This window comes from Candoia aspera, chromosome 3, assembly GCF_035149785.1.
Source record: "Candoia aspera isolate rCanAsp1 chromosome 3, rCanAsp1.hap2, whole genome shotgun sequence".
Lineage (NCBI taxonomy): Eukaryota > Metazoa > Chordata > Lepidosauria > Squamata > Boidae > Candoia > Candoia aspera.
In genome coordinates this window covers 26,257,443-26,545,800 of record NC_086155.1, presented here as the reverse complement: position 1 = coordinate 26,545,800, position 288,358 = coordinate 26,257,443, and the positions used below count along the sequence as shown (strand labels likewise).

General features: G+C 40.7%; 4 protein-coding genes across 7 annotated transcripts; 1 reads left to right on the top strand and 3 right to left on the bottom strand.

Annotated features, from left to right (window-relative positions):
* Positions 1-56,335: 56,335 nt before the first annotated feature.
* On the bottom strand, positions 56,336-60,587 carry SLC32A1 (solute carrier family 32 member 1). Its single transcript, XM_063300057.1, has 2 exons — positions 60,105-60,587; positions 56,336-58,074 (listed from the first exon to the last, which is right to left on the bottom strand). The coding sequence occupies exons 1-2, from the start codon at positions 60,480-60,482 to the stop codon at positions 56,887-56,889; spliced, it is 1,566 nt and encodes a 521-aa protein (XP_063156127.1). The 5' UTR covers positions 60,483-60,587; the 3' UTR covers positions 56,336-56,886.
* A 68,678-nt stretch (positions 60,588-129,265) lies between these two features.
* Positions 129,266-185,123, bottom strand: ARHGAP40 (Rho GTPase activating protein 40). The gene is made up of 18 exons (XM_063299814.1): positions 184,812-185,123; positions 184,095-184,293; positions 166,584-166,722; positions 164,126-164,242; positions 149,624-149,826; positions 146,348-146,568; positions 144,751-144,826; positions 142,738-142,895; positions 142,090-142,255; positions 141,587-141,678; positions 141,410-141,487; positions 139,240-139,399; positions 138,237-138,319; positions 136,769-136,975; positions 136,190-136,330; positions 135,243-135,403; positions 131,028-131,083; positions 129,266-130,307 (listed from the first exon to the last, which is right to left on the bottom strand). Exons 1-18 carry the CDS (start codon positions 185,121-185,123, stop codon positions 130,201-130,203), a joined length of 2,676 nt encoding a protein of 891 aa, XP_063155884.1. The 3' UTR covers positions 129,266-130,200.
* A 2,447-nt stretch (positions 185,124-187,570) lies between these two features.
* ADIG (adipogenin) lies at positions 187,571-191,626 on the bottom strand. Its single transcript, XM_063300056.1, has 3 exons — positions 191,363-191,626; positions 189,041-189,342; positions 187,571-187,801 (listed from the first exon to the last, which is right to left on the bottom strand). Exons 1-3 carry the CDS (start codon positions 191,487-191,489, stop codon positions 187,784-187,786), a joined length of 447 nt encoding a protein of 148 aa, XP_063156126.1. The 5' UTR covers positions 191,490-191,626; the 3' UTR covers positions 187,571-187,783.
* A 1,950-nt stretch (positions 191,627-193,576) lies between these two features.
* Positions 193,577-232,110, top strand: ACTR5 (actin related protein 5). Of its 4 annotated transcripts, XR_010067538.1 has the most exons (10): positions 193,577-193,979; positions 200,167-200,396; positions 205,404-205,573; positions 208,560-208,777; positions 209,111-209,293; positions 211,147-211,269; positions 217,138-217,277; positions 218,597-218,729; positions 219,374-219,736; positions 231,982-232,110. XR_010067538.1 is itself a non-coding variant. In XM_063297178.1 (9 exons), the coding sequence occupies exons 1-9, from the start codon at positions 193,596-193,598 to the stop codon at positions 219,629-219,631; spliced, it is 1,800 nt and encodes a 599-aa protein (XP_063153248.1). In that variant the 5' UTR covers positions 193,577-193,595; the 3' UTR covers positions 219,632-219,968. The 4 variants fall into 4 exon arrangements, 3 of the variants coding, with proteins under 3 accessions (XP_063153248.1, XP_063153247.1, XP_063153249.1); XM_063297178.1 differs by lacking the exon at positions 231,982-232,110 and having other exon boundaries at positions 209,111-209,254; positions 219,374-219,968; XM_063297177.1 differs by lacking the exon at positions 231,982-232,110 and having other exon boundaries at positions 219,374-219,968.
* The last annotated feature ends 56,248 nt before the right edge of the window (positions 232,111-288,358 follow it).

Here is a 288,358-nt window from a genome sequence, read left to right as displayed (position 1 = left end):
CGTTGAGCTAAGAGTGTCTGGAAAGCTCCTTTGGCACAAAATGTGATAAATAGGCTCTTAACTAGTATATGGTTTGATTATGTGCCATCAAGTTGGTGTGAACTCTTAGCAACCAGATGGAAAGACCTTCCCCAGGATTATATATGACCAACCTGTTCCCTCAGGTTTACCCACCTCCACTGTAATTGAGTGCATCAACATTGCTGCTGGTCATCCTTTTCCTTTCCTTTCATTCCACTTTTCCCTGCATTATGGACTTCTCAAGGAAGCTGGGTCTTTGCCTAATGTGTCCAAAATACTTGTTCATTATATTTGGACAATGCCATATTCATGCCTGAAAAAGCCATAGTGATTATTATTTTCCAGGCACTATTAGTTCAAGGTTTATTTCCAACCTTTACAGGTAATCCTCATTTAACTATGGTAATTGGGACAAGAAATTCCATCGCTAAGCAATGGGGTCATAAAGCACAACATCACATGACCACATCACTTAGCAACAACAATTCTGGCAGTCCCCATTGTCATCATTAAGCGAGGACCTGATGTGACCATGACTTGTGACTTCCTGCCAGTTTCCAACAAGCAAAGTCAGTGGAAAGCAGAGAGTTGCAAATCCTGGGTAGCTCGCAAGCATCACATGCCATCAAGTTTCAATGGCAAGTTGCATTTGTGAATTGCAACTGCAGCTTCAAAGGGGGTACACAATCCATCAAGGGAAGGCTGATTTATCCCTCACATTCAGTGCCTAATAAATGTTTGGGTAGTAAACCTTACATACATCAAGTTGCATGTAGGGAGTTCAATTTATTGAGGAAATGGGAATGAGATAAATGACTTGTATAATCATAATGGCCTCAAATTACAGTTTTAGACAACATTCCAAATTGTTTTTTAAAATGTGAAGTGTGTGTGTGTGTGTGTCTTTCCTAACACATACTGTATCAGTTTCAAAATTTTGCAATTTTATTACTTGCAATTAACTAATCCTAATACAGGTGACTCCTCTTAGTTAAAAAGTATAAAATATACACAGAAACACAGAAACATGCAACCCAAAGCATGTATGAAAGCAATCACCAAAAGTTATAGAGGAAAAAGCCCACCAAGGTTACAAAAAAGTTTAATTCAGGCTTGATTGCTTACAAAAAATTCCCATTCCTCTCCTATCAGCTCAGCTCAGTTATAACTCCTTTCAGTGAGATCTTTTTCATATCTCTCCAAATGTTTGCATGTTATAAAATCTTTATCCAGAGTGTTCCACTTGCATAGCAAAATGAGATTAAGGTTGTGATGTCTGGCTATTGATTTAGCAGGGTATTATCTCAAAGTATTTCTGCCTCCCCACTGCCTGAAAATCTTTGAGACATATCATTCCCTCTTTTAAACAGCTCATCACAGATGTATCACCCGAAGATCTATTTCAGAGTGAGATTTCACACTGAATGAACATTATCCTTGATAGAATTTTTAATTCATAGCTAGCAACTAGGCATTGATCGAGGAATGTTAAGCTTGGGTTGAAGGCTACATAAATACAAATGTGTCATAATTGTTACAGTAATGAGTTATATGCTCAGAAATAGCCATCGACCTTATCTCCAAGCAGTTTTGGGGTCCTCCTGTTTTTCTAGTTGGTTTTGTCGTCTTATGACCAAAAAAAAAAAATTCCAAGTACGTTTTCCAGCTCCAAAGCTAAAGATGTTTTGGAGAAAAGGGGAGGCAATAAAGAGGGATAGTGCATAATCCATCAATCCCAGACCAGCAGGTTACTCGATAATAATTATGTCTTTCCTCTCTTTCTCATGTCCTGTAATTTTTTTGTGAGCATAGCTGTTGAGCTAGAAGGAATTGATGAAATTTCAGGTCTCTCTGTTGCCCGTGAATGGAACTGTTAACTATTTCTGCAGACTACCTGGCCTAAACGCAATGATAATAGGACCAAAGAGTGCCCCCCCCCAAAAGGGCCTGTAATTTGAGATGAGTTTATAGAAGAAACTTTAGTATTTCAAGCCATAAAAATCAAAAAGGAAAGCAAAGACCCCAGGCTGAAAGAGACTTTAAGATCTTGGGATCCTATCAAATCTGTTCAGGATATGCTTGTAAAAACTTTAGGAAAGATAGAAAGGAAAGTTCAGCCAGGAGGAGCTACATGGAGAGGCAGCCACTTGCCAAAGGCCAGCAGAATGATATATGCTGCTCTGTAATTCATTTTATACCATTTTTTTTAAAAAAATGTTTTCATTTTGTACATTGCCCATAAAACTGTTGTTGATGTTTAATGATGAATTAACAAATTAAAAGAAGCCAAAAAACTACAGCAGCCAATCTGAGAAGAAGGATGCATATATTTATTTTGTTCTCTGAAAGCTATACACATTTTTGTTATGCAGGAATTAAACAGCAGGATCAATATGCAAAAAAAGATCTTATACCTGAAGAGCATTTAAAAACTATGCATCCCAGAGCAAAAAGAGACCTCAAAAGTGGCAACCACAAATATCTCAGAAAAAGGGGTTGGATGTTATTGCAGAACAAGGCGATGAACGTACGCCCATGGGAAAGGCGAAGAGGAAGAAAGCAACGCTTGGGAGCAGGCACAGGTGACTTGGCTTTGGGAATCAGAGGTTCAGCAGAAGGATGGAAAAGGAAAAGGGAGACAGAAGAGCCAGCCTATATGGAACAGACAGATCAGGACTGGAGTGGGGGGAGAGAAAGGACAAAGAAGGGAAAGAATAAGAGAAAGGGGGCTGTGAAGACATATTGTATGCAAAGGTAGATAATACCATGGGGAGAGGAAGGAGGACTGGTGTAACTTTCCTGGATCTTAGGACTGGTGGTAGTCATAAGGTCCAGAAGTTCATAGAAGAGGAAGAAAATAAACAGGTCCCTATTAATAAATGCTTTTTAGCTGAAGTTCAGCATATCCTTTAGCTTCCTGAAGTCATGGTTCTCCCTTAGCTGGGGAGTCAGACTGGTTCAAATAGTGGCTCATCTCCCTTATCTCATCTGGACCCAGCTGGTCAGGCAAGGACAGGAGGCTCTTCCAGGATGTAAAACCCAACTCAGCAGGGGCTGCTCCAAGAACCCAGGAAGACTGTTACTGAAATCAAAGGAAGCAACATGCTAGAGGGGCTAAATGCAGCTCCCAGTCAGCCCAGCAGTCTTCTTAGGGCCTATAAGTCTAATTCATTGGAGGACTGAGTGTGATTATACTGGCTGGGCTCAAATCCAGTCTGTTAAGAAGCCTAGTCTCAGATGACTCAAAGAGGTTTCTTTGAGCAAATGCTAGCAAGTTGTGGGAGCACAAAGAGACAAAGACTCAAAATGAGGCTTTTCTTCTCTTTCTGGCCCAAAACTTGAGTTTTTGTATTGTATCTATGCAATCTGAGTTATTCAGAGGGGCTCCTGAATCATCTCATCCAGAGGTGAAATAACACAAGCTCCTCTTGCCTTCAAGGTGATTAACATGGATGAAATTGTCAATCCTTAACCTTTCAACAGGTTGTCTCCATCTCCCCATAACAGAAGTTTTGTTCCTACAAGTAGCATAGCCTTTGAATCTGAGCAGAAGGTCACATTTGGAAGTGGGGGAGAGTAAGGGAAGGGCAGTTCTGTATAAAGCTCCCAATTTCTCCTCCCATACCTGCCAGTTATGAATGCTGTTCCTTCAGGATAAGTCTAAAATGATGCAGTATAGGAAATCTAGGTGAGACTCTTTCAGGACAAGTTGAAGATGATGGTCTTCTAATTAAATCAAATAGTTTAATGACATTCACAATCAAAAGAAACAATATGACTCTGAGTCTTCCATGTCTAAATAACACTCCATCCATTACACCGCATTTACAATGGCAGATATTTCACTAATAATATCACATCTGTTATTGCACTTCAGCTAAACAATTCTACAGTGGCATGGAACTATAGCTCCACAAGGTATAATTTGGTTGCCAGAGAACTATATAAAAATAGGCTGATCCAAATGTTTGAAAAAAAGAAATATCATGCAGTAGATCAACATTACAGGTAATAGCATAAATGCAATAGGTAAATGCTATTCTCCCTTCCATGTGTGTACAATATTTATGGTTGTTTAGATGTGAAAAAAATTCATAAAGTTCAGTTCTGGATCCTCTATTCTTCAACTGTTTTCTTAATGACTTGATAGAGGGAAGGTTTATCAAACTTGCAGATGACATAAAATTGGTATAAAATAGGTGAAATAGAGGATAAAATTCTACCAAAAATCTTGCTGGGTTAGAGAAATTGGCTGACAGCAACAGAAAGGAATTTTAAAGAAACAAAGCAAAACTCAAATGCATGATAATGGTGTTTATGAAAAAGATCTTGGAATAATAGTCGATTGCTAACTGAATATGAGCCAGCAATGCAATGTGGCTGCCAAACAGGCAAATGCAAATTTTAGGCTGCATCAACAGGAGTATAATTTCTAAATCATGGGAAGTAATCATTTCTCTGTATTCTGTTTCAATCAGCTCCTCACCTTGAATATTGTATCCAGTTTGGGGTATGACCCTTCAAGAAAAATTGGAAGAAGTTCAGTGAAGAGGAACAAGGATGATCATGGGACTAGAAATTAAGTCATCTGAAGAAATGTTTGGGTATATTTAGCCTTGAGAAAAGGAGATTGAGGGAAAATATGGCAACAAATACTTGAAGGGAGGTCATATAGATTCCAGACTGCATGTGACAGCATAATTGATTTAAGATATTTGTTAGAACTCTATCCCTCTTTTCTTCCAAGAGTTTGATGCAGCATATGCTGCATTCCTTCCTCCTATTTTCCCAGAAGAATGCCACCTGGGCTAGGTTGGGCCAAGAAGGAATGACTGGCCCAAAGTTAATCAATGAGCTTCTGTGGCTGAGGGTGGACTAGAAGCTGGGTCTTCCCAGTCCAAGTCCAACAGCGTAACCATTACACCATGTTGGCTTGTGGCAGATTCTGACCAAATGTTAGAAAAACCTTCCTAACACGCATTGCAACGCACTGTACATGCGGCTGCCCTTGAATACCACTCAGAAGCTACAGTTGGTCCAGAATATGGTGACCCAAGCAGGATGTGCCTTGGTATGCTCCTGTAAACTCATGCTATGCAAGCTGCACTGGTTACCAGTGAAGTCCTGGTGTAATTCAAGATGCTGGTTATCATCTACAGTACAGCAAAGGATCGTTACCTTGTTGTGGTGCTGGAGCTTGAGCACCTCAATGATGCCATGAGCTAAACCGTGAAGGGCCACCCAAGACGGGAAGGTCATGACAGAGAGGTCAGACTAAATGCGATCCCTGGGGAAGGTAATGGCAACCCACCTCAGTATTCTTGCCGTGAAAACTAAATGGATCAGTACAACCAGAGATATGTCGGTATACCATCGGAAGATGAGACCCCCAGGTCGGAAGATGGTCAAAATGCTACTGGGGAGGAACAGAGGATGAGCTCAACTAGCCCCAGACGTGATGACGCAGCTAGCTCAAAGCCGAAAGGACGGCTAGCGGCCGACGGTGCTGGTGGTGAACGGTGAATCCGATGTTCTAAGGATCAACACACCATCGGAACCTGGAATGTAAGATCTATGAGCCAGGGCAAATTGGATGTGGTTATTGGTGAGATGTCAAGATTAAAGATAGACATTCTGGGCGTCAGTGAACTGAAATGGACTGGAATGGGCCACTTCACATCAAATGACCACCAGATCTACTACTGCGGACAAGAGGACCACAGAAGAAATGGAGTAGCCTTCATAATTAATAGTAAAGTGGCTAAAGCAGTGCTTGGATACAACCCAAAAAACGACAGAATGATCTCAATTCGAATTCAGGGCAAGCCATCTAACATCACAGTGATCCAAATATACGCCCCAACCACAAATGCTGAAGAAGCTGAAGTAGAGCAGTTCTATGAGGATCTGCAGCACCTACTGGACAACACGCCTAAAAGAGATGTTATTTTCATCACAGGAGACTGGAATGCTAAGGTGGGCAGTCAAATGACACCTCGAATTACAGGTAAGTATGGCCTGGGAGAACAAAACGAAGCAGGACACAGGCTGATAGAATTTTGCCAAGACAATTCACTCTGCATAACAAACACTCTCTTCCAACAACCTAAGAGACGGCTTTATACATGGACTTCACCAGATGGACAACACCGAAATCAGATTGATTACATCCTTTGCAGCCAAAGGTGGCGGACATCTGTACAGTCGGTAAAAACAAGGCCTGGAGCTGACTGTAGTTCAGATCACGAACTTCTTCTTGCACAATTTAGGATCAGACTAAAGAGATTAGGGAAGACCCACAGATCAGCTAGATATGAGCTCACTAATATTCCTAAGGAATATGCAGTGGAGGTGAAGAATAGATTTAAGGGACTGGACTTAGTAGATAGGGTCCCGGAAGAACTCTGGACAGAAGTTGGCAGCATTGTTCAGGAGGCGGCAACAAAATACATCCCAAAGAAAGAGAAAACCAAGAAGGCAAAATGGCTGTCTGCTGAGACACTAGAAGTAGCCCAAGAAAGAAGGAAAGCAAAAGGCAACAGTGATAGGGGGAGATATGCCCAATTAAATGCAAAATTCCAGAGTTTAGCCAGAAGAGATAAGGAATTATTTTTAAACAAGCAATGCGCGGAAGCGGAAGAAGACAATAGAATAGGAAGGACAAGAGACCTCTTCCAGAAAATTAGAAACATTGGAGGTAAATTCCAGGCAAAAATGGGTATGATCAAAAACAAAGATGGCAAGGACCTAACAGAAGAAGAAGAGATCAAGAAAAGGTGGCAAGAATATACAGAAAACCTGTATAGGAAGGATAACAATATCGGGGATAGCTTTGACAGTGTGGTCGGTGAGCTAGAGCCAGACATCCTGAAGAGTGAGGTTGAGTGGGCCTTAAGAAGCATTGCTAATAACAAGGCAACAGGAGACGACGGCATCCCAGCTGAACTGTTCAAAATCTTGCAAGATGATGCTGTCAAGGTAATGCATGCTATATGCCAGCAAATTTGGAAAACACAAGAATGGCCATCAGACTGGAAAAAATCAACTTATATCCCCATACCAAAAAAGGGAAACACTAAAGAATGTTCAAACTATCGAACAGTGGCACTCATTTCACATGCCAGTAAGGTAATGCTCAAGATCCTGCAAGGTAGACTTCAGCAGTTCATGGAGCGAGAATTGCCAGACGTACAAGCTGGGTTTAGAAAAGGCAGAGGAACTAGAGACCAAATTGCCAATATCCGCTGGATAATGGAAAAAGCCAGGGAGTTTCAGAAAAACATCTATTTCTGTTTTATTGACTATTCTAAAGCCTTTGACTGTGTGGACCATAACAAATTGTGGCAAGTTCTTAGTGGTATGGGGATACCAAGTCATCTTGTCTGCCTCCTGAAGAATCTGTATAACGACCAAGTAGCAACAGTAAGAACAGACCACGGAACAACAGACTGGTTTAAGATTGGGAAAGGAGTACGGCAGGGCTGTATACTCTCACCCTACCTATTCAACTTGTATGCAGAACACATCATGCGACAAGCTGGCCTTGAGGAATCCAAGGCTGGAGTTAAAATCTCTGGAAGAAACATTAACAATCTCAGATATGCAGATGATACCACTTTGATGGCTGAAAGTGAAGAGGAACTGAGGAGCCTTATGATGAAGGTGAAAGAAGAAAGTGCAAAAGCTGGTTTGCAGCTAAACCTCAAAAAAACCAAGATTATGGCAACCAGCTTGATTGATAACTGGCAAATAGAGGGAGAAAATGTAGAAGCAGTGAAAGACTTTGTATTCCTAGGTGCAAAGATTACTGCAGATGCTGACTGCAGTCAGGAAATCAGAAGACGCTTAATCCTTGGAAGAAGAGCAATGACAAATCTCGATAAAATAGTTAAGAGCAGAGACATCACACTGACAACAAAGGCCCGCATAGTTAAAGCAATGGTGTTCCCTGCAGTAACATATGGCTGCGAGAGCTGGACCATAAGGAAGGCTGAGCGAAGGAAGATCGATGCTTTTGAACTGTGGTGTTGGAGGAAAATTCTGAGAGTGCCTTGGACTGCAAGAAGATCCAACCAGTCCATCCTCCAGGAAATAAAGCCAGACTGCTCACTTGAGGGAATGATATTAAAGGCCAAACTGAAATACTTTGGCCACATAATGAGAAGACAGGACACCCTGGAGAAGATGCTGATGCTAGGGAGAGTGGAAGGCAAAAGGAAGAGGGGCCGACCAAGGGCAAGATGGATGGATGATATTCTAGAGGTGACGGACTCGTCCCTGGGGGAGCTGGGGGTGTTGACGACCGACAGGAAGCTCTGGCGTGGGCTGGTCCATGAAGTCACGAAGAGTCGGAAGCGACTAAACGAATAAACAACAAAAACAGCATAAAGCCCTTCATGACTTAGGGCCTGGCTATATGAAAGACCACATTTTTCCCATTGTTTCTGCCCATCCTGTAAGTGCTGACAAAATAAGTGTGCTCTGAGTCCCATGCATTAATCTACAGCATCTGATGGGACCTAGGAGGTGTGGCTTCTCTGTCACAGTCCCTGTCTTCTGAAAGAGTATCCCCCTGAAGATTCAAGCAGCCTGAATCTTTTAAATAAGCCTTGAAGGCCTGGCTTTTTCCCAGGCTCTGGGTTAGGCAGGGGTGTGTGTTCATCTGAATGGGATTGAGTTTAGTATATCTGCAGCATGTTTGTTTTCCCCTGGTTACAGCCATCTTTTGTTTTCTTCATAATGATGTAATGTTTTTACATACTGTCCAGCTACTAAGAGTTGGACAACCTTATAAATTTCAATTAAAAACAAATATGATCAATTTGACAGTAAAATCAATTAGCTAGAGAAGTGGTGGATATGTTGGACATGTTCACACAGTTCATTGGATGTTTTCAAGCAGAGGCTAGGTAGCCATCTGTCAGGGATGCTTTAATTTGGATTCCTGAACTGAACAGAGTGTTGGACTCAATAGCCTAACTGGCCTCTTGTCACTTTATGAGGTGATGGTCCTGATAATAATAATTAAAATGTATTATCCATTTATTATACATCACAGCACAATCATAACCCCATTTTTCACCTTATGGAGTTATCTATTTTTAGCCCAAAATATGAACTATACTAAACAAAGAACTGTTCATTTTTCAAGAAGACACTAATATTCATCTTTTAATGTGGGTTTATTTGAGCCAAGCTATATTTTAGTGTTTTTAGAGAGTAGAACCAAAGCAGTTTTGATTATGTGCCAGATGCTAAGCATAGTAAGAAAAAGGCAGAAAACGACTCATTAGATTATCATTTAAGATATACTGCTGTGTTTTATAATGAAGAATGGCACACAAATGGATACTTAATAGCTGCTAAAATACATGGATATGGAAGCAGAAGTAAATGCACTGGTGGAATATGTCAGAATAGACTATTACAGTTTTTTAAGTATTGAATTGGAAAAAAATAGCATTTTAAAGCTACCCCAACTCTCATTCCCCCATGCTTCTCTATTATATTCTTTTTATTGTTGTCATTTGTAGTCACAGCTGTTATGTCTTTCCCATTGATCAAACAAAAGACACTAGAGTCAAAAGTGGGTTTTTTCTGCTGCTTGCTTGACTGAAAGTTCTAAAAGGTCAAATTCCACTGAGTCTGCAAGAATTACAATATATGCAGGCTGTCCTAGGTAACTGAGAAACAGTAGAAGTTGCTTAATTAACCAATAACAATAATAATCCAATGCATTGCAGTAGCTATTTTAGGGCAAATTGTAGAAAAGCAAATTTATATTTTCCACATCTTTATGGAAAACACAACCCAGATGAATTGTGGCAATAAATTCAGCATAAGGCTACCTTTACAAGCTACAAGCTACAAACTTTATTTTAAAACATTTCTAGGAATAGAAAGGGATTACTTGTTTGTTTTCTCAGCAGGTAACAGCACCTGTCTGATTTGGAAACTAAGCAAGGTGAAGCTTCATTAGTACTTGAATGAGAGACCATTAGAGATTTCTAGATCTGTAGACTGGACTGGGAAGTCAAAGTAGCATCCCAGAAAAAGGCAACAGCAGACATTTCCATACTGTTACCAAAAAAACTGCATAGATGTGTCCATGAAGTCTTCAACTCAGCTTATAGAATCATAGGTTGGAAGGAACCTTGAAGGTCTTCTGGTCCAGGACAGGAATTCTCATACCATTCCAGACAAATGGTTGTCCAAACTTTGCTCCAGTGCTGGTACACCCATGACTCCAGGAAGCAGGCTTTTCCACAACTTCATAGCTTTCACAGTCAGCAAAAGCCTCATTTCAAGTTTGAATCCACCTCTATAAAGCTTCCATCCATTAGTTTTTGTCCTACTCTTGGCCCTCTTACCTGTGACAGACTTTCAGATACTGGAAGACTGCTGTCATATCTCCCTTTAGACTTCTCTTATTTACATTAAACTTAGTCACTTTAACTATTTTTCAGGGAATTTACCCTTCAAACCCCTCATCATCTTTGTCGCTCTTCACAGCACTCTTTCCAGTTCTCAGCATCCTTCCGGTACTGTGGCAATCTGGAGCGGACACAGTATTCCACAGTCTGACTAGTGCAGCATAGAATGGCATTATCACTTCCCATGATCTTGGCACTCTATCCCTGTTGATGTAGCTCAAGATTGCATTGGTTCTTTTGGCAGAATAGAGTAGAGTAGAGTAGAGTAGAGTAGAGTAGAGTAGAGCAGAGTAGGATATAGAATAGAATAGAATAGAATAGAATAGAATAGAACAGAACAGAACAGAACAGAACAGAACAGAACAGAACATAATACTTTATTGGCCATGCTTAACTTGTGATCCAGCAGGATGCCCAGATCCTTCTCACAAGTACTACTGCAAAGCCAGGTACTACCTATCTTGTACCTATGCATCTGGTTTTTCCTACCTAAATGTAGAACCTTACATTTATCACCACCAAACTGCATATTGTTGAATAGGGACCAATATTCAAGTCTATCAAGGTCCTTTTGAACTTTGAGCCTGTCTTCTTAGGTGTTGGCAACTCCCACATAGCTTTGTGTGATCTACAAATTTGATGAGCATTCCTTCTATCCCCTTGTCTAAGTAATTTATGAAAATGTTGAAGAGCACTGGGCTCAGGGCAGAATCTTGGGTTATACTATAAGGAATGAGGCAAAGAAACAATGCTGAGTCAGGAATGAAGCTCTAGTCTTTATTGTTCTACCCTATAAAAAGAATCTTCCCAAAACTGAGCAGAACTAGCAAACTTTAAGGGAAAAACTCCAGAAGCTCTAAGGCGGGTCCTGTCTGATCCTCTTGGCCAGGTGCCCAAGGCTTTCTACACTGTGCGTGTGTTCTTCCCCCTGGAAGGGGCCCCCTCCTTCCTCGCCAGCAATCTCCATAACAATACTACTTCATACCTCCCTCCATATAAACATAAATCCATTAAGTACCATACATTCTAAAGGCAAAACTGAAATACTTTGGCCACATAATGAGAAGACAGGACACCCTGGAGAAGATGCTGATGCTAGGGAGAGTGGAAGGCAAAAGGAAGAGGGGCCGACCAAAGGCAAGATGGATGGATGATATTCTAGAGGTGATGGACTTGTCCCTGGGGGAGCTGGGGGTGTCGACAACCGACAGGAAGCTCTGGCGTGGGCTGGTCCATGAAGTCACGAAGAGTAGGAAGCAACTAAATGAATAAACAACAACAACCATACATTCACCCAACTACAAATCCATCTGGTAGTGGGACCATCCATCCCACATTGGTCCATTTTATCAAAAAGGAGGCTATGGTCCCCTTTATCAAATGCCTTACTGACGTCTAAGCAAACTACATCCAGAGCATTTTCCAGAAACTCCTGATTTTTAACTTGAGGAAAACTTGCCTTTAATTTGTCAACTAGCACCCCACTCTTTAACTAGAACTAAGAATCACTGAAATTTAGCTCTGGATTGTAATTTATTACTGCAAAATATTTCATGGATCACAATCCTCCTCATGGAATGTATGCAGTGCTACACTCCACACATCTGATACAATGGACGGTCATACACAAAAGCTTATGCCTTGTTTGGTTTTGGTGTTTTTTTTTTCTTTTCACCTTTAGGGTACCACAAGACCCTTATTTATATTTGCTGCAAATACAGTTAGAGCAGCAGTTTGTGATGATATGAGGATTCCTGCTCTGGGCAAGGATTGGACTAGAAGACCTTCCAATGCCAAGATTCTAAGAACTAATAAACTAGCCCTGTGGATTCTGGAAATATTCAGAATATTGCTTGCATATATTTTCAAACAATACTTGTAAAACCACATGCACAATTCATAGCTGTTATTACATCTGTTCAAATGTGGTTTATATTATGAACAGAAACCAGCAGAGCCTTTCTTGAAAACCTTCCCTTCCTTTAAAGAATAAGGCTTAGAATTTTGATTCCTAGTTTAAAACAAACAAAATATTATTATTGTTTGGCAGTTTTGGTTCATAATACTCTGTGTTGTCAAGTATCCCAACCAGATGAGTTATAGCATATATTAATTTTGATCACCATTTTATTGTTTTAGTTGGTTTTTAATGTTACGTGTTGTTTTTCTTTGTGGTTTGTGTTTGTTGCTGATAATTTTTGTACACCACCCAGAGTCACATTGTTTGAGTTGGGTGGCTATATAAAATGCTATAAATAAATAAATGTTTCATCAAACCATAGTTGTCTGAGATTAAGCCAAGAGCAAATCATGATATGTTCTAAACTATAAATGAAAGCTTTGTACTGCCTCATTCATAAAGGTAAAGTTAGAGCTGAAAGACACAAGGTTTGTCTTGATGAAATGTCTTGTACTCTCAATAAAAATAACATAATGTATCTTACGTCAACTTTAGAAAGCCTTTCTCCTTGACCTCAGCAATTGACCTTTCAGATGCACAAATGTTGATAGTACATTAGAGGGTAGTAATTTCACAGTAAGCTTTTTCTGTTTATGGTAGACTTTATACCTCGGAAGGCATTCATCCTGGTCCTACTTCTGCATTTCCATTAAAAATGCATAGAAAGTTGTGTTGGGGAGTTGTCTACAAGCATAAAAAGCAATATATTGGGTGTATTTTTTTTCTTCTTGAAGAGATAATGGTTTAATCATATATAATCTTTAGTCATATATAGATATAGATATTTTAAATTTTATATTTTTTTACATTGTCCACATATTTTTAAAGTATAAATGTTGGTCAATGTTCCATTAAGTTGGGAATGAGGAACCACTTTCCAAATAGGGATGATCCACATATCTAAACGACGACTCAATATGACATTACTGCAAAAATCCTAATGAGATAAAATATTAGAAGTACATACTACTAGTCATATTATAGTTCATGTTACCTCAGACACAGGACTATTAAAAGGCTCTTAAAATAGTATTGAATCTCTAAGGAATGCTTATTCATTTTAACACATTCTGTATATATCAGGTTGGTCCCATGTGAATAAAATTCCAAACTATTTGAGTGTAAACATATCACATTATCACATGCAAAACATTTTGATTGTGAATAAAAATTCACTGCTGGCCATTATTTTTTGCAACTATAACATTAACTTTCCAATCCCATGCAACATCAGTAATTTGCTCATCTTGTCCTCACCCACCCTTGCATACAACAAGCACTTGGCCCTGATGAGGATTTGTTTCTTGTCTTATAAAACCAGATCCCTTCACAGCTCAGGATTACAGATTCCAAAGGACTGGCAGAATTTTTTAAAGCTTTCCTTTCAAACCTTCATTTTGCATTTTCCAAACAAGCAGGATGTAACTAGGCCATTAGCTAAGTTGACAAAATAATCACTCTCTGATTAATATTTCCTTAAACTCCCATTCCTTTGATATCATGTGCACCCAAATATTGAAATATTACCAAAATAGGGCAATTGCTTTATCTAGATTTCAGAGCTGGCCTTTTTTTAGGTGAAACCTTTATCTGCAGTGGTGATATCAAAAGCAACTCAGGAAATAATTGCTGCTAATAAACAATCAGCAAGGAAGATGAAGTAAGTGGTGGGGTCAGTGCTAATATTCTCACCTGACATCACTTTACAAAAACAAAGACATTAGCCCTTCAAGAGTTCCTAACCTAATCTATGAATTAAATGAATGTTTATCAAGGTACCACATAAAATGAAGTCTCTTCCAGTCGCTGGAAATTTTAGAGGCAGCCATTAGAGTGTTGTGAAGTACCTCAACAAGATGACTTGTGTTGCCTCCATGACATAAAGTACCTCACTTGAGTGAACTGAGGCTGCCTCACACAGCTGCATATCCAGAAAGCAAATCAGTACCTATATTTAAATTTAACACCTATACAGGTTTTTTAAACCAATGTAATGTTATACCGTAGTGGGTGAGTTCATACTTGATGCTAAGCCAACTGCAAATCACATATTCATGCATATAGTTTGGTTTAGCATTATGTGTGAACTAAAGCAAAGTATTTTATTCTATGGGGAGCAGAATATTCATTGAGTTTCTGTCAAGGTGAAGGGATAAAGCTATTAGTCATTTTAATGAGTCAAATCATTAGTTTTATAACCCTTGGGTTCTACTGCACATTTGATATTGTAAATGGATCAACTTTTGTCTTGCTCTAATCATCTGGTTCTTCACTCATTCTCCAAAACTTTTCAAAAAGATAGAGGCCAGACCATCAGCAAATTCCTTCAGTAACTTAGGGTGCAAGTTCAATTCATTTCATCCACCTGGGCTTTTAATGTTAGTTTATTTTTGTATTTAATTTATTGCTAGTTTTATTTTATATTTTTAACTTTTTATATACTATTTTTGTTTTAGATTTTTGGTAGTTGCCTCAAGTGCTCACCAGAGCAGAAAGAGGGAGGAGGGAGGAATGGACAGATACTCCTATGAAGTGCATATATTTTCAGAGAACACAGAGTCAAAATAGAAGCTGAATACTTCTCCCTTTTCACTTTACCTAGAACCCTTTTGCCATTTTCAGGGAGAGTTTTCAAAATAAAAGAATGGAAAAGAAACAATCAAAAGAAACTGTTTTTGTTGATCTTAGATTCCCATTCCAGATAAGTGTGCAACTGGCACACAAGATGGGTCTATGCAAGTATCTTCTTAGCCACAGCTGCCACCTGATTCTCAAGCATGAGCTGTGAGTCCAAGAAGACCCCCAAATTGCACACCAGTCCTGAAGGGGGAAGTGCAATCCCATTCAGAACTAAAGATGAAACATCCTGGCCCTGGGGGATTCAAAAACCCACAGCCATTCTGTCTTACCAAGGCTGAGTTTAAGCTGCTTCTCCCCCACAGCCTCTCAAACATGATTTTGACAGCATTTGCCTGGTCAGCCTAGGGTCAAGATGTACTGTATAACTGGGTATCACCTGCTTATCGATGATACCTGATCCCAAACTGGTGGATGACCTCACCCACCACCCTCATTTAGAGGGACAAAAGTACAGAGCCCTGAGATTAAATGTGTACTCCTCCTTGGTGATCCTGGTGACCTGGTGCTTTTTTCAACTTTTATTAATGTGCTTTCTAACGTTCTGTTTTTCCTTTCTTTTTGAACAATTGCCTTGGCTTCCTCTGCTCTCTATTTCTTTCCTTGTTTGCAGTTCAGGTTTTAGTATCATCTTGTTTAGGAATTCCCATAAAACTTGGATTCCTTTTCCCATTAGCTCCTCCTACCTGGGAACTTTATTTATCACAGCTCTGAGTTTATTAAAATGCACTTTTTTCTGATGTGTGAGACAGAGGTTCAATTACATTCAGCTTTCATTCCCTTCAATAACAAGAATTCCAGCATCAAAGTTCCCACTGCTTCCATTTGTTTCAGGTGATAAGATAACATAGTTGCTCTTCTGGCAGTTTTGTAGCCTGGAAAGGCTTCTACATATGCACTGAGCATGCACAGAAGCCTCTCCTGTTCTTCCAGTGGCTTCTTCCAACTATTAAAACTACTAATTAAGGAGTTTAGAGGAACATGAAGTGAAGTAAGGCACTGGCTTCTCTTCACTTTCACGGGTGAAGCATACCTTTGAAACTTTGCACAGTCCTAATACTTTAAGTCCCCCGTCATGAGTATTTCATGCCTTTTTGAATGACTGATCATTTGCTCTGGGAAACATCTATAAATTCCTGGTTGTGTGGTTAATAGTGGACATCAACAACAATACTGCTTTTATTCCTTCTTCCTTTTATTTTCACCCGGATGAAAATAAATGCCATCAAGATTACTACCCAAGTGAGGATTTTTTTTTCTCACATGTGATGCAACCCCTCCCTTTCTGTTGCTTCCTTTTTTTTTTTTGGAAAGTCTATCCTCCAATTGCTATATTCTGGTTACAAAAATAATCATACCAATTCCCTCACAAGTCAGTGTAAAGCCCTTCTGATTAATTCAACATGCTGCAGCCATTTTATTGGGGTTCCTTTTTTCTTCTACTTCATTGTATTATGTAAAGTAGGGCAAACTCAAAGCAAGGTAATGACAAGTCTTTATTGCTGTGTAGTCTTTATTGCTATGTAATAATGCAAGTATTTAGACAAAGAGCAATTAAGTCTTGGTGAGTTCAAAGAGATTTTATCTACCTTTTACTTGAATAGTTTGCCAGCTGCCAGCAGGGTGCTTCAGAGGCAGTCCAGAAGTTGAGACCCAGTCCAGAAGTTAAGACCCAACCAGTCCAAATGGAGGGCAAAGAACAAGATGGTCTTGGAGCTGGATTGCAGGCCTGAAGCAGGAGAGTTGTTCCCAACAAAAGGAAAAGAGCCTAGAGGTTGCTCTTAATGTAACCCCAGTTGTTGCGTGGCTTAAGTAAGGGAGTTACCACCTTCTCCTCTCAAGATGAGCTCACCACCTCTGCCTCTTGTAATGGCTGGCCCAGAACTGGTCACTCAGAAAATGAAAGCGAGTCATTGCCCACCTGGTCAGGTTCATTGTCTACCTTAGCTGTTTGATTGCCTGCCATCTCTCCAGGATGATAGTCCATCTGGTCTTCAGATTCAAATAACATTCATAAAATTATGAATGTCAGAGCTTACTTTGGATTCTATGTAACCTTTCCTCATAATACACATTCTTACTTATTTTACATTGTGTTTTTATCCCAAAGACACTTTCCCCATTGCAGAAAGGCAAATCTAGGTTTACTATGAAATAAGTAGTACTACAGATTCTAGGAGGCATTAAAGCCTGATAGGAAAAGGGAGGACTTAATAAGGGGAAAGAGAGAGAAAATGGAGAACTGTGGGAGGACTGTATTCAAACCTGTTACATCATAAAGAATTTTAAGTTATAGCCTCTTCTGGAATCTGTTAAGAATTCTCTAAGAAAAAACATAAAATATACCATCAGCAAGAAGCTGCATACAATATCAATGTGTATTTTTTTTTATGAATATGTTTGCAAAGACATATTTGTCTCATTCACAAATGAGTTGAGAAACACATTTAAAATCTGTCACATGCAGAATAGACAGAGGTAAAACCTATGAGTGAATGGTTTACAGCAGGGTTCCTCAACCTTGGCAACTCTAAGCTGTGTGGACTTCAACTCCCAGAGTTTCCCAGCCAGCTTTGCTGGCTGGGGAACTCTGGGAGTTGAAGTCCACACAGCTTAGAGTTGCCAAGGTTGAGGGACCCTGGTTTACAGGAGTGTGAGATCAGCTCTTTAATATGACTCCACTATGTTTGTTCCAGCATCAGCAATCAGCTGCTTTCTTTTTCTAAATAATGTCTTCATAGCTCTGTTCCCAAACCGTGTAGTTTCTACTTTACTAGCAGGCGTAGGTTTCCTCTGCTTTTCGAAAGACCTGCTGCTTCCTGGAGGTTTGAGTGTTCAAATTGCGTAAGATGTGTTTTTAAAATATTGATATTTCTTACCACTAGGCAAGTGTGGTAAGTGTGAAGTTATTAGCGTTAAAAAGCTAGGAGCTGTGGTTTTAGATGGAACACGTTATACAGATCCCAGAATTAGCAGAAGATGTTTAGTTGGTAAAGTGATGTCTATTTGCCACAGGATTGCTGACATAAACCTCTCATTATACCTCCTGAGGATTAAGTATCCCTTCTAAAAATATATACCTATGTCATGTGCATTTCACACAGCAGAAAAGATAACAAATGCAGCACCAGTCACAAGAAAAGAAAACCAAGGAGTTTTAAGCCTGGGTAAATATATAGTCATAAATTCCACTGGAGTTTAAGTTATTCTGTACTTCTTTCCAAAATGTCTCCCTTTTATTTTATTTCTACTTCTGATTATAAGCTTTATAGTTCCTAAAAAATACAATTTTGATTTTATTCTCATTGAATTCTATTCCAAATGCAACCCTTCAAATCACTTCTCATCTTTGCAGGTTATACTTTAGATATAATAACTTGGCCTTTGGGTGCTCTCTTGATTTTACTTTCAGATGTGAATTAGAGGATATCTCTGAACATGAAATTCTGCCAGATGTCCATATGAAAATTAATAGCTTTATAACATAAAGGTTGGGTAAAACATCAATATACTTTTGAGTGCAGTTCCAAATAACCTAATAAATCTGTGGCCCTACAATTTTGAGCTGCTTCTCTCTCCGAAACAATCATTCTAGATTGTTCGGACCCTGTTAGCCCTCACTGCAGGTACGTGTGTTTCAATTCCAGAAGGATAAATGGTTGTCATGGAATACAGAACTGAAGAAAAAAAATAGCTGGCAAACTTGTCCAACTGTTAACTCTAAGCCCAACAAATCTATTGTTTATTACTCCACTTTGTGACAATTTCAACATTGATCAAGAATCTTATTCCCTTCCTTGGAGAAATAGAAAGAGAAAATGGTCATGGAGGGAAAAAAGAGGGAAAAAATGTTTGAAATGAACACAGAATCCAATGTACTCACAGTGATCAAAGGACCTCCTATACCTGCAGCAATTCTCAGACATTTTAAGAGTTATATGTTAACTTGAACCAAAAATGGCTTTGAACACAAACCCATCATTACTAATATGTCTTTGAAGTGGAAAGTAATTTTCTGCTAGCAGTGATGGCTGAATCTCAGAATGGTTAGCAGTTTGGATTCACTTCCTAAAGGTGTGTAATTGTAGTAAAATACAGCCTAAACTTTTCTTCCAAAGAATTCTTTTTAGCATTTAACCCTTTTCATACTGTCCAGGAGCTGCATGTGGTAAAGAATCAGTTCATAGAATATTTTATGTAATTCCCAGGATGAGCTACCTCTGCTTTTGAGTCACATATTATTCTAACAGCAGATGCTCAGGTGTCTGACCCTTTCATTCAATGTGTCCATAATCCATTACTGAACTGTACACATGTATGTAATTTGCATTTAACCAAAGCCTGCTTCAGAATTGCAGGAGGGGGAAGACAAGGCTATGATTTCTGGCATATTTCCTCCATTGTATTTTCATCCGCTAGACTCACCACTGTCCTCTTTTACATATTGCCTGAAGCGCTGAAACAAATCTTCAGATGCATAGATTCCCTACTATGTGACTTGGTCCCCTATGTGATTTTGAATCCATACTGCACCTATAGCTACCAGTCTTGCACTGTCTCCCATACCACCCAGAGTCCCCCAATGGGAGGAGATGGGCAGGGAAAATTTAATAAATAAAAATAATAAATAAAATAAAATAAATACATGTGGGCTTTCATAGCAGTGGAATGGAGCTTCAAGCTAAGCAGCTACCACATTTTATTGCCCAAAGGGCTACATAGCTGCCACTTATAGTAAGCTCACCTGCAAGAGAGGGAGGAATAGACAGGAGGCTGCAGCAGTGTTGTTTCCATTGGCCAAAAGCAGCAGCAGGCATTGGGAAAGAAACAACAGGATCAACCCCAATGAGCCCTAGTAGTACCTGCAGATCCTGGCCAATGTCCCACTACTTTCGGTGGTAATGCTAGTCCTGCAAAAGAGTCTGGCCAATGGGCAAGATTGCTACTTTTGGAGCCAGTGCGGCATATGGTGTATGACTAGGTTGGGCAGACCCAGGTTCAAGTCTACCCTCAGCCATGGAAATGTAATGGGTGACTTCAGAATCACTGTCTCTCAGCCCACGCTAATTTAAAGAGTTCTTTTTGCAGGTAATTCCCATGTAAGCCACTATGAGCTTTTGGAGGAAAACCAGAATAGGAATCTAAGAAACAAAGAGATCAAAATTATATCAATACATTAACCTTAGATTTACCTACTTATGATGGCATTTGTGTGGATATCTGCCATTTTCCTTCCCTAACTCTTTGTTAATGCGGAGTTGTTCATACAGCCATATTAGCACATGGCCCCTGCAACAGCCACCTGCATGGAATGATTCAAAGACATGGAAGTGATACATGGGGATATATCATTCAGCCTCAGGAGATGGCTGAATGAAGCAAGAGCTAATTCTGGTGTTAAGCTTTTAGTGTTTGCTATTTAATTTTCAAGCTATACATCATTCTTAAGTGCTTCAGATGTGCGACAAATCTTTTTTTTAAAAAACTGGAATAAATATTCAGAATAAAACATATGGAAGTCAGTCAACTGATAAAAGGGGACACCTCCAAAAACATATGCCACAATTAACGTGTTAGATTTGGAGATGCACAAGGTTGATTGATTGATTGATTATTTCAATTTCCAGGCCACCTGACTCCACAGTAGCTCTAGGTGGCTTACAATTAAAAATTTCAAGAAATGTAAAACAAAACAACATATATCAGGGAAAAAAAGAATATAGCTAACCAGAAGACAGAACCAGAAAAACCAAAGGGTCTCAACCACCATACTCACCGAGGGCCTAGGAGATCAACCAAGTCTTAAGCAGCTTGCCAAAAGTCCAAAGGTTCAGAGCACTATTTTAATTAAATTTACTTCATTCAGATACAACAATCTGGGTCTAAAATTTTATAGAATTTTAGGAGCTTTGCAATACACATTTATGTATATTACTGAATGTACTTATTAGCACAAGATATTCATCACGTTACAGAGCAAACAGTCAGGATGCCCTACAAACATCAGTTAGATTTCTGTAGGTGACTTTCTCCAAATTAATATTTTTGACACCCCAAAAATACGTGGTCTTTCTTAACTTCACCCCACAATTTAACATAATTATTCTGAAACAATATATTATTCATGGTTGTTAATGTCACTCCCAAATATCTGACCTTTTTTTCAATTATGAAACCAGTCTTACCCATCAACATTTCTTGATTGTGTGCAGTCATATTCAGGATCAACATCTTTGTTTTGGTTTATTTACTTTAAATCCAGCTAATGGCCCAAATTCCTTTAATTTCTTCATCAGATGTTCAACAATATTCAAAGGGTCTTGTAGTACTAAAACTAAATCATCAGCAAATGCCCTCAGTTTGAAGACCTCCTTCTTTATCTTCAAACCCTTTATTTGATGGTTTTGTCTAATGTCTCTGTTCAGGACTTCCAAAACTAGGAAGAGTAAAGATGACAAAGGACATCCTTGCCTTGTTCCTTTCTGAAGCTGATTTTCCAAATGCTTCATTTTATATCAGCATGAAGGTGACAGTCATTGTCAGGAGTTTTAGCCTGGAGAAAAATTAAAGCTTGTTAAATAGAGAAAAGTGACTCCTTTCAAAATGGATGTCAGAAGTAGTGACTCCCACACTGCTTACCTAAGAAAAGAACTAACGGCCATTCATCAAAGCTGCTCAAGAAAATAAAAGCAACAAATATATCAGTCTGATTCTTGGCCAGATCTGATATTACTGTCCTTTCTAACATATTGTAATCATATGATAAGCCAGGGGAACATATGATCTAATCAATTGGAAAACATGAAATAACAATTTGGCTTGATCTCATTCATGGTTCATCTGCCTGCATATTAATCACATTACACCAGACCATGTTGAGAAAGACTGACCTTCTAGAATCTTGGAGCTTTGTCTACAAATATTCTTGCACTGAGGTAAAAAATAGGATATTACACCATAGAAAATATGGATATGAACTGACCTGTCATCCTTTGATTAGAGATAAGACCTAGCCAATCTTGATTGATCCCGCAAAGCTAAAAAGGGTCAGATCTCATCAGTACTTGGACCAGAGTCATATGAAAATCTGTTCTTTGCCTTTAGAAGAATAACTGGGACTAGGACACATTGCTATAATCAATTTTCATGCAACCCCTCTCCAACAGCACAAGTAAGCCAGGTTTAGAGAAAGGTGATTAATTAAAGCAATTTCAAGCAGAAATAGAAGGTGGAGGGGAAAAAACATCTCACATCTTCCCCTCCTTCTCTTACTCCTTGTCAAGTGAAAAATGCATTCTAAATTGTAACTTAAGTATGAATGGGAAAGGCATGCAAAGAAATAAAGCTAGTTGTCCCATCTTCAAGGCTGTTCAGGGGCCACTAGAAGAGTTTGGTTCATGTCCTTGCAAAGCAAGAGGCCCTCCACCAGAGCACCTGACATACAGTTCTCTTCTGCCCTGCCACCAAGCCCTTTGAAGGGCAGAGGAAGGCAATTTTTGGTGGATGAGGGCTGGCAGCTGCAAAATGAATTGTGCCATGTTGGTTTTCTTTTGTAACTATTACATGCTTATGTCAGGACCATCACTACAATTTTCCTGATTTGCACAATTCAGAGTGGTGCAAAACTGAGCTATCAGTTTCCATGAATCATGGTCAGTGGGACATGAAGGATCACAGAATGTAACCACCCTTACCCTATGGTAGTAGGGTCTTCAGCATCCATTTGCCTATAAACCTTCTGGGGCATACATTTTGTTTCAGAAGAAACAAAAACAAGTTGTTTTTACAGGAAGCAAATTTAACCTACTGAATTTAGTGTCACAACCAGTGGGCTCTGCAGGGGGAGTCAACCAAGTCAAAATAGTGGTTGCAACCATGCAATTGAAGCCCCACACTTTGCATTTATGTGCAATATCAATGTATGCAATAGTGTACTGCTAAACATTTAAGAACCAGCTCTGCCAGCTCCACTGCCACCACCACACCACACTGCTAGCCACAGAACAGTGGATTGGCAAGAGTCAGCTCTGCTCTCAACTGGCTTGCAAAATTCCAGAAAATTTAAAAATTTTAACAATCAGCCAGTGTCAGCTGGCTCCAGCACACAACTGGATTCATACAGTATATGAAAGAGGCTTTGGTTTCATAGTCATAATGGCCATCTTGACTTTTTTTGAGCCCAGCCCTATGGATGTGCCTAGTTGTAGGATATCTTGGTTGCTATTGACATATATGGCTTTTGTTATGAATTTGGGTTGGACTCTCAGATATTATTCAAGTCTAAGAATGGAATTTGTCAAACTGGAAAACTCATGAGGATCACAAGTTATGCTTTTGATTTAAATGTTCAGGTACATTGTCTTTATTAAGAAGATTAAGTTTAAGAGCCTTTCCCCACTACTAAGTTGAAAAGCTTTCCATCCTTCCTTTAATCCACAGAAAACCTCACTGGTATGACATTTGCTGTCTCCATTGTCAATCCCATCCTGATCTTGCTTCTTCTTTTTTAAAATCAGTGCAGAAACTTGATTTCCATCTAAGGTAAAGGGTGAACAAAGCTTAACCAACTGTATAAATCATGAGGCTGTCCTTGGATGATGTTGGAATAAAGAGGAAAATAATATTTTAATACCTATGCAGATAAGGACTACTTAAACCTGTATTGCTTGTAAGCCGGGGATGAGATGAAGGCAATCATAAAGCTATGGCAGAAAAATGGCATTGCCAAGGTGTGTTTGTGCCATGACTAGCTGCAAATGGGAAAAGGTCCTAGGATCATGTGAGGGTTCTTTGGTTTTCACCAACCAGACATACCACAGCACAGAAGATAACTGTACAAAACAGTTTATTGTAGCACACATCTTTCCTGTTACCCTGGGTAAACTCCACCCTCCTAGGCTTTGCAAGTTGATGTAGCCACATAAATAAGTCCTTGATGGTTAGTCCTTATAACAAATAAAAGTCTTAAAGTTTGTAAAGCATTCAACCTTTGCCTCTGCCCAAAAGTTCTTGCACTGGATGGGATGAGGGGCTGCCCCAGCATGGTTGCTCCTCTTCTGATTGCTGCCAAGCTCCAGGCAGGAATCATACCACAATGGGCCGCTTACTGTACCTTAGCCTGGCAATTGACTGACAGCTCTCTTGCTTGCCTGTAATAGGTTGTAAATCCTCAGATGTCACTTCCCACTTCCTTGTCTGCTTGGGGTCTTATCTTCTCAACCTTTCCTCCTACACACCCATACTTTGGTAGGCTAAGGGCCTGGGGAAGTGAGGCTGCCTGTGGATGTCAGCACATTCCTAAAAACACCAGGGTGTGCCTCAATTAGCAGACACCTGGAACAGCTGGCGTGGATCCTTGTGAGCAGTGTTTCTCAACCTTGGCAACTTTAAGATGTGTGGACTTCAACTCCCAGAATTCCACACATCTTAAAGTTGCCAAGGTTGAGAAACACTGCTTGTGAGTAAACTGTGAGTGGGGGAAACGAATGAATGAATGAATGAATAAGCCCATCTCCTCTCCAGTTTCTATGGCTGTAAACTTTTATGACCCTTTGAGAAAAAGCATGAGCTGAGCCTTGGGGAATTGGGAATGAGAAGGGTTTCTGCCTGGCTGCAGCCCCTTTTCCCAAATGCAGACAGCAATCCCAGCTTCATTCCCTTACAGGTGACAGACTGAGGATCCTTCTAGAAGGAATATAGTTTTTTCTCCATCTCCTTTTCCCTGGATGGTTCTTTGTTAGTATATTTAACACCACACTTCTAGTGTTCCAAACGTTTCAAAAAGTATTTTAAAATATTGCAACATTAAAAAAAAACCTGTGATCTTACCAGCACTGATTAAGGCCAAATATTAATTTAGGACCTTGTCAGGAAGTTCACATATGGGGGGGAAATTAATTATACACCAGACAAGTCATTCTACAAAATGTAACCATACCTTACCTACAGAGAAATGGCTTAGCAGAGGCGTTGACTCTGGGCACATTTTCAGGCTCTCACTGAAGCCTGAAGATACCTCACTACCTATTGTTCAAGAGCATGTGCTCATGGCACTGCCTTTGTTCCACTCCCTACTCACCCCAGAGGCAGCTTAGTGGTTCTCCTTTTCTCCTAATACAACTCTTACCATGGACATGATCTGTGATCTTTATCAATTATGCTAGTAATGATGTTAGGAGATGCCCAACTTCTATGGCCACTGTAGGCTCTCCAGTCTCCAGGAACTGCCTTTCATGGCCATTTACTGCCTTGGGGTGCAGGAGAAACGGGATACTTGGCTTCTGCAGAGGTAGCTGCTAGCATAATGCCTTACTGGCTGTAGTAAATAGGGAGAAGGACCATCCCAAGAGGTTCATAGAAAAGTTATTCATGGGAACAATGGTATTTCTTCCTTGCATGAACAAAAGAGCCCCAAGCTGGAGAAGGGTTGGAGAACTAGGGGAAAGATGGCAGTCTAAAAAACAGTGGTTTTAGCTGCAGGATACTGGGTTTATTTTATGAAATTATCTGAGCTGCTGGGAATTTGTCTTGCTGGGTGCATGATTCCCAATTAGGGGAGGAGGCAGGTGAGAGAAACTGAAATCTCTTTCAATTAGTTGTTGAATTATTCTTCCCACTTCCTTCTGTGTTGCACATAATGTCAATCTTCTTTATTGAATGTTGCAGGGCTTCTCTGGGAGATTTGCAGCTCTTAGGCCTTTGGTAACACTCCCCTGATTTACAGGGAATGAACTGCGTTCCAAGCTAGGCTGAACTAACTGAGTCCTAACTAACAAGGGACAATTAACTTGTTTGGATTTACTTTCACTTTATTAGCCTTTATTCAGTTCATTTATCCCACCCAGGCATAAGTGTAGAATACCAATTACTGAAATGAAATGAGAGAGGAGGTGTGTAGGATGTCGTTTATATATTAATGAAACCATCCGGGTAAGGTTTTCCAGTGGTTACACATCATTGTTAAACACCTTTGGAGATACAGTAGAGTCCTATACAAATCCATAGTGAGTGGAAGCTCAACCCAGTACATTTCCTATTACTCTCATGAGATTCTTACAGGTCTCCTTCTCCTTGGCAGCAGTATCTCCTCTCCACAGCCAGGGACAAGGATTTTAAGCATAAAAGTTGGCTGTGCTATAATAATGCCCAGATCATTGAGATGGTTGAAGGGTTCTGTCCATATACCTGCATAATTCCAATCTGTCTAGAAACAAATAAGAGTTGACAGCTGTTTGAGAACATATTCAGCAAGCAGACTCTCCCCTCAGATAATGATTACATACTTTGGCAAGACTGAAAAATGTACAAGAAAGGGAGACAATGGATAAAGTGGATGGATTAAGACAGGGTTTCTCAACTTTGGCAACTTTAAGCCATATGCTGGCTGGGGAATTCTGAGAGTTGAAGTCCACACGTCTTAAAGTTGCCAAGGTTGAGAAACCCTGGATTAAGATCAAACAGATCTCTGGACTGTTCCTGGGACAGCTATGGATTATCACTTGAGACAGTTCAAGATGGTGATTCACCAAGGATTGGGCCTGTCTAGTCAGTCCCACTGTTCAATAGGGACACTGCCTAGTTTAGATTGCAGCCTAATACATATATTGGGATTCAAGGCAATTATTGCTGAAAGAGAGGCACTTTGCAGATGTCTGCTTATTACATTATTAGTGCACATGTTCCTGCAACTGGAGAGCAACATCAGAGCCTCAGATTTCTGACCATTCATTCTTCTTTTTTGAATCAAACAGAAAGGAAGTTCAATAGACCAGTAGTTCTTAGTTCCTTTCTGGTGCAGCTAAGGTACTGCTAATCTAATGCAACATCGCCATCTTGTGAGGTATCTCAGAAGTGATTGTAACCACAAAGGTATATTAGTTCTACCTTTATCATCACATGATGTGCACATATTTTTTGCAGTATTTGAAGTATTATCATTCAGGAAATCGATCCATAATCCTTTGGAAGAACATAATAAGATCTTAAAGGTAAAGGTAAAGGTTTCCCTTGACGTAAAGTCCAGTCGTGTCCGACTCTAGGGGGCGGTGCTCATCTCCGTTTCAAAGCCTTGGAGCCGGCGTTGTCCATAGGACACTTCCGGGTCATGTGGCCAGCATGACTCACGGAACGCCGTTACCTTCCCGCCAAAGCGGTACCAATTAATCTACTCACATTTGCATGTTTTCGAACTGCTTGGTGTGCAGGAGCTGGGACGAGCAACGGGAGCTCACTCCGCCGCGCGGTTTCGAACCGCCGACCTTCCGATCAACAGCTCAGCGGTTTAACCCGCAGCGCCCTACTGTAAATGTCTTAAAGGAGGGACTGTACATCAGTGAAAGAGCATGTGATTTATATGTAAAAGATCCAGATCTGGTCCCTGAATCTCATCATAAATTTGGGAAAGGTAAACAGTAAAAAAGTCCTTGAATAATAACCAGGTTCACCCTGCTTAGCTTTCTGAGATTAGCCAAAATGGTTAGATGCTGCCATCTGCTGTATCTGAGAATGAGAACTACTGCATATTTTTTTAAAAATGTATACTATGTGTAAATAACACTAAAAGGGAAAAAAAGCTTAATATTTCTCATTTTGAATGAGATAATAATTAAAGAGTTTTTAATTGAGTGCCTGTGAAGTAGTCTTCCTTCCAACTGGCCAGGTTGTTGAAATGTATAATGGTATGCTCTGCCTTCATCCTGTTTCTCCAGAGGTATTTTTTTTAAAGCATGTTTAATTAGGAGAGAACAGATAAGCTCATAATGTAATCTGCTTACTGCTGAATTTCACGCCATGCAACCATATAAACCGAAGACTCTTTGTGGGAGTTCAGAAGTAGGTGAAGCCGATGGATGAAACTACAACACAGCATCTATTCAACTGCGTAGACATGCATACACATGCGCATATAGACACAATTGCTGGAAAGGGAAGAAATTTTAATCCGAGGAAGACTGCTGGGTGGGTTAAAAACTCACCAGTAACATTGATCAAGTTTGCTGTCCTATGGTAACTATCAGAAGTCTCAGTGCAGAGACAAAGACCGTTTCTACTGTAAAATTAGCAATGGGGAATCAGTGATTTTAACCACAATGGCCAGAACAGAGACTACAATCCTTCATCTCCTCCCCTAATGGGAAGAAATGGGGAAGAGGACAATCACTTTCATGGACCATGAATTAGGAGTTACCCATATGTAACTCCTAACTCAATGATATTGCTGGTTGAGGTCACTTGGATTGGCTTTCGGAAGATGGTTAAGTTCTGGAAGGCTATTGTATCATTTCAGTGGTGTGCTGATTAGCTCTCTTCCTCCTTTTTGCATGATCCATGTGTGGTGGTGGTTGAACAACTATCTAGGATACTGAAGAATAAGATGGCAGTGCAGAATATCAAGAACAAGCTCCTCAGTGGATTAGTTAGGTGAGGAAATCTCTCTCCAGCAGGATAGTGTTATATTCCTTTAACAAGCTGGGTCACAACCCAAGGGCAGCTAAATATCTCTGGTTTGGAATGGCTTTTACCAATCACACTTGTTTACTTACTACTAAAATATATGGACATGGCTAGAAGCCTACTGGAAAATGCAATTGTTGTGACTGCCTTCTGAGAGTTAGTTTAGTGTCATTTTCTGATGGCTGATAGAAGAATATGGACTGGAGTAATCTAGGTTTGAAGCAAATCAGTTTATGAATTTGGTTTTGGACTGTTTGAGATGTTAGTTTTAATGCTGAAAGACCTAAATGACCGAAGAAGTCTGATAGTTCATGAGCAGTTCCATGAACACTGAGATAAATCAAGAATATGGTGTCTATCACCTTCAGATACTGCTGAACTAGAACTCCCAACAACCCTAGTGAACCTGGCCAATGGTACCTGATTCTAGTCATAGAGCTTTGGGCCCATCACCATCCCTCAGCTAACCTATCTCATGGAGCTCTTGTGATAGTGGTAAGAGGAATGCTATATGTACTGCCTTGAGCTCCTGGGGAAAGGTAACAAATCAATACATTTGTGGGGTTGCCAGTTCCCTCCCCCTATGATAAGTCGATGAAGCTTCATTGAGATCACTTTATCTCCTGGATTATGATCAGCTTTTCTGAAATAGCCCTTGAGATTTAGAATGCTCAAAACCACAATATCTGGACATTGTCTTACATTACCTTTTAGCACAGGAAGAATTTTGCTCAGCCACAGTTTGAGGACTTAACCTCTTTTAACAGTTGTCAAGTCTATTAACCATGCTAGATATAGTGCAGAACAATGGGAAGTTTTAAACTTAAACAGTTAGTAGCAATGATGATTCTAATTTCAGTACAAAATCATATATTCGACAAGTTAATTTTTCCTTACATTTTGTTTTCAGTTAATATGGTCCCATAGAAGATACTATTTACCTGTAGGGGGTATAAAAATCATGTTTTGTTCAATTTGTTACACAAAACATTTATTAAATAGCCACACACCTCTTCCTTCCCATCCCAGATTTGAACTTCTGATGATACTGAAACTCTAATTACTTGATTAAATGTATTTTTTGACATACAGGGCATTTATTACTCTTATTATTCATTATTGTATGGAATGAGATCACAAGAGTGTGATGTATGATACAAGTCTTCCCTGTTTTGTGAACTTTTTTGTTACTTTAAATGCCTAATTACCATGCATCTTGCAACTGTAACACTGGCAATAGCTCTCACCATCTGCAGTGCCAACATCCAGCAGGATTGTGAAGATTTATTCCTACATTTATTAGGAGCTTTACATGGAAAGCAGAAACCAAGAAATTGCTTCCGTTACAAAATAATTTTTTAAAAAGCCACATTTATGGTTGTAAAGTTATAACACAGCAGGAGTAAGTCTTCTTTGTTATTTCTTTCTGTTTTGATTACAATTACAGCCCTCAAGTGTTGGATCACTAGACTTCTTTGTTGAGTGCTGGTTGATTCCTGCATAGATACTAACTCTGTTTAAGTATTTGGAGAACACACCTGGAAATAAAATGTGGATGTAGCATGGATTCTTGGTCCAATTGCTTGCTTCAGTGCTCATTCCACTGTGTCCTTCCTACCTTGATCAGAAAGATCTGAGGAGTGATTCTTTGTGCATTTTGCCAAATGCCCGTGGAAAGATTTTGCATAAAGTTATATATGAAACTTTCCACTCAGCTTGGGAAATGGAACCACCACTGATGGTGGAGATGTAAATGATGCTAATGCACTGAGGACTCCTCCACACTTTATTGTCACATGCTTTATTTTCTCAAAGAGGGTTCAGCAGTCATCTATATGAAAAATAGCAGGCTTTGCCTGAAGCTTGCCACTAATCCTTATCCTGTCTAAGGGAGAATGGAAGGCTGAAGCATCTTTCCCTCGTGGTAATATCTTCATCTTCTTTAACTATAGTAGGAGAAGCCTTTAAGGAGCTGTATTCAAAATGCAGTGTGAACTTTCTATTTAACACTCAGTGGACCATCCCCACAGTAATCAGGAAAACATGCCATAGAATTAAGAATCCAACCTAATTCCTCATATTAGAGGTTGCTTAAGGTATGTTTGACGTGTAAGTCTTGGAATTATCAGCTTGTGCATTAGTTTTTAGGGCAGCCACATGCCCCAAATACCCATTTCAGGGTCACTAATATGGTCCTAGCAGCTTGGGATCCAAGTCTGAACAACATGGACAGAGATCTCATTCTCCCCGCTCTCATACATTTTGCAGTGGGGCATATATCTCTTTGAGTTGACATGAGAAATCAATGGCTTGGAAAGGTCCTTGTAATTACTGTGAAGAAAACTTTCTTTTGGAAAAAGCATGGGTGGAAAATGGGATAATCAGTTAATCAGTAATGACATTTTTAAGACCTTTGAAATATTGCAAAATATATACAATTTACCAGAAACATTGGAATGGCAATATAGTTAAAACATTTACCAAGTAATTGATTTTGTCAGGATTGCCATGAAATTCCAGGAGTTTTAAATGATCTGGAACAGTTGCCCACAAAGGCCAAATCACCAGTTCTATAAACTGATGTAAAAATTTGCAAAAATGCATTTTATAATATTCATTAAATTTGGAATAAGACATTGGAGTGTCCTTTATTAAACAAAAGCAACATTTCAGGTTATGGATAGAGTTAGAGCCGTAAATATGTTTCTTACAATTTGAAGCCCAAATTAATTCAACAAAATCTTCTTCAGGTTGTTGGAGATTCCAGTGGATGACAATAAAAGGTTGGCTATCTTCCTTCCTTTTGGGGGAGATGCAATAAATTTGAACACACTGTAGTACGTATGTTGTGGTTATTTATTTATTTATCAAATTTGTCACCGCCCTTCTCCTCCAACCGGAAGGACTCTGGGCGCTTTACAATACAGAATAAATATACAATAAAATTCAAATAAATATACAATAAAATTCAAATAAATATACAATAAAATTCAAATAAATATACAATAAAATTCAAATAAAATCCCATTAAAACTAAAACTAAAACAATTTCTTAACTACCCCAGCATATAAAATCCAGATGGCTATGATCTCTTCAACCATCATGTAGGAGAGGCACTTCAAGGCACCAGCCAACCCCAAGTATGTCGATTCTCCTCCCTGCCCCAAGCCTGGTGGCAGAGCCAGGTCTTCAACTTCCTCTGGAAGGCTAAAAGCGATGGGGCTAATCTTACTTCCGGGGGCAAGATGTTCCAAAGGGCGGGTGCTACTGCCGAGAAGGCCCGCCTCCTGGACCCCGCCAGATGGAATTCTCTTATCGACAGGGTCCGCAGCATGCCCTCTCTGCATGATCAGGTGGGACGGGCTGATGAAATGGGGAAGAGGTGGTCCCTCAGGTAACCTGGTCCCATGCCATGTAGGGCTTTAAAGGTGATAACCAACACCTTGAATTGGACCTGGAAGCAAACTGGTATCCAATGCAGCTCACATAGCAAAGGTGTTATGTGCGCCCTTCTAGGGGCACTGAAAATAGCCCACACAGCCACATTCTGGACCAGCTGAAGCTTCCGGATACCCTTCAAGGGTAGCCCCACGTAGAGCGCATTGCAGTAGTCTATATGGGAGATAACAAGGGCATGAGAGACTGTCCGAAGGGCTTCCCAGTCTAGGAAAGGGTGCAACTGGTGCACAACACGAAGCTGTGCAAAGGTCCTTCCGGCCACGGCTGCCACCTGCTCTTTGAACAGAAGCTGAGAGTCCATGAGGACCCCCAGATTACACACTGGGTCTGTCTGGGGCAGTGCAACCCCATCCAGAACTAAAGATGACAAAGTCCCGGATATGGAGGAACCCTTAGCCCACAGCCACTCCATCTTACCAGGGTTCAGCCGAAGCCTGTTGTTCCCCATCCAGACCCCTACAGCCCCCAGGCACCAAGAGAGGGCAGTCACAGTATCACTTACCCGGGATGGAGATATACAATTGAGTATCATTGGCATATTGATGATACCTCATCCCATGGTGACGGATGATCTCGCCCAGTGGTTTCATGTAGATGTTAAATAGGAGAGGAGAGAGAACCGAACCCTGTGGCACCCCACAAAAGAGAGGTCAAGGGTTGGATCTCTCACCCCCTATTACCACCGACTGGGACTGGCCCTGGAGGAAGGAGGTGAACCAGCGCAAAACTACGCCACCCACCCTCAACTCCCTGAGCCGACCCAAAAGGATACCATGGTTGATGATATCAAAAGCCACTGAGAGGTCAAGAAGAGTGAGGATGGATGCACTACCCCCATCCCGCTCCCACCAGAGATCATCCATAAGTGCGACCAATGCCATTTCTGTCCCATATCCAGGCCTGAAACCTGACTGAAAGGGGTCTAGATAATCCGTTTCATCCAGAGCCCTCTGGAGCTGCAATGCCACCACTTTCTCAACCACTTTCCCCAAAAGGGGGAGGTGGAAGACTGGATGAAAATTATCCAGTACAGTAGGGTCCAACAATGGTTTCTTGAGGAGGGCTTGTACCAGCGCCTCCTTAAAGGCAGCTGGAAACAGCCCCTCCCTCAAGGATGTATTAACCATCGCCTGGACCCAACCATATGTCACCTCCCGAGCTGCTTTCACCAGCCAGGAGGGACATGGATCTAATTGGCAAGTAGTAGCATTTACTGTCCGGAGGATCCTGTCCACTTCCTTGGGTCCAACAGGATCAAACTGTTCCCAGATAACATGGCAAGTACGATCCCTTGGTATCTCCACAGACCCTGCCTCATGCTTGGAGTCTAGCATGGAGCTGATCCAAGTGATTTTGTCTTGCAGATGCTCTGAAAACTCCTCTGCACGGCCCTGTAAGTGAGTCACTGCACCCACCTTCCCCAAAAGGGATTGAGTGATTTTAAATAGGGCCGTGGGCGGCATTCTGCAGACACAATAAGAGCAGAGAAGTATTGATGCTTCACCACTTTTATCGCCACCAGGTAGGCCTTAATAGCGGCTCTAACCAGTGTCAGTCGGATTCGGTCTTTGTCTTCCTCCAGCGGCACTCTAGATGTCTCTTAATCCTCTTCAAAACCCTCAGCTCCTCCATAAACCATGGGGAGCATCGAGTATGATGAGGCAAGAGAGGTCACACAGGCGCAATCCTGTCCAAGGCCCCACCCACCTCCCTATTCCAGGCGGCGGCCAGGGCCTCCGCTGGACCATGCAGCAGATCCCCGGGTATAACCCCCAGCTCCCTCTGAAACCCTGCTGGGTCCATCAGTTGCTGGGGGCAGACCAATTGAATGGGTCCTGCCTCCCTGCAGAGGGGGGCGGCATAAGAGAATCTCAAGGCCACCAGGGCGTGATCTGACCATGACAGTGGGGATAGATGTAACTCTCCCCTCAGGTCACATTGCCGCTGCTCCAACAAGAAAACTAAATTTGGGGTGAGGCCACGGTCTCAAGTTGGGTCATGAATAATCTGAGTCAGGCTCATGGCTACCATGGTAGCCATGAATTCCCGAGCTGCCTCAGAGGCCCGCCCCAGGGAAGGCAGGTTGAAGTCACCCAGAACCATAAGCCTGGGGAACTCCACTGCCAACCCTGAGATGGCCTCCAGCAGCTCAGGCAGGGAGGTTGCCACGCAGCAGGGAGGCTGGTACAGCAGCAACACTCCCAACTGCTCTCATGCACCCAACTTGAAAAACAGGGTCTCACAACCAGCCACTTGTGGGGCAGGGCCCCTGAAGGCCACCAGAGACTCCTGGATGACAACTGCCACCCCTCCCCCCCTGCCCTGGTGTCTCGGCTGGTGCCATACCATAAGCCCAGCCGGGCACATTTCCGAAAGGGGCACCCCCCTTCAGGGCCCAGCCAGGTTTCAGTAATACATGCCAGGTCTGCCCCCTCCTCATTGATCAAGTCACTTATGAGGGGGGCTTTGTTGTTAACAAACCTGGCATTAAGTAGCAACAGCTGGAGACCAGGGCCCCTATGGGTCTGCTGACTGGGGCCTGGATCTGAGCACAGAGGGCCGGAACACGCCACTGGTAACAAACACCAGGGGCTTCTTCCCCAAAGATGGCCCGCCCTCCGGCTCCTGCCATAACATCCCCTACCCATCACCACCTCAATAGTATGACCTGCCCTGCAGCCCCCAGAGACTCCAAATCCACCTAGCCCGATTCCAGCACTTCCGGAGTCTCCCGCTTGGAGTAGAGGTCCCTCCATCCATTCACACACCCTCACATGTACACAGTTATCCACAGGGCATTGGCAAGCCCTCTGGTGCACCAGCTTGCGCTCTCAGCGCCATCTGGGCCCAGCCATCACCCAGCCATTCATTCTTCAATCACACTGCTCTCTGTTCGGCCTCTCTCATCGGTCGGCCAGGGGCATCTCATTCACTCCCCCTCACCTCCTGCCTCTCACTCAGGAGGTGAGTGCTCTCCCATACCGTCAGACACTTCCTGACTCCCCACCTCATCTCTCACCCCAGGAGGGAGTCCTCATTCACACTGGAGGGACCCCAACAGCTCTCCACTGCTTCCAGGCCGGTAGGGAGGGGATGGCCCAGATCTCCTTGCCCAGCTCCCTCCACATCCCTGGGCCTGCAACGCCAAGGCCTATACCTCTAGGTCTATCCTGAGCTTTCCCTGGTTGGTCAGTCAGTTCTCCATCTAGCTGGTAGTCGACCTGCTCCACCAAACTGGGCCTCCAGGCTCATTCCACCAGCTCGCTGCGCTGCTGGTCTACTGCACCGTTCACCCAGTCTGCCAGGCTGGACCTCCAAGGTGGGTCAGCAGGTCTGTCTTGCTGCTGGTCTGCTGCGCCGCCAAACTGCTCTGCTGGGCTGGCCCTCCAAAGTCAGGCCATCACACCACTGAGCTGTCCGTCCTCTGCGCCGCCAAACTGCTCCACCAGGCTGGTCCATTGAGACGGTCAGCTGGTTTGCAACGCCGCCAATCCACTGCACCGTCAGACCACTCCCCTGTGCCTCCAGGCTGCCAGGCCACCACAGGCCACCATCCAGCATCCCCAGGGGTCACACCGCCAATGCTCCCCATGCCACTCAAGTCTCCCCTGAGTCCAATGCACCACCAATCTGCTGTGCTGCCAAACCTCCGGGACTCGCCGTGTCGCTTTGTGCTGCCAGGGCTTGCCCAGGTCTGCTGCCCCTCACCGCTCCATCCAGGGGACTCTGTCCAACCCTGACCCATCAGGTATGAGGGCTGGGGAGCCTAGAAGTCCCCTCCAAAGCCCCCGATCAAATGAAAGTCAGGGGGGAAGAGGTGTGACCCAGCAGTCCTCCCCTCAGAGCAGCGGTCAGTGTCGGCGTCTGCTCCCGGTCACCATCTTGGATTTTACTCTTGTTATGCCCATTTAACCCTAACCTTTTTGGTTAGGTATTAGTTTTATGGTGGGCAGGTACTTTGGAGAAAGCTAAGGGTTATAGATGTCACTGCATCTTTATAACTCCAAATATTATATCCCCAAAAATTATATCCCCAAAGTCTGGGGTCTGTCTACTTACAGTGAATTTTGGATATACCATGCCTGCACTGTTGCAAAAAAAAAAGGGGGGGATTAGATATTTGTGGAAGGATATATGCAGATCAGATTCTAAAAGTTGGCTCAATGAAATTTGACAATTCCCAGCTTTTGAAGTGGTTCTTTATTTCTGGAAAGGCAAGATCAGACAATACTTCCATGTGGTGTAGTTTAATTTAATGTTTAAAGATTGAACTGTGGCTATCTGTACCAATATTATTTATTCTTATATTGTAGAAAAATAGATGCATCCCCCCATATTATTGTGTGGCATTCTCTTTCTCATTTTTCCTTAAGTCTTTTAGTTTGCATTATTCATTTGACACACACAGGGAGAGAGAAAGAGAGAGAAAGGTCTCTTTTGAATGGATTGAATGACTAACTAGCTTTTCAATTAGTCCCAACAGGCTTTGTCTACGTCTGGAACTTAAGCAGGGTTGGTGAGTACCTAGATGGGAAACGACCAGAAACTGCAGAAGTGTGGCCTGGGCTTGGAAATAATGAAGGACATAGTCCAGAAGGCAGTGGCAAACTATTTCTGTACTATTGCCATGAAAAACATATAGACATCACCAAGAGCTGAACTCACCTCAAGGGTAACTGCTGTTTTACATTCTGCTCTTATACACCCTCCTTTTCAACCATATCGGATTTTGAAATCGGAGAGAACACCTTGCAACTGTCAGGAATAGATTTTTCACCACAGTAGGAGCTGGGCTGGGGAAATCACAAGATGCAACCTGTCCTTCCTCCATGATGGGGTGGAGGAGAAAGGATCGACATGTCACACAGTTCAACCTTTTAGCTGGGCTTCTGTTACTGCATCACACTTGGCATGATCTGGAAAGAGGGACTTGTGTATCCAAACAAGTACTCTAATTCTAACTTTATATTTTATCTACTCCAGATTCGGTCCTGTCATTCTTCAGGTTCAAAATGACTTTATAATAAGTGTATTATTTTATTTTCAAATGTTATTGTGAGGTTGCAATGAGACTTCTGAGCTCCATGAAGAAAGGCTGGATACAAATGTAATGTGATCTTGCTATTTGGTTATGCTGGATTACATTGCCACTATGTATTTACTGTTAAGGAAATCAATGGCTACAGACTCTGATTTGTTAAAAGAGACTGTTTATTAGTGTGCCAGGGTGCAATCCATTTCCCTTAGCCTTTGTGTCAAACCCTCACAATTCCCCATCTGACCAATTAGCATGAAGGACAAATGATGACATATGTGTGATGACATTATCACATAAATGCCATGGCTTGCTTGCCTCAGACATCAGAAACAGAAAATGGTGGCATTTGTATCATGATACCATCATGCACATGTCATAATTTTGGCATCATTGTTGTTTGCTGCAGATAGCATTGCCCATAACCCTCTTCTCTTACTCCCTTTCTTTAGCTGACATTCTGATGCAAACTCTGCTCTTTACATACTTACATCAAATAATGTAATCAAGTACAAAGGAGAGGAGTGGAGTGGAGCTCACAAAGTGACATCAGAATTTATGTTTTCTCATTTTAGCATCATCATGTTTGGGAACATGTGTTCATTTGATGTGCTTATCCACAGTTAACATTTTTAAAAGAAATCCAATTTGGGGGGATTCTCACAGTACTCAGGCAGATTTACATAACACATTTACTAAAATGCAGTTAGTTAATGTGTGATTCAGTGTCTCATGCAAATATAGTCTTTATGATCACCATCACCCTAAATATTCACCCTCTGCTTCAAAGAGGTTTTTAAATGCCTCTGTTGTTGGCAGACTAATAAATGCTTTTCTAGGCCTAATTGAATGCAGGTGACATTTTCCTGGGTGAATGAAATGTTTGTGAGGGAAAATATGAATGTGAAAATGAGGTAGGGAGATGTGAATGAGAATGGGGGGGGGAGAGATGCAGGGGTGAATTTGATGTGTGAAAAGGGTATTACTGCATGGAATTGCATGTGTATTCAGGAAAGAAAACTGGAGTTGCCCCTGCCCTCTGTTGTCATACCATTCTCCTCCTCACCATACACAATATGTTGGTCAGCAGCTAAATCCATTCTTAACCAGAGCTAAAATTTTGCTTTTTTTATTTGGTTTTTGTGAAAGACTTTTTAAAATTTGCTTTTAAAATGATCTTAAACTAATTTTCATTATTAAACCAAAGTAATTTGGGTTATTTTATTTTAGGGTTAGGCTGTAGGTTCTAAATATTTTTGTCTCAAGTTAGCAGGAACATCTTCCATTAATTTTAGCAGTTGTGGGTAGAAGCTCCAATGCACAGACCTTTGTGATGCAAACAAAAACTTTGTTTGTGATGACTGACTGTTTTCCAGTTGGGAGGAAAAAAATAGCATTCTATCAATTTTTTGCTCAAATTCCTAACAGAACCTCCATTTTCTTACTGCTGGCCCTTTTTTCCTGCATCGCCAACCTCTCAGAAATCAGAGATGGTACAATCAGATAAAAGTCTTTTAATAGTCTGGCAACATATCCCAAAGGACAGAGCTGACCACATTAGAGAGCTGATTGTGTACCTGAAGTTTTCATTGGGTTTAACTTTTCATGTTTTCCTGGTAGGAGGAAGTCTCAGCCAGGAAAGGTGGGTTGGTGTTGTCCATGGTACTGATTTTGGCCACCATTTACAAAAGGGCTTCTGCCTTGATTTAGCTTACTATATATACCTTGATCCATCTTGCCTGGCTTGACCATTCTATAACAATGAAGTTATCTGAAATTCAGCTGAATCCATATCACTGAGATAATTCAAAATTAAGGCCAAAATGCAGGTTTTCTAATATTAACCAGTGAGCTACAGAGCCATATATCTACAGTATATTGGATGATTTCAGTTATTACATGAATATAATGTCCACAAGTAAGCAGAGTTGGGCAGAGAGATCTACTGAAATCAAGAGAATTAAAACATGCTGAGGGGAAGAATAAGCTCAAAAATAATGAAATATTATAAATATACAAAAAGTTTTACAATAACAAAGCTTACAAACGTTATTTTTTCCAGGTAGAGGGTTGCAAGATATGGAGATATGGAAAATCTGATTATCATCATGGAAAATTCAGAAGGGCAGAGCACAGATGGGGGAGAAATAACCAACTGTTTATTCAATGATTGTTGGGTCCCAACTTTACGAGGAGGAGGAACCCCAAACAATGGGAAAGCAAAGATTTTTATAGACATTGAGGGCTACAGGGTAGGAAATCCTAGGGACAGGGAAGCTAAACAGGTCCTTGTCACGTACCTGTGGTTATTTCTCTTGCCAAGCAAAATGGGCCTTTTAGGAGCAAGAGCAGTGCTGGGGAAGCCCCTTGTTAAGGAGATGGAAGGACAAGGTAACCAATCAGAGCATCCCTGATTGAGGATGGAACCTTGAGGTTTCTCACCTTCTTCCTCTGTTGCAATTCCCTTAGGGCTGCCATCAGGCTGTACTGTGAGCTGGTGGGGTGGCTTCTACGCTTTGGTTTAGATGGGATTGCAGCGAGCTTTGTCCAGGGGCAGGGAGGGTCAATTTGAGTTTGAAAGGATTAGGCATAGCAAGGAGCTGGGTTTGACCCTGGTCACATCTGCAAGACAGGGAGGAAGTGGGTGCAGCCTCCATTTTGTGGGTTACATCTATTTTCTCCACCACAATTATTTCTAGCACACACACTGTTTTCCAGAGTAAAGTTTGCAATTCAATATCCACTTACCTAGAGATAAGTTCCATTGAGTTTGAAGGGGAAGGGTTTAAAATTGCACTGTGAAAATCAAAATACATATCACTTACAAATGCATCTTAATGAAAGAGGCAGAACAGAATATATACTATATACAGTATGGTTAAAACAATACTGTGACTCACTGATTGTGTATGATGATTTGTATGTATTTTCCCAGATGTTGTCTTTGCTCCTGGTTTAGGACACCCTCTGCTGGTATTCTAGAATTCCACACCATTCGCAAATATGTAAAATATATTGACTCTAAATACTTGCCTGATTTTCCTTGCTGCACTTAATTTTTTCCTCGCTTAGGCCCCAAGATGAGAAACACACAAAGGGTTACATAATACAGTAATTGATGCAAAATGCTCAGCAAAACTGTTGTAAATTTAACCTTATTTTTATATTATCCCAATGCTTCATTAAAAGACATTATTCAAATAACCTTTTGACCCTGGATATTAGGTTTTAACTCAATATTACTTGCCAACTGATAGTTAAAAGACATTATTCAAATTACTAACTAGACCATCAAGTGTATCAGGTTATAAAAATTACCCAGAATTTCTTGTGACCTTGTTTGTAACTTCCTATCTTGGCTTAACATAGTCACTTTCCCATTCAGTTGTAACCTAATTAAAATAAGATATATTACGTTTTTTGTTTGGAAATGAATGAGCATTTTTTCCATCACCATTTCCAGCAATTTCAGAAATTTCAGAAATTCTAAGCAATTTAAAATCCAAGTCATTCTGACATTGCCTGGTGTTTTTGTGTTGTGTTTTGATGTTTAGCTTAAATTATCCTTTTTTCCTGTTTTCTTGTGTTTCAGGTGGTTCTTCGGGTGAAAACTTGGGGGAACACAATTAGAATAAATAAATAACAGGTTTGCACACTAAATGCCAACTTGAACTTCTGGTTTCTATAAATCAAAATTAGCAAGGGTAGAAAAAAACAAAATGCCTCAGACTTTGGAAAACTTCTGCCAATAGGAGAAGTCTGCATTTAGCAACATGAACTAATGGTCCAACAGTACAGAATGGCTACAGGTATTCCTATAAATCCAAAATTCTAAATGCAAGTAAAATGCCTATTTTTCAAGTAAAGGGAATACTGATGGTATTCGACAACCAAATGCAAGAAAGTGTTTGAGAAAAATGTCTATGGGGTTGATTATACTTTATAAATACTGTACCATTTATACGAATATAAGTATTAGTATAAATAATGGTAACATGTCTATCCAAAATCTTCACTAGAGGACATCCGTGCAATAAATGGGATGATGAGACATGAACTATGTAACAAACTGAAAGGAAAAAAAAATGAATATGTTTTCTTTTTACTGAATTTGCTTCTTTCATTTTCTTTCTTTTTTAATCTTCTATTTTTTCAAAGTATCTAGAAATATCCCATCAAAACTTATTTGTTTGTTAATCTTCCATCTTACCACAATCCAACAGATTCTCAGTGGCTTACAGTTGCAATAAAGCAAAAATACAGAAATATGAAAAAAAGACTAAAAATATAAAACATACAATACCAATCAAGGAGGCATCACAATCCTCCAGAAGAGCTCAGTCTTCAACATCTTCCGGAGGATGGTGGCCAAGGTAGAACCAAATCTAACCTCAAGTGAGAGGCCATTCCAAAGGCCTGGAATTGCTACCAGGAAACACTGCTTCTGAGCATCATCCCCCCTGACCTTCACAAAGTGGGAGCAATCAACTGCTTCTCCCAGCATGATCATAATCATTATTCTATCTGCTTCCATTTCGCTCTAGTGATGAATAACATTAGGTAATTCTGAGTATCATAGCAGCCTAATGCTATTCAAAGGGCAAAGAAACTATATGCACCTTTTGCATTTTGATGAAAGCTGCCTTGGTCTGCTATTAAAGCATTGTCTTTGGATCTGTGACACTGATCTCTTTTTAGTGCTATAACTCTTCAGAACCTTCTTCTGATTATGATTAGCTCCTTAATACATTAAGAGCCTCCAAAATATAGAAGACTCCCTTCTACAGTTCTCAATAATCACAGGAAATTATATGGCCTCAGGGTTCAAGCTAAATTGGCTGACCCATAGCCTAGCTGCATCCATGGATGCTCTTTTATAAGTAAATCTGAAGCCTGAAGCAGGCTTTCTTAATTTCCATGTAAAGACCCCATGTCTATTCATTTATAAATAGACATCTCTTTGCCAACTGCATAGGTCATGGGTAATCACGTGCATAGGAACAGGCTCTGATCTAAATTTATATTCAGTCTCTAAACCATGAATGTTGAGTTATAATCCTTCACCCTAACCCTAACCTTGCTTCTAGATCAAGAGTTTGAGATTTTAAAAAGATAATGATCATTTAATTTATCATTGCTGACATATAATTCAAAGCCTATATTTCTAGGAGAGTATTTCTCCATCTTGGTCCCAAAGCCTTTTCAGTTATGAAATTGTTATGCTGTAACAATATTTTATTGAACGTTTCTACATCCTGATGATTAACCCACTGGGATAAAATTGAATTTAAAAATAAAATTAAAGTATATGTTTAGTATATAGATCTGCTATCTAATCTCTATGACTCCTTTACAAACAGTATCATTTACTGAGATTTTTTATTTTTTTGCTAACATTTCCTACCTGATGTGAAAACAGGTCTGTAATTTCATAGATCTTCTTTCTTTAATAAGTTTTCTAAAATGTCAAAGAATAGGCAATTGCATTTGACAAACATTTTAAAAACTATGTAAAATAATAGCATTTTTTTACCATAATACAAAGATAAGATAAATAAATAAGAATGCTAAAATATAGGTAAGCTATAAGCATGTGAAATATTGGAAAAAATAATCAAAAGAATACAGTGCAACAATTATAATGTTCAGTGTATACAGTGTTTAATAAAAGACTGCATATTTCACTATAGAGTGAAAAGAGGGAAAAATACTGCAATTATGCATCATTCAATAATGAATTATGCATTTTTATATAAAGCACTATATACCATAATGTTCCATCCAGTGTTCCAGAGGAAGCAATAGATAACCCACTTTCTGAGAAAAAAAAAGGACTAGTTAATGAGTTAGCAATAGAAAGCAGGGACATTTGTTTATTCGATTGCTTATATTTCAGTTAAATGCTTGTACTACCTACAGTGCAAAGTAAAACTGCTGAAGAGGGTGAAGGGAAGATCTTTAAAAAAAAAAAGTCTCAAAATTGTTTATATGTATCAGAGGTCTTTCCTGCCTATAGAAACTCACTTGGAATCTCTCTCTGACCTTGTTGTGGCACCTGGACTTTATTGATACGAATATCAAGAACTAATTCTCCATATTCTCCAAAATCCATAACACTTGGGGGGGGGGGAGAGAATCTGATCAAGAAATTAAAAAATCTATAATTAAGCTAGGTAGATTAAGGAGAGGGGCAGTTATGAGGCTTCATAGGCATTATGACAGGATACAGGTTTAGTCTGCTTTCAGATAGAATGATTGTCTTTCTCTCTTATGTGATATAATAATGATGCATCAATTGTATACACATGTAGCTAGAAGTTCACCCTATTGAATATAGTGTGACTTACTTCCAATTTTTGAATTATGCTGAAGCGTTCTAATCAAGAAGCAAAAAATACTAGAGCAGTGGCACTCAAGGGTCCATGGACCATTGGTGATCCATGGAAGTACATTAGGTGGTCTTCTGCAGCCACCCTATATTCTTTGGGCAGAACTTGTTCATTGCCTCAATCCTGCCTCCCCACATTCACCAACAGCCATCTGGCCAGACCAAAGCCACTGACTGCCTCTGTGCTTACACCAAGTAGTTAATAAATATTTAATATGGGATAATATTTGGGGGTAGAACATTTAATTTAAAAAGACATTTAAAATGAACAGATGGGAAGGCATACACAAATGCAACTATAGTCTTAGTTTTTCACCAGAAAACATGAACTCCCGTGCTTTTAAAGCTGAAAATGAGGTGGATGCAATGCAATTTATATGACGTTGCCTTTGAGGATGTCATGTTCACCGTTTCAATGTTCCTGGTACATCGTAACGTTTCGCATGTCATTTCCCTGATACGTGTTTGATCTAGGGAGGGAGGGGGATTCCACTTTGGGGAGTTGTTATCTGTTGGCTGCTGGTTTGGAATGTGTTTGGGTTATCTCATGTGTTCAAGGTTACTTTCTCAGGATCAGTAGAAAACGGTTACCAGCACCTGGGAGGGGGGTGGTTGCTGCAGTTGGGTGAGGGGAGGGATTACGTTTCTAGCCGAGGGTTTTTAGTTTGTATTTGGCGCGCTTTTATTCATTCTCAGCTTTCTCTGTATTTGCATACTATTCTTTTAATAAATCAGATATCATTAAGTACCTGCTTGTGAGTCTGAGTATATCAGGATAGGCAATCATTACAGAGGACTACTTGAAACTTCAATTGATTCAAAACTCAGCATCCTGTTTGTTGGTGAATGATGGTTGCTGCAATCATATAATCCCTATATTGCATTAGCTGCCAATAGGTTCTGAGCGCAGTTCAAAGTTCTGGATGCAATTCAAAATATAAAGCCATACATGGCTTAACCTTCAGGACTGCCTTCTCCACTTAGATAAACCCATTGATAGGCATCCTAAGCACAAATCCATCCTTAGGGCTTTGAAATATATAAACTTTATTCACAGCCAGATCATTCATACTGATGTTCCTTTTGCTTGTTTGTTAAATGTGTTCATTTCACTGGGATATCCACATATTTTCCAGTCATTTATTTAGTGATCTACAGTAGCAAAAAGTTTGACAAACATTGTAATATGGTTACAATATCTGGGCTATGAAAATACAGATGGCCACTAGAGGGCAACAGTCTGTTTTCTGCATCCCTTTGCCAATTACTGGCTATCTGGATTTTTGCTGTCTAGATATCATAGCTTAAAACATATCATCTTCATATTTTGGAAACAGAAAGATTTAGCCTGCCTTTTCCTACCCCAACCCCTTCATTATATTTAGACAGATGGTCCAATCCCATTGATAGGCATCGTACAACACAAATCCATCCTTAGGGCTTTGAAATATGCAAACTGATTTATTCACAGCCAGATCATTCATACTGATGTTCCTTTTGCTTGTTTGTTAAATGTGTTCTCCTTTTATTATGTATTAGGTTGTTCATATATAAAATGAGGTAACAAGATCAATTGCAGCCGGGATTTCCAGTAAATCATTATCTGACCTGGAACGTAATCTCGTTCATTAGGGGGGTTCATCGCTGCAGTTTCTAAAACATGCCAGAATACATTTCATATGTTTAAAGTGATTAATGGAAGAGACCAATTGGAGAATTTCTGACATATTCAAGCATACTGGAATATAAAGCACTCTTCTTACAGGGATGCTTTGATGAAAACTTACTTGAAAATTCAAAATAAATGAGTCAACTGGAATATATATATACACACACACACACACACACGCACGCACAATACAACACTGAGATTTTATTCAAAAAGTAAAAATTTGCACTGTTTTTTATGTCCATAAGATGGCGCTGCAGAAAAAAGAATGTTAAAACTTTACTTATTGTTGTTTGTTATACTTAATACAATACAGGAAAAACTAATTAAAGGTTTTCTTGGCTACTGAATGGATCATGCAGGTTTATTTTAAAATCATAAAATATCAAGCAGAACGTAAGTACTTTTAAAAGTACATTTGAATAATTTGGGTTGCACAGCACCATTAACCAACGCTTCTCAGAAGCCCCATGGTTCCAGATGGTATGAAGTTTTGTCAAAGGGTAATCTGCAGCACTGACAAAACCTAGCCAGAAAGAATTTGAGCTGTTCCATAATTTGTTGGCAATATGGCTTTCCACTGCTAAATTCCTAGGAAAAAAACTGTAGGATAACTCTTCAAGGCTGTCTATTAGCACTTGGGGTCTCAAATTAATCAATGGGGGGAGAAGTTATATACACAGAGCTGTAACTCTAGAAAATGGTGCTAAAACATTTTTACTTCTAAAATAAGCACAGTGATGTATTAAGCCCTGGGCAACTATTTAGTTTTTAAAAGGTATAAGAAGTAACTGAGTTGTGCAGCCATTCTGATTGATTTTTGAATATGGCTACTGAATCTTGGTGACTGGATACACATCTGAAAAAAATGATTCTGGAATGAATACCGATTCACACAGAATTCTGCTGCTGTCCGTTACCCTATTGCCACAGAAGAAAATTCGGGATTCCTGCGATACCAAAGCCAAATCTCCAGAGCTGGAAGATAAGTTGGTTATGTCTTGCATTGTCTATTTGTTGCATTTAAAGCTTTGATGAAGCTGGGAGGCATTATGAAAGAATGTGACCCACTGTTACAGGAAATCATTTTGCCTATTACTAAATTGCAAGCTATCCTGAAATCTTATTTGCTGTAAGTTAGGATTGGATATCCTACTATCAAAATTCACTCCAAACTCCTCCTTGGCCATCTAACTAGAACAAAAGATATACAAAGTACTGAGTGGTGCACTCACAAATCCAAGGAAGAGCTCCATATTTCTTTGTCTCTGGGTTTACTATTCTGAGGAAAGAGTACAGTGAGACCCAGTGTAGTATAGTGGTAAATTTGTTGGACTAGGACAGGGAAAATCATGATCTGAATCCTCACTGAATGACTTTAGGCCACTCACTTGTTTCTCTCCCCAATCTACTTGGCTGTGGCATCATTGGTGCTCCTTCCTGGAATGGCAATGATAACTCGTGCAATGGCAATGATAACTATTTGGCTGAATTGATTTATTCAAGAATTACAGAAAAGAGTGATTGCAAATGAATCTAACCAATCCTGGAGATAGTTCAAATTTAGTTCTCAATGGGATAGCACTTCCTCAGACAGAACTGGTGCACAACTTGGGGTTGTAGGAGGAGAGAGGTCTGGGTTCACAGCTCCTGTCCAAGGAGCAGGTGGCAGTTGTGGCCAGGAAAGCCTATTAACAGATACATCTTGTATGACAGTTGAACCCTTTCCTGGGTTGGGAGTCCCTACTTACAGTCCCTCATGCCTTGGATAACTTGTGTATAGGTAAAGGTAAAGGTTTCCCTTGACATTAAGTCCAGTCGTGTCCGACTCTAGGGGGCGGTGCTCATCTCCGTTTCAAAGCCGAAGAGCCGGCATTTGTCTGTAGACACTTCCATGGTCATGTGGCCGGCATGACTACACGGAACGCCGTTACCTGCCCACCGAAGTGGTACCTATTAATCTACTCACATTTGCATGTTTTCGAACTGCTAGGTTGGCAGGAGCTGGGACTAGCAACGGGAGCTCACCCCGTCCCGCGGATTTGAACCGCCGACCTTCCGATCGGCAAGCTCAGCAGCTCAGCGGTTTAACAACTTGTGTATAGACAAGTTGTAATAATGTGCTCTACATGGGGCTGCCCTTGAAGATCATTCAGAAGCTACAGCTGGCCCAGAATGTAGCAGTGTGAGCAGGGATAGGTGTGCCTCAGTGTGCCAAAGTAATACCTCTGCTACATGAGCTGCACTAGTTATTAGTTGGCTTCTGGGTGCTGGTCATTACCTATAAAGCCCTATTTGGCATAGGGCCTGGGTATTTAAGGGACCAACTAAATCCAACTCTGCCCATCCAATAAAATATTACAGGGCTGGCATGCTTTAACTCCCATCTTGTGGGACCCAGGAGGCATGCCTCCCCTCTAGGAGCAGTAGCCAGTGGATAGTTTACTATAACAGAACCATCAATTATTTTCAGAATGGAGCCTGTCCTGTTCAGTAGCAATTGGCTCCTTCAGATTTTCTCCTTTAATATCCAATAGATCCAGACCAACAACGCATTAGATCCCTAACTAAAACTACAGATATCCTTAAAATGAGTGTGACCTGATGGTTGCATCCATGTCAGTTTCTTGGCAGCATGAAATAAATGGTTTACTTCTTTTGATTTTTTTAAAAACTTCCCAGTCTACACTTCAACCTTGGAATAATCCACATGGTCTCCTAACAAGGTATAAACCAGGGTCAATGCTGGCTACTTTCTGAGATAGCTATAGTCATTTGTCATTTGCTGAGACCACCTCATTATATCTTGGCATGTTGACAAATCCAGCTAGTGTGTTTATTTTAAGGTAAAGTGCTTTTTGTGAACTTAGAAAACTAGACAAATTAGCAAATCTTGGTTATTCTGTCCACCAGGCTGCAGCTCATGAAAGCTAATGCCTTTTGATAAAATTTGTTAGTGAGAAAGGCTGATATCAGACTCCTTCTGACTGGGGAATACATTAAGTAACCCATGGAACTTGTCCCAAGAACACAGTTGTGGGCCCTTTACTCACAATTTATAGTGTCTTAAGCATCAACCTGTCACAGTGACAAAATAAAGGCTGTCTTCATTATTAATCACAATTGAAGAAATTAGTCTTAGTGGTAGTCAAGCAAATCTGATGAAATAAATAGCTGTGGCTTGCCATGGCTTTATTCCCAGTCTTATTCAGCCTGGCACCCTCCAGATATGCTGGATTTCATTTACCGTAATTTCCAGCCAGCATGACTAAGGGCACCAGGTTGGGGAGTATCATAAATTATATGGGGGTTAGAATCCGTAGAGAAGACCATCATACCTTGGGAAGTCCATGCAGGGGTTGAGCAGATAGCGACACCTGGGAATATGTCTTAGGAAAGGTACTTTCTGACTGGAATATATTTTGGGAATGAGAAAATATTTTCCTAACAAACCATGAAGGTTTTCTCAAAGGCACACATGACGGTAGCACAGGTTGCTTTAAAGCAGACTTTCTCAACCTTGGCAGCTTTAAGATGTGTGGATTTCAACTTGCAGAATTCCCCAGCCAGCTCTGGGAATTGAAATCCACACATCTTAAAGTTGCCAAGGTTGAGAAAGTCTGCTTAAAGAACAGGGCACCTGAAGGGCCGTTTCCTCACCAGGGGTTTGTCCGTCATCCAACCCTCGTTCTGCCGAGATAACAGTGACCACGTATGATTTCCAGGCTTACGGTTTTTACTAACCGATTTTCTTAGGCAAGCGGTTACGTTTGTAAGTACTCCTTTGGTTTAAGCAGGCCGGTTTTCAAACTCGTTATCGCCGGGGGAACGTGCAAAGGCCCCTCTTCGGTGCCTTCCCTCTGCTTCTGCACCCATCGTAGCTACCTGTTTCGGCACCTTTGGCAAGCCAGAATCTAATAGAAGAGAATATACGCAGCTCAGGGTTGGACTGCGGAGCCCTCGGCGTTCTCTGAGCTTGGCTGATGTAAACAACCAAGGACTCCACAGACTGAATCTTCCGTTTTCTTCCTCCCCACTCCAACTCGACCTCCGCTTTCTCTTAGCGTATCAAACAGCGTCTCTCCCCCCGCCCCCTCCCCGGCTTCTCTCTCGGGGCGGCAGAATAATCTTCCCAAGGAACATCCTGCGTGTGTTTGCAAAAAAAAAAAAAAACAGCGAAAGGCGACTGACTTGCATAAATGCAAAAGGGGGAAAGTCGATTCCACCGAAGGATCCCCCTTCCCAACCGCCTTGCGCAATCGCTTGTTTTAACTTTAGACCACGTTAGTGGGGGCCTATTTGGGTGGATTTCGCAGCTTTCCTCTAACAAACGATCAGCTCCTCATCTCCGTCGGAAATACAAAGGAGAATCTTGTTCCGAAACTCGGACAGTTTTACACTATTCGGCTTCCCCGAAACGGCGGGAAGTCAGTCGCAGAGACCTGTTGAAGAGCTACGTCCAAGGAAGAAGATCTTACAGCAACGTCGCATCGCGTTACTTGAAGCAGAGCTAGGAATTAAAAGTACAAGGAAGATCAACCGCTTGTCTTCTGGCGCGCTCCTTCCCTCGGCTGGGTTTTATTTGCCTTCTCTGAAGCACGAGGGCTGGAAAACAAACAGGTACAAACGTCTTCCTCCTTGGGCATCAGGAGCTTGCCCCAAATTGGTTTCTCCCAGAGCGACTGGGATTCTAAATGCCAGAATTCCCATACAGGAAAACTGGGAATTTGGTGATGGATATTCTCAATGCTTCTTGAGGAAATCGGGTTGGGGAAGGTTATTTTGGCAGGAAGTTGAGCTTTTCAGACCTACCAGTATCCTTGCTTTTAAACTGTATCGTAAGACGGTTTTTATTTTGCAAACCGTCGACCTTCCTATGGGGAAGGCATCCATTATTGCAAGAGACGACCACATATTATTCTTTCAATGCTTCAGGCGGCGGCTTGCAAAGCAAGTACGTTTAGGCTACGCACGAGCCACAAGTTTTCACGATGCAGTTGTGACGTCGTGCAGGTAACGGGACGCTGTGCAGAAAGGAATGATAATTCATTGCCATCCTAATGATTATCTGCCAGAAGGTCAAGATCTAGTGAACGAATTGTGCTGTGGTATAGACTGCAATCCTGTAAACAAGGAGGGAGGCATGCATATTTTCCTTGCACACCTATGTGCATAAGTTCTCGAGGATGTTCACTTTATTTCTGAGAGGTCTTGTCTAAATCCGTCTACTCAGAAGCTACTCTCACTGATTTCCATTGGACTTTTATCTAGGGAAGTAGATACCCCAGCCTTAGTTTTCATATCTCCTCTTTTCCTTTCCAGAAAAAAAAAAAAAGTCTTTGTTTTGTATACAGTAGGAGAATTCTGAAATTTCACATTTTGGAGTTAGTTTTAATACAAGAATTAGTGTTTCTTGCTCCCATTGAAATGGATTGTTTCAACTGAAAAAAAAAGTAAAAGATTCTTTTCTAAAAAATCCTCCACACCTGTTACACATATTTGGAAGGCATTTTGGAACTTTTCTGAAAGGGCTTTTTATTTCAACAGTATTCCATTCAACAAAATTGCAAAAATATTAGACATTCTTGAATATGAGTTTTGGAGAAAGCACTCTTAAATGCCCACTGTTTTGTTTATTCGCTTTCGACTCTTCATGACTTCATGGACCAGCCCACGCCAGAGCTTCCTGTCGGTCGTCACCGCCCCCCCGCTCCCCCTGGGACGAGTCCGTCACCAATAGAATATCATCCATCCACCTTGCCCTTGGTCGGCCCCTCTTCCTTTTGCCCTCCACTCTCCCCAGCATCAGCATCTTCTCCAGGGTGTCCTGTCTTCTCATTACGTGGCCAAAGTATTTCAGTTTTGCCTTTAATATCATTCCCTCAAGTGAGCAGTCTGGCTTTATTTCCTGGAGGATGGACTGGTTTGGTCTTCTTGCAGTCCAAGGCACTCTCAGAATTTTCCTCCAACACCACAGTTCAAAAGTATCAATCTTCCTTCTCTCAGCCTTCCTTATGGTCCAGCTCTCGCAGCCATATGTTACTACAGGGAACACCATTGCTTTAACTATGCGGGCCTTTGTTGTCAGTGTGATGTCTCTGCTCTTAACTATTTTATCAAGATTTGTCATTGCTCTTCTCCCAAGGATTAAGCGTCTTCTGATTTCCTGACTGCAGTCAGCATCTGCAGTAATCTTCGCACCTACAAATACAAAGTCTTTCACTGCTTCTACATTTTCTCCCTCTATTTGCCAGTTATCAATCAAGCTGGTTGCCCTAATCTTGGTTTTTTTGAGGTTTAGCTGCAAGCCAGCTTTTGCACTTTCACCTTCATCATAAGGCTCCTCAGTTCCTCTTCGCTTTCAGCCATCAAAGTGGTATCATCTGCATATCTGAGATTGTTAATGTTTCTTCCAGAGATTTTAACTCCAGCCTTGGATTCCTCAAGCCCAGCATGTCGCGTGATGTGTTCTGCGTACAAGTTGAATAGGTAGGGTGAGAGTATACAGCCCTGCCGTACTCCTTCCCCAATCTTAAACCAGTCTGTTGTTCCATGGTCTGTTCTTACTGTTGCTACTTGGTCATTATAGAGATTCTTCAGGAGGCATACAAGATGACTTGGTATCCCCATACCACTAAGAACTTGCCACAAGTTGTTATGGTCCACACAGTCAAAGGCTTTAGAATAGTCAAGAAAACAGAAATAGATGTTTTTCTGAAACTCCCTGGCTTTTTCCATTATCCAGCGGATATTGGCAATTTCATCCCTAGTTCCTCTGCCTTTTCTAAACCCAGCTTGTACATCTGGCAATGTACCTGCAAGATCTACCTTGCAGGATCTTGAGCATTACCTGACTGGCATGTGAAATGAGTGCCACTGTTTGATCGTTTGAGCATTCTTTAGTGTTCCCCTTTTTTGGTATGGGGATATAAGTTGATTTTTTCCAGTCTGATGGCCATTCTTGTGTTTTCCAAATTTGCTGGCATATAGCATGCATTACCTTGACAACATCATCTTGCAATATTTTGGACAGTTCAGCTGGGATCCTGTTGTCTCCTGCCGCCTTGTTATTAGCAATGCTTCTTAAGGCCCATTCAACCTCACTCTTCAGGATGTCTGGCTCTAGCTCACTGACCACACCGTCAAAGCTATCCCCGATATTGTTATCCTTCCTATACAGGTCTTCTATATATTCTTGCCACCTTTTCTTGATTTCTTCTTCTTCTGTTAGGTCCTTGCCATCTTTGTTTTTGATCATACCCATTTTTGCGTGGAATTTAGCTCCGATGGTTCTAATTTTATGGAAGAGGTCTGTTGTCCTTCCTATTCTATTGTCTTCTTCCACTTCTGTGCATTGCTTGTTTAAAAATAATTCCTTATCTCTTCTGGCTAACCTCTGGAATTTTGCATTTAATTGGGCATATCTCCCCCTATCACTGTTGCCTTTTGCTCTCCTTCTTTCTTGGGCTACTTCTAGTGTCTCAGCAGACAGCCATTTTGCCTTCTTGGTTTTCTCTTTCTTTGGGATGAATTTTGTTGCCGCCTCCTGAACAATGCTGCGAACTTCTGTCCATAGTTCTTCCGGGACCCTATCTACTAAGTCCAGTCCCTTAAATCGATTCTTCACCTCCACTGCAGATTCCTTAGGAATATTAGTGAGCTCATATCTAGCTGATCTGTGGGTCTTCCCTAATCTCTTTAATCTGATCCTAAATTGTGCAAGAAGAAGTTCGTGAACTGAACTACAGTCAGCTCCAGGTCTTGTTTTTACCGACTGTATAGATGTCCACCCCCTTTGGCTGCAAAGGATGTAGTCAATCTGATTTCGGTGTTGTCCATCTGGGGAAGTCCATGTATAAAGCCCTCTCTTAGGTTGTGGGAAGAGAGTGTTTGTGATGCAGAGTGAGTTGTCTTGGCAAAATTCTATCAGCCTATGTCCTGCTTTGTTTTGTTCTCCCAGGCCATGCTTACCTGTAATTCCAGGTGTCATTTGACTGCCCACCTTAGCATTCCAGTCTCCCGTGATGAAAATAACATCTCTTTTAGGCGTGTTGTCCAGTAGGTGCTGCAGATCCTCATAGAACTACTCTACTTCAGCTTCTTCATAAATGCCCGCTAGGAGGCACCATTTGAAATTCCAGATATGGATAAAGGAAGAACTTAGCAGGAAAAAAATAAATGGTAGAACTCTTAAGGAAAATATTATTATTAATTATTATTATTTAGATTTCATATGTTTGTCAAAGGTGCCCTAACTCAGGACTATGATTACACTTTCAATATGCTAAATTTGAGAACAAGTTACCTTCCTTCTGTAAATGTAAATACTGTCTTTTCCACTGTAGTGAATAAGATTGCATGTCAGCAGTACTTTGAAATTGAATTATTCACATTTTATTAAATGGTATTCTTACTTTTTTATCCCATCTGCCCTTTAAGGAACTCAGGAACAATACTCAAAAGCTCACAAGCAACATATAAGAGCAGAACTGAACAATTTTATTCAAATATGAGGGTTGGCCAAATTTAGTATGCCTCTAATCCCCAAATATGCCCAGTAGTTTAGTTAGTTTAAATAACATCTTATTTCGAAAAATCCGCTGGTGTCTTTCACTGCTTCAACAGATCAAAAAAGGCTATAACTCTAAATAAATAAGTAAAATGTTTTCATGAAAAGATTGTCACAAAAAGAATTAAACTGAAATTAAACCTTAATGAAAACATCTGAAGAACCATTTTTCTCCCATGTCATTTCAGTTTTGCATTATTCAAACCCATTGCAAAGACAGAGTATTGATTTAAGAGCTGTAGTACCCAATTTTTATACTGCCCTTTCATAAGACGCAGGGAGGAGTACAAGCAATAAGTAACAATAAACTGTGCCATGAATCTCTCTTCCTAAGGCAGACTAAAATCCCTAACTTAAAAGATATGACTAACAGACTCACAAAAAAAAATTCTCAGAAATCAATGCCCCCTTCAAAAGTACAGTTTTGTTGCCTTTTGAAGGGCCAGGCTCACTTCTGGGAGCAATGCAGTTCATAAGGTGAGAGCTGCCATGAGGAAGGCTTGCCTCCTGGTCCACCCCGCTCTTACCTCCAGGTGGGGGATCAGCAAATCTCCCTTAGAAGGCTACACAAGATGGGCAAAGTCATGCTGGAGAAGGAGGTTCCTAATTTACAGTTATCAATTGGCATGGCACCTAGAGGATTGTGCAAGCATGATGAATCCTTCTTGCACATTTTTTTTAATCCATGTATATTTGGCGGGCAGGTAACAGCGTTCCGTTTAGTCATGCCAGCCAGATGACCACATGACCACGGAAGTGTCTACGCAAAAACGCTGGCTCTTCGGCTTTGAAACGGAGATGAGCACCGCCCCCTAGAGTCAGACACGACTGGACTTAACGTCAAGGGAAACCTTTACCTTTACTATAGGGCTTGGGGACATGGTGGCACTGTGGGTTAAACCGCTGAGCTGCTGAGCTTGCCGATCGGAAGGTTGGCGGTTTGAATCCGTGTGACGGGGTGAGCTCCCATTGCTAGTCCCAGCTCCTGCCAACCTAGCAGTTCGAAAACATGCAAATGTGAGTAGATTAATAGGTACCGCTTCGGCGGGCAGGTAACAGCGTTCCATTTAGTCATGCCCGCCACGTGACCACGGAAGTGTCTACGGACAAATGCCGACTCTTCGGCTTTGGAACGGAGATGAGCACCGCCCCCTAGAGTCGGACACGACTGGACTTAATGTCAAGGGAAACCTTTACCTTTACTATAGGGCTTAGCCTTAGGTTGTTAGGAGATAGGCAAAGTTCTTCAGACTTCAGTCTTCAGCCTTCCATGGCAGATTACCATAGACAGAGTAAATGCCTTTATATAGGAGGTAATCCACTATTGTGATTGCCTTTCCTGTACTCTGAAAAAATATAGTCCAGAAAGAGGAGTACCAGATAATAGTTTAATTCTTACATCAGGTAGACCCAAGGATTCCTGTTGTTATTCCTATTCCCTTCACAGCAGTAACTGAGTAATTCCCTCTCGGTTTCAGCTTCCCTTCTGTAAAATGAGAATACTCATCAGAGTATCTCTTGTTGCAAGAAAAATTATGCAAAACATTAAAAATAGTTTACAGACTGAAAAGGCTTAATAGTAAGAATAAATCATGAATTGAGAAACTTGAATACCCAGAAATACAATCAACTAAACAACTGCAGGAATTACCAAAGACCAACATTAACTGAAATGAAAGAGATAAAGAAGAGAACAGAAGCAACTAAAAGAGAGAGAGAGAGAGAGTAAAAATACGTTCATTATGTAGACAGATAGACATTATGATCTGACAGCTGTATTAAAATCAAAATAAGAGAAAAGAAGAAAATTATATAGTGTAATCCACACTAAATGTTTTCCAATGAATAAATGTAGCATCTCAAATATACTTTGAATAGTCCTATGCAATAAACAAATAGCTGGGAGACAAAAACTTAGCAATACTATTGGTAAGTAATTGCTGTCACAGTTCTGATAGAATACCGTACAGTGTTTTGGCTGAATAACAAATGTTATTCATAGAGTTAGAGAATAAGCTCATAATCCAGTGCTTAATCAGGGAGAAATTTCCACTGAAATCCTGAGTACTTAGTTCTAGATAAATATGCATAGGACTATAGTACTTGTGAGCCAAGAAATCACCCAAAGTTGGTACATTATATGAATTCACCATATGCTTTATTATAGGCACCATGTGATGTCTCTGTCTTCTTCACCTTGTATCTGCAGAAATAATACTGACTTACCCTACAGTGGAAAAAGAGCTGGCTATAAAGAAGGAAGACATGCTGAGTTTCAATGGAGCTTAGTTCCACCTACAGTAAATATCTGTAGGAGATGAAATGCTTTGAACATTCTATAAAGGCATTCCTAGAACAAACCATACCAGCCATAATTCTTATGGTTTCTCTTTATTGTTTGATATATTGATGAATCACATTCTATGTTAAAGATAAATTTTCTGATATACATTTGTCATTGTATTTACCACAGTTACACCACACGTACATTTGAAACAGCTCCACAAACCTGGTAGTGGCACAGAAATGTTTTCTTGTATATGATTTGTTTCATATCCATAATAGCTGTCAAATCCAATAATTTTATTCCTTTTTTTTTTAGAATAGAAATAAAAATAATTCAATCCATAACTGACATTAAGTCTCTGATCTCAGCTACAAGTCAGTTGCATATCTTTACTCGAAATGGGACATGCTGGTACTGCATGGAAGTGTTAAGCAGTTCTTACAGATTGTTTTAATATACAGTTGTAAACATACAGTTCGCTAGGCTCGTGGCTGGTCATCAGAGCCATTTCAATTTGTTCCTCAAATAATTTAGCATCAAGCTGTACGTGTACTCCAGTGATCCAGCATAATGATCCCAAGCAACTGGATGGACTATTACATTATTTTTAAACAATACTGAGTTGCATAAAACCTGCAAAAATATTACCATGAAATCACTCCCTATTTCCAAATAGAGGATTTTACTCTCTTTATAAAGGTTAAACATGTGTAGATTATGAAGTGAAGAAGACAGGGAAATATTCCAAATATTTTCTCTCTGATAATATCTAAATAATACAAAATATATAGGGTTTCTTCATTTATTTAAAAAGTCTGTTGGGTAAGCATCTGATCTGGAAACTTGCTTATGTTTGTTGGATGTACTTCACTAAAATACAACATTTCTCCTTTATGGGGATGCATAATCTTTTGGCTATGTAAATGTGTGATTCTTTGTTCTCCTCCCTCTAATGCAACCAACTTATCCCATCTTTTAGTCTTCTGAATTGATTCTAAAAGCCTCAATGAGGCCTTCTAAAGAGTGAATGAAACCTGACACACTGCATATACCACCTATAACAAAAATGGCCACATCAAAGAAGACATGGTGCCACAAGAGTTTCCTCCACAATAGCTTCAGGTGGAAAAGGCTGGGAAGGAGGAAACAGAGGCCAGCCCCTGTGAGGCTTCCTGTAAGGCCCATCAGGAGGGCAAAATGTGGGACATAAATGGCCATCAGCAAGGTGAACACCACAAGAGCACACCTGAGGGTGAGTCCCCAAGATTTGAGCCTCCCATCACCCCCATAGCAATTAGGGAAGAAGGCCCTGTTTCCGTCTTGGAAGAGGGATCTCTCTAGGACCTCCACAGCTGCAAAGAAAGGCAAAGGATAGGAGAGCAAAGCCTTGGCTACCAAGAAAATGTTAACAACAGCCCTAATGGTGGATGGCAAGTTGTCTGTAATTACTTCTTTTGTATCATCAGCCCAAGTCAGGTAGGCTACCAAGGCAAAGAGACCCTTCAGGATGCAAGCAGCTATGTGAGTCCAGTTCATCATGCAGTGGAACTCCTTAGGATTCTGCATGTTCCCTTCCAAGGAAGGCAGAAAGATCTGAGAGGTGTAGCTGAAGACAATGATGCCAATTGAGATGGGGAACTTCTTCACATCAATGTAAAACTTGACTTTATCCCATGCCCAATCCCGGGCTCTGGAGAGGCAGTAGGCAATCACTAAAATGTTTATCACAAAATGGGCCAAGGTGCAGAGTAAACTGAATTTGGAAACAGCTTTGAGGTTCTTCAAGAAAGCACAAGGCAGGAGCACAGCTGTCGCAATGATGGACCATGATTTCTGGGAGACTGGCAAGTTTGGGAAGCTGTTGTACATCAAGTTACCACTGACCACCACATAGAGGATGCAGGTCATGACCAGCTCTATGATCTGTGCCACGTTTACAATCCTGCCCCCAAGCGTGGGAAACCGGGGAGTGCAGCAAGCATTTGCAATATCCACGTAGGAGTCTCTCACCCTAACTATCTCTCCATCTTCATTCTCTTCATAGAGACAGGCAATGAGGATTTTCCCAGTGTAGCAGCAAACTACTGCTGCAAAAATGATTAAAAAGAGTCCTAGGTATCCACCATGAAGGATAGCATAGGGCAGGCCAAGAACAAACATCCCCTAGAAAGACAGAAAATGGATATTGCTCAGATTTATTTGCAAGGGATCATTTCCTCTCCCAGAAAATACACACATGGAAAGTGTAAGAACTTGCTTTTTTTAATTCCATATAAAAATTAAAACTTTTAGAAACATGGGAAAGGATAGACTTCATTTTCCTGAATAGAAAGGTTCTTAAAAATATTATATCCATAAATTCTTAGGCAGCTAGGAAACAAGATAATTAAACTATCATTTAAAGAATTGGTTTGGTTTTCTTTAAAAAAAAACACCTGAAAACTCAAAATGAATACATACCTTATTTTAAAACTACGAACATTTTTCCTATATCACTTTTCTGAAGGAATCCAGAGCAATTTAAAAATAATAAATAAATAAAACCACTATAGTAAAACCAATACTTCTTAACACTCTAAATGCAAAAATTAAAACACTTTTTAAAAAAGCAATATAACAAAGATAGTTTGGTTCTGGATTATCCTACAAATGCCTGGGAGAACAGGAATCTCCAAAGCTTCCTAAAAGAAAATAGTATAGGAACCAGCCATACTTTCTTGAGTAACATGTCTTTGAATAGATATCAATGACCCAAGATTGCAAACTCACTTACTAAAATCACTATGACTTATTTGGGTTTTAATTTGTAATGCCTCTGATTCAGGTTCAGATACAAAGCTGAAGTGTGATCATCAGATTGCTACAAGTCAACCTGTAAATGTCATTGATGTTTGCTGGGATAGAAGCCATTTTTATCACATCAAACCAATTCAGTCAAAGAACGTGAACTGAATACACAGACTAAATTGTCTTGTAAAACTATCCTATATGTACCTACTAAGAAGTAGGTGTCCCTGAGCTTGCTTCCAGGTAAAAAGGGACAGAATTTCAAACTATACCCTTTGCAGCTATACAGAGGTTATTTTTGCACGAAGTTAGAAGTTTATAATTTAAGATTGCTAGAAATACCACCAAAAATACTAATTAGTGAAAGTAACATTGGAGGTTTTGTTTGCTTAAGTTAGATATTAATTAGTGGACAATTATTTGGAGGAGAAAAAAGCAACAGAAATCTTGGGGAAATTTGCTTTCAGATCTTCCCTACTGAATGAAAATTATTTCAAATATAGAAATGCTATTCATCTTCCTAAAAATTCATCTCCTGATCAATATTATTTTCTTTCTCTCAGATCTGAACAATGTTGAATTGAAAGTGAAAAGGACCAAATTTTTTCTGGATATAACTTTGTTATGTTGCATCCTATTCCTGTTGCAGATAACAATACCAACAAATTTTAAGATAAACTGCAGTTATACAATCAGGTTTTGCAGATTAAAGCCTCAAGTTCTCTATCTACAATAGAAAAAAAAGGCGGTGGGGGAGGGGTTGTTTCACTCTTTCCAAATTTTCCAAATGCCTCTATCAGAAACAAAAATAATACAAAACATCTAAGGGAGAATGGCTGTCCCATTTGCCCCATATATGCTGCCTTGAGCATATAAAAACGAATTCAGGAATAAGTACAGATAAAACTGGAAGGGTTAGATAATGCAAATTTAGAATGCACAGTACAATTGCAATTTTTAAATTGCCATCCCATCATCATTAACACAGATTAAAATTGCCACAACAGAGATAAAGCTGGGCTGAATTTGGGGGAGGAGACAAAGACGCGGGGGAGGGAGCAAGTGCAACAACACCAGGAACGTGTTGATTCGTGTTTTTAATGTGAATTAAAAATGGTTTTACCGAAGTATTTCTTGAATGTGCAGTTACTTGAAAATGGGTAGACAGCCATTTACACCGTTGGGCAGTGGGTTGGATAAGATGTCCCTCTGCGGACACCTTCTGCTTCTAAGATGCAATGATCCGGGGTGGTGGAACATCACGAACCCTGCCCTGGGTGAATGACTGCTGCAGCCCCTCAAACGGTCTGGACCCCCTGGCTCCACTGGAAACCAAGGCCAAGGAAAGTCCCAAGTAACTCAGGATTTCACCCAACGGAAAGGGGAAATGGAGCTCTGAAGGTTACCTGGATGGCGTTGGTGACATTCCAGCCGGCTTCCCAGGCGGTGATCCTGGGCTTCCCTTGAGTGGACAGCTCGGAGCACACGCCTTCGTCCTTGGAAGCGGAGGGGGGCAGGGGCCCCGTGCCGTCCCTCTGGTAGTGGATATCTCCTTCCAAGGGCGGCTCTCCTCCTTCCTCGCTGCCCTCGGATTTCAGGATGTCCATCTGCAGTCCCTGCCGGTGCTCGTAGTCCAGGTCATCGCAGTGAACAAACCCCACCGCTTCTTCGTCAGTCGCCGCCTGGAAGCCCATGCGGGCAAAGATGCCGCTGACCTTCGCCTGGGACTTGTTGGAAACCGAGGTGGCCACGTTGGAGATCTTGCTGCGAATTAGCGTCGCCATGATGCTAGCCCAGGCTGCTTCGCTCGTGCGTGAGTGCGGGGGTCGGCACGGACCAAACGCTCCAAAGGCTGGCAGCGGGCAGAGGGGTGGAAAGGAGCCGAAGCCGGCGAAGTTACTGTGGTGCCAGACCCGCTTGGCACTCCAGTCCCGCCGCCGCCGCCGCCGCTGCCGCCGCCGCCGCCGCTCCCAGGGGCTGAGGGCGAGCCTTAGAAGGGCGCTATCTCCACTCTCGCCTGGAACTGGACCTTCGCCTCCGCAGGGTCCCTTGGACCATGACCTCGGCACCTGCAGGGGCAGCTCTCGCCTTCTGCCTGGGGCATAGGCTCCTCAGCGGGCGCGACAGGTGTGCGGGTGGAAGCGGCTCGACTGCCCACCTCGCCCCCGGCCGCCAGTTCTCCTTCCCCAACGTCCTTCCTCCTCCTCTCCGGCTTCTTCTGTTTGCTAAGTAGCCGAGTGGCGGGCGGGTTGTCGCTCCAGCCTCAGCGGTGCCAATGCAGTGCAGAGGAACCTGGAGGGGAGGGGGAAGCGAGCGGGGGACGAGCGGTGGTCACCAGATTGCCACGCAAGCCTTCTGCTGCGCGAGGCACGTCTCTGTCCCCACGCGTCCAACTAGCAGAAGGAGGGAGGAGGGGAAGCGGGATCGGGGTGGGGGTGGGGGGAAGGGAGCCTGAGGAAAGGTTTGCTGCATTTCTGGGGGAGGTCCCCACCAAAAGCTACTTCTCTCCTCCCCCCACCCCAACAGCAACACCCACGCCTCAGATAAACTGCAGAGGAAAGGGAGGGGGGTCCAGCTGGCATCTTCACGTATTTCTTCCTTCCCGGGTGCGGTTTGCAGAACGCAGCCAAGCCGAGCTTTTATACCGAAATTTGTGGGGAGGGGTCCCCTAGGCTATCCGCAACCCCGCAACCAATTATCTCCTCGAATATGCTCGGAAATGTACCTTTTCTCGCCCTCTGCCCTCTGGGTTCATTCGATTCAGTTCTCCTAAGAATTGTGCCTCTTTGGGGGACCTAAATATTACTGCCTTCCCCAGTGTGAAGGGAGAAGTACGGGGGATGATGCCAGCGAGGCAGGCCTAGAAAAATGGCGATTTTTAAATGTACTCCTAAATGTAGCCCCAAATCGGAAGGAGCCCGGAAGCACCTTTTCAGATTAATACATTTTATTAAAAGGTTTAATAACATATATTAACCTTGAAAGTTGCTTGCAGACCTCTGATTTTTGGCTACTAGCAGAGAGAGACTGCATCAGATTTGTTCGGTTTTAAGGCTATAACGGGAAATCCTCGTGTATGGCAGTTTTGCCTCGAATTCTCTGTTTATAGGCCGAGCATGTTCGTGCGATGCCACACCAACTGCGCAGTGAATCTCTCTCATTGTCTTTCGAATTTATGTACGGCATTAATCAGCTTTCCTTACTATCTGTGGTTTAATACCATCGTATTTTTAGATGGAAAAGTGACCGTTTAATTTTAGCCAAGATGTTAGACAGCACCTGGCTCGACAAAATACTGCAGCAAGAAATAGGGTGTTGCGGCTGCGTGGGCGGAGATCACAAGGGGGAGGCAGGTGTTGCGAAATAGAAATTGAAAGCACCTTCCCCACTTTCAGCCAATTCGTGGCTCGTTTGATTGGTCGCTTTCCCCTCCTCCCAATCCCTCCCTCTTTTATTAATACGGCAATTAAAGCTTCCTAAAATAGGTTAGTGCCCTGCGTTTTGACGATGCATTTTCTAGAAATACTGAGACGCGTATTATCTAAACCGGATTCAGTTGCAGAATAAAGGTTTGGATTGTGCATTTTGAACAAAAGGGAGACAAAGGAGAAGAGAAACCGTGCTTACCACATTTCTCCCGAACTATATATAATCACAAGAAACTGTAGACAGACGTTAATATGAATAAATTTGCAATTGTGCAGGAGTGGAAGATGGACTGAATATTGGAGTTTTCGATTTTCCCCACTCTGCCCTGTTGTTTTTTCGTTATTCTAGTGATAAATAGTTGTGTGCTAGTCCTGTGAACTCAAATGATTATTCTACATATAAATTAATAAACGTCCTTGAAGCAGTTGAAGTAGGGTGGTAGAGAAATGCCATATAAACTAATAAAATGTTTCACTTTATTAAATAAACTTTCAGTAAAACCTGCAGCATATATATTTTTGTTATAGACTGAAAAGAATCAGAAACATTATATCATTGCAATCCATGTCATCTTGGCTAATTTTTTAAGGCAGTATGACTCAGAATAGTTGGCATTATTCAGAAACAGGTTCTTGGGGCTCAAAAAGATTCCAAGGTAATATGTCGAGTTACATAAAGATTCATATAGCCGCGGTTACACTGGGCTGAAATTTGCAACCAATAAAGCTGATTTTCCCAGAAAAAGAATAGCTTTCTCGGCATCCATTTAATTAGGAAGTAGGGAAAGGGAAAAGAGATGTAACTGCAGTTTAGCAAAAGCAATCTCTAGCTTTGCTTTGAAGAAGGAATTATCACATACCGTTGCGCAAATAGGTCGAGGAAGAAAAGCACAGACGTTTTTTGTCCTGCCCTCCATATTTAGAAATAGCCAGCAGGCATATGAATCAAAGGAACAGTCAAACTGCATCCAAATTTTAATTCCCACTGTGAAATGACAGCTCAGTGTCCCCACACATGCACACCCCACAACTCACAGAACCTAAGGAAAATTTATTTTGGCAGATTCTTACATTTGTCAAGGCGTTTCTCATGCAAAACCAAAGCGGATATTAACAAATGGGTATCCCTGTCATTAGGAGGTTCCGTTTAAACATATTAATTTAATTGGTCTTTTCGTTGTCAACAATCCTACTTTAGGTTGCACGGAGATTTGAAACAAAAAGTAACTGAGCAACTGTAGGGAAGGACACTACCTTTCCCAGATGAATTTTAATTTTAACACACCTTTCTAATGGGGGAAATCCATGGCCGCAATCTCGGATGGGCATAGAGTAGACAGCTGAATAGCCCATCCTGAGAGTATTTTTTAAAAAAACAAACAAACCTGTAACCAAAAAAGAATAGCGTTCTTCTTTCTTCCCTTCCCTGCTCTTCCCACCATACCAAAGGAAGTAAAATTAGGCGTATTTCCTGTTAAAACCAAAACATAATAGATATTTTCACCACGATTTTTCATATGAGTATAACCACGCTGACCTCAAGTGAGAAAGCATACATTATTTTATTATATGGCACACTCCCTTAAAATCTGGGTGTTTTGCAAAACGGTATGAAAGAAAAGAGTCAGAATAAACAGCCTCCTACTTCTAACCCGAAGACAACTGGTTTGACTTGGAAAGGTCAGACAGTTTCTCCCTCGCCCGAAATCCCGATGAATTCTAAACGGGGAAAGCCCCATTGTCTTCATTAAGTATTCTTTGTTAGATGACGTCGCTGTTCCCAAGCCTCCTCCCAATACGACCCCCCCCCCCTTCGCGCGTTTACCCCGCCTATCTTCCCTTCTCTTCCGCAGAAACCTTCTAGTTCAGGAAACAAACGAGCGGCCCACGGCAATCCAGTTGCATTCCCTTCTCATCCTAGGTTAATCTTTTTCCCAAGACTTTTTATTTCAGTAGCCTGTTATTTGACTCCGAAATTCCAGTCCACGCTGGAAGCAGAAACGCTGTTCGGGAAATAGGCTATCTACCGATGTACTAGCGAGCGCACGGCTTGGGCTTTACACTGAAGTGGCGCAAGGTTCTTCATCTGAATTGTTATATCCTTAAGGGAGGGAGACACGGCTTAGGATATTAAAAGAAGGGCTCGGAACGCGACGGCTTCCTTAAGTTTCAGAAACTTCCCTTTTCATCCTAAAGATGATCCAACTGGCCTTTCTGGTCGTCTTCCATGACCTAAACACAACCCAAACTCTTAACTGCGCTGCAGTCAATATCTAACAGTTGTGTTTGTATACCGCGCTGAACAAGGCCGGTTTCGAATTTGGCGGGGGCTTTCGCACAACGGGCTAGTGGTTTGGTTTAAGCCTGCGTTCGCTTTTTTGCAAATCCAAACCATTTGGTTAGGTTAGGATTTATAGTTCAATGCATTGTGCAAACCCTGAAAGTGGGTTACTGCACCAACCAGGTTAAGCCTAATGTATAAATACAGCCATGAAGTGCCTCCATTAATTCGCAGACATCAGCAATTTTTTCTCTGTCTTTGACCCAGTTTCGTCCCTGAAAATCCACGGGGGAGGGGGGATGTCTTTCGTTAGAGCGCAATTTGGAGAGTGGGACTAGTTTCGCTTCCAGTTTAAATAACTGACTTTTCCTACGTGTTCCGAGTGTAAATAGCACCCACACAACTCCCATCAAAAGTTACTCCGGATTAATCTATCCGGGAAAACCAACTTTCTCTCCTTCTCCCAACAGTCTCTTCGAGTAATGAGGTGCGTTTAAAAGTTAAAAAGTAATCGACGGAGTCTTCAGAGTTCCTGTTTGAAAGCACTGGTTAGAGGGGGTTAAAAGCCACTCCGCATTTCCTTTGTTTGGGCTCGGGAGCTAAGTTAGGCTTTGGGTGGGGCACTACCATTAAAAATCAAGGCTACCTGCAAACGAGACTGAGGAGTCGAAAACTACCTCGGAAGACGGCGGTGGCAGACTACTTCGCCACCGTCGCCAAGAATACTGCTGGCGTCGATACAGTCGCCAGGCGACCAGCTCGATGAGGTCGTCGTCTTTAATTTCCAAACACGCTGTTTGGAGCAAATAGCTGCCTCTTCTTTGTTTCTTTTACAGTAAAGCGCTCTGCAGACCGATAGCGCTACGAATGAAATAAAACTCCATAAGCATCACCACCAGCCTCAAGCGGCACAGAGGAAGCAGGTGAGAGAGCTCAGGTACAGCGACAAGGCTCGAGGACACTGCTTGTTCAGAGAAAGACGTTCACCCGGCGAAGGAAAGCTGGAGCTGACCAGAACGAAGGGGTTCAGATGATGGTGTCAGTTTTTAAACCGGCTGTTCCCCATCAGCTGCCTCCCAGGTTTCTTGGACGGCAACTCCCATAATTAGCAGGCAGCAGGTTGACTATGCTGACTGCGAATTACGGAACTCCACCCTGGCTGAAAAACTTGAAAAAACTAAGTACAGCGAGATCTGGTTAGAATCTGAATACCACCAGGAGATCCCAGGACTGTAAGGAAGTCGAAAAAACCAGCCCAGAAGATAGTGGCAAACCCCGTCCTACTGAGGGCCAAGAAAGGTCGGTGGGAAGGTCCGCCGAGTCACCAGACGTAGAATAAGACTCTCGGAAACTTCAGCCTTAGACTAACCACACGGGGAAGGGAGAAAATGGGAGGGGCACCAGGTTGGGGAAGCGGGCTCTAGTTCATTCTCGTTGACTCCAATTTCGCAAGGACGGGGCGAACCTGCGTTTTGAGCCCCGAGGAAACAAAGGCAAGTGGCGGCGATTTGTAGCGAAAGCCGCGCTCCAGCGGCGCTCCTCCCTCTTCGTTTCCGTAGCTGGAGCTTCTGAAGCCCAAAGACCGCTACCGGGAAGTAACTTCTTTTGTTCTCCAGACTTTCTTCTCAGGATACCTGGCCGGGATCACCCTTCAAGGGGAGGAAGTTGTAAGCAGGGGCCGCGGAACTCACCGCCGAGCGCAGAAGCGTTTTTGCTCTCTCCGTTGCCGAGACAGACCTCCTCGCCCGTCACCGGCGCTCCGCAGAAAGAGACTGGCCGGGAATGCTGTAAGCTCCGCCGCGAAGCAGAGCAAGCGATTGCTCACGGCTGAGCTGGTGCGCTGTCGGGGGCAGAATCAGAGGCGATTGACGTCGTTTCCGAGAGTCCATCAGCGGCGCCAGGAAAAGGTAGAAGTTCGTTGGAGCGAAAAGCGCCGCGAATACTTACTCCTTCCTTCCTTCCTTCCTTCCTTCCTTCCTTCCTTCCTTCCTTCCTTCCCCAGATGCCGAAGCTGCCTCCCGCCTTGCTTGGATCGCACTAACTGCGGTCGCGAGCGAGCGAGCCCCCAGCCAGGCTGCAAAAGAGGAAGCTCCGCATCCCGCGCGCCGCGGCTCTCCCCCACTGCCCACCCTCGCCCGCCAGGCGTGAGTCGCCCAGCCCCTTTTCCGGCAGCAGCCTGGCACTCTCCTCCGCTGCAGCTCCGGGCGTTCCACTGGGAAGATGTCCCACCGCCCTCGAGGGCACTGAACTCTCGTGTAAGCGGGAAGCCTTTCGGGGGTCCGGCGGGAGGCGGGAGACGAAGGGGAGGGCTCGGAAGAGGGAGCGAAGTCTGAGAAGCCCGGAGGGCGAGGAGAAACGGGGCTCGAACTACAGGAGTTGCCTTTCGCGATTTGGCGTCCCCCTAGATGGTTGGACGGCAGCTTCTCTCACCAGTGTCTGGTCGTTAATGGAACTTGTGGCCGAGCAAGTGCAGTGGACCCCAAGCTGATACAGTGGGGCTGACTCCCCTTTCCCTTTCATATTCGGAAGTCTGGCTGCCCCTTTTGGAGCTAACCTTTTATTAAGGCACAGGCTTTCAGGAGTTGCAGCCCACTTCCTCCCCTGCATGAGGTGGCTTGGCTGATACGGGGTTTAGATACAATGATTTGAAGGGGAGGGGAGACAGGGTTGTGCTGATCAAGCACCCATCAATCAGCAAATGCACTGCATTTTGAACCAACAGTGTTTGTATCTCTCATACTGTATTTCCAAACTTTCCTGCATTTTTACTGCTAGCATGAGACTCATCATACATTATTACCACCACCACATCTCCTATAGAGAGTAATGGAAGGAAGGAAGGAGATAGAAAGATGGGAAAGTATTTTGTTTACCGATGGTTGATTGGTTTGCAATCAGTACACCGTCCCCTTAGCAAGTGGAGAAGAGATGAACTTTAGAAAAGGGTAGAGTAAATGAACAAACAAGCAGGCCACATCACTCACTCTCCTGCTAACTCATAATTATTCTGAGAATGTAACATGCCAATATTGCTCAAAGGTTATTAGGTCTCTTGAGTGTGCTTCTGATCAGAAAACAATTTCTGAATGGAACTAGTGTGAAGCAAGCAAAAATCCATTTGCAAACCCTTTTGATTCCCCAATGCATGTGTGTTGGTGTGTAAAACCAAGTGTCCTTGGGTCCTGAGAGACTTGTAAAATACTAGAGGCATAAGGAAGATCTAAAACAGGCCAAAGGGTGGGGGCAATAGAAAAGAAGATACCACTTTTCTGATCTACTATGCGGCACTTAGTGGTTAATCATATTTATAAATGAAGTCTATGTCTGTATTCCTGGAGGGAAAGAAAAATCTTATGAACCAGAGTTTTCCAGTTTAAAGTATAAATCCCACCCAAATCCTCCCAGCAAGCCAATCACATTTCAAAGGGCACAGTGATAAACAGTCTTACAAAGACCTCCAAGGGGTTAATGGCTTTGCCCTTATCTCCTCAAAGCAGGCTGTGCTCTGCAGATCTGGAATTAATAACTCTACAAAATAAAACCACAGAAGGCTTGAACCTCCTTGGCACGGGATGGACTGGGGGATGGTAGCAAGGAAGATTATGTACCAAGAAAATGCTGGATGTTGCAATCACTTCTGGCAAATGTATGAGCCACTGTTTTCTTTTATACATTTGCAGGCAAACTGTATTTCTTATGGGGAGGGAATATCAGTTCATTTTTAAAAATGAAGTTTGTCATTCTCATAACTGCCAACAAATATTATATGAATGGCAAGGAATCAGTGACTACTGTTACTTTCTTCACTCTAATAATAGCAGTTCAATATATACAGCAGTTCCACCGTACACATAAACACACAGAGAATTGAGAAGGCACTCAGCTGCAAATGACTGGGTGGCTTACACTTTGAAAAGTAAAACAGAGCATGTACTTCCAGAAGAAAAAAAACATACATCTCAAGCAAAACAGAAACCTACAGGGCCTCACAGCCACTGCCCCCAAGGCCTGGAAGACTAGTCAGGTCTTTGAAAACTTTTGGAGCATCATTAGGATGGGAGCCATATGGATCTCTGAGGGGAAGCTATCCCAGAGGGCAGGTGTCATGACAGAGAAGTTTAGAGAGGACTATTCCTAGGTCTTGATCAATGACATTGTTCAATTGAGGAGACCTGGAGCGCATCCATCCTGCCCAATCTTACTGGATGGGCAGAAGCCATTGGAGATAAGTGGTCTCTACCAAATGCACCCCAGCTAGGTGGCAGGTCCTAGCCAATTTTTGTTAATTTTGAAAAGCAAAGCAGGGTTGGTTAGTATTTAGATGGACAAACACCAGGAAATCACAGAGCTGCAAATTACACTGCAAAGTAAAATAAATAATAAAAGAAACCAAGAAGGGAGCGACATAGTCAAAGGGGAATGAATTAGCAAATATAAAAGCTCATTTTCCACCACCTCTATATTTAAGGTACGGAAATATATTTGCTTGCCCACAGGGAATTTTTGATGGCTGGGAACAACACTATTTCCAGGGAGAAGCAACAGCTGAGTCTGGAATCATGATGAAAAGTGGGCCAGCTGAGTGATGTACATAGGCAAGACCAAGATTTTCCAGGGCTTCAGAGAAGCTGTGGATGCTTATTCCCCCACCCCTACCCCTTAAAAATAATGCTAAATTGTTTTAGGTTTATCTTTGCTACCTCAAGATGGCAAGAAACTGTTTTGGACAATTGTGCCACTACCATTTCATTGTACAGTCAGAAAGAGCTCCAGGAAAAAAGGTTGTCCACCTCCAGACTAAAGGAATGTTCTTCCCATGGCATGAGAGTGATTTAGACTGTGCATCACTAGCCAAACATGGAGCACTCTGGGTATTTGAAAATATCAGCCTTTGCCAGAGTGAAAATGTTTTACTCTTATGAGCAGCTGTTAAGCCAGTTCCTGAGGAAGGTATCAGACAGAGCTGTATACAGTGCTTCCAGGAATGAATTGTTCAGCTCATTGTTTCTCCTCAAAGCAGAAAAATATACTTGCTGGTGTCCAGGTCTCATAGGATTCTCTCTTCAAATGAGTTCACATGGATCATCCGGAAAGGCAGCCCATGTAGAACATATCGTAATAATTCAAGTGAGTGCATATGCTACTGTTACTGCATATGCTACTGTTATTGCACATGTTACTGTGGTGCACCAGCCCAAACCTGGAGAAAGCCTACTTGGTCATAATCTCCATCTATCCATCCAGGAGGACCCTCAAGTTGCACATCAGCTCTTTCAGGAGAAGTGCTGTCCCATCAAGAGTTATCGCTGACAGAGATTCCTTCTGCACAAACAGTGACATCATGTTTCCTCCAAACACCAGTTGAATACTTATCCAGCATCACCTGATCAGCCTGAACCATTGAAGAACAGTGTCTTTTACTCCTACTTGCGGGAGGTCAAAGGTATGTTTGATATTATGGTCAATGGTATCAAATACCCTTCAGCAAAGGATCGTTACCTTGTTGTGGTGCTGAAGCTTGAGCACCTCAGTGATGCCATGAGCTAAACTGTGAAGGGCCACCCAAGACGGGAAGGTCATGACAGAGAGGTCAGACTAAACGCAATCCCTGGGGAAGGTAATGGCAACCCACCCCAGTATTCTTGCCGTGAAAACTAAATGGATCAGTACAACCAGAGATATGTCGGTATACCATCGGAAGATGAGACCCCCAGGTCGGAAGATGGTCAAAATGCTACTGGGGAGGAACAGAGGAGGAGTTCAACTAGCCCCAGACGTGATGACGCAGCTAGCTCAAAGCCGAAAGGACGGCTAGCGGCCGACGGTGCTGGTGGTGAACGGCGAATCTGATTGTCATGCGCTGCCTACTACTGAGTAAAACACAGACACTAAATTAGGGAAGATTAGGTTCTGGTTTATTTCAGCATAGTGCATAGCTAGAAAAAGCTGAGAGTGAAGGGAGCGCGCCGGTACGGGGTTTAAATAGCCCGCGCCGGTCAGCACCTGTTGAGGTTTTCCTACTATCAGATTAAGACTGCTATATGTGCCTAGTCATTTTGGCCGGGTTGAAAGGTTGTATTGGATTGTCTCCTCTCACGTGCTTCATGCAAATTAGCCTGGGGGAGGAATCCTGCCCGGACTTGTTCTCACTTCTTCTTTTTTTCTCTCTGCTGGAAATGTAGCTCAGCAAGGCTTGCTCCAAAGGGAGCTAAGTCCTTTAAATGTTTTGTTTTTGTTTTTGCTTTCTGTAAATAAATTATTTTTATAGAAATGCTTGGTGTGTGACTTTGTTGACCTCTCCTGGGCTAAAGGCTTTCCCAGCATCTGCCAACAGGTTATGGGCCCAGTAAAACAGCCCAGTAAAACCCAGAGAGAAAAGAGAGATCAACTCCACACCTCATGCACAATTTAAAGGCAGGTAGCAAAGACCTGTGAAGATTTTCTTTGGAGCCACCTGGAGATTTTCCAGCAACTGCCGGTCTGCAGGACTTAGAAGCTAGCTGAGGTGACTTGCAAAAGAAGGAAGAAGCCATGGCTACCTCCCAGCCCTCAGCGATGCCTCTGGAGCGCCTATCAGAGACCAACTATTTGAATTGGGCCCTGAAGATGGAAATGTATCTTCGCAGAGAGGATCTTTGGCTGCCAATTGGTGAGCAAACCCCCCAAAATCCCAATGCTGAATGGCTGAGACAGGATGAGCGGGCTAGAGCCACCATTATCTTGGGAGTTGAGGACAATCAGCTAGTCCACATGCGAGGCATGCAGTCTGCAAAGCAACTTTGGGACGCTTTGAGAGACTTATATGTAAAGGCAACAGCAGGGAGTAAAGTTACTCTGATGAAAAAGCTGTACAAAGCCTACCTTGCAGAAGGAGATAGCCTTCCTGAGCACCTGCATTATATTCAGCAGCTGTTTGTTGAGTTGCAGGAGAGAGGAATGGAATTTACACCTCTCACAAAATCCTATATCCTCCTGTCCTCACTAAATGAAATGTGGGACACGCTGATTTGTACCCTGGAGGCTATGCCTGAAGCAGACCTCACCCCATCGTATGTTACACAGCGCTTACTCGCTGAATGGGAGAAGAGAGAGGAAAGATCCCCCCCATCTCTTCTGGAAAGCTGCAAGACCAGAAAATGAGGGAAAAGAAGGGAAAGGAACCTGAGGCCACAGCACTAGCCAGCCAGCGATGCTTCACTTGTGGTTCAGCTGGACATTTGCAAAGAGACTGTGCCATGAGACCCAAGAGTAGAAAGACAGAGCAGAAGAACACAATGGCAACACAGAAGAAGGCTCTTCAGACAACCCAAATTGCACAGGTTGCTGAGAAGGGTAATTCTGATGTATGGGTGTTAGATTCTGGGGCCAGTTGTCATTTATGTAATTGTAAAAGCTCTTTTGTGTCACTGTCGAAAACTGAAAGACAAAGTGTATCTTTGGCTGATGGGTCTGTGACCAAAATTATGGGACAAGGTGACTTGTATTTATCCTGCTTAGGAGAAACTGTAAAAGGTGTGTTGTATGTGCCAAATTTACAATCAAACCTTTTATCTGTGGCACAATTGGCTGCAACAGGGTATATCATAACATTTAAGAAAAATGGTTGTGAGATACGTAAAAATGGGAAATTGTGTGCTACTGGTATGTTAAAAGACTCCTTGTACATTGTGCAAAATGCAAGGAAGCCAAGCTGCAAGGCTGCAGTTGGCAACACACCATATCATGACCAATGTGTACACCTGATGCACAGGAGATTTGGTCATGCTAATTTCAAGTATATAGCACAAATGCCACAGCTGTGTGCTGACCTAAAGATAAAACCCTGTGATAAGTACTTAGACTGTGTAGTTTGCAAAGAATGCAAAACACTAAAAGCTCCTGTGAGTAAGCACAGTGACAGAGTTACAACTAGACCTTTGGAAATTGTACACTCTGACATTATTGGTCCTTTTGCTCCAAGTCTTGGACAAGCAAGGTATGCAATGACCATCATTGATGATTTCTCAAGATACACATTTATCTACATCTTAAAACATAAAGATGAGGCATTTGAGAAATTTAAAAGTTTTGTGACATGGGCAAATGGAAAATTCCCTAGGCCTGTATCTGCACTCCAATGTGATAGAGGAGGAGAATACCATTCTCACAAATTCAGAAGGTTCCTAGTGGAAAAAGGGATAGAACAAATTCTTTCTAACCCGTACACCCCTCAGCAAAATGGTGTTGCTGAAAGAAAGGGCAGAACCTTGCAAAATGCGATGGAATGCATGTTAAAAGATTCACGATTATGTTTTAAGTACTGGGGAGAAGCTTTATCGACTGCTTGTTATGTACAGAACAGGTTGTATAACTCTATGATTCAGGACACTCCATTCCATTTGTTTTATGGTGTGAAACCAAAGGTAAGCCATCTTAGAGTGTTTGGTAGCACTGCATGGGTTCACATTCCAAAACAGCAGAGAAGGAAAGGAGGCCCCACAACAAAGAAAGCCATCTTTGTTGGCTATGAACAAAGCCAGAGGAGCTACAGGTTCATAATGGGAGATAAATTAATAATTAGCAAAAGCGCTTCTTTTGCTGAACAAAACTGGGGGAGATTAAATTCTAGCTCTCCAGTTGAACTGACCACCACAAGAGAACAGCAAGGACTTGCTGATGGTGATCTTTTGCCTGATGAGGACATTAAACCAGAAAAGCAAACTGAAGATCTCCCTGATGAGACAGATGCTTCTCAGGAAAGTGATAGGAGTCAAAATTTAAGCCCTGTATTACCTCGCAGATCTCAGAGGAGTAATAAAGGTGTTCCTCCATCACGTTTTCAGGCTGAAACAGTAAAGGCTTTTCACATATTCACAGAACCTGAATCTTTAGAACAAGTGAATGCTTTACCACCTGAGATTGCACAAAATTGGCATTCTGCCATGCAACAGGAATTAGCATCCTTGAAAGAAAATAAAACATGGAAACTGGTAAATCTACCTCCCAATGAACGCTGTCTGGGTTGTAGGTGGGTTTTCAAACTGAAAAGGGATGCTGATGGCAAAATCCAAAAATATAAAGCAAGGTTGGTTGCAAAAGGGTTCACTCAAAGGAAAGATTTAGACTTTGACAAGACTTTTGCACCAGTTACTAAAGGTGAATCAATTAGATTACTGTTAAAAGTTGCTGCACTCAAGGGAATGTCAGTTAACCACTATGACATTCAAACTGCATTTCTCTATGGTGATTTAGACCACAGATTATACATGCAGCAACCCCCTGGCTATGAAAAAGGGGAGAATCTAGTCTGTGAACTGCAGAAGTCAATCTATGGGTTAAAACAAGCTGCTAGATCCTGGAACCAAAAAGTAGATTAAAAAGTGCAGAATTTTGGTTTTGAAAAAGGAAAAGCAGATCCCTGTGTATATATGAAGAAGGACAAACAAGGCTGTATGTATCTGTGCATTTATGTTGATGATTTGCTGCTATTCACATCAACAGAAAAACAAAGGCTTGATTTTGAAGCCTGCATGAAAAGCCATTTCATATTAAAAAAGCCTTGGAGTTGTGACCAATTACCTAGGTTTGGAAGTACACAGAGACAAGGATGGTAGCTTTCTGTTAAACCAAAGGGGAGATAATGGTAAAGTAATGTGAATGGAAAGACATATAAAGTCAGAGAAGATTGGTTTGCATCTTAATCTATAGTGTAAAAAAGGGAGTGTTGAGGTTTTCCTACTATCAGATTAAGACTGCTATATGTGCCTAGTCATTTTGGCCGGGTTGAAAGGTTGTATTGGATTGTCTCCTCTCACGTGCTTCATGCAAATTAGCCTGGGGGAGGAATCCTGCCCGGACTTGTTCTCACTTCTTCTTTTTTTCTCTCTGCTGGAAATGTAGCTCAGCAAGGCTTGCTCCAAAGGGAGCTAAGTCCTTTAAATGTTTTGTTTTTGTTTTTGCTTTCTGTAAATAAATTATTTTTATAGAAATGCTTGGTGTGTGACTTTGTTGACCTCTCCTGGGCTAAAGGCTTTCCCAGCATCTGCCAACAGCACCCCCCCCCACACCTTGGGTTGTGTCATCCCCCCAAGTCCTGTATGCTTCGTTGCTGGTAGGTGAGGGGTCGCGGGGCCCCTGCTGGTGCCCCGGGCTTCTCTCGTAATCGCTTTCTTCCTCCGGCCGGTGATTGCTTTCAGCTGGGCGATATCCTTTGCGTTCCTGCTGACAGCTCCAGGTGTGCCTCGTGATCCGCCCTGTCTTTGTTGCTCTTTCTTCCCCCTTTGTGTTCTCTTGACTGGATTTTCCGGCCGGGGTCGTTCCCTTCTCCTCGGGGTCTGTGTCTGTTGTTGTGCGTCGCTTTGCTTATCTTTTAATCCCTTGCTCTTGTTTCCGTGGTATTGTTATGTGTGCCATTGTGCTGATGCATTCAGCTCAACGGTGCTCATGACATACTGCCCCCCTTTCGAATGGTAGCCCCCCCCCGGCATTCCGGTTTTTCCAGGAGAGCTGTCAAAAATTTTTTTTTTTTTGTATTTCCCACCGGAGTGCTTTCACCCCTCCCCTTGCTCCGCCCTCTACTGCGTTTCCATCTTTTGGGTGTGTTCCGAGTGCACATGCCTCGACCACACCCTGCGAGTGCGCATGCCTCGACCACACCCTGCTCGCTCCTGCTCAGTTCGTCGTGAGAGGAGGCGTGGCTGGTCTGGTGCTGTTTCACCTCCAGGTAGGATCCTTATCTTTTTGTTTTGTTGATTGTTTTGTTCTGTTGTCATGTGTGCATCCTGGCCATTTGCCCTGTGGAATGCTCGGGTCAGGTCCGGTGCCTTAACGTGTTGAGCTGCCACCCATTCTGGGTGGGGGAAGTGTTTCCATTTTACTAAATAGTATAGTGTGCCCCGTTGATGGCGGGAATCGAGTATTTCTTTTACCTCGAAATATTGTTGGCCGTCGATCATCACTGGGGAGGGCAGAGGCGTGCTTGGGTGCCATCAGGAGGTGGTGGTTTCAGGAGGCTGCTGTGGAATACCGGGCGGAGTCTCCTTAGATTGTGCAGCAGGTCCAGGCGTACTGCCACCGGGTTCACTATCTGTGTTACTCGAAGCGGCCCGATATACTTAGGCCCCAGTTTCTTCGAGGGTTGAGGTGATTTCATGAATTTGGTGGACAGGTAGACCATATCCCCTACCTGGAATGTCGGTTGCTGGCGCCGGTGCTTGTCAGCCTGTTCTTTGTAGGCGGACTGTGCTTCCTTCAGCGCTGCCGTGATTACTGGCCATGATTCCGCTATCTTCCGTCCCCAGTCGCCTGCGCCCACTTGGGGTCCCGGTGGTTGCAGTAGCTCCGGTATGGGTACGAACTCGCGCCCAGAGACTACTTCGAACGGGGTTTTCCCTGCACTCGTGTGAATGGCGTTATTGTAGGCGACTTCTGCAAACGGAAGCAGGTCGACCCAGTCGTCTTGGTGGTAATTGGTATATGAGCGTAGGAATTGTTCTAGTGTGGCATTGAGGATCTCCGTGGCTCCGTCCGTCTGGGGATGCCAGGCTGTGGATAGGGCTTGTTGGGTCCCGATCAGTTTTAGAAAAGCCCGCCAGAATTTCGAGGTGAATTGTGTGCCCCTGTCGGTCACCATGCGTACGGGGCATCCGTGTAACCTGTACACATGTACGAGGAAAAGTTTAGCCAGCTGCTGGGTGGACGGGACTGATGAGCAGGGGATGAAGTGTGCCTGTTTAGAAAAGTAGTCTTTCACCACCCAAATGGTTGTTTTCTTCTGGCTGGGTGGTAGATCTACTATAAAATCCATGGAGATTTCCTCCCATGGTCGGGAGGCCTCCGCCACCATTTGTAGTAGTCCCAGGGGCTTTCCCGGTGCCCGTTTGGCCATTGAGCATATCGGGCAGGATGCTACGTAGGCCTTAACGTCCCGTCTCAATGTGGGCCACCAGAACTGTCGTCGTGTTAGGTGCAGGGTCTTTAGAAACCCGAAGTGTCCCGCTTGTTTGCTGTCGTGTGATCTGCACAGGATTGCCTGGCGCTGCGAGTTCGGGACATATATTCTGCCTTCCCCCCATGCTAAGTCCTGTTCCATTGTCACCTTGTCGGGGTTTGCTAGTAGCCAGGGGTCGGTTTTGAGGGTGGCGGTGAGGTCCGCGCGTATCCCTCCTGGTAGTCGCGGGTGGCGCCGTCTGGTTGCTGGTTGGCTTGCCGTCGGTTGAGATGTGGGGTTGAGCTGTTTCTGAGCACTGCTTCGGGTGGTCACTGCCATTCCCAGCTGGGAGGCGGATAGGACCGTCCCAATCATATCTGGGACGGGCTCTTCGTCTTGGGGCAGTCGGGAGAGGACGTCAGCCAGGAAGTTCTTTTTGCCCGGTATGAACTTCAGTTGAAAGTTAAAGCAGCTGAAGAATTGGGCCCATCTGACCTGTTTCGGGCTGAGGCATCTGGGCGTCCGGAGGGCCTCAAGGTTCCGGTGGTCTGTCCAGACCTCGAATGGTTGGGTGGCTCCTTCCAGTAGATGCCTCCATTTTTCTAGCGCCGATTTTACCGTGAACGCCTCCTTCTCCCATACGTGCCAGCGCCTTTCCGTCTCCGAGAATTTCCTTGACAGGTAGGCGCATGGTTTCAGGATTCCTGCAGGGTCCTTTTGGAGCAGTATGGCCCCCAGGGAGAAGTCTGAGGCGTCGGCTTGGACCACGAATGGCTGTTCTGGGTCTGGATGTGCGAGGATTGGCTCCGTTGTGAACAGCGCTTTCAGTCTGTTGAACGCTGTCTGACACGCGGGAGTCCAATTTAGTACTGTCCCTGGGTTCTTGGCTCGCCGTGTGTCCCAAACTCCTTTAGTTTTGAGGAGGTCTGTTAGGGGGAGGGCTATCTCTGCGAACCCCTGTGCGAATGACCTGTAGAAGTTCGCGAAGCCGAGGAAGCTTTGAAGTTGGCGCCTGTTACGTGGGCGTTCCCAATTCACCACCGCCTCGACTTTTGCGGGGTCCATTTCTATGCCCTCGCCGGAGATTCGGTACCCCAGGTAGTCTAGGCGTGCTTTATGGAATTCGCACTTAGATGGTTTGGCATAGAGCTTCGCCCTTCTTAGCTTTTCGAGGACTTGCCTGACTAGGGTTACGTGTTCTTCGTGCGTCTGGGTGTAGATGAGGACGTCATCTATGTAAACTAGTATCCCTTTGAACAGGTGTTCATGCAGTACCTCATTGATGAGCTGCATGAACACTCCCGGGGGCCCCGCTAATCCAAATGGCAGTACCTTGTACTGAAAGGCGCCTAGGGGGCAGTTGAACGCTGTTTTCCATTCGTCCCCCTCCCTGATTCGGATCCTGTAATAAGCCTCGCGGAGGTCCAGTTTGGAGAATACTCTTCCCGTGGACAGGTGGGCGAGCATGTCTTTCACGAGGGGTAGGGGGTATTTATTGGATAGGGACGCCGCATTGAGGCCCCGGTAGTCGGTGCAGAGCCGTAAGGTGCCGTCTTTTTTCTCTCGGAATAGGACGGGCACTCCGACCGGTGAGCATGCTGGCTCTATGAAACCCCTAGCCAGGTTTTTATCGATGAACTCCCGGAGGGTTGTCATCTCCTTCGGGGTCATCGAGTAAATCTTCAGCCTGGGTAAGGGGACATCGGGAAGCAGCTCAATTCTACAGTCCGTCTTGCGGTGGGGGGGTAGTTGGTCCACCTCCTCTTTCCCAAAGACCTCTGAGAAATCAGCATATTGTTCAGGTAGTTCTTCTGGGGTTGCTGTGTTGTCCTGGGCTACTGCCTCTGCCCGTCCCACTGTGGGGTTGATCCTGCCCGCCGGAACTGGCGCCTGGTACGCGCCGTCGTCGAATTGGAAGGTCCGGGTCTTCCAGTTAATGCGCGGGTTGTTGGTCGCGAGCCACGGTATTCCTAGTACTATGATGGGTCGCCCTATGTGGGTTACCACAAAAGATGTTCGCTCGGTGTGGGTGCCCATTTGCAGGGTGACAGGCTCGGTCTGCGTCGTGGCTGGTTTCCCTCCCGCTGTTGAGCCGTCCAGTTGGTGGAAAGTCAGCGGTGTGGGGAGGGGGAGGCAAGTCAGGTCGAGCTTGGCGACGATGTCGGGGTGGATCAGGTTCTTGGAGCACCCCAAGTTCACTAGCGCCGCAGCCGTGGTGGCTCTGTTGCCGAAGGAAAGTCTGATTGTCCCCATTATTATGGAGCTTTCATCACTCTGTCTATGTGTTTCGCGCCCTTGTCCCACCGCCTGCCTCGCGGCACGTTTTAAGGCAGGCGGGGAGCGTTTCCCGCCAGCCGGTCTGGGACTTCGACATCCTCCCCCGCCAAGTAAGTGTCCAAGTCTTCGTCCGGTGTCGCTGTGGCTCCGGTCATCCGACGGTGGGGGGGCGGCGGTGGGTTAGTTGGTTTGAACGTCGTTTTCAGTGCGGGTTTGGGAGCGCTAGTTGGCGTTCTGTTGGAGAAGCAGTCTGCCGCTTTGTGCCCCATTTTCCCGCACTTCGCGCAGGGTCCGCGAGCAAACTTCTTCTTTTGGTACGTGGGACCGGCCGGCCCCAAGTGTGGCGCGGGTACCTTTGGGCTGTTGCTTGTTTTGTCCTCTGCCGTCGTCATCAAGAAAGTGCGATGAGCGTGTTCCGCTCTCCCCACTAGGTAGATCCAGCCTTGCAGTGTCTCCGGGTCATCCCGGTAGAGTGCCCATTGGAGTACCTCACGGCTGAGGCCCCTTTTGAACATCTCTATCAGGGTAGTCTCGGACCAGTCGTTAATCTTCCCTGCGAGGGCTTTAAATTCGAGGGCGTAGTCCACGACAGTCCGTGCGCCCTGTTTGAGGGCTTGAAGCACACTTTTAACCCTCTCCTTGGCTAGCGGGTCCTCAAAATAGTGCTTCATCTCTGTGATGAAGGTGTGGAAGTCAGAGAGGGCTGGGGAATTGGACTCATACATTTGGATGTACCAGTCCGCCGCCCTGTCTTGCAACTTGATCGCCACGGCTGCGATTTTGTCCGCTTCAGAGTCAAAGGAGTGTCCGTGCCGCCCCATGAACTCCCTGGCGTTCGTGACGAAAAACGACAGCTTCGTGGGGTTTCCGTCAAAGGAAATGGGGAAGTCCTTTGGGGCCCTGGTGTTCAGTGGATCCCCTCTCCTCGCGTCCCGTCCCATGGCTTCTTCCGCCGGAGAAGCTTGCCTGTTAGCATTTGGCCTATGGGGGTGCCATGACCCACTCGGGGTTTGAATAGGGGTGTGTACCTGCGCGGGTATGTTCATGTGAGGCATGGAGGACATCAACGACTGCAGCATGGTCCCGAGGTCCCTTAGTTGGACTTCCATGGCCGTGAGTCTGGCTTGCGTTTCTCGGTCCAAGGTCCGCGCCGCGGCTGTGATCGGACCGGTCGGCGTCTCCGCGTAGTTGGGCCACCAGTGGGGGTCAGGCGTTTCCGTCCGCTGGTCAGCTCCCTCGACTAGGGAGCGAAACGGCTGGTTCGTCCCTCCGTCCGCCACCGCGTTTTTTGCAGTTGGGCTGAAGCTCCACGCCTGTGGCTGGGGTGCGATGTGGGGCGGGGAGGTCTCTGCGGGTCTTGGGAGGTATGTTGCTCCCTCCCGTGGTTGGGTTGCCTCCGCCTCCCTCCGGGGGTGGGGCTGAGGCTCGGGATGGGCCGGGAGGGTGTCCGTGGCTCCTGGGGTCCGCGTTGCCTCTGGCCGCTGTCGGTTCTCCTCCGCCTCTCACCGTACGACTCACCTGTCCTGGCTGCGACGCGTCGGCTCCATCACTCTCCGCTCGTGTTCTTCTCGCCGTCTGTTCGTCCCGCGGCTCGTTCTTGTCCAGTGGGGCTTGGCGAGGTCGAGTTTATGACTCTCAGCTTTATGTCATGCGCTGCCTACTACTGAGTAAAACACAGACACTAAATTAGGGAAGATTAGGTTCTGGTTTATTTCAGCACAGTGCATAGCTAGAAAAAGCTGAGAGTGAAGGGAGCGCGCCGGTACGGGGTTTAAATAGCCCGTGCCGGTCAGCGCACCCCCCCACCTTGGGTTGTGTCATCCCCCCAAGTCCTGTATGCTTCGTTGCCGGTAGGTGAGGGGTCGCGGGGCCCCTGCTGGTGCCCCGGGCTTCTCTCGTAATCGCTTTCTTCCTCCGGCCGGTGATTGCTTTCAGCTGGGCAATATCCTTTGCGTTCCTGCTGACAGCTCCAGGTGTGCCTCGTGATCCGCCCTGTCATTGTCACTCTTTCTTCCCCCTTTGTGTTCTCTTGACTGGATTTTCCGGCCGGGGTCGTTCCCTTCTCCTCGGGGTCTGTGTCTGTTGTTGTGCGTCGCTTTGCTTATCTTTTAATCCCTTGCTCTTGTTTCCGTGGTATTGTTATGTGTGCCGTTGTGCTGATGCATTCAGCTCAACGGTGCTCATGACACCGATGTTCTAAGAATCAACACACCATTGGAACCTGGAATGTAAGATCTATGAGCCAGGGCAAATTGGATGTGGTTATTGGTGAGATGTCAAGAAAAGATAGACATTTTGGGCGTCAGTGAACTGAAATGGACTGGAATGGGCCACTTCACATCAGATGACCACCAGATCTACTACTGTGGACAAGAGGACCACAGAAGAAATGGAGTAGCCTTCATAATTAATAGTAAAGTGGCTAAAGCAGTGCTTGGATACAATCCAAAAAGCAACAGAATGATCTCAATTCGAATTCAGGGCAAGCCATCTAACATCACAGTGATCCAAATATACGCCCCAACCACAGATGCTGAAGAAGCTGAAGTAGAGCAGTTCTATGAGGATCTGCAGCACCTACTGGACAATACGCCTAAAAGAGACGTTATTTTCATCACAGGAGACTGGAATGCTAAGGTGGGCAGTCAAATGACACCTGGAATTACAGGTAAGCATGGCCTGGGAGAACAAAACAAAGCAGGACATAGGCTGATAGAATTTTGCCAAGACAACTCACTCGGCATAACAAACACTCTCTTCCAACAACCTAAGAGACGGCTTTATACATGGACTTCACCAGACGGACAACACCGAAATCAGATTGACTACATCCTTTGCAGCCAAAGGTGGCGGACATCTATACAGTCGGTAAAAACAAGACCTGGAGCTGACTGTAGTTCAGTTCACGAACTTCTTATTGCACAATTTAGGATCAGACTAAAGAGATTAGGGAAAACCCACAGATCAGCTAGATATGAGCTCACTAATATTCCTAAGGAATATGCAGTGGAGGTGAAGAATGGATTTATGGGACTGGACTTAGTAGATAGGGTCCCGGAAGAACTATGGACAGAAGTTCGCAACATTGTTCAGGAGGCGGCAACAAAATACATCCCAAAGAAAGAGAAAACCAAGAAGGCAAAATGGCTGTCTGCTGAGACACTAGAAGTAGCCCAAGAAAGAAGGAAAGCAAAAGGCAACAGTGATAGGGGGAGATATGCCCAATTAAATGCAAAATTCCAGAGGTTAGCCAGAAGAGATAAGGAATTATTTTTAAACAAGCAATGCGCAGAAGTGGAAGAAGACAATAGAATAGGAAGGACAAGAGACCTCTTCCATAAAATTAGAACCATCGGAGCTAAATTCCAGGCAAAAATGGGTATGATCAAAAACAAAGATGGCAAGGACCTAACAGAAGAAGAAGAGATCAAGAAAAGGTGGCAAGAATATACAGAAGACCTGTATAGGAAGGATAACAATATTGGGGATAGCTTTGACGGTGTGGTCAGTGAGCTAGAGCCAGACATCCTGAAGAGTGAGGTTGAGTGGGCCTTAAGAAGCATTGCTAATAACAAGGCAGCAGGAGACGACGGCATCCCAGCTGAACTGTTCAAAATCTTGCAAGATGATGCTGTCAAGGTAATGCATGCTGTATGCCAGCAAATTTGGAAAAAACAAGAATGGCCATCAGACTGGAAAAAATCAACTTATATCCCCATACCAAAAAAGGGAAACACTAAAGAATGTTCAAACTATCGAACAGTGGCACTCATTTCACATGCCAGTCAGGTAATGCTCAAGATCCTGCAAGGTAGACTTCAGCAATTCATGGAGCGAGAATTGCCAGATGTACAAGCTGGGTTTAGAAAAGGCAGAGGAACTAGGGACCAAATTGCCAATATCCGCTGGATAATGGAAAAAGCCAGGAAGTTTCAGAAAAACATCTATTTCTGTTTTATTGACTATTCTAAAGCCTTTGACTGTGTGGACCATAACAAATTGTGGCAAGTTCTTAGTGGTATGGGGATACCAAGTCATCTTGTATGCCTCCTGAAGAATCTGTATAACAACCAAGTAGCAACAGTAAGAACAGAACATGGAACAACGGACTGGTTTAAGATTGGGGAAGGAGTACGGCAGGGCTGTATACTCTCACCCTACCTATTCAACTTGTACGCAGAACACATCATGAGACATGCTGGGCTTGAGGAATCCAAGGCTGGAGTTAAAATCACTGGAAGAAACATCAACAATCTCAGATATGGAGATGATACCACTTTGATTGCTGAAAGCAAAGAGGAACTGAGGAGCCTTATGATGAAGGTGAAAGAAGAAAGTGCAAAAGCTGGCTTGCAGCTAAACCTGAAAAAAACCAAGATCAGAGCAACCAGCTTGATTGATAACTGGCAAATAGAGGGAGAAAATGTAGAATCAGTGAAAGACTTTGTATTTCTAGGTGCGAAAATTACTGCGGATGCTGACTGCAGTCAGGAAATCAGAAGACGCTTAATCCTTGGGAGAAGAGCAATGACAAATCTTGATAAAATAGTTAAGAGCAGAGACATCACACTGACAACAAAGGCCCGCATAGTTAAAGCAATGGTGTTCCCCGTAGTAACATGTGGCTGCGAGAGCTGGACCATAAGGAAGGCTGAGAGAAGAAAGATCGATGCTTTTGAACTGTGGTGTTGGAGGAAAATTCTGAGAGTGCCTTGGACTGCAAGAAGATCAAACCAGTCCATACTCCAGGAAATAAAGCCAGACTGCTCACTTGAGGGAATGATATTAAAGGCAAAACTGAAATACTTTGGCCACATAATGAGAAGACAGGACACCCTGGAGAAGATGCTGATGCTAGGGAGAGTGGAAGGCAAAAGGAAGAGGGGCCGACCAAGGGCAAGGTGGATGGATGATATTCTAGAGGTGACGGACCCGTCCCTGGGGGAGCTGGGGGTGTTGACGACCGACAGGAAGCTCTGGCATGGGCTGGTCCATGAAGTCACGAAGAGTCGGAAGCAACTAAACGAATAAACAACAACAACATCAAATACCACCAAAGATCCAAAAGAAGAAGATGCTGTCCATTCCCCACACCCAGGACCCAACAATGGTCATTGAAAGAGCTACCAATGCAATAACAAAATGTCTTGAGGTGATCCTGGCCAATGCCATGCATTCAATGGTAATGAAAAATCTGTTCTTCTCATAATTTATTAGATACAGAAGACTTGCATGAAACACTGTAAAAAGGCAGTTAGGTAAACTGCTGGTTTGAGAGAAGCTTGTGACCCAGTTAATAACTCTGAAGAGGCTTAGGCATGTAAAACATGTAAAAAGGAAATTACTAATTTGAGTGTGCAAAGTTGGGGTTCACAAAGTATCATCAGAAAAATTGAGGACCCTGAATTTAAGACACTTTCCCTTCTCTCAACACACACACACACACGAGGATTAGGCAGAGAAATTATCCCTCATTTTCTTATCGCATTCCTAGTAAATCTAAGATGGCCAATTTTAAAGATTAATTTTTGATAGGGGGGAGCCCCTAGCTTCTTTCAGGTAAATGTGGTGAACAACATCCTATATATTTATGGAAGAATATTTTATTTATTATAAAGAAAAGCCTTAGTGAAATTTTGTTATTCTAGCTCACCCGTGGAAAACAGTAGACTTTTCCGTAGAAGGTACTATATAAATCAGGGTGGGCAATTTGGGGAACTAGTCTGCCTTTGGTCCTTAGCCTAATTTCAGAAGCCCACTTCAGGCAATCCATTCAGATCTCTGACAAGGACAATCTGTTTTAGCTGCCTCGTGAGGACAGAGAAACAAGACTGACAGAAAGAAAATGTATGATCTGCTGGTGTAGAATGGTGGTAAAGGTGAGGGACCTTTACACTCACCCTGGAAACTGGGTGAGTTTTAGCCAGTCACTCTTTTTTTCAGCCCAACCTACTTTACAAGACAGCTGTGGAAATAAAATTATCTTGTATGCTGCCTTGAGCCCCTAGAGAAAAAGTGAGGTATAGAGTGTGGTAAAAAAAAAAAAGTCAAGATGTTGTTGCACATAAAAATAGCATTTTGTTTTTATTGTTTTTCATTTTTATTTTTATTTTTTTGATGTTTTGGTTCTATATCATTGCTGTGAGCCACCCAGAGTTGTGTCTCTTAAGCTGGGTGGCCGTATGAGTCTTTTAAATAAAATGAGGCACAGCTTCAATCACACCATTGCAGCTGCCATCTTGACTTTTGTGACAATAACCTGAGGACATCCTGGGTCTCACCCTGCCCATTGCTTTTGAAGTAACTGTATCCATAGTTTTTTCCCAAGAAAATCCTATCCAGAGAAGAAAAAAGAAACACACATCTATGTAATAATATATTAATGTACAGTATATTACTTTATTGAGCCATGCCATCTAAATGAGCAGTTCCGTAGGAAGTCTCCATAGAACCTAGCTCTCCTTGCTAAGATCAACCAAGATTTATTTATTTATTTATGTCTCAAATTTGTACTACCGCCCATCTCCCCCCAAGGAGGGACTCTGAGTGGTTAAAAAGATAAATATGTATGGAGGGATTGGGTACCTGTGTCCTCTCAGTTATTGATGAACTGCGGCTCCCATCATCCCTCACCAATTGCCAGGCTACAGGAGTTTGTTGGATGCTGTCATTCAGCAATACTTTGAGCAGTGGTGCCCAACTCTTTCTAGTCTGAAGGCTAGTCCTAATCATCAGTGCCTTCTGGAGACAAAAGGTCAGTTCAGCTGGCATTGCAGTGGTGGTTTCTGCTTTTCAGAGGCTGAAATCCTGTGGAAGCTGTGTTCATGCAGGAATTTCCCATATCAATGCCACATATCCCTATTATTTAAATTATTATCTTTATTATTTATATTTATGATCTTTCTTTCCCATACGATAAACTAATCCTCTGCCTTGAGTTTGCTTAATCAATGAACAAAAAGTCCGTAAATCTGATAATTAAACAGTGTCTTCAGGAAAAGCACCATTTATTTTTATAAACTGTAATTATAATGTAAGCTGTTGAGAGTTAGCATTTAGAGCACAAATAAGTTTGCTCCTATGGAATAGATTTTTCCAAAGTTCAATTGACAAAAACTTTAAAAGCGTTTAGTTTGCTCGTACTTTGTTGTACAGTATTTGATTTTGTAGCTGTATATGCTCTTATTTTAGTAATTCTGGTTGACTAATCAATATCCTTAATATAAGTTGCTTTAAATATTTTTGTTTGAAACAAGAAATAAATGTGAAAAATAAATATAAATGCATATAGATATAGATAGGGAAGGTACAACATTCTGATTGTCAAGCTTTCATAAGCAACACCTGCAGAATATTATGTACAAAGCACCAAGAAAACTCCACCAAAAATAACACACCACTGCATTGTTCCTTCAGGCTAAACATTTTTGTGCAGAGAAGCAATCTGAAAAAGTGATGGGTTTTCTATGTAGCTGCAATGACTAGGTCAAAAGGCAAATGCTAAGCACTCTGAAAACCATATGTTACTAGCCCACAGGGATTGTCTCCCAGAGTCACTTCACAACATTTTTCACAGCATCTACTACAGGAACTTGGATACCAAACCATACATGGTACAATCTTTCAGTTTCTCAGCATCTTATACAGTCAATGGAAAAACAGTTTATAACACCCATCACACAAGCTTAGTGAGCAAGGTTTGTTAGGTTGGGTAAACCTGATTATTGGCCACATTAGAAATGAGATCTGCAAGTGAGAATAACAGTGCAGTTACTATGTGGTAAATAAATAAGGGTAAGTCTCACCTAGCTCTTTCTTTGGGATAGTATCAAAGTCCAGAGCCACTTTCAACTTTTGCCTCTTCTTGGCTAGGCTTCTAGGTGTCAAAGGATGTTATCAATCACAGGCCCTTCCAATTCTATGATCCTAGGTCAGGCCCTAAAGAATTCCTTTCCTCCAACATCACTACAGACTTGGGAATTGTCTTTCATCTTCATGGCACTTCTGAGGATTAATTGATGGCTCTGGTCTATGAACATAACCCTGCCCATGTTATGGCCATTGTAGCTATTTTAACTCACCATGCACTTAATAGCCAAGTAGCCCACCAATACCTTGAGATTCAGTACACAAAGAGTACCAAAAAATATCTCTGGCTAGTCTTGCCCCTCCATTACTACTACTGCCACTGCCCCAGAAATCTGCTCAGTTCCAAATTTGCTAGCAACCTACATTTCATCCCGAGTGGGACAATGATCAGAAGGCAAATGAAGGCACAACTGAGCTCATGAGCTTATCTAAACCTTCAAATAGTGGTGCCCTGTTGGAGTTATTTCAAGCTGGTGCAGACCACAGACACAAAGCCTAAGCTTTGTTTTGTTTTGTTTTTTGCTTCACTAAGGATTGTCTTATTATACAAAATTAAAGTGTTTGTAATTATCCCAACCTTATGTTTAATTTTAACACTCTGTGTCTATTTTCTACTTATTTTCTTACTGCTTATCTTAATCCAGAGTCTTTCTATTGCTATTAGTTTATAACTATTTCTATCTTAATGAATCCACACATTTCTATCACTACATTTTATGTCTATTTTCCTGTTCTTTTTTTTTTTTATCCATTCAATCGTGTCCGATTCTTGGACGCTGCCTGGACAAGTCCCTGCAGTTTTCTAAGCAAGGTTTTTCAGAAGTGGTTTGCCACTGCCTTCTTCCCAGGGCTAAGAGAAAGTGTCTGCCCCAAGGTCACCCAGCTGGCTTTGTGCCTAAGGCGGGACTAGAACTCACGTTCTCCTGGTTTCTAGCCAGTGCTTTAACCACTACATCAAACTGGCTTCTTAGCTGTATGTTTTCCTCTCTTAACTATTTCCTAGCTCTTTGAGTCTTTCTTATTTCCCCATGTTTTCAGTTCTTGTAGCCAAACACCATCCATTTATATCTGAGAACCTTTTCACTCCTCCTCTAAAGTCTTGCAGTATTGGAGCTTCTTCTTCTCCCCCCCAACACTCACAGTCCTCTCTTCATGGTCCTAGTTTGTGGAGCTCTTGTGGACTACTGCACACAGTGGGCTTCTTTTGACTGCTTCTTTGCAGATGGTAGTTGGGCTTTTCTCCCTGTCTTTTGGATCTGCCTCAGCATATCTTGCCTGTTCAGCAGCTATTCCAAAGCTTGCAGTTCCTTGCATGGTCCTGGGACTGCTGCTGAATTTGCTTCCTTTGGACTGGAGCATTTTCCTGTTTCTCTGCAGTCTGCCTAGCTCAACTCCTTTTTTACCCCCACTCCACCTGTGCTGGGTTTCTTGCCCATTTTATATGACACACTTTCCAATTAAGGAGAAGGTGAGGCTGTTGTAAACCTCTTTCCCAGGCAGCACTGAAACTGGATCTCAGGAGGGAGGGAGAACTGCCACCCATTCAAGGCAGTGAGTTCATCCTTTTACATGATCCATTATGCCAAAGCCTGGACAGGCCTTTGCTATGTATTCATTAGATTTTAACATGCCTATTTATGTCTGGACTCAGCTTAAAGTATAGTATGAGTATTAACGGTTACATCACCAACTACTAAAAACTTGGATATTAGGGCTATGCAGTGCTTCAGATGTAAAGCCAAAAGGATGGTTCAGAGTACATGTGAGGGTATACATGTGCCAGTCTGCAAGTACTTAAAAAAATCACACCTTTTCTTGGGATCGCTATGGTTGCCCTCCACAGTTGCTGTGCAATCCTAGAAAAATGCTTTTGGCTTAAGCGGTTGCAGGGAGGTGTTACATTCACACCCCCACTCACTATTGGATCTATTAAGAATTAGATACTTCCTTATTAGATACTTCCTTGTTCTGTATCTCATGGCTGTGTTCATACAACCTGTTTAACCAGGACAAGTGAGCTCCAGCAGATTCATTCACATGACATGCTAAGCTGAAGTAGCCTTTACTAGGGTTTTACAAAACTTCAAAGTACAGTAGCTTTGTGAAGTAATGTGCCCTCTCAAAAGCAAAATGAAAATACTGTGCTGCTTCATTTTAGGAAGCGGTGATTGCCCCCTCCTGTACCTCCAGTAATACGCACAGAAGCATTTTCTGCCTGCTAAACATGCCAAAGGATCCCCAGAACAATGTGAAGCATTTCAGTAAGACAAATCACAGAATCACTTCCCCTTCACAAGGAAAGCAGTATCATCTATGCAGCTCGAAAAGACACATCAAGGAGAAATGAGGCTATGGAAATGGAATGTTGGAAAGCAATAATGTTTTTTACTAAATGCACATCTTATCTAGCAATGCCATCTCCTAAATGGATCTGCAAGGTTATATATCTGGGAGATGTAGCTGGAATTAATTGATGAAAACTATTTTGAAGATATCTAAGTAGTCATATCTGGGACTCGATTAAATTAAGATAATAGTTCTGTTTAAGTCTGAAGCTGAGCACGGACATTTGCTGCTAGTCACTTCTGAACATCTTAAGACAACAAGATCTTGTTTGCAGCGGCTAAGTTTTTGGGGAAATGGGGTCACCTTATCTGGGCTGTATACATCTGAACAACCAGTAGATGTCAGCAGAGTTAGTTTTCTGTATCTCTGCTGCCATGTAGTACTATCTAGATGGGTGTTTCTTAACCGTGACAACATGAAAAGGTATGGACTTCAATTCCCAGAATTCCCCAGCTAGCTTTGCTGGCTGTGGGATTCTGGGAGTTGGAGTCCACACCTCTTCATGTTGCCAAGGTTGAGAAACACTGAACTAGATTTTTGCAGTTCAGATGTAGTAGCAAAAATAACTGAAGAAATCATCAAGTATTATTTAACTGACTTTCAACTTACGTAGAAGTTCAGATGTTCATGAAACATAGAACTTAATGCATAAAACAAGGCAGATAAAAGCATGCCTATAGGATCACAATACATTCAAAGTCTCTTTTGCTCAACCTGCCATATCTGAACTGTAAAATCCAGATGAACTAACTCTTTGCTAATGTTTGTCCAGATTTTTTTTTTTTAGCCTAGCTAGAGTAAGTTTATTTTTGCACATGGCTTATTATAATCCAAAATCATGGATTACATGTAAAGGTAGTCTTACTTAAATTCAGGATATACTGTATACATATAGGTTCCTGTACAAAGCATACTCTGAATAAAATATTGGAGTAAGGCTACAGACACTGATCCACTATATACCATGAACATTTCTATACTTCATTAACATCTCTACAAAGAATGTATCAATTGTACAAGGAGCTTTACAAATAAAGCTTGTGCTGAGATGGGAATATCATAAAATGAGCATGGATTATTTGCAAAAAAAATTGCACACAGGAGTTTGATGCAACAGGACATGAATCTGCATGATTATATTCATGATTGCCAACAGGTTCGTTTTTATTATTTTTGGAAATATGCATTTTCATATGTTTCATTATAACATTTTGTAAATCACATCTTGACATTCTTTTTCCCTTTGGATCCCTTTCTGCATCCCTCAGTTCTAATCCTATACTGAAGCAGACTCAGCTATTGAAGGCAGGTAACCGTATTATTACCAAAGTGGTAAGAGATATACCTAGCATTCTTTCTGAATACCAGGAAAAATGATATTTCATTCAAGCTTTAATTGCTATTGTCCAATTCAAATGTTATATTCAGATGAACTTATTCTTTGCTTCAGGATTGATTCAAGGATCAATGAGTTACTAAAGAGTCAACATAATATATATTAGTCATTGTGACCTTAGACAAATGATATGACATTTCTTTCTTCCTTTTTAAAGTACTTCAATAAACAGGCATTTGAATTTTAAAAAACTAATTAAGTGATATTTACATTTAGCGTCAAGTTGCTATAAAACAAAGGGTTAGTTTATATTTAAAAATACAAATGTCCTTTACTAAGTCAATGTAACTTAAGTCTTGAGACCTACTTCCCAAGCTGATGCATTCTTGATTTGCTTGACTTTTACTAAGACAAAAATAAATGAACTGATGCACACTGTAAAAGCAATTCATGGTAGGACTTTATGACTAACAGAATGGCAAAGGAAGAAAAGAAAGAAAAGAAAAAGAAAAATTATGTTCATATGCAAATGCAGTATGTGATGATAGGTGAAAGCAGGTCTTCAAAGGGCTGGATTTACTGAGGGTCAGAAGAAGTCCTTTCAAGCCAAACAGGGAAGCTTTTGAGATGTTTAGGAACAGGATGAGGAGCTGAACATCTGCACTGGAGCAACATAATATAAAGACCTGGTAGGATGAATCTTCTGAAATTCCATAGTAAGACTAACAAAAGCGCAAAGCTTATTATGATACAATTCTATAATAATCTAATTGTGTGATCAGTAGCTATTTCTTCTCACCCAGACAGTGTACAAAATGAACTCATACAACCAGATATTCTGCCCACCCACCTCCTATTGTGCACCCTCTTGTTTTTTTCCCCCAGTGCTCATCTTTCACTTTGTCATTCAATTCCCTATTGGCCAGATGCAGTCTGTTTCTCTCCCTTTTTCCATTACACACTCGACTGAGCTGAAGATGAAATGGCCTCTGGATTCCACCAAGATGGTAATTAATTGACTTTCTGCTCTCGTTGCTATGCGGCAAAGGTGGAAGCCGCAGCAGCTACAGTTCATTTTCAATCCTGGAAAATTAGCCATGAATGGCATCATTATGAGGATGATCATCTGCCCAGTGCCTAGATGATCATTTGCATAGTGATGCTGGCATCAGACAATCTTGGAGAAGCCATGAAAAAGGTACCTTGAAAACTTCTCATATAGATACCCCCAAACTGTCAAATAGATGCCTGGAGTTTTAACTTTCTGTTTGCTTTATAGCTTCATTTTCCCCATCTGATTGTTATTAAAGCTATCAGCTGGATATACATCTGCATGCCTCTACACAAATACATCCACATTCCCAAGTTCAAATTCCAAACTGTCAACATGCATGCCAATCATACTGAGTTTAGCTGAGAAGGTTTGCCCATACAAATTTGTTTCATGGCAACTCAGGATTGAGCCTTCACTATAGTCATCCCAGTTGTTTGAAAAGAACTCCCTGTTTGTTTGGTTGTTTTTTTCTGATGTCTTTGAGTCAGTGTTGACTCCTGGTGACTGCCTGGACAAGTCCCTACAGTTTTCTTGGCAATGTTTTTGAAGGTGGTTTGCCACTGCCTGCTTCCTAGGGCTGAGAGAAAGTGACTGGCCCAAGGTCACCCAGCTGGCTTTGTCCTAAGGAGGGACTAGAACTCCCGGTCTCCCGGTTTCTAGCCTGATGCCTTAACCACTACACCAAAGTGGCTTCTCTCTTAACACTGTTACAGATTTTTAAAAGGCCCTAAAATTCACACATTTTTAAAGAGGCTTTTAATTGTTAATTTTAATTGTTATATGTTTGGTTTCGATTCTATATTTTATTGTAAATTACTGAGAGATGTTGATAATCACAATATAAATTAATTAAAATATACCCTGCTACAGAATATAAGCATCTTTATCAGAGGTAAGCAAATTTTGGATTACTGGAAGACACATTTAATATTGGTATGAGAATTGCAATGGTAGTAAATGCAAAGTGGGCAGAGTGCTGTTACATTCAGCATTTTCTGTTTCTTCCTAAGCTTTTAAGGGGGTTGGATTTATATGTGGAGACCACTCTAGTTGTTATGCTGTTTTTTCATTTGATTCTGACCTCAGAACACCCCTAAACTGGGACTCCATTCTCAATTGTTATGTTCAGAGAGGACTGCATAAAAGTGATTGATAGTCCCAGGGTGCACAACTTCTGATGATGTGAGGGCCAGACCAGGCTTTGCACAGGATGAGGGCTGCATGCGAAAAGTGGGAAGGGGTTCAGGAGTTTTAAGGGTTGAAATTGTTGCCTTGAGCATTTGAAAGATTTAAGGCCTCCATCTTCTCCCTTAATCCCCCAAATATCCTCAAATCCAAAAGCCCCTAAAGCCCACCCACCCCGTTACTGGGATTTAGGGGCCACAGTTTTCTGTGCCAGCTCATCTGGCTGCTAGAACATTAAATAAGCAGGCTATAAATCTGTCACATACAGAGATAAGCAAGCTCAGGCTGTTTCACAGTTCATAGAAAATAAGCAGCCTTTGGAAAAAAAAATCCTCTACAATACCTTGAGGCTAGAGGGTGCTTGTGGTCAAACGGAACAGGCACAGACTGAAGCCGGTAAACAAACAAATCAGGCTACAAACCCAGAGGAGAAGCCAGAGAAAATATGAGGCAAAATCCAGGCTCCAAGAAACTGCAAAGCAATATACAGGCAGATCAGAGCTGAGTTTTGAAGAGTTGTTCTCACCACTTTTCAGAGAGAGGGCAATAAATGAGCTACATTGAGCCTCCAGCCGGGCACATCTGAGACACATTACACAGAAGCTGTAGAGTCCCCTTTCCTGTTTGCACTTCCATGCCTTTTAGCTAGCCTCTCCGATCAGCAACTTCAGCCCTCTGCTCCTGAATCTTCATTAAGCCCCTCGACCTAGGACCAAGGGACTGAATTCTGAGAGACTCCTCAGTGGGTGTGGGTGAGGGGCCCTGGGAACTTGCCAGAACCAGGTCACTGCTGGAACATCCAGCAACAGGACTGCTGCTGCTGGAGGCCTCTGGCTCCATTCCCTCCCCACTCTCTCCTCATCTGAGGACATGTCCTCCAGCAGGCTGTAAACACAGAAGGGATGCTGGCAGGCTGGATGTGACCCAGACCTGTACTTTTGCATCTCTGTCAAACAGTTTTGGACTGCCCATCCAGCTCCTTACTATGCACCTGTACAAGACATGGTTGCCTGTGATAATAATTATCCACTGGGGGAGAGAAGGACCCACTCTGGACCACATACTTGATTAGTATGGCCCATGCTGACTAGATGTTTGGTGTTTTTTTTTAATTAATTAATTAATTAATTAATTAATTAAATTTATATAGCTGTCCATCTCACATACATGACCCTGGTGGCTCACAGACTTAAAAACAGAAAACAATAGTTATAAATAAACTACCAAAATGAAAACCTTAAAAACCAATTAAAACAGTTAATACTTAATTTGCAGGATAATCAATACAATGACTAACCATACAGCTAGCTAACAGGCTGCATACCACCACTGGATCCCCAGGCACTATGACAAAGCCATGTATTGAGAGCCTTCTGAAAGGCCAGCAGGGTTGGGGCCAGTCTAACCTCAAGGAGAATGATGCTCCAAAGGGCAGGTGCCATGGCAGACCAGGCTGTCCTCCTGGGTACCATCAGATGACATACCTTGGTAGACAGGACCCATAACATGCCAGCCCTGATGGGATGGGTAGATGTAACCAGGGAGAGGTAGTCCCTCAAATAACGTGGCCCCATGCCATGTAGGGTTTCATAGGTCACTACCAGAACCTTGAATTGAACCTGGAAGCAAACTGGCAACCAGTGCAGTTCATGGAGCAGATGTATAATGAGTATCAATCGAGGAGCATGCATAACTGCCTGCACTATTGCATTTTGCACCAGTAGTAGCTTCCGGATGCTCTTCAAGGGCAGCCCCATGTAGAACGCATTACACTATTCCATTCTGGAGATGACCAAGGCATGAGTGACTAAGAGTAGAGCCTCCTGATCCACTTAGTGGCAGAGCCTTGACGTAGTGACAAGATTTGCATTTGTAAACCTAAATGTTAAATATGCATGCAGCAGCTCTGCATATATAGCTCAAAGCAGCTGCTGATTATTTCCTTGGCTCAATAGACTTGACAAAAATCTTGGCATCCTAGTAAGGGGAAAGGTTGTTTTTGTTTGGACAGATGTCACTCCAAAAATCCATGGATTTTATTTAGCCATATTCATTGTGATAATGGCTTTTCAGAGTGCAGCCATTTGCGGAATTCATTATAGTTGCTCAGCGCAATCTGTTGTCTCTCTTCAACCCTTTCTCACCTTCCTTTTTTTATGATTTCTCACCTCCCTGAAGTGCAAAGCTGCAAACCACCTAACAGCAGTATTTGCCAGAGAAGGTCAATAGCAGAATAAATATTTGCCCCTCCTGTGTCTGTTTCAGAGCTTGATAAGAATCAACATTTTCTTTTTTAATCTGAATCTATAACCCTCACAAGGGAGCAACAGTGGGGGGAGAAGAAGAGGATAATCTTGTTATTTTTGGACAATTTCCCTCTTTGTCTAATTGCACAATGCTGTCAAAACATTGCTATTTATACAGGGATATGCTTATAAATGTGATAACTTGCTTGAGCACTTGCTGGTATCCAGAGGTATTTTCCAAAGTTCACCATTGATTGCTGTCCCTGAGTTTTAACATGCTCCTCCATGGCATGGAATCAATGTATAGTTTGTTTTTTTTTAAGTCTTGCTAAAAACTGTAAATGCACCCCAGCCTTCCCTGTCTTCCAGACCCATTGGACCAACTCTCACCTCCAGCCAGCACCACTTGCCTTCTAAAGTTGAAAAGCACACTCTTATTTTCCACATTAAAAAATAAATAAATCTGGAATTGCATTTTATTTCATCAATGATAGGTTGGCAATCTCATGTTCACTGTATTTTCCAGACAAATCTTTGCTGACAACTAATTTCAAATTTTGGCTGATTTGCCTTTACATTTTATTAATGAAAAAATAACATTTAAATATAATTGGTTCATAAATGTTAATAAATGTCTGCATATTATCAGAGCTCAGCTAAGTGACATTTTGAGATATTAGAGGATGAACGATACAATGTGCACTTTAATAAACAAAAGCTATCATTCACTGTCAGAAAAGCAATCTTTATTGTTTCTTCCATTGTCCATTCCCTATTACATTCATATGATAGTTTCAAATTTTCCTTGGTATCACAGACTAATGATTAAAATTTACTCTGTTTCATTATTTCTCACCTATTAACAAAAGAAGCTTTAACTAATTATTTTTCCAAATGATTGGCCAAACCTGTATTTTTATTATATCTATTTATTCACTTCTTCTGATCCTTCAAGCATCCTGCAGAATGTTTGTATATCTGAAGCTACATTGCTTTTTTTTTTTTGTCTTTAGTTGTCTGGAGTAATATATTAAAAGAAATGATATTTTAAAGAAGAAAGCCTTGCAGCACCAACTATTTCCCTCTAACTTCTCTGTTCAGAAATGATTGACATGTGATATTCCCTCTAGACCTCAATGACACATTTTATGCTGATATTATATATGCTTTTCATTGTGACTAACTGCCAAATGTACACAAGCAAAAGGACTGTGATAATGTAGATTGCAGGTCATGGGGGAATGAAAGCAATAGGGAATTATTTCTTCACCGTATCTCTCTGCTTCATGCAACTCAGGCCATCATTTCTGTTTATCCTGCTTTAGAAGCTCCCAGAAGGAGCCAATACTGTCAGCTTCATTTCTGAGATAAGAGGCACCATCAAATGAGTCCTTTTGTTTGGTTCGTTTTCCCATCAGCTCAGCACAGCAATAGTGCTATATCTTACAACTACAAGATTGGAAAGTAAATATGGCAGTGCAAATCAGGGTTCTGAATTCAGAATTTATAGAATTATAGAGTTTCAAGGGACCATTTAGGTCAACACCTCCTGCTCAGTGCAGGAATCCAAATTAAAGCACCCCAGACAGATGGCTGTTTAGCAAAGCAGCTGTCTACAGGAGGGGGTGGGAGGGGATGCCCAAATGGTAAGTGAAACTGCAGACTGAAGACTTGCCCCTTTGTATATGTATCAATATACACATATTTACATATACAACATATGTAGATATGCACATATAAAGGCACAGAGCTTTGATCTGCAGTTGCATCTACCATTTGGGCTTCCTTGGACCCCTTGTTGCAGACATACCTATTGTTTAGCATCCAATGGAGGGGAGTGCATCAGTTTTCTGCTAACTGGTTCCACTGTCAAACTGCTCTGACCCTTAGAAGTTTATTTAATTAATAATTAATTAAATATTGCTGCTGAGATTGTTATAACAATATAAATGCCAGTAGGATCAGACCAATGCTCAAATGCTGTATTCCTAAAGTGGCCAACTAGATCCTGGTAGGAAGCCACCAGCAAGGCATGAAACACAAAAACATCCTCTTATATTCCCCAGGAATCTGAAATGGGAGTCATGTTGACTCTGACATTGAATATATAACCCTATGCATAATTACTATTGATAGTCTTGAATATTGTAGAAGGAGATTTAGCCATTTTCCTCTGAGGTTATATTATTTCTGATCAATAACTTTTATCTCAGAACTGACATGGTTAAATCCTAGAAAATTCATGCAGGAGCAATGTTGTTAAAGCTACATGCCCAAGTCAACATTCTTCCCTCTAGAAGAGTCTTCAGTGGGCATTGCTGAAGTCCCATCTTAGGTCATATCTAGATCAAATACTTTTCAATTTTATAATCTTTCAAAACCATTTATTCTTGAAATTACTCTAAGTCTTACTGTGCTTTTTACTGAATCTTCTCAAAGCACATTAGTCCCACTAAACAGTGTATTTTCAGTTATGTTTTTCAATTAATGTATTTCTTCTCATCCTTTTTCTACAATTTTCTATCAGCATAATTCAGATGATGCCCAAATCTCCAGATGTTTTGATTCTTCAGCCCAACCCTTCTAGATTATTTTCTGGCCTATAAATTCTGCAATTACATTAGTATGAATGCAAGAAACCTCTCTCACTAGGAGACAGTGAGAGGCAGCTTTTGATGTTCTTTGACCTACAGCCAACACCATTTCCTGCCTATCTGACTAGCTAGTGAAGCAGAAAATGCCTATTATACAACAGATTTAGGGGCAGGGTTTGACAAACACACTAGGTCACAACAGAACCTAGATAATTAGCCTTTTTCAGTGTAACATGGTTGGGGTTTGCTCACAGGATTTTTATATTTATGCTGAACTGGAAATTACAGACTGCAACTACAAGTACAATTTCATTAAATGCATTAAAATGCTATCATGTTAAAAAAATAGGATTCTAAAAAACCAGTAGAGAAGTAGATTGTACCTGAGATGATATAACATTAGGCCTGAGTCTTCATGTTAAAAAGACTGCAGAAAAAAGTATCATTTATGCAGGTAAATGCAATTATGTATTTATTTATTTTATTCTATTTCGGTGCCTCCCAACTCCAGACTGATTCTGGGGGACTCACACTAGTTGAAAAAAAACAATGAAGAAAAGATGGAAAATCCAGACAACTAACACCAAAACATAGGCAACATATGTCAAACACATCTAGCAAGAAGTTCCATCCACCCAACCCCAATGCCTGGGAGCCAGATCTTTAAGGCCATCTGGAATGCCATCAGGATGGGAGCTGTCTAGATCTCAGGGGGAACCTCCTTCCAGAGGCCATCCATAAACAATAACATTGAAGGAGTGCAGAATATCTTTTTAAATGACTATATCACAGTACAATTATTTTGGTACATAATATAATGTTAAATGAAATATTTTAATAGTTTTCAAGAGGATAGTTATTCCAGTTTGTTGTTACTGTGCATCAGATCTATATTTTGTGTGCAGATATGGATACCTAAGTTTAATAAATTGATGCCTCTTTGTAAACATGACAAACCATTCCTATATATCAGAAGAGCTATGGTCCCATTCTTACAGACGAGCTATGCCAATCTTCCCCAGCTTGATGCTCTCTAGCTATATTGGGTCTGCAACAGTTCAAATTCCCATCTACTGGATGCTTATGCTGGTTGACAGTCTGGGGCTTGCAGTGCCAACACACTGCCAGAGGATACAAGTTAAGCTGCTACATGCAAAACACAGAGGCTGTGTGGATGTCTGACTCATACAGTTCTGTATTGGGGAAAGTCACAATCTGAATGTTTCTCCCTCCATAAAAATACTTCCCTCCAGACAAATAAACTAGCTCATAAAATGGAGACATTTAACTATGTAATACCAATCCCATGTGTTAGTTTAATATACTGTACATGCTTCTTTTTTAAAGTGGAATAGCCATTAAAACACACACACACTCTCTCTCTCTGATCAGGAGTCTGAACTGGTATAGTCCAGTATACCACCTGCTCAGTCTATAACCTCATTTAGCACACAATGAAAAGGAAGGAGTTGGAACAATATTCATCTTCTTTAACTTCAGAAACACTGATAAACATATATAATATACCTATATTTAGTGTGATATAAATTCTGCATTTTAAGTGGCATCCTACAAGTACATTTAGAATGGTGATTTCCTTCTGCATTTTCCTGGTCAACTAAGGGTGGAAAATGTTATCACCTATGAAAGAAATGTCACTCATTGATGAAATACTTTTTTTTTTCCTATTCCTCCCTCCTTCCCAACTGTAAATACTTTCTCAATGTACTGTCTAAAATTTTAAAAAGGTGTAGCACAATGACATTTACAGACTCTGATAGTGAATTTGTTCTACTGTCTTCAAGAGTCAGCCAATGGATTATATGGAATAATTCACAGCAGAGTGAATTCAAACATCTTTTTGTCTCCTTGCCAATTCATGACAAAGGTGAGATTTAAATTAAGGGCTTCCTGATTCATAGTTCATTTGCTTAGCCACAGCACAAGAATGAAACGAGAATGGAATGAAACTGTGTTTTGAATATGCCATGGCGAACAACATACAAGTGTTTTGATATGATCACAAGGCAGCTTTTGCTATGTATTAATTAATCTAGAATATTTAGAAAGCCTGCTGGGCTATCTACACTGGAAACAAAGAGGCCTTTCTTTATCTTCCAACTTGACAGAACTGTGGTTGGTTTGGAAAGGGACAAACTTAGATCCTCAGGAAGCCAGGTTGGTACTCTGATGTTTTTCACTGATTTCAAATTCCCTATGTCAGCATTTGTTCCACAGGTAATATAAATGTTACCCAGTGTTAAATGTCACTTCTTAGATGATAACATTTCCGTTTTTTTACTATAATGTTTGTAATCATTCTCCCATCCATCCCTTTCCCATTAAATAATATTACTCTATATTGGGTTTAATTGTTGTTAGCTGGTTGGGTAGTGCATAAGTAAATGATTCTCCCAAGTGATTCCTGCACATTTAGTGTCACAAAAAACTAAGCCATTATTGTGGTACAGGAGAATTACTTTTGATCCATCTAGGGCATGTCCTTTGTTCATATAGATGCTCTAGCACCAAATTGAAAAGCTGGGATTGTCATGAGGTTAGTGAGAACCAAGTATGCTTAATAGCCATGGAATATTGACTGACTGTTGTGTCGGAGGATGAAATAGGATATTATGGAGGATGACACAGTTGTCTGGAACACTGAACAGGAGCATTTTATTTCTTTCAAGCAGATTTTTCTGCAGTGGTAGCAATGAAAACAACATTGCATCACAAAAGCACACACTCTTCCATATTTACCAAACTTGCTTATAACTTGGAAGGTAATATATACAACCAAAGCAAAATAGCATTTGAAAACTAAAAATAGAAGATTCTGGAGTGAAATTTACACTTTAGGTATTAACACATTTTTCTTCTCAATCAACCAAATGATAAAAGAAAAGGATGAATACAGCTTTTATCTTTATTCAGTATTATGGTCCTTCAGGGACCCTTGACCGTGATTGCATCATTTTCAGTGTCAACCTTGATAACACACTGATTGTTTTGGGTTTTTTTTTCTTTTTCAGTCACTCTGAGAACTCCCTGGGTACTCTACACTGTTAATTCAAACTGATGGACTCACCACATTAGTCCATGTGGTTTCCACTGTAGCACATTAGCCCCACAAATTAACATTCTAATTGCCTTTTAACTATTTATTAATGTGGAAAAAGGACCACAGGCAAAAAAAGTATCAATTAAAAAAACCCCAGGCTGCTATCCCCAGTCCATACCTCCATTTCTTTCCCTTTAGCAAAGCAAATGAACAGCCAGTTGCAAGACAGACATTGTCTTATGCTGGAAGATGCTCAGAATTTTGTTTTTTCAAACTCCTATGAGATCTGTCCTAGAGACCAGACAGCCCTTTTCAGGAAAAATCTGGTATTGGCCAGAGGTCAACTCTCCCCCCCCCAAAAAAAAAACAGATCTTCATTTTTTTAGCAGAAAACCTGAACTTTCTAGCAAACATTGAAGCTGCCACACTCAGAATTCTTAGGGAATCGTTCAAAATTAGAAGTAAAGGATAAACAAAAATCCAGGCAAAATAATCTGATTGTATAATATATCATTAGAAATCCCCTCTTTTCTTCTATTTAAACTTTCAAATATATGGATGCATCTAATAAATTCTCCACTAAATAAATGAAATACATAATTTAGTCCACTTAATATATCCAATTTCAGTAGTAGAATGCCATGGATTGAGCAGCTAGACCTGGGAAAGGAACCATATGACAGTTTCAGTTTATCATGTGTTAGAATAGTCATCTGTCTTTCAGAAATGTTATGAAAGCAAAGAAAATGGCTGTTACTGGCCTTGGGCTTCAGGGTATTTTGTAAACGATATATCTAAAATAAAACAATTAATTGACATTAGGTGCACACAGGGTTTTATTGCAAACTCAAACAAAATGACCAATATAAATGATGCAATAACAAATTGTAATTTGTTCATATAAAACCATGATGGCTTTGAGGAACAATTCACTTTGGACCTATAAAAAGAAGATTGATCGAGACAGGAAATCTCATTTATCAAAATAAATGTATGCTGCAACTCCACGCTATCCATATTTCCATATTAGATTTCCAGAAACATTCAAGCTGTTTATTTCCTTTTTATACTGACTGAAGTGCAGTCAACAGAATTCTCCTCCTTCAGATCCTTCTTCTCTTTATGTGAGCCTTTTTCAACCTAGTGCTCTCCAGGTGTTTTTGGATTACAAATTCACAAGATTTACAATCAACATTCTCACTGCATGGAAGTTCTGGTCCCAACAGATCTTGAAAGCATCAGACTGGAGAAAGCTGAGTTTGGGCTTCACCACTTCACATTGCATGTGAGCATTATATTTTACTTCAACTTTGTCCTGGCATCCTGGTTTACTATATGTAGATAGCTTTCTACATACGTTCAAATATACTGTATCTTAGTACTCTGCAACCTGATGTGGTATGATACAGAATTCAGTCATCTCAGTCTAACAGCTTAATATTCTAGGCATAATCTGAAGACTAAGGCCAGCTTGAACATTACCTTACTGTAGTATGCAGCTCAGTGCAATGAATCTCCTCACTTTATAGCTTCCCTACATGGATGCTCAAATAATAAACCTCTGAAGTGAGTTCCATACACATTTATGTGCACTTGCTCAATGACACTGGTCATCCTCAGATATCTTCAACAAGCAAAATACAGAGGTGACTACAGAGATCAATGTCTTTTGAGCACCAAGATAGGACATTCCTTATTCCAGGCATTTTAATATTTAATTTTGATTTTAAGTACAAGCTTTCCACTGGAATAGTGTTTTTTAATCATTTTTCTTATCATATTTTCCTTTGCTATTTACTTATGTATGTTATTGTTTTATTGTTAATCTTTTGGTAGTTTTGAACAACTTTATAAGAAAACTTGCAAAAATGTGACAGATGGATAAACTACTATGTCCTTTTGGATGAAAAACAGTTATTATATAGACTATATTTCTAGGTCCAGGAACTAGAGTTTGCAGTTACTGATGATTGCTTGTTAATCTGTCAGCTTTGTCTGCTCTACATTTGCTACTCTGTCTTCCATGGAATTGAAAGTTTTCCAACATTCAATTCCACGGAAACCATGAAAAAGAACCTTTAATAACCAGCAGCAGTCATTCATAACTTCACAATTTCTCAAGAACAGATCAAAGATGTGTCAAATACTATGCAAAAGATACAGATGGTACAGATACAGTTTTTAAATTCCTTTACAATCCAAAATAATTGCTTTCACCTTCATGAGGGTGAAAATCGTTGTTAGCTTAACTGCTTTTTCTAAATACTTGTGAAATACTTGTGAAAATCAATAACTATTATCTATGAAAGCTAAGTTGAACTTCAGGATACTTTGTCTTTGTTGTAAACTGCCAAGTCCCCCTTTTTGGGGGAGATAGGTGGTGGTTAAATTTAATAAATAAATACATACATACTAAAAACTGAAGGTCTATCTTTATTTATTTATTTTCTATCCTGCCTTTATTATTTTTATAAATAACTCAAGGCGGGGAACATCCATATTACTCCTTCCTCCTCCTGTTTTCCCCCAACAACAACCCTGTGAGGTAGGTTGGGCTGAGAGAAAGTGACTGGCCCAAGGTCACGCAGCCGGCTTTTATGCCCAAGGCGGGACTGGAACTCTCAGTCTCCTGGTTTCTAGCCCGTTGCCTTAACCACTAGACCAAACTGGCTCTCTAGTTTACATAGGTAAATGTATTACTTTAATGTCTTTTATGGGAGGAGGGCAATTTGGATAAAGAAAACATGAAGTTTTTGTTGCTTGTTAAATTTGCCTTTAAGTTATATAAATATATAGAAATCATGGGAGATCTACCTATGAATCACACACAATCTTATGTTGTTGGATGTGCTGATAAGCCATAAATATTTGAAGACTTTTAACTTTCTCAAGGAAGTACGTTCAAATCAACTCTAGGAGACCTGAATGGTCCCCCCAATTACCGCATGGAAAACCTGAAAGCAGACATGGGAACTACTGAATCTTAAATTGAGGGTTTTAATCCACATTACTGAACACAAGAAGAATATTACATAGTTACACTTACCCTGAAGTCACAAGATTATGGCTGAACGTCCACGGTCCAAGACTTAACACAAGGAAGTCAAACACTTGTTCAAACTCTGTTTGCTGAATTAAAATACACCACTCAGTTTGCTGGGTACCAGATATTCCCCCAGGCCCCTTTATTCTTCCCTTCATCACTGCACATTCTATCTGATGAATAGAGAAGTGTTTTGTAGTCATTAATTTTTCATTTTATTTTTAAACAGACCTGCTGCTGTTTGAAATGCTCCCTGGTGGGAGAGGTGATTGGTAACCCCACTGCACAGAAAGAAGCCAAAATGGGGGGAGGGGAAACTGGATTTTTGACGGAAGGTAATTATACACAATGATTTTAGAGTGCTGGGTGGAATGGAAGACAGCTTTCTGAAAGCTTCTGCTGCCATTCTGCACAAGATGGCAGTAAAATGGGGGGCATAGCAAATTACCTCAATTACAGCATGCTTTCCCTCAAGATATTACTTGGCATGCCTGCTTGCTTGCCTCTCCATAGTGAGGCAATGTCTATTTTATTTTTCACTGGCATATGTCAAACAGACAGCAGTGAAGTAAGCAGACCAGGCTGAACTGCAGACAAATAACACCCCAGGCAGGCAGGCCCAGGCAATCTAAGTGGTAATCATAAGATCCCCCAATTGTTCCCCGTTGATCACAACTGGGGTTGGACCCAACATAGGGAAGAGATACTGTTTAATCTCTACAAAACTTGTATCACAAAACAATTCTCAGATATTTAGCAAATCCAAAACTTCAAAATATATCATGTATAATTTAATTAATTGGATTAATTAGTTAAAATAACCCTGCAATGTAGTTCTATACCAGATTTCAGACTATTTGGATTAGCTAGATCATTTAAAATTTCTTGTCAGATAGTAACCCCTTCATTTTAAAGCATCCTGAGGGTAATTAAATGTTTTTGCTGGAAGTAACAGTCATATTTGAGGTTTTCTGTCTGGTTATTTGTCAGGAGTCAGTAGAATTCCTTTTCTACCATAATCTGGACAGACCAGCACCCACACTGCTCTGTTCAATATCTCATAGCTTTTATTTCTCAAACAGAAGAGGAAAGAAAGGCTGTAAGTTCATCCAATCAATACTACAAAGTCACTTGGAGTTCCTCCAGTGTTGAGTCCTACAGGCTGTACATCCTTCTGCTACAACTGTTGCACAAATGCCTGGCGTGTAAGTAGCAATAAACTTGGCAGCAATCCTGTGTTTGTATGGGTGAACAAAACTAGAATATGCACAATAGTGCAAAGGAGGGTATCCAGATTTCCATCGTATAAAATATACCAAATTTGATCATTAGCTTGTTGGAGTTAATTACAGTGTAAGTTTGGGATAGCATAGAGAAATGAGAATAAATAAAACTTGGATAAATGGAGAAGATGGCATCGGTGGTGGATACAGTCTTCCCTTTCCAGTGTCCTTACTGTATGTTTCACAGTCATCTTGCTGAGTCAAGGAATAGCAAGACTTCATTGTGAGTATAGTTTCTCCTCTAGCAACTGGCTGCAAATTCTAAACCAGCAGAAGGTTAGGCCTTATGGGAGTACTGGAGGGATTCACTGTGCAAATACTTACTCTGAAACACTGAGTTCATTTAAGAGCCTGCTATTTGTTTATTGTCCCCGACTCCCTTCCCTAATTAGATTACTAGTTTATCTGGGATGTGGGTTATATGTCAGTAATATCTACAAGATCACAAGTTGGTGTGGAGGGGAATATTAAGCAAATTTACTGAAGCTATTAGCAGTGTCATTGCACTAGAAAATCAGAAATTGATTGAATTAAATTTAAGAATAGTACAGTAGAGTTGAAGAATTAAGAGTCATGTTAGAGTTTATGGCTGTGGATCTGCACTGATTCAGAAAAAGTAGTGTTAAGTAATATCAAATTTCCACCAACCACATAACAATAATTGTTGATACCTCAGACACCTATGTACAAATACAAGTTTCTGTTACTCAATTAACCACAGAGTCCAGAAACATACAAAAGGAAAGTAAAGCATGCATAAGCAGTGAGTTGACAATGGAGATTCAACACAACTTTGAAGTAATGCATACTAGAACTAACTTAGAAAATCAACTTCATAAACACCATCACTGGGTATCAATTAGCTATAAATGCCCTGGAAAATGATCATGAGGTTTTGATGGACAGTTTACTCAGTGTAAGCATAGTGTCTACTGGAACTAATATAAACAGAAGCAAAAGAATGGAAACCATTAAGAAAAGGATGAAGCACAAATTTGCTTTGACATAATATCCTTATATCTTCCAGTGATGTGCTCAGTGCTATTTACAGGGAAATTATAGCAGTAAAAGGTATAGAAAAGAGAAAAAAAATGCACCTTCCAAAACCCATTGCCAATATGCTAAAACACTTAGTTCATCTTAGTTTAGGGGGGAAAAAGATGAGCAAATGGGAATGGAATAAGGCAGAAGTAGGGAACATGGTGCCTTTCAGATATTTTGTATCTGAAATGCTCACAGTCCCATGGCCATTGATCCTCTGGAACTTACTGAGTGACTTTAAGTCAGTTGTAATCTCTCACTCCCACCTACTACATAGGCATTTTGTTGTTTGTTTTCATTCTGAAGATAAAATTAAGGGAGACCATTTTGAGGTTCCAGAGAAAAAGTGAGATAAAAAATGTTAGAATAACTAAAGGTAGCCATGCTAACTGGTGAAAAATAGAAGTGGATTTCAGGAGGGTACCAGGTTGCCTATCGTTCATATAGATATGATAGTAAGAGCGGAGATAGTGAATTTTCTTTCTCTCTCATAATGTTAAAACTCAAAGATCACTCAGTGCATAGATCAGAGTAAGTTCAGTACATGAGAGCCAGCTTGGTATAGTGGTTAAAGCAGGAAAAACCAGGAGACTGAGAGTTCTAGTCCCACCTTAGGCACAAAGCCATCTGGGTGACCTTTGGCCAGTCACTTTCTCTCAGCCCTAGGAAGGAGGCAATGGCAAACCACTTCTGAAATCTTGCCAAGAAAACTGCAGGGACTAGTCCAGGCAGTCTCCAGGAGTCAACACTGACTAGAAGGCACAAAAAAAAAGAGAGAAAAGGTTCAGAACACAAAATAAGTACTATTTCATGCAGTGCATATGTATCTGATAGAATTGGAATAGTAAATGGTATTCAGTCAATTAAGTCACCCAGAGAAATTACATTTGTGACTAACTTAATGCATTTTGTTAGAACTGGAACTCCTCCACTCCTCCCCCTCCCCATGACAACATTATATTTCTAAAATGCACATATCTATTTTGTTTGAAATCTGGGGATTCTAATATACTGAATGTGCAGTCGAGATCGTCCTTATATCAAAAGCACAGGTGGAAAAAGACTTTCCTTGTACCCTCTTAGAAATCAATAACAAACAAAAACAAAAGTGCATCATGGAAACAAATGTAGTAGTTCCAAATTACTTGAATCAAAATGCAATTCTATATAACTAAGTAAATGAAACTTTTGATAATTAAAATGAATGGGAAAACAGAATTTTCTTTTTCATAGACACAGCTCGATTTTCACAAGAAGTTGTAATTGCAACAGGTTGAGAAATCTATGAGACCTTAGAAAAGCGAGACTCCCATATTCAAAGAAAACTTATCTCTGAATATCAGGAGCTAAAAGTGGTCAGTAACTTAAGGCAGGTGCCTTTAAGCAGAGCTAGTGACCTTTTTGAAGATATTTAACCGAACATTTGGATGTTGAACTGCATGGACCTTCATTCTAATCTAACAAGGCTATTTTTATGCTTATCTCTCATTTTACATACATTGCACCTATATAGAACAATGACAATATTTTGGCTTGACTCTTAACTGGAACCAGTCTAATATGTTCTTTTGCAAATTAAAAAAAAATCAAAGGGAACCTAATGGTTCAAGATGGTCTATCCTCAGGTATCCTTTTCCTTTTTCTGGCAAGATGTTTACTGTTGATTTAACCTGCTGTCTGATTTCACATTTGAGTGGTTCACAACAGAAACAGCAATTGAAGGAAACATTTGGGGGTGGGGGAGAAAGAGAGAGGAAAAAACCATCATATGTCGTAACTTTGACCTTGCTTCTTTCACAGGTGCAAAAGGACTGAGAAACAGTTTGATGTTGGAAAGTTGAACTTCCCAAAGCATTGCAGTCTTCTGATTTCATTAAAAAACATTGGTTCTAATTAAGTACAGGGTTGTTAAAAACAGTACAGCAAAATACACAGACCTAAATAGAGATCTGCCCAGCTAGGGCAACAACAATAATGCCCTACATAAATGTGTCCATGAAGCCACCAGAAATCTAGCTTAACTCAAACAAAACTAATTTTTCAAATGGTGAGGCTATCATTCCTGGACGAGGACTCTGTGGTTCCTCAGGAACTATTAGGAGTTCATCAAAGAAAAGATCATTAATGGTTGTAATGCCACAACTTTTCAACCACTATTCATTTCACTTTGCAACAGGGAAATGGAGGGATTCCAAAGGCATGTCAATTCACACCAGGCTGTAGTATAATCCAACAGAACTATAGTAGTAAAGGTAAAGGTTTCCCTTGACGTAAAGTCCAGTCGTGTCCGACTCTAGGGGGCGGTGCTCATCTCCGTTTCTAAGCCTTGGAGCCGGCATTGTCATAGACACTTCCGGGTCATGTGGCCGGCATGACTACACGGAACGCCGTTACCTTCCCACCGAAGCGGTACCAATTAATCTACTCACATTTGCATGTTTTCGAACTGCTTGGTGTGCAGGAGCTGGGACGAGCAACGGGAGCTCACCCCGCCGCGCGGTTTCGAACCGCCGATCGACAGCTCAGCGGTTTAACCCGCAGCGCCACCGCGTCCCTATAACAGAACTATAGTAGTCAGTGCTATATAATTATATATAATAAAAGAATGCTTATACTAGATCATTACCCAGAAAATGGCAGTGTTCAGAGATCCTTCATGGAAATGTCAACACAAATTGAAAAAAGGGATACCAATAGTTTCTTTTTCTTAACTTCCAAGTGGAGAGGTGTGGTTTTCAAAATCAAAACAGCTGGAGAGGCAACATTTAACCCTCCAATCATTCATATCATGAAGAAGTGATAAAGTCAGCATCACATTATAACCAGGTTTATCTATCCACTAAGCCATGGTTTATTTTAATAATATTTATTGACTCAATCACAATGGCTGGATTCATACAGAATGCTAAGCCATAAAACATGATTTGCAAACCAAAGTGACAAGGTTCACATATTGTACTGAGCCAAAAGCAAATAACAAACTATACTGTATCTTAGTTCAGGCTCACACTCTTCTTTTGGCTTAATGTGTGAAAGCACCCATTATGGTTAAAGCATTATGTGTGAAATGGGTCTTAATGTTTTGTTTGAAAACCATAATTTTAAAAAAAAAGTATAATAAGGGCTTTGGAGACCTCTGACCTTGATTCAACACATAGCACACAAAACCTTTCTTGTGATTTGGGGGTGGGAGTCTTAGCAGAGATAAGCAAGCTTCTTAGTTTCATTTTCAAACATAAATACTAGTGATGCATTTTTCAGTCTAGACCAGTATTTCTCAACCTCAGCAACTTTAAGCTGTGCGGACATCAACTCCCAGAATTCCCCAGCCAGCAGAATATGGCTTGAATATACGACCTACTGTTTTAGTGTATCTAAGCAAACTACAGTCCTGCTTGGAAAGTACAACTTCTGCTTGTAACCTGGAAGTGAATAGCAATTACTTCCTCTATGCTCCCTTTTCTTTGAGTTAGAGTTAAGCAAGGTCATTAATTAGGCTTGGTTGGCAATTTCTCAGGGTGGAAGCACTTGATGTAAGCCCCACTAGGTAGACCAGACAATCAATTCCACAGGAAGTCCAGAACTGCACATTATTGAGATAGGCTCTAAGATCAGAATCTTTCAAGTCTGGCTATGTTTGTAACTGCTGTAAAGAAGATCATAAGTCGCTACTTTAGATTTCTTTCTTTTCTTTCTTTTTTGTCATTCTTTACTTTTCCCCTGGAGAAATGTATGGAGGAAATCAATGCCAACATATTTGTGGACATGCAGTGGGACTCAAAATGTTTATTAAAGCAATATATTTATTAGGTTAGTGGAATATATTGTGGAAGTTATTAAGAGCCGCCCTACATCTTCCCCCATAAATTCAAGCAGCGAGAGAAAATTTTGCAAACTGGCAGCAGTAACTTTTTAAAAATAGTAGTTAAAGCTTAAAGCAAATTTTTCATGGTCTTTATCTAGTAGAGTTATAGCTAAGTTCTTTATAAAACGACCCTGTTACATGAACACAACCATTGTTAACCTTTCTCAGAGGGTCTCCAGATACTGAACTGATTAACAACCAACACTGACCTTTCTGTGCCACTGGAAGATAAGCCAGAATCAGTGCTGCTGCTGGCTGCTGATAGCAGCAATTCCCCAAACAGGGCATTTGGCATGTGGGAAGGTGGAACAGGCAAGATTTCCAGTTCTCTTCCTTTTTTAAAAAAGGGGAGCAGGGGACAGAGCTACATCTAAAGCAGATCAGATACAGATCTTTCTGACCCTTTATTAGTCACATGTTCAAACCATTCCATTTTCATTCCGTTTTCAGACTGTGCTCAAATTATAGCTGTAACCTGTGTGACAACTGTCTTAACTGTAACTCAGCTTGGCTAAAAAAGTGATCTGATTTATACACAATACTCTGTCAGGATTTTAAACCATAGTTTATCAAGTAAACTAGCCATCACACAAGACCCTATGCTGCAAAAAGCAAACTACTTTCTGACTTAGCGTGAGGGCCACTTCCTGCTTACAGAATAACAATGTTCCTAAAATCAGAGAGGTAGGAAATGCATGGGGAAAAAAATTGAAGTTTATTAGTCCTCTCACCACTCAGCTAATCTGCTTTTCTGCAATTCCCTTTCCCTCACACATTATCCCTAATCACAAGTATAATGGAGGCTCCATTTGAGCCCCCAGCTGCATCTCCTTTGGCATTATTCACAAAGCTGTAATTTTCTTTCTAATAAACAATTTTCCCTTGCTCTTTTCAGCATTGATCTTGCCTGAACAGTGAAAGAGAAGTCTTTTTTAAAAATAATGTTGCACATTAATAGATGGAAGCTCAGGACTGGTAATGAAAGTAAAAACCTGGGGCTCTTAACCAAAACATTAAACTACATAAGGACAGAAGCACAGAATTGCCAGTTTTCTTTGTTCTCTTTCAGAAGCAGTCTCTGGAATATGATTACATTCATTTGCAGCTATTTGTTGACATTTTATTTTCCTTCACAAGGGCAAGGTTTGAAATTGTCAACTCTTCTTTCCGTTGTTGGCCTGCTCTAGCAGAGCAATCTTAAGTATACTGTTCAGAAGTACAGTATCCATATGGCTGCAAGATTGCAGCAGCAAGCAGCAGAAAGTATGACCCCCATGGATTGGCAAAAGCAGCTGTGTTAATATTAGGACAGGATTCTCTCCTCTTGATTCCCAGAAATGGAAATGAGATTCTTTCCCAATACTTTTCTGCAGGAAATCCTGTTCCAATTGCTCTTTCATATCACATGCTTCCAGGTGGCATTGGTGGCAGCTGCTTCAGTTAGTCATCCAATCACATCCAACCAGGAGACAACTTCATGCTAATAAATCAGAACTAGATGATTTCACACAACTTGCTAAGCAACAAGCTCTGGTTTATGAACTGTGTTCACAGAACACATTAAGCCAAAACCAGTTCAAGGTGTGAACCAAATAATACGGTAAATAGATTTAAGATGGCATTTTACAATCAATAAGCGTTTTGTTTTCATTAAAAAGGAAAAACACCATTTGAAACATTATAAAAAGTTATGTGAATATTTTTACACTTGAAAAGTCTTTGGGGCACTAATCTAGCCTTTTCAATTTCTCTTTATTTACAAGGAGACAGAATCAGACAGAAATGACAGCATGTAGCCCTGAGTATTATTGTTAGTCTAAAGCGTTCAGCATTCATTGAAAAATGCAGCCAGCCAGTTGTATCCAGATAATCACATCCTGGAAACAGAATATTAGGCTTTGCCTAACCTTTTCTTCTCAATGATAGAAATTATGACAAAAGTGAATATTAGAAATTGTTACCCCTGGAGGAAATCAGTGGTTAAAACGGCCAATATATTTGTTGACATGCAGCTGGGACTCAAAATGTTTATTAAAGCAATATATTTATTAGGTCAGTGGAATATATTCAAATTATTACTTACTGGGTTATTTTGCAATGCCCCAGTCTGAAGGCGTCTGGGCAGAGTACAGCAATAAAGTAGAAGTAGAAGTAGAAACATTAATGGACTTTGGTATGTTAGCAAGCTTTAAGATTAATAATCAGAAGATGAAGATGTTAACAAAAAATATGATAATAGAAGATCAGATAGAACTGATGGAGAAAACTGGTTTTAAGATTGAGAAAAAATTAAAATACTTGGGTATTATTATGACAAATATGAATTGTATGTTATTTCAAAATAATTATGTTAAGACATGGAACAAAATTAAGAAGGACATGTTAAGATGAGAGAAATTGCTAAAATGATGTTTTTGTTTCAGACAATACCTGTTTTGACAACTGATATACCATTCAAGCAATGGCAAAAAGATATATCTAAATTTGTATGGCAAGGGAAAATACCATGAGTTAAATACAAAGTGTTACAAGATGCAAAGGAAAGAGGAGGATTGGGTTTACTGGATTTGAAATTGTATTTTGCAGCATGTTGTCTGGTTTGGATGAAAAAGTGGGTGTTGCTGAGAAACAAAAGACTTTTAGAGTTAGAAGAGCACGACCTGAGGTTTGAATGGCAAGGATATTTATGGTACGATAAAGTTAAAGTTAATGTGGATATTAAAAACCACTTTATTAGACATGTCATACTGAGAGTATGGAATAGATGTAAACCCAGGCTGTCTCCAAAAACACTTCTATGGACCTCAGCACAAGAAGCATTTTACAGAAGAGAAATAGCAGGCATAATTAAACATATACCTTCACAGTATTCACTTCAAAAAATCTGACCACCTCCATTCACATCTGTCTCATCCTTTCCCTTTCCTTTAGTTTCACTGACACAAATCTATTTTTCTTTCTTTTAATTTGTTATATTCTTTACCATTTATTCCACTTTCTTCCCAATTCAATTTTCCATATGCAATGGTTGTCATCATGGTTTTCATGCATAGATATTTATCTCTGTTGCCTATCATGTCTTTGGACAATTGAGGCTTTCACATAATACCTTTTAGTAAGATAAGGAAGGGGCAGACAAGGTTACCAACCTTAGTTGTATCCATGTCACATAAAGCATTCTCTGTTAATAAGTCAGTACTGGTCAGTTTTGGCACATTTTGCCCAACATGTCATATGCAACCAAAGCCCAGTTTTATTGTGAGCATCCAAGCATCCTCACACTATTCTAAGCAAGCTAGGATCACTAATACAGTAACCACCTTGCAAACCAACATACTGCTGGTGATATTCCATCAGCTAGAATGTATAGATAGTCCCTGGTAAGTCCTGATCTAGGTAAATCTAATTGTATGCATGGAGGCACAAGAATGGCATCCACCATCTTGTGTATGCTCCTAATGATAACTGTCAGATTTGCACAAATAAGTAGTGTGGAATTCAACATGTGCCAAAATTGTCATATGCAAGTGTTCCTGGAATGAAGTTCTTGAAAAACCCAGGGACTGCTTGTTTACGAATGTATTAATACACACAGATACCTGCCTAAGATTATGGTCTTAAATGGAGTGTTCAGACTTGAAATCTGATATTTTTGGATCAACAATACCTGCTTTTGAACTATTAACAAAACAGTGAAAATGTGGGATATAAAATTATTTGTCCTAAATAAATAAAATTCAGGTGCAAAAATTCCACCAATTATTTTCCTAAAGCTTGCTCAAGAGAAGAAACAAGAAATAATTATTCATCTTTACTTTTTGTATGAAATTCAGCTGTTAAACTGAAACCTGTCTCCATCCAAAGTGAGATATGCCATTTTCTAGAAAGATAAAAAACAACAGAAATCCGTTCGGCAAAGAAGGATAGAAGGGAATGGTTATTTATTTAAAACAGGAGCAGGCAATGAATGATCATCCAAGTGTTGACAGTTATTTCTAGCATTCTTTATCAATCTCATCCACATTGGAACTAGAATTCAAAAGCATCTAAAGGGCTACCATTGGTCATCCCTGATTTAGAAAGGATCAAATTAAGGTAAACGATGCAACTAATAAGTTATTTTTGTATTCCACTTTCCTCCTGGAAGAATAAATTGTAAGATTACATTAGGATATCATTCACAAGCACTGTTCTGAGTTACTGTGTGCTACTGTTCCACTCATTTCCATTTGTTCACTACTTTTAACTGGTTATTTGCATGTCTTCGTTTGTACATATGTTGCTGGTCAGATCTCAAACATAGGGATAATTTTGCTTCAAACTGCCATCTGTTCTTGGTCTGATGATTGATTGGATTTTATGTCTGTGACTTAAATATGAGGCAAACTCAGCCAGCAAGATATGCATCCTTGAAACATATTCATTTATCATTGTTGTCTTCTATATCCTGTATTCGATCATACTCAAGACTTTTCTTATGGTATTATTTTATTACTATTAGCCTTGGGGAAGTCTCATCAGCTATTTAGTTTAAATTAACTATGCATGTCAATCCTGAAAGCACACAGATTATAAGATTTAAGACTACATTCATAATCTGGCATACTATATCCAGAAGATTCTTTATTTTAAAAATGAAATGATTTTAGTCCACACGGTTTTCTTGGAAGCTTCTTGCTTTATTAAGATGTTAAAGATGTTGTGAAACTGAGCATTTTATTTTGCTGATTAATACAAATTCAGAAGTAAGAGCAACAGGTGAGCAGAAGAAAGTGAGTGGTTCGTTAGGTCAAGTTTATTAGTTATTTATTTAAATTTAGAGGCTACCTGACTCCTGATGGCTCTGGGCAGCTTACACTTTAAAAAGATAGGAACTATAAAATAGAGAAAAAGAACCATGTACAGCTAGGGGGGGAAAAAGTACAAAGCATTCCAAAGATACAATTAACAGGGGACCAGCATCCACCTGCCTCCATGGCCTGGAAGAACAACCAGGTTTTCATGGACTTTTCAAATATTATCAGGGTAGGAACTGTATGGATCTGTGGAGGGGAATATTATTCCTAAGGCCAGACACCATGACAGAGAAAATATGCTTTCGAAGTCCCAATACATGACACTGTTTAATAGGAGGAACCTGGAGCTCACCTAATCTGCCTGATCTTATTGGATGGGCATAAACTGTGGGAGATAGGTGGTCCCTCAAATAACCAGGCCCTGATAAATAAATTTGAGCTCCCAACCACATCTGTCTCAGTGTATTTCTTGGATCTTGGGTCTGTGCTTTAGGCCTGCTAACTCATGAAAATGCAGTATCAGGGTCATCTTTACTCACATGATCTGCACAAACTCAGTCAGATACAATCCTGATCCACATTTCAGGTCATTTAGGTTGATGAGCATGAGAGATAGCATCTTCTCATTCATATCCTCACATTTATGGAACTTCCACAAATAAAGCATTTTCTTCCCTCTATTTGCTTTTAAGCAGGATTTAGAGAACTTGTTCTTTTCTGTTCATATTTATTGGAAAGATGGAAAGTTTTTTTTTAAACGATTGGTTTCTTGTGTTATTCATGAAGTTCAGTCTTAATTTAATTGGTCAAATGTTAAGTACACGTGTTTTCCAAGAAAAGCAGTTTGAATGTCTGTGTGAAATTACAGGTAAATAACTGATCTAGAGAAGATACAGAATTTTTGCCAATCCAGTCTGCTCCTTGCATTCCTGTCTTCATAACTTATGTGTCTGTGTGTGTGTGCATTCAAGTCAGTGTTGACTCCTGGTGACTGTCTAGACTAGCCTTGCAGTTTTCTTGACAAGATTTTCAGAAATGGTTTGCCATTGCCTTCTTGTCAGGGCTGAAAGAGAGAGAGACATCTCATGGTTTCTTGCCTAGTACCTTAACCACTACAACAAACTGATTCTCCTGCATAATAGTAAAACAGGCAATATAGCTGCTAGGATAGGAAAAGAGCAGACTGACACTGTGGGCTGTATTGACCTAATGTAGTAATGTGATGCTTGGTTTGGAGCAAACATGCAGTATGTACCAGGGTTTGGCATGCATAGCAGAGGAAACTTCTACATGACATTGCATGCTGAAATTGGGCTGGGAGTTTGGGAGGATATAGATTTACTTATTGACTTGAGATGGTTATGTCTGGTACCCAGATGAGGAAGGATAGCATTAAGGTTAGGGTTAGAGATACCCTATATTTTCAAATATTTTTCTATATTTTCTGCCATCAAGTGTCCAGATTTTTGTAGCCCAGATCTAAATAAATTCTGCTGCAACATTTTAAAGGTCTAGATAACAATTGTTTAAATTAAAAGGAGAATGGGTTGATAAAAGGACTCTCCCAGCACTACTGGGCTTTATGAATGAGCCACCTGTTTTATCTTCAGAAGCATTAAAATCTTTGGATTAAAAAATCAAATTCAGCTTTCGATTGTGGAATGGCTACATCTTTAGGACACTTAACTAGTGAGTTGCCTGGGAATACTTTTGGGAAGTATACCTGTTTCAGTCCTTTCTCTAGGCCTTCTTTTATCTTTCCCACTGAAATTTCCTACTTTCATGATCTTGCTTCATCCACTGAACATAAATGTAAAATTGGATAGGCTGTGCCTCTACTGTATGGGATTTTGTTAACATTTTTGTTGGACAAAGTAACAGCAGTGAGAGAAGTAATTTAAAGTGAATTTACTAAGCTGACACAAGTATGTAGAGTGACCCAGAAATGTCTCAATACCTATGAGAAAATTCAAACTGGTGTATCTTACAGAGCTTTTAAAATAATTAATGATAGTTAAATATGTGTGTGTCAAACACTTCAAACGTTAATAAATATACTCTATATTATCCCACCAGAAAGCACAGCTCATAAATATAAGCAGGACCTTTAAATGTTAAGCTTTTTTGTTTTGGTTTTTTAAGCAGCCAACTGTGACTTCTCTTGTTCCCTTTAATTTAGCAGTTGAAGACGACCCCACTGTGATGTTCAGGGTCCCAGCACATTTTAAAATAAAGTTATTGCTCCTGTAGCCCAACTTATCTACTTGTGATTCAGAAGCATCTTTGAATGTACAGACACCTTGCTCATCATGGATTAGGCAGGAGGTAGGGATGACGGATAATCTGTTTTCCCATCTCATCTGTCAGAAATAGTCTAAAAGAATAGGTTTCGATGTATGTGGGCAAAGGACATCAGGAAGCTCTCCTGTACAAGTTTCCCTTAAAATAAATTTCTATTATCGCAGTTGTACTTTGCAGAACAATTATTCAATGAAATTATTTCGAATATTAAAAAGTCCCTATTCATGCAAAAACAGTGTAAATAAATAAAATGCACAGTGAGGTAGAAGAAAGTAAGCAAGGCCAAATCTTAGGTGAATTGGTTTTCTATCATATTCGCCTGCCAGCTGTAGCCTTTTATATGAATTCATACAGACACCAGAAATTGGTGATATTGTTTGCCCATGGAGATCATAGCTTTTAACTGTGGTAGGATTTAAGAAAAGGAAAAAACATTACTCTTTGTTTAGCTGATCTCCTCTTGAAAAGGATTGAAAAGCTGGATCTTGTTTTATATTGTTTGAAATACAGTGCATTTTAAGAATTATTCTTTTCAGTTATTACATAGATTCAGTTATTACATACATACATAGATTACATATAGGCACTGGGGATGGTGCACCTTAGAAATCCTCTATATGGGGCATTCTTTGGCTATATGGGCTGCATCATTAAGAGTTGTTGTAACTTGGCATGCAGAAAGGACTGATATATGCCCATTAGTATACCTTGTGGTCACAGATCCACTAAATATAGACTGATCAAACTGCAGGATCTGCAGACTAAAATATGTGACAGCCGTACATATGAGTTTTAAAACCCAGATCTATGTCAGTCATAGGCAAAGTGGAAAAAGCTCAAATTTAAGAGCAAAAAGTTCACTTTCTAGTATCTTACCTCCATGTAATCTTTCATCTCTCTGCACATCACTCTTTGCACATCTCCCAGGCAGGAATGTCAGAGGAGGAGGAGGAGGAGGAGCAAACAATAATTCAGGAAGATGAGTGGAAACAAGTGGCAAGCAAGGGTAGGATTCTACACTGTCTATGCTTTTGTTTTCATTTCACTCATGCAGAAGCATACCATAAAGTCTGAGATAGCTCAAATTACATTCAAAATTCTAATGTGATGTGTTTCTCTTGATTCCACCATTATCAGAGGCCAGCATGAGAAACAAAGTCTTTTTGGTGACTGCTCCCATGCTTTGAAAAAATCTGACAAGGGATACTAGGCTAGGTTTCTTTTTGCCCCCCTTCTCCAACATGCAGAAACAGGGATTAGATAGCTGTCCTAAAGACTGTGGTGGAAAATTGTACATAAATTAAACAAACTAATATACCCAGTGAAGAAAATTGGAAACAATCCAGATAATGGCATGTAGTAATGTGACTCATTAGCAGACCACTTTGGTAGGATGGACATTAGTTTCAAGTCTAAGCCCATCATCAGTCCAAGAAGATTGTGAGTGATGTTTACAACTGTAGTAACTGTTACTACAAATTAGCTGTTCTTATGAATGCTACCTTATCAACCAACTCGCCCATAATTTTTAAGTGGAAAGCGATACCACTGTATCTGGAGAATGATGGATACTGCATTTCTCTCAACTTTATCACAGACTTTTCAAACCACTTTGTATAGAATGAATCTGGTACATTTGGTACAAACAAAATCAGATCATTTCACCTACCATTAGGGGGATGTGGACTAAGCAGTAAGACTTTTTTGTTGTAGCTCCCATTTTTTAGAATTCTTTGCCCTTGGGAGGTTGTTCAGCCTCCTCTGTCCTATTTCATAAAGCTGTCAAAGTAACCTTATTTCACTAGCTTTTAGCTTAAGTTGATGGTTCAATAGTAGTCATCTTGGGGAGGAGGGTATTCATTTCTGTGTGCTTTTTCTTTACATGTTACTTTGTTGTGTGTTGCCCATAGTTTGTAAGTTGGGGCATGTCACAAAAACTGTAAAATAAAAATAAAAAATCAAACAAACAAACAAAGCACACTTAGTTCCTCTGAAGTATAATCAGAATTCACTGCACTGATTTTAATGCCTGTATCAAGACTCTTGTCCACTGTACATTTTGTAGATTTCTCCCATTATTTAATGTCTGGTGCAACAAGGTACAGTAATGAGGAGGTATATTCTAAAAAACTAGGCAGTAACATGGGTATCTTAGTCTCAACTCACCAAGAGACAAGCTTGTGGCAGCTGTATGCAAACTTCAGATGATCTCATTAAGCCTAAAAGTAATATGAACCCAGACCTTATGGCTTTTTAAATGATTATTTTATTAAATATTACAATATACAGATAAAACTAATACAAACTACAAAAGATAAAAAAGAAAAAGTGAAAAAATAACTCAGACCTTATGGATTGCAAATTATAAACTATGTTTTAAGGCTTTGCAGGTCATGGGAATCAAGTTGCTATGGTCTAGTCAACAAAGCAGGGTTAAAACATACAATGACTATGTTCAGTATGTGAAACAAAAGAAAACCAGCCTACAGTATAGGTGCCATATAATACCTGAGCCATTAATACATGAGCAACCATGAAATGCCATATCCGGATTCATCAATTACATCTTTAATCTTCTCCTCCTACCCTCTTCTAATTGATTCCAATACAGAACAGAAACTATTGGCTTTTCTAGTAGCTGCTTGGAGTTGTAGAATGAATTTAGGGATTTCATCTTGATATTGCTTCTGTTTTATGTAGATTAGTGTCTTTTCTATATTGTTGAAATGGAGGTTTAATCATACTTAATATGTAGTAGGAAAAGTTTCCAGGGGCGTATTTTAGAAACGACTGCCAAATTTTTTATTTCTAATCTATTTAACTTGTTGACAAAGATGATACCAGTTACATTACAGTTCTGTAAATCTTGGCATAATGGCTATCATTTTATCTTGCTCATGGAAATTTGTCTCAAGAGCTGTAACCGTCCAGTTAAATCAGCCTTCCACAATTTGATGCCCTAGGCTAGTGAAAACTAATTTAGCAAAAATGAAAACAGAAACCCTATTCCAATTGGAGCTGGATTTTAATGTATAGAACAAACATGATACAGTCTTAGAAAAAAGTCACTGAATATTTTACATCTTTCTGTGACTGATGTGCGTGTTTTACTTGCAAATAATTTGTATAGTATAAATTGGCTTTTTTCCCTGTGCTTTGGAAGAATGGTGCCGATATTGCTATAGAGTACAATTTATATTGTAGCCATCTCCAGCCTAGTGTTCTCCAAATGTTCTGGAACTACAATTCCCAGGATTCCTAGCTTATGCAGGCAAGGAATTCTGGAAACTGTCCAACACATTTGGAGATCATTAGATGCAGAAGGCTGCTAACTTCACCTCACAGATAGATTATTGCAATGTGCTCTACATGGGGTTGTCCTTGACTACTCAGAAGCTTCAGCTGGTGCAGAATGCAGCAGCATAAAGTGTTATAGATGTGCTTTGGCATGTCCATGTAACATGTCTGCAGTGTGAGCTGCACTGGTTATCAGTAAGCTTCCCAGTACAATTCAAGGCATTGCAGAGCCCTACATGGAACAAGGCTTAACTATTTAAAGGACTGCTTTTCTCCCATGGTTTTGGCCTGCCCAGTACTATCTGACTGAGTCAGCATGGTCTGGGTGCCATCTATCAAGCAATGACATTTTACAGAACCCAAGAGGTGTGCCTTCTATGTCACAGCGTGTGCTACAATAGCATCCTTCTGCCCCAATCCTCCTTTCCTTCAAATAAGCTTTGATTATCTCACTTTTTCCCCAGACCATGGACTAGGGCAGGGTGTGTGCCCACTATGAAACAGGTCTTGGATATTGATAGCATACATTTGCCCTCCATGTTATAAGTATTGTTGTTGTTGTTAATCATATTTGGTATTCTACTCTACTCTACTCTATTCTATTGCATTGTATCATGTTGTCATTTTTAACTTTGTATGCCAGAGTTGGTGATGAGTTCAGTGGCCCTAGAAATCTAAATTATAAAGCAAGCATTTACAATCCTAAAACATTAAGGCTGCATTCACACATAATGCTGTGTCATGTTCTTTAACCATGAGTTGTTGAATAAGCCTAATGCATATACACCTAGACCATGATGGGTCAAATCATATCTCATGCTGAACTAAAAAAGAAATCACATTATGAATTATCAAGAGGTATATACACAGCATAATTGAATCCGAGTCATGATTTAATCCAGAAAGTTTCATAAATACCATTTAATTTGTTTATTCTACTACCTGTACTCTCTGATGTCAGGGGACTCCCTGGCTTCAATCTTTGTAGCAAAGGTGTATTGTATACAAAGATCCCTCTAGACAAGTTCAAGTGTTTTTGGCAGGGGATGCATGTATATCATTTAGTTTGCCTCTCAAATCTCTTTCCAGTGTTCCTCCATTTTGGAAAGCAAGTGACTGAATTTGTCAGACATTTTTGCTGGCCATACATGATCTAATTTGTCATCTAGTTTTCACTGGATTTTTGCTATTCAGACCTGTAAGGCATTTGTCTTTGTAGGGGGTGCTGTAACTGTCACAAACACGCAAGGAAAACCTGCAGTGAACCATCAATGAGAAGAACCAACAGTATTTGAAAGCTTCGTTAGCTGGCCTTTGTTCTGACTCAGTGCAGTCAGGCGGGCAAATAACGCCTTGAGTGTTATCAGCCATGTGCAGGCTCAGTTGCCTAGCAACCCAGATTGGTCTACATGTCTAGATTTCCAGGAGGGATGGGGGGGGGGGGAATACTCATAATTTTCTTCAATTTAGCTGCCATGCAATAATTGATTCCTAGATGCATACTGCTACCCTTTACATATTAAACAAATCATGCCAAGAATTCTGCTCTTATTACCACAGCCCAATTCTTTAATGCACATTGACACATTCTGAATTTCAGTTAGGAATCTCCTGATCTCTTTTGGAGTATTTGGTACTGTTTTTAATCTCAACATGTGCATGCTTATTGACAGGTCCTTTTCTGATGCCAACTGGTAGCATTCCCTTCACAGACAATGAAGTAAGATCAAAACAATTTCTCTCCAGCACTCTGACTGCATTTCTACATTTAAAGGAAACTCTGGCTAATAAGACTGTTTGTTCCTAAATACTGTATTTTCTAAATATTGTTGATGTGGCCTTTTAAGAGGTTGTGCACAAATGATATTCCAGGTTACCCATTTATTTGTGATATCAGACAAACCCACAAAAGTTGAGTCGATTCAATGTTTAAATATGGAAATTGTAAAAACAAAGATTTGGTTCATATATTGCATTAGGTCACAGCTTCTTGACAACAGTTGGCTAGCTTTACACAGCATACCAAACAAACGTTTACAAACTATAATGGCTGGGTTTATACAGAATACTAAGCCAAAACTAAACAAAATAGTGGAATGCATAACCCTGATTTAAAACTACCTTCTTCATGTTAGGTAATAGTAAATTCAATATGATGTATTTGGCAGGAAGGTTGAGATATCTTTTATCACTTGTATCTTCTTGTCTACTAAGGAACCTGCCTTATATTGTCTACTTCTATCCCCTTGTCTTTCTGGATCACCATTTACATCTGAAATTAAAACCAACTGAGGAACTTCACATCATATTTCAGCATCAGTGGAGAAGCTGGACTGCAGCAGTATTGAAATTAGCTTACACATTTTGCAGTTTACATTTATTATATGAGTGGCAGTCAGAGTCAATAAAGCCAATATGATCTATGTTGGTTGTTGTCATTCATCACCATTCTAGAGCATCGTCAGTTGCCCATTCTTGGCTTAGGGTTCGGACAAGAGAATGATGATGCTGGAAAGACTGAACACAGATGTTTCACAGGCCAATCAGCTAATAAACTAATGGCTATACCGAAACTATTATGTTGCTGTATTGCCAAGAATATCAACTGATTCTATTTCAGCATTATGGTTGCACTAGCAAGTCAGGTTCCTTAGGTTGACTTCATTATATTTTAGACTATATACACTTGCTACCTTTAACTTTTTGAGTAAATTAAGAATCCAGATCAGATCACTCATGATGTCAAAATATATGCCATATTCCAACAGTCTGATAAATGAGGGTTTTTATTTTGTCCCATTTTCCATTCCATTATGTCCATATCCAGAAATAAAATTTCCTGTATTATTGATGCTGTTTGCGGAATTTTTACAGATAACTACGTTTCTCAGTGCAGCAGACATAAAAACAAAGAAACAAAAGCTACTCAGGATGTTTATGAAAAGCAATTTCCTCGCTGCCAAACTGTTTTAATAATTCTGGAATCAGTGGCATTTGAACTCATTTATTTTGAGTTACATTTTCAAATGCTGATAGGTCAGTAATACATATATTTCTTGGATGACATATTTTTATGTGCTACGTTGAGTTTCAAGGAAAGAAACCAATATGATTTGTTACACAATGCTGGTTTGTTAATAGTAATATCTGTAAAATAACTGTATAATGTAAAAATAATTTTAGGTATGGATATATTTGAAACTGGGAAGCAGAAGATTGTGCATGTGTGTTCTTCATTTCTTGAGGAGAAAAAACATTCTGTGCGCAGTTAAAAAAAACCTGTTATTGAAAACTCTCATTCATATGAAAGAGAAACCTGTGCATATCTGAACAAGAGAAATTATAAGATTGGAAATTTTAAGCAGTGTTTAAATTCACTTGAACTAGAGTGTACAACTTATAAAGAATTAAATAAATATTAAGGCAAATATTCATGAAATGGCAAGGCAATTAGACAGAAAAGCTAACTGGGTTGTGAAACTTCTAGAATGTTGCTGCATTTAGTGGTATGGCATAAGGGCGGGGAGAGAAACATTCAACCAATATATTTTAAAAGTTATTTTTTTTAAAAAGCCATAAAATGACAGACACATCAGGGAAACAAAACAGTATCATCCATCCAGTATGTGCCAATCACAAGCATTTAATTGCATTCTACATTCTATACAACACTGACCACAGTAAAGCTAACTGTAGGGAAGAACCGCATTTCCAATAGTAGTAAGATATGCTGAGAACTAGTAAATATACTGAGATCTGTTGATTCCACCAACAGCAGTAGTACCTGGAGGGATGACATCTGGAGTCTTGCACAAATTTAGCAGCAAGTGTATATCCTCTAAAAAGGCTATAAAAGTCTGAAAGAACATATACTTCCACATTCTACAATCCATTTCAGGCAATACTTTTATTAAGCTGATTTAAAAGTCATTAAATATGCAAGCTTTCAAGATCTGTAGAAGAGGCTGGTAGCTGGGAGGAAAAAGAGAAGATATGGAAGAAATGGTGAGAATTGTAACCAGATACATCTGAAAAAAAGAAAAATCAGATTTGGGAAGACTGATCTATCCTGATTGGCAGAGCTTCACCAGTCAAAGGAAGGGTTCTTTCCAAGTCCTATTTGGAGATGCCAAGGGCTGAACCTTGTATCTTTTGTATGCCAAACTCATCTGCAACCCATCACCGTCAACCTCAAAGATTTGTGAAGATGAATAATTTCAAAGCACCCTGCAGTGAGTTATCAAAATCGCCACTTCTCTTTTTGACAGCATCATAAAGCATCCAATATCTTTGTTGATCCCAATCCACAACGACTTAAAATAAAGAATTGAAAATGTTTTTGGATGCAAACCATTGTGTGAATATGCAGTTAAGATCCACCATATCACAATTTTATTTCCTTAAGCATACAGACTGTTTCAGTCACAGGTGACTCTAAGTGGTGTACATTCCAATACAGTTGAAAAATTAAAACAATAAATGATACAAAAACAACAACTTTCACTTCCATCACAACAAGGGAAATCATGGCAATACGTACTGCGGAGGAGGAACACAGTATTCTATCAGTCCTCAAGGGCTTACTGAAATAGCCAGATTTTCCTTCTTACATTTAACTTGCTCTTTTTATAACTGTCTGAAAATAGAGTGAGTGCTATCTTCACATTTTACCCATGAAAGCTAAATGCGCATTCAAAAAACTGTTAAATACTTGCATATAAAAAGGAAAAAAATGAGATTACAGCATTGTCTTGATGTTCTGATGTAAGGTCTTTTTAAGTCATCTTTTGATGCAGTGGGACTTTGAAACCATTTGTGATTATAATTCAAAAGTAACTCTCTGTTATTATGAATTGCAAAAATCAACAATTATACATGGGCTTTTAACATACAGTATACTTCTTTGCAATTGAAGCTTTCATATAATCAAGAGTTTGTGCTCCCTCCAAAGTAATTTTGAAAAGCTACTCATGTTGGTATCCTTTGACCCCCCCACCCTCACCCCCAGTGATCTGAACTCTTAACTGGATCTAGCAAGGCTGCTTAAAAAACCAACACTGAGGTTTTATTACAAATGTGTTCCAGACATTTTGAGCTAAATTTGACTTTACGGACTATTCTTTAATTCCATTCTACAAGTTTCTGAGAATAGGTGCAATGTGCTCTGGCTGTAGAAAGAATAACCCAACAAGGGAGAATTGCACAGCTTTGTCATTTTAATTGCTATAGAGGTGCTTCAAATGCAGGATACTTTTGTTGCTCCTAAAATTTGCAGCCTTTCTTCCCTGCCATGGTACTACTAAAGCTGCTCTAATTTTGTCCCTTTGTTCTGTCCAAAGTCAGACAGCTACAGGGATTGATCACTTCCTTAATTGCAGTAATTTTACCTTAAATACAGGCAGCTGAGAGTTCATCATCAAGTTGCAAATTTCGCTGTTGAGTAAGAGACCTCCCCCAAGCAAAATAATTATGGATAATAACAAGTGGATCATAATAAATGCAACACACAACAAATGTGCTCTAAGGACATGAAGTAGAGTTACAAGGGCTATTAAGGAAGCCCCATGATTTTCTCTTTGCATTTTGGTTAAAAAAGAAGACAGAAAACAATGTAATATTCTTAATTGTCTCTTGTAAACTGGAATCTAACTCATCAACCAGCTCTGCTGGTTTGTTATAAATAATACCCAATTTTGGCAGGCTCTTGTGTCCAAAGAGTAGTTTACCAGTGGCATCAGCACAGATGAGAACTGCCACCTCAATTTACATCTGTGCATAAAAGGCTATAATGAAGGCAGCAGGAGATACACACTTAAGGTTAATTATAGTATTTGCAGAGGCCTGCACCTGAAAGGAGCCCATTTGCCACAACTCTCCCTTCATCTTTCTCATTCATTTTGGCCTCTATTGTCTATCTCCCCTCCTCCCAGCAACCAACTTCAGGTTAAAGAAAAATATATATACAGTACTATAAATAACCCCTTTAAGCACTGCATGCAATTCCAAAACTATTTTAAAGCTACAGGGAATTGCTCAGAAACAGCAGCAACCAACAGAGGTGATTAAATGATACTAGAGATTACAATCTGAGGTTTCAGGGTAAAAAGTAGGGAAGTTGCTCTGCTCTCAAACTAGACCACAGATGTAATGCTCCCAATTTCTTATTGTACAACAGCATGAAACAGAACTTAAGCAAACAAGCATTTGGATTGCATTCTTCCTGATAATATAAATTCCCCAGAAACATGTAACACAAATAGTATAGGTAGTAATATTCTAATCTTACTTATATCCCAGGCCTGCCCTGCTCACCACCATTTTCCCCAATACTCTATAATTAAAATAAGGTGGGGCCAAATCACAGTATTTTCTAACACCCCCTCCCTCCTGTGGTCAGTCATTAACAACTGGCTTGCTAATATTGTGAATGTGAAGACATTTCCCAAAGATTTTAATGTTGGATGGGTACTTGGCTGTGTTTTGGACAATTACTAGAGGGAGCTCCTGCTTCTGAGTTTTAGGGCTATCTCAGAAAAAATCACAGAGTTTTCAGTTTTTCTCTGGAAGAAGAAACATATTTTCAATTTTCCTCTGGAAAAATAAAGGTAATTTCTAACTTAAGTTGATGTGAGGTTTAAAGTGTTTGCTCATTTTCAGACACAGCATAAAAGGAGGAGGAAGAGATATTTATAGATGAATCCCTGCCTATCTCTCCTACAAGGTGTCTTGCAATCAGAGGATAAGCCAGCTGGCCAAAAGGAGCAGATTAAAGCCACTTTTGTCTACTCCAAGAATTACAAACAAAAGTAAGGAAGTTTTTCTTGAAAACAGATAAACACTGATGAGGGTTGGCTCCATAGGTAAGCTTACTGGATCTTAAAGAGAGATATAAGAAATGAAAAGGTGAGATAAACAATTGTAAATCAACATAAATAAATACTCAAATCATATAGACAAAGTAATAGTAAAGCAAAAAGCTAAATAGTCTGGTGTCTATAAGAGATGTTGAAAATAAGAATAGCCAAGAAGCTGTAACTCCACTGTATGAAGATGGAGTCATGTTCATGGTGACATTGTCTTTTGCGCATAAGACAGATTTATTTTTCAAATTTCTATCACCGCCCATCTCTCCCGAAAAGGGGACTCTGAGGTAATTTCTGAGCCGAAGGAAGGAAGGAAGGATTATTATTATTATTATTAACCTGCTGGAAGCCACCCAGAGTCTATGTGAGATGGGATGCTATATAAATTGAATAAATTAATAGTGTTTCTTGGGGAATAAAAATCACTGTCTTGGCTGTTTTGCCATTCCACCTGTTTAGCAAGAATAAACACCAGATTGTGCACATATACACACCTTTGGATTACTTATACATGAGGTAAAACAGCTCAGTGCATACACAAATCACCCATCCCATGCATGACTTCCAAAATCATCCTAGCAAAATTGTTTTTCAAAATGGCATCAACTTTCCAGGCAGACCGGCAGCTATGAGTAGACTTATTCTGTCTGGCCATGTGCTTAACTGCTGCTTTCCTCTGATCACTCCACTTCCACATTATCCCATCCAGTCCAAACCAAAGCAGCAGGGATATCATTGGTCCCTGCTACTATACAGGCAAAAGTTTGAAAGAGCCCCAAAACCAAGCAAGCAGTGGGTGAATTGCAATATGGAACCACTGGAACACTCAAAAGGATGCCCCTGAACACAGCTCAATATTATTCTCACATCAAAGCAAAACAGCATGTTGCGTTCAAACATTTTGTTTTGAGTTCCATAGACTCAGAACAGCTGTTTGAGGTCAAAATATTTTGGATACCCCTATACATGACTAGATACAGAAAAAAAACTCTTCCCATCTTTAAAGAGGAAGTGGGTCTGGGAAACTGACTGGTCAACTTGGTTTCAGCACATGGCAAGGATGAAAAATAGCAACTCCAGAGTTTTTTATATCCAAAAGTTCAAACAAGGTTCTGAAAAATTGGTCACAACAGACTAACCTTATCCTAAAACAAACGAACAAACAAAAACTCTACATCATTGTAGACATGGCTGTAGTCACACATTATGCTAAGCTGTAATGTGTTTTCTTATTCATGTGTTTCAGCTGAGCATGCTGCATAAATGAAATCATTGTAAACCATGATTTATGGCTGAATTTCTTTTTACAATGAAATAGATCCAGAAACTGACAAAATGCAGCAAGAGACAGGAAAGAAGGTATTTTGGAAATATGTCTAATTATTTATTGTATAACTGTTTTAAACACAGCATTAAAATATTAATATAAACCATTATTAAAAGCATGCACATTTTATGCTTCACTGCTTTAACTGCTGTCAATAGAGACACACAACATACCAAAGTATTAAAAAAATCAAGATTATGGACAGAGGTAAGGATGATGTTTTCCCTTGCATATTACAGATGTGTCCTCTATAACACTCATTTCTCATTGCATCAGTAGTATTTCAGGAATCTATTTCAGCAATTTTTGTTTTAAAAAGCATGGACTGATTTTTATAAAAATCTCAGTATTATAACAAAGTAAACACCTTTTACTCACTACTATTCACTTTTGGTATCTCACAGAGTTTCTCATGCTGGATCAAAACACTTTTTCAGACTACCTGCATGCTCTACAAGCTACGTCTTCTGTATAGGCATCCTCTGTATTTGATATATTGATATGAATCCATTTCATCTGATGGATTCATGAATGATCAATGATCTCTATATTCAAGGGACTTAGTTGACAATTAAGTCTGTACCTCAGTTAGGCTTTGATATGCTTAAGCTTACCTGATTAGTCCAGTGTATGCTATCAGAATGTTCTTGGGAGAAGGGGGGAACTATCACTGATCTAGAAAGAGGAAGCACTGCAGTGATAAATGGAATTAATCATATCAACCTTATTCCTTCCATATAAATATCAGACTTCAATTCCCAAGTGAGTTTGTGGGAAGCTGAGGTCCATCACATCTGAAGGTACCAGGTTTGAGGATGTTTCCTAGATATTTAAACATGGAGAGGACAGAGAAGTTAAATAAAATTGCCACTTTTCGCAGCATTTCCACATGCTTCTGCAATTCTACCATCCAATAAAATTCCAAGGCTTGGTGAACTAGCTACAAGTTAATACATTAAAAATATATCTTCAAAAAAAATTCTCCAAAAATTACAAAATAAGAAGTATTGGGTTACTAATACATGGATTTGCTTTGTAATGTGGTTTTTGAAAAAGTTGGTATCAGATGGACATTTATGTCCAAGTAAAGCATCATGGCTTTCTTGAGAATAACCTGGACAAACAACCTGGCTTTTGCTAAGTACACCTATGAATGAAATCTTTTTTTAAAAAAATAGGTATATCAAAGAAACAAAAAGGCATCAATATTAAATTATTATATGGCTCAGACAGTTATGGATTGTCATAGATAAAAATATGTAAGAAATTTCTAATTGAGGGTCTTTGGGGAGGAAAATATGTTACAGACAGACAGGGGTATAAAATCAAATTTGAAAATGAGAGAAGTTTACATAAAGAATAATACTGAGATGGTTTACTGTAGCCTAACAGGAAGATGTTCTCAGAACATACTGTTTTAAAAAATAAAAATGTCATTGTAAAACTGCACTTAGACAAACACAATTTCTATATATAACTGTAATGTTCAAATTCATTACAGAAGAGATTCTTTACTTACAGTTTATAGTTGCACATAGTTTTATCACCCCTGTCCATAGACAGAAGTATTCTTAAGGCAGAATTCCCACTATAGTTATTGATTTTCTTCCTATATACTAGGCAGCTGGTTATCAATTAAGCTCTCCAGAAACAAAGCAGCAGGAATATTTTTTTTAAAATTATATGATTATACAAGAAGTCCTAATTCAAATATTTAGTTTCACATTATAAAAGTCAACAGTTGTTAACCAGCTACTGCATATTGAGATGCTGGTTCTCATTCCTCCCATGTGAGGTCTTTAAGTCTCTCCAATCAAACCTCAAAATCAGATTATCTGCATGAGTTTTTCCAAATACTTTTATCTTTCCATCCTTTTTTCCTACCAGCTCTTCTTTACTATAAGGAATCCTATCATACAACACTATTGGCTACAATCTCAAACAAACATTTAAAAGGATTTGCTACTTTTCCATAACCTACTGGTCCATTAAAACTGTTATCTTCATGAACAGATGATGCTTGAGGTTCTAACATCCCCACCTCGGCTTAAACAATTTATTACAAATTCTTAGTTCCATTCTTTTTTACTAAGCAGTCTTCCTAAGGTGTTCTTGGAAAAGACGGGGTTTGCCTTATAATCCATTCTGCGTGAGGATTCACATGGTACAGGTCTAAAAGGTACGTATCTGGATCCAGGCAATGTTCATCTGTTAGAAAGGGAAAACAGATTTTTTTTTTAAAAAAAAGCTATAAACTTATTACTAGAGATAATTTTATGCTTAGTAATGGACCATTAGTTTCAAATGGTTTCATAAACAATTTTCAAGAAACATTATTCCTTATCATGTCTGGGCTACAAGTAAAGATTAGGAAGGAGGAAGATCCTATGAAGAAAAACTTTCTAGTTGTAAAGAAAAAATATAGAGATAAATTAGGCTCACAACAGAACCAAACAGACTTCTGAGCATATGCTATAAATGGACTTGTAGTAGCTGGGAACTTGCATTTACCAAGAATTTCTCTGGGAAGCATTTTGATTATGTTCCACACCTTGCAGCTATCCCTTCTTTTTCACCCCTTCAAAATTAGATGTGGGGCACTTTTTACAAAAGTCTTATCTGGATCCTCCGTACTTCACACATACATGCTAAGTTAGAATTATGCTTTTAACAAGTTGTACGAACCATGCCACTGTCTCTCATATTAGATCAAAGGATTTTCTCTGTATGCCAAATCTGAACAATTCTCAGAAACTTTCATACTACTTTGTAGCCCCACAATGATTGAAATTGGCAGTTCTTAGTTGCTGCCCAGCCTATTTATTCCTTCAACAGTGGTTATTCTCCACTGCCAAATCTTACCCTTTAAACTAGTAGCCCATACTCCCCCTGAACAAGAATTAATGCTGGCAAATCAAATTCACATACTTATGTTGCCACCAACTTCATATAGTAGGAAGTTCATTGAATCCACTGAACCATTACTGCAAAACAAAGAAAAACACAATATACTCCAATATTGAACCAACAAAATATTATTTTTAATAATCTAGATTTGAGGTTAGAGAAATCTGATTTTCAAAAGGTTAAAAAAAGAACACAATTTTAAAAACTATTAAAATATCTATTTTTTAAAAAATCCCAGTTAGAACTCTTAACAGAACAATAATCTTATAATAAGGTATAAACAGACCAAGGGTTTTTCTGTTAGACTGATAATAAACTTATATGTGATCAGAATTAATCCAAGGTACATGAGAATGCAGAAAGAAGATTGAGGCATTTGAACTTTGGTGCTGGAAAAGTCTCCTGAGAATACCATGGAGTACCCCCAAAATGGAGAAATGGATCATTGAACAAAAACTCAGAATTCTCCCTTGAGGCACAAATGATGAGACTCAAATTATCATACTTTGGACACATTATGCAAAGACCAAACTCTCTAGAGAAGTCCATAACACTGAGAAAAGTGGAAGGAAAGAGTAAGAGGACAGACAGCAGCAAGATGGCTGAACTCAATTATAGCAGCAATGGGTATACCATTGGAAGACATGAAGGGCCAAGTTGGGGACAGAACATCCTGGAGAAAGTCTTTGTGGTCGCTAGGAGGTCACCTACTTGATGGCACATAATCAATCACATGTGAATAGCATGTAGCTGACCTTGAAAAAGCCAAACAGGTTAACATTTAACTGGGGTTAGAAATTCTAGAGAGTCTTTATATTTTATCTTTGCATAAGATTCCGCAGTCCAAGACATGTTTTCAATTTAATTAACTTATGTAATTTGACCATGGAGCTAGAGATTATGAAAGTTGTATGTAAAACATTTGGAGGGCACAGGCCAGAGAAAACTGCTCAAGAGAACAATAGTCGGGATATATACTGAAGATATTCTCTTCCTTCTCTTAACTCCTAGCAAAAGGCAACCTTCTCAAGAAAATAAAAAGGCTAAAAAAATCAATAGCTATTGGCAACATTTCAACTTAGCTCAACAGCCAATTTAAGAGATGCTTGAATGTGTTAAAGGCAAAATGCAGCAGCTCCAGGTGGAAAAGGCTTGCCTTTAATAGAGCTTTAAGTGCTAATGCCTTAAATCTACTGTGGCACATCCTTCCTTTTTCCACCTTCTGCTGTAGAGACATACATTTTATTTACTGAAAAAGCCAAGGAAACTACTTTTCCATGCATAGGGAACCTCTTGCAAACAGAAATACAAATGATGTCAGAAGATTTTCTAAGTCAGCCACATATTTGGGTTATGGTTGCTAAACTGTATCTAATCGTTATTATGCTTATTGTTATGGCTTTTAGTTGGCTTCCGATTTTCATAATTTGGCCTCCATAACACAGCACCAGAATAGAGTTGGCAGCATTATCATTATCCAGGTTGGGGTTTGGCCCAAAAGGTTTTACAAGAATCTGAGCCAACAGCAAGATTACAAATTACAACTATACAGAACCCATAAAGCTTAAGGACCTGCTAACAAGCAAGTTCTCTGGAGACTGGATATCAATGCTGTAAGAGCCAAATTACACAAGACAAAATACCACTTTGCATCTGACACCTGGTTTCTTGTTTTAAAATTACATTGCATCAAATGGAGAGAGGCAAGAAGGAAATCAGAGGAGGTATAGAATTTAAACCTTTCTTATCCCAGCAGAAAATGCCTTTTCAGAAAGCTGGTTATCAGCTTTAGTAGGAAATCTACAACTGCTGCTAATGGGAAATTTCTTTAACTCTAGGTGGCAGCACCATGGGCCCATCTCAAAAACCTAACAGGGTAGGACTTGGTTAGTACATGAGTAAGAGACCACAGCTGAAGCCTAGTCTTGGAAGTCCAACCAGCCCCCCTCCCCCACAGCCATAAGGTGGCAATGGCAAACCACCTCAATATTACTCCCAAGAAAACTACTTGGTTATGGATTTGGTGACAACTACATGGATAAATCCTCAAACTTCAGAAAGGAAGCATTCATCAACAGATCAAATTCTCTCTATGCATCTTGCTCTGACACAGCTTCCCAACTAAAGCACACTGCATTTTTAATATCAGCACAATAAGCATGCCATATTAAATGCAAAGATACATTTAGCAAAGGTGTTTCTTATATTTATTTTGCTCACTTTTAGACTGGGGGAAGGGGGTGATGTCAACCACTTGAAGTAGACCCAAGTTGAGAAACACACACTGCAGGGCTTTCAAGAATGCTACTTTACCGTTGTAGGGTGTATTAAGAGAATCTTGAAAGCCAATCCCAAACCTTCACTGCCCCTTTTTAAGGAAAACAGTGAAGATGGGGCTGTTCTGGGTCTCTTTCTCAAACTTTCTACTTTCCCAGGGCTGAGCAACCATTTCACCTCTCCTAACCCCTTCTCAAGGGCAGACCCAAATTTCTCTATGTGACTCTGTACGAGAGGTAAAGGTAAAGGTTTCCCTTGACGTAAAGTCCAGTCGTGTCCGACTCTAGGGGGCGGTGCTCATCTCCGTTTCTAAGCCTTGGAGCCGGCGTTGTCATAGACACTTCCGGGTCATGTGGCCAGCATGACTCACGGAACGCCGTTACCTTCCCGCCGAAGCGGTACCAATGTGACTCTGTACGAGAGAGCAATTTAAAAAAACAGAAAAGTGTTTTCAAAAGAATGGCAATCCAATGCAACACATATTCGTTTGAATCTCTTTCTTCAAGGTGGGATCAGTCTGGTTGCCATGGATACTGAATATCAGAATCCTGTTGCATCTCTTCTGTGCCTCATAGTCAAGAGACACAAAGTGATATTACTCTGCAGAAACAACATTTTTATCAATTTGGATTCTTTTAATTTCAGGATTTTTTTGTCAATTATGGGGGGGGACCCTGAAGCATTGCTCTAGTTGTCTTTCTCTCACTCCTTTTTGCAGCTTTTTCTTCTTCCTCACCCACTAGATACTTTGGGGATAAGAGGTGGTTTGGGTTCACTTAAGCAATTCTGAACATTTCCCTTATTTTTGCCAAACACATTTTCCTGCAATAATTTTACTAATTACCTCCAGGAGAGCAGCAAAATTTCTTTCAGCTACCAGTGCCTATGCAGGAGTCTTCGAAATTTTAGACTTCATAAATATACAAGTTTTTAATATTTTCTATACTATTTTATGCTTTGTTTTCTGTCAGCTCACCTGTCATTGATTGCAATGTACACATACACTTAGTAGCTTAATTCTTAGTATGAGAGTACTTAATTCATAAAGAAGTTTTATAATCTAAATTAGTTTTAAGTAGCTGCACTGCTAACATTCTACAATTTGAATGTATAGGGTTTTGGCAATCCGAACCATTTTATTTACTTCTATTGATCTTCTAGAAAATGTTTGTGTATCTTAATTTGAGCCTTGTAACCTCTTACAAAAATTGTACAAAATGCTGATCATTCACCGTAATATAAATACTTCTAAATATGACTTTTCTGCTCATCAGGTGTGTCTTCTTCTATTACTTAAGTGTTGGATGTAGTTAGTACTTGGATAACAGATCACCAAGAACCGCATCCACATTTTAAAATAGATTTAAAAGTTGGGTCTAAAGTTGGGTTTAAAATTTAAAGTTTAGCAAAATATAAATAAGTATACTAGCAAAAGTATACTGATACTTCAAATATATAAGTATTTGGATTCCCTGGGAGACTGAGTGGCTGTTAAAAATCAACTTTTAGATTACATACCACAAGCTTTAGCATCTGGAGTCTCTTTTACATTATTGGCATGCATGTTTGAAATTAGTAATTAATTTATAATTATTATATATTCTACTTTGTGTAGATAATTTATCTGTTTCATCCTAAAATGGCAGTCTATTTTTCTCCTCCCAGCAGCACTACACATTCCCCAGAAAACTCCTCCAAACATGGAGGTTCTCAAATGCAGTATCCTATTAGGCTTAAGGAGCTACCAGAAGTAATGAAAAACAAATAAATAAATCAGTTGCTCACTGCAACTCTTTGCATACTGTGATTGAACTGACTCCTCTAGCCACTGAAAACACAAACACTAATGTGTTTCTCTTAAATGCTGTTTAACTCACAATCTTCAAATTCCTCCTTAACATGTAGGTAAAGCCAAGCTATGCTTCACTTAGGGTAAGGGGGAAAATGGGGAACTATTACCATTTGATAATGTTGACTGCGTTGACAATATTCCAGCCATTCTGACCAAGGTTCTTCTGGAACTGTCTCAGAACATCAACTACTTTTGTTCCATGAGTTAAATGAACTTCCAAAGAATCTTTTAAGAACAAGGAAGCCTGGATTTTGACTATTTTGCAAGGCTGAAAGGGAGAGTAGTAAAAGATATGAAGAAAGAATCAAATTAAAAATAAATCCAAATGCCTGCAACAAGCGTGAACATATATTGAGTTAATCAGGGTCCAGAATTATTATTGCCTCCAAATATCTGCTGTGTGTACACCTCTATCAGACCAGACAGTAAAAGCAAAGGACAGGACTGCCATAAGGCAGTGTGAAGTGATTATTAAAATCACTTCACACAGAGGAGCAGCATGGGACTAGAGCTGATAAAACATGAATGCCCCCTTGTGTTTACATGAGGGAAAGACCTTACTTTTCTTGAAAGAATGTGTCACAAAAAACAGAGCCCAATTTCTTTTTAATCATGAAAACCACATCAAAGCTGCTGCTTTGCAGGATTTTGATGATCTTCTGCACATCAAAACTGAATGTACAGACCAAAGCCTTTGAAAAGTCACCTCAGATGACAACCAAGTTATGCATGATTGGAACAGCTAGGAGAAGCAATACTGTGGGCCATCTTTTGATTTGTGTATGCATATATACTATCCTTTGCACGTACTATTAAATCAGCCTAAGGAGATACAACAGCTGCAGTTCATTTTTACCCTTTCCAGCTCCCACCCCATCCTCCAAATCATCCATGCTTACAACTGGATGCAAATCCCTACACATGTCGGTATGAGCAGATTCTCCCTGTTATTTCCATTTACCAAAGTTGATTATTAGGGGAGATAGCCAGCGTTAATCCCATTCTCTGATGTCCTAATGGTGCAAAGCGGCTGGACAAAGAAGACCTCACTCACTTCACCAGTGTTCTTTTCTGTCTTCTCCTTGTCTGCATGAATCTTTCTCAACAGATTCTTGATCCTCCTGTCATAGAACTGATACTTCCAGCTGCTGTTCTCATTCAGTTTTCTTATCTGAGTTACCAAGAAAGAAGGAACCTAAAGCAAACATGAAAAGCGACAAGTGTGCAAACTCTCAGTGACCGTTTACTTGCATCATAAATATCCACATCATTCTGAATTATCTCCTGAAAATGGGGGAAACAAACAATAAATGTGTTTTTTTATATGTTGAATTACATCTCCCATCCCCTCACAAGTTCAATTATTATCAGCCATTAGGCATTGGAAATTTCTTGGTTGCTTGGAAACAATAATTCTTCAATCATGGTTATTTATATGTCAAGAATGATTTTGAATCTAAATAATGCAATTTGTAAATACTGTGAACATGGAACAGAAAGTGAAAAGATGTCATTTTGAATACTAAAAGGATCGTTCTAATCAACACTTTTCTCTCTGCAGAAAAATATTGTATTAAGTTTTGCTAATGATAATTTAAGAATGACTTGGGAAATAAAGTTTCCCCTAACTTACAGTCCAGAGCAAATCTTGATAATGGATCATCATTCGAACAATATCTGCTGCACCTTCTGCCAGTTGCTTTTCTTTTCCTTCTGGGATCTTGCTTGGCAAACCCTTGTGCATGAAGAGGTTTGGAGCAATAACCGTGGAAACATTCCAAAGGCTCATCTTGTTTTTGTTTTCTTTGGTAACTACCAGCCTAAGAAATTCCAGCAGTGCCTGATAGAGGAGAGAAGATAAGCCATTTGGTTGCAGAGAGACTGAATATTAAGCATTGCTTATCTTCTGCAAGTTGAGCCAAGTGAGTTGTTCAGTGTTATGATCCTTCTAAAAATTTATGGTAGAGCTACATTGCACATCAAAAATACTTGGGTGTTTGGGCATTGCAGTCTTTAACTCACCTGGGTAAGCAGGAATTCCTAACCGATCTAAATCACTGGTACATTTAGAATTTCAAAGCATGTGGCTATTTTCTGGCAGGCAGGCATACTACCAAAGTGTGGTCTGAAGCTATCCAGAAATTTTGTTTTGTTAAGAGTATTAATGGGTCCCATTCTTGGAAATAAATTTTCCTAGAGACTAGTGTTTTCTCTGCAGCACCATGCTTCCATTTACTTATTATTTTTAAATTTAAAAAGATCTCCAATAAATAAATTCTGATGAGGTATGGAGTCCAGCAGATACTAACAAATCCTCATCATTCTGGCAAAATGATGTCCACATTGTCACAAAGAATTGGAATTGACTAAACAACTACAATTGAACAAAACAACAACCTGTATGCAAAATTGTGGAGCTTTTAAAACAACGATGAACAATGGGCCATTCCAGTTGCTGAACCGCAAGTCTCAGCGAGCCTGTCCAGTATGGAAGGATGGGGATGATGGGAATGGCAGTCCCACAACATCTGAAATACTACACATTGCCCATCTCTTTTAAAAGGAACCCTTTCCACTCAATCATATTTATAGCAGTATCAACATGAAGGTGTGTCAAGTCAGGCAAATCATTATCTAGTCTATAGTCCAGGGAATTCCTTATCATTCTACTCACCTAGTTTCCAAGTATTTAGATTTTTTAAAAGATTTTTTTTACTTCCACCTTTATTATTTTTTATAAATAACTCAAGGCAGGGAACATACCCAATATGCCTTCTTCCTCTTATTCCCCCACAACAACAACCCTGTGAGGTGAGTTGGGCTGAGAGAGAACGACTGGCCCAAGGTCACCCAGCCGGCTTTTGTGCCTAAGGCAGGACTAGAACTCACTGTCTCCTGGTTTCTAACCTGGAGCCTTAACCACTAGACCAAAGTCTTGCCTAATATTGCAAACTAAGATTCTAATAGCTGGAGAAAACCGGGAATCTGGGACCTTATGCCAACAAGGTACTGCATTATCAAGCCACAGCTTTTATCCAGTGATTTATTGCCACTGGGAATTATTCAAGTCATAGCTCCCTGGGTAGCATTTGCCTGATTACCTTCAGGGTGTTTCGGTTAGGTTCTGGTAAAATCAGTATGAGAAGATTGAGAGCCTGCAGCCTCTGTTTCAAATCTGGGATATCTGTAGTGGAGAGAACAATTTCATCTCTTTTGAGAATTAGACCTCTAACACTCCAATCCTGAACAGCCATTTGCTCCATTTCACACATCTCATATGCAAAGCATTCAACATGACCTGCATAGGAAACCTAAGCCCAAGTGATAGCAAACTGCTATAATCATAGGAATTGCTGCAATTATTCAAAAATGTGCATAAACAACAATTTAACCAAACAGCATTTTCTATGACTATCTCAACTGTGCCATCTGAAAAAGATCATGCCATAGTGGGCTGTATCTTCTTCCAGAGAGCTGCAAGAAATCAAGGTGTATGCTTAGAGCAAGGGTGGGTATTATTTTGGGGGCAAGAGGACACACTTAGAGTTTTGAGAGTATATTATGGGTACTCTCAGAAAATGCAGGAGGGTTTCTATTCACAAAATAGCTTTACCCTGTGGACAGGCACAAAATGCCCATTTATAAAAGAGTGCAAACTGATGGGATTATGCTCCACCACCTTCTTTACCACTCCTTCCAGGTTCATCGTTATCATCCCAGCTTTCTTTCTGAAAGTTATGTGAGCCACTTCTGAATAAAGCTTCGGGCTGTAGTCACACATCATTTTTATTTCCTTCCGCAGCTCAGAAGCACTCTTGGAAATTGCTATGCTCAAGACTGTTGCTTTGCTTTGAGGCATACCAGCACCCTTTCCAATTTTTATCTTGATTTAAAGAATCTACATATATAATAAAATCAAGTGGAGCAAGGAATCTAGGAGGTAGCTTAAATAAAAAGTTATTCTTATGACTGAGCAAGGAAATGGGCACAGGTATCTAGAGAATATGTCCAGCAACACGTAATGGCCCCACACAACAACAAGGGAGGAGAGAAAGACCGAGTGCTTAAGGCTATGAAGCCTTGTCTGTTTGGCCTAGCACTTACTCTGCACAGCTGCGAAGGCAGGCAAGTATTCTGCTGTCAGAAGAGGAGTGGGCAGCTCTCGAATAAACCTCTTCAGCAGACCAGAGACATCATTTTGATGGACCTCATCCCACTGGAAGAAGCCAGTGTAGAATTCACTTTCCAGTTTTTGTTCCAAACACTAATGCAAAGGAAAAAATGAGGAAAGAGGAATAGAGAAAAGAGACATGCCTTGATGTTAAAAAGGCTTTAGAGGGTTTGGTTAAAAACAAACACTAGATAAAGGGGAGAGCAATGTGATCTGCAGTAACAGCACATCTGCCTTAAAAATACAACTACAGAAACGATCAAGGGATCAAAATTTGGAAGTGGGGATAAGAATAAGGTAGCATTTTCCCAGTGACAAAATACAGTACTGCATCTTACAAACTGAACAGCCCTTCTAAGAGATGGAAGGCTGGTTAGAATTCCCATAACACATCAGTATGATTTATTACAGCAATAATTGAAAAGATTCTTCTATTTTTATGCCTCTGAATACAGTATAGCAAAAGTGGCATTGTTCCTGCTTGCTGCTGCCACCGTCTGGTCTGTTGAGGAATACAAGCTCTCAGAGCAAGGGACTCCTTTTTTATCCAACATGGAATAACCAATGTAAGCATACTCTCTGATTGGCTCACAACATTGCATTAAGCCATGGTCTGTTTTACATATGGTTTGAAGTGGCTTTGCTTATATATAAAACAATTAACCATGGTTTATAAATCAAAACAGCTGGCTTTGATATCATGCCAAGCATATATCAAGCCAAATACTTTTAGGTTTAAAACAATGAGTGAATGAGCTACTGAGATCAAGGGATATCTGCCAACTACTATAGCTTCTTCAACAAACCCTGGCTTCCTGCAATAGCAGGATCCCAGCCAATGAATCCTGTATCCTTACATACAAACATATAATAAAAAGCACTACAATGCGGGATACCACTGAGGGCTTAGGGCCTGGTCACTTGAGGGATCGCCTGTCTCCCGTAAGATCTGCCAGACCACTTTGATCTTGCAGGGTTGGTGTGCTCCAGGTTCCTGCGATTAAATAATGTCATCTCTCAGGACCCTAGAAGCACGCCTTCTCCATAGCAGTCCCTGCCCCCTGGAACGAGGTCTCCCTGAGATCTGGATGGCCCCCGCTCTGCTATTGTTTAGAAGAGCCGTGAAGACCTGGCTCTTCACCCAGGCAAGGGAGAGGGAGGCCCCTCACTTCTTTATGCTTGCCATCTTTTATCCTTATTTTTTATGCTTTATTGATTTTATTGTAATTTGATTGTTGTGAACCGCCCAGAGTTGTTGAGAATCAGGCGGCATACAAGTAATAGTAATAGTGATCTTTTCACTTTCTAAGCCAACGTGACAGCTGGAAAACCTCTCAACATCTTTCTGAAACCTCTGCATCTTATAAAGTATTCCAGAACACTGCATGTTCCAACTGTGGTGGGAAGCAGAAGCAACTACATTCTTCTACGATTCTGTATGATGTGCCAGACATCTAAGACCACACATAAAGAATCGCGTAAAGGTAAGGCTTAACTAATGCTCGTTAAGTGATCAGGGTATACACTTTCTTCATGAACGTAAGAACCAATATGATGTTTAGTACACTGGATTCAAACGAGACAAGGAAAAAGGTTCTGTTTTTCTCACTGAGGCTATTATTCTGGTGAGACTATTAGTTTCATGTATGGACAGAATTCCTTAGTCAATAGAAACAACTGAAAACATGAGCAAGTATACTAAGCCTCTTCTGCATCAGTTTCCCCCCCCCCCCATCTTCCACAGGCCTTAAAAATAAGGATACTAAAGCTACTGATTCATCAGTTTTTATAGGGGTACTACTTTATCCCCTTCCTAAGTGCTTACCAGAGGCATTCTACCGAACAATATAGCAACAAGAGGTGTATGATGGTCTACCTAAAACTGTCTAGTAACCCACAGATGGACTGTGGTCTGCCTTCTATTCACTTTTATCTAGATCTCACCTATGATTCTTCTACATCTGCATATTGCAGAGGATGATATTGGAGGCCAAATGTTTTCCGAAGGAAACTTGTTCCAAATGCTGATGTTCTCATGAAGATTCCCCAATAAATTTCCAAAGCACTCCAGAGGAAACAGAATTAAAAACCACAGCACTCTACCTTAATGCGAGATTGTGATCCTGAAACTCTCAGGATTCCTTCTGTATCCAGCCCTTTCTTTTCCAAACATGAAAGCAACTGTGAAGCAAATGGCAAATCATCATGAAAAGACAACAAGATTGCAGCCAAATTCAAAACACAGAATTGACAACAACAAAAGATTTAAGATGGACTTACTGCTTGTAGAATCAGTGGAACCCTGGTGTTTGGAAGGAGCTTTTGATCATTCTCTAACAAAGTGCCAAGTGGAACTCCAAAAAGTTTGTGCTCTGCAACGAAGGCAACCATATTTACAACTATTTCATCTCTCAAACAAAATAAAAATTCAAACAGACAAATAAAGAGAGCTTAGTAAACCATAGTGAAAAACAGCTATACTTAAAACAGTGAGACAATAATGTGATTATGACTTCCACCAATCCAGTTTTCTCTTCTACTTCTGTAGCTCTGCCTGTCATTCACAAGTTGCCTGTTTCCTTGGTGGACTTTACCTTGGACTTTCCTTGAGTCACCATGAAATGGAACAGGAGAACAATAGCTTTGAGATTAACAACAGCTGTGAAGAGGGCTGGGAATATACCAAAAAAGTATCCCCAGCCATGGCAGGAAACACACAGTACAGGTATGGGGGGGGGGGAAAAAAGGGTGGGGTGGGGTGGGTGGGTGGGGGGGACAGCTACCTGCTGACTTTCGTTTAACTTCCTTGTTCCTCTTCAGCTCTAAGCCAACAATATCGCAAAGGGCAGTTAGTTCAATGAGTGCTAGGGTAGGGATTTTCTTCATGTCCTGCAGAGACAAATCTTCTGTCTTGGTTACTCCCAGCCTTCCTTTGGGGATCTTAAATTTCTAAACCAAAGAAGCGAAAGAGGAGAAATTAGTGTGACAATTCAGGATCCACATAGCAATTCTGCCAAAATTCTTTCTTCAAAGTAATGAATAGATAAAAACTTAGAAAAGAGATGGGTAAAACCTGATTGCAACTCAGCTTCTTCTGGAAGGCTGCAGGGGCCATCTAGCGTAATAGTTACTACCAAAAAGATGGGGAGCTGATCTTTTCCAGCCCAGTTGTTGATGTTCTGAAGATGTTTTGTGAAGAGAATGGGAGCAGGCACCCCTTGGAAGGCAAGCTACTATCATCCTCACCCTTTAATATTCTCCCATCCCTAAAAAAGAAAGTCCTGAAATTCTGTTGCTGACATTTTGCCATTCAGCCATCAAATTTCAGAAGTAATTTCTCAAGAGTGCTGGGGAAGATCACAAATGGAATACTGGGAACCACATGCAGCCCATGGGATGGTTAACCCTGGCTTAAACAAAGAGAGCCTCACAGGCAAACAACTCTCTTCCTTCATCCTCCTGGTTTCCCTTGGGAATGATCCTTTGAGCAGGATTGCAGCCTGCTCTGAATATGCAGCCTCCATGCTGAATAACTCTTCTCTCACAGAATCTCTCAAGGGAGACTGGAATCCTGGGGTTCCCACTGGATCTAAAAGCAAAGAATTTTGAATGAAGGAAATAACATATATTTCATAAACAAGATAGAAATTTACAGTATTGTCTACAGACTAAAATCAGTCTATAGAAAAACCTGATTGGCTCCTAAAATAAACTAATCCCAGGGTCATAGAACTAAGTAGCAATCAAATTTAAACAATCTATATTTTATATCCAGAATAAAGTGGTTAAATAAAAGCTTTATGTTAACATACAATCCCAAATGCTTTAACTATGTCCTTTCCATTTGCAAATCCAGTTGTCTTTGAAGGGTTTCAATACATCCTGTTTGCATGAATCGGGATTTTTTTTAATGAAATGTATTTTTTTTTTATCAGTTGAGGCCACTCAATTTTGTTTTCAATTGTTTTTGTCATGTAAACACAATGTATAAAACTTGCTCTTAAGAACTGCAGCCAGATGTACGCATTCACTAAATGTGCATGAATAGAATTACAAATGTGTCTATTCTAAGGAAGCTGAATTTGTGATTGCTCTCCAAAAATGGTATTGCAACGATTAACTGAGGTGTGTGAGGTGTTCCCACCTAGTTGGTTTTATTTACTTCAGTATCTCATTTTTTAATTACTTCAAAAGCACTATTCTTTGTCAGGAGGTGAGGAAGGTATGAGACTACGTTGTCAAGGAGAGGACTAAGCATTCTCCACTGTGGTCTTAATGTAACTCACTCTTACAGCATCCACGGTGACATCTTTTGTACATGCAGCCTTGAAGGATAAGTCTAATCTTTGAGCGCTACCATCCTGTCCCTTGCTTCCCTTCCTCCAAAACTGATACAAGTTAAATGCATACCTGAACCTCATTTATTGTTAAATCAAGCCATGGTAGGAATTTAACTAATATGATACATACTTTCACAAGAGGGAAAAATAAATTCATTCAAAAAATGCACTCCTGCATCTAACTCTTGCCTTTAGCTGACCCTGGCTGACCTAAGCAGCTTTTGGACTTCAGACTCCTTAGTACTTGGATGGGAGGCAAAGGACTTCTGCACTGTTGCCAAGAAAATACATTGATACCTCTATCACACTGCCAAGGGTCAAGCTCAGCTTGAAGACTTTATTATTTAACTGAAGCTTTTAGACCTTCAGTTTTTCAAGTTTTAAATCCTTAGAAAAACCAAAAAGAAAAAAAAAGAAACAGGAATATTGAAATTAAAAGAAGGAAAGAAAGTGATCACCACTGAAATTAAAAAAAAAAAAAAGTGATTGCCACCAAAATATAAATCAGCTTTCCCTAAACGTAACGCATGTAGTTTACGTCAGAGAATTCTCTAGTCAGCAGGGTCATCGCTAAGAGAGGCCGTGGAGGGAGTTCTCACACTGTAAAGCTTGCATACGTGATACAATACATTGTCTGGCAGAACTTTAAAAAGAGGGAAAAAACTTAATGTACAAGAAATTATGTCAGAAGAACCTTGCACCTTAAATTTCTTGCAAACATGATGTCACACCAGACTATTGGGAGAGCTGCAAAGCTATATTCAGTGTGTAATCTCACATGGAAATCCTAGAGCTTTTGATTTTGCAGAAGGGTGCAAAACGTGTGACAACTTGCCCAGACCCCTTTTGGGGGGGGAAATTTAGGTCGGTATTTGTATGCTGGGGATGGCTTCAGAGGTTAAATGGATGCCTGAAAACTTTCAGATGCTTATGACTCTCTTAAACTCCTGAATCCCTCTCCTGAATCCTCCCCACTTTTAGAACACAGCTCTTGACCTGCCATTCAAAGCCTGCTGTGGTCCTTTAGCTGACAGCGGTTACACATTTTTATTCTAAAGATTATATTCCTTCTCTCTATTCAAAGCAATGCAATATGTTTCTTACATTTCTGAAGGTTGTTAGACGATGCAGACCTGCGGTGTGGTCGATCTATTTCAGCCTCCATTGCTGGTTCAGTCTCCTAGACAGAGAATACAAAAGAAACCAGTGAATTCACATATCACACTACGCCATGGCTTGTTTTACGCATGCTTTCTGGCACATCAGTGAGCTTTTTTACACTTAATGTAAATAAGTAGTACGTTTGTTGTTTTGGGCATAGGTTATAACAACACAGCTTAACACAAAAAGAAAAGAAATGCAAATATTTTAAAAATGCAACATGCATAAAAAACAACATATTTTTTTTAAAAGTCAAGTATGTTTTATAAAACGCTTAGTTTACAAAGACTGATTCACATATTACATTAAGCCAAAATCAAAGAAACCATATATGTTTGAGATTAAAATGCAACTTTTTCAGTACAACATACTGGAGATATCCCATCAAAATCAAAATCCATTTTCAAGCAATAATTAATCATTTCTAAGGAAGTTGACTAAATTTTATGAAAAAAAATGGATCTTGGTATATTTTGAAACCCAGCAGGTGGCAGCATATAGCTGACCTTGGCTGATTTCAAAAAGCTAAGCAGGATTAAACCGGGTTAGTACTTGGATGGATCACTACCAGAAAATGCCAGGGTTGTAAACTATACTGGAGAGGTGAAAAAGATATCCTAGAATGGGCAATTTGCAAGCTATCTGTATTTTTACCAAGATAATTACATGGACATGGATGTAATGTCACCAAGTTGAGTTCAACTTGAAGAAATCTGTCATCATTTCAAAGAGCACATTAGGAAAATAGCCCACTTGAAAACATCATCTTTTCATCTAGATGCCATGAATCTATGCCATGAAGTGATGCCTCTCACTTCAGTTATAAAGAAAAAACACTCCTGTACATATTTGGGTGTTTTCTATGATTGTCTCAGTTGCAGTGCCTGAAACAGAAATTAAGGTTCATGGCTAAAATCCAGTTCATATTAAACTCCTGCTATCACATGAACATAAGATCAGGAAACAGACAGGCTCTAATGTAATTTAAGTGGACCAATCTGAGTCAGAGAAATATTTGATGTCTTCTTTTCTTTGATCGAGACTAGCAGGCCTGGGATACCATCATGGTTTTGGTTCAGAGTACAGCAAGGAAACTGATGGTGGTGAAATCCTACCAGCTTTCTAATGATGAGACAGTTACTCAATAATCCAGAAGCATCAGAGTCAGTCAGTCTCCCTCTCCCTCACTCTGCTATAGTATGGGTGGGGTGCAAAGTATATAAAATTGCTGAAGTTGCTAACAATAAGGAAATTATCCTTGGGGTTTAATCAAGAAGAAGCCATTTTGATGGCTTTGACTACCTGTATGCTACCACTCACAATCGGCTCATATTTTTATCAAAACGGTTACTCTATGCCAAGTTTAATCATCCATCCTCTAAAATTTATCTAAGTTCACTAATAGGTAAGGCTGCAAAGTTTGATACATTTAAAAAGTCAGTAAAATGCTTTTTTTTTTTTTGAGGGGTCATTCTAAATTGTTGAGGCTAGAAATGGGGGAGGGAAAAGCTGAAGCAAAACACAATGTAAAGTAACATACCCCAGACTCAACTACTCCAAAAATGTCTCTGACATCACGGATAGGCTGCTTATTTTTCTTCCGTCGGGAGCGGGTATAAGTATCCAACCGTCGCTGCACAGCCGCAGCCTGAGTCTTGGTCAAAGTGGACAGCAGGACAATGTTGCCGTTCTCTTCCGCATGATCACCCATTAGGTCAGAGAGTCCAGCGTCCTGCAGCCATTCAGCCTCAGCTTCCCCCTCTGAGAGGCAAGGAAGAACGAGAAAAGCAAGGTCAACAAATAGCATATCACTTACTATTCAAAGGATGGGTTCACACAACATTATAATGCCTGAATCTGGGTTGATAAAATACAACTGCTGTATTCACATAAAACACTGCATTATTGGTTAATGGTTCATGCAACCTGCAGAGACAATGGCTATATTGCCACAGCACCCTGAACTACAGACAACCCAATGCCTAGCCTAATGTTCGGTGTGAATCCAGCCACAGAGTAATTCACAGAGAAAATACAGTGTTAAAAACCAAATTTGACTTTAACCAAATATACCTTAAGAAGCTACTGTTATTTTCCCAGAATGAAAGGGCTGAAAGGGCCCAATGGGCCAGGCTTGTGCAGCTTCCAGCCCTAGGTGGAACCCATCTATTTCCTTGAGTCAAGCTCTCATCAGATATTCAGCTTTCTCTGCAATCTAGAATTCTAAAAAAGCAGGATCCCAGATTGTGAGGATCTCAGAACTCACATCCACGCAAACACAAATAAAGTAGTAGCAGGTGCACATGCTTCTATATTCTATACTCAGCACTTTTCCTCTGTTTCTTTGGCTATCTATGCTAAAAGTAGATTGACTTGGAAATATCTATCTCAACTGGAAGTGTGATTTTTGAAATAGTTTCTGGATGAATAAAGTTACTTTACAGAGATTTTCATTGTATACTTTGCATGTTTGATTAACTTTGCAAAATCTTGTGTTTCTCCCATGATCATTTCAGGATTGTTCTTCAAAATTCTTTCTTCAGGTATTTGTACACTTTGATTCCTAAAAAAAAAATACCTTAGCGAGATACATTAAGGCTGCTGAATTGTTGCAACACACATTCTCTCTGAAGTATATTGTACAACACTCTTCTTTGTGTCTTTCTTCACAGGCACACACACACAGAAGTTATGAAAACCTCTTTTTATTAAGTTGTTTTATTTTGACAGTGGACATGAGTAATAAAGAAATTCACAAGGAATTTTTTTTCAATTCTTTTTAGAACAGAAAGTTATTTCCTGCCACAATTTTCATTTCATTTCCCATTACATCTAACTAGATATGCAGTATACTTACGGAAGCAGACCCACAAAATCTGACATCTATTTCTAGCCCAAACTCTTCTTAGGACACTTCCCCACTGCTGAGCTGAAATGTTCTCCACCCATTCTTGAGTTGGAAGAAAACTATTCAGGCATGACATTTGCTGTCCCCACAGCTGACCTCTGTCCTGTCTCTCCTGCCTCTGTTCCAGTTACTGCCAATTCTGACTTCTCTCCAAGATAATGAGTGATAAAGCCTAATTGATGTTACACATTTTCCCCCTCAGATGCTGTCATAAAATGGAAAAAAACACTACATTAATACCAATGCATCTGACTTAAGACTGTCTCACTTATAGACTAGGGAGAAGACAAAGATAACATCATGGGGACATGGCATACAAAAAGAAATTATCAGGGCATGTTTGTATCAGGGATAGGTGAAAGTGGGGAAAAGCCCTTACCTTCAATCTTGATGAATCACAAACTGTGGCCGAACAAGAATTAGAAACTACACACTGGAGTTTCATAATAAAAAAAATCTGATTCTCCTGCCCTGGAACACAGTTTACAGAATGAGTATAACTCTACAAGGAATCTGAACTTATCCTGGTATGAATTGCAAGTATAACATCCAGTAGTTGGGAATCAGTGACACCTGTAAATGTAAACAAAGCTCTTCTACACCCACAAACACACTTTTGCTGGTTTTTCCTTCCAGCTACTCAGAAGGATCCGTCTACTTCCAACAGTCTCTTTTAAGGGCCATGGTTGACTAGCAGCATCGCTAGACAGAGCACATTCATCCTTTCACTTCCACCCAGTATGTATAATTACTCAGAGGCCAGGAAAATATAAGCACATTTCAAAGAAATGCACATGCCATACTACTCTCCAAACACAGAGACAGTTTTCCTTTTGTGAAAGACCTCACAGCAATAATGGGGAACTTTACCAGGTCAATGAGATTCTCTATCTGCCTAGCAGAAAACAGCAGAAAGAAAATCAATACACCTGTCCAAATTTACATGAAGAGCCTACCTAAGGTTTAGTTCATACCTAGACTTCCCCTTGGGAATAAGTTCAGCTTAATAGTTGTATAGTAGTTGTACATACAAAACTGGTTAATTCTATTCTCCAAGTACTGCCAATGGAATTTAGGCTGAGGAACATAAAATGTTATCTTTCAACAGCACCCCAGAAGGCCAAAGAGTAAACTTAGAAACAATTGAATTTGGGGGAGTTGGTTCCTGGTTCAAGACCAAATAGGGTATGAAGGCAATCAAACCTTTGCTCATGTGTAATTAAAAACGAACAGAAATGTACTGTATGCCAAAAACTCTGATCCTGGCAAGAAGGGAGGGGAGTTTAAACTCTTAGCTGCCAACAGTGTTCAACTCTCCAGTCCCTGCTTCTTGCCTTGGGAGACAAGTTTCCATTGGAACTAACAGAAACTTTCCACCCAGGGCAAAGCAAGCATGGAGGGGCTTAATCCAGACACAAACTTTAGTGATGGCAGAGTTACGGTGAGGCCAAAGAGCTGAAACACTTTTGCTTCTCCCTCTTCCACAATAATAAACATTTCTGATAAACATTCTTCCCCTAAATCTTGTTTTTAAAAAAACATGCAAGATTTGATTATATTATTAGCATTTAGAATCATTAAGTCATAGAGTTAGAAGGCATCATTTAGACCACTCGGTTCAACCTCTTGCTTAAGGCAAGTACTTAAACTGAAACATCCCCAAGAAAATTCTCTCCAGCTTCTACTTCAATATGAACAGCAAAAGGAACGCCACCATCTCCCTAGATAACTCGTTTGCTTTGGCTGCAATTCTTTGTCCCACACTGCACAACAGCTTTTATCTCAAGTACAAAACAAAGATTACATGAAAGAACTTGCCATTTGCCACAACTGTTGGGTCCAGTAAGCTACCGTTTGCAAAAATATTCTCAGGTCCAGCAACTCCAGTAAGCTACAGAGACTTCTTACCTTCCAGGAACTTGGCTTCTGTAAGGCTGCACTCTTCAGACTCAGATTCAGTGCTCTCTTTGATGCTCTCTACTTCTAGCCAAAAGGTATCCATTGATAGGTTATTTGATGAATCCGTCTGGGATGGCCTGTATTCCAGCTGTGGAATCACTGAGGAGCTCTTCCGAGAAAAGTGACTCATCTTGCAAGGACAATTTCTAGTGCTGAGAGAGAAGGGGAGAGAAAACACAGACAATACATATTAATATTACATGGTATCAGTGCTTACTGCATGAACAGACAACTGTCTACAACTTCTAGAAAAGATAAGGTTCTGAAACCTCCTACTTTTTCTCAGTTCATTTCATGATAATGTAGACTAAAGACTGAAAATGAGCCCAAGCTTTGACGTGAGTAGAAGGGGTATCAAAGTAAGTTTCCTTGTCCTGTCCTTGCTATGGCCTAGATGGGAACATCCTTCAGAACATGCAGAAAAACATCAAAAGTTCAAAGTGGGTCTGTAAATGCCAAGAACTTCACAAACATAAAAGAAAAAAAATGCAATTCTAAAAATATTGAAAAGCACTCATTGTCATGATAGTTTATGGAGTGAAAAAAGTCAAAACATACAGCTGGATAATACCTTTATTAAAATCAACCCAAATGTCAGAGGAGCCCGCAAACTTTCATATTCTCCAAAATTCCTCCTCAGGAAACAAGACAGAAAAATGGGATGGGCTAAGTCATGTCTTCCCCCATCATGTCTGTGGTGGCTTCAAACCTATCAAGCCACTGTATTTAAAAGTGTGTGTGTTTTTTAATGGATGCCATATATGGCCAGGTAGCCAGGATGAAGATCAAGATGGCTGCTCTCTAGGCAATGGGGCATATTTTTAGTTTGCTCTCTGCCTGATGCTTGTTCACTGGATTGTGTAACTGATTCACAGATCACACCACACCAGACTGAGCATGTGGTACAAACACACTTACTATCTCAACTTTCTCCCTACACAGGCAAGCCAGAAGAATGTTATATGAAGTAATGTTCAAGATTTTAAGAAAAAAACAATTGTATGTCAGTAGAAGTTTCTGAAAGTAATCCAGGTCAAACTTTCTGTTCAGTTGCCTACAGAAGGTACTCAGCTGCAAGATCTCTGGATGAGAGCTTTTCTATTAAATAGTACATGAAGCAGAAATGCAGAACACATACGTTACTACTAAGCACCAGAAACCTTCTCTATCTTTTCCTATTCTATCTGTATATGTGTGATGCTAAAGAAACCAAAAATTATATTAAATATGCAAGTGCCTGTTTTTAAGAAACGAAACAAGTGAAAATAAGGTTGTTTGATAAGTATTATTTTAAGCTGCACAAAATGAGCTACTGACAGCTATAATTAACCCAAAGGCTGCAGCATTACTAAATGGGGCTGTATTCACTACTTGTTCTAGAGCTGCAGAGAAGAGTGATAATTATATATATGTCATAAAACTTTCCACACTTGCCATTAGTTTAGCTTAAGTTCCTATATAAAGACACTATAACACGCATCCTAAGGCTCAAGGCTGATATAACAGGCATCTCTTCTTAGAAGATTTAGAAACAGGATTCCATTAGCTACTGTGAATTAAAGCGATATATGCTCTTAATCTCCAAAAGTACTTGTACATTACTTTGGCACTGATAGGAACATTGCCTTAGAACAGCCTAAGTCAACCAAATGCTCTCCAGACTTCTACTCTCATAATTACTACCCAGCATTATCATTGTACCAGGCCTATAGCCAAGTAAAAATTGTTCCCCCTACCCCAACCCCCATTTCTAGGATTCTCTCTCTATATATACAGTACATCAAGTGCTTTCCCCAACTGGGTGTTTTCTGTGTAAGGCTAACACATTTGGTCAAATGCGAGGAGGAGGAGGAAGAGGAGGAGGATGTTGCTATTAAGGTGAAGTGGTAGCTATGTTTTCTTGGATATTCTCAGAATCAAAAGCAAACTGATTTCCAGCCTGTCAAAATATCATCTTTAACACATTTCAGGGGACTGAAAGATTCAGCATTTAGTGTCCTGAATGTATCAGTACAATGCATATACTACCCAGTTGGTGGGATGCAAACAACATATGCTGGCTTGGATGATAGTCTCTAAATTAGAGATCTCATCTTGCACAGATCAGCATGAGAGTGCTTGGGGTACAACTGGACTTTGGTTTTACTTGTCCCATGCTGTCCAAAATGGGCTTGAACTGCTTGGAATTCTCCTTTGCTTTAAGTAGGGAACACTCTATGGGCACTGGTACAACTGAATCTCATAACTGGTTTACCTTTTCCTTCCCTTCCTAAAAAAAATATATTATGTGAAAACCCTGATGGGGGCAGAAGTCAACATTTATCATCTGGCAATGACTGTGGCATGTGGAAGACTAAATATCCTGTATGAAAAAGCATTAAAAAAAAAGATTAATCTTGCAACGAAGTGAATAGTAAGTAGACACAAGATATGGAAGCTGCTTGGAACACAGTGAAAAAATTTTTTTACAAAATGCTGCAGTACCACAGAAGTGTGTGGAAATACAAACTAATGAGAAGCATAAAAAAATGCAACAGGCAACCAAGAGCTATGTTACTGTCATGTCCCCCGTTGCGATGCATTCATGCATCACAACGGGGAACATGCCTTTCCGAAAAAGGGAAGGAAGGAGGAAGGAATCGTACTAATCCTTTAAACACTCAAGATGCAAATACCAATAAAGGACAAAGGAGACATACCTTTACCCTGACCAGAGAAGCCATCATCATATCTCCCTGACATCTCTGCATTACCCCGGGGGACACACGTGCGCCGGACACGGGAAGAAGACAGAGGCGATCAGCGCTAATCCTCCTGATTGCCCATCGAGACTCCAGGATCGCACCCTGATCGCCCATCAAGACTCCGGATCAGAACTTTGGGACAATGGGGGGTGGAAAAGGGCCAGGTCCGCACCGCGGGTATTTACGGGCTACCTCGCACGCCATGTGCTCATTCCCATCTTTTTCTGTGTATGCATTCTATTCCCAATAAACCGGAAATCCTTAGCCCTAACTAAGTGAGTCCGTGTCTCTTTGGGAATAAGGCAACCATCACAGTTACTTGTTTATTCAGACTCCCTAATAAATCAGTAGGAGCCACATGAGGTTCTGATAACATTCTGCAGTGAAGATAAGCAAATGTTCAGAAAATCCAGAAGTGGACGAATACTTTCCCCCATAGCTGTACATCCTCAATATTAAACACCCCTTAGAGTTCAGACACAAGATCAGCCTGAAAAGACTACGGGGCTCGAGACCTGAGAGGAGAGAAGGAGTCTCTTCATTTCAAATCAGAAAGGTCATGTTTTAGCTTTGAAAAAAGGAGAAAGGTCCCCTGTGCGAGCACCAAGTCATGTCTGACCCTTTGGGAATTAAGAGTTTTTTTATAGCCTGTGTTCTGTAGACTACAATCCAATCCATAAATGCAATTTACATATGAAGTTCCCATGGGCTTTGGTGGCAGGCTGTTAACAGTGAGGCTGTTAGCTACATTTCCTCATCCTTCACCTGTCACAGGAGCGTTGCATAAGGCTCTTGAGATATCTTCTACAAGATGTATTCTCCACAAAACCACCTATCTGCTTGCCATTACCGCTCTTACCACTGGAGGAAACTTTGCCCAGCCTCCAATGAAGCCTAATGTATCCTGTGATAGAATCTGAAAGCTACTTTTTTGTTGTTGTTGTTGTTGTTAGTTGGATGTAAAAAAACTATGGAGGCTATTTTGTGCAATTAAAGAAAATGCCTAGCACACTGAACCCAAGAACTTCACACTGAATTTATAGACAGTCAGTTGCAGAGGTTTATGTATGCAACCACAGAATTTGTAAGCGGATAGAATTTTGGAGCAAAAGATTTGATTTGAATCCCAGTATAGGAAAAAGCCAGGCTGATATTAACTGTCCTGCCCACAAACACCTAGGCTCATACACTGTGGGCTTCCAGAGGAGGAGCACATGATGACATATGCATGATGATGCCACTCCATAAATGGCACAACTTACATACTTGTGTCATGACACAGCAGTGGCTTGTAATGAACACCTACAATAGGGCCAGGATTTCGCTTAGATACTAAACCTGAATTTATTTGACTGCCATGAGGAAATAATACACAAATGTTGTATATCAAAGAGTATGTCAGAAAGCATTTAAGTATTTCCTTCTGAAGACAATAAATAAGGAATGAACCAATGATCTCTGTGAGTAGCAACAATTTATTTAGATGCACTCTTGGAAGACCTGAAGGGATCACAGGCAGATCATCCTGGAAGAGGTCTATCATATGTGACCGCCTAGAGTCAATACCAACTTGATGCCACATAGTCAAAAAATAAAGCCAGAATGACTGCATTCACACAACAAGCTTTAATCTATGCTAAAATGTGACTGTGTAGTTTGTGATTTAGTGTATTAAAGAAACACACTGCTTTAGCATATTAATAATATTAAGCCATGATATGGTTCAATCTTTTTGGTACAGCATAGTATATAAATACAGCAATTTAGTTTTGTTAACCTGATAGGTTTTGGTACGTTGTATGAATCCAGTCACTATCTGACAGTACGTACCGTTGGCAAATTGCAACTCAGAAATATCTAACCATTAAAAAGCTGCAGCACTTATGCTGTATGGTGTCTGGTCCTAGAGGAAAAACAACCACCCTAATCCTATCCTCCTGGGGTGGAAATACCACAATTATTTTTACAAATGCATGAAGCAAAAGATGCCCTTCCATCTAACTGCTCATTTTCTGAACCAACTCCGTTTCTGGTAGGCCTCTACCAAGCTAGTCATTCAACAAAGCAACCCTGTAAAGCAGCTGTTTCAAGCAGTGGGCCCCAGGCTCTTAGAGAACCACTCAGTTATTGCAAAAAATCTGTGATATCAAATTCGTATTTGATCAGATTCATATCAAATATGGAAAACCAAACAAAAAGACTATTCAGACAACCCTTCTGCTGGCAAACATGCTGACTGAAAGGAACTTCCCTGCTTGGGGTGAGGGGGAAGGGAAAGAAGCACTGGAAAGATCAGCAGCAGCTGAATTGGGCTGGTTCTTCCTCTTCCTCTTCTTCCCAGGATCCGTAATTTTCCCTGCCATTGCCATGCTTCCTGTAAGCTGTTCATAAATCCTTCCACCCCATAACCAGCGCTACTGCTCCATATATGCCCCTGCTCCTTTCTCACTGCCTCCCAGGGCTACCCAGCTATCCTACTTGTTGGAGCCCCTCTTATATTTTCCTTCTTCGATCAATGCTGACCTCCTTCTGCCTTGGCCACCCACACTGTGTCAATGACTTTCCCCATCCACCTTCCTCACAAGAGAGGCCAGGAGTCAGAGGCCATGCTGCAGAAGCTGAGCTGACCACCTGTGTGGTCTCCCTCAAGCCTTGTCACCAGCATCCCCACAGGTGGACTTTCTTTCACCTGCCTGGCAGCCTCCACTACAGACCCAGATTCCTGTCCTGTAGGAACCCCCGTCTCACCTGCACCTGGACCAGCCTACCATCCCACCAGCAGTCAATCCAGAGGTACAGTTGCTTCTCTAAGCATGCACATCCTACCCCTCTCCCTAAACACAATCTTAAGTCATGTAATCTTTCAATTTAATAAATAATCATAGCAACAACATGGAAACAAATATCAGGGAGGCCTCGTATGATAAGCCTTTCAATACATAGGATTGAAGAGGACCTAATGGAAAGAGAGCAGTTATCACACTTTTGGACCATTTTAGCAGGTTTCCAAAGGGCTTCCTCCCACAAACAGGGAAATAAAGATAATCTTCTGTAATCTGAATAAATGTTGAGACATGTATGTAATAGTATATTTACTCTAGGTAAATGCTTTGGAGAGTTGGGTGGCATACAAGTTTTTTTTAACTAAATTATTTACAGCCAAAGGCCCAAATAGCAAATTACAAATATAATCTAAAATTTGGCATTAGATAAAACAGTTTAACAAGTAAAATATTTGATAAATATTATGTTATACACTTAAAACCTCAACTTCTTGATGCGTTACTAAAAACTTTGTTTTCATATCCATAGTTAAAAATCTGACTTTTCCTTCTATAATTTTAGGATTTCCATCTGCAAGTAAGAAGTATCTCTTCCTGGTTTTGATTTTAAAATAGGCCAGGTAACATCCTGCCAAAGACTCTTATGAAATTTACAATAGAATAAAATATGATCCACCAAGATCAATGCCATTACAGGGACAAAATCTCTGAGAGATGGGGATTTTTTGAAATCTACCATATAGCATATTTGATGGCAACATATTTAATCTGGCCTTTGAAAAGGCTATTCTCTGTGTGTGTGTGTGTGTGTGTGTGTGTGTGTATTCCATTCGATTGTGTCCAATTCTTGGAGATTGCCTGGACAAGTCCCTGCAGTTTTCTTGGCAAAGTTTTTCAGAAGTGGTTTGCCATTTCCTCCTTCCTAGGGCTGAGTGTGTGTGACTGGCCCAAGGTCACCCAGCTGGCTTTGTGCCCAAGGTGGGACTAGAATTCCTGGTCCCCCGGTTTCAAACCCAATGCCTTAACTACTACACCAAACTGGTTCTCTATTCTGTATTTACTTAAATATAAAATAAGATATTTAGGGAGCTGAAAAGTGTATCTGTAATTAAGTCCAAAATTACAGGTGAACACGAAATTTTGGCTTTAGCCATTAATTCCTGTCCTGAATTATCCCATAATCTTTGTTTAATACAGTGAAATGCTGAAAATAAATAATCAGGATCAATGCTAATCTGACTGATCTTTTGGGTCACCTGTTTGAACCACATACCTACAAAATATTCATTTGGGATTTCCTGAAGCAATCCTTATTTTTAAAAACGTATACTTGCAACCAATATTTATTTACAAGTTTAATAAAGTATTGTTGACATTATTACACACTCATTTAAAAGCACTGCTCATGGATATTGGATTCATAATAGTTTTTTGTCATGTTTCATTTCACTCAACAGTACTAAAAGTACAACTACTACAATGTGGAGGACTGGAAAATGTTGATGCTAAAATGGGGTCATTATACTGAAAAAGTTTGAGAAAGGCTAAATGTTTAGTTATAAATAAGTCCTGGCTTGCTCAGTCGAACTTACTCCAAGATAACTATGCACTGGACTATTCTCCCAAAGGCAGTTTTCTTCAACCAGCTGCCCTTTAGAGGTACTGGGGAGTACAACTCGTTTAATTTCCAATCACTGGGAATACTGAGAACTGTACTGCCAAAGCAGCTAAGTCAAGGAAGGCACATATTCCAATAGAAGAGAATATACATGTCATGTTCTCCATTTCAATGTCCTGTAGACATCGTAACGTTTCACATGTCACTCTTCTAATCCGTGTTTCCCTGTTGGAAATTTCCAGCCCTGCGTGGCTGTAATCTCTGGAATGCATGTTTGGGTTGGTGACTCTATTCAAGGTTACTTTCCCAGGCCGGTGTATGACGATGGATGGCATCTGGGATGGGGTGGTTGCTACGAGGAGGCACGGGGCGGAGTTGGCCTGAAGCAACAGTATTTGATTTGTATTTCGCGCGCTTTTGGTTTATTCTCAGCTTTGTCTGTATCTGCATACTATTCCTTAATAAATCAGTTATCTTAAAGCTCGGGCTTGCGAGACTGAGTATATTGGAGTAGGCAACCATTACATAAAGCTGAGAATAAACCAAAAGCGCGCGAAACCATTACAATACATAGCTCGGGGTTGAACTGTGGAGTCCTTGGCGCTCTGTGAGCTTGGTTGTTTGCTTGCAGACGTTTCATTACCCAATTAGGTGACATCATCAGTGCTCTGGTGATGTTCCCTAGTCAGGTAATGAAATGTCTGCAAGCAAACAACCAAGCTCACAGAACGCCAAGGACTGCACAAGGCATACATGAATCCAACATATACACCATTAAATGCAGTAGACTTTGTCATCTTTTATCAAACAAAAAGAATTGGGGGAAACAAATCTTATATCCCCTTCTTTCATAAACTTGACCCAAGTCTGCTTCACAGTTTATTGTCCTGAGAGCAAATCAATGAGCTGCTCACGTTTCTCTGTTAAATACTGTATTTCAATGCTCTGACAACATGGATGACACCAACCAAACTTCCATTTCAACAGCTGCTGTACTTATAAACAGTATTGGTTTCAAACTGCCTTAATGGACAGAGTTTCTTGTGGTAAGTAAAAGCCAACAAAAATGTGATATGCCTTAAAATGTCCTGATGGAGAAATGGTGCAGGTGTCTTAAAATTCTAAATCTCTGGAAGGAACTTGTTCTAAATGTCAAAGCAGCCTTTTCCAACCAGGCACCTACTAAAAATGTTGGGACTGCAATTCTCAGAATTCCTGGCTAGTGTGTTGTTATGCAAGTTGTAGTCTTAACACCTCTGGAGGACATGAAGTTAGGAAAATCTGAACTAATTATTTCTCGACCAAAGAACAGCATAATTCAGGAGAAGCCCTCTGAATAAAGATGGCTTCTTCACTGAGCTGGCAAAATGATTCTTAGCCTGTTTGGCAGTGTCTTTCCCAGTCCTGCAATCCAGGATAAACTGTTGCATGAACAAAGCATACATCTATAACAAATCAGAATGTTGGGGTGAGAAAGCAATGCATTGAAAGAAAATCACAGGAAAGTTAAAAGAAAAAAAAAAAGATCATTGGCTAGCCTCCAGTTAGCCTCCCAAGGTCTTATAATTACTTGGTGGAAAATGATGAAAGGAATTTTAAAAAAAAAAATTTGCATGTGTGGGGGGTGGAGAGGTAATATAATTGGGAACCGAGTCCCTCTTTCATTTGCTTCCAAGTCTTTGCCTGGAGCATTGTCATTTGAATAATGGATTATAGGAGGTAATCACTTAAAATCTATGAGGGCCAGATGAACTGATCCCCAGCAGTGCAAGAATTTTATGTGGTGAAGTAGGTTAACCAGCTAGAAAAGCAGCCTATGTTGACTTACAGAATGTTGCTCCAAAAGGGTGAACCTCCCAGATCAATACTATAATCACCATCCTGCTGACATTCCAAAAGGGAACTGGAGAAAAAACGTGGCTACATTAGTTATACAATGTTGTATGGTTCCCACCACCTAGAACTTGTAGTTATTTGGTCTAAAAACCACTTCCTCCAATCATTTCCAGTAGTTATCAGAAAGGCTGAATGTCTGACGTATGAGTTACTTACTGAATAATAACCTATAAACACCTTTATTTAGAAACATTGCATTCACCCCAATAGATGAATTGCACGCTCACCATTCACATGTGCTCAATATAATCAGAATTCATCATGCACCCAGTATGGAGTAAGAGGTCTGTAAGTATAGCTGACTTCATTCTGAGACATCTATCATGTCCATTGGGATGTTAAGATCCTCTCCACACATCCCTGAGCCAGCAGAAAGTGAGCAGGATAAAATCTCTATTTTACAATATTTTGCTTTATCACAGAATAGTGGCCTCAGCTTCCAGGTTAGCAGGTGTGTTTAGCTAAGAGACTGGTTAAACCCTCTGGCTTTGCTGCATTCCCACTTTCAGTGTTACCAACCAGTGGGAAATCACCCACCAATCATAGCTGTGATGCAAGGACAGTGCTTGGGTAGGATTCAAGTTTGACAGGTGGTTCAAACCACATTCTTCTGTTTTATCACGCATGGAAAAGGAGATGGCAAGTCTACTCACCATCTCCACAGGCCCACTGAGGAGCTGTCCAGTGAGTTTGGGGAGTGGTAAAATTTGGACAAGCAACTCAATCCAATCACAACACAACAGAAACAGCTACTGAGTGGCTTTCAGAAGGTAGCAACTTTGGAAGATGACTAAACCCACACTCTCTGAAGAGCATTCTTTCAAAAAGCTGCAGCATATTTTTGGGGTGGGTGGGTGGATGAGAAGAATGGTGGTAAGAGAGTGAGGAAGGGAGGGGCACACCTACAACAGCCTAAAGTACCCCAATGGTGCCTGACTGATCTCCTCCCCATTCCCCACCAGGGTCACCTAACTGGGTTATTGACAAAAGGGATAGATTTGACACATTTTGAAATGCTTGTATTTGATGTCAGTTTAGGAGGAAAGCACTCCTTTAACTCCTGTTCAGCTAAGAACAGGGGCTATTTTTGAAGGTGAAAGCAGCACCAAAGAGACACAGCAGAATAAACACATTGCCAGGAGATTTCATACCATAGTTGGATTCAAGTTGGGAAAGGACCTTACACTGAGATGAGGAATAAAACAGAGAATCCTAATTTGTCCATTATTCTTCCATGGCATCAACCCTCCAGCTTAGAAAGAAGGCCTAACTAATTTTATTTTAATCTCCTAAGCTTTTGAGGATCACATCCATCAGATGAACGAGTAAATTCCTGAAAGATTTTTTTTAAGTATAAGGGGGAAGGTAGTTAGAGTGAGTAAGACTCCTTGAAATGCCTGGAGGCCCTTAAACAGTAGACATAAAGTAGAGGTATGTTTGCTGTGTCTCTTTTCTCCTTCTTGGATGCAAGTCATTTTGGTACTATGCAAGCATCTATCAAAAGGCAACCATGCCAATGTGTACGTTTTGCAAGTACCAATCTCTGTCCACTATGCACAGTCCTCCTCCTATGAATGATTACCTAGGTCACATAGATAGCCCAACAGGATAGATATTCCCTAGGTTTTAATTCCAACAGACAGAGATGCACAAAGCAGAGCTGTTAATTCACTAATGCCAATTCAGCAGTGACATGAATGGAAATTGTAGTTATGATGATCCAAACCAAGTAGGCAATAAATGGGGAGGTGAAGCAATAATGCCACCAGGCAGGTCTCAACACTCCCAGCTGCATTTTCCCTGCATGCACGAAGGTAATGCTATAAACCCAAGTCTCATTCAATTTCTCAACTTCTAATTGCTACACATCAGACAACTATGAAGCACCAGCCTACCAAATTTATGAACAGGAACCAAGCACAAGGGTTGGCATTTCTAAACACTGTTAATCTGTCCTGCAACAGCCCAAGCAACCAAGTTTGAAAAATCTTACACACAATTTAACCAATTTGTTTTATGATGGCCTTCTCCAAAATGAAAAGTTAATTATTTTAAGGAGACCCAGGCACTTGAATGCTCTTACTATGCCTTTCACCCATTCTTCTCAACTACATAGTAGATACCATAAACTGAATGACTTAGATTCTCTAACAATATTAATCAGTAATAATGGGAAAAACTCTCCTCCCAGGAGTGCTTCTGATTAGAAAGCTGCTAATCTTAACAGCTTTTTATGAAAAGGACACTGTACTGTTATTGTTTTTCCTTCTGCCCTAAAGTACTATTTGCATTATGAACATGGAATCAGCAATCAGGAAACACATTAGCCTTATATGTATGCATGAAACATTAACTTGGGTCAGGATTTGGGGGAAGCATGGTAGGCAAATTCTTCAATTTGTACAGATCACTTCCTTAACTAATCCAGAAGGGGTTAGTGTCAGGCTCCACAATCAAGTGATTGATGAATCATCTGATAGTGTTCATCTGCCATGCTGAGTCAATGTGTGTCAAGAACCAGTGGGGAGGAGGAAACACCAAGGAGTGTGAAACTATGCTGTTTGGGCTAATAGGGAAAGTCAAGGTCATACCGTCAGAGACATCTGTGCTTGGCATGCATAGCCGTTGGAATTAGATGAGAAGAGAAGTAAGGCGGGGAACGGGGTGTCTGCTAACTTTTAATCAGGTAGTTTAGGCAGGAATCTTCAATCGCAGCTTTTCTCTTGATCTGTACACATTCCCAATAAATCTGAATTCTGCATATTTTAATTGTGCATGAGTCAGGTCGTTATTGGGATTCAAAGTGTCAGGTTCTTACAGTTAGATTTAGTCAAATAGACCTGGCCATCTTTTGACAGAACTCTTGTGCGATCAATGCATTTCCTTTGTTGTATGAACTATTCACGGTACAGTTAGTCCTCGCTCCCAAGATGATATTCTAGAAAAGCCTTGAAAAACAGGGCTTATCTAGGAATGTCTGTATTTTGTCTTCTTGACAGTTTTTACCCTTGGCCATAGGGGAGTATGTGTTAAAAAAAAAAAAAAAAAAGACAGAAAGGAGCAGAGGTGGGTAAGCCATCCTAAGTCTATCCATGCTGGCACCAACTCCAATCACAGCATTATGGAGTAAAAAATTAAAAGACAAGAGATGGAGATGGAATAAATAGCATCCCAACCCTCTCTGACAGCTGGAAGGAAAAAATGGTCTTTACATAATCAGCATGCCTGCACACAAAAATAAGTCCACCAAAGAGTTGGTGGGTTGTTCAGGTCCTGTGAATATACCTATTAGGTGCTATTTCAAAATCTTTCTTCCTCCACTATAAAATTCTAGGAATATGATGGACCACTGAACAGCAGAACCCCTTAACTACGTTTGTGTTTATTTCCTGTTATCCAAAGTCTCTTCATGGTGAGCCTAATACAAAACACACTAGATCCAGCTACAATAGAAAAGGGTTGTGGGAATCTGCTTATGGTTTAGCATCTTATGTGAACCAGGCGAACATGTTAAAGTGTGGTTTGTTTGGTCAAAGTATATTATTTGAACCCACTCTGTTCTGTCAATCAGATTTATGGTTTAGTACGTTCCAAAAATCTAGTCAATGTGTTGCAAATGCCATCTAATTTTTTTTATTTTCTTCAGTGTGAAGTTTGGAGGAACTGAGGTTTTTTTGCTTGAAATAGAGAAGTGCATCTAGATAAAGTTTTAGAATTCTGTCCTGAGAAGCTACTTACTCTCAAATTTTTATTCGGAAGCAGTAGAGATCACGTTTTAAGAGTCTCGGTCTTGGAGCTGAAATATGTCAAAACATCGGTTTTGAAGTGGAATCTTCATGGCTGCTTTAAACCCTCCTCTCTCAAAATTCCTCTGCAAGTGTCACTCCATTTCATGGGCAGGCTAGATTCTCACATTGCACTGGGCCATAACGCAGTTTGTTTGGTTTGAGCTTGACTGCAGTTTATTCAGAAAAACATGACGAGACATCCTCAGAAGTCCTGCTTTGGCTATCTCCTCACACTAGATGTGACCAGTAGCTATCCATTAGGAGTCTTCTGAGTCAATGTTCACTACACTCCAGCTCTGGAATGCTCCCCCCAGGGAAGCATACAGCACTTGTCCTCTCTGCAGCACCAGGCAAATAGGCTTTTATTCTCTCATGTCTTTGGACGTATTGTATGTTTCATACTTTGATTTTTATCCTGAAATTGAACTTTTTTTAACCAAATTATGCTTTTATTCTGATGGGTATTTTTAACAATTATTTTAGGTTTTTAAATTCTCAAAATGTGAATTTTAGAATTTTGTTTTGAAACAAAACAACCTAACTCTTCTTAGGGCCTTTCCTTGCTGAACTGAAGTGCCCTCCACCCATTCTTGAGTTGGCTGAAAACTACACAGGCATGACATTCGCTGTCCCCACTGTTGATCCCTGTCCTGCTTATACTGCCTATGCTCCCAGCATCTACCCATTCCCTGACTGTCTTCCAAAGTAATGAGTGTGGAAGCCTAACACCTTGAAGCTGTCCTTGGACAGTGTCAGAAAAAGGGGAAAGCCAACTACTCTAACAATGGTACAGCTAAATACGGCTTAACCTTATTTCACTCATGGGCTGGGGATGAGATTTAATTTTTTAAAATTTATTTTTATCCCACCTTTCTTATTATAATAAATAACTCAAGGGGACGAACATACCTGATACTCCTTCCTCCTCCTATTTTCCCCACAACAACACCCCTGTGAGGTGAGTTGGGCTGAGAGAGAGGGACTGGCGCAAGCTCATCCAGCCAGCTTTCATGCCTCAGGCAGGACTAGAACTCACAGACTCCTGGTTTCTAGCCCAGCACCTTAACCACTAGACCAAACTGACTCTGACTAGACCAGACTGACTGAGATGAAGGCAACATCTTGGGGACAGGGAGAAAAGAAGTTGCCAGGGCAGGTTTGTTACATAATTGGGTGCAATTGGGAAAATACTTTATACTTGATTTAATAGTGAAAATGTAGGAAGGAAGAAATGGAGAAAAGTTTACTACCCTAAAAATAATGAGCACCCATTCTGGCTCAATGAGTAGTAAAAAGTGTTGCGAACAGTAGAGGAATAAAATATGCACCAATCCCACCAGAACAGAAACCAAGAAGAATGTACTAAACAATTATTGTAAGTTGCAAGCTTAAGAAATGGAAATTAAAAACATACCTAAAAGTCCTTGCAATCTCCCTTCCCCCTCCCCAGATCCCCACTGAGTAATGAGATAGCTCTGCACACAAAAGCGATCTACATCAACCATCAGAAGCTGATTTGAAACAAGATGTAGAGATGGATTAATTTCAGGGCCAAATACACAGAGAGAAGGGGCAGCTGTTCAAGGTTTGTCTTTAAACAAAACTGCAAAGGACTGGTTAACCTGACAACAATGTCTGAAAATGCATGAATAGTTTCTGCATGAAGTTTGGTCATCTTGTGGAATGTCACCAAGTCAGTTTCTGAGCTTAGAGAAATCACACCACAGCTGGCACTTAGCCTGAAGAATAAGAAACCAAATAAATGCTGCAAAAGAACCTGGATCAATGACCATCTCCTTCCGACTGTTTTTAGAAAGAATGGCACCAAAATTACAGAGCACAAACTGATGACATCTTAATCACAATCCAATTTACCTGTTGAGGTTGCTATGACACTAATTGAACAAGTGATCACTTGAATGAGTAATTGAAGTGTCGTGATATTTTCCATCGCATTTTGTGAGTGTCACAGGCTCAATTAATCATGCCTACAAATATACAACAGAGGATTCATAACCTAAAGACAATTTATAGATTTAAGTAGAAAAGACTGCAAGAACAACTTAAAATAGGCTAAATTATCTGCATTTTTTCAAAATTAATACTGATAAAGATGGAGCACGATTTCTTGATTTGCACAAAAAAGAATTTATGTCCTTTACAACAGAGAGAGAGAGACTGACTTTACAGTATTGAACTACAGAACAAGTACTCTTTTAAATAAGGTACAAACCTAGAAAAGAAACTTTGCTGACATTTATTGCTCCCTAAACAATACATAACCAACTACATTTGAGGGAAGCTAAGATTATAAGTTAGATTATACGGCATGTAAGCTAGTTGATCCAATACTGTAACAAGGTCAGCATCAAAAAGCCACCACCATTATACTAAAACACAAATATTTGGAGCTATTCAATAGACATACTGTAGTTAGAACCAACTAACAAATCGATCATATGTCACTTCTACATGGAGTACATAAAAATACTGAGACATATAGTTCCTCTATTCAGTTCTGATAGTAAATGAAGATGTTCTTGGAATTACAAACTTCAAAGTTTTGATAAAAAGGGAGGGGCACCAGTTCTTCTTGGGGGTGGCTAGTACCATAGATCTCTCCCCAACAATAAGATCTTCACCGCTTGGATTTTATACCTATTTTATCTTATTTATTGTTTTACTGTATTGTAATTTATATGTTTTTAATTTTGATTTTATTGCAAACCGCCCAGAGTCCCCTTTTTGGGAGAGATGGGCGGTGATAGAAATTTGAAAAACAAACAAACAGTTTTGAATGTTAAAAGTTACTTTGATCTTCTTCTACATCCACACACAGTGCGCTGCTTCTCCCCTACCCCATAGCCATCTGAACTCAAATTATACTGGCTATCTTACAAGAAAGTAAGCTTTCTACCATTTTTAATTTGCTGTTTGTCATTCTACCTGAATTTCTGCAAGTTATAATACTGCTCTTCCACCTTATGCCACTTCTATGCTGGTGTAAATTACCGAAGAGGAAGTAACAAAAATTAGTAAGAGCTGTACCTGCAAACTTCTGAGTGTCCAGGAGATAGGACTGGCTGCAAGATGAGCTGGGGTCTAGGAATTCGAGTTCTAACAAATCCAGACCTGCCATGCTTTCCAAATTTATCCATTTTCTTCATATATAGCCCAGATAGTTTGTCACTGCCAAAAAAGGCACCAACTAATTCATCTGTGTCCTCAAAGTATCCAGGAACAGAAGAACCTATGCTGAGAAGTTTGGATTGTTCAGCAACCAACAGCACTGAGCACAACGTGCCTCCCACTCATGCTTCAGGAATGCTACTAATTGGGCAGCAGATCCTCCTCCTTCGCTCTTACTCTGATATACACCCAGTGAGAACAGAGAGATAAAATCTAGCCAACATACCCGTGATTTCAAGTATGCAGACAGGCACTCATTCAAGAATTGTCGTCAATTGTCTTGTGCTTGAAACGCAAAGGATACCTGCCTTGTATGAGAAACTGAAGGTGGAAAGATGGGACTTGTTCTGGTGTCAGGCCAAGCAGTTTGGATCCAGAGTGTCTGCCTGCTTTCATGCTTATCTCCCATCAGCTGATTAGACACAAAACGGGAAATACCTGCCCAAACCAGACCACAGTGGTAATGACGACCATAAAATGCCCTAGCAAAAGTTGGCAGACAGTTAGTTTTGATCTTTACAGGGATGGGAAGGCTATAAATAATCTTATTTCTAAAAGGCCAAGATACATTTCTAAGATTCATTGCCATGACTGAAGATCTTGAAAACCAAGGTTGAACAGGTAAGTTCCTTAATGCACAGAACTAAAAATAAAAAGGATATGGCTGGCAACTACAGACAAGGTACAGCTGAACCCTGTAGCAACCTAACACTACAATAAATCATAACACTTCTGATTATCTCTTAGAAATAGCACTTCTGAATGCTGCTCCAATGTAAAAAGAAACTCCCTCAAAACAAAAACTAGGGTATCAGACCAAAAGGCTTGTTGTTGTTTTCAGGATTACTTTACTTGCAAAGATTCTCCATTTGGTCAGCTGGACTGCACTACCTTAGACTAACTGCAGGGAAACATCCATCTTGATTTCTGGGGGTGGAAAGAGCAATAAGGTTAAATCTACTTTCTACTCCTTCATCAGCAATTCTAATGAAGGAGGAAGTTCCAAAGAAGTCAGTGATGGAAGCTAATCCTGAGAAACAATGTATAGGAAATTGAATATAATATAAGTTGCAGTTTAAATCCTAATCAAATTCTTGTAAGAACATTGGAGAAGCTGCTGTAGCCAATATTCTGTTATCCTGATGTGTTGGCCATGTTGGTTAAATATTATAGGAGACGCATTCTCAACACAACTGGCAGCTGCCAATTTAGAGCAATCTGAGCTAGAGTAAGATCAAGAAGATAGCATATTTTAAGTAACTTTTTAGAACTACCAAGAGCAGCATTTAATACGAAACATCTGTCTTCCCCAACCTGGGCATTCTTCAAATGTGTGGGTTTCCCTCTCTGTTGCTGAGAAGCCTCGGACTTGAAGTCTACACACCTGGAGAACACTAAAACTGGAGAACGCTGAATTAAAGTACTACTTTTCAGGATGGGATATTATTTATAGGAATTAACTGAATGATCACCAGTTCACATAGTCATCATCTGATCTTTGATAATTCTGGATTAGAGCACTGAATGCCACACTGAAAACTGTAATACCTAATGTCAACTAAAATACAGTCTTATCAGTAGAGCTACTGCTACAGAGAACATCTGGCATTTAGTAGGCTCAGCATTGTCATCCTCTCCTAGCATGTTTTCTGCCAAGAAGGCATGGACCCTCCCATAGTCCAGTGATGTATCAAAGGACAGGTACACTTGTCCCCTTTCGTAACCACAAATCTCTTGAATGCAGCCTGCTTTTTATACACATATGTATCAGTTGCTTTGTGCAATAGATTGCAGGTGGATATGTGCATTGACATCAATGAAAAGGAATGTACTATGGGAAATACACAATTTTGACTTGTAATAGCCCATTAACACATACAATTTATGACTGCTGAAGCTGGCAAATGTACATAGAAACCCATCAAGAGTTTCATTATCATTTGGTAAAAATGGTTCTAATTACTTTAAACCAATCCAAAGCCTGAGGCTTTCTGGAATTTCACCAAATCCAGACTTTACCAGGAGATGTGTGCAAATGGGTAGCACCATTGTTCTCATAAGTTGGCATCCATTCACCTAATATTCTTGAAGCAATTTATTGGAAATGACCTGAAAAAGAAAATCTCTTACACAAGGACATGGCTCCGTTGGCATATGGCCATAGTCTTCAGTGTAGGATCTGATATCAAATGTGGGATCCAGACTAGCTTTAATGCTAACATCCATAGGAAAATCACTGCAAATTAAATAAAATGCCACAAGCAATTGGAATTCCAATTAATTCAGGAAAGGGATTTTTCAAAGCAACACCATCCCTACTCCTTCTGAGTGGCTCAATCTCTATCCTGCTTCTTTCTCATCTATTCTCCTCCCCCATAATCTGAGCATCAAACTTGTTTTTCCTGATTCCTCCCCCCCAACCCTAAAAGCTAGCACACAACCAATACGACCAACCTTGCCAAACCAACCAGATCCTTTCAAGCAGGGATGTGCGCTGCTTTGGATCTGAAGCCCAAAGGTGCTTTAGCACCTGTTGGCAGCTCCCTGTGGAATTCTTTCTTAGGCTCACAAAGCAGCTGTGTAACCCCAGGAAAACACACATTTGAGTTAAAACAGCTGCTGAGAGGGCACCTATACCTACTCCAAAGCATCATGTTGCACCCTGTTGGCACCTCCTTAACTCAAATGTGTATCTGAGCATAAACAGAGTGCATCTGAAGTACAGCAGATCAACCAGCATAAACTGCATTTTTAAATACACTCTGAAGTATCTACCGAGTCTCTTCAAGAAAGTCGCACATTATACTCTCCTTAACAGAACAGAAAATTATGGGCTAGCAGATACTACTATTAGATGGACTCAGAATTGGTTGAGTAACTGCACTCAAAAGGAGCTCATTAATGGCTCCACTTCAACCTAAAGATATTTATGCAAACCATCTAGAAGTCCTGTCCTTTCAGCACAAATAACTGAATAAGGAAATATAATCCATTCTGAGATCCATGTACTAGAATCATAAAGAAAATAAAATTGAGAGCCAGTTTGGTCTGGTGGTTAAGGTGCTGGGCTAGAAACCAGGAGACGGTGAGTTCTAGTCCCGCCTTAGGCATGAAAGCCAGCTGGGTGACCTTGGGCCAGTCGCTCTCTCTCAGCCCAACCCACCTCACAGGGTTGTTGTTGTGGGGAAAATAGGAGAAGGAAGGAGTATTAGGTATGCTTGCCACCTTGAATTATAAAAAAAAAATAAAGGTGGGATAAAAAAAAAATCTTAAAAAAATAGAGTCTTTGCAGAATGCAACTTGAACTATTGCAATTCTACCCAGCCAAGACAAGTTTAGGGGTTTTTTTTTCCTATCTAGAAATATCTGCTGTTGTACTTTTCCAAATTGGTAGATAATTCTTAATCCAATGTGGTAAGTAATTCTTTATTATTTTTTGTGAAGTAAATTCCTAAATATTTGACCTTCTTTACAGCAGTATGGAAGCTTATTATTTGATACTAAAGTGCAAAAGCTGGCTTGCAGCTAAACCTCAAAAAAACCAAGATTAGGGCAACCAGCTTGATTGATAACTGGCAAATAGAGGGAGAAAATGTAGAAGCAGTGAAAGACTTTGTATTTCTAGGTGCGAAGATTACTGCAGATGCTGACTGCAGTCAGGAAATCAGAAGATGCTTAATCCTTGGGAGAAGAGCAATGACAAATCTCGATAAAATAGTTAAGAGCAGAGACATCACACTGACAACAAAGGCCCGCATAGTTAAAGCAATAGTGTTCCCCGTAGTAACATATGGCTGCGAGAGCTGGACCATAAGGAAGGCTGAGAGAAGGAAGATCGATGCTTCTGAACTGTGGTGTTGGAGGAAAATTCTGAGAGTGCCTTGGACTGCCAGAAGATCAAACCAGTCCATCCTCCAGGAAATAAAGCCAGACTGCTCACTTGAGGGAATGATATTAAAGGCAAAACTGAAATACTTTGGCCACAGAATGAGAAGACAGGACACCCTGGAGAAGATGCTGATGCTAGGGAGAGTGGAGGGCAAAAGGAAGAGGGGCCGACCAAGGGCAAGGTGGATGGATGATATTCTAGAGGAGATGGACTCATCCCTGGGGGAGCTGGGGGTGTTGACGACCGACAGGAAGTTCTGGCGTGCGCTGGTCCTTGAAGTCACGAAGAATCGGAAGCGACTAAACGAATAAACAACAATTTGATACTAGCATTGTTTTTCTTCCTTTGCCAAGTTCTGTGGCAGTATTTGGGTTTTTTTCCTTTATTAATCCAATAGCACATTATTCTAGTTTTTTGTTTTTATTTTTTTGCCCTAAAAGATTTCAGTTTGTTTTTCAATTGAATTGTACAGCTTATATGTTATATTAAAGGTGGAAAAAATTCTGAAGTGATTTATCTTGGTCTGATTTTTTTACATCTCAAAAACCTGGCATTTTAACAGGGGTGTGTAGACTTTTTATATCTACTGTAGCAATGAAGGCATTGTTTCAGGACAGCATTGGTCCTCTTTTCTCACCATTGCAGGAAGAAATGGAGCTTAACATAAACGTGGAAAAAGAGCCCTTTTAAACATGCTGTGACTTTGACAACCACTATCTGAGATAAAACAACTGGCATGCCGTGGCGCCAAAAAGCATGGTAGATGAGCAAACGAGCGGCCCTTGGTGTAGATGGAAGGCCCTTATAGGGAGATGAAATGAGACACCTTTGAAAAAAGGTCAGCTACAACCAGTATAGTGACTAAAACCCAAATGACAAATGGCAAGTCAGAAATAAAGTCCAAAGATATGGTGTTGCAAGGCCCATGTGGGGAAGAGAGGGAATACAACATGTTGGCTCACTTGGTGATTAAAGATCTAGCATGGCAGCAGGTAAAACAAGAGGAGAGAGAGTTCTTGATCTCTGCTTGGATATGAGGTCGCCAAAACTTCCTAAGCAGAAGGCAGACAGTTTGAAATATTCCACAATGTCTGGCTACCTTGTCGGTATGGCAGAATTTCAATCCCTCTCTTTTCAGGGAAAGAAGAAAAGTGTTCTGGTACAATTTTGACCAGTTCCAGGAAAAGGGAAAGAATGAATTGGGAGGATGCCCTGAAGATAATCCATCCAAGTCTTCATCCAGATCAGGTTGTAAACCCCCCTGAGATCCAATGTGGTAAAAAGCCTGATTCTGTAAGTGCTCTGAAAGTTCAGCAGTCAGAAGAAAGGAATAGCAATCCATAACAGTTACAAAGTTCAGAGGCCTAAAATCATGGGCTACTCTCAGAAAGCCATCTTTCTTCTTAACAAAGGACATGGGCTGGAGATCCTGAACATGGATAAACCTTTTCTGAATGTTGTCATTAAAAAAAAATATTTTGTGGCATGGAACTTTTTGTGCCTTCCCAGGTGGAAATAAATTAAGGGCAAATGAAAATAATTTAGCCCATTATTAAGCCCAAGCAATGGGAAAGACAGCCAACGTACATAAATACTTTCAACAGCAAACTCAACTGCAGTTCTCTGTGGATTAAAATAATGAGGTAGCATTGATTTATCTGGGAATTGAATGCCACCCTACAGGTTTATTCTTTGGAAAAGAGCCAGTTTCTCTGGTGTGGGAAGGATGCAACTCTTTAAAAGCATAGGAACTAATGAGGTGAATATTAATTAGCATTCTTTAAAAAGTAACTTTCACACATACAAACAACTTTCCAGAAAAACACATATAAACTTTTAAAAACAGTAATATATAAAATGACATATTTTAAGGGAGAAAACATCTCTCCTTTACTTGTTGAAGAGGGAGGCTCTTTACGTATATCTTTCACTTATTTAGCACAAATAAAACACACAATATGTATCTGTAAAACAAAATACAAATGATCCAATTTGCAGAAAAGCAATTATGATGAAAATGCCTTTGTTTCAGAGAAAGCTTTCCTAGTACAGTGTAAAATACATTTGTTATGTATAACCTGCATTTTGGCATACTTACCTCTCCAAAAATAGGACATTTTAAGAATGCTTTTATATAGCTGCTTTCCTTCTAAACAGAAAAATCACCCTGGACACATATGGTACATATATTACTATTAACAAATATCTATACCTAGATAGAACATGCTGTTAAATACAGGGGGCACAATCAATAAACTTGCAGATTTGCAAAATAACTGGAATACCTATTTTCAGTCCACCGAATACCCTAAGACTTTCTCTGCCAAGAATGTCTCAGACCTCTTACCCGCAGGTCTACTGTACTGCTTATTTATGAAACACTAATCTCAAACATTAATTTACCTTGGTTGATCATTTATTGATTGATTAAACAAATGTATATGGCCACCCATCTTAACCAATGTAACTCTGGGTGGCAAACAAAAAGATAAAAACAAAATAAACATACAAAAAGCAATCCGAGAAATTTCTCTTACAGAAATAAACACACACATGCACGCAGACTCTGCTAACATCCTAGCCCCAAGTTTTCTAGGCCTTCCAGAAGGCCAATAGGGTCCTGGGTCCTACCAGGTGACACTGTTCACAGAGGGGACCTGGAACATACTCACTCTGCCCTATCTGATGGGTCACGCAGAAATCATCAGAGACAGGGGGTCTCACAAGTAAGGTGGCTCTTTGCCATGTAGGGCTTTAAAAGTGATAACCACCTTGAATTGTACCCAGAAACCTATTCAGAGCCAGTGCAGCTCATGTAGCAGTGGTGTTACATGGCATACCACAGTGTGTCTAAAACTTCATGGTGCCACATTCTGGACCAGCTGAAGCTTCCAAACAGTCTTCCAGGGCAGCCCCATGTAGAGTACATTGCAGTAGTCCAGCCAGGAAGTGATTAAGGTTTGAATAACCATGAGCAGTGCCTTCTGATTTCTGAATGGGTATGACTGGTGTACATGATGGATTTGTGTAAAGCCCTTCCTGACTATGGCTACCACCCACTCCCCAAACAAGAGCTGTGAGTCCAGGAGGAGCCTCGGATTACACTTTGCCGGGGGGAATGTTACCCCATCCAGAGTTAATGATGGAAGATCTCCAAACATGGAGGGGGGTGTGGAGGTAGAATGCACAGCCACTCAATTTTGCTAGGGACAGGTCAAAGCTTGTTCTACTATGTCCAGCCCTGCACAGCCTCCAAATGCTTAGAAACACCGTTTCTAGTCCTTGACATTAACCCACGTTCAGCTTAGACTGAAGATGCTTTTTTTCTTGATATAGCTTGATAGCATTTCTACACCAAACTAGTTCCCTTTGCCTTTCTTTTCCTAATCTGAATGTTGTATGGCTGGACCACACATTTTGCAGCAATAAGATAGGAAATGAATTATACCACTCTGACTAGAGTTCAAGGGTATTCTAAACTATACCCATTAAAAAAAAACAGCACCAAACTCTAGCTTGCAAAGCTGAAAAACATCAGTTAAAGTAGAATCTGATATAGCACAAAGCAAGCACCAATCCAGAGAATTCTGGCTTTGTGGGGGGTGGAGGGGCATCACCTCTCTATTCCTTGATTAGCCACTGGGGAAAGGAAAAAGAGTTAAGGCTGAGTAAATCTTTTAAATGTTCTGAGAATCCAAATCCTTGAGTATGGCTTTAGAAAAGCTATTTATACATGCAGGCATATGTATGAAGAAAAGGAAAATTTTGAATTAGCGTTATTAGATTGTCTGTATACCAGTTCATCTGCTGTATTTTGCCATCATATAAGTTTACATTACTAGTGGAGCTGCAGAACAATTTGGAAACTTTAGGGAAGGAGGAACTATTAAAATCTTTTTATGCTTCTACTAATTTGTGAATTTCTTCAGATCTACAGGCGCCCATCTCTTTTGTTGTTTCTTACATAATTTAGTATTACTTTATATAAATTTCCATTTACCTTATTTTTGTGCATTTCCAATCCATTAGCGTGGTCATTATTGCAGCCCATTTTTTGGCTCATGCATTCAGTGAGACAACTGTGATTAATACATTATAAATATTAGCAAGAGTTATTTCATTTGCACTATAAAAAGAACTACTAAACCAGGCAAAACTATTGCTCAGATTAGAATCTGTCATATAAAGTCAATCCTGAGGTTCTGACTTGTTTATGAGCTTCTTTAAAATTATGAATAATCTTTGGATAAAGGCCAACAATTGTCTTCACTTATGTATGACTACAACCAGTATATTTTTTCCCTTTTGCAGAGCTTGTATGCTATTGTTAGTTTAATAGTACACTAATAATAACAGCATTAAGCACTTTGTCCAAGTCTACAGCTCTCTTACCTAAGCTTTCCTCTTTTTTTGTCTTTCTCCTATACCACAAACACTTACTTTCAAGCAATAGTGTCCTTGCAATTCAGTGAAGGTAGGTAGGTAGAGGTACTTTGTAACTAGGCTTAAACATTTGGAATGACAGAGAGTTGCCCAATGCAAAATGACCATTTATTAAACTGGTAATGAATGCTACCATCCAATTTCCCCCAATGCCTTTCCCTTCTCAACTGGCACCAAGGCTTCTGAGCAACCATTTTTCCCAAAGGGAAGAAGAAGCAGATTAAGTTTGCTTGCAAGAACAGAAAGCAAACAAAGAAAGTGGAGACGAAAAGGAACAAACCAGTCCAGATGCAATGCAAATCCAAATACAGATCAGACTAGAGGGCACAAATGTCCATCCATCAAGCCAACCACCACCATCACATTTTTCTCCTCCCTCCTAACCCTTCCTCATACAGTACTTCATGTATTTTAGATAGTCCGAGTCATCAGATGAAGATTCCTTTTTAAAATAACTGCTCCAGTAGCTTTTTTTTTTTTTAAGTTTAGGGTGGAGCTGAGGGAGGGAGAGAAACCAACCTTGAATTAATTATAAATAAAACAGAAGAACACTGCAAGCAGGTGCTGTATGTGAGCTTCTAAAGGACTGCATTCATGTTTTTCAAGATTATTCTTTGCCTCTGCCAAGTGTGAACACATTCCACTGGTCAATAAAATATGTTTGCACATAGAAATACCTTCCATATTTCTCTGTTGTAAACACGTATTTCAGGAACAAATGCCTTCCTAATTATTTGGAGTTCAAAATGGTGCATGGATTATGGGTTCCAGAATAATCTGAATGCAGATGAATACTTCATTCAGCCAGCTTAGGTATTATTTTCAACCCCAAATGAGGAAATGGTGGGTTCGTAAGTGTGCAAGCCTTTTGTCCTTTCATACTAGCCAAAAGTGATGCCAAGTCAAGATCTAGGAAATTGTTTCCATTTGGCCCCCAACCAATTATGTTAACTCTATCTTATATTCCAGTACTCAAGCCAAGATGCATGAAAACACATCTTCTGAAATCTAAACAGCTGCTTTTCAGATCAGCTGCTGAGGATGTAAATAAGACAGCCTCACTCCTCAATTCCTACACAAAAGGACAGGATTTCCTTCTACTACATTAAAGGTGTTATTTGCAAATACTGGGTTTCTTTGAGACTCAACTGGACTAGAAAAATAAGCTTAAATCAATCTTTTTGTTTATCCATCTCTTTCCAAAAGGATATCCTTCCAGTCTCTGATACATTAAGGCCACCTGCTATTGAGTAAATAAGACTTGAAATACACTGATCCTTACTCACTTCAAAGTTTTCATATTTATCCAAGCAAAAGAACCATTTTTATTATGATTTCATTCTTTCATTCAAATGACCTTAAGCAGCATACAGTAGGATCATAAGGCAACAACAGAATCAGTAAAAATTATAAATACAACTAATTTAAAAGTAGTAAGATAATATAAATAACATTTAAGTATCGTATTTAGAACCGTAATCCTCAATAAATGCACCAAAAAGATTTAATTCAACTTTCTGTCTAGTCAAGAGCAACACATGAAGATTAGTGATATTAAGGTGTGGTTCACATGCAAACGTATGCAACTCAATCTCTTTCAACTAAAAAATATGATTTCTGACTAATTTGATGTAGAAAGCTTTTATTTAACTCTATGGTTATTATAAAATAGTTCATTCACACAAGTCAGTCACCATTTCCTGTGATGCTGCTTTCAACAGGCAATGTATATGTATATAAGAACTAATGCAGGGATTCACACTTTACACTAAAGCCCCAATATTTGTTTGGTTTTCTGTGCTTTAATGATTTCTAAGCCATGATTTGTGGCTAAGTATGATCAGTACATCTAGTCAATCATGGTTTCCTGAAGTGTATGAATTCAATAATTACCTAGCAATAAACAAAACAAACACTTCCCTCCCCTTCCTCAGACGGCAAAATGGCCAAATGGTAGATAATGACTTATTTCTCACTATTTACCTCTTTTTATTGTCCTCTCCCACTGCCAGTAAATACTTGAACCACGACAGTTAAGGAAGAACAAGGTGGTTTTAGGATATGTGTATATTTTAATTTTTTTTTCCACCCAGTACTTTCTTTAGCCAAAACGTATGCTATTTTGGATCTGCTGTAACAGACCAACACAGCTACTTCTGGAAATAAATGCTGTTAGTGCCTCCCAGTTGTGGGGATCAGCCCATCATTTGGGGCGCAGTAGCCCGCAGGTCTCTTTGAGAAAAGATATCCTCTGCTAAGGGACTAATATTCATTTGTCAGGAAATATTCGAAGCTTCCCTTAAAATATACACCACGAGATGAGAATTGCAAGAAGAGAACTTCGAGATTCTCCTATCCAAAGCTGCTTAGATTTGCCCTTAGAAAGGGATTCTAAGATGTTCCTTTCTCATTATACAATTTCTTCACTGATTACTGTCAAGTTACTTCCTGCATAAAGTACTACATTTGCAATATATATATATAGGAAGTAATTCAGAAACCAGTGGCACATCTGAAACAAGGGGGAAAAAAATCAATTTCTCTGTGAGAGGCATAATAGCCATGAAATGACTGGAATGTAGGCAAGCCTCCTAAATTAATGCCCTCACTTAGTTGCTTCCATTGTCCCAACCCCAACCCCCAAACTGGAGAATTATTGTTAGAGCCAATAGAAAAGCAGGGCCTAAACAATAATCCTGCAAATCTCAGTTGGAGTTCACTAGCAACTCTCAACCAAACTAAACTTGACTTTCATAAAAGTAATGGTTATCAAAATAGTTTAACTTTGTTTATCTACAGGAGGTCCTTACTTAGTGACTGCCTCACTAACTTTACTACCAATCCTCGCATTAATGACTTTACTTAATGACCAAGTTGCCAGTCCCAATTGTGGTCACTAAATGAGGACTACCTGTATGTCTCTCAGATTAGAAGTTAAATGATGACTGCTCAGTGTCCATTCCCTTTCCATTGTTCTTCACAGAAGTGACCCCTTGTCAAATTTCAGTACTCCAGTGAATTGAATTTCCTTCTCCTTTCACTCAGTGAATTTTTCAGAAGCAGAAGGAAGGTCTTTCTGTTCAGGAGAAAAGACCAAATGATCAATCAGTAGGGAACTATCAAGTAATGAACTTGTCATCCTTCCTGATAAAGTGACACAACATTCATATGAAGTTACATGATTGCCCAGGATAGTTATTCCTCAGTGGCTGTCATGTGGCAGATAAAAGGTTTGTGAGAAAACCACAACTGGGAATGAAGCTACTTGTTAGCTACCAGCAGAAATATTTGGTTGGATGCATCACAGCAAATCAGACTCTGAACCACCTATTGCTAGAGATTCAGGCACATAAGCATCAAAAGATTCTTGGCAACTGCCTGGACAAGTGCCTCTAGTTTTCTTGGCAACATTTTTGGTAGTAGTTTGCCACTGGCCTTTTCCTAGGACTGAGAGAGAGTGACTGGCCCAAAGTCACCCAGCTGGCTTTATAATTAAGGCAGGACTAGAACTCAGTTTCCCGATTTGTAGCCCAGTGCCTTAACCACACCACCAAACTGGCTCTCATTGCCAAGTTGATTGATTGATTACATGCCATCAAGTCACTGTCAACTCTTAGCGATCACAGAGGTAGATTTTCTCCATGGTGATCTGTCCCCAACCTGGTCTTTCAACGGTGCACCCATCAGCAATGTAACTGAGTCCATTCACCTGGCTGCTGGTTATCCTCCTCTTCTTTCCTTCCACCTCTCCCAGCATTAGAACCTTCTCCAGAGAACTAGGTCTTCTCAAAGTTAATTGCAGGAAAATATTTGTTTAGATAAGCAAATTCCTAATATCTATGAAGTCTTATAAATTTAATCAAAAAAACCAGGACAGTACAACAGGAATCAGAAGGAAATGCACTGCAAATAAGGATTACAAGGAGTTTTAAGATTCTTTGCTTCTAGAGGTGAAGGACAAGATGTTATCACTTCTCCCACACTTCCATGTATAAAAGCCAAATGGAATGCTTCAGTCAGCACTAGCAATAACACAGCATCCTCCAGTACTGCCAGTGAACAGCAGGCTAACTTGGAGGATGTGTATGATACATAGCTCTATTTTTACATCCAAAGAAATGCTGTAGTGTAGCACAGTATACACTGCCTACTGGAGCACATATCAGCATCTATCTACTTGTTCTGGGGAGGCTTTTCAACCTGGAATTGCGGCAGGCTACAGGAAGTCATGCCTCCTTCTGAAACAGTCACACAAGCACAAAGGCAACCCAGATGACCAAATATACACTTTGTTCTAGTGCAGCCTTTCTCAACCTTTTGACCCTGGAGGAACCCTTGAAATATTTTTCAGGCCTTGGGGAGCCCCTGCACATTCAGGCTTAAATATAGGCCAGAAGTTACAAAAGTATTATACTTGTTTCATGTGTAGGCCTATATATATGCATTAACAGTGTTCTTAAACTAAAAATAAAGAATGAAACTTACCTCTTCAGTGTAAAGTTGACCAAACTGAAGTAATTTTTTAAATAAATTGTGATCTCCCAGGGAACCCCTAGTGACCTCTCGTGGACCCCTAGGGTTCCACGGAACCCTGGTTGAGAAACCCTGTTCTAACAATATAAGGAAAAACTGAGAATAGGAAATAGCTTAGCTTACCATAAGCCAATTTCCTCACAGGAGAGAGAAAGGTGACTACTGAACTGGGAAAGGAATGTAGACTCTTAAAAAATGAGGAGACACTTTGTGAACAAGAACTTTGTTGGAGGATTTGTAATGGCTGGCCACCTAAGAGAGATTTAGACAGCACTGGCTGTTGAAGACTTTTTGTTTTAGTAAAGAACACTGTTGGCTGATGGTTCTGAGGTGGACTGGGAGGTTTTGATCTATGTTAGGAAGACCCCTGAAGCAGAGCAGGACATGATCCAGAGAAGAATGATTAGAGACTATTTTGGGACTTGCCTACCAGTGCAGAGGGCTCTGGAGGAGATCGAGGACAAGGACAGGAAGACCACATTCTATCAGCCAAAAATTGCTGCCTCCAGCCAGAGAAAGAGTAACTCTCTTCTTTCTATAATCCATTCTAATTATCAAAACCATAAATCATAAGTTCATTTTTTTTGTTTCATGCAAAAAGCCTATAAAGGGTTTCCAGTTAGCAATAAACTTAAATGTCTTTTCTCAAAGAAGTCAATTTGGCTATCTCAGCAAGTTCCATCATTTCCACCAACCATTCCTCCATTGTGGCTAGTGCCAAATCTTTCTATCTTTGTGCAATAGATACACATACAATACAATAATCTCACTGCAGTTATCTTACATTAAAAGAAAATTCCCATGACTTTTTTCCAACTGTTTGTCTATCAATCCCAAAAGAAAAACCTCTGGTTTCAATTTCAATTAATCTTTAAAATCCTCTGAATCAGTTTATGTACTTGAATCCAAAATTTTCTAGCTTTTATACACGTTCAAACATGATAAAATGTCTCTTCCTGTTGTTCACATTTCCAGCATAAATTTTAAGTACCTTTATACATTCTAGATAATTTCTATGGTGACATATACCAACGGTACATCATTTTGTAATTTTTTTTCCTTTCTTGCACTTTTAGTTTTCTCTTTCATGTCCTCCTCCTCTTTCCTACTTCATATTTATTTGTATTAGTTTTTAATCTTTTTTTTAAAAAATCATGCGTGTGTGTGTGAAATCTAGGCTGGAGAAACTGAAAATAAAAAGATGAGGGGGGGATGTATGAGAAGTGTTTTGCCTGGTGTCTTGCATGAAATCCTGACACAACCTCCAGAAAAGCCTGTGACAAGAACAGATGGGGAAAAGATAACAGCCACACAGCCCAGCCTAACCACAAATACTAGACTTCGGAGTTGGATAGATGCACTTCCTCTGCTCTCCACATTTATGAAATAAAACGATCATAGCAGAAACCAACCAACAGATGGAGTAGCTGCCTAGTAATCTTGGAAACAAGACTTCAGAGCTTGGATACTGCAAGAAAAAGACCAGAAAGGCTTTTTAAATGGAGCCCAAAATGATATGATCAAAGTGGATTTAAAAAGAAAGTCAAAATAGTATTCAAAAGCATCCAGTGCAATACATTTTTGCACTTAAGGCTGAAAATTCAAATGACATCATATGCAGATAAAACCTGAACGGTCCATTTGCTGTTCAGCAGAACTCTATTAGGAGCTACCAGAGACTATGTTCCTTGCCCTACTTAAGGATGTAGTCAAACCTACAAACCAAACCAGAACTTTAATATGGTTGGCCAAGCTGGCTGGAAGACAACACATTGGTACTTCCAGTTTCTTTTCTCTCCATCCTGATGTTCCTACCCTTGCATCTTTCTCTACTACCTTGAATTCCAGTTATTACATTGCCACCATTTCTTGTGGCCACAGATAGTCTAATCAATCCCCTTTCAAGCAGATTATAGTATCTTATAATACAACAGACTCCATAGTTTAACTATATGCTATGTAAAAATGTACTTCCTTTCATCCGCCCTAGATTTCCCACCAGTCCAGTCCAATAGATGATGCTTGGTTCCAGCATTATAAGAGGAAGGAAAAACAATGCTCTAAATTTTTCCTCTAAAACTCTGAAATGTTGTAAGCATGTGTCACACCTCCCCCAAATCCCTCTTTCTCTCAAGTAGCTATTCTAAAAGTTATCTCTCCCCATTCTGGGGAAGTTCCAATCACTTGGCTTCTCTAATTCAAAGGATTGTTTGCTTATTTAAAGAAAAAGAAAGTAGCACATTAATATAACTGGAAGTTATGGATGTTGGTTTTTATTGGTTTTTTAACTGTTGCTGTGAGCTGCCCAGAGTTATGGTTCATAGGATGGGTGGCCATATAAATCTCTTAAATAAGTTACAACCACCACAATGTTAATGATCCATGATGAAGTTTGCAAGGTGAAAGAACAAGGCTCCTTGGAGCGAAGGACAAAGGACATCTTGTGCTCTTAGAACTGCCAAAGTATGATAACATCATTTGTAGTCATATGAACAGTGCTTAAATATTAGACATTATTTCCATTAAAGAATCTAAACATTTGATATGAAGCTAGCTCAAAATAAATTGCTGTATCCACAGAACATTGCATTTGTTAAGTTAGGTTTTTCTAACTTTAATGTTTGTCCAATTTTTGTTTTAATTAGCAGAAATATTCATACACACAGTATATGCATATTTTCCCTTCACCTGCACTTTATGCAAATGCCTACACTGCAACATTAAGAAAAGTAAAGATTTGGGCATATAATTTCATTCTAGTTTGTATGTAGGACTGGCAAGTGAACTGGCTAGGTTGTTTTCTTCTTGTTCTAATCAAAACACAAATGAAATTAATGTCTTCTCTATCCTCAGGTCTCTTCACTAAAAAGACAAACGCACCCAGACAGTTCCATGCATCAACAGTTTAGTACTAGAAAGAGTAACAACCACACTGATAATGCATTTCAGTTAATGTTAGATACATAATTGGTAGGAAGATCTTTGATGAAGGGAAGGCTTCGGAGGTAGTAGATGCACTACAAAAATGTTCTATTTTCACCCCCCACATGTCCCCAACTTCCAACAACAATACATTAAAATACTAAATAGCTTGGATTAAATCATCATATTCTCCAGAACTAGAGTCTGGGCTTGTAGAAAGCAATAGTCTTCCGATCACATCTGTAATAAGATACAGGTAGTATTACAGAAATCACAGCAAGTTCTTTACTCATTTAATATCAATGATACCAGCTTCCCCACCTTCAAATTTTGTATGGTAAATACACATACAAGCAAATCAAAAGCTGATTCAGCCATCAGTAAGTCCTGCATACCAAAATTCATAACACACTCACTAACCCAATTCTTATAGATAAGGGCTGGAACACAATACAGGTAGTTCTTATTTAGCGGCCACAACTGGGACTGGCAATTTGGTCATTAAGCAAAATGGTCGCTAAGTGAAACCATGACTGTGCTTAAGATCTTACTTCAGTTCTCATGAGGATTGGTCGTAAAGTTACTTCATTAGTCCTAACTTGGAATGGTCACTAAATGAGGCAGTCACTAAACAAGGACTGCCTGTACTATTAGTCCCCCAAGGAATGAATGGGAACTATTGACATATAGGAAGAAGTAAAAATATAATTCAGGAAAAGTTGTAGGAAACTTTTCCTCTGATCACCTCACCAGAATAAGTAGCTAGTTTCTACGCATACTGGTTTACACACTTTGCACAAAATTGTAACTTGTATTCTTTAGCTTTGGTCTAGTATAATATGTAAACCTACCTGGCCTTATGGTTCATGGCTAATTATGTTGTGTAAACCCAGCCAATTTCTGATCAAACAATTCAGAAACAGTACCCATGGAACCCAGAGCCAGGTCATAGATTGCCATCATTCCACAAAACTCAGATAATACCATTCAATATCGTAAGCTCCAACCAACAGGATCTTTATTTCTGGTCACACATGTTTGGATCAGAAGTCAAGAACTGACACATCCATAATTCTACTAATTTTGTGGAGCTGATTTTGCACCTGAAACTTTGTGCGGTATTTTTTTAAAAAAATATTTTAAATGTATTTTGCTACAATTGGCACATTGCTTTAAATTTCTGGGATGAAAACATGACAGGAAGACTCTTGGACTTCTCAATTACTGCCAAAGACAGCAGACACAGGCCAGACTAAAACTTACTTGGTAGGAAAAAGACGGGGAAGAAACTGAAGTACAATCTTCAGAAACAAAACCCAAGCCATTAAAATGGTGCAGAATCCCAAGAACTCACAAGTGATGTGTTAAAACAGTATCAGTAGATTCTAACTTGTGGCACATGAGAATACCTCAGATGGTCCCTAGTGCCAGAATAATACGTTTATTAGATTTCAAGGCCATTCTGCTCCAAAAACACCCCGGGTGACTTATTTTAAAAGGATACATAATATAAAAGAAAAACATGAATTAACTGTAATGTCCTGAATCTCATGACAATGCTAGAACTCATGAAAAGTTTGGTGTTCTCACCGGAAATCTTGTGAGCTTTCCGATTCCCTTCCCCACCCCACCCCACATTTCTGCCACCACACTAAAATCTCATGAGATTTCATCCATTTAAAAAATTAAATTCCAATTTTTATTTCATTTTGGGGACTAAACATTACCCAAGGCTGCCTCATGTGCATTGGTGTGCATAGATATCATATCAATGACAACATAGTCAACATATGGGGAAAAGACTGGTAATTGCTGAATTATGCTACTGTCTTCATCACTCTTCCTCAACTCTGGGTTGAGGATTAGTTGGGTTCAGTTTCCTAACATCAGAAGTCTGAGAGTTACACATCTGGAGGAACCAGACTCAGAAGCCTTCTTTAAAAAAGCACTGAGATGATTTCTCCAGAAGGCCTACTTAATCCTGAGTAGAAAGATCATCCATGGTGATTATGGTCTGGTTTCCAGTTTAGTTTAGAAGCTATTTGCCAAGTAAATATTACTACTCATTCCTTATAGTGTGCAACCTAAACTCTCTCCTCCAAATCGATTGCCTCTTACTTGGAAGTAGCCACCCTTCTGAGTAAGCCCAGGCATTTCAAGTCAAGCAAAAACCAAGTGTTTTTGAGCAAGCCCAGTGGGAAAGCAACTGCCGCAATAACTAACGGTTCATCCATTTGCAGCCGATCCCATTTACAATGCAGTCTGTCAGCTGACACCACCAAAATGCAGCTTATTAGTTTGCCCAGGGGGAGAGGGAAATACGACGCGCCTCTCTGGATTACAGCAACGCATTCCAAAATCAGCTAATCTCCACATTCGGCTCTTGCTTTGCGTATCAAATCTTGAACCGTGACTATTCCTTTATTTAAAATACGTACAGTATCGCGTTTTGGCGTGGGCGGCTATAATAAATCTAAATAATAATTGTAATATGCTCCCGTCGGTTGGCAGAAGATAGAAACAGTAATACACTGAACAAAGGACAGTAGCAAAATGTAAGAACTCAAGGCAGGAATACGCATCTTTTTAAGTCCTCAAACGCCAGGCACGTTTACCCAGAAGGAAGGGGTGGAAAATCCAAGGCGCGCTAACAGTTGAACTTGCTCGGAGAGTAAGCTTCTCCAACACAACGCGGCTTACTCCCGAGGAAACCCGCACGTGAATCCAGCCCGGCTCCTGTCGCTGGCAAATTTTCACCACGACTGGGATGCGGCGAACAGCATACAAAGCCGTCGGCTGGGAATTTTTGAAACACTGGAAGGGGAATACCAGCAGCAACTCATCCCGTTCAACCCGCGTAGGAGTCCCTTCCCGCTAATCTAGGGACCTACTCCTCTCGCGCTCCGCAACCAGCAATCGGTTAACCAGACCACGCCGCTCCTTCCTGCTCAGGAACTCGGGTCGCCTCTGCTCCAGGACGGATCACACGATCCGGCGGTTGGCCGCGAGTCCGGCCCCTGCTTTAGAAAAGCTGCTCGTCCGGATGGAGCCCTTTAAAATCTGGGTTTCCCCACCGGGCGAAGGGAAGCAGCCTCGCGTCTCACAACAGCGAAGGCGCCGCTTGCATAGCCAGCAGGAAGGAACGCCGTTCCCTTTCGTTTCGGCCAACGGGGCTTTGGAAAGATGCCAGCGACAAGAGGAGCCGCTAAACCTTGGGCCGCCTCTTTCTGCCCCTCCGTTCCGGCAAGGAAGGGCGCAGAGAAAGCGTAAAGCGCGCGGCTTCCCCATTCTTGGCATGGGACGAGGATCGGGGGAGCAGCGGTTCCACCCACCTTCGAACGGCTTCCTCCCCCTCTCTCTCCCCTCGCCCGCGACGAAGCGCTGCCGGAGAACAAAGACTCGCCGCCCCACCGACTCTGCTCCGGCGGGACGAACGCGGGCACTGCGGCGAAAGCAGCAGAAGCAACCCGCCACTCCCCGGCTGGTTCGAGGCGTTTTGATTTGCGGGGTCGCGCGTTGAATGGGGGCGGAGCCCGTGGAAGGGAAAAGTTAAGGAGCGAGAGGGGCGGAGTCCTCAGCGAAGAACGGTCTCGCTTGCTGTCCCGCGGCGGCGTGCGGTTAGGTGCACGTGCGGCTTCGTGCATGCTTGGAGAACCAAAAGCGGCAGCGGGAAGACGAAGACTGCCCCGACGAAGACTGAAGTATAGCAATGTCTGTTGAAGAAACGCTTCCTACTAAAATAGTTGCGAAGGACGCTGGACTGATAGACTATGCTGGTCTACAGCATTGGCGAAAAAGTCCCAATGACCATTTATTTAGTGACGGTTTGGACTTCCAATAGTGCTAAAAATACCGACTTATGACCAGCCCTCTCACTTAAAACTGTTGCAGTGCCCTGTGATCATGATTCAGGTGCTTGGCAACCAGTTTGCATTTATGACTGCTGCAGCTTCCCCTGGTCACATGATTGCCCTTCCCAGCTGGCTTCTGACAAGCAGAATCAATGGGGAGCCACATCATTTGCGTAACAACCATGTGGTTAGTTGTGATTTGCTTAATGGCCATCGCAAAAATGGTCATAAGATTGGGTTGGATTCGCTTAATGATTGCTCTGCTTAGCAACCAAAATTGTGGTTTTAATTGTGGTTGCTAAATGAGGACTACCTATATTGATTGTCGGAATTGTGCAAGCCTTGGTATGCCCTTTGACACCCTATGGAAGCAAAAGTTGGACTTTAAAGAAGCAGGATAGGAAGAGTACAGTATTGATGCTTTTGAAATTAGCTGAACTTAGTGATTTTGTGCTAAGCAAGTTGCACAAGATAATATTTGGATGGGAGACCATCAGAAAATTCCAGGGTTGTAGGCTAGAATAGGAAATTAAAAATTAACCCAGAAGGCATCAGCAAGTCATTCTGATATTTTTATTAAGTAAACTACATGGATAAGAAGCCTCATGTAGCACAGAGTGGTAGGCAGCAGTATTGCAACTGAAACTCTCCCCATGACCAGAGTTCGATCCCAGTGGAACCTGGATTCTCGGGTAGCCGGCTCAGGTCGACTCTGCCTTCCATCCTTCCGAGGTCGGTAAAATGAGTACCCAGCTTGGTGGGAAGGTGATGACTGGGGAAGGCAGTGGCAAACCACCCCGCTATAGTCTGCCAAGACGACTATAGACACAAGAATGTCGCAAAAGCGGCATCCCCCCAAAGGGTCAGACATGACCTGGTGCTCGCACTGGGGACCTTTCACCTTTCACCACATGGATATATCCATGAAGTGTCCAGAAATTCAACATGACTTGAGACGTTTTTTAGAATGCAGCAGGAAGTTCAGGATAACTTTTGAAAGCACAGTTAAAGTGCTTTTAAAAATATTTACTTGAAGTGATTGACACAGTTGGTTTGATATGGACTGATTCCAAAAGATAAAATGAAGCCCTAGTGAACTAAAATTACAATACGATATGTTTAACTTTTATGTATTAGCTGAGGGCAAGGAGGGATAAACGGTAAATCAATAGCAGGTAAGAATTTCCACTAGAAGCACTAGATAAGTTAACATTCAAGAGATAAACTAAACTTTTTGTGGACTTTCCAAATAACTCCCGAATAACTCCAGTCTGTTCCCCCTTTTGGATGAGTAGACATCCAACTCATTTTTCTTTTCTCTGCTGGTACACAAATTCCCACTTTTATCCCCATAGTCATAATGTAGTGTTAGGTCTACATTAGGTATTAATGTTGGAGAGGGGAAAATAATTTTAAGCACAGTTGACTGGGCCACATTACACCTAAATTATACACTGTGATTTGACAAACATTTCTGCAGAGACAAGACCACCTTGTGAGGCGTTCCCCCAAAAGGGAAAGACCCACCCCCCCGCCAGTTCATATCAGTAAAGGAGGAACAGATACGGAGATCCAATGGTTTGCTTTCATGTGTAGAACCAAGGTCAACCAGCCCTATGTGAGTATTAGATTTAAGGTTCTAATACACAGCCTAGTTCCTGAACTCTGTCAATATAAAACAGCATGAAATATTTTGTTGTGGCTTTAAAATACTTCTAGCAAGGATGTCAAGAACTTTGGATAAAACAATGAGACTGTTTATATCAGGTGTATATTCTTGGTTAATAACAAGCGAAAGGGATGAATCAACTTATAACCACTTAGAATTTAAGAAATGCATGCATACTGATTCTTCGAAAGGAGCTGCACTACAACTCCCAGCAGGCCCAGCCAATTTGTCCAATGGTGTTTGAGGAGTTGTAGTTTAGCAAAGACCAGCAATTCATGTGTTTTTATTTTAAGAGGTATGATGATTAAGTAATTATCTGTAATTATCCCTTCACCAATACCTTTTAAAAACTTATTTACATTTAAATCGTAATAGTCATCACTTATTTTAAATGTTGTTGCAGGACAGCATTTCTCTGTACTGTAAGAAAGCAGAACTGTTAATTCACAGGAATTCTTTAGTTTTTATATGAAAATATCATGTAAGGAAAATGCCTAATTCAAGAACTAGGTAACAGTTTAATCTTTTTCTGTTTTAAGTACAGAAAATCTGAATGATGAGGCAAACAGCATCCTCCTACTCTTTGAAAAGATAGCACACCTGAGATTAACAAAATTTCACAGCACTTTCCTGACAAATCAAAGGATTGCTACACATCCATCTTTCTTGGGTGAAACAGCTGTACTTTAATTATCTGCATACATGGCATTGGCCCCTCTTCCTTGCGAGAGATGACAGAGTACCAGTTTCTTCTTTCAAGGAAACCGTGATTTCCCCAGGCTTTTCACTCAGCCAGGTAGAGCTGAAATATACGAGCAACCAGAGATGAAGGGAGCAGCTGCATCCGCAGAACGTTGAAAATCTCAAGCAACTGGTGAAGAAGGCTAAAGAAGAGGGACACCAGCAGAGTGCCCAGAAGCTATGGGAAAAAATCCAGTTAAGAAACATTTACAAATTTGTCTCCCATCTTTATTGCTAGCATTCAAGGCAGTTCAGTGAAGTTACTACACAAATCAGTCATGGTGTAGCAGAACTTTAGAATCATTATGTATAGTAAACACTTCCATTCACATACTGTGTTTGTGAGGTTCTGTTTTAGGATGTTATGAGAATCCAGGCAATTCTGACTTAGTTAACATACCATGGCTTAGCTAAGGGACAGGCAACCTGCACAGCGTTCTCCAGTACCCCATCTGTAGCCTCTCAGTAGCCTGAGATCATACCAACAATATCTTCATTTCAGGGGATTTTAGAATAGTAGCAATAGTGCTTTGCCTCCCAGTCTTAGCTCCTCCCCTCCCCCCAAAGGCAAAACATGGACTGAAAAGAATGTGGCCCTCCTCTTTCAGACAGACTCCTGCAACCCTCGGTAAAGCTGGGAGGCTGAATCAGGTCCCAACTTCTCAGATGTTGCTCATGTCTGGCTGAGGGGAATGTGCAAACCCAGCACTGAAATTTTGTTACCTTTGAAATGAATTGTTACACAAATGTAGTTGCCAATTCTTACAATAACTATAGATGTGACAAACCTAGAAAAAATACAGGTTCTTTTAATTGCCAGCTGGTTTAAATCCAACTGGGACCAAGAGCAACTAAAAACTGCATAAAATTACAGTATTAGATCCATGTGCATACACATTTTTAAAAAATGGCGACTGCATGCTCTGAGTTATATGGTAGAAACTATAATCTCTTTTGACAACATTGGCTGCTGAGTTCTAAGAACTAAATATTGACCAGGACTATTTGCTGAACATGAGCCAGTAACTGTGAGCCAAGCTATACATGATACATGGGTGGAAGGAAATGTAAGCCTCTTATTTCTTCAAGGAAGGGGAGAAAAAGAGCATGCTCAGAGCTCTAATTGATCCAACATAGTGAAGCGACGGGTAAAAAGAGCTGAGCACTCCTCTGCCTTACTTTGCTCAGGGACTTTTCATGTAGCCCAACTTTGATGGCACCAGTGAGACAGATTCCCTCCTTCTATGGATCTAGTAAAGAGAGGACCATTACCACTCCTCTACTATGTCCTTTTACTTACCACAGCTGTATTATACATAGAATTCTTCTCAGAACAATACTGTTTGACACATTGGTCCAACTGGCCTAAAATAAGAGCAGACAGGCTTTTTCCCTGGACTCTTTCTTTTGTACTCAAGCGGGCAAGCTTGGGGCCCAATTTTTCCACAACTGGAGTCATCTTCATATCAAACTTTAAGGCTTTTCTGGACTTGTTGCCTCGGCTGTTATTTCCGCTGGATTCACATTTAGACTTGAGGTCAGTATTCCCATCAGGATCATCACAAGGTGGCATCTTTATTTCTTTAGTAATGGGAACTTCAGCTAAAAAAATATATATATCAGGATTTTATATCAATGCAAGGCAAAAAAACAAGCTAGAAAGGTGGGCCTTTTTTATACAGAAGGTATAACAGTTGAACGTGGTTTTTCTACCTATTTCAAATGTAGATTTTTAAAATGCATAACATTGATACCCAAAGGGGACAATTCTGTTATTTCATCAAAGTTGGAAATCAAAAGCTAAATTATGTTCCTGATCTCTGCATTCTAATGCATGAAATCCTTCTTGCTCCAATAATGAAAGGCAATTTTCAACACGATGAACACCATTTGAGTCTAACAACGTGAAAAATCTGTATAATTGTTTTAAGAAAGAGGCAACTTCATATACTCAACACTGGATAGGGACTTCTAATTATGAATGTGATGCTTTGAAGTGGATTATTTCTACATGCTGGGAAGGGCAATCAAGACATTCACCATTATTCAAGTGGAAATGCTGCTGATTTAACTGTTCATAATGTTATTCAAAATGGTTCAATTAGATTTGTGCACAAGAACAACCCATGTGTGTATATTTGAGACCAACTGAATCCAAGATGCTTGTTCCCCTAAGTGGAAGTTTGGCAACCATAGTTGTTTATATTGTAAAATGTTGCATTTGATAACATATAATGGTAATGGTTCTGGAGTTGTGGTAGGCTAGCACCATTCCAGACTTCATATGTTGCAAAAAGGAGGTTTATTCTGATAGCAGCATTTCTACTCCCAATTGATAATATACTGGGATGATTACTTCTGACCCCTCAAATGTACCAGTATATTCCAAGCACATAAAGCTGATGTTTTACTTACATAGTTTGTAACTAAGAGGTACTCAAGTGTGCTTCCACTGACACAGGTTGCCTAGAAAAGTACAATTTTAGCCTTTGTCCCAGAGCATCTAGCCATGGGATCCCAAGAGTCTTTGCTCTTTGCTTCAGGAAATCTGCATTAACAGGACAATAAAGTGGTGAATCTCTCAATCTACAGTAAGGCAGCAACTTAGGTTGCTTTGGACACAGCCTAAAAGCACAACACCCTCTGCTCAATTTCACAAACTGCAGTCGCCCAAGATCTTTCTCCTTGAGTGAGAAATATAAAGTTAAAAATGCCAAAGAAGTTAAAACTTGAGATAGTACAGCATGCTTATGTAACTGTGATTACATGACCAACTTTGGACCCATACATATACGCACTGTCATAAGCAGCTGCATGACACCTGGCTACTGTACTATCCTTATCTTCCTTGAATAACCAGAGCTTCCTCCAGCTGTCCAACTGAGAAGAGCTAATAACAGCAACTAGCCAGCCCCTTCTTCCTTGTCGCTTTCCTTGTAGGGGCTCTTTTTGCAGCAAGGAAAAAAAAAGTTTTAAAACAGTAACTAGCTCCTGTATGTTGAGAACAACCTTCTTTTAAAAATAAAAAGTCTGGAGAGGGATAGGGATGATGGAAAGATAAAATGAATTCTTGCACACAGAAACCACTTACCCTGCAGCTCCAGAGGAAACACTGCAAAACTGTCTTCATACTTCCACAGTATTTCCTCTGGAGCATGAAGCAAGGTGATAAGTTAATCATCTCAGCCTCCAAAGGCCCACGGAAGCCCCTAGTGCCATCAGGATTCAGGGAATGGCACCAGCCTTAGTTCAGTGCAGCCCCCAACTGGGGGAGAGGCCTGAGTCAGCTATTGACCATTTCTGCTTAAATGACTTAGCACTTAATGTAGAAGAAATCAACTGTGAATATTTTGAACTTTATCTACTATCTCCATTTTTAAGTGAAGCAGGTCCTTTTAGAATAGACAGACCTATAAATGTAGTGCTAATTCTTCAGCCATGCTAATATTTTAACTGTCACAGGATATGAAAGGCAATTTATAATACCCATCCCCATCTTAGTACTCCCCAGATACCTTGGGCTATAGCCCTCATAATTCCTAGAAGTCACACTAACTGTAAACTATAAAAATTGTAGTCAAATATGGCTAGAAGTTATCAGGTTGGGGAAAGCAAGGCTTACCTTCATTAAGTAGATGTTGAAACCAAAAAACCAGTAAGATCAATAGTATCCCAAAAGGCAAGCAAAACCAGAAAAAGAGAAAAGGAAATGTTAGGTCATTAATTAAAGGAACTAGGGGATACTTCATTTCTGGTTCAAAAACTAGCTGAACTGACTATGCACAGGTCTTCCTAAGTTGTTGCTGTGTGACACTAAATACCTTCAGGTAACTACCTTCTCTTACTACATCATGACTTGAATCACAAAGCAGCTATGCTGTCATTCCAACACAGCTGATATTTTAAAAAAAACCTTTAATCCTATTAAGAGGGGAATGTAACAGATTAAATGGTAATTAGAAAAACTGCAGTACACCTGCTATAAGGATACATCTTGCACTTTAATTTGAAACAGAAAATAAATAATAAAGATGGGTAACATTTCTGCTCTAATTTAAATCTCAAGGTCATTTTTCTAAAAAAAAAAAAAATGCTTAAGCAGCTAAGGTATATAACAGCATAATCTCTTGCAAGATTTTCCAGTAGTTGGATTATAAAAAAAACATGCTAAGAGAAGGTTAACTGAACCATGGTTTACTGAATTTTCCCAACTGCCTGAGTTGACACAAAACCTTAATCTGTAAATAAACAACATTCTTTGAAGTAATATAGCACACTGTACCACAAACCAGCCAACCCATTTTAGGCCATCTTGTTCTAAGACACAGCCACTATCAATAGGGTGAACTCCCACAAAAACTCTATAGTTTCAAACAAAACACATTATAGCTTTCCATAATATGTGAACCAGGACACCATACCACAGGTGGACAACTTGAAAATTGACAGCAGTCTATTCCCAGTTTGCAGTGGGAAATACATGAAATTGTAGTGTAGGTTCTAAAATAGGCATATGACTCTCCACTTAGAGTCATTCCACCCACATGTGTAATGTGGCAGCATTCCACCCACATGTGTAATGTGGCAGCATGGGTGAGATGAATGAGCCCTGAGGAACCCTACTGGACAAACCATGGGCATGATCACTCTTTCCCTACCTGTGATGACTGGAACCACATGCTCAAGAAAGAGCAGGGATGCCGCAGAATAGCTCCTCCAAGCCAAAAACCATGCAGACAGTCCAGAAAGATGGTCGTGGGTACTGTACTGTATCAACAATTACAGAGAGATTTAAGAGGACCAAGAATAGCACATCCCCTCCTTCCAGATCCCAACAAATGTCATCCATCAAGGCAACCAATGTCATTTTTGTCCCACGCCCAGACATGAAGCTTAACTGCAGAAAGTCCAGAAAATGGTTCCTCTAGGATCCTGGGTAGCTGAATCTCCAGCTTTTTCTCCAAAACCTTCCCTATAAAGGAAACTTAGAGATCAGGTGATAGTTGTCTAAAATGGCTGGACAGAGAGATAACTTCTGCAGATACCTATGAATAAATCATCCCCACTTTCAAGATGGCCATCACCACCTTAATCAACTGTTACTCATCTCCAGAAATCCAGCTTCACCCACACTAACGGCTTTAAGGGAAAATAAACTCTTAGCTTTCACTTTCTTAGCAAGTTTCTCTGCCAGCCCTACTATAGAAAGCTTATGTTAACTTATTATTTAAAACACAAAAGAAGTTTGAGTCTTAATAGATCTGTAATGCCTCTTAATATTACTCTTCAGCCTTCCCTAAACAGTTACAGTAGCCTCCAAACATGCTGGACCATAATCCCCATAAACTCCAGCCAATACAAGTCTGCTCGCTAGAGAAAACCAGATACCAACTTTCAGGGGAAGGCATTAAAATGGGGCGCGCGGGGGGGGGGGGCGGAAATACTATTTAATTCAACGATCCTCTATCTGGCACAAGTTCTCGGGTCTTGTGCCGCTTTAAGAGAGATCAGTTTTGGACGTGTATGCTTGCACACGTACCCACCCGGCAAAGTGGCAAATAAATCCCCTAAAGCAGCATTTCTCAACCTCAGCAACTTTAAGATGTGTGGACTTCAACTTCCAGAATTCCCCAGCTAAGATGCTGGCTGGGGGAATTCTGGGAGTTGAAGTCCACACATCTTAAAGTTGCTAAGAAACGCTGTTCTAAAGGAAGAAGCGGAGAGGGCGATGCGCGCGCGCTTTATCGGTGTCCATGGTGATTCGTCTCGGGAACGGTACACTTCTTAGAAGCCTTTGTTTCGAGTCGGAGAAAAGACGGGCCTGGACCTCACGGACGGGACGCTTTTCCCGCGCCATGGAGGCAGCCGGTGGGGTGTTCTCGTTCCGCGACGTCCGCTGGGACCCGGACCCGGTGCTGGAAACTCACCCGGCGGTGCGGCTGCCGGCTCCAGTTCCTCTGGTGCTGGATAACGGTTCGTTCCAGCTGCGTTTGGGTTGGGCCTGCCCGCACGCCGCGGTGCCTGGCGAGCCCTTGCTCCGCTTCCGCTCGTTAGTTGCCCGAAGTCGGGGAGCTCGCGGCGGCGCTGGCCCGGAAACGCAGGTGGGCAACGATCTGGGCAGCCCCGAGCCCCTCCGATGGCTCCTCCGCTCGCCTTTCGACCGCAACGTACCTGTTCAAATGGAGCTGCAGGAGCTGCTCTTTGATCACGGCTTCCAGCGCCTGGGCGTCTCCTCGCAGGTAAGGAAGGGGGAAGCTGCGTGCCTGTTGGTAGTGTATGATTCAAGCGCGACAGATGAGAAGCCTTGCACCGCTTTTGACTCGCAACCGAGTTCTTGTAGGGCTAACAGCAACCGCTAGCGTAGTTTTGCTGGTGCTGTAAAAGAAATGGGGTCAGCCGTGGCGTTTGAACCAAAGGCCTCTCTTTGGCTCAACAAAATTCTCTGTGCCTGTAGTGCACATTGCCTCACTAACATGTTCAGTAGAATTCGTTCCACAGTGGCTGTAAGTCCTGTAAGACTAGAATGCAAAAAATTGTAAATTGTATTGGACCAATGAGTGTCCCTTCAGCAAAGGATCGTTACCTTGTCATGGTGCTGGAGCTTGAGCACCTCAATGATGCCATGAGCTAAACCGTGAAGGGCCACCCAAGATGGGAAGGTCATGACAGAGAGGTCAGACTAAATGTGATCCCTGGGGAAGGTAATGGCAATCCACCCCAGTATTCTTGCCGTGAAAACTAAATGGATCAGTACAACCAGAGATATGTCGGTATACCATCGGAAGATGAGACCCCCAGGTCGGAAGATGGTCAAAATGCTACTGGGGAGGAACAGAGGAGGAGTTCAACTATCCCCAGACGTGATGACACAGCTAGCTCAAAGCCGAAAGGACGGCTAGCAGCCGACAGTGCTGGTGGTGAAGGGCAAATCCGATGTTCTAAGCATCAACACACCTTTGGAACCTGGAATGTAAGATCTATGAGCCAGGGCAAATTGGATGTGGTTATTGGTGAGATGTCAAGATTAAAGATAGACATTTTGGGCATCAGTGAACTGAAATGGACTGGAATGGGCCACTTCACATCAAATGACCACCAGATCTACTACTGTGGACAAGAGGACCACAGAAGAAATGGAGTAGCCTTCATAATAGTAAAGTGGCTAAAGCAGTGCTTGGATACAATCCAAAAAACGACAGAATGATCTCAATTCGAATTCAGGGCAAGCCATCTAACATCACAGTGATCCAAATATATGTCCCAACCACAAATGCTGAAGATGCTGAAGTAGAGCAGTTCTATGAGGATCTGCAGCACCTACTGGACAACACACCTAAAAGAGATGTTATTTTCATCACAGGAGACTGGAATGCTAAGGTGGGCAGTCAAATGACACCTGGAATTACAGGTAAGCATGGCCTGGGAGAACAAAATGAAGCAGGACCTAGGCTGATAGAATTTTGCCAAGACAACTCACTCTGCATAACAAACACTCTCTTCCAACAACCTAAGAGGCGGCTTTATACGTGGACTTCACCAGATGGACAACACCGAAATCAGATTGACTACATCCTTTGCAGCCAAAGGTGGCGGACATCTATACAGTTGGTAAAAACAAGACCTGGAGCTGACTGTAGTTCAGATCACGAACTTCTTCTTGCACAATTTAGGATCAGACTAAAGAGATTAGGGAAGACCCACAGATCAGCTAGATATGAGCTCACTAATATTCCTAAGGGATATGCAGTGGAGGTGAAGAATCGATTTAAGGGACTGGACTTAGTAGATAGGGTCCCGGAAGAACTATGGACAAAAGTCCGCAACATTGCTCAGGAGGCGGCAACAAAATACATCCCAAAGAAAGAGAAAACCAAGAAGGCAAAATGGCTGTCTGCTGAGACACTAGAAGTAGCCCAAGAAAGAAGGAGAGCAAAAGGCAACAGTGATAGGGGGAGATATGCCCAATTAAATGCAAAATTCCAGAGGTTAGCCAGAAGAGATAAGGAATTATTTTTAAACAAGCAATGCGTGGAAGTGGAAGAAGACAATAGAATAGGAAGGACAAGAGACCTCTTTCAGAAAATTAGAACCATCGGAGGTAAATTCCAGGCCAAAATGGGTATGATCAAAAACAAAGATAGCAAGGACCTAACAGAAGAAGAAGAGATCAAGAAAAGGTGGCAAGAATATACAGAAGACCTGTATAGGAAGGATAACAATATCGGGGAGCGCTTTGACGGTGTGGTCAGTGAGCTAGAGCCAGACATCCTGAAGAGTGAGGTTGAATGGGCCTTAAGAAGCATTGCTAATAACAAGGCAGCAGGAGACGACGGCATCCCAGCTGAACTGTTCAAAATCTTGCAAGATGATGCTGTCAAGGTAATGCATGCTATATGCCAGCAAATTTGGAAAACACAAGAATGGCCATCAGACTGGAAAAAATCAACTTATATCCCCATACCAAAAAAGGGGAACACTAAAGAATGTTCAAACTATCGAACAGTGGCACTCATTTCACATGCCAGTAAGGTAATGCTCAAGATCCTGCAAGGTAGACTTCAGCAATTCATGGAGTGAGAATTGCCAGATGTACAAGCTGGGTTTAGAAAAGGCAGAGGAACTAGGGACCAAACTTCCAATATCCGCTGGATAATGGAAAAAGCCAGGGAGTTTCAGAAAAACATCTATTTCTGTTTTATTGACTATTCTAAAGCCTTTGACTGTGTGGACCATAACAAATTGTGGCAAGTTCTTAGTGGTATGGGGATACCAAGTCATCTTGTCTGCCTCCTGAAGAATCTGTATAACGACCAAGTAGCAACAGTAAGAACAGACCACGGAACAACGGACTGGTTTAAGATTGGGAAAGGAGTACGGCAGGGCTGTATACTCTCACCCTACCTTTTCAACTTGTACACAGAACACATCATGCGACATGCTGGGCTTGAGGAATCCAAGGCTGGAGTTAAAATCACTGGAAGAAACATTAACAATCTCAGCTATGCAGATGATACCACTTTGATGGCTGAAGGCGAAGAGGAACTGAGGAGCCTTATGATGAAGGTGAAAGAAGAAAGTGCAAAAGCTGGCTTGCAGCTAAACCTCAAAAAAACCAAGATTATGGCAACCAGCTTGATTGATAACTGGCAAATAGAGGGAGAAAATGTAGAAGCAGTGAAAGACTTTGTATTTCTAGGTGCGAAGATTACTGCGGATGCTGACTGCAGTCAGGAAATCAGAAGACGCTTAATCCTTGGGAGAAGAGCAATGACAAATCTCGATAAAATAGTTAAGAGCAGAGACATCACACTGACAACAAAGGCCCGCATAGTTAAAGCAATGGTGTTCCCCGTAGTAACATATGGCTGCGAGAGCTGGACCATAAGGAAGGCTGAGAGAAGGAAGATCAATGCTTTTGAACTGTGGTGTTGGAGGAAAATTCTGAGAGTGCCTTGGACTGCAAGAAGATCAAACCAGTCCATCCTCCAGGAAATCAAGCCAGACTGCTCACTTGAGGGAATGATATTAAAGGCAAAACTGAAATACTTTGGCCACATAATGAGAAGACAGGACATCCTGGAGAAGATTCTGATGCTGGGGAGAGTGGAAGGCAAAAGGAAGAGGGGCCGACCAAGGGCAAGGTGGATGGATGATATTCTAGAGGTGACGGACTCGTCCCTGAGGGAGCTGGGGGTGTTGACCGACAGGAAGCTCTGGCGTGGGCTGGTCCATGAGGTCATGAAGAGTTGAAAGTGACTAAACGAATAAACAACAATGAGTGTCCTTAAACAAAAACCACCATACTTCAAAACACATTGGGGAGTAGGGAATGTAAGGCTTTTCTTCAGGTGACAGACTGGAATGGGTAGATAGATAGCAACAGCAGGAATGCAGAAGCAGGCTCTTGCCTTCAGATGTGTGTTCAAGACCTGAAAGGCTACATGTGTTATGTATTAGGTACGTTCACCACCATAAGTTATATATTAAAAAGGTGGTATAAAAATATAATAAATGTTTATTAAAGCGTGTATGCAGTATCTTTTGCATATTTAGGGTCTGCATAATGTTACATTTACGAAGGTTAAATGCAAAATAATGCCTCCATCTCCATAATTTCAGTTTAAATAGGGATACTTTAATAAATAAGGAAAGTAATCATTGAAATGAGCTCTTTTGTGGCTTGCATTTATTTCTCCACATAATCACCACCATTTGCTACACACTTCTGCCAACAGTGGACAAACTTGCTGGTCCATGCTGGTCCTGACAGTCCTTTTCTACCTCTTCATTTGAGTCAAACAGATGCCCAGGAGATATTCTTTCCATTTTGCAAAAAGGTGGAAGTTGCATGGCATCAAATCTGGACTGTATGGCAAATGGTATAAAACAGGGAGATCCAACTTCACTGTTATTATTCCCACCTTTTATACATTTGGTCAACTCAAGCGGCAAACATTTATTTATATTTCAAATTTTGTCACTGCCCATCTCCCTCAAAAGACATACCTAGTACTCCTGCCTACTATTTCTCCCACAACAGCAACCCTGTGAGGTAGGTTGGGCTGAGGGAAAGTGACTGGCCCAAAGTCACCCAGCCTGCTTTCATGCCCGAGGGAAGCCTAAAATTCAGTCTCCTTGTTTCTAGGCCAGCACCTTAACCTCATCACCAAACTGGCTCTTGAGTGGCTTGTGGTATGTGAGGCCTAGCATTGTCATACACATAAAAGTTCCTTCTTGTGCTTCTGAACTTTGCTTAATTGTTGTTTCAAAGTTTTGAGTGTTGCAGTGTAGCACTCTGAGTTGATAGTGGTGCCAGGTTCACCATATGAATAACACTATCTACTGTATATTCCAAACACCTGTAACTGTAAGATTTCCTGCTACAGCCTGAGTTTTACGTCACCTCCGCCCCAAGATAAAGCTTTATGATGATTTCCCATGGACTGACACTTTATTTCTGGGTCATAATATTGAGCCCATGTTGTTGTAACAGCACAGCTGTTACAGTGTTGCGCAGAAATTCCTTACCTTCATTTTCATAGCATGTCAGTTGCTGACAACTGTTGAAGCTTTCATCTCTGCTGTCAGCATGTAAAAAAAACCCACGTTCCATGAACCTCTGGTAATGAAGAACATAAAGAATGTGACACACATGTTCCTGGAAAACTCCAAGCTTGACACCAATTTCTCTTTGAGTGATCCACCAGCTGCCCTTAATCAGTTCATCGACTTTTCTCATATAAAAGTCAATGGTTGCTGCCACAGATTGTCCACTTTGTTTTTGATCTCACAAATCAGCTCTTCACCATCTTTACATTTTTTGATCCAGTGATGCATTAGTTTTCAGTCCTTGTCTTACAGGGCGGGTCTCCCCCATCTGGTGTGCAAAAATCAGGTAACCATTAGATGGTGTCAGATGGTTGGAATTGTTTGCCCGTCTAGAATGGGTAACCCTGGCGTTACTATTAGTTTGTCTGAAACAAAGATTAGATTATATAAGCATTTGGGGCCTGTGGAGGGGAGAAGGAATGGTAGCACAAATTATGTGGAAGATGCCAGATTGCCATTCCTTAGTATTAGAGCACCTTCCAAACCATAAAAATGCTCTTTTCCTTTTGATGTATATAAAATATTCATCAGAGAGAGCCCAGGCTTTGTCCATATTGTTAACCTAGCACCTTAACTTACAAATCCATATTGTTCCCTAAAAAGTAGAAGTAGAACCTCAGCCTTGGGCAGAAGAATGTACTCTCAAAGAGTTGGAATGGGATTAGAGTTGTGTTGTGCATTCATTTCCCCTGTTGATTAAATTAATGGAAACATGCAAATGCCCAGTTTGCCAAATTGCTGCCTACGTGGCAAATCTGCAGAATAAATTAACCAGTCCAGAGCCTTTGTGGGAAAATGTTCAGTCATGAGACATCCCTATCTCCAAGAAAAATTACATTATCCAAATACCAGCACAGCATAATTCTGTTTTGTAAGTGTTGCATACATTACAGGCACTTAAGCTTTTTGTTGAAGGATGGTGCCCAGTATGCAGAATCTAGAAAAATCCTTTACTTCTGCGCTCATTAATGCACATGTACACATTTTAGTTTGCGTATCTATGGAAGAACACATGGTAATACTTACCAAGATATCAGGTGTTTAGGGTTATACCCTAATATCTAGTATTACATTTTTAAGTGCTGCACTCATAGGTATTTGTAATAAACATCAGTGATATCAGCATAATGACATATGCATCATGAAATCTGATGTAAGTATGTCGGCCGTGTCATTTGCATGATGTCACGACATAGAAGTCATCACTTGTCCCCCTTCATTGTCCCTGTGTATGAACATGGCTACATTGATTTTCTTAGATCTGTCTCCTTGTTGAGGATTCACATATTGTCACTTCTTTTCTTAATTTCATTATAGGGCTGTGTTGACCATCCAGTTGTGATAACAGAGGCTGTCTGCAACCCTCTTTATTCAAGACAAATGATGTCAGAGCTCCTGTTTGAATGTTACCAGGTTCCAAAAGTTTCTTATGGTGTGGACAGTTTGTACAGTTTCTATCATAACAAAAGGCAAAGCTGGCCTTGCAGTGGTCTCATAGTTTCTTCTGGATACCAGTGTACTCATGTTTTACCAGTCTTAGATGGCAGGTGAGTTTTTTCCTGTTTACTCATAGAATGCAATGTTTCATAAATTAATGAGTAGCTACCCTGTTGTATGTGTGTCCAATTTAAACTTCTGGCCTGGGTTTGGGATAGCAGGTGTCTTGATGGATAGCTTACGCTGAGGAATGGACAGAAGAGTCTGACTCTCCTCCGGAATTCTCTCAATTGTCTTTGATAGACTCAATTAAGATATTTTATCATACCTCTGGTTGGGACTTGGGTGCACATTATAGCAGTGACATCAGCCCTATAGGAAGAGTGGAAGGCTGTGTTTTGGGAGCCTTTGCTTTACTTCTTGTTCACCAGGTTTTGAGGTATCTATAGGTTTTGTCTTTTTTTACACTTGCTTTTTAATGTCCACATCAAAGAGTTGCAACCTTTCTTAAGGGCTGCACCAGGCTTATGACATATTGATATTCACACTCCAAAAGTGGTGCTGGGAATGCTGAGGGCTCTTTTGAGAGGGGGAGCTTCAGGGGGTAGGTAAAATGTGTGCTATAATACTTTGCAGGCTTTAAGTCATCCAAATTACTCTAGGGCTTCTTAAAGTTCCCCAAATTCCCTAAATGCAAAAAAGGCCAAACATATTTACTCTGAGTATTTGGGGTGGTGGTGGTAGGAATGAGGTGCCTTTGACCCCAGAAGTATACTAATTGGTGAAATATTGTCCTTGGGCAATTGTTTTTATGCCCCTGATCTGCATTAAACTGCTAATGTAGTTTAGACGTATGAGCTGACAGGTTGGCATAATGTGGTTCTTTTTCTTTTCCATCTTCTAATTTCACGAAAGTATTGGAAAAGCCCTAGATAGGCCTATGTTGGCAATTTAGGCTTAATGAGGAACAAGCAACCTGAAATATATGCCAGATAAGAGTGAAGATTGCATGTTAGAGAATTTTCCCATCTCAACGGAAGTATATGACTAAAGGGGCAGTTCAGCTATTTGGAGTTCTCCCATAGTCAGTGAGTGTATTTGCATTAAATTCTGCTAAAATTTATGTGGTTTCTATGGTTTTGCCTTGGTGTGTTGTATAAATGTAGCCACTGCAGCTTATTGAACAAACAGTGGTTAGAGCAAAACATGACTTAGCACAATACATGAATCCAGCCAATGTAATTTTGGAGATTAGAAGTGTCTTTTACAAGTTGTTGTTTATTCGTTCAGTCGCATCCGACTCTTCGTGACCTCATGGATCAGCCCACGCCAGAGCTTCCTGTCGGTCGTCAACACCCCCAGCTCCCCCAGGGACGAATCCGTCACCTCTAGAATATCATCCATCCACCTTGCCCTTGGTCGGCCCCTCTTCCTTTTGCCCTCCACTCTCCCTAGCATCAGCATCTTCTCCAGGGTGTCCTGTCTTCTCATTATGTGGCCAAAGTATTTCAGTTTTGCCTTTAATATCATTCCCTCAAGTGAGCAGTCTGGCTTGATTTCCTGGAGGATGGACTGGTTTGATCTTCTTGCAGTCCAAGGCACTCTCAGAATTTTCCTCCAACACCACAGTTCAAAAGCATTGATCTTCCTTCTCTCAGCCTTCCTTATGGTCCAGCTCTCACAGCCATATGTTACTACGGGGAAAACCATTGCTTTAACTATGCGGGCCTTTGTTGTCAGTGTGATGTCTCTGCTCTTAACTATTTTATCGAGATTTGTCATTGCTCTTCTCCCAAGGATTAAGCGTCTTCTGATTTCCTGACTGCAGTCAGCATCCGCAGTAATCTTCGCACCTAGAAATACAAAGTCTTTCACTGCTTCTACATTTTCTCCCTCTATTTGCCAGTTATCAATCAAGCTGGTTGCCATAATCTTGGTTTTTTTGAGGTTTAGCTGCAAGCCAGCTTTTGTACTTTCTTCTTTCACCTTCATCATAAGGCTCCTCAGTTCCTCTTCGCTTTCAGCCATCAAAGTGGTATCATCTGCATAGCTGAGATTGTTAATGTTTCTTCCAGTGATTTTAACTCCAGCCTTGGATTCCTCAAGCCCAGCATGTCGCATGATGTGTTCTGCGTACAAGTTGAATAGGTAGGGTGAGAGTATACAGCCCTGCCGTACTGCTTTCCCAATCTTAAACCAGTCCGTTGTTCCGTGGTCTGTTCTTACTGTTGCTACTTGGTCGTTATACAGATTCTTCAGGAGGCAGACAAGATGACTTGGTATCCCCATACCACTAAGAACTTGCCACAATTTGTTATGGTCCACACAGTCAAAGGCTTTAGAATAGTCAATAAAACAGAAATAGATGTTTTTCTGAAACTCCCTGGCTTTTTCCATTATCCAGCGGATATTGGCAATTTGGTCCCTAGTTCCTCTGCCTTTTCTAAACCCAGCTTGTACATCTGGCAATTCTCGCTCCATGAATTGCTGAAGTCTACTTTGCAGGATCTTGAGCATTACCTTACTGGCATGTGAAATGAGTGCCACTGTTCGATAGTTTGAACATTCTTTAGTGTTCCCCTTTTTTGGTATGGGGATATAAGTTGATTTTTTCCAGTCTGATGGCCATTCTTGTGTTTTCCAAATTTGCTGGCATATAGCATGCATTACCTTGACAGCATCATCTTGCAAGATTTTGAACAGTTCAGCTGGGATGCCGTCGTCTCCTGCTGCCTTGTTATTAGCAATGCTTCTTAAGGCCCATTCAACCTCACTCTTCAGGATGTCTGGCTCTAGCTCACTGACCACACCGTCAAAGCGCTCCCCGATATTGTTATTCTTCCTATACAGGTCTTCTGTATATTCTTGCCACCTTTTCTTGATCTCTTCTTCTTCTGTTAGGTCCTTGCTATCTTTGTTTTTGATCATACCCATTTTGGCCTGGAATTTACCTCCGATGGTTCTAATTTTCTGAAAGAGGTCTCTTGTCCTTCCTATTCTATTGTCTTCTTCCACTTCCACGCATTGTTTGTTTAAAAATAATTCCTTATCTCTTCTGGCTAACCTCTGGAATTTTGCATTTAATTGGGCATATCTCCCCCTATCACTGTTGCCTTTTGCTCTCCTTCTTTCTTGGGCTACTTCTAGTGTCTCAGCAGACAGCCATTTTGCCTTCTTGGTTTTCTCTTTCTTTGGGATGTATTTTGTTGCCGCCTCCTGAGCAATGTTGCGGACTTTTGTCCATAGTTCTTCCGGGACCCTATCTACTAAGTCCAGTCCCTTAAATCGATTCTTCACCTCCACTGCATGTCCCTTAGGAATATTAGTGAGCTCATATCTAGCTGATCCGTGGGTCTTCCCTAATCTCTTTAGTCTGATCCTAAATTGTGCAAGAAGAAGTTCGTGATCTGAAATACAGTCAGCTCCAGGTCTTGTTTTTACCGACTGTATAGATGTCCGCCACCTTTGGCTGCAAAGGATGTAGTCAATCTGATTTCAGTGTTGTCCATCTGGGGAAGTCCATGTGTAAAGCCATCTCTTAGGTTGTTGGAAGAGAGTGTTTGTTATGCAGAGTGAGTTGTCTTGGCAACATTCTATCAGCCTATATCCTGCTTCATTTTGTTCTCCCAGGCCATGCTTACCTGTAATTCCAGGTGTCATTTGACTGCCCACCTTAGCATTCCAGTCTCCCGTGATGAAAATAACATCTCTTTTAGGCGTGTCATCCAGTAGGTGCTGCAGATCCTCATAGAACTGCTCTACTTCAGCTTCTTCAGCATCTGTGGTTTGGGCGTATATTTGGATCACTGTGATGTTAGATGGCTTGCCCTGAATTTGAATTGAGATCATTCTGTCATTTTTTGGATTGTATCCAAGCACTGCTTTAGCCACTTTACTATTATGAAGGCTACTCCATTTCTTGTGTGGTCCTCTTGTCCACAGTAGTAGATCTGGTGGTCATTTGATGTGAAGTGGCCCATTCCAGTCCCTTTCAGTTCACTGACGCCCAGAATGTCTATCTTTAATCTTGACATCTCACCAATAACCACATCCAATTTGCCCTGGCTCATAAATCTTACATTCCAGGTTCCAATGGTGCGTTGATGCTTAGAACATCGGATTCGCCGTTCACCACCAGCACCATCGGCCGCTAGCCGTCCTTTCGGCTTTGAGCTAGCTGCGTCATCACGTCTGGGGATAGTTGAACTCCTCCTCTGTTCCTCCCCTGTAGCATTTTGACCATCTTCCAACCTGGGGGTCTCATCTTCCGATGGTATACCGCCATATCTCTGGTTGTACTGATCCATTGAGTTTTCACGGCAAGAATACTGGGGTGGGTTGCCATTATCTTCCCCAGGGATCGCATTTAGTCTGACCTCTCTGTCATGACCTTCCCGTCTTGGGTGGCCCTTCACGGTTTAGCTCATGGCATCATTAAGGTGCTGAAGCTCCAGCACCACGACAAGGTAACGATCCTTTGCTGAAGGTCTTTTACAAACTGAAGCCTTATTTAAAGAATACTATGCTTATTTAGTGATTTAGTATGTATGTCTATGATATTCAAACTTGATTTTAACCATCTATTGGGTGCTGAAAACCTCAGTTGGTACATAATGTGGCAGTTAAAAAACACTTAGCCGAAATTAATTTTTATTTATCTGTTCTATACCAGTTATACTGGCTGCTTATTGTTTTTCTTACTCACCCAATTTAATGCCCTGCCAGAGGGTGAGAACCAGGGTCAATCCTTTTTCTTAGTTGTCTTAAATCTCTTATTTAGCCTTTGGGAGTGGATTAAATATATTTTTCTTCTATTCAATAGGATTCATTCTCTCTCTCTGTCTCTCTCTCTCTCTCTCTGTCTTAAATAATTTTCATTTTAAGCATGATTTAGTTTTGTGGATTGGGATATTTTACCTGTATTTTAATTATTTCAGTATACACAAGTCATGAAGATCTCTTAAGATTTTCTACTGTATGGATGAAAACCAAGATAATATTGACTGTGGATATGACATAAATGGCTATTTGAAAACTCTTTAGAACTTGGATTCTGATAGAAAGAATGAAACTCTTCCATACAGCCTAATTTTTCCTCCATTTTTGTGAATTGTTAGGTTAGATGCTCGAAACTGCAAGCGTATAAATCTTGGAGGATGCCAGGCAGCTCTTTATCTTCAGCGGCTCCTGCAACTGAAATATCCAGGGCATTTTGCTGCCATCACGCTCAGCCGTGTGGAAGAAATACTCCATGAACACAGCTATATTGCAGAAGACTATAAAGAAGGTAAGGCATTGCTGTCAATGGTTGTCATGCAGCTTTATTTCCTTTGTGTCCTACTATTTTGTAAAACCTATTTGATGGTCTTAAGAAGAAAAAAAATAGAGCGAATTTTATATTAACTATAGAGGTATGAAAGTATCTAAAATTAAAATAATACTGATTTCAGGTTGCTTTGACTTTGTTTGCAAATCTGTATTAAAATAAGGCATTACAACATATATAATTATTACAACATCCAAAAAATACAGTATTTTGATTTAGTTCCAACAAACAATAGTTTTGTAGCCGTGCAGTTTTTCAGAAGAAGTCAATGTGCTCTTAATCAAAAGAAGATAGAAATGTATGTGTAACTGGGAGTCTCCTGATCTGAATGGGAGAGCACAGTTGATTTGATTGGAGTTGCATTCCAATAAAGGGCCAGGTTAGCATGCTATATAAATCAGCCACAATGGCTTATTCCAAAAAACACAGTTTAAAAAAATAATGATGTCTTAGTATGAATCCAGCCAATGTAATTTCAGTGACTAGGATAAAATAACTACAGCCTTATCTAAAGAACACAAATCTTTTAACATGTGCTTTGATTTCATATATCTGAAATTATTGCAACAAGCTCTGTGTATGGTTGTTCAATCCAGGAAGTTCAACAAACATGGGGTGTAGCAGCTAAAATACATATTCTTGGATAAATCAATAAATGTGTTTAGAGTAAGAGTAGAGAGTTGAAAAATTTTGATCCACTGGAAAATTGTGTTTCCTTATTATATATTGGAATAACAGACACCAATATACTGCATATTGTTACATGTTGTCAAGAATTTATTTTCTAGGAATAAGCACAAAGCTAAATGGTTAATACAGTAATACAGGGATGGGATAGATTGCTTTATTTTTTATATTTTTGTTTAACTTATACCATGAATGATTTGATATATTGTAAACTGCCAAGAGTCTTTTTTTATTGTAGCATATATTTTATTTTGGGAATTCTGTACTTTCATCACTAGGGCAAGGATTTCTATGACATGTCATATTTTTTCTGGAACCTTTATTTGAATTTATAAGTAAGTTAAAACATGTTTTAGAGTAATCTGTTGAGAGTTAGATGCTTTCTATTTTTCCTGAAAAGTCGTATTTTATTTTTTTAAAGGTGTTATGTCATATTTCTGTTTAATTTTGTAACAAACCTCGTTTTTTGGTCATATTTTGGTCATTGGCAACCCTCCTGATAAGCCAGCAAGTTCAAGCCAGCAAAGAAAGTGAGAATTTGCCTGTTTGTTTTTTTTTCTTATTTGCTCCCCACCCAGGGAGGTGTGTGTGTATGAGAGAAGAGAGAGGGGTGGGAACAAAGGCTTCTCCCCTGACCAGGCCTGAAAAAACGGTGAGAATTTGCCTGTTTTTTCTTTTTATTTGCTCCCCAACTCAGGGCTCTCTCTCTCTCTCTCTCTCTGTGTGTGTGTGTAAGAGAGGGAGAGAAACCTTTTTTAAAATGACTTCAGCAGGCAGAGGCTTCTCCCCTGACAGGGCCTGAAAAAAAGAGTGAGAATTTGTATCTCCAGATACAAGAACATACTGGTGGACAACAGAAGGAGTTTTGAGTTTGATAACCTCAAGATGCACGTGGTCATCCAATGCAATTCTGCTGTTAATGAAAACTAATCCAGGGATGACCATTTTACTCTCAAAATGTTCATTTGATTCCTTCAATACTAGCGCTTCTGCACTGGAAGTGAAGAAGAATAACCCTTTTAATTTGTGTGTGTGTGTGTGTAAGCACAGATTTTTAAAAATTGGGTGCTAATTTCAGAAAAATTGTAAAGTCATATGTTTGCTTTAAAAGTCATGTTTTTGTTTAATTAGTCATATTTAAATGGTTTTAAGGCCATAAATGCTTGCATATTTCTAACATTTTTAGGTCATAGAAATCCTTGCCCTATTTGTCACTGTTTAGAGCCAAACAGCATAATTAGAGTAGACCAGTGGAAAACAGTGGAATTTAAGCTGGACTCAATTAGTTTTAAATGTCACAGATTTTGGTGGATGTACAGTAATTACATTACAAATAGGATCCAAGCTACCTCCCCCACCGCAAAATCCATTTGAACTCTACTTTTGTCATTACTGGAAAACTGTTAAAACATGGCTGTTCTGACAGGTCTCTGGAGATTAAGACCTGCACTTTGTCTGCCGTCTGTTTAGCAGCATGCTTTTTTAAAATTTTGTATTGTTTTTAATCAGTGTTATGGTGTTATTTTGTGGTGTTGCTCATCTATGACTTAGGCTTGTGAACTGCCTAGAGATGTGCAATTATGCAGTAAAATACCAGTAATGAAAAATAAGTAAAGCACAGTGGGCTAGATCCCTATTTGATTCCCTTTAAATCAGTGGGAGAACCTAATCATGACCTGTTTATTTGGCACCTAAGAAGAACCAGTTTATTTAGGTGCTAAGTAAGTTAAATGTATTGTGTGATCTGATCAACAGTTGGCTTTATGAAGGCCATTTTATAAAGACAATAAGAAGAGTTGCTTCCCTGATTTTTATCATACTGATTATTGACAGCAAGTTCCACTGATGTGTGCTGTTTGCCTTTTCTGGCCTCTTGGTTTGCACTGGAATTTCCTCGGAGAATAGAATCTTGCACTGCAGTTTCTGCTTTCCAATTTCTGTTTTCTGGCACCACAGACATACAAAGTTTCCTGTTCCTTCTCTCTATAGCGTGGTGCAAGGTCACCCATGAAATGCATGTAGGTTTTCCCACAGAGGGCAGTTTATTTATGCATGTAGGTTTTCCCACAGTGGGCAGTTGCATGTAGGTTTTCCCACAGTGGGCAGTTTATTGGGTGGGACTTACTCTTCTCTCTCCTGTCACCCCCCCCCAAAAAAAATCCTACATTGCCTTTCCTTAATTTCTCAGGGCATTTGCACAGAGGGCTGTTGATTGCATCTGAACGAGATTTGTTACTGTGTTTTAAAAATATTTGAACAGAAATGCAAAAGTGGCGATCACCTGAATACTATGAGAACAACGTGCACAAGATGCAGCTGCCTTTTTCAAATAAGCTGCTGGGGAGTACGGTCACGTCTGAGGAGAAGCAAGAGCGACGGCAGCAACAACTTCGGCGGCTTCAGGAACTTAATGCTCGCCGTCGAGAAGAAAAGCTTCAGCTGGATCAAGAGAGACTGGAGAGGCTGCTTTATGTTCAGGTAACTCTGTGCACTGCTGGAGTTGTTGTTTTAGTTTGGAGGAAGTAAAAAATGAGAAGCTGAGGGAGGATTATTCTTGGAATAGCATTCTCAGTAAAATGCTTGCTTATTTGAATATCATACCAGTGAAGGAATTAAAGATATCACATGTTTGCCAGCAAACAACAAGTTACTTATTAATTTAGAAATCAATTTGTTTCTCTTCTCCAAACAGCAGATGTTATTTTCTGCAGAAATTCCCTTGATTATAATAGGAAATAGGCAGAGAAAGCTAGTGATTGTGTACCAAGTTCCCAGTAAAAGTAAACTCTTTTTTAATGCTTCTGTTTGTAGGAACTGCTAGAAGATGGTCAGGTGGATCAGTTTCACAAAGCTTTGATGGAACTGAACATGGACTCTGCTGAGGAACTTCAGTCTTATATCCACAAGCTAAGTTTGGCCATTGAGCAAACTAAGCAGAAAATCCTCCAGGCAGAAGTTAGTGTTGAAGTGGATATTGTGGATAGCAAGCCCGAGGTATTGCAGATGGGCATCAATATATGGAAAACAGTTCCAAGGTTTTGTTCTTTTGATTGTGATACAACTTCACACAAGTGTACACGTTTCTTTCTCCTACTGCTGTTTGTTTTTCCATCCTTCATTTTGTCATTAAGTCATTTGCAGCATGACAAGAAGATTGTACTCAATAAAAATCCTCTGAAAAAAATATATGTATTCCAGTGGGCTTGGAGAGTTTTGCAGGGGAAAGAAAAAGCTCTAGGGAAAATCCTGAGGGAGAAAAATCTCCTTCCCTAAAACAACCAACCAAAAACCATCCAACCCATGAAGACTGAACAGACTCATATAGTATTGAATGCAAGTTGGAAAAGTATAAGGGACACATGTTAGAACTATCATGTATGCTAATCTCAATGCCTAGTAGCCGTATCTACTTACACTGCTTTGTTTTAGCATTCTTGAGAAAAACCATGATTTATTCATGGATTAAAGGCCAAGGGGTCAGAAGATAAAGCTTATTTAAGTTGGAGGTGTGACAAGTTCCTCTTTTTACTATTATACCCCAAACACTCATGTTTCACTATCAGAAAAGGCTGAGGACACTGAGACAAGTGCATACTAGAACAAACGTTGTGGTAATGATTGAGGAAATGGGAACAAAGTAGGTGCATACATGCTCTATTCGTTCTGAGATATTTAGCTCAACAGGTATACTTAACAGGAATTGCCATTACTGAACCTTATGGAGGTGATTTGCATGTATGAGGATTCTTGCTATAAGATTAGAATAATGTGATTTCTAGAACAACTTTGTCAAGTTATGGCAAAAGCAGTAGAAAAGAGCATGACGTGTGCCCACAAACATAAATGGATATGGATTTTCAAGGGTAGCTAACAGGCCTCATTCTGAGCCTGTTTTTCATAGTAGCTAAATTACTTTTTTATTGTTGCTGTATGGATTTATTTCCTTGAACATTTCCCTTAAATGCTTTTTGTACTTCTTTGGGGAAAGAAGGGTCATGATCTGAAGATAATCACATCTTTGAAGCAATCATTTTTTTAAGAATGCATTTTGCTTATATTCAAAGGAATGTTTAGTGGTTATCCTTATGTACATTTTTATTTTAAGATGCGTAGATTACTTTTTTTCATATTTGCCACCTTTAAAAATAGTGTATTTGGTTTGCAACTGGAAAAGTAAATTCTGGGAATGTAATTCCCAACCCTGATCTACATAATAGCTCTAAGTAACCAACCATAGATTTAAAACCTCATCTAGTAAATAATTTTTACTTGATGATACCTTTAGTCACTATGTATGTGGACTCATACATGTTCCTTCATGTTAGCAGTCCTTTTGTGTTGTCCTTTGGGAGGATAATAACTACTTTCACTGACTGTTGCAGCTGAAACTAGCAATTTTTCAAAATTCACATCTTATTTTGCCAACTAATGATTATTTACCAAGATTCAGTCAACAGGATAGAGGATGGAATATTTGATGACTCTATTCGGTGATTCTAAAAATATGTCAAGCTTGAGACACCTTGAAAATTAGGTTAACCTTATTAGAGATTTCTTGAAATGATCACAGTTGGGAACAGAGGAATAATGTTGGAACAAAAATTTGTACATTTAAAATAATTGGAAGTAAGAAAACATGTTCACAAAGGCTTCAGTCTGAACTTCATTCAGTAGGAAATAAGACTTAACTGAATTTGGAACTTTAGGAATATTTGCATCTTTTCAGAAAACAGCATGGGTATTGGTTTAGTTAATTTGTTACAACTCCTTTTAGAACTTAGCACATTCATGCTACCTTATGTGTTTTGTGTTTCTTGGAATAACTTGTAATCTTTTGCTCTTCCGAGATTCCTGACCTCGATCCAGTGGGCAGTGAGCAATCCATGGAAGATGTAGAAAGTGTAAATGATTTTGAACCTTTATTTGCTGAGGAGCAATCTGAAGTTGAAAAACCGGTTACTACAGTACAGGTTTGTTTTTAAACAGACACAATATCAATTTTAGATAAATGTTTGCTCATTTGGTTTCTGAAATCCAGTCAACCAGGTTGGAGGTGTAATGGTTGCCTATTCTAAAACACTACCAGACTCATGAGCAGGAATTCAAAGGTAACTGATTTATTAAAGAATAGTGTGCAGGATCACAAAGAAAGCTGAGAATGATGAAAGCACGCCAAATTCAAACTAAAAACCCTCGGTGCAAATGAAATCCCTCCCCCCGTAGAATCTTCGCAAGTTCACAATCCCAGGTGCTCCTAACAGTTTCTGATGGTCTGCGGGAAAAGTCCTTGAACAGAGAACATAACCCAAACACATTCCATTGTAATGAATTCAGATACAGAGCTGTACAAGGTTTCACAGCAGCTCCCTCCCAAACAAAAACACACGTCAGCGCCATGGCATGTGAAACGTTACGATGTATAAACTACATTGAAACAGTGAACATGACAGGAGGAGTGGGTGATGTTCAATGGAATTTTCCTTCATAGTAAAGTTAGAACTGTAGTAATCTAAACTGTAGAGTTGACAGATTGAAATTATATCTGGAAAGAAGGCTTACTGGCATCCTAAATCCTATTGATATGAAACAGATTACAATTCTGTGTAGTGAAAATAAATTCTATTAAACTCTATGAAATTTTCTTCAAAATATACCTGCATATGATTTGTCTAAAAGAAGTCATAGGTCAAACATTTTAGGAAATAAAAAGAACATTGTTAGATCACAAACGGTGTGCCTATTTCAATAACAGTCTGGTGTAGGATTTAATGTGCTGGGCTAGAAAGCAGGAGACTATGAATTCTAGGCCTCCCTTAGCCATGAAAACTGGCTGGGTGACTTTGGACCAGTCACTGTCTCTCAGCCCAACACACCTCACAGGGTTTTTGTTGTGGGAAAAAAGGAGGCAGGAGAATTAGGTATGTTTGCTTCCCTCAGTTATATATAAAAAAGGCAGGATACAAATAATAACAAGAATAAGAATAACTAGATCATGAGTAAATAGTCTGAGACTCCAGGGCTGTATGCAGCTCCTGAATCTCATCTTTGGAGATATCAAAGCCATCTCTGATTGCTGCTTCTGAAAATCGCTGCCATAGTTTCCTGCTCTTTGAATTTTATATATATATATGTTTAGTTGTGTCTGATTCTTGGAGACTGCCTGAAGAAGTCCCTGTAGTTTTCTTGGCAAGGTTTTTCAGAAGTGGTTTGCCATTGCCTCCTTTCTAGGGCTGAGAGAAAGTGACTGGCCCAAGGTTACCCAGCTGGCTTTGTGCCCAAGGTGGGACTAGAACTCATGGTCTCCCGGTTTCTAGCCTGATGCTTTAACCACTACACCAAACTGGCTTTGAAATTAGGTATGCTCAAAATCTACAGTGTAAGCTCTCAAATAAACCTATCAGGGATTTTAAAAAAAAAAATCTACAAACCACCTCCAACACATCAATAAGCTGGGGTTTTAAGTGTATTATATAACATTTACCAAATATTTTATTTGTTAAACTGTTTTATCTAATGCCAAATTTTAGATTATATTTGTAATTTGCTATTTGGGCCTTTGGCTGTAAATAAATTAACCTTTCTACACAAGAACTGTTGAGATCAGGGCTTCACATGCTTTTTGGACACAAGGATAGGTCCAGTGCCGTCCTTCTGCTCACTTTGTCACAGTAGAGGCATCAATCTTGACATGCTGTTATTCAGTTCGTTGAGCTTCAGATGCAATACAGGTAGTCCTCACTTACCGACCATTTGTTCAGTGACCTTTTGAAGTTATGATGGTGCTGAAAAAATAACTTTATGGCCCATTTACAATCTTCGCAGCGTCCCTCAGTCAAGTAATCACCATTACAGTCAGTATGTGTTGTCCTGTGCCTGACCTGTGATTTTTCCATTTTCCCCCCTTGCAGAACAGAGAGATTGGAGAGAAAGGGATTGCAAGAAAGTAAGCTGTTTGCTCTTCTACACACTGAAAGCCAGTGCAATCATGCCAGCCGCCCGGGGCTGAGAGCCACGGGCACGCTACACAAACATCTTACGGTACTCTCTTGAAATGTCTCTCTCTCTCTCTAGTCTTTCCACTCTGAGAGAGGGGTGGGAAGAAAAAAAGCAAACAATTTCTGTAGGCAATCTCTCATTTGCCTGACCCTGCCAGTGTGATCACATTGCTCTCAGTGTATAGAAGATCAAACACCTTTACTCTCTTGAAATCTCTCTCCAGTCTTTCTGCTCTGCAGGGGGGTAGGGGAAGAGTCAGGCAAAGGAAAGATTGCCTACAGAAATTGCCTGCTTTTTTTCTCCCCCCACAACAAGGTGGAGAGATTGGAGACAGGGATTTCAAGAGAGTGAGCTATTTGCGTAATGCACCTGCGGTTCCCAGTCCTGGGCTGCAGCGCAATCACGTTGCTTTCCTTGTGTACAAGACAGTGAGCAGGCACTCCAGCATTCCAAAGGGCGGGAGTAGTTAGAAGGCAAACAAAAGCGAAGGTGTGGAACTGAGTAGTCTTATTTCTTTCCAGCTGGAAAGCATAGTTGTGGTCACATGATTTCCCACTTTGCGACTGCTTTGCTTAACTGTGAAGTTGCTGGTCCCAATTAGGGTGGTTAAGCAAGGACTACCTGTAGTATTGTGCAAATTTTTGCTAAGGAAACTTGACAGCATCATTTTGCTTTGAGCTCCACACTTTCTGGGATCAAAATGGGACATTGTGATTTCCCTGTTTGAGGCACTGCAGGACTGGTGAGGTGATGTGCCACATCACCTTGATGACAATTTTCACAATCTTACATGTATTGGCAGTGGAGCAGGATCATCACATGGGGTTGAAATATTTTTACAAACACTTGTGGCACATTTGCAAGTTGTCTGGAGCACACACATTAAGGAATACCATATTAGGAGGTCCTCTGGTTTATGAACTGAGGAGGATCTATCATTAGGCAAATGGTTGGACAAGCAAGTACTGAGGTGGTGGGCACTCATCTGGGATATGGGAAAAACCCTGGATGGATCCATGAGCCATGTTTATCCATTTAATGTAGCTGGCTCTTTAAGCTTGCATAGCTGAAGCAGTGCTTGAAGGGTGCAGATTGGTTCTAAAATGGTCTCTGTGCTCCAGGCAGAGAGGGGTGAATGTGTTGTTATGTATATCTCATTATATAACTGCCCAAGCAGAAGTGTTGTCTCAGTCATATTTATAGTCATATTTTTTTTTTTTTGAGAAAGCAGTTATAATTTATCTGCTGTTGTCTTTTGTTGCAGTCCACTCATAGGCAATTGAAATCAGAGCTGGAAGTGCCAGGTCAGCCATGCCTTTCATAACCAGATATAACCATGTTGGTTATATTGTGACATCATGGATGGCTATTTTGGGGGCCTGGTTGGTGAGCATGGAAGGCAAGGGGCATTTCCTGTAATAATTCAACCAAAACAAACTGTGAAATCCAGAGGTTAAAAGTGGTGTCCGGTATTAAGGAAGTACTGGGAAATATATTAATTACGCATGTGTGTTCCTGCCAGGGGAAAAAGTGTCAAAATGTCAGGAAGCACAAGCTGATGCTGTGAGGAAAAGAAAGTAATTCAATGAGAAATTAATGTTATTTCATTGTTATTTCAGTACTAATATAAATACTTTACAATGCATGTTTTATTATTATTTTTCTCATTCTGATAAAAAAAATGGTCTTGTGGAAAAAGGAGGGGGAGAGAATAGTGCCTGGTCAGTCACAGTTTCCCTTGAAAGCAGAGGGCAACCATTACATCTGAATTATTTAATTCATGCCTCTGAGATAGATTGGATCTATTCCCCTCATAGGCCTTGGCCCTTCAGCAGTCCTACTGTTTCTGAGTATGACCACCTTCATTTTGCTTCTTTTAACTGCAATACTTTTAGGGCACAGCATGGCTGTTTGCTTTGTACCACCTTCTGTCATGAGTGCCGTTGAGCTGAAGACATCAGCGCAATGGCACACATGACAATAACGAGGAAACAGGGGAAGGGGCTCAAGATAAGCAGCCATCAACTCACAAAGAAGAAAGAAGAAGATACAATGGCTAAGCGAATCGCGAGGCACACCCAAGCTGTTAGCGCTAGCGCAACGGAGATCGCCCAGCTGACAGCAATCACCGGATGAATGGGGAAACCGATGATGGGCGATCCCGGAGCGCCAGCGGGGCCTCGCAACCCCTCACCTACCGGCAAGACAGCATGTTGGACAAAGGGGGGGTGACGTAACCCTGAGTGAGGGGGCGCTGACCGGCGCGGGGTATTTAAACCCCGCACCGGCGCGCTCCTGTCACTCTCAGCTTTTTTCTACAACTGGCACTACGCGATGAATAAACCAGAGCCTGCTTCAACTGAACCAGTGTCTGTGTATTACTCGGCGGTAGGCAGTGCATGACACCTTCAGACTTGCACCTCATAAAACAAACAGACTGTTCAGGTTAAGTTGAAGATCTTGTGCGGAGCAGTCAGAAATTCAGTTGGTGTAACTTTACCTTGTATATTGCAATGGCAGTAGTATATTTAGATACAGTATTCTGCCTGAATTTTAGCCTTATGACTGATGATTTCAAAGACTGCAATTCTATTCTTAAATACTGTGTAAAGCATACTTAGTGAATTTCTGCTTGTCTCTCAGCTGTTACACACAGAGCTCCTGGCATGGTAGGAACATGTAAGATTTCAGCTACAAAAATTCCCACTTAGAAAAGACTGGTAAATAAGGGGGAAACTAATTCTAACAATATAGGTCCAAATTGCCTTTTCCCAACTTACTGTTCTTCAAATATGCTGGACTCCAAGTCCCTTAATTTCCAGCCAGAACAGCTTTGGAGGATATTGCAATTTGAACAGCTTTGGAGAATATTGCAATAAACAGTGTTAAGATTTAGCCATAGCTTTTTAGTGTTACAGACCATATCTTTTCAGTACAATCCAGGTTTAACATATCTGATTGCTTTTGGATCCCACTTGCTGTGTTGTATTATTTGTATTGCTATTGTCCTTTTCTTAAAAGAAAGATAAGATGGTGGCTTACAATTAAAATACATTGTCAGGTAGAAATGGTCGGATGGTAGAGTTTCCAAATTTCCTTTGTAATGAATTATTTCAGTCATTTTGATAAATCATTGCACAAGTCAGAAATAAGCCTGCAATGTAGTCTATCCTATCAGTGCCTTGCAAATTAGAGCAAAGAGATGAAGCATAACTTTGCCATTATTATTGAAACAAACAGGTGAATCATCTTGCTCTGTAAGGGAAAATTGAATCTTCAGGTAGGACTCAAAACTAAACAACCCAAACAATTTTTAAAAGTTCTTAATGCTCTCTAACTATGAGTGCTGTTAAAGATGCTATATGAAATTTTGGAGAAATTATTTTGTATGGCAGCCCTAATCTAAACTACTTATTTCTCAAGCACCAAAACAGACAGTTAAAAATACCATTCCTTCCTGCAAGTTTAGAAGCAGTGGGGGGAGAGAGGCACACAGCATGTGAGGGAAGTACAGAAAGAAGTGAATGCAGGGCTGACTTTTCATAACGTCACAAATGACTGGGTAGAAGGCCACAGAAGGGGACAGTTCTGGGAGAGAAGCCAAACAGCAGACAGCCTCTGTCCAGCACAGTGGGCTGTGCTTTCTCAAGTCTCCCTCTTTTCAACCAAGTGGAATGGCTGTGAACAGACTGACTGTAAAAAGAAAATTTGACTTGTGGAGGAAGGAAGGGGAGAGAATACACAGGAGCTTGATCAATCTAAATCTGAACTCTGATAAAGTGTTTTGAGGAGAGGTAGTATATTCTAAAGCACTGCTCTCCTGAATCTTGATGTTTTTACAGCCCGTGTTTAATCTGGCAGAGTATCACCAGCTCTTTCTTGGCACAGAAAGAATCCGAGTTCCTGAAATTGTCTTCCAGCCATCCCTGATAGGAGAAGAACAGGCTGGGATAGCAGAAACGATGCAGTTTGTCCTGGACAGGTTAATTTACAGACTTTCTGAATTCCTAACTTAAATAGATGTGCTTAAGAATATGTTCTCAGTGTTCAGAGAAAGATGCTTTGTATAATACAGTGAGCTAACATGTGGTCGACTAGCTTTGGTTCAGTGTGTTGTGCAAACCCTGGTAGTTGCACTCATTTAGTAAATTGTGGTTCAGTTAACAATGGATTATAAGTTAGGTAAATACGTGTGGTATTTACTTATTCATTTTCAGGTTAGCCTTCATATTGTTTTTTAAATAAGAGAAGCGGGTGCCCATCTGCAGGTTCTGGGGAGGCCAAGTTACACAGTAAGTGGAGCATTGTATGATACGTGCTTTGTGAACTACTCTGAGCACAATGCCACAATGCATGGCATATTTCCAAGAGAAATATATAAGAGTAGTATAGAAATACATATTTGACACCTACTGTCACACTCTGCTCTCATGTAACTTTAGAAAGTACTGTTCAGTGTGTCGCTCTCATAACAACTGTAATGCTAGACTGGATTAGCGCTACAAGAAAAAATCAGACAAGCTACAATCTCATGTACACATAGTTGCTTCTGGGAAGCAAAGCAGAGGAAGAGTGGGAAAGAGCACAAACCTGAGGCTTGCTGTAACCATTCACAGTTATTATTTGCTGCTGTAGCTGATAAAGAAAAAGATTAAGAAGAGAAGCTTTTATCATCTGGGAAGATTTTATAAACCAGAAAAAAAAATTAAACTTTAATTTAAAAAATCCTTGTCGGGCTGAGAAGCACTGCAGATTTGAAGACAAAAATGTGCTTTGCAGCAAACATGGAATGAAATATGCATTTTCTTGGGATCCTGCAGCAGTTGCAGAGAACAGCCATAAGGATCCTGATCCAGTTACTTTAAGGAGATTTTATTTATTTATTATTCAAATTTAATTACTGCCCATCTCCCCCAAAAAGAGATGCAGACAAGTGCCATGTTTGCAACCTTATATGCTCTTTAGCATCTTTTTTATCTTTGAATTCTAAGCACTGCACTGCACAGCTTTATATTTTGGAAATCTTTGAAATTTAAGCCAACCTGGATGCCTTTTAACTTCCAGAATTTTCAGCAATAATCATATGGGCTGGAAATTTGGGAAGTTCATGTTGTTTAGACTTAACATGAATGTCTGAAGAGCCTAGGTTAGGAAGGGTGGTTAGCTGTTGTACAGATATATAGGTAACATGTTTGGGAACTAAGCTATTGCTTATACAATGGCAGATTCATGCATCGATTGTCAGATGAACAAGTGCTTTTAATATTTTAATAATAGGGTTGGGTTTTGTTTCTTTTCTAGATATTCTAAAGATCAACAGGAAAAGCTTGTCCAGAATGTCTTCCTCACTGGTGGGAATGTGATGTATCCTGGAATGAAAGCTAGAATCCAGAAAGAATTGCTTGAGATGAGGCCATTCCAATCATCCTTTCAGGTATAGTATTGTCTTTGCCAATTGAAGGGGAAAATTCAGTAGTTTTACATGTTCAAATATTTTGTGCCATCATCAAGATATGTTCAGATTTGATATACAGTATAGATTGTATAGATATACGGTTGCTTGGAATATGCTTCCTAAAAGCATTCAGTTGGCTATTTAAGGAAACAGAATGCTGGAACAGATGGACCTTTGATTTTATCCAACAAGATTATTTTATTTTCACAAGGTTTGAGAAATATTTGCTTTTAAATATATCCTACTTTCCTATTTATCAGTGTGTATACAGCAGCTGACAGGCACATAAATAATAAAAATGCAATCATGGAAAATGATAGAATGTTAAAAATCAAAGCAATAGAAACCGTTATATTCTCAGGAAAATAAACACATATTTCTGGAGGAAAAAAATCCATAAGAAGGGAGTCACATGGAAAAGGCCTTATCCCTAATGGTCACCTCCTAGGTAAGTGAAAACAAAAGAATTTAGAAAGAGCTATCATCATGAGAACCCTTATCTTCCAAGTTCATCTTAAGAAACAGCAATTTCATGCAGGAAAAGACAGTTCTTCAGATTAATTGTACCAAATAGTTTTGCTTATAAATTGTCCCTATTGTGTGATATTTTTGTTGCCATGCAGGTGCACCTTGCTTCTAATCCTGTTCTTGATGCATGGTATGGAGCTCGGGACTGGGCACTAGAGTACATGAACCGTGATGAAGGCTGGATTACTAGGAAAGATTATGAAGAGAAAGGTGGAGAATACCTTAAGGAGCACTGCGCTTCCAATGTCTATGTGCCTATCCGTCTCCCAAAGCAGGCTCCGCGGACTGCTGAAACATCAGCATCAAGTAAAGTGCTCGGGACTGCCACAAACAGCGCCTCTGAGCAAACGTGATATGCAGATTTCTCTTGGGCAAAGGATGTTGTTTTCCAGAACTACAAGACAGTCTACAGAATTGGATGTGCATTTCAGAGACATGTATTGGGCATCTCACTCAAGGTACCTATATATCTAAATTGACAGTTAAGCTTTTTCTCTTTTCTATGGTAGTAAATCGTGAGTGTCCTATGTCTGTGGTTGCCATGGAATAGCAAGAGGCTCTACATCACTTGTTGGTATAAAAGAAACGAAATGAATATTTCAGAGAAAATGCTTATTAGCCATATTGAAGCTAACATATAATGTGATTTATATTAATAAATTAAGTTGCAAAAGCCATTGGCAGCATTAATATCTTGTCTTGGGTTTATTTCATTTTTATTTTCATTGTTAATATGATAGTATAATAATTTCCAGAGGGATAACAACAATACTGAGTTTCAGGAAGAACAAAGCATTCTCAAAGGTGTGTACATGTGTAGTGAAAAATGCAGCAGTGGCAATGTTAGTGAAAAATGCAGCAGTGGCAACATTAATCCAGAAGAGGGAGCATTATCCAAAGAAAAGTGATATTACAGAAGAGTATAACCTTATAAAAATTCAATTTCCAGAGATTTGGAATGTTATAAATATCTAGCTCTTTTTTAACATACTGGAGATGTTTATCGGCCTCATAATGAATCATAATAATAATTCTTACAAAAAGAAAAGTAAAACATCCTTCAAGTAAAGCTCAACTCTTAGTATCCATGTAGTTTTCTCAGCAAAGATTTGTCCTAATTTCAATATCCGTTGTAACTGGAAGCTTCAACTGTGGCAGCATTCAACAATGAGATGTCCTCCAGTTGTGCTGGGTTTACAATTCCCAGCATATTCAACCAGCATGGCCGGGGAGTTCAGATGTATGACACATTAATTAAAGGAAGACTGAGGCAATAATAGATCTGAATATAGACTAATTGCTTATAGACTGTTTATTTACTCTTGTTTACATTAAACAGTCATTGTTTCTCATTTGCCACATTACATTTCTTCTAATCCACTGGAAACCTAAGCATCACTTTTCTAATAAGATTCACAGTTATATGTTGATGAAAAAGTGTAAATTTAGAGCCATTAGAGGAGAAAACAATAGGGAACACAACCGGATTATGATCCAATTTCCATCATTCAATTATTGTAGTCTCTCTAGGTAAAAGCAGAATGTCTGTCTGTTAGAAACAGTTATAAGATTTTGCTCGTATCAGAAGCTGAAGCTATATCAGTTCCTTAATATCTACATTCTTGTATGATTTAGTTTAGAATATGTTCTGATAAGGGATATCCAGCCCCTAACATTATTTTATTTGCTGTATTTACTAGTTTTTTCTGTAAATAGCAGTGTCATCTTAGATTCTTTGATAATACAGTAAGGGAGGCTCAGAGGTTTTTTCCTGTCTGTTCTTCCTTTGGGGGCAATCATTCTAAATCCAGGGTTCTCTTTTGGGGTGTTCTATTATCTCCATTTCTTGATTACTACTTCCCTTGGTGTTGGTGAAGATTATTGAAAATACCATGAACTGCCAGAAGAACAAACAAATCAGTTTTAGAAGAAATACAACCAGAATGTTCCCTAGAGGCGAAGATAACTAGGCTTAGACTCTCATACTTTAGGCACATCGTCAGGAAAGACCGATTGCTTGAAAAGGACATCATGTTTGGTAAAGTTGAGGGCCAGCAGAAAAGAGGAAGACCTTCAGTGCGATGGATTGATACAATTACCACAACAGTGGATGCAAACATTTATTTTCAAATTACTTTTGAAGGCACCAGTTTGTGAGGACAATATGCATTTGGCCCAAAATTATCTCAGGACAATTCCAATCCTGCAACTGTTGAAGTTGGTCTTAAAGGCAGCTGTCAAGATTTGTTTTCAAAGGACCTGTACCTTATTGGAATATAATTTGAACTTTTAATGTTATTTCTGAATACAGTATTCCATTAATAAAATACACTGTGATAGCTTTATTTCTGTTACACCTGTGTCTGACAATAAACCAGTTTGGGCATTTCATATTTTCACTGCTTTCCAAAGTAGGCATACCATAGTTCTGGGACCTATCCAGGTTCTGCATTTCCGCATAATTGTGGAAGATTAATAATTATGAGGAATGTAAAATCTTGCATCCTAAATACTAGAAGTTTTTGCAGATGTTGCCTACATAAGTTCAGTCTTGTCACATTGGTGCCACCTAGAAACCTGATTTAAAAATATCCTAACCTTCGTTAATATTTGCTTAGGCACGTTGAAGAAAGGTGAGAAATGTCAATTTAATTAATGCAACTGAATGTTCGCATGTTGTTTTTTGTACTCCAAATTTAGCCATTATTTTTGTTAGATTCATTTTGGCAGGTGGCCTAAAGAGGGAGAATTTAGGGTATAAATCACAGCCTGGACAGTACATATGCATTAGAGAGAACATTTATAATTATAGTCTTCCATGGAATCCTGCAACATAAGTTCCATTGATTCTAATGGAACAGGGTTGTGTCTTGACTTAAAAATGCAAAGATAAACCAGGAATAATCAGTTTTGATCATTTTTATCTTGCCCTGTGCCTTGGTAAGCTTTTCAACAGCTCTCGAACATCATTCCCAGTATTCTACCTACCATTAACCACCTATAATGATCAATTAAGTCTACTAGGAAATAACAAGAAAATTGTTGAATTCAGCTGCTCCCAGATAAAAGAACATTAATGTTTTTGCCAAGAGGAAAAAGTGAAAATCAGTAGCAGCAGAGTAAAATAAATATTTTCAAGTTGATAAAGTCTTACAAAGGGCATGACACAGTAGAAATTAGAACTGCAATTTGTATTCACATTTTCCAAATAAATGGTCCCATTGAACTGAAATGAGGCTTCTTTATGAGTAAACCTCAAATCAGGCTGTAAGTAAGTTACTTTATCAGTCCATTTGGGGCTTGCAGTTCAGATAAACTGTTTTATAATCTTTGCATCAGCAGGTTCAGCATCAGCATCTCTCAGCAGTTTCTTAAGGTACATGTGCCTTCAGTACATAAGTTTTACAAATCATATATTTTCTGATTTTATTTTTCCAATATCCTCCAAGTAAATGTCAACATGGAACATTACAGGATAAAATTTACTATATCCCATAAGAAGAGAATAGCTTGAAATTTACTAGAATGCAGTGCCAGCTCATGTACATCCAATGTATACTGGTTGAACACTTCACCAAATTTATGTATAATATTTATGGGATTGCGTCTTCCTCAGGGTATCTGCCTGCTCCACTAGGTTGGATAGGATGGGCGTTCCTGGACCCTTCCCTTAAATGTTGCCATCTAGAAGACCCTTCCCCCTGAGATCTGACAGGCCCCTACTCCTCTAGCCTTCCAAAAAGCCTTGAAGACCTGGTTTTTCCCACAAGCATTGGGGTAGTGTGAGGCTGGAGCCCAGTAAAGTTCTTTGTGGATGTGTTGTGTCTGGGGGCACCAAGAGTTTCTGTGTTGGGTTTTATGCCTGTTTATTTTATTTTACTTTATTTTATTACTGTTTTATTGTTTTACTGTCATTTGTGAGCTGCCAAGGGTTATATTGCCTGAGGTGGGTGGCCATATAAATCTTTTAAATAAATTAATTAATTAAAATTTTAAGAATAGGCATAGCTTTGAAATATACAGTAATTTTTATTATATTTAATAGTTTTACTACAATCTGACAAACTAGATTTAGATTTTAAAATTCCACAAAGTGATTTATATTAAAAAGCAGTCCTCCCTCCTGAGATTAGGATGGCCCCAACCCTGCTGGCCTTTCAGAAGGCCTTGAAGACCTGGCTGTGTGCCTGGCCCTGGGGTCCCAAATGTGTGAAGGGCCCCGTTTCCTGGTTGTGCTGACACTGACAGATTATAGTATCTTTTGGCTGCTATTTGTATTTAATTTCTTTCAGTATTGTGTTTAACTGTTTTAATTGCTTTTATGATTGTTTGCCACCCAGAGTCACAGATTTTAGATGGATAGCTATACAAATGGGAGGGAGGGAGGGAGGGAGGGAGGAAAAATAAACAATTAGGGACTATTTTAAAAAGGCAAGACAGGTTTTCAGGTGTGGGACTACTACTGAAAATACCTACTAATCTGATCTACCTAAGTGATGGTCCAGGCAGGCTGAGTTCCTACATGCTTTCAAAGACAACTATTTAGACAATTCTGTAAGTATTTTTTTTTTTAATTATTATCAAATTTATACACTGCCTATCTCACCATAAAAGTGACTCTGGGCAGCTACATTTAATTATATCTACATTTGAAGTGTACTATAGATGCTATTGAGAGATTTTGTATACGCTTAAGTGAGAAGCTACAAAATTAGCATATAGGAACAGAATATTTGCTCAGCCCAGGAATTCATTTTAATACTGAATGCAGCATGCACATTCACAAACCTACTCATTTTCTGGTCAGCTTTCTCCACATTAGCAACCTATTTCAGAGAAGGAAAATACCTTATCATTGTTGCTGGTTAATACATGTCACGTGTCCATGACAAATCACTGTGAGATACGCCAATAGTATTTTGCTATTGCTCACCCTTAGTATTTATGGGTCTGGCTTATAATTGTCTTCTATGTCAAAGATCAAATAACTGAACAATACAAGTGACATTTATCTTCTATATGAAAAACATATGGCTTATTTTCTACTGGTTAAATTTTGACCAATCTATGTGAACAATTAAAATTTCTCCTTCAAAGATCAGTATCTATAATGCATAAACAACATCTAGGTTTTCCCAACATTCACTTGCACAATAAGGTTTAGGAAATACTGTACATTGCAAACAAATCTATTGTATCTTATTGCAATCAATAGGTACCGCTTCGGTGGGAAGGTAACGGCGTTCCGAGTCGTCATGCTGGCCACATGACCCGGAAGTGTCTATGACAACGCCGGCTCCAAGGCTTAGAAACGGAGATGAGCACCGCCCCCTAGAGTCGGATTCGACTGGACTTTACGTCAAGGGAAACCTTTACCTTTACCTAAAATTCTTTAAAGTGGTTTGATCATCATAAATTTCAAGAAAGGAATGGTAGCCATGTGCATTTTATCCTTGAGAAACTGAATGTATAGCTTAATGACATGTTACGTGTGAATACATAAGCTGTAGGACCTTTTTTTTTTCTTAGAGGAGAAAAAGGATCAAATGGGAATAGAGACATAAAGAAAGGATGTTTAGTCCTATCACTATTCCAGTTTTCCTGTTCCAGTTCACCTTCCTTCCCCTTGAGGTTTAAGAAGCAACTTAACTTTGAAATGCTGCACTTTTTTTTGTCAAGATTTTGAAGACACTCTTAGTTTGGTGGGTTTTGAGTATGTACAGTATTGTCTACCTTTATTATCACTGTATTGAATGCAACATGTTTTCTTCTTGCTGTGTTTTATTTTGTGTTAAGTGTCAGTTGTGTTTTATTCAGAAATTTGTACTTGCATTTTAATTGAAAGGTGCTTTTCTGATTATGTTGTATAATGTGTTAGGTGCGTATGTAAGAATCCTGGAAAGTAATATTACATTAATATTACCCAATGGTAGAAAAAAAAGCAATTTTGTTGCAGAGAAATTAGGATTGAGTGTCTTTTTCTAGGTTCTCATGGCTGCCTATCACAGCTGATGAATATACTAAGAAGAAGACACATTACATTTCAGGTGTTCCCAACAGATGCTACATACATGCTTTGAATTACATTTTGCTCTCAAATCCAGTCTCTTCATTATAAAATAAATCAAGCAATGTATAATGCACATACAGTATGTATAACATACATTTGGCTTCAGTAAGCATTTAAAAAAGCATAGCTACTTTAGGAATTTCCTGTTTGGCAAGGTCAGATGCTCTTTTTTATGAAATGGTGTGGCAAAAAGGGCAGCTCTGAATGGTTTTCAAGTCATGTATTATTTTGGGAATTGACATATATTTCTGTTTCTAGGCCACATTAGGGTATTGGAGGTTGCTTTTGTTGAAGAACGGTGTCATATATCTTAAAAGAAATTTTAGAGGAGGTCAAGGGCTCCAGTGCCATCAAATGTGGAATGTGGCAGGCACTTTGCTTTCCTTATTATCAAACACAAGGAGGAAGGAAAGTAAATGTGCCCCCACTCAGTTCATGATTAATGTTATGTTGGGTTTTTTTGGAAACAGATCTCTGGCCAAATATTCTACATATTGAGTTACTGTTGTTACTTATACAATAAAAGGGCCCTGAGTACTAATTGTACATGCAAAATACCAAATCTTGTGGCTACCATAAAAGGGCTGAAAGTTAATACAGTTATTTTTACTGGGGGGTGATAAAAGAAAATGATTATTCAATACACTCCCAACTTTAGTTTAACAATGTACTATAGAATAAACTCTCGAGCCTTTTGAGACACTCTGAATGAGTCCCTCTACCAGAATAGATTCTGACTATTCATAGATTTTTTAAAAAATGGATAAAAGGCTGGGTTGTGAAAATTAGTGAAGCTGTGTGAAATGATTCTGACCTGTATTTAGCAATGGTCTCAGAACTTTCTCAAAAGATTCAATTCTTAGGTCTGGTTTTTCTTACAGTGCAACAATGCACATTTTCTGACATTTTCCAGATGCTTTCTTACATCTGTTTTTAAATGCAAAGAAGGAAATTGCTAGATATAACCTTCAGAAAAGATCTGGAAACTATAGCATTGGTTGCTGCTGGAGTTTCTTGAGGTGGGGCGGGATCAATTATTAAGTGGTGTCTTCTCAAGCAGTATGCTGGCTCCATCTGTTGTCTGCATAACAGTGAATCAGATCTATACAACTTCTAACATGGAAGAGTCTTGGGGAACAACTTGTAAATCTAAGATATTGCTCAATATCTTTATACAATGACTTTATATCATCAATGGTGCCTTAATGATATCTTGGAGATAATTACCACTGAACTTACCTTGGAATAAAGAGGCAGAGTAGTGGCCTGTTGAGTACCACTAATAATTGAAAATTGACACGTTGGCAGCCTGAGAGCTTTATATTCTAAGTGCTAATTATTTTTAGTAGCTTTTCAAACTCTAAGTTGTAATTCTTCCAGCTTTTACATTTCTTTCATTTAATAGCTGGGCAGGAATTGCCAGCTCTAGTCTGTTGTCATTCCATATTTAAGCATATAATTCCATAATGGCTCCCCATGATTCCCCATAAGGCTTATTCCTGCCTCAATCTCATTGTCAGTAAAGAGTACTGAAATAGACATGGCAGTCATGTCTATTTCTCTGTTTGCTAGCTGGTCAGCTTCTCCAGTGGCTTCAAATTAAAAAAAAATGGAAGGTTTAGAGCCAAGTGTTGAGATTTGCTTGTTTACAAAACATAGACACAGACAAAATATTTCTGTAAATATTTATACTACATTTCTTTGTCTTTTCCCTGAAATAGCAGAGCTCTTTAGAAGCTGTGAATCTATAGTTGGTCACAAAAACCACAGATTAATCTCTGCATCAACTTCCCAGACATCTTTTCAACTTGCTTTATCTATACTAGTTGCACAAATCTATCTTTGGGTAGGGGTTTTTTGTTCTTGTTTTTTTTTTGCATTGCTTGCATGCGGTCTTTGCTTCTTTAAGTGCACATATATGCTATTTTATATACAAGATCTTGCAAAAATGCATAAAATCCAGAATAAAAGTCTTATGTAAAGAACTATGCCAACTAGATTCACATAATGACATGGTTCATTTAATCAAGGTTTATTGACAAACTGTGAACTCATTTGGCTAGATTCATACGTTATACTAAAATATAAATAAACTACATTAGGACTAGGTGTGAACCCAGCAGCTGCATCTGATTCTGCTATAGCAGACTGGTTCTAGTCTGTAGATGACAGCTTACAGCTTAACTCAGGTAAAGGCATATAGTACATAAGATATCATCCAGTGCCCCCAGTGGATTTCTTCAAATATAGAAGTTGGAATTACCTTTTATAAACAAGGGATGATTAAATTATACATTAGGCTGCAGTGTTTCAAAGCATTGCATGCATTGCTACAATATCACACGTTACATGGCTCAGATATCAACTACTAGCTGCTTTTATCCTGTTTCAAGAATGTATCATGCCAACAGTTGTGATTTAAGGATATTTTTCTAAGGATCCACTCATGATGGATGATAGTGTGGCAAGATGTGTTCAGCAGGAAAATTATCACAGTGGTAGCAGGCAGTTGCATGATTAATACCTATTACTGCTAAACAAACAGCTCATTACATTCCCTCTGTGAAACATTTTACAATGCACCACTTGAAATTTACATCTAAGACTTCTGAAGTTATGGAAAAGAAATAACTAAACTAACTTTGGGCTTGAAATAAGCAAATGTTGATTAACAGTAAGCTGATCTAGGTCATTATAGCAGACTACTGCATAGGTTATTAGTTTCTATGGAAAGTATGATATAATTTCAAATTCCACTGCGACAATGTTATGAGAGGTTTCAAAAATTTGCATGTGATTTTCTTATGATCTTACATTAGCCTATCTATGATATTGGCTTGGTATAGATTTTAGCTTGTTTTGTCCTACCTAACACAACCGCCTTTACTTTTTCTATTTCAAAAAGAATACCAGGAAAAGTTGTTTAGATTTTTTTAAATCATCTTTTGAAACTGTTTAAACACAATAGCTTGATTTATACACAGTACTAAGATCATAATTTGGTTTGATTTTAGCTTAGTGCAGGGGCAGGTAATGTTGCCTCTTCTGCAGTCCCAGTGGGGACTGGAGGCTGGTGCTACTCATAGACCTCAGGACAATTGAGAGCCTTCTACACAGATACCGTGAAAGAGCTGCATGGTTCATGGCTTACTCTGATGACCTTGTGGTATGGAGCCACAAGAGGCTTCTCCACCAAGATCACAAAAGAGCTGGGCAGAGTGGAGAAGCCAGTGTAATCCAAGTGGCACAAACGAGGTGATTTCCTCCATTACCAGGAACAAGTTACTTTGAAGAATGCCTTTGAAGCAAGTTACAATGAGAAAGTATTTAGTTTGACCTCTCTGTCATGACCTTCCTGTCTTGGGTGGCCCTTCACGGTTTAGCTCATTGCATCATTGAGGTGCTCAGGCTCCAGCACCACAACAAGGTAATCCCTGGGGAAGGTAACGGCAACCCACCCCCCTATTCTTGCTGTAAAAACTAAATTGATCACTACAACCAGAGATGTCAGCATACCATCGGAAGATGAGACCCCCAGGTCGCAAGATGGTCAAAATGCTACTGGGGATGAATAGAGGATACGTTCAACTAGCCCCAGGTGTGATGACGCAGCTAGTTCAAAACCGAAAGGACGGCTAGCGGCCGACGGTGCTGGTGGTGAACAGCGAATCCAATGTTCTAAGGATCAACACACCATTGGAACCTGGAATGCAAGATCTATGAGCCAAGGCAAATTGGATGTGGTTATTGGCAAGATGTCAAGATTAAAGATCTTGACAGACATTTTGGGTGTCAGTGAACTGAAATGGACTGGAATGGGCCACTTCACATCAGATGACCACCAGATCTATTACTGTGGACAAGAGGACCACAGAAGAAATGGAGTAGCCTTCATAATTAATAGTAAAGTGGCTAAAGCAGTGCTTGGATACAATCCAAAAAATGATAGAATGATCTCAATTCGAATTCAGGGTAAGACATTTAACATCACAGTGATCCAAATATATGACCCAAGCACAGATGATGAAGAAGCTGAAGTAGATCAGTTCTATGAGGATCTGCAGCACCTACTGGACAATACGCCTAAAAGAGACATTATTTTCATCACGAGAGACTGGAATGCTAAGGTGGGTAGTCAAATGACACCTGGAAGTACAAGTAAGCATGGCCTGGGAGACAAAATGAAGCGGGACATAGGCTGATAGAATTTTGCCAAGACAACTCACTCTGCATAAGAAACACTCTCTTCCAGCAACCTAAGAGATGGCTTTATACATGGACTTCCCCAGATGGACAACACCGAAATCAGATTGACAACATCCTTTGCAGCCAAAGGTGGTGGACATCTACACAGTCGGTAAAAACAAGACCTGGAGCTGACTGTAGTTCAGATCACGAACTTCTTCTTGCACAATTTAGGATCAGACTAAAGAGATTACGGAAGACCCACAAATCAGCTAGATATGAGCTCACTAATATTCCTAAGGAATATGCAGTGGAGATGAAGAATAGATTTAAGGGACTGGATTTAGTAGATAGGGTCCCGGAAGAACTCTGGACAGAAGTTCGCAGCATTGCTCAGGAGGCGGCAACAAAATACATCCCAAAGAAAGAGAAAACCAAGAAGGCAAAATGGCTGTCTGCTGAGACACTAGAAGTAGCCCAAGAAAGAAGGAGAGCAAAAAGCAACAGTGATAGGGGGAGATATGCCCAATTAAATGCAAAATTCCAGAGGTTAGCCAGAAGAGATAAGGAATTATTTTTGAACAAGCAATGCGTGGAAGTGGAAGAAGACAATAGAATAGGAAGGACAAGACACCTCTTCCAGAAAATTAGAAACATTGGAGGTAAATTCCAGGCAAAAATGGATATGATCAAAAACAAAGATGGCAAGGACCTAACAGAAGAAGAAGAGATCAAGAAAAGATGGCAAGAATATACGGAAGATCTGTATAGGAAGGATAACAGTATCAGGGATAGCTTTGACGATGTGGTCACTGAGTTAGAGCCAGACATACTGAAGAGTGAGGTTGAATGGGCCTTAAGAAGCATTGCTAATAACAAGGCAGCAGGAGACAACAGTATCCCACTGAACTGTTTAAAATCTTGCAAGATGATGCTGTCAAAGTGATACATGCCATATGCCAGCAAATTTGGAAAACACAAGAATGGCCATCAGATTGGAAAAAATCAACTTATATCCCCATACCGAACAAGGGGAACACTAAAGAATGCTCAAACGATCAAACAGTGGCACTCATTTCACATGCCAGTAAGGTACTGCTCAAGATCCTGCAAGGTAGAGTTCAGCAATTCATGGAGCGAGAATTGCCAGATGTACAAGCTGGGTTTAGAAAAGGCAGAGGAACTAGGGGCCAAATTTCCAATATCCGCTGGATAATGGAAAAAGCCAGGGAGTTCAGAAAAACATCTATTTCTGTTTTATTGACTATTCTAAAGCCTTTGACTGTGTGGACCATAACAAATTGTGGCAAGTTCTTGGTGGTGTGGGGATGCCAAGTCATCTTGTCTGCCTCCTGAGGAATCTGTATAACAACTAAGTAGCAATAGTAAGAATAGACCACGGAACAATGGACTGGTTTAAGATTGGAAAAGGAGTACAGCAGGGTTGTATATTCTCACCCTACCTATTCAACTTGTAGGCACAACACATGCAACGTGCTGGGCTTGATGAATCTAAGGCTGGAGTTAAAATCGCTGGAAGAAACATTAACAATCTCAGATATGCAGATGATACTACTTTGATGGCTCTAAGTGAGGAGGAACTGAGGAGCCTTATGACAAAGGTGAAAGAAGAAAGTGCAAAAGCTGGATTGCAGTTAAATGTCAAAAAAAACCAGATTATGGCAACCAGCTTGATTGATAACTGAGAAAAAGAGGGAGAAAACGTAGAGGCAGTGACAGACTTTGTATTTCTAGGTGCAAAGATTACTGCAGTTGCTGACTGCAGCCAGGAAATCAGAAGAAGTTTTATTCTTGGGAGGAGAGCAATGACAAATCTCGATAAAATAGTTAAGAGCAGAGACATCACACTGACAACAAAGGTCCACATAGTTAAAGCAATGGTATTCCCTGTAGTAACATATGGCTGCGAGAGCTGGACTATAAGGAAGGCTGAGAGAAAGAATATAGATACTTTTATTTATTTTTATTTTATTATTCAAATTTAATTACCACCCATCTCCTCCAAAAGAGGGGAACTGTGGTGTTGGAGGAAAATTATGAGGGTGCCTTGTACTGCAAGATCAAACCAGTCCATACTCCAGGAAATAAAGCCAGACTGCTCACTTGAGGGAATGATAATAAAGACAAAACTGAAGTACTTTGGCCACATGATGAGAAGACAGGATACCCTGGAGAAGTTGCTGATGCTAGGGAGAGTGGAAGGCAAAAGGAAGAGGGGCCGACCAAGGGCAAGGTGGATGGATGATATTCTAGAGGTGACGGACCCGTCCCTGAGGGAGCTGGCGGTGTTGACGACCGACAGGAAGCTCTGGCGTGGGCTGCTCCATGAAGTCACGAAGAGTCGGAAGCGACTGAACAAATAAACAACACAATGAGGATGTCTCATGGAGCTGTACAACTAAGCCAACTTTATGCGTTGCTTTGCAGCATCTGCCAAAACCAAGCAAGGAGGAGCAGTCGGGACCTTATGAAGATGACATCTAAGGGAGGAAAACCAAGAAATGCTCACAGGAGGAAAAACATAAGCTCTGGAACCTAACCTCCCCAATTCCCATAATTCACGGTATTGTTATCCACAGTTTTTGGCTGAAACAGAACCTCCATGAATAAGGAGGGACACTAATAATTTGTGTTGTCAACCAAAAATATTAAAATCCTAAATAACTGGTTGATTGAAACATTTGTTTTGAAGCAATAAGCATACTTTGTTCATAGGTAATGGGCAGAAGGAGAGGCATTTGTCCTGTAGAGACAGAATGAGAAAACTCCTTCTCTTCTCGGCACTTGCTGTGTGTAGAATTTATACATTTCTGCCTTATATATTTTTAAACGATCTGTTCCTTGGCAGGATCATTTTTAGTGGATTTACTGTACAAATCTGTACATATCTGCTTAAAGATAAGACCCGTCGAGTTCATTGGTGCTCAATGCCAGATAAACATGCATAGAATTACAGGATTAACATTTTGAAATTGATCAATTAATTACTGATGAATTAAAATGTTACAGACCTAATTGTCATCTACCTCAAAATCTTAGTCTTATGATGGATGTCTGAATAAATAAGTTTTAGCTGCCCTGATGATATCCTTGAAGAATTAGTTATAAATAAATGTTAATAAATAAACTTGCCCTTAAGCTTTTTCTGTATAGTGTGATCTTGACACCTTTTGCTGTGAAGGCAAGTTATGCTTTGCTATGGGAGAAGACATTAAAAATAAATGATAAATTGGTTTCTTTGATTCCAGCCTGGTCTGTACAGTGTTCTCTATATTTATTTGTGCATGTTACAGTACTTCTAAACTGTCCCAACCCCAACCCTGGGCATCATACATCAGTAAGAAGAAAACCAAAAATATTATAATACTATAAATAGGTAAATCAGAACAATATCAAAAACCAAAACATAATCACAAAAAGCAAGAATAAACCCCAAATGAAATCCTATATTGGCACCCACACTCAGTCAACTGGGCCTGAAAATGTGTTCAAATCAAATAGTTTTTTTTCAAATAATTTTATTAAGAATTATACATGAAAAGAGTAAAAGATAATATGAACTACAAAAAATACAAAAGGAAAAAGAAAAAGAGGGGAGTGGGGTAGAAAAGAGAAGAAGAAAAAAGTAACTTCCCCCATCATCCCAGCAAGTAAAAACAATTTTAATAGCTTATCACTATCTCTAAATACAACATAATCTCTCTTCTACCCATAGTTCATCTCTTAAGTAAAAAAAAATCCAGATGCTTCGTCAATCATTCTTTGTCAACAAAAGTCCAATAACAGGAACCAGATACAACTATTTTCCTCCTCTAGCTCTGATCAAACAAGACAACCTTGTATTCCTTCCCTGAGTTTTTAAAAATATTCTTTTAACTCCTTCAAAAAGAGTCCCAGAGGTAGTTTGCTGGTCATCTGTGTTTCAAGGCAAACATCTTCCAGAACTTTAACAGTTTTCTTTTGTATATCCAATATGTAAAGTTTATCCTTTTGCTTATCGCTTCTATCAAAGTCCTTCAAAACCTTAACAGAGCTCTTTTGCATATCCAGCAAGAAAAAATTATCCATCTCTGCCCTTTGGGCTGTCCTGCACTCCACTGAGCCCCAACTGATGCTGACTATACCACGTATTAAAACATACAAACAGTAAGTCTGACTGAGATCGCTGTGCAAGGAAGAGGATAGTTACTCTTGGTTTGATGATTAAAATATCTTAAACTTCAATATCCTATTGCCTTGATAAAGAAATTCTGCTAATCCCTTCCAGCTGTCTTGGACTACAACTCTCACAGTTCCTAGTCTAGAGAAGTGTGGCAACAGTAGTAACAAAATACTTCTACTAGTTTGAAATGTCAACAGCATTAACATAGCTCATAGGTAACAGAAAACCCAATTTTTGGATTTGTATCACATACTGAACCATAAACTAATCACAATATAGTTGCTTATTTTGTACTTTAGTGTGTTGTGTTAACCCAGATTTTTTTGTCATCATTCCTTAATTGGATGGAGATGACAATGAAGACTGAATATTATATAACACCCCAGTTTCATATCATCATAACGAAAACTACCAATTCTGGGCTGGAAAAAGGATAACTAGATGGCAGAAAGATATGCAGAAAAACTTGTCATCTAATAGTCATCTAGATTTCTGGAAACCAGATCTAGTAATCATAATCATGCCCAAAAGAACATCAAAAGCAACAACAACAAAACATTTAGGAAACAAGTATTACTTCATTTGGCCAGGGATAATAATTTGCACGCAACAACCAAGTAGTGAGTGTTACTCAGCCAGAAGTTAATCACCTAAATCCACTGATTTTCAGAAGAAGAGGATTTAAATCTCTCCCATTTAAATTATTGGGATTTTAAAGCAATTTATTTGATTGGCTGATGTCCAATACATTTTAAAATACTTTAAATATTTCCACAATCCTTCTTAATCTTCCTGGCTTGATTCTGGAATTAAATTGTGTATTGTAAAGTCTGGGCAAACGCATTTGAATGTGATCTTGGTTTATGTATCTTAATTGTTTAGGACTGGAAACTAGTTTCAGCAATTTTGTGTTTGCCAAACTGAAAGAACTAAGCCCTGTTCTGTTTAGCCACCATTTGTTGAAATAAACACAGTTGCTGGATTTACATATTTCTTTAAGCCAAGTCCACATTATGGCATAGTGCAAGAAGCTTTGAATACAAATTTTGGCTTTTGTAAAACCAAAATGATGGTTGCTCTGAGTTTGTATGCAATGATAAGCCGAACACTTTTGTTTCAGAGTCATGTGATGGAGGTTAGATGAAAATGCTTATATGCTCATTAACTGGACATTTTGGCTCAATTGGTCATGTGACATAACCAACAGCATACATGATGCTAAGCCATGTTTTGTTGAACAAGTCAAAACTGGCTAGATTCACAAATAACATTAACCTATAATCTATGATTTATAGACCAGAGTGGCTGGGGTTATTATATAAATAACACTTTATACCTTAATGTGTCAATCTAGAGACTATCATGCTGAGATTCATTTAATTGGATAGTAAGAGGTAAAGATTCCCATTTAGTTGTGTCTAATGACACACTAGGGGGTGGTGCTCATCTCAGTTTCCATGGCCAAAGAGCATTGTCTAAGGACACTTCCACGGTCATGTGGCCAGCATGACAATCATGGAAACGCTGTTACCTTCCCGCTGAAGCGGTACCTATTTATCTACTCTCATTTGCATGCTTTCGAATTGCTAGGTTGGCAAGAGCTGGGACGAGTGCAGAAGCTCATTCTGCCGTGCGGCACTCAGGTCTCAAACCGCTGAACTTGCAACCTTCTGGTCGACAAGCCTGGCATCTTAACCACTGAGCCACCACACCCCATTGGATAGTAAACACATTTATTCTCATTTCTCTAGCATTTACTCTTGTTAGTTCTAGCTTGTTTATTTTTTTGCTCCATTGACTTCATACCTCTCACAATAAATTCTTATATAAGCTCCATTCTGTTTCACATTCCTTACTATTACTGCTTTCAGTCCTTAAAGCTATACTGGACAATCAGATGAAGAGGTTAGTCTCGTCTACAAATACTTAGCAATTCTCCCTCCCCCAAACAAGTCAAAGCAGGTTCCCAAATTTTTAAATTATTAGGGAAGGATGGTGTTTATCTTGGAGTATGAAAAACATTTGTTGATGTTTACATACCAATTGCTGTCACTGGCAAGCTAAGACTATCCTCTCTAATCACTTGACAGCCCTTACCGAAGCAAGAAAATAGGTGGGCGTATATTATCCTGAAAGAAAAGCATAGGTTGTGATATTTTTCAAGGGATAGGTAACTTGTGCTTGTGGGAAAGCAGGCCTTTATTTAATTTATAAAGCACCCCAATCCAAATGACAACTTCTAGCAGTTTCATGCAGATGTTGAATAGCGTAGGGGGTAAGATGGAACACTGGACAGGCCTATAGCCCTTCCTCACTTCCTAGAAATGGCGCAACAGGAAAAATTCAAAGTGCCATAAAGTTGTTTCCCCAAGGCCCAGCCTTAATATTTGCTCCAGACATACCGTATGTAATCTTAATAGCACTGGATGTTGTAAAGAAGTCCAAGAGAATTCAGGCCAAAATTTCCCCATCCAGTTTCTAAGTCATTTAGAACCATCACCAAGGCAATCTCAGCCATTCTTGCCAAAAGCTCAGATCAAACCTCAAACCTAATCAGTGTCTATAATATAGAAATAGAGCAGCCTGTCACTAGTGACCCTCACCTCTATGGAGATACAACTTGCAGCATTCTAACCAGGATGGCCTTATGCCACCTAGCTATTCCTAATCTTATTTTCCAACTGTATTAGATAACTCCCCCAACTGGGGAGAATTTCAAGTTGTACAAAACTGAAGAAAGTTGACTAAAATGTCATTTGTAGTAAAAACAATGCACCTTGATCCATGGTACAGCTGTCAGTTGAAGCTAAAAATAAGTTATCTCTATTAGGTAAAGGTAAAGGTTTCCCTTGACGTAAAGTCCAGTCGTGTCCGACTCTAGGGGGCGGTGCTCATCTCCGTTTCTAAGCCTTGGAGCCGGCGTTGTCCCTAAGGACCTGTCCGTGGTCATGTGGCCGGCATGACTCACGGAACGCCGTTACCTTCCCGCCGAAGCGGTACCAATTAATCTACTCACATTTGCATGTTTTCGAACTGCTTGGTGTGCAGGAGCTGGGACGAGCAACGGGAGCTCACCCCGCCGCGCGGTTTCGAACCGCCGACCTTCCGATCGGCAGCTCAGCGGTTTAACCCGCAGCGCCACCGCGTCCCTTATATATATAATATTATATATATAATATCTCTATTACCCAAACATATTTTTATTTTTTTACAAAGTATGAATGTCTTCTCATGTTGGCTTTTAATCAATTTTATTATAAGCTGGAGCCATATTAACAACAACAACAACACACACACTGTGCACGTGTGATTGTCTAATAAATTCTACCCAGAATGAAACTTCCTGACATTTACATGTAGGCTTTTGATGAAACATATATTACAAGTAATCTAATTAGACCATGCAGTGTGTGTTATCTAGGTTTCTTTCTAGAGTATAAATAAACTTTTTGATTCAAATGGCCTTAAAACAGGATATGAGAATCTTCTGTTCATTCATCTTTGCAAATTACAGAGGAATAGACTTATTACAACAGAGTCATACCAAGTTTTAGGTCACCTGAGGCTCAAAGTTTCAATGTGACAAAACTTGAGAACTAACACCATCTCATTTAATAATGCACATTCCATGCTCATCCATTACATGAAGGATTTCCAAGTTAAGTACGGTAGGACTGCAGCCCATATCAGTTAGCATTTAAGGTGGCAGAACATTATTTTGTGTGTCTGTGTGCATGTGTGTATTTGCCACTGTTCATATTGCCATGGTGACATTTAACTCCTCTTGGAGTTGCTAAACATTTAGAAAAAGGAGGTGCATGGGCTTAGATTACATAATTTTGCTTGATATGCTAATACAAACATGTTAAGGCTAAAAACATTCAGTCTATACTGTATATATGGGCTACAAGAATTCAGATAACCACTAGATAGCACTTAGAGGTTTCTATATCTCTTTGCTGCCCTCTAATGAATATTAGGATTTTTGCAGACCTGATGTGAAAGCCCTAATGTCCATCAATCTATTTAAATTCTGCAAACTTAAGTGGGAAAAAAAAACCCATTGAAGACTACTTCTGAGAATATGGAAAATAATGTTATCTTCCATTAAATAAATATAGTCTTACCTCTTCTTGTGTATTTAAAAAAATATGAATGATTTCCAATGGTGAAAGTAAATAATTTGTGAATGACCTTAAGGTATTATAATTTTATTTGCTAATATGTAATGTTTACCTCAATATGCAAAATATTTCTCTAAGTTCCCTACAGAAACATAAAAAAATCCAACATTGTGCACTTTTCCTCAAAAGTAAATCCCACAGTGAGTAGTAGCATTTCAAACCATGCATGAAGATAACATCCAAGAAACGGTGTTCCTTCATAAAGATATGAAAGATGAGAAACTAGAAAGAAACAATACTAAGAAATCTGAAAAGGCAGCTTCCATGCATTATTCATTTATTTCAAAACAACAGAAAAACTTGGCAGCTTTGATAAATAAAATGCTATTTATTAAATTTATATTTTGCTTTTCTGCTTATATAAACACTTGAGGTTGTTTACGATTAAAATAAAAATAAAAAATATAAAACATTATACTAAAATCTCTGCCATTTAAATCAATTAATGGTTAAATACATGATGTAAGAGAGATCCTTTTGTTGTTTTCCTAAACAGGAAGAGTGTGTAAATCAAATGCTCTTCCCTAGGAAGAGTATTTCATAGTCTAGGGGGCACACAAGATGAGGCCGCCTCCTAGAGCTCCCTCTGAAGCTTGTGCTGATTTAAGTAAAGTGGCTGGTTCATAGCATCAGTGATGCTCACTCAGGCAGTCAAGACCGTATCTGTTTATGGTTTTAAAGATCAACATCAATACTTTAAATTGTGCCTAGCAGGCAACTGGCAGTCAGTGCAGATCTTATAGATCATGTGATCCCAGTTCCTTGCACCAATTAGCACTGGGGTGGTTGAGACAGATAGCAACCAACACATGAATAACTGTGGCCAAGTTTGTCTAGCTCCAAAAAGGTTGCAGTTGACTATGTGCTGTAGTTGTGCAAATGCACTCCTTGCCACACCCACCACCCTCAAATCTTGTTACAGCTGGGGATAAAAAAGCGCTTCCGAACTGCAAACTTTATCCAAAATAGCCTTCACTTTAAATCTAGAGTCCAGTTTTGTCCTTGCCAACAGCACCTCCATCTTCTCTGAGTTTAATTTCAGCCTCTTTTCTTGGATCCAGTCCATTACAGAGATACAGCAATGTTCACGGGTGCTCATTGCTCCATTAGAATTAGAGGGCTAAGAGCAGCAAAGCTTGGTATTGTTACCATAATGATGGCATCCCTGCTTTTCCCCAGTGATTTCATGTAGATGTTAAATGGCACAGGAAACAAAACACAACCCTATGGAACATTATAGGTTAATCACCTCGATATCAAAAAACAATTCTGCAGCCCAACATCTGGACATGGCCCAATAAGAAGGACTAGAATAAGTGAAAAACAGTTCTCCCAGTCCCAATCCCACCAGATAGCCCAGAAAGATAACAAGGTTGATGCTACTGAAAACTGTTGGGAGGTCCTGGACATCTAGCAGAGTCACAGGATCATTCAGCAAGGCAACTAAAGCAGCCTCAGCACCATATCCCAGACAAAATCCCAACTGAAATATGCCCAAATAATGCATTTCATCCAAATACATCTGGAGCTGTGAGCCTATCACTTTCTCATGTTGGTATATTTGAGACTGGCCTATAGTTGCATAGATCTTTTAGTCAAGGGAGGATTTTTTTTCAATAGAGGCCTTATAACTGCCTCCTTAAAACTAGTAAAAACAAATTCCTCTTGCAAGGAGGCATTAACCATGGGGCTAATCCCAATTTAGCTGATTTAATCAACCAGGAGAAGCAAAGATTAAAAAAGCATGTGGGGGTCCTCATCCCTCCATATACTGTGTCCAGGTACTTGTGAACTAGTATGAAAAGTATCCATATGAGCAGGACAGACAGTTGGCAAGATTACCTCTCTATGAGTAGGATGCCGTATCTGTGCTGCAGAAACCAAGGCAACCACAAGATGGCAGCAAAGAGTTAAATTTTTTTTGTATCTCTGCTTCTAATTAGCTATTATCAGATTTTTGGAGTCCAAAGATGGCAATTCCACCTACTACTTGAGCTTAATATACTATACTCTATAGGTAGAACACTAACAATCAGGAATTTTAATATCAACTTTTCAGTAATAAATTACAAAGTATGGTTTAAAAACATTTACAAAACGCGTGAGAAGCCAAAATTAAAATTACCTGAGGATAACCTGATCTGCTATTGGTAAACCATAGTTTATGGCTTAGCCTACTGTATGAACTCAATCAATTGTAGTTACTCAACAAACCATGGTTTCATATGATGTGTGAATAGAGCTTAAGAAAGATAATGTATCTTTGAATCAGACCAATGAAGTGCAGGAAATCATGGTTGACCAATCCATGTTGTATGCGTGAACCAGATCTCAATGCAATCATTGCAATTATTCAAAATAAGTTTCATTAACTTCAATGGTACTTACTCCGGAGTAGTTTCAATCTTTCAATCAAGCCGTTTATTGCAATTTTCATTTACATACTTTAAAACTTTCCACTCTTTTGGATTGGTAGCTACAGCTTTCTGGGTCACAAATCTATGCCAGATTCTCCCTTCTCCTGAGATTTATAGTTTACTTTTGCTCTCATATCCAACAGAGATATATTTTAAAAGTATATCAATTTAGGTTAATAATTTTTCCCTCCTCCTCAGAAATGCTGGTTTTGTAGCTTTAAGAACATAACACTCAAGCAGATTTACTAGAATCAAAACAAAAGATAGCATTGTTCTTAACTTTAATAGTTACTATGTGTGAAATGGAATTTTAGCAGGAACAGCAAGTCTTACAGGGACTAAGCTACACCTGCTAAAAGTACAACTTTAAAACTTTATAAGGTAGAGTTAATCTGTCTTAATGCTCGTAATAGCTTTATCTCTAGCAATTTAAAAAAGGAGAATGGCTATATTCACGCAACACAATAAACCCAGATTAGTCAAGCATATCTATATCTAAGTATTAGTGGGTGAAGTAGTCTGTGATATTAGTTTATGGTTTAAGATGTTATGCAACCCCCCTCCCCCAAATTGCTTAGTTGGGTAAAATATGGATTCATCATGGGAAAGCATGTCATATAAACCCAACCAGTGTTTCTGCTGTATAATTAAGGCTTCTAATCATCAGCTGCTAGTTGAGGCTCAGGAATGGGCTAATTTGTTTTCCATCCTGATCAATTGGTAATTTTCATTAAGAGTACTTGAGTCCTTTCTCCTCTGCCTCTTTGTCATTTAGGACTGAAGTAAGTGCAACAGTACTGTAGATTACAGTATGAGCTTCCCCAGACTCCATACTGCTTCTGTTTGCCAACCATATTTCAGCCTGTAGTGTCATGCAAATGCAACTTTGTGTGGTTAGCATATGGTTCTCTGTGTTGTGAAAACCTGAAAACCTGGGCTAATTAAGAAAACTATTGTTAATTTAACCCATGGGTATCCATGCCGTGCAAACACAGCCACTCTGAGAAAAAAAGAATAATTAGCAGCAGGCCAAGATGGGGGGAAAAAAATCACCAAGCAGGCTAGGGCTTACTTATGTTCTCTCTAAGGTAAGGAGAATATTCTTCCACCTGTAAATTTTTTAAGAATCCTTTATGTGTGTGTATACACAGACACACACATACATGTATATCTCCACTAATCTGATAACAGTCCCAAAGCTCTTACGTATAGAGATGAACATATACAAGGAATCTAATAAATAACTAATGGACTTGAACAATAGACGTGCTGCTTTAATCCATGTATTTGTCAATTCTGCTTAAAGCTATGACCTCTAATTATGTTAATGAAATCTCAAAGGCATTAAGAGAGAAGTGGTATGGCTTTTCACAGCATGTACAGGCTTTGATTAAAACAGTGGCCACAGAGTCTCCTGGTTAAAACAGAATACTTTCAGCAAAGACCTTTTGCTTTTGATTAATCAGTGTCTCAAATGACTTTGTTGCTTCTTTGAGTCATTAATTCATGTAAAGGCAATGAAATTGTTCAACAAGCTAGAAGTATGAAATAGTGTTAATGAACCAGCAACTTGAGTTTTACTGATTGACTATGTTGTGCCTCAGTGAGTTCCGCAAAACGCAGCCAATATAGTTCGTATATGGTTCATTGTTGTGCAAAATCAGGCAGTTGGGTTAATTCAGCAAGCTATGTTTCAGTTTACAACAGGCTAACATAAAGTGTGAATGCAGACAAAAGTTCTTCCTTCTACTGGCCACTAATAGAAATACTTGTAAGGGCAAATAAAGTCTGGTTATTCTTTGTAAAAAGAAAGGTTGATTTTACTGCTTTTTCCCAGCCTTCAGGAAGATTATATAGATGCATTTGTTTCAGTATACTTCCCCTATCTGATCACCACAATTTTATTTCCAAAGTTAATAGGTATTTTCAGAATAAAGTTATCTACATACTACTAAAACTCTGTCTGCTTGTCTGTTTTTCACCTTCAATTGGACAAAACAGTGCATCATAGAACAAGTTTTGAACTAAGGTGGTTCAAATAGGCTAACTTACAGAATGTGTCCAAAATCTGGGACCTATTTTTTTAATCGTATAGCATAGCATTTCAGTGTTCATGCTGTTTTTCTTGCTGGAAAATCCTTGTGAGGTCCAGCAGCCAGATGTGTAGACTATTTAGCCGTGACAAGTCACGTTGCCCAGGTTGCACCACAAGGAGGCTAGTCTACGTTGCACTGAGTTGGACTGAGAGAAAGTGACTGACCCAAGGTCACCCAGCCGGCTTTCATGCCTCAGGCGGGACTAGAACTCACAGACTCCTGGTTTCTAGGCTGGTGCCTTAACCACTAGACCAAACTGGCTCTCATCTAGGACCTATGAATCCCATGGGATTAAAATTTGGCAAAGTTCTGGCCGCTTCAGCACCGCCATGTGGTCACCCAAAGAGACTTGATCGTTATGGGCATATCCCCAACATCTTTCCTGCTTCCCTCTGGCCCCTGCACCCAATTGGCTAGCAGCAAGGGCTGATGGGCGAGTGGTTGGCTGCTTTGGAACCAAGGCTGAAATTTGAAATCTCTTAATGGCAGTGGGCGGCGAGGGAAGGATGAGGGATTGACTCGGATGTCTGCTGGCAAGGTAGCACTGGCTGGCGGGTGCTGACGGTCAACGGGTGAGCCCTCTTTCTCCCTGGAGGGAGGTGGCCCTTAGGGACTTGCCGGAATAGGGAGCGGGAGTGTAGTTTTCCTCACAGTCTGTGGCTCCCTCGGTTCCCCTTCCCCCCAGCTAAGCGGCAGGCAGTTCCATATGTCAGCCGAGGAGGAGGAGGCAGCTTCACTGGGGCTCTGCTAAGGGTCGTAAGGGGAGGAGAAATAGTGCCAGCCTATATTATATGTGGAAAAAAGAATGCTCCCTGCCAACTTCCCACAAGTCAGTGTGGAAGCCAGCAGGAAGTGTGAACTCTTCTGAGGTGATGATGGCACTGTATACCTCAGGGACTGAAATATGGCAAAGTTGTGGCTGGAACCCATTACTCCTGTGGGATTGAAATTTGACAGTCATTTCCAATGCTGCCTGCCAGCTTCCCACAAGGAAAGTCAATGGGGAAGCCAGCAGGAAGTCAGAAGTTGCTCCTGCTCTCCCTGCTTTTTTGCCCACCCATGGTCATTCAAAGGTAAGGAAATATCTGTGAAACGATGACCCAACAGGTCACGGGTTGTCTAGTTTATTTTAAAATTTATTTAGTTACTTTGTAATACATTTGAACAATGTAACGTTTATAAAAATTACCAGAATTATTATAGTAAACATATAGCTTACTATATTTATAGCTTAAGGTGCAATGTACAGTTTTAGGATAGAGTGATAACTTGAATATCTTTTCTGTAAATAATTTAAACATTTAGTGAAAGCATTGCTGCCAGGTCTCAAGAGCATTCAGTTTAGCCCCATAGTAAGTTTTTGTTGGTGCTGTTGTTTTTACTACAATTCAGGCTCAACTGAAAAATTGTTTAAAATGTGAACAGTAAGATCTGTTATCTTCTGAGATTTTCACTGTTTCATCTCAGCTGATTAAAAATAACACTGAATGGGATTCAGAACAGTATTACTGCTATGATTTATATTATTAAAAAAAACCCCACCAACTTCCCATCTTTCAAACAGAATGAGCATCTTGGGTCCAAAAGACTAGAAGTTTGTAGTTTTGCAAAATAATACTAAAAACAATATAGACCATTGAAAGAAAAACATCAAAGGGGCTTATGTACTCTCTACTTTGACCCAGTTTACTTGGAATGATTGGAATGATCCAATAAATTGGAATAACCTTAAGACGAGTTTTGGTCTAAGTATGATGATCAAGGCAACAAAGTTCTCTTTCTTTTTTGGAACTCAAATTTAAAAATTGTGTTTGCATGACATATCAGCTGCAAGCTAGACAGCCACATTTTAGCCTAGCAGGTTGTATAGACCAGTTTGTGGTTTAGTATAGTTTAACAAGAAACTGTGGCAAATTCTTAAAGAGATGGGAGTACCAGGCCACCTTACCTGTCTCCTGAGAAACCTGTATGCGGGTCAGGAAGCAACAGTTAGAACCAGACATGGAACAACCAATTGGTTCAAATTTGGGAAAGGAGTACAACAAGGCTGTATTTGTCATGCTGCTTATTTAACTTATATGCAAAGTACATCATGAGAAATGCCGGACTGGATGAATCACAGGCTGGAATTAAGATTGCTGGGAGAAATATCAACAACCTCAGATATGCGGACGATACCACCCTAATGGCAGAAAGTGAAGAGGAACTAAAGAGCCTCTTGATGAGGGTGAAAGAGGAGAGTGCAAAAGCTGGCTTGAAACTCAACATTAAAAAAACTAAGATCATGGCATCTGGTCCCGTCACTTCCTGGCAAATAGAAGGGGAAGAAATGGAAGCAGTGACAAATTTTATTCTCTTGGGCTCCAAGATCACCGCAGACAGTGACTGCAGCCATGAAATTAAAAGATGCTTGCTCCTTGGGAGGAAAGCTATGGCAAACCTAGACAGCATATTAAAAAGCAGAGACATCACCTTGCCAACAAAGGTCTGTATAATCAAAGCTATGGTTTTCCCAGTAGTGATGTATGGCTGTGAGAGTTGGACCATAAGTAAGGTTGAGCACCAAAGAACTGATGTTTTCAAACTGTGGTGCTGGAGAAGAATCCTCCCTTGGACTGCAAGGAGGTCAGATCAGTCAATCCTATAGGAAATCAACCCTGATTGTTCATTGGAAGGACAGATACTAAAGCTGAAGCTCAAATACTTTGGCCACCTAATGAGAAGAGAGGACTCACTGAAAAAGACCCTGATGCTAGGAAAGACTGAAGGCAAAAGGAGAAGGGGACGGCAGAGGATGAGATGGTTAGATAGCATCACCAATGAACATGAATTTTAGTAAACTTCGGGAGACAGTGGAGGACAGGAAGGCCTGGCATGCTATGGTCCATGGGGTCACGAAGAGTCGGACATGACTTAATGACTGAACAACAAATAGTTTAGTGTATTGTGTGAACTCATTAAACTAGAGTTCAGCAACCATGGATACACATGTAATGTGAATACTATCTATGATGTGTATCAGAAACATGACTTTCTTCAAGAAACCATGGGCGTTCAAAAAGGACACGAAAGTCTGCAAGGGGCAAACAACATGAATCATGATGCAATTTATACATTTAACACAAATGGCATGACACAAGTGCATAATTATGTCATTTGCCTGATCTCTTGATGTGCATGTCATCCTTATGGTGTGTTGCAGATACCTACAGAAAAGGTGTGTGGGAAGGGTATATGGAGGATGACTAGCTACTTTTTGAAAGTTATATTTATCCCCCTCCTCGCCACTCCATACCACTTATGCAATTCTGTGAGTCATAAATATAGGCTGGAGGGGGCAAGCTATTATTGAGTTTATACGTTGTCCTAACCATAGAACGGCTTGTTTGGTTTATGGCTTAGAGCATTCTGTGAAACCAGCTGTTGTGGTTTACAAGCCATGCTTGATGTCTTAATATGTCAATTGTAGATTATTCAACAAGACACATTAAGCAGACCATGCTTAACCCAATCCGGGGGGGGGGGGGGAAGTGGCTGCAGAGTTGGGAGTGGCAACAAGAAGATCCAGATTCAGTTCCATCCTCAGCCAGGGAAACCCACTGGGGAACTTCGGGCCAATCACTGTCTCTTGGCCCAAGGTACTTCGCAGGGAGGCTGCTGTGGGAAAAAGTGGAAGGAGGGAGTACTATGTGCCTTGAATGCCTTAAAAGGCGGGATGCAAATTTCAGAAATAGATAATGTATTTGCTTCGGGAAGAATCGCATTCGGACTGGTTTTTGCCAGCACATCCTGTCAGTTGCATTTAATTCCGAGGCATTTACTCTTTCTCGTATCGCAACCCGAGTCTGCCCACATCGGCCCGCTAGGTACTACCCTCCCGCCGCCCTTCTCCGTTTAGAGCCAGCATCCCCCGCCCTTACCTTTCCGGACCTCACCTCCCCCTCCCATCCTCCCTCGCAAAGCTCCGCCTCGGAGGAGGAGCTGGGCGTGGCCTAGATTCCGAGGCTGGCTGGTCCGCGCCGGCGGCCCCTCCCATCACTTCATCCTAGGTTAAGCGCTGGGGAAGCCGGTTCTTGAGGCTTCCAAGGAAGCGGACCGGATTCGCGGCACTAGTTGGCAGCCGCCCGCCGTCACTCGACGCCGAGGCATAGCAGCTCCCGCCCGCGTTCGCTTGGCTTCGACGCGGGGCGGCTGCTGCGCTGCGCTGCGAGGGCTGCTGGACCTCGGCGGCGGTCCCGGTGAGTTGCTTTGGGTGAGAGTGACCGAGCGCTGCGGCTGGTCCCGGGAGGCGAATCGAGGCGGTGGCGCGTGCGTGGCGCGTGCGGGAGTCTCTTCCACCGTAGCTCGCGGCGGCATTTGGAGGTCCGGTGCGTCGCCAGGGCGGAAGTATCTCGGGAGCTGCGGGTGGGTGGACGGGCGGGGAAAGGGAATTAGACAAGTGGGTGAGCTCCAGACCTTCCTAGTATTTACCCAGTGGAAGATCTAGAACAAATTCTACACCATTTCCCATATATCTTCTTTGCCTTCTGTACATACCTGCTCTTTTATGTTTTCCTTCTGCTGTCCCTCCAGAATGGGGGGGCGGGGCCGGCGGGACTTCCAGTCTTTATTCATGAAGTTTAAGCAAAGGCTAATAAAGAAACATCGGAGCGCAGGGTTTCTTTTTCTCGCCTAATTACCCTGAAAATGTGAGGCGTGATTGCGCTATTTAAGCTCCGAACAGATGCTCGTGAATGCGTGGACGGACGGGAAGATGTCGATGCACTCCTCCTTCCGACCAGTGTCAAGAGAGGGGGGAAGGGAGGGGGCTGCTCTGAGCAGGGTTAGAGTTACCCCTGCTTTTTATTTTAGCTTCGGACGTTAGGGAGTTGAGCTTGTTCAATATGGGCTTGGGTTTAAAGCTGGTTTAAAGGAAGCCCAGCTCCCTCCGTAAGAGGGAGAAGGATGCAAGTTCCGACAACCAAAGTGCAAAGGAGTCGCTTCACTGTTTCAGAAATTAATTTAAAGAGTAACCTATCTGAAACAAGTTTTGCCTTGAACACAGATGCATAATCATTATGATGTACCCAGATCTTCCTATGCTTCTTCCTATCGAGCCTGCGCGCGATGTTTTCCCTGTGTGTGCATGCATTTCCCTGGCAGCTCCTGGGAGTCACCATGCAATGGATGGCTTATATTTTAAAGATGTGGGAAAGTACAGTGTAAATGCACCCTTGTGTGCGTAATTCTGCTACTATCACATATACTATTACTCACTTCTGCTTTTCTGTCACTTCTGGTTGAATATATATCAGTTATTTCCTAACACTCTTCTCCTATCTGTGTTTGATATCACCACTGCCTCCTCTTGATGATGGCAGGATGGAAATCAGGTTAGAGAATGTGGTGATGTATTAGGCTGGTGTTTTACACTCCCCCTCACCTCTTAACAAGCAAAAGGGCATTAGTACCCATTTGGGTAAAGCTGCGTTTCTCAAGCTTATCAACTTTAAGATATGTGAACTTCAACTCCCAGAATTCCCCATGCCGGCTGGGGAATTCTGGAAGTTGAAGTCCACACATCTTAAAGTTGTTGAGGTTGAAAAATACTGGTGTAAAGGACAGGTTGGGGAGACCTCTCTCAGTAGATGGTGTAGGCTGGAGAAATTTGTAATTTCAAGCCCACCCCCCCGTTTAAATTTACAGAAGGCTATTTCTCTCCCCCCACCCGTACATTTAATTTTAAATGTACAGAAGGCTATTTCAAGTTACTCTTTGTAATTTTAACATTTAAGAATTTGTGGTGACCTGCTGGCTTTATATTGTATAATGCTGCTGCCTTTTAAAATAAGTTGGGAGGTAAAATACTTTGCTATAACATGTTCAATTTATTTGTAATTGCTGAGAAAAGAATTACTTCCTCTCACCAAGTGTAAAGGGATAGTAGGGAGAGTAAGGTATAAGATAACATATGGGAAATGGAATGAGCAAAGCTGATTATTCAAGAGTTCCATTTGTGTCTAGGCCAGTATAGGCCCTTTTTAAAAACAGCATGGTGGTTAGTATAAATGCATAATGCATGCATAGTCAATTAAATGAGATTCTGACTCCATTATAGTAACTGGATTGTTTTGTGTATAATGGTAAGCTACAGCTTAGTTTATTTGCTGTTGGTTTAACATTATATGTGAATTTACCCATTATCGATTAGCATTATCTCTGAACCAAGATATTAGGATTGTACAAACCATGGTTAAAAATATTGCTGTACTGCACAATGAGAACTTAGCCTCTGATTATGGTTTAGCATATTGTATGGTCCCAGCCTGTTGTTGCTTATTTAACAAGTCATGTTAAATAAAATCATGATTTGATGTAATGGAAGGCAATGGCAAACCACCCGGATACAGTCTGCCAAGAAAACGCTGTGAAAGCGGCATCCCCCCAGAGGGTCAGACATGACTCAGTGCTTGCACAGGGGACCTTTCACATTGCCATGAACTAGTCACTGGCTGGCTTAACCAGAAAAGTAAGCCCTGGCTGCATTCATACAATGTACTAAAGGTGGTTAGTTTCAACCTTGGTTATTTTTGTATGGCTTATCATGTTGTGTGAACTTAGACCATTTGGTTAATTGTTTTTTCAGTGTATAATGCAAATCCAAAAAAAATGAGGTTATCCACTAACCATGTTAAATGTGGTACTGTATGTGTGAATAGTAAAAGTTTGGAAATAATTTCTGCCTTCAATTTCTCCCTGTCACCTTCAGAATTAGAAATTTGTGAGTGAAAAATCTGTTTATAACAATTCTATGCCGCTCAGTTCGAATTGGCTCTGAGGAGCATGGAGCATATGTCTGCCTCTCCCCAGATTTTATATTAACATCTATCTTTAAAGGGTAGTACAAAGAGCAAAAATTCTCTCTCTCAGCCTCATGGTAGAATATAGTTTTGAACCTCAGTCTCTGTAATCTACATTGACCTCGTTAGGTTAATTTTCAGTGTAACTTCCACTTTTGAATGTGAAGTTGATTGATTTAAATTTCTCTCTATACAGCAATAATTCCCTTGGTTTGTATCAACTGCATGTTTATACTAGGTGAGAGATATTTAGTGACAACTACTGTGATGTCACAGCATGTTTAGGCAGCCAGAGATGTTCTGTTCGCTTTGCCTGGGTGATGTGGCTGGTTATGATAGTGCACCTTTGGCACCCAGAGAATTTGGTGATAATCCAAGGAGTTTTTTGCAACTTTATCTAGTTCAATTCTTCTACATCAAGCAGTCTAAAGCTGTATGTTAATTATATTGTACTAGTTTAAAACACGAGGGCAGTTTCTTTCTCTGCATACCTAGTTTTGGTGTTATATTGCTTTGTACAGTTTCTGTTATCACAAAGTGACAGCAGAAGCTTAGATTGCTTTCTTGCCAGACTTCCTGCTTTGTGCCTTTCAGTTTTACTTTGAATTTAGCTCAGGTCTGATTGCAACTAGGCACTGTCACTCATGAAACAAGCTGTTTTTGAAACTAAATATCATTTGAAAGAGCAACTAATGGCCTGCAACTACTGTATAAGATATTTTTTTCAAGAATAAACCAATGAAAAAAATATTTGCATAATCAGTAGTTGCTTCAGGTGTATAATACTTATGAGCATCTGCTCATTGTTGTATACAAAAGTGAATTCATACGAAGAAAGCACACAACTTCAGAGATGCGGCCTTTGTCTTGTTTGGAACAGCACTGTCTGCATTGTGCAAAAAGTTCTTTTTTAAAAAAAAACATAAACAACTGAATCAGCTTCAAGTGCTAACCATTCCACATATAGAGAGTTCATATATTAAAATGGTGCAGTTCAATAGATGTTTATAGCCAGGTTTGCCCCTTCATGCTGTTTCGATAAGCACCATTGAATTTATTGGCAATAATACGGGTAAAAAGTATGTGTGTGCATATTTTTGTTGTTAGAATAGGTTTGACTTAAATCACCTTTTCACATCCATATTTACTAGAGATCTATTCCAAATTCAGATTGAGTTCATACACAAAGCCATAATATAGTTAGTTTGATTTTGATTTTGTAGATTATATAAAGCCAGCCACTGTTATCTATAGAGAATGGTTTATGGCTTAGTATGTTGTATGTACCCAGCAATTGTAGCTTATTCAATAAACAATGGTTAATTGAGTTCATGGCTCAGTGCAGCTTTCCCCACTTGGTACTTCCCAGATGTATTGGAACTGCAACTGCAAGAATTACCAGCTGGCTTGGAATTTTGAGAGTTGCAATTCATTCCATCTAGATCAGTGTTTCTCAAACTTGGCAACTTTAAGATGTGTGGATTTCAACTCCCAGAATTCCCCAGTGAATTCTGGGAGTTGAAGTCCACACGTCTTAAAGTTGCCAAGTTTGAGAAACACTGATCTAGAGGATACCAGGTTGGGGGAAAGTAGTTTAATGTGATGCATGAACCCAATCTGAGACTGCAGACATATGCACACTTGCTCTGGAACTGTCCTAATTGAATTTGGTGGAATCTACTTTCAAGGAAATTTCATAGGAATATAGTATTCCAAAGATTGTCCTATGCATGGCTATTTATGAGTAAACCCCAATGAAGGTAATGTAACTTCTGGTTACATATACGTAGGCTTTTGCTACATGTACCACTTGTGAAAACATACTTTAAGCTGTTTCAAATGTTAGTTGGAACTTAAACACATAGCTTCATAATCCCCTTACCTGCTTTTTGGTGAAGAATTTAGCTCCTTGGGAAACTCTTTTATTATTATTATTATTATTATTATTATTATTATTATTATTATTATTTTAAAGCAACATTTCTAACTCTATTGGCTATAAAGATAGGTACACAATGATGTATGGAGAATTGCCTACTAAAATCTCAAAAGCTGGAAGAGGTTTCCATTCTCTCAATTATCCTATCTACCCACAAATGCAAAATTTGGTGGCAAACCTCTGACGATGTTTAAACGCAACAGCAACAGAAAAAAAGCTGTTTTGGGAGTTATATGGTTGGGAGAGAAGAGTTAGGAAGGCAGCTCTAATTCTTTGCCTGTATTCTCTCTATTTCTGGAGAAAATCTGATCTATATAGTCATTAAAAGTTGACATCAACTTGATAGCACGTTAGCAATAATCAATGCCCTCTCTATAGTCACAGAAGCAATATTCCAAACTTCTGTATTTAGAACCTACCATAGGCAAGTAATTCTGAGAGAATTTGGAACAGAGGAATCATAAATAAGGAAAGTGTCATTCATTTCTCTTTCAGTGCTCCCAGTTCCCTACGTTGTTTCCTTTTATTAAACAAAGGCAGAAAAAAGAGTAGCAGTCACAGAGACATCTTTGGCGCTAACATTTTTGTATTATTCATTGATATTGGTGAGTCACATGCTTCTCCCAGTAGCTAGCAAAACTGGAATAGATTTTACAAAAGAAGGATGAAGGAAGGTTCTGAACAGAATGAAAAAAGCATCTTTGATTAATATAATTCACATAGGGTGCTGAATTTTAACACTTATTGAGATAACTTGTACTTTGAAGGACCATTTTTATTTGGTTGGCAGCTCAAAATGCATGTAGATTGATTTAGTATCTTCTATAGGGAAGCTCATCAAGGAATAGGTGTTATGCACAGGTTTAAAGCGGGAGTGAGGAATTTGTGGTTGGCTGGGTGTTGCTGACATACAACACTCAGCAGGGTCAACCATCATGGCTAAGGAAGGGAATGCAAGAAGTGATGATCCAATAACATCGGTAGGACCATAGGTTCCCCATCTCTGATATGCATAGCATCTGAACTCTCCCATGGTCCAACCTTCTTCACAGATTAGTGGAAGGACGAAAACAAGGAAGCACAAATCCCTTCCCAGAGCTCCTTTTCAGCATTTCAAAAATGATGCCTGAAGTGGCTTCCAGTTTAGGATTTTATTAATCTGAATGCCCTAGCTTGTTAATGACATGGACATAAAGTAGGAAAAGTTTCCTTAACAATTGTTCCTTCTGCCCAAGTTTTAGGTGTGCAGTGCTGAATTTAAAGCAACTGAATGCTGTGGATATTTCCTAAGAGACCAGAGGTGGTAAGTCCCAATTGCTAATTAGGACTTTTATCTACTGTGACTACTCTATGTTGCATGTGCACCCTGTATTCTTCTGAAGCCAGGCTCCATGTATGAACCATTCCTGATATTTTTATTTTACTTTGTTTTTCTGTCCGTTTTGAAATGCCCATCACCCTATATAGAAATCCTAGCTACCTTGAGATTATTTCTTCAATGCAGAGGGTAAGTAGTAATCATCCATATCATCCTATTAAATTGTCAGAAGAATTTTGCCACACATCAAGTTTTAACTTATTGTGAGATAAATGGTAATAACAAATCCATACTCTTGATTGTTTTTAATCTATTCTGAATATCTGGGACAAGGCAGAAGACTATGAACCCTACCCTGCACAAACCAAACAAATGGAAGTGAAATCTGCCGCATAATGCGTGTGGAACGTTCCTTGTTCAAGTATCCAGGATCTCCATTTCAGCCCCTTTTAGCCAGGTTTACATTCTTCCTAAACAAGCTCAGTCCTAATGGGTTATTTTTATTCTATCCTTCCCCATGCCTGCAAGTTATTTTCCCCACAGACCTTTTGGATTGCTTCAAACCTTGAGGTTCTCCCAAGTCTACCGATACCTTTTCCTCCTCAGACATAGGTAATGTCCTTTAGCTGTGTAAGGGCCAGTATTCATAACTTGAACATCAGAGTTATAGGAACAAAGGGATATCTTCTTGGCCCGATGCTCTGTGTTGCAGGAGCTTGATAAAATATTTAAAACAGTTGTGGAGATGGGTTAATGAGATTCTGCACAAAGGCTATCTTTCAAAATGGAGAGGGATTGAATGATCTTAAGGTCCCTTCCTACCTTGTGACATATTTTGTGAAAGATAAATGTTGCAGTTGGTTGGCATTAGAGAAAGAACTGGAGTGTTGTGAACGGGAGTGTTAAAAAGAAGACAGATAATTAGCCACATGTAGAGGCTGTTGCTAAAGTAAACCTATAAGGATGACCAGTTTCCCCCCCCCTTCAAGTTCTTGTTCCAGCTGGCTCATTTCTAACAAAGTTTCTTTATTAGAAAACTGACTTTCTTTGGATTCTGTTGTGCCCATGGTACCAGTTTTATATTGATTTCTCTGAACATCTCCCCCCGCCCACACACACACACTTGTCTTTTGCTGCAATACATGAATGGTTGTTCCACATATAAAAGAAGTAATCCTGTGTCTTTATTTAATATTTGATAGCCAACTACAGAACTGTTTATTCCTCTGATTTATTGAATCTTAGTGATACAGTGATACAGGATGTTTCTGCTAGTGCTTGGCTCTTGTGCTGATCGTGTTGCTTCTGTACTTTATATCTCCATGATAATTGTACTACTATATTGTGATCAGTTTCCCTGGCTGTATTCCAGCAAATAAAAGCATTGCTGAATGATTCTTTGTACCTTGTCTGAACTGAAACCTAACTGTCTGTAAACTCACTTTGTGCCATCATAACTTGCTTGAATCCCATTTTCATTTAGAAGCAGTTTTGGGTTTGTTAATGTTTTTTGGTGAGTAACCTGGTTGTCTCTGCTGCTGTCAGCTGACTCTGCTTTATGGCATTATGAGATTTTATTTTATTTAAGATGCCTTGAATGCCTTTATGGCTCCTTATTTGTAAATCCAGATTTACTAGAAAGCTATAGCTTTCACAAGAAGTTACTTAATAAAGCAAATGTACAGCTGAAAGCATATTAAGCCTAATCTTAATATAATGACATGCGATGTCTGAATTCCTTTTCCCCTGAGAAGTCAGCTAAGGAAGGTATCTTTATGAGAATGATTCAAGATGTCTTGGTTTTGCCCCATTGTGCTCCCTTTAATGTTCCTGGCTTCTCATCAGAGACCTGTCAGAGCAATGTCATCTGCTCAGAGTCATAGTATCTGATGGTCAAAACAAACACAGAAACAACCATCCAAGGCTTTGAACTACGAGTTAAGGATCAAGAATTTCTTTCCTATATTGTAGATTCCCAAATGCATCAGAAAGTAAGTGCCTGGAGACTTTTTTTGGTTTTAATTCCCTGGGAGATCTTTGAACATTCTCAAACATGTTGATATGACCTTTGGACTACATCTGCATTTATAAGTAGCACAATAGCTTTGCCCATTTTTCTTTAAAAAAAAATATGTTTTCACAAATAAGAGTGATGTATATTTAAGTTTTCAAGTATATAGTCTTGGTTACAGAAATTGTGAAGTTAATTATATAGAAAAATTATTTCATGTGAAACTCTTTTTAGTGAAGTGAGAGTGTTTTACACTTATCACTGCAGGTTACTGCAATATGTGCTTCATCTCTTGGTTTTTATCTTGCGATAAACCTCTCTCACACACTTATTTATTTAGACACATTTATTTATTCATTCAAATTTATATGACCACCCATCTCACAAAAAAGTGACTCTGGGTGGCATACAGTGAGACTATAAAACAGTTAACATATTTTAAAAAAAATTAATCTTTTTTTTTTTTAAATGGCTAAGAGAAGACAATAGATGTTTATAGGTACACAGACACACAGACACAGACACAGCCCAGCCATGGTGGTTGGGGCTAATGGAAATTGAACTCCGAAACATCTGGAGAGTACTAGTTGCCTATTCCTAATCTAAAACAAGGCAGATAGAAGCTTTTCTTCTAGCATCTCATTTCTGCAAAACATGTAGGGTGAGTTTCTATGAGCTGACTGTTATGCATTATTTCTAACTGCTGATGATTTCCCCATCAGTTTTTACCCCATGCCCTTCAGGCTCAGTAGTAGTTGCAGACAAGCTATTAGTAGAAACAATTTAACAAATGATTTTGCACTTTAATAAATATGTCACAGAGCAAACGCTGTGATGATTTACTATGGAAAGGATACCGGCTCATGTCACGTATAACCTTACTCGATGATGGTAACTTTTCTTTTTCTGACAGTTGAAATGTGATGGCCAAAGATGTTATGCATTGAAATCTCCGGACTGTATAAACATAATTGAAATGAATGAATGACCATGAATATTATAAGGGAAAATTTTCCACCCTGTTAATACCCCACATGAGCTTAATAGGCATGAACTATTCTTTGTTACTTAGGCCACTCTGTACGAAAATCTGATTTTTGCCAGCAGGAGATGCTTTCCAAACAATGTAGTCATACAGCACTTCACAGTTCGGTGGTTTCAGGAGAAGAAGAGTTGGACTGCAACTTTCTTATATCTCTACTGCAGTGATTCTCAACCTCATCAACTTTAAGATGTATGAATTCCCAGAATTCCCCAGCCAGCATGTATCGATTACTACTTACGTACATATATTTAAATAGCTTCAGCTAACATCTCAATTTTTTAATTTTATGGGCTTCTCAAATGCTTTTATGTATACACAAAAATGCTGTTGATCATTTCCTCAAGATTGGGTAAATAATTTTTTTCATTCATTAATCGTATCCCGGTTCTACTTCCTTTCATTCTACAGCTTCTTTTGAGCTTTTTCTAAAAACTAGGTTTTTTCTAGTGTAGAAATTATACATTCGAAGTGGGCTATAAGCCACAAAACTCAGCACACCTCCCCCCCTCCAATTTTGATAATGGAAAACTCCCTAATTTTGCTTTTTCCAGTAGCAAAGTGGCTATTGCTGAAGAAAACATTCTTGCATGTTTTGCTACTTTTCCAAAAGTAGTTATATTGGGATGGATAGGCTTTCTTGGATTGAGGACTTGGCCCTCAAATGGCATTCTAAAGGTAACTTCCCACAAAGTGTGTGTGCGGGTGGAGGGGCAAGACAAAGAATGGGCAAGCAAGATAGATTTTAAAAATTAATTTACATTAAATTAAAATGAATTAAACAGGTAATTTTATTTGTTAATTTAAGAAATGTATATGGCCACCCAACTCCAGCAATGGGACTCTGGGTGGCGTATAATCAAATGTTATTCACCAAAGACTCAAGTGCAATATGATTATTCTTCATGTGGTTAATTTTTTTTCCCCTTTCTGTCTCCTTAAAAGTTATAGTTGAACAGTTTGGGTCAGGCTTTCTGCAGCTGCAAACAAGACTTGGTGCCAGGGGACTTATGCAAGCCTAGAGCCTCAAGGTGTGCAGCTTTGAATTAGAAGCATGAAATGTAAGAATTGGAAGGGATATTGGAGATCATCTAGTCCACCCCCATTTCTTAATAATTTATTTGTTAATCTTAGGGTGAAGAAATGCAAGTCCCTTTCTGTGCACGCTTAAAAGCAAATTTCTTCTTTACACTAGTAAAATTTCATAGCATTTATCTTCCCCATCTTTACGCCTTACTACACCATATTTTACAATTGCTACAACATTTCAGATATGCAAAACATGAACAAAATAACCCTCCCCCTGCAATGGAAAATTGTTTGCCAACTTAGTTTTTAAAAAACCCAGTCCTTTGAGTAAATGCAGTCTTGTATTTACCATTCAGTTCAATTCAATTGCCAACCTGACTTTGGAGCTAAAAAGAAGTGGCATCTACTGCCCTTATGCTGAGCATATTTATTAACTCCAGTTTGGTGTGCCTTTTACTTTGTATTACAGTTTTTTTAAAAATAAAGTCAGCATCTGTAAAGCTAGCTACACGTGCTTGCTTGGCTGTCACTTGACTATAATTTTTTTTTTAAAAAAATGAGGTAGTTCAGTGATTGAAAGCATTTGCACGTGAAGGTAAAACTGCATGTTTTGCAACTTTGGAACTGTTGAAAGTGGGGAGCTGTCCAGGTCCGGAGGAGAATTGTTTAACCAAAGTTACTGTTGTGGTTAAGACAGTATTTCTCAACCTTGGCAAGTTTAAGATGGGTGGACTTCGACTCCCAGAATTCCCCAGCCAGCTTTGCTGGGAGTTTTCTGGGAGCTGAAGTCTACCTGTCTTAAACTTGACAAGGTTCCTCTGGGTTAAGGTGTGAAAGGAGCTTTCCTTGAAATCCAAAAGGACAGCTGCAGAGACTTTCTTTGCAGGGACCACAACTGGAAAACAAATCATTCCTACCCTCATCTCCCAGCTAAAAGGCTTCTCCAGCTTACTCTAAGCAGCTATTTAGGTATAAGCAAATGTGCATGTTGCAATGGAATAATGATCTAATTTAGATTTGGTGGTGTGAGATTTCCCAATTAAAACTTTTTAAATATGATTTTTATTGAAGAAATTTTAACAAAATAAAAACGATACAAATATTAGAAAAGGAACAAAGAAAATAAGGAAGAATAGTGAATAAGTAAGGAAGAAAAAAGTAAAAGTAAAAGATTATAAAGACACAGCTTCCGATCTTTTTGAAAGCAGTTATAAATGCATTTATATTTTAACATCTCTCTCTAAGGTTTCACCAATTAAAACTTTTGAAGAATGACAGTTGTATCTACATTCTATTTCCAAAAAATCTTTTTTAGCCCCATATTCTGTAATAAATTAATGTCTGTCTTTTCCTCCTTATCCTTACATTCATCTTGTACAGTATAGTCTCCTTAGTCTCCTCTTGTGTCAAAGTCCAGATTGTAAGCTCTTTGGGGCAGAGGCTATGCTCTTGTTCTTGCTGAAGCACTATATGCACTGTGGGTACATATATGTATGTATGCACAGTCTGATTTCCACATTAACCTGAAATGCTTCAAGTCAAGTATTTAACTCTAGAAGTTCATCCCAGAAGAAAAATAAAGGAAAGAAGCAACTTTGGAATTGGAAAGAAATTGACTTGTCATATCTAACAACAACAACACAGCTTTGCTGAGTTATACTTTATGAAACCAAGTTTTCTGCAGGATCAACTGTTAGACAAATGTAAAGAGGCTCCCTGCTGTCTTACATGAAATCTGTCTTCCCCAATTAGGCTATTTCCCATTCCATCTTTTTTCCATTCTCTTGCTAGTTCATTCATGTAGATAAATCTGCTTGTTTAGGTATGTGCCTTTCTGTAGATTTATGCTATACAGACATAAGATGTACAGGGTTTTTAAAATGGCATTCTAAATTGTATTCTGTTTATACAATTGTATTCCGTGGTACATAACAAAAAGACATGCTTTGCTTTTTTCCACTTTAGATCCATTAGATCTACTAGAAGGAAAAAGCACAGGACAACAGTGCACACATACTCAGTATAAAGAAGCAAGATAATCTGATTTTATGGCTTATTTCAGAACAAGAACTGCACCCAAAAAATCCATTCCTGATCTTTTCCCATGTTTCCTTTATTTCAGTACAGTAGTGTAATTAGTTGCAAATGGCTTAATACAGGAATGTGCAATTTCCATTGGTTTGGGGGCCAACTGAAACTTTGTACATCATTTTAGGTGCCATACTCCCAAAGTGGGCAATGTCATCATTGAATCTGGACAGTAGTTTCAGGAAGTTTAAGGAGTGAAGTGAGTGCCTTATGCACTTATGATACCCATTTTGTTTGTTAAAACCCACCAACCTTCCCCCAAATTCAGAAATGGGTCCCAAATTTTTCGCTCTACCTACTTGGGGGGGGTGTGCTCTGCAGTCCACAATGGGGATGTTGGCAAACAATACTTTTCGCACTCCTAGGGTCACATGATATAAAACCCAGTTGTGGCTTTGCTGACAAACTATGGTTAATCAAAAGATGGCTTACTATATATGAGAAGCACATCCATTTTATTTTCTATTTCTGTATAATACACTGTCACTAATCAAATTTTAATTGGATTGGTTATAATAAAGGTATTATGCAACTATGAATTTTGGTTTGTTGTCTCATGTACAAATACAGCTATGATTGCTTTTTATATGCTTCATAATAGTCCGGTGTTTTCTGCTTATTTCCAACCCTTTGGGGTACATGTTTAGCCTGAATGAGAATGACAAGCAAAGTCAGAGAATAATGTTTCCTTTTATTGCAGCACTCTTTGACTTGTATACTATTTGCTTGGTTGTTTGATTGTAAAACACATCTAATGGTGGCTAAATTTGCATGGCACACTTACCTATGGTTAGCTAAACAATGGTTGACCTGGTAGTGATTTAAATAAGTCATATTTAAATAATACGTAAAGCCAGCTTATTTGAAACATGCTAGAGAAAGGCAAGGGAAGAATAGCTGGTGTCATCTTTATTAGTCATTCATTGTACATTGTAGCTACTGTTGGAGTAAATAACTGAATGCTTATTTAGGAGATAATGCGAACTTTGTGTAGGTACTGGGCTTAAATTAATGGTAGCCATTGGTTGCTTGTTCATAACACTCTTTTTATTCATGAATGAAGGCTGTTTCTTAGTGTTCAAAAGATGAGGAAATTAACAAAGTTAACTACAGATTGCTGTTTGCAAATACATTAAGTGCTAAAGAATTGTATAATGGCTACTCAAGCATTATAAAACAAGTGCATGCTTCACTCAAAAAGTAGACCAAAAAATTTACCACCCACCCACATATACAAGTAGTTTATATGTAAATGTATGGACTTAGAGATACTTGATTATGGTGATGATCATGTTCCATCAAGTCAGTATTACTCTTAGTGACCACATCGATTTTCTCCAGAAGGAACCCCAACCTGGTCCTTCAGGACTTCCAGTGGTGCACCCATTGCTGTGGTACTTGAGTCCATCCACTTTGTTGATAGTCATCCTCTTCTTTTTGTTCCTTCTTTCCCAACATTATACAATTTTCCAGAGAGCTTGGTCTTTACATAATGTTGTCTGAAGTAGGATAATTTGAGCCTGGTCATTTGTGCCTTGAGTGAGAACTCTGGGTTGATTTGTTCTATGATCCATTTGTTTGTTTTCTTGGCTGTCCACAATATTCTTAGGAGTCTTCTCCAACACCAAAGTTCAAAACATCAATACACTTTCTATCTTTTTTCTTCAAAATCCAACTTCCACATCCATAGAATGTCACAGGGAAAACCACTGCCTACATGATTCTGATCTTTGTAGGTATAGACACATTCCAGGATCTGAATATCTTAGACATAATTATTATAATTTAAATTAAAATATAATGCTTTAGGACAATGACAGTAACCAGGTGACTTTCTAGCCTGGTAAGATTCCTACCCAAGTGCTGATTGTTGATGGACAGTTCCAGATTTCTCACCTTCAGGCAGCCCTTCAAAGAAGGAGCCCTGTTTAAAGTAGGACGCAAACCACCCTAATTAGTGGTGCATTTAACAAGAAGGTTAATAAAAATGCAAATAATAGGCAAGGGAGAGTTAATAATGAACAAGCTTAAGCAGGGCGGGGGGGTGTTAATCACCTTTAAAGCCATTCATGGCATGGGACTGGGTTATTTGTGGGACTGCCTTTCCCTGCCCATTCCAACAGATGGGATAGAGTAGGCATGCTCCAGGTCCATTCCCTGAAATGCTGCCATCTAGTGGGACCTTGGAAGTGTGCCTTTTCCTTGGCTGCCCTACCTTGTTGATCACCTTCCTCCACTGCAATCCAGCAGGCCCCCAACCTTTTAGCTTTCTGAAAGGCCATCAAGACCTTGCTTTTGAGAGCTGCCCAGAGTTGTGTTCTAAGATGGGTGACCATACAAATCTTTTAAATAAATTCAATAAATAAATTTAACCCTTTCCTTCCTTAGTAGGATCCTGAAGAAGTTCTCTCCTCTAAATTAAGTTTTTGCACTGGAAGGTAGTCTTACTTTGGCATCAGTGTGAGGTTTCCCCATATACAAGTTCTGGTTTCAGAGGGAAGGATATTCTTTGGGGCAATATCAAGCTGATTGTTTTGATGGGTAGGCCTATGAATGGAGTTGGACTTCTGTACAATATACTATTGGACTTCTGTACAATATACTAAAGTGTGTGTGTGTGCATGTGCACTGTCGTGCGCTGCCTACCGCTGAGTAAAACACAGACGCTGATTCAGAGAAGAGCAGGTTCAGGTTTATTCAAACGTAGAGCTAGTCGCGAAAAAAGCTGAGAGTGAAGGGAGCGCGCCGGTGCGGGGTTTAAATACCCCGCACCGGTCAGCACCCCCTCACCTTGGGTTGCGTCATCCCCCCTTTGTCCTGCATACTCTTGTGCCGGTAGGTGAAGGGTTGCGGGGCCCCAGCTGGTGCCCCGGGATTGCCCATAATCGGTTTCTTCCTTCAGCCGGTGATTGCTGTCAGCTGGGCGATCTCCGTTGCGCTTTTGCTAACAGCTTGGGTGTGCCTCGTGATCCGCCTAGTCTTTGTCTTTCCTTCTTCCTCTTTTGTGTCCTGATGGCTGAATCATCCGGCCAGGGTCTGTGTCTGTTGTTGTGCGTGCTATGCTTATCTTGAGTCCCTTCCTCTGCTTCCTCGTTATTGTCATGTGTGCCGTTGTGCTGATGTCTTCAGCTCAACGGCACTCATGACATACTGCCCCCTGTCCGAATAGTGTCCCCCCCCTGGCCTTCCGGTTTTTCACCAGGAGAGCTGTCAAAAATGTTTTTTTTGTTTTTGTTTTTTTTTTTGAATTTCCCGCCGGAGTGTTTTCGCCCCTCCTTTTGTTCCGCCTTCTACCTCGTGTCCATCTTTAGGGTGTGCTCCAAGTGCGCATGCCCCGACCACACCCTGGGCGTGCGCATGCCCTGGCCACACCCTGCTTGTTTGGCTCAGTTCGTCGAGGAAAGAGGCGTGGCTGGTCGGGTGCTTTTCAGCTCCTGGTAGGAACCTTATCTTTTTGCAAGTGCGTCGTCATTGTTATGTGTGCATCCTGGGCGTTGCCCCCAGGCGTGCACTGGTGACCAATTGTCACTCCCTCGTGGGCCCGGGGCGGGGGGAAGGTGAGTCCCGGGGGGGGGAGGTCTACCCAAGTCGCGGGCTTGGGCCCTTTCCCCTTGGGGCGTGGCGGGTGGGGGGGCGCGGGGAAAAGGGTGTTCAGGGGCCGGTTCGGCTTGTCGCCCCTTTGGCTTGTCGGGGTACGTCCGGTGGAATGCCCGGGTCAGGTCTGGCGCCTTGACGTGTTGCGCCGCCACCCATTCTGGGTGGGGGAAGTGTTTCCACCTTACTAAGTAGTGTAGTGTTCCCCGTTGACGGCGAGAGTCGAGTATGTCTCTTACTTCAAAATGTTGTTGGCCATCGATCATCACTGGGGAGGGCAGTGGCGTGCTCGGGTGCCATCGAGAGGTGGTTGCAGGTTTCAGGAGGCTGGTGTGAAATACCGGGTGGAGTCTCCGTAGATTGTGCGGCAGGTCCAGGCGTATTGCCACCGGGTTCACTATCTGTGTTACTCGAAGCGGCCTGATATACTTAGGCCCCAGTTTTTTCGAGGGTTGAGGTGACTTCAGGAATTTGGTGGATAGGTAGACCATATCCCCTGCCTGGAACGTCGGTTGCTGGCGCCGGTGCTTGTCGGCCTGCTCTTTGTAGGCCGCCTGTGCTTCCTTCAGCGCTGCCGTGATTATTGGCCACGATTCCGCAATCTTCCGTCCCCAGTCACTAGCGTCCACTTGGGGTCCCGGGGGTTGCGGTAGCTCCGGTATGGGTACGAAGTCGCGCCCCGAGACTACTTCGAACGGGGTTTTCCCCGTGCTCGCGTGGACGGCGTTATTATATGCGACTTCTGCAAATGGGAGCAGTTCGACCCAGTCGTCTTGGTGGTAGTTGGTGTATGAGCGTATGAATTGTTCTAGGGTGGCATTGAGGACCTCTGTGGCTCCGTCCGTCTGGGGGTGCCAGGCCGTGGATAGGGCTTGTTGGGTCCCCGTCAGCTTTAGGAAGGCCCGCCAGAATTTCGAGGTGAATTGTGTGCCCCTGTTGGTCACCACGCGTGCGGGACATCCGTGTAACCTGTACACGTGTATAAGGAAGAGTTTGGCTAGTTGCTGGGCGGACGGGACCAATGAGCAGGGGATGAAGTGGGCCTGTTTCGAAAAGTAGTCCTTCACCACCCAAATGGCCATTTTCTTCTGGCTGGGTGGGAGATCCACTATGAAATCCATGGAGATTTCCTCCCATGGGCGGGAGGGCTCCGCCACCGTTTGTAGAAGTCCCGGGGGCTTACCTGGTGCCCGTTTGGCCCTGGCGCATGTCGGGCAGGACGCTACGTAGGCTTTCCTGTCCCGTCTCAGCGCGGGCCACCAGAATTGATGTCGTGTTAGGTGCAGGGTCTTTAGGAACCCGAAGTGTCCCGCTTGTTTGGTGTCATGGGATCTGCGCAAGATCTCCTGGCGTTGCGAGTCCGGGACATATATTCTGCCTTCCCCCCATGCCAGGTCCTGTGCCATCGTCACCTTGTCGGGGTTTGCTAGGAGCCAAGGGTCGGTTTTGAGGGCGGCGGTGAGGTCCGCGCGTATCCCCCCTGGCAGTTGCGGTTGGCGCCGTCTGGTCACTGGTTGCCCCGCCGTCGGTTGCGCCGTGGGGGTGGTCACAGCGGCATGTTTTTACCCGGCATGAACTTCAGCTGGAAGTTGAAGCGGCTGAAGAATTGGGCCCATCTGACCTGTTTTGGGCTGAGGCATCTGGGCGTCCGGAGGGCCTCGAGGTTCCGGTGGTCTGTCCAGACCTCGAATGGTTGGGTGGCTCCTTCCAGTAGGTGCCTCCATGTTTCCAGCGCCGATTTTACTGCGAAGGCTTCCTTCTCCCAGACGTGCCAGCGCCTTTCTGTCTCAGAGAATTTCCTCGACAGGTAGGCGCATCGTTTCAGGACTCCTGTGGGGTCCTTTTGGAGTAGGATGGCCCCCAGGGAGAAGTCTGAGGCGTCGGCTTGGACCACAAACGGCCGTTCTGGGTCCGGGTGCACAAGGATTGGCTCCGTGGTGAACAGCGCTTTCAGCCTGTTGAATGCGGTTTGGCACGCGGGAGTCCAATTTAGTACTGTCCCTGGGTTCTTGGCGCGTCGTGTGTCCCCCACCCCTTTAGTTTTGAGGAGGTCTGTTAGGGGGAGGGCTATCTCCGCGAACCCCCGTGCGAATGACCTGTAAAAATTCGCGAAGCCGAGGAAGCTCTGGAGTTGGCGCCTGTTACGGGGGCGTTCCCAATTCACCACCGCCTCGACTTTTGCGGGGTCCATCTCTATGCCTTCCCCGGAGATTCGGTACCCCAGGTAGTCTAGGCGTGCTTTATGGAATTCGCACTTTGAGGGTTTGGCATAGAGTTTCGCTCTTCTTAGCTTATCGAGGACTTGTCTGACTAGGGTCACGTGTTCCTCGTGCGTTTTGGAGTAGATAAGGATGTCGTCTATGTAGACCAGGACCCCTTTGAACAGGTGTTCATGCAGAACCTCATTGATGAGCTGCATGAACACCCCCGGGGCCCCTGCTAGTCTGAATGGCAGCACTTTGTACTGAAAGGCGCCTAGGGGGCAGTTGAACGCAGTTTTCCATTCGTCCCCCTCCCTGATTCGGATTCGGTAGTACGCCTCGCGAAGGTCCAGCTTGGAGAATACTCTGCCCGTGGACAGGTGGGCGAGCATGTCTTTCACGAGGGGTAAGGGGTATTTATTGGATAGGGAAGCTGCGTTGAGGCCCCGGTAGTCGGTGCAGAGCCGTAGGGTGCCGTCTTTTTTCTCCCGGAATAAGACGGGCGCTCCGACCGGTGAGCATGCCGGCTCTATGAATCCCCTCTCTAGGTTTTTGTCGATGAACTCCCGGAGGGTTGTCATCTCCTTCGGGGTCATCGAGTAAATCTTTGGCCTAGGTAAGGGGACATCGGGCAGCAGGTCAATCCTACAGTCCGTCTTGCGGTGGGGGGGGTAGTTGATCAGCTTCCGCCTCTCCGAAGACCTCAGAGAAGTCAGCGTATTGCTCGGGTAGGTCTTCTGGGGTAGTTGTGTTGTCCTGGGTTGCCGCCTCTGCCCGTCCCACAGTGGGGTTGGTCCTGCCCACCGGAACTGGCGCCCGGTACTCGCCGTCGTCGAATTGGAAGGTGCGGGTCTTCCAGTTGATGCGCGGGTTGTTTGTCGCGAGCCATGGTATTCCCAAGACTACGATGGGCCGTCCTATGTGGGTCACCACAAACGATGTTCGTTCGGTGTGGGTGCCCATTTGTAGGGTGACCGGCTCGGTCTGCATCGTGGCAGGTTTCCCTCCCGCCGTTGAGCCGTCCAGCTGGTGAAATGCCAGCGGCGTGGGGAGAGGGAGGCAGCGTAGGTCGAGTTTGGCGACTATGTCGGGGTGGATCAGGTTTTTCAAGCACCCCGAGTCCACTAGTGCCGCGGCCGTGGTGGCTCCGTTGCCCACGGAGAGCTTGATTGCCGCCATTATTACGGAGCTTTCGCCGCTCTGTCGAAGTGATCCGTGCCTCTGTCCCACCACCTGCCCCACGGCGCGTTTTAGGGCAGGCAGGGAGCGTTTCCCGCCGGCTGGTCTGGGTCTACGGCGTCCTCTCCCCCCAAGTAAGCGTCCCAGCCTTCGTCCGGTGTCGCTGTGGCTCCGGTCATTCGGCGGTGGGGGGGCGGCGGCGGGTTTGTTGGTTTGAGGCTAGGTTTCAGTGCGGGTTTGGGAGCGCTAACTAGGGTTCGGTTGGAGAAGCAATCTGCCGTTTTGTGCCCCATTTTACCGCACTTCCCGCAGGGCCCGCGAGTAAATTTCTTCCTTTGATATGTGGGACCGGCCGGCCCCAAGTGTGGCGCGGGTACCTTTGGGCTGGTGTTGGTTTTGTCTTCCGTCGGCGCCTTTAGGAAGGTGCGGTGCGCGTGTTCCGCTCTCCCCGCAAGGTGGATCCAGCCTTGCAGAGTCTCCGGGTCGTCCCGGTAGAGAGCCCATTGGAGTACCTCGCGGTTGAGGCCCCTTTTGAACATTTCTAGCAGGGTGGTCTCGGACCAGTCGTTGATCTTCCCTGCGAGGGCTTTAAATTCAAGGGCATAGTCCGGGACAGTGCGTGCGCCCTGTTTGAGGCTTTGGAGTGCGCTTTTAGCCCTCTCTTTGGCTAGCGGGTCCTCAAAGTAGCGCTTCATCTCGGTGATGAAGGCATGGAAGTCAGAGAGGGCGGGGGAGTTGGCCTCGTACATTTGGACGTACCAGTCCGCCGCCCGGTCTTGTAGTTTGATCGCCACGGCTGCGATCTTGTCCGCTTCTGAGTTAAAGGAGTGTCCGTGCCGCCCCATGAACTCCCTGGCGTTTGTGATGAAGAACGACAGTTTCGCGGGGTGCCCGTCGAAGAAAATGGGGAAGTCCTTTGGGGCCCGGGCGTTCGGTGAGTCCCCTCTTCTTGCTTCCCGACCCCTGGCTTCGTCCGCCTGGGCCGCTTGTTGGTTAGCAGTTGGCCCATGGGGGTGCAACGACCCGCTCGGGGTGTGGATCGGGGTGTGTACTTGCGCGGGAACGTCGTTGTGCAGCGCGGGGGACATCAGCGATTGCAGCATGGTCCTGAGGTCCTTTAGCTGGGCCTCCATGGCTGCGAGTCTGGCTTGTGCTTCCCTGTCCGAGATCCGCGCCGCAGCTGGGGTCGGGTCTGTCGGTGCTTCCGCAGGGTTGAGCCGCCGGTGGGGTTCAGGCGTTCCCGTCCGCTGGTCAGCTTCCTCCATTTGGGAGTGCATCGGCTGGGTTGCCTCTCCGTCCTCCACCGTGCTTGCCGCAGTTGGGCTGACGCTCCACGCCTGTGGCTGGGGTGCGATGTGCGGGGGGGTCTCCACGGGTCTCGGGAGGTATGTTGCTCCCTCCCGTGGCCGGGTCGCCTCCGCCTTCCTTTGGGGTTGGAGCTGAGGCTCGGGGTGGGCCGGGAGGGTGTCCGTGGCTCCTGGGGTTCGCGGTGCCCCTGGCCTCGATCGGTCCTCCTCCGCTTCTTGCTGTGCGGTTCGCCCGCCTTGGCCGCGACGCGTCGGCCCCATTGCTCGTGTTCTTCTCGCCGTCTATTCCGCCCGCGGCTCGTTGTTGTCTGGTGGGGCTCGGCGAGGCTGAGTTTGTGACTCTCAGCTTTATGTTATGCGCTGCCTACCGCTGAGTAAAACACAGACACTGATTCAGAGAAGAGCAGGTTCAGGTTTATTCAAACGTAGAGCTAGTCGCGAAAAAAGCTGAGAGTGAAGGGAGCGCGCTGGTGCGGGGTTTAAATACCCCGCGCCGGTCAGCGCCCCCTCACCTTGGGTTGCGTCATCCCCCCTTTGTCCTGCATACTCTTGTGCCGGTAGGTGAAGGGTTGCGGGGCCCCAGCTGGTGCCCCGGGATTGCCCATAATCGGTTTCCTCCTTCAGCCGGTGATTGCTGTCAGCTGGGCGATCTCCGTTGCGCTTTTGCTAACAGCTTGGGTGTGCCTCGTGATCCGCCTAGTCTTTGTCTTTCCTTCTTCCTCTTTTGTGTCCTGATGGCTGAATCATCCGGCCAGGGTCTGTGTCTGTTGTTGTGCGTGCTATGCTTATCTTGAGTCCCTTCCTCTGCTTCCTCGTTATTGTCATGTGTGCCGTTGTGCTGATGTCTTCAGCTCAACGGCACTCATGACATGCACGCACCTTCGAGTCAGTGTTGACTCTTGGCGACTGCCTGGACAAGTCCCTGTACCTTTCTAGGCAAGGTTTTTTTTTTTAAAGATGTAGTTTGCCATTGCTTTCTTCCTAGGGCTGAGAGGGAGTGACTGGCCCAAGGTCACCCAGCTGGCTTCGTGCCCAAGGCAGGACTAGAACTCATGGTCTCCCAGTTGCTAGCCTGATGCCTTAACCACTACACCAAACTGGCACTCTAAAACTATATATATATATGTATACACACACACACACACATACATACACATACATATACACTCACATACATACATACATACACATACACACACACCATTCATTCATTCATTCATTCATTCATTCATTCATTCATTCATTCATTCATTCATTCATTTTAATTCCCAACACGTAAACCAAAAGAGCAGTTGCCTGTGAGAATAGGTGAAACCTTTTCTGTCACCCTTTACAGCAGTTACAGTACAGACAGGCATTATGCAGCTCCAGGACTGCATGCAAGTCTCCTTTCTGGGGCTTTCAGACTCCCGTCTTGCTTAAAACTGCCTGCCGTTTTGAGATAAGAAACATGCACACAAACTTATGGTGTATGGGTTTTATGGTGCCCTTTCTTAAATGGTTTTTGATTTTTGCCTATTTATATTGAAAACCATCCAGCGCCATTTGGGAGTGGTTGGTAATATAAATTTATAGGCAGTGTTTTCATTTGTAAAATCAACTAAAACAAAGCTCAGCACTCAACACTCTTGATGTAGGAGCGGAGGTGCGAAGCCAAACAAAAGCAGGACCTAGCAACAAGGATGATTGCCTCCCCAGATCTATTGCATCTGGTGAAGTTGAACCACAACAGCTGCTGTAGCTTCAGGATTGCTTTTCCTGCAGCTTAAGTGTCATTTCAGTGCACAGCTCAATTACTCAGCCCAAGGATAGAAGCACAGATTAAAGAAGCTGCCTTGATTAGAAAGCTTAAAACACAGTTTTTAAATACTGGACTTCTCTACCAAGACAGGCAGCAAATACACTGCTATCACCCATTTGTTTCTTCAGTGTAGGTCTTTTTCTTGTTGAAAAAAATCAGATTCCAAGACTGAACCAGAAAATTTACCTTCAGTTGTGCCTTTTAACCAGGGATGTTTCTATGGGAGCAAGGGCTGCATTCATTGTTCTGTTTTGTTTTGTTTTGTTTTTAAGGAATCCATCATAAACTTTCCAGAAAGCTGCTCACATTCTGACATCTTTTGTCTAACCATGAACTAGACAGGCCCCTTGGCATGCTGGTTTCTTTGGAACAGAGTACCTTTAATATTCAAAGAGCTGGTTATTACCTTTAGAGCCCTTTTTTGGCCTGGCAGTGGGATATCTTGAGCACTGATTGTCAGAAATGAATCTGCCTACCTGGTTCTGTCATCTGGAAAGTGTCTGCAACAAATACCGGCAACAGCCTAGGCAGCAGATCTTCTCCATGAGAGCCCCCAACTCTCTGGAACACAATTCCTCCAGATGTGGTACAGCCCCTACTCTGTTAGCCTTCCACAAACAATTACTGTAAACGCTGTTTTGTTTCAACATCCCTGTGGCTCTAGGTGACTCTGCCTATGACAGAGATTAACTTGGAGTTTTGTGTTGTTGGTTTTTTTCAGTTTTGCTTTTTGTGTTTATATGTTGCCTGGCATCGTCCTGGATTGGGGTTAGACGTAAAACTTCTTCATAAAATAAATACATTTTGGGAAAATAACCCCTGATGACTGAGGATGGTGGAAAATGTAGCCCAGCACGTTAGAAGGTGCTAGGTAGGTTAGAAATATTTTAGTAATCGCAATAGACCAGTAACTAGAGACTCTTTGGCAGACAGTTCTTATTGTCTACAAAATCATTCCTTGGATAGGTGCCAGTTGTTGACAAGGCAACTTCGGATAGCATTGAAAAAATAATTTACTGCTTTGGGGATAAGTAATAAAATTACTCTGGCTTGGAAAAAGCTGAGGTAAGAAGCAGTTCTTATTTGAGGACTGTAACACAAAGGAGAATATCTTTGACTCTAGCCTTTCTTAATATAAACAAAATATAACTAGGTAAATATTGATTTGTTATTTATCAAAACGTTGTATAATGTTTCCAGAAGGGTAAGGAAGCCAAATGTGTATTCTATATCCGAAGGGCTGCTTTTGGTATTCGCACAGGTATAGTATCTGAATGCTTGTTCTGGGAGTCTGGATTTTGAATTTATAGGAAAAAAATAGGGTACAGAAAGACAGTGAGGTCCATCTTGCAGAGGGCAATAGCATTTATGTTCAGGCCTTACATTCTTTCTTCATGTAAGCTAGTTTTCAGGTTTAGAATTGCATTTTAGGCCAAGCCAAGATAACAAGATTCTTTGCACACGTTCCTGTGACCGCTGCTGCAAGGAAAAATAAAAATCAGTATATTACAGTTTTATTAAACTTATTTTACAACAGCTTCAGTGCTAGATTAATTGCTCTTGGAAGTCTTCCCTGTCATGAGTAAGGATGGCGAGCAGGAAGGGGCTCCCATCCAGGGTGGAAAACACATGCGTAGTATTGAAGAATTAAGCAGCCATTCAAAGAGACACAGATCAGGCCCGCCTTAGCCTTTGGGGTTTATATGTCTGGGTTTTTCCCACGCTTATTCAGTTTGTTAGGATTCTGTTATGTAGCAGTAATAAACACTAGAGAACTACTCGTCTCAGTGTGTGTGTCTCTGTTAGGACATTCCCAAAACTCATGTAAATTGATGGGAAACTTTTATTATGTGGGAATGACTTTTATTGTTTTAGGAAGCCCTGTGTAACCTGTTCCTGGGTTCCTGCGTTGCCTATATATATAGTGGATGATGAGTATATGATGAGAGAAAGGCAAATATATACACACAGTCCACACAATTATGTACAAAACTTCTGAAGGGATACAGTAGTAGCGTTATAACTGGATGTCCAGTTCAGCTATCCAGGCGATCACTTCTGGTGCTGCATCATGCAGATTTTCTAAGGAGCCAGGGAACGCACCTTGTGGGCAGTCTTGCACAATATATTTAATAGTTTGCATATCAGCACCACAGTTGCAACAAGGAGAATCTTTCCAGCCCCATTGATACAGAGCAGAGGTACTCCTTCCAGTGTCACATCTGATTCTGTTCAGTTTCGTCCAGACAGAGCGAGGCAGGTTAAAGCCAGGAGGTATGGAAGAGGGATCACCAATGACCAAGCTGCGATGTGACAACTTAGACCATACCTCTCTCCAGGCATTCTTAGTATTGAACTGGATAGATCTTAGATGTATGGCTGTTTTCCAGGCTGGCCTACGAGATTTCAATCTTGTGTTGCCTTAAGCCATAATATGATCTGTTTGCCCATGAATTATAGTAAAGGTTATGTCTGAACGAGGCCATAGCATGGTAGTTTGAGCAAAGTACAATATAGTATCCTGATTCAGACATAACTTTAGTTTATTGGCAAATCAGCGTTTAAAACAAAGAAAAGCTTAGTGTGATGTATGAACCCAGCATTGCATATGACAATCAGGTCACAAGAAACACCCTACTGAGTTGGGTCCATCTAGTCTATCTCATGGTGCTCAGCTATCTGGGGACAAGCAGCTTTGCACATTGTTTGCCACTAGCAGCTGTTGTTCAGAAATACGTTGCTTTGGGCATTTGTGATTAGCTGTCATCAACTGCAGTTATTTGTGTGTTTCCCAAAACACTGAATTCCTGATGATAAGAGAGAAAAAAACTTCCTTTGCAAAAGCTTTTATCTTGGGGAAACTAGAACAGTGTTTTTCTCCTTGGTTTAAGGGAGTATGTTTGAGAATGCTTGCTTTTCGGCTTCTCCTGCTCTCTGTCTCAGGTCACACTTTGTAAATCGGTACTTGGCTGTTGATCGATTTGCTTGACTCCACAGCTCCTCAATATGTACCTTTCTTCTTAATTATAAATTGCTTATGCCAAAGGAGTTGAGAAATCTGGAACTGAAAGACACGTTATTAATGTATGGAATATCCTAGTGGTATCAGGCCCATAGATTTTGTTTCCAGATAATTGACTGTGCTTCAGGGCCCTCAATCACTGAATAATGTTCCTTTCTGAAGCTAAACCTAAAGCAGCTTTCTCCAGTGTAGGCATCTCCACAAACGTCGAAAGCCAACATCAGCCATATTCGCTCGGGATGATGGAATTTTACTTCAGCACATCTAAAGTGCCAGGTTGAGGAAGGCCACTGCAGATGCTCACATCTTTTGGTGCAATTCCACAGTTCTTCCAGGGAAATTAGAGTAGACATGTAGACTAAAGTCAAAAGCTACAGTGCAGTTTATTTGATTTTTCCGTAGCATATTGTGTGAAGCCTTTTACATTATTCAATAAATCAAGGGAAGCAATGTCTTCTGTACATCTTATTCTCAAAACCATTTCAAGAGAGGACTTTTTTCCCAAACTTATTTCCCTTTTTATTTAAAAATGTTTCGTAGGAATAATATTCTGATTTCAGTATAAAAGTTGAACTTACATTCAACTTTTATACTGCATACATTTGGTTATTTATTCACTAGAATGCTGAAACTCAGGCAATTGGAGAATTTTTCTGCTTATTGATTCCCAGTAGGTGATTAATTTATGAAAACAAATGGGAACTGGTCCACCATAAATAGTTGGGTAGAAATGCAATCATAATCTCAATTGCCTATATGGGAAGGAGAATTCTGATAGGAGCCTCACTTTCCACATGGTGTGATGTGTGAAACAGCAGGAAAGGTAGGTGGATGCTGGATTGATGTCAAAACTTTTAGTATAGGTGACCAAAATGTTAGGAGCTTAGGCTGTTAATCATTTTTAGGTTCTTTAGAACTTGCATGATACCATTGTTGTGGAAGTGCTCAATTGGTTAAATATTTACTGATAGTTATTTTTATTTATTTAAATAATTTACAGGGCCACCTATCTGAACCAATTTATCTATGTTTTATCTATTTTATTTTAATTAGTTTAAATTCTATTTTAATGTATGTGGTCACTAGGAGTTGAATGACTTGATGGCACATAATCAGTCAGTCATTCCATCAATCAATCAATCTCTTAACCAAAGTACTGAGCAGCTAACAAAATACATACATAAGATAACACAGTATAAAAGCCACAAGACTACACATAGTTAAAAATAATTGAGGCTCTTCACAGCTCTCTCTGGCAGCCCAGAACAAAACAAGCATACTGGGTTCCACCAACATCATAGCCCCATTACCCGCGGAAAGAGTCAGGTCTTCAAGATCTGAAGATCTGATATGATACTGCTAAGGAGCGTGCCACAATCTTCCTTCTATAGTGTTCTTTTAAAGCAGTTTTTCCTGTACTGAATTGTGTTGCCAGATCTCCTTGCAATAAGGCTAATGCATTCTGCTTCATGATAGTCTTGCAAAAAGGAGACTGGAACTGGAGTCACCAAGTTGGTGGCAACAAGATGGATTTAAGGAAATTTAAGCTTTCTGTCTATTGCAGAAAAGCAACTATTCTTCTTTGCCAATGAAGTCCAGGTTGACTGATGTTAGATGAGTAAAGAGACATTTCCAGCTTCAAATGGAAGTTGAAGAGGTCTGCTGGACACAGTTCTGTACTATCAGTGTTCTCAAGCAGTTCAGTTTTTTTTAATTTGTGGATTTGTTTTGACAATCAGCGATGATATTTTTGTACACACCTTTTAGAACACTATAACTTGACTTGATTACATGAGGCATATTGGTACAGAGGACCAAAGTGCTCCAAAAGAGTTTATGAAGCTGGCCCATTACATTGGTTCATTTCACTCAGTATTACCAATTTTCTTAAAAAAAAATCGTATGGCATAGCAGTTGCTTTTCTTGCTGGGAAATCCTTGTGAGGTCCAGCAGCCAAATGTGTAGACTATTTAGCCATGACAAGTCATGTTGCCCAGGTTGCACCACAAGGAGGCTAGTCTACATTGCACTGAGTTGGGCTGAGAGAAAGCGATTGGCCCAAGGTCACCCAGCCGGCTTTCATGCCTAAGGCTGGACTAGAACTCACAGATTCCTGGTTTCTAGCCCAGAACCTTAACCACTAGACCAAACTGGCTCTCAGTATTGTCAATGAGAACTGGCTTGAGACATGAAGTTTTGCCATCCTTACATTTCCATGGTGGAAGTTATAACCTGGGAACTTCTGCATGCAAAGCAGATGCTCTATCAGTGATTTACAGCCTTTCCTCTTACTTTGGACATCCTGCCCCACATATTTAAAGGCCATAAATGGACTTTAGTTCAGAAGCCTCCAGAATTTTATACAAAGGTGAAGTGGCAGAAACAAGCTGGCTTCACATTTCACAGTAAACCACTTTTCAAACATGGTTTATTGAATAAATCACAGTTGGTTTATTTAGCATAACATGGTAATTCAGTCAGTTACTTTATTGCAATCTTAGACCAGTATAAGAAGTGTGTCCATTAGTGATCTCTAAGCACCTATAAATCTATCTTACGAAACCAGTAAATGCATTTTGGGACAAAATTAAAATAAATTTATAAATTATGGTTTGCAAACCACAGTGCCTGAATTTGCACAGCAAGCTAAGCCAGAAACAAACCATGCTTTGTATTTGCAGAATGAGCAAGTTCCAGCCACAATTTTTTTCTGCTGCTTGTTACTTTTTCTGATAGACTTTTCAATATACATTTTATTTTTACTAGAACAGCGCAGTTATATTTTCTTATGTCTAAACTCAAAGCCATTCTCTTGAAATATGGATGATGAAATTATGTTGCAAAGAGAGCAACCAAACTGGTGTCTTAATCTTACAAGGTGCAGATTGCTGTGGGAAGTAACCGACATGTCATCAGGCTTGGGGATTCCTGAGGACTGGTGAAATTTTAAGATGGACCCATTACTGTGGTTAACATTCACTCTCTCTTGTGCCTTATGGGTTTTTATATTTTAATAATGACTGTTTCATATCTTAATAAGGACTGTTTTTATATATTGTTTTAATTAATTGTTGTACGCTGTCCAGAGTCACTTTTTGTGAGATGGGCGGCCATATAAATTTGATAGATAGATAGATAGATAGATAGATAGATAGATAGATAGATAGGTGATCACACTGTCTGATGTGATTATTTTACTCACACATTCCTGGATTGGTGCATGATTCAGCCACAGAGAAGGAAAGCTATGTCGTTCTGGCAATAGTTTTTAGAAATCAAGACCAAAAGCTACCTAGCAATCTGGTTTCTCTTAGGAACGTGGAAGGTAACTAATCTTTCAGTTTATTTGTGTTTTTCTATGTATGTGAAAAGAATATTACATAAACGTGTTCTCAGAGTGATGATTAGAAGGGCTGTCCACATTTTATTTATTTAGTTAGTTAGTTGACAGCTACAAGGAAGCTCGAAACAGGTGTTTCCAGTATTTGGACATTTGCCCTTTAATATTTGGCATGGACTGTTAGGAGCATACCAATTACTGAGCCAAGGGATTATGGTAGGGCCTGCAATTTCCGTTGCCTAAAGCAGGATAGACTGGTTCTAAAACACCTGCCTGTAGGTACAGCATATTACTTTTTGGCATGGATGAAAGAGTCTGCCTCGTACATTTGTCAACCTTACAACCAGTGTAGCAGTAACCCTAACATAAATTGGGAACACTAAGGGAGGGAAACAGCAAGGTGGGCTAAGCCAACAAGAGCATCCCAAGATCTAGGTCAGGTCTCTTCAGTCCTCAGGGTCTTCTACTCAGCTGATCTGATCTGTGCTTCTTGGCATGGGCAATTACAATATAAATGCTTTGAATATATGAAATGGGAAGTTGCAACAATATGGAATCATAGTATTGGAAGGTGCCATTGAATCTATCACCTGTAACCCCTGCTCAGTGTAGGTATCCCTGACAGGTGGCTGTCAGACTTGTATATGAATTCAACCAGTGAAGGTGCATCCAGCCTCCAGGAATATTTTTCCTAACACTTCTGAGCCCAGTTGAGAATATTGGTTTCAACTTGTAAGACAATGAACTCCCTGAGATTGTGTTACTTTAATGTTAGTTCCTTCTAAAATTCAACTGGAATCCTCCTAAAATTCACCTGTAACCTACAAATACTGTTCCATGTCCTGTACTCTGTGACAATAGAGAACAGATAGTAGCTGTCTACTGCATGACATTGCTTGGCTGCTATTATACAGTATATATTGAAGGTAATTTGTGTGTGTGTGCCTTCAAGTCAGTCTTTGACTCCTGGTGACTCCCTGGACTAAAACCTTTCTTGGCAAAGTTTTTCAGAAGTGGTTTGCCATTGCCTCCTTCCTAGGGCTGAGAGAGAGTGTGACTGGCCGAAGGTCATCCAGTTGGCTTTGTGCCTAAGGCAGGACTAGAACTCATAGTCTCCCCATTTCTAGATTGGTGCCTTAACCACTACTCCAAACTGCCTCTCATTGAATGTAATACTATACTGAAATCTACCTTGGAATTCCTCAAAAGTTTTCTTCAGAGAAAAAGGCATATCGGTTCTTTGGAATTTTATTACAAGTATGTGATGTGATATGTATTATGTAAGGATGTGCAAAATGGGATTTCTCTTCTTCTGGATCATGTTCATCTGGCCACTCTGGAGGTGATCCAGCAATTTTTTGGAAATTGATCCTCTGAACAGAAAGTGGATTGTGGTTTTACAAATGTAGTGCCATAATTATAGGTTTGACAAATAATTAGTTTCAAGCTTGTTAGGTGACTCAGTGCTTGGCTTCCCATTTCTGCCCATCACTCTGCAACCTCCTTGCTGCTTCTGTTTCTTGATTTGAAAAAGGTCCATGGGAGGAATTCCCTCAAAAGGTTTTCCCTTTCAACAGAGTTGAAATATGAAAAGCCAAGGAAGCTGCAAACAGAGAGAGAAGATTCATTTCTTGAAAAAACATTTACAAATACATCTGGCCACATTTTAACTAACAGAAGTGCAAGAATCGCCCATAGGACTTAAGAGAATTTAACTGGAAAAGTTCTTGTTTGGTGGGAAAAAAATAGTAGCTGTTTCTTTTTCATCAAAATCCAGGAGAATGGCTCAAAACAAAAAAAGCAAAATTTGGGCACAGCACATGTTGAAAGCTCCAGGTAGCCTGTAAAAGGAACCATATTTTGGTGGTCATGGTGGGAAAGGGAGGTTTCCACAGTGGGGAGAAATGCTGAGAACTTTTGATATGGTTTAACCTTGAATACATCAAATAGAAAAACTTTTTCTTCCCCCAATTTTGAAATGGTATCTCCAGTACTGAACAAGAATGTTTGACAAACTGCTAGAAGGTTCTATAATAAATTTTACAGCATCTTGCCAATTTTCACTTTCCAGAATTCTTGGGGAAGAACTCATAACGATTGAATGTACTGTATAGTTAGGATGATCAAATAGTAGTTGCTGCTGCCCTCTCTGATACCTTTTTTCCCAAGCTGACATCAGATCTTTTCTTTCAGGATTATCTTTCTTTTCTCCTTCTATTTAAAATCATATCTGGGAGCTCATTTTAGGTTTGAATGGATTTCACCAGGCCAGGTGTGTGGACAGATAATTGCTTAGTGGAATATTAGAAGTATGGAATTTAAGTAGGCTATTAAAATCAGAACTGTTCCTTCTGAAAAAGGTGCTTAGTATTAAGGGCATTCCTGGAAGCAGTTTCTGAGTCTTTTTGGAAATTAACAGTTTAAAAAAATGTGATTTCCTGAACAACAAATTATTCATTAATCAGCAATCATGTGCATTCAAGTGGACATAAATGCCACTTTGTACAGAAGCTACAGTGTCTGATTAATAACTTGGGTGCTGAGAAAAAATGTAAATAGAAAGCAAGTTGTCTGCTTTTTATCTATCTTTGTACTGTCCTTCATCCAACATTTTCTATCAAACAGATAACTAATCCAGGTTGCATATAAATTCAGAGCTCTAATTTGTTAATAGATAGTGATAATATAATCCCCCCACCTTCAGATAATTGGGTCAACTGTTCTAAATGGAAGTTGAACACTTGCCCCAAATGGCTCTATTATGAACATTATTTCAGTATATTCATGTTACCTGGTCACTGAATACATGTGCATAATCTTGTATAAGTTTAATTAGAAACAAATTTTATAAATTTCAGTGAGTAATTGCTGAAGAACTGGACTTAGAATAACAACCTTTATGGGAAAGTATGTAGAAATATATCCCACTGAGTACAATTGTAGAGTTAGTTGTTGTTAATTTCTTATATTTTATATCTCACCTTTCCTTTAAGCAGCTCAGACTGACATACATGGCAGGTACCCCTCTTTTTCCCTCAAAATAACAATCCTGTGAGCAGGGGTATCCACAGGGGAGTAAAAAAACTGTCAAGGTGATGGCTGCAACCATGCCTTCAGAGGCCTACCCTCTGTTTTAATGTACACATAAAAAGGGGGCAGGGCTTTGATTGCACAGTTGGAGCCACCATCTTGACTTTTTTGACCATGTACCTGTTTGTGAAGTAGGCCAGACTGAGAGAGAGTATTTGACCCAAGTGTCAGCCTCGTTAGGTAAACCAGACCAGGAAAACAACATAGGACAGCTAAAACTACTTTGATTAAGATTGGCTGTAATAACAGAATCTTGCAAGTAACTCTTGCAGACTCTTGTAACCGCTCAGAGTCCCTCTTTGCAGGGAGATGGGTGATGGCACAAATCTGAGAAATAAATAAATAAACGAACTCTTGTGCGGTAACTCCTCTTTCTCCTTATAATTCAGTGAATTAGGGAGGTGTCTGCCGGAGCCATTTCTGAATGTTACCTGGATGTTCTATACTTGTTTCACCCCTTGTTTCCTTGGCAATGGAGCTTGCATTTCTCCATCAAGGTCATCTTCCTTACTCTTTACAGTGATGGACCAAACACAGGTCTTTTTAATATTCTGCAACCAAATCAGCTCCACCACTATGTGCATGGCTGATTGTGCTGAACCTCCTCCCTTCCTTCTCATAGTTCAGGGAATCAGGGAGGTGTTTTCCTGAGCTGCTTCCACATAGCATCACATGGTTCTGGACTTTAAAAAAATGCTTTAGCCCTTTTGCCTAGGCAACGGTTCCTGCATATCTCTGTCCTTACTCTCCATGCCAAGTCACTCAATAAGCTTCATGATCAGGTAGGAGCTGGGCCCTGGGTCTTCCCTATCCTGGTCTGACACTTTGATTGCTAGACCACACTGCCTCTCTGGTGCAAGAATGAGGGGCAGTGATAGATGTGGGAGGGGAAATTGCAAGTGAAGTGGAATGATACCCTTTCTCTTTTGCTTTGAGACTGCATCCCAATATTGTATCATGCTTCTGAAGGGGATGATACTAATTGTGTGTGACTCTGGTCAGTTGCTACCAGGGTAAGCATCCCATACCAGCAAGAGAGGCATGCAGTATATATAATTTGCTTCACAGTTTCTAATTTGATTTGTGCACCCCTCTTTACACTAGAATGCTTAGAGGAAAAGGTCCCCATTGGACCAAGCAGGAGAAACAGAGTAGAAACTTCAGTATTGATCAAAGAATGTCTGATCTCGACCTGTTCGACAAAGTGTGTAGTTGCTTGACACAGCTAAGTTAGAAAAGACAGCCCCAGAGTGATTATATCAGTCAGTGGAGAAGATAGGGGCAGAAATAATAGTTCATGAGAAGAATACTCTGCATATGAAACTGAGAAAAAGCAATAGCAGGTGAGGAGAATGACGATAGGAGCAAAATATAGAACTAACCACAGCTTACATTATAGTACCAATCGAAGAGAATTACATTATAGTGTGCATTGTAGTGTAATAAAAGAATTACATGTGTATAGAGAATTACATTATAGGGTAATAAAAATAAAATTAATGGTAAATAAAGTATAAGTAATAACTCTGTAAGAGAGGTAAATTATAAAATAATTTTGATTATACAAATAATCAACAACAATTACTTCAGTTACATTAAAATAGACAGTATGTTTAACCATGGGAGAAAATAAGTGAAAATGCAAGTGTACAATTTCAGCATGCAGGTCAGTGTTAGGGGCATAAGAGGTATTTCTTTCACATACCGGTTAGCTAGAATTGTATTGGTTTTCTGTTAATTGAAGAAAATGCCTGGGCTTTCCTTTTTTGCCTTCTGGGCCCTTTCTAGATTACTCCTGGGGTTTGTGACATCTGTAGCCCTGTCACAGTAGAATGGCCTGGTCTTGCCGTCTTTCTCTCTCATTTGCACCGGCTGCCTGGGTAGTTGATCATCTTCTTACTTTTTGCAGTAAGTGCTTTGTGGCTTGCAGGATGGTCTCAGCCTATCTCAAGAAAGAGATTGGCTGCTGCATTCATGGAAACAGATCTGGGTGGGTAGAGAATAGCTGTGAGGGGGAGAGAAAGTGCAGACCAATCCATTGTGCTATATTGGCTTCTGCTGCTTCACAGATGTGCAAATGTTGCGGTGCTGCTGTCATTAAGGCTGGCCAGTGTGTGCAAAAAGGGAAATTGGCAAGTGCAGTGTCTATTCCTTTTCTCTTCTTTTTTTTTTTCCTTCCTATCCCAGGAAGGAAACTAGGTCATTTTGAAAAGTGAGCAGAGTGGAGATCCACATAGAGTTTCTGAACTGTGTCATGTGCTAATTAATGAATTGTTAAACTGAAGTTGAGGGGAAAAAACTGGCCAGTTGCTTTTCCCTCAAGGGTTTAGGTACTTAATGGATCGGCATGCCTGCCTGTTCCCAATAGCTGCTCAAAGCAACTGTTGCATTGATTTCTAAGCAGTTCTAAGCCTATTTCTGAGTAATGCTGCTGGTGGCTCATTTGCAGTTAAACAAAGAGGTTTCTGCTTGGTGGCAATTGCTGATTTGCTAAAAGTGTGAACTGCATGACTTGGTTGAGAGCCCAGATCCTTTCTTGCTGATTCTTCCACTCTGGAAGAACTATTTTCACAAGTAAGCACTACCTGTGTAAGCTTCTTTTGTACCAATTGGTGAATCACACCTCCTACCCCAAATAGGAGAGAATTAAGTCTTTTCGTCATAGAAAAATTAACTCAAAGCATTCATGACTTGGTAGAATTCAGATCTCATACCAAAGGCTGTTGAAATGGATGTTTGGATTGTGAGCATGATCATGAAGACCTAAAAAAAAAAAAAAAAAGTCCAGGGTTTCTGCCCATGGCGGGGCTTCCTCTTGTTGTTGTCCTGTTCAGACTATGAGATGGCTAGGCAGAGTACTAATAAAATTCTTTATTGAATAACTATTTACAATAGTAAGAGTTCTGCAATAGATCAGAATATTTATTTATTTATTTATTAAATTTATATTACCGCCCATCTCCCCCAATGGGGGACTCTGGGCGGTTTACAGTAAAAGCAATAATAAAAACATCTAAGCTTCAATCACACTTTAAAAACATAAATAAGGTAATAAATATAAAATCCAAGAGAAGATGGAATCCCAATCAATAGGAGATGCTATGGCACCAACCACTCCCAGGTGGAGCTGTTACCCTCCCCATCCCAAGCAAGGCGGCAGAACCAGGTCTTCAGTTTCTTCCAGAAGGCCGGGAGCAAAGAAACCCATCTCAACTCCAGGGGCAAGATATTCCAAAGGGCGGGCACCGCTGCAGAGAAGGCCTGCCTCCTGGACCCCGCCAGATGGAATTCCTTTGTTGATGGGGTCCGTAGCATGCCCTCCCTGCCTGACCAGGTGGGGTGGGTCGATGTCATGGGGATGAGATGGTCCCTCAGGTAGCCATTCAGGGCTTTGTAGTTCAAATCAAGTCCAACCAGGTGGCAAAGGACATACAGGCAACACTGCAGGGTCAGACTGTGGCAAGACAGCAAGGCAGAACTTGGCCAATCCCCTGATTGAAGCTGCAAGACTGGAAGGAGCTACAGAGTGTGGCAAAGGAGAGGCTGAACACTCAGGTTGGTATCCTGGCCCACAGGCTGGATCAGGCTGGCACGCAGAGGCTAGATAAGGCTTAGCTGGAATATCTAGGCAGGGATTTATTCTGGAGATGAGAATGGACTTTGCTGGAACGCCTAGGCAAGGCTTGGATCTGAGGACTAGGCTGGACTGGACTGGAGTGTCTGGGCAAGGCTTGGATCTGGAGACAAGGCTGGACTGGACTGGAGCGTTTAGGCAAGGCTGAGATTTGGAGGCAAGGCTGGACTGGACTGGACTGGAGTGTCTGGGCAAGGCTGAAATCTGAAGGCACACCCGGATCGTGCTGGAGCGATGCGATGAGGCTTGGAGCTGGACGCGAGGCTGTGCTCAGCAGAGATGGCAGGGAGAGGCTCTACTGGAGTGACCTGTGCAGAAGGTGGTTCTGCGAGGGCAGAAGGCGCCGGCACTGGTTCCACACTGGCTACAGGCAAGGCGCTGGTAAGGACTCTTCTGCAGGTGCTGTGAGCTTGAAGGATCAGTTGTCTCCGGCAGTTTGCTCTTGGTGTGCCTGCTTTTTTATTCGCTCCTTTTTGCGCTGTTTCCGATTAGCAGCCAATCGGGCTTCTTTTTTTTTTGTGCACTTCTCTGGTCTCCTCTCTCAAGCACTGATTGGAGGCTTCAAATCTCCCTCCAGAGTTTGTCCAATCAGCGCCTGCAATTTCTCCCGCTTTGCTGAGTCACTTCCTGGTTTTGATTCTCCAAGCCCTTCCTGGTAGGTTTAATTTTCCCCTTCTGACTCTGAATAAATTTCATTTTCAGAGTCAGAAGCAGGCTCAAACCTCACAGCTGTCAATCCAAAATGAAGGATGGTTTTAGAATATTTGGCATTTGTATGGGAATGCTAGTGACATGTTGAGGAATGAAACTGAAATGAAGGCTGTAAGTGTTTTTGTCCAAAAATCATCATCATCATCATCATCATCATCATCATCTAATAAATGCTATAGGAGTGTTGAAAAATAAGGAGGGAGTAGGTATAGATGGTGCAACTGGAGAAATGTCGAACTATGGATGTGGCTTGCTTATTGAGTTGCTGTGTGACTTGTTCATGTGTGAGTTAAAGCTGCATCGGTGCCTGAAGATTGGAAGAATGCTGTAAATGTTCCTCTACACAAAGGGAAAGGTAGCAAGAAAAAAATACAAAAACTAGAGTGGGATGGCTTTGTTAACTGTGTCTGAGAAGCTGTTTGGCAGAATTCTGATTGAAAGAATACAAGATGTGAGACTGAGTAAAATTTGGAAAGTACTGGGTGGCTTTATTCAAGGTAGAAGAAGCATAGACCAGTTTTTTTACTCTCTAGCAAATAACTGAAAAATGTGTGAATGGGAGAAAGTTAGCTTATTTCATGTTTTTGATTTAGAGGAACCATATGATAAAGTAAATAGGCTTGAGTTATGTAATATTTTGCACGTGTATGGAGTTGAAGGTTGCTTGTTGAAAGCTGGTAAAAATGGTATACGATGGAAGTAAAGTGTAGTGACTATAAATGGAATGCTTAGTGAATGTTTCAACATTGAGCAAGGAGTAAAGCAAGAATATGTTATATCCTCTTGGTTGTATTTATAGATTAATGTGTAAAGAATGGTTGTGGTAACATTGTTCCTGTGTTGATCAGGGTCATGAATATGTGTGTACTTTTGTATGGAGAGAATGCCATGCTGTTGGATGAGGAGCCACGTGATTTAAAGTAAAAGTTGAAGAGGTTGTGTGATGCACCAAGGATTTACCCATGGCTAAAACAAACCTTGCATAGTGTGATGTGCAAACTAAGCCTATATCATTAGCTTACATGGGAACAGTTGCTAGCAAATAACCTAAGCCAGGAATATTGTCATAAGGTAAATGCCATGAAAGTACAAGGGTATGTGGTTGTGGTTTGATCAAGTCAACCATACAATATCCCTTCCAACTCTACATTTTTAACTCTAATCTTGTGGTGATAGCAGTAAGTTTCTGTTGCAGTTCTTTTACTTTGTGTTCTATAAAATTGTGAGAAGAAACAGGAAGTTCATGTTTAAAAAGCAGCAATGGTTACTTTGTTGGTCTGCTCATTACAGTTGTTCTCTGGATAATGGTGTAGGACCTTTCCGGGCTGTAGGGGCCTGGATTTTGTTATAAAGTCCAGTCCTAGTTGCACCATAGTGTGTCCAGGCTGATCCTTTTGTGAGCATGTATATATCCAGAGTGGGAAATTCTGCTTCCAGTTTTTTTCATTGTAGGTGAAGAGTATGTTTTATGAATGCTTATAAAAGTGTTCTTCTGTGTTCAGTTCTTTTAAAATGGCATTTAAAAGTGATCTCTGTCCAAAAAATATCCATTGATAGTAGCAAAGTGAGCTTTGTATCCTTGCCATTCTTTACTACTTCCCCTCTCTCTGTTCATAAAAAATTGAATAGTGGGAGATTCAGGACAGACACAAAAAGGTGCTTCTTCACATAGTGGAATTTATTACTCCAGGACATATGATAACTACCATTTTACATTTCTGTAAAGGGTGGGGGGCATGTCAGACAAATTCAGGGAAAACAAGGCTATCAGTGGCTACTAGCCATTATGGGTATATGCCATCTTCCCTGAAATTGGAGGCTATACTGTATTTCTTTCTCTCTTCTAGGTAATATAAATGGGAAGGTGTTTATCATCCTCAAGGCCTGCTTGCTGGCTTCCTAAACAAATGTGGTTAGCTTTTATGGAAACCAAATACTGGACTGGATAGTCCTTAGTCTGTTCCAACCTGGCTTGTGAATGTTCTCTCTCTTTCTTTCTCTCTTTCCATAAAAATGCACATGACAAATGTACTTCACAACTGTGGGAAAGCTTCCCACATGCTTTACATAAGTCATCCCAGCAACAAAATGGTTTGGGGAGGGATACTTGCATATATGGCTTTAATCAACCTTCTTTGTGGGTTCTCTCCCCCAGGGCTGCTGAGTGGGAGTTGAACTCTTCAGAATCCCACCTTTGCTTTTACTTCCAGAAGTATCTGTCCCTCCAAAGCCTTTCTTTCAGCTCTGTCTCTGTTTCCTTCCCTATCTGTCTTATTTCACCACAGAAGTCTCTACGCGGCAGCATTGTGTGGCTCGGACATGCTCTTCTTTTCCTAAATTCTGCATTCAACGCCCTTTCCAAAGGATGAGACATTTTGGGAAGAGTTGCTTCAGAAGCTCAGTTTTTTTCCCCCCTGTCCTGTAGTGGTGTATGCTGTTCAGAGTAACAGTGGATCCTGGCAAGTCCAATGACAAACCAGGGCGGTTTGCAGAGCTAAAACTCTATTCCCTGATTTTATATGAGGAAATGCAGTAGCCCTTGTTTGTTATTTTGCCAAATGGAGGGGAGGAAGAAGTAATACGCTGGAACTAGTTATTCTGATGCAGCATTATCAATGCCTCAGCTACCTTTGTTGGAAAAGTAGAAAGACACCTTCACCCAAGGTATCAGTAGTTCAGATGTGCAAGATTCATTGCCTCTGCAAAAGTAATACATAGGAAAATACGTCTTTCAGTTCAGTATCCAATCGGGAAACCTCTCCCTAGTGCACTCCACTAACCCTAAACCGAGTGCACTCCAGTTGTGATGGCCTACAATTCCTAATATTTCCAATGGATGGTTGAGAAGACTGCTTTATAACGAAACAGGCAGAAAGGAAAGTACTATAGCAATGTCCCTCAGCATATCAAACAATGAATAGGAAATGGGTTTATATCTGTCCTAACAACATTCTCTTCCATTGTCTTTTAGAATTCCATAGAACAGAGAATCCTTCAGCCTTCCTCAGTACTTTTACACCTATAGTTTATGAAGCCCCCAGGTGATTATATTAGAGAGCTAATTGAAAAGGGAAGCATGAAATTAGAAATGCAGTAGGAGAAACACAAAAGCATTCCTAAAACGATGGGAGGCACAGAACACCCTCTTATTAGTCAGCAAAGCAGAATCATAACAGATTATGGACCTTGGTTGCTTTTTCAAGGAACCTGCCTCTATCCTGAATAAATTTACACGAGGTTCGCTCATTCAAATTAGAGATCTGCATCATGGACCAACAGCAATTTCTGGAAGAACTTCCTTTTTTTCAAAGAAACTCTTGGTACTTAAAGCTGCTGGTTCAAAACTTTTTTTATGGATCAAGGAATCTAAGGTTCTCAGTGTGGCTAGCATTCTTGCTATATTTCTCCATACACAGGAATCACTGGAATTCCAGTAAGGTAGATCTGGAGAGAAGGAAAAGGAAGCCTCATACACTGGATACATTTTCTGCAACAGGTCGTTAATCAACTTCATCAAATCTGTATCGTGATTTCTCCTTCTCACAAGACTCATCGTTTTACAGCAGGATAGGGCGTTGGGTGGCTCTTCAAATGATGCAGCTCTCTTTGGATAAGTACCAGTTTATCAGAGAAATAAGGAAAGGAAAACCTGTTTGCTTTTCTTTATCCTTCATGTGGATTCTTCCCAATGAAGCATTGTTTTTTGCTGCGTTGAGTGAGATATGGGACTGTTGCCCAAGTCAATCCTCACAGCCATGAGTTTTGGGAGTAGACGTGCTGGCATGAAAGAAAATGCAGGATAGCAGTAGACTGATCAGTTTGCTGAGGTGACTGTTTCTAATTTACAACAAACTTGAGGATAGATGCTATGCTTACATTGAGACTATTGCCTTTATTAGTGGACAAAATATCTCAGTCAACTGATGAAAGCTATTAGGTTGTATTTGCTTGGCCAGGACTCCATCCTTTTGGTCATTGGAATCAAATAATTCAAGCAGAATAAATCTTTCACGTATAGCTGCACAATTGTAGGAGAGACATGCACAACATTGCATGATAGTAGTAGCTGGATTTATAGTATAGTGAGCAGGTATGTGCTGTGATGGCTGCCTGGTGAATGCTGATGCAGGAATTGTGCTATTGGACAAAGCCTGCCCCATTTGTAAGTGGATTGTGCAAATAACTATTTTACAGAACCTGTTAGATACACGGCTGACAACTGACCTGAAAAAAGCAGCCTGTTTTGTACTTATCCTAACAGCAGTGTGACCTCTACCTTCCAAGTAAAGCGTTTCACTTTGTGCAAATTATTCTTAAAGTCTGCTAATGCTTGCAGATCAGGCTGCAGTTAAAAGAAATGGCATGGTAGGCAGTAAAAGAAATACACAATTATATACAAAACAGAAGAAGCTGGCAGACAAGCCACTGTGAGAGCTGTTTATGTATGCATTGCTCCTAGACAGTTGTACAGTATGTGCAATTATAAGGCTGGATTTGTGGGCAGGGCCAGTTCCATAAACCTTTTCTACATGATCTATCAATCCAACATTCAACATAACAATCCTACATGATCTATCAATCCATATTGTAAACTGCCCGGAGTCCCTTTCGGGAGATGGGCGGTGATAAATTTGATTAATAATAATTAATAATAATAACATTCTTCTTCCACGTTGTGTACAAAAAAAACGGTAGTGGTGCTATTCAGACAGAGGGGTCTGTATGTTCTGTGCTGGGGTTCTTCAAGCTGTGTTTTACAGAACCCCAGCCTTCCATGATTGAATTCCATGGAACTGGAACAGTCTTTGTGCAACTTGTGTGACTGGGAGAGTGATCTAATGCTGCCAAATGCTAAGAGATATTTTTATATTTATTTATTTGATTTCTACAGCCACCCATCTCAGCAAGTGACTCTGGGCAGCATACAATCATAAAAAAACATATGACAGATTTCTGTACAAGCTCTGCTCTCATTTTGTTTCATTGTATGCTGATTTTTTAAAGTATTGATTTTTGTTTGCATGCTGTGACCTGTTTTTTAATCAATTATATGATGCATCTATTTGCAAGAACTGATAACTTGCAATATTAATTTGACAAATTTTATTACCTATTTGTACAAAGTCTAACACTATCAGTGGGGGAAGTTGTAACAGTAGCAGTAACAGTATTTGAAATAATACAGATCTCCAATTCCGTAGAATCTGCTGAAGACAGAAGAGCCTTTGGCTCAAGCTGAAGAACAGCACTGCTGATTGCAAAAAGCCCAGCAGTCGGTTAGTACTTGGATAGACAACCACCAGGGAAATCTCAGGGCTGTAGGCAGGGCCGCAACCAGGGTCTGTGTCACCCGGAGCAAACATGGATTCTGCACCCATTTTGGCGCCCCCCCCCAGTGCGGCGCCCGGGGCACATGCCCTGGTTGCCCCCCCTAGTTGCGGCCCTGGCTGTAGGCGAGTCTAGGAAGCTGAGAAAAGTATCCTGGATGAAGGCAATGGCAAATCACTTCTGTATTGTTGCATGGTCACATCCCTGATGTCACCATTGAGCTCAGCACGGAGACTTGTGTTTCCCTTCAGTGGCTCTTATCTCTCAGCCAAAACCCTCAGAATGTGCTAAAACAGAAAATTGGTTGCTCTAATTATGGCATTGTTGCATATACCAAATTCTTGAGATATAAAACTATTGGTTGCTTACAAACAGAGGGTCTATCTTCCTTGGGAGTTTCTGGCTAATATCTGGTAGTTCACTGGAGAAACAGAAAGTTTGATCAGATAGGTAATTGGTGTCCAGTAGATTT

What these genes read in the sequence shown, in the direction of transcription:
- ARHGAP40 (XM_063299814.1), bottom strand. Translation starts at nt 185,123, where the DNA reads ATGCACGAAGCCGCACGTGCACCTAACCGCACGCCGCCGCGGGACAGC. An exon ending in GATCACAATCTCGCATTAAG is followed by an intron (nt 139,400 to 141,409) that starts GTAGAGTGCTGT and finishes CCTTTGCATTAG; the next exon opens with TGTTTGGAACAAAAACTGGA. An exon ending in TGAAGTTGGTGGCAACATAA is followed by an intron (nt 130,308 to 131,027) that starts GTATGTGAATTT and finishes CCTTTCTAACAG; the next exon opens with ATGAACATTGCCTGGATCCA.
- SLC32A1 (XM_063300057.1), bottom strand. Translation starts at nt 60,482, where the DNA reads ATGGCGACGCTAATTCGCAGCAAGATCTCCAACGTGGCCACCTCGGTT. An exon ending in ATGTCACCAACGCCATCCAG is followed by an intron (nt 58,075 to 60,104) that starts GTAACCTTCAGA and finishes CTGTCTTTCTAG; the next exon opens with GGGATGTTTGTTCTTGGCCT.
- ADIG (XM_063300056.1), bottom strand. Translation starts at nt 191,489, where the DNA reads ATGAAGTATCCCCTAGTTCCTTTAATTAATGACCTAACATTTCCTTTT. An exon ending in TCAACATCTACTTAATGAAG is followed by an intron (nt 189,343 to 191,362) that starts GTAAGCCTTGCT and finishes ATATTTTTTTAG; the next exon opens with CTGAAGTTCCCATTACTAAA.
- ACTR5 (XM_063297177.1), top strand. Translation starts at nt 193,596, where the DNA reads ATGGAGGCAGCCGGTGGGGTGTTCTCGTTCCGCGACGTCCGCTGGGAC. An exon ending in AGAGGCTGCTTTATGTTCAG is followed by an intron (nt 208,778 to 209,110) that starts GTAACTCTGTGC and finishes TTCTGTTTGTAG; the next exon opens with GAACTGCTAGAAGATGGTCA. An exon ending in ATGCAGTTTGTCCTGGACAG is followed by an intron (nt 217,278 to 218,596) that starts GTTAATTTACAG and finishes TTTCTTTTCTAG; the next exon opens with ATATTCTAAAGATCAACAGG.